At 44.3% G+C, this 288,358-nt stretch overlaps 3 protein-coding genes across 9 annotated transcripts; 2 read left to right on the forward strand and 1 right to left on the reverse strand.

Moving 5' to 3' along the window:
- Nucleotides 1–34,926: 34,926 nt before the first annotated feature.
- Nucleotides 34,927–76,570, forward strand: LOC141096171 (aldehyde dehydrogenase family 3 member B2-like). Of its 5 annotated transcripts, none has more exons than XM_073582618.1 (11): nucleotides 34,927–35,092; nucleotides 36,333–36,411; nucleotides 60,364–60,565; nucleotides 62,119–62,229; nucleotides 62,335–62,455; nucleotides 62,985–63,070; nucleotides 64,324–64,405; nucleotides 64,541–64,927; nucleotides 70,083–70,249; nucleotides 73,623–73,722; nucleotides 76,284–76,570. In XM_073582618.1, the coding sequence occupies exons 2-11, from the start codon at nucleotides 36,350–36,352 to the stop codon at nucleotides 76,478–76,480; spliced, it is 1,515 nt and encodes a 504-aa protein (XP_073438719.1). In that variant the 5' UTR covers nucleotides 34,927–35,092; nucleotides 36,333–36,349; the 3' UTR covers nucleotides 76,481–76,570. The 5 variants fall into 5 exon arrangements, with proteins under 5 accessions (XP_073438719.1, XP_073438718.1, XP_073438723.1 ...); XM_073582617.1 differs by having other exon boundaries at nucleotides 36,336–36,411; XM_073582619.1 differs by lacking the exon at nucleotides 34,927–35,092 and adding an exon at nucleotides 35,654–35,798 and having other exon boundaries at nucleotides 36,336–36,411.
- Nucleotides 76,571–76,915: 345 nt separating this feature from the next.
- Nucleotides 76,916–106,271, reverse strand: MMAB (metabolism of cobalamin associated B). Of its 2 annotated transcripts, none has more exons than XM_073582626.1 (9): nucleotides 106,072–106,264; nucleotides 89,470–89,528; nucleotides 89,287–89,380; nucleotides 86,213–86,270; nucleotides 81,165–81,237; nucleotides 80,692–80,789; nucleotides 80,501–80,565; nucleotides 80,312–80,371; nucleotides 76,916–77,593 (listed from the first exon to the last, which is right to left on the reverse strand). In XM_073582626.1, exons 1-9 carry the CDS (start codon nucleotides 106,158–106,160, stop codon nucleotides 77,506–77,508), a joined length of 684 nt encoding a protein of 227 aa, XP_073438727.1. In that variant the 5' UTR covers nucleotides 106,161–106,264; the 3' UTR covers nucleotides 76,916–77,505. The 2 variants fall into 2 exon arrangements, with proteins under 2 accessions (XP_073438727.1, XP_073438726.1); XM_073582625.1 differs by lacking the exon at nucleotides 76,916–77,593 and adding an exon at nucleotides 78,834–79,674 and having other exon boundaries at nucleotides 106,072–106,271.
- Nucleotides 106,272–106,330: 59 nt separating this feature from the next.
- On the forward strand, nucleotides 106,331–147,295 carry MVK (mevalonate kinase). 2 transcript variants are annotated; one of them, XM_073582624.1, is made up of 11 exons: nucleotides 106,331–106,383; nucleotides 106,741–106,829; nucleotides 107,683–107,833; nucleotides 109,323–109,467; nucleotides 109,708–109,863; nucleotides 109,949–110,052; nucleotides 121,998–122,043; nucleotides 122,334–122,424; nucleotides 126,390–126,506; nucleotides 126,954–127,107; nucleotides 145,549–147,295. In XM_073582624.1, the coding sequence occupies exons 2-11, from the start codon at nucleotides 106,752–106,754 to the stop codon at nucleotides 145,716–145,718; spliced, it is 1,212 nt and encodes a 403-aa protein (XP_073438725.1). In that variant the 5' UTR covers nucleotides 106,331–106,383; nucleotides 106,741–106,751; the 3' UTR covers nucleotides 145,719–147,295. The 2 variants fall into 2 exon arrangements, with proteins under 2 accessions (XP_073438725.1, XP_073438724.1); XM_073582623.1 differs by lacking the exon at nucleotides 106,331–106,383 and adding an exon at nucleotides 106,390–106,550.
- Nucleotides 147,296–288,358: the final 141,063 nt, after the last annotated feature.

The following is a 288,358-nucleotide window of genomic DNA, read 5'->3' on the forward strand; positions in this document are numbered from 1 at the left end:
TTTGGGCTAAATAGTGCTGTATATAAGTACAGTTTCACCCAGGACAAAAATAAGAAAACCGCCGTAAACTGGCCAAAATTTGAGCACACACAGATATGAGCGGCCAAGGAGATACCACTACAACAAATGTGTGGGTGTATTTTTTTTTTTTTGCTAAATACGGCTGTATTTAAGTACAGTGACAGCCAGGACAAAAAAAAAGAAAACTACCTTAAACTGGACAAAATTGAGCACGCACAGATATGAGCTGGCACGGAGATACCACTACGACAAATGTGTTTTTTTGTTTGTTTTTTTTCTGGCTAAATAGTGCTGTATTTAAGTACAGTGACAGCCAGGACAAAAAAAGAAAACCGCTGTAAACTGGCCATACTTTGAGCACGCCTAGATATGAGCTGGCACGGAGATCTCACACCAAAAAATGTGTGGCCTTATTCCAATTACACCTGAGGCTAGCTATATACAGCCAATATATCCTACAGGTAGCAGCAGCACCAGAACACAGAAATTGAATGGACCCTTTTGATGTATGCAATGATCTATATACACACACACAGTGCCCGCAGACCTTGCACTGGCATGTATAGAGCGACGTACACTACCCTGCCTACCTAACACTGGAACCCATATACTCTGGAATTAGTCTTTAGAAGGACTGTTGGTTTAGCTGGATTTGAGTAGTTTAGGATGATAGACCCCACACTAATAAATCCCCAATTCTGACCCTATATCGGCAGCAGCTCTCCCTACACTTTCGCAATCCGGAGCTGAATGCGCCAAGCAGGGCGGCGTCCGGTCTCTTATACCCCTGATGATGCTGTGCGGCCAGCCAATCACTGCACGACCACAACAAAGATGGCTGCGGTGTTTCATTGCCTGGCAGACAATCCCTGCATCGTGATTGGGTCTGTAAAGTCTGCCAAAAAAGCTGAGTGGAGACCCGAGTTACCGCCAAGTAAACCTGGAAATGCTCGGTGCTCGCTGAGTACACCGAGTACCGTGATACTCGGGTGAGTAACGAGTAGTGGCGAGCACGTTTGCTCATCACTAACTCCCACCTCTTCATATATGCGTTTTTAGAACTAACATTGTCCTTGTTGAAGTAACTTTAAAGGTTACTTAAGCTCCAAGTATTCTTATTGTTTAAGTTGTACAGTAGTGAGGAACAAATTTCCAGATTCAAGGCTCTACCGGTCAGGATTTTTTGTATGTTGTCTTTTAGAATAGTAAAAAGGACCAGTTCAGAAGAAGGTAAGCTATATTTGAATTTTATCTCGCTAAAGGTAAGAAATTTAGTCCCATTGTGAATATTCCCAATTCTTTTAATGCCTAATTTGTTCCAAGACTTGGGCAGAGAAAAATTAAATATTAAAGCTAGTAAAGGTAGAGGGAATTTCATGATTTTTTCGATTTGTTAAAGCTTTTATAGGGTTTGACCAGTACTCTCCAAGCAAAAATTACGGAATGGAAAATGGGATGTGATGGTTCCATTTGTGGTTTATGGAGCAGAAAATTGAAAAAGGGTTCCTGAACAGAGTCCATATTGCTAATGTCCCTTTCTAGGTGAGACCAAGCAGGGTGTAACTTATTATTAAACCAGTGCCAGCTTTGCTTGACTAATGAAGCCAAGTAGTAGTACGCATGCACATTGGGCAAACCTGCGCCCCCATTAGGCTTATGTCTATAAAGTATGTCTGACGACAACCTAGCCCTCCTACCATTCCATATAAAAGAAAATATTACACTTTGGATCGTATGGATAGATTGGTAGTGAAGAATTACTGTGAGGGTCCTGAAAACATAGAGAATCTTGGGTAAGATAAAAGACTTGACTGTCAATATTCTCCCAAACATAGAGAGGTCGGATTGCGCGAAAAAGGAGATGTCTTGGGAAACAGTTTTAAGGACATTATCTAAGTTAGCTTTAACAGTAGTTTGAATAGTATTTGTTATGGTAATCCCCAAATAGACTATCCCCTTTCCTTCTCATGCAAAGTACATTTGATCCCTTAAGTTTTCAATCTCAGAACCGCTCATATTAAAGGTAAAAAAATTTGCATTTATGGGATTTAATTTGCAATGTGAAGATTTGGAGAATAACTCAAGTTCTAGAGAAAGGGCTTTAATAGAATTTGTGGGATCAAGCAACGTGAAGAAGAGATCGTCAGCAAACAATCCTATTTTGAATTGACGAGACAGCAAATTGAATCTCTGAATTTCTTTATTCATTCTAATTCTTTCGGCCAGGGGTTCGATAGCAAGAACAAATAAGAGGGGTGACAGAGGACACCCCTGTCTCGTTAAGTTGGAGATTGGGATTGGTTCAGATAAGAAATTATTGGTATAAATTCTAGCACTGAGGCTTGAGTATAAGGCAAAGACTGAAGACAGGAATTTGTGGTCAAAACAGAGTTTATCAAGAGTCGCTTAAAAATATGACCAGTTTAGCTTGTCAAAAGCCTTTTCGGAGTCCAGAGCCAAGAAAGTCGCTTGGGATTTTGAAGTTTTAGCCATATTAATTAAATTTATAACCCTTCTGGTCCCATCTGATGCTTGACGTCCTTCTGTAAAGCCAATTTGGTCGTCTGATAATATGGAAAAGTTCTTTCCAAGCTTCTGCCTCAATGGCTTTATTTCCTCCCAGCCCCACCTTCCTTTGCTTGACTGTTACTAGTAAACAAACCAGAAAAACATCTATCTGTAACTTGTGGTTTTGCCACAGAATGCACCCATTTCAAATGGTGAAATCCACAAGTAATTCTGCACATGGTGGTATTTTGAAACCTGCATTGTGTCAATTTCCACTCAGAACAGTTGGAAATTGTAGATCTCCCTGATGAATATATCAAAATGCAAACCCGTGGTAAGGGATTTTTACTGTAGTGGCATCAGGTGTACTTTCTTCAGCCTCATGTACCCATGTGCCAGAAGCTGACAGAGTACAACTACAGCCGAATCATCGTGTGTTACCTGAAAGCAGGAATCGACAAAGGAGACAGGCGGAACTACATGACTATCGAGGTTCTGATGTCCATGCAACATGGTCTGATTATGGACCATGAAGTCAGACCAAGTGTGAGATCTTCTGACCTAAATTTAACAGCCTCATAGGCATAAAACATGTAAAACAATACATACTGAGACCGGATTTCACAAAAGTCCGACTTTGGGGAAATTTAATTTTCTGCAGTAATCAGAATCAGCCAGCTTTCTATAAAAGAGACCCTTAATGTGGTGGTTTATAATCCAAAATCTAACTGACAGGTGGATTAAAGATGTTGATTAGCATTTAAAAAAACATGGCTGCTTTTTCTACTCATTGACAAGCCCATACAGTATATGGGTTTGTGTACCCTGTTAAATAAGTACATGCAATGCATTGCTCACATGCAATGACTAAAAACATCTGTCTGAGAGCATTTGCACAAATTTTTAACAGATTTTCTGGTGATGTTATTGTGACAAATTTTTGATTTTAAACCTTTAACCCCTTTCTGACATTGGACGTACTATCCCGTAGACGGGACCAGGGCCCGTTTGACCGTAAACGAGATAGTACGTCACCGCGATCAGCTACGCTCATGGGGGAGTGCAGCTGATCGCGGCAGGGTGTCATCTGATTATCACAACTGACACCAGGCACTGGGAAGAATCACACGTTGCTCCGAGTGCCTCCTCCCTGCAGGCCCCCAGATCCAATATGGGCACGGGGGCCTTCGGGGTCCTGCAGGGAGGTGGCTTTCTCAGTGCCTGCTGAGAGCCAGAGCTGAGAAAGCCTCCTCTGCAGTGCCTGTCAGATAGCTGATCTGACACAGTGCACTGCAAAGTGTCAGATCAGTGATCTGTCACTTTATAGTAATGTACCACACTGGTACAATATAATAAAGTGAAAAAAAAACACAAGTGTAAAAATAATTTTTAAAAAATTCCTAAATAAAGAAAAAAAAATGTTCCCTAATAAATTCTTTTATTTGTAAATAAAAAAACAAACAATAAAAGTATACATATTTAGTATCACCGCGTCCGAAATGACCCGCCCTATAAAACTGTCCCACTAGTTAACCCCTTTAGTGAATCACTTCAAAAAAACAAAGCAAGGCAAAAAACAATGCTTTATCATCATACCGCCGATCAAATAGTGCAATAATACGCGATCAAAAAGATGAATATAAATAAACATAGTACAGCTGAAAACTTCATCTTGTCCCGCAAAAAAAGAGCCACCATACAGCGTTATCAGCGAAAAGATAAAAAAGTTAAAGCTTGCAGAATAAAGCGATGCAAAAATAATTATTTTTTATATAAAATAGTTTTATTGTATAAAAGCACCAAAACATAACAAATGATATAATGAGGTATCGCTGTAATCGTATTGACCTAAAGAATAAAACTGCTTTATCAATTTTACCACACGCGGAACGGTGTAAACTCCCCCCCAAAAGAAATTCATGAAATGCTGGTTTTTGTTCATTCTGCGTCCCAAAAATCGGAATAAAAAGCTATCAAAAAATGTCACATGCCCGAAAATGGTACCAATAAAAATGTCAACTCGTTCCGGAAAAAATAAGACCTCACATGACTCTGTGGGTCAAAATATGGAAAAATTTTAGCTCTCAAAATGTGGTGATGCAAAAACTATTTTTACAATAAAGACAGCTGTCAAACATAAAAACCCGCCACAAATAGTAAATCAAACCCCCCTTTATCACCCCCTTAGTTAGGGAAAAATAATAATAAAAAAAATATATATTTATTTCCATTTTCCCATTAGGGTAATGGTAGGGCTAGGGTTAGGGCTAGGGGTGTGTTGGGGTTAGGGTTGACATTAGAATTGGGGTTTTTTCACTGTTTAGGCACATCAGGGGCTCTCCAAACGCAACATGGTGTCTGATCTCAATTCCAGCCAATTCTGCGCTGAAAAAGACAAACGGTGCTCCTTCCCTTCCAAGCTCTTCCATGCGGTTTACCCCCACATATGGGGCATCAGCCTACTCAGGACAAATTGCACAACAACATTTGGTGTCCAATTTCTCATGTTACCCTTGGGAAAATAAAAAAATTGGGGACTAAAAGATCATGTTTGTGGAAAAAATATGATTTTTTTATTTTAAAGCCCGGGCATTAAGCTTCTGTGAAGCACTTGGGGGTTCAAAGTGCTCACCACATATCTAGATAAGTTCCTTGGGTGGTCTAGTTTCCAAAATGAGGTCACTTGTGGGGGGGTTTCCACAGTTTAGGCACATCAGGGGCTCCCCAAATGCGACATGATACCCGCAGACCATTCCATCAAAGTCTGCATTCCAAAACGTCACTACTTCCCTTCCAAGCCCCAATGTGTGCCCATACAGTAGTTTTCTCCCACATATGGGGTATCAGCATACTCAGGACAAATTGGACACCACACATCTAGATAAGTTCCTTGGGGGGGTCTAGCTTCCAGGTCACTTGTGGGGGGTTTCCTGTTATAATTCAGTCACCGAGGAGGATTAAGTTATGGATGAGTCACCGAAGGAGGAAAAAACAAAAATAATAGCTACGTCCAGAAAACCAGAGAAGTTGGCATCTATCGGATTGCAGACCCCTGAACCTATCCACAACAACTAGCAGTAGCCGTGGGGGGTTCCTACGGTGCCCTAGACCCCTCGATCACAGCCGGAGAACTAAATTAGCCTAAAGACAGAAAGGGGAAATCTAAACTGCCCCAGAGCAGACCCCAAAGCAATAGGCAGCCCCCAACATATAATGACTGTGAAGCAAGATGAAAACACTAACACAGATAGAAAGATAGGTTGAGCAAATGATGGGGCCCAAGCTAACTAAATAGGACAGGATAGAAAAGCTGCTGTCTGCAATCCGCAAAAACCTTATCCAAAAATGTACCAACAGACTGATAGGAGAAACAGGCCCTGAAGTCGCTAGGCTTCAAAAAGACTATATCAGCACTCAGGTATATTCTGAAGACAGAGCCAGAGATCAACAGATCAGAGACAAAAATGGAATTCAGCTCACCCCCGGCCGGGGATGGCTGAACTCCAAAAAAACAAGGCAAACAAAACCAGAACTAAAGTGTACAAAAGGCAGAGCAAAACTTAGCTTTGAGAAGCAGAAATCAGACTGGTCTCCAAGAATCCAGCAGGAAAATCACCGGCAAGGCAGCAGGGCGTCGGCTGCCTTATATCCAGTCATCAGTTCATGTGACCCAGTCATCATCTACCTGCTCAGCTGTTTGGTAATCAGCCTCACTACCTTCCTTCGCCAGAAGAGGGAGTTCATCAGACCTCACTGGTGAAGGGAAAAATGAACTCACAACAGGATTACCAGGGAATTAGCTAAGCAACCAGGAAACCTAACAACACTACTAGCATTAGCCGTGGGAAATGCCTACGATGCCCTTGACGCCTCGGCACAGCCAAAGAGTTAACGAAGCCTAAAGCAAGAAAGGGGAAAGCTAAACTGCCCCGGAGTAGAGCCCCAAAGGAATAGATAGCCCCCAAACATATGTCAGTGAGACAAGATGAGGCACAAACGCAGGCAGAAAGTAGAGTGAGCAAATGATGGGGCCTAAACTATCTAGATAGGACAGGACAGAAAAGATACTGTCTGCAATTACGCAAAAAAACCCTAAAAAATACAACACGTCTGATGTACAAAAACACTGAGGCCACACGACCTCTCCCCCGCTAGATCAGCATTCTGGTCTGAACTGGAAGCAAAGCAAAAGATACTAACATAACATGGGATTAGCAATACTGAACAGAATGACAGTAGCTGTGACATATGGGCGGGGTCCAGCACAAATCCCAGCAGGGAATAATGCTGAACCCACACAGCAAAGCAGAAAGCAGAGAAAGGCAAAAACTATATCAAATGCAAAAGATTCAGCAAGCAAATAACTTATCTGAATGATGCAAGACCAAGAAGGGGAAAAAGCAGACTTCACAATGCACAGGAAAACAAACAAATCACCCGCAGCAACTGAAGGAAGCTTGCTCACTTACAGTAAATCCTCCCATTCTGTAACCCCTGACTTCCAATCATCGTCTTCAGGTGATAGACTTCTGTCAATACGACCAGCTCCACTACCCGCTGTAACCACCAGAGGGAGCCCTGACTCAGAAGTCAGATCAAGAGAGTACACAACAGTACCCCCCCCCCCTTGAGGAGGGGTCACCGAACCCTCATCCACGCCACCAGGCCGATCAGGATGGGCCCGGTGAAAAGCACGAACAAATCTCTGCATGAATGTCAGAAGCAGAGACCCAGGAATTATCCTGGCCATAACCTTTCCACTTGATCAAGTACTGGAGTCTCAGTCTAGCCATACGAGAATCCAATATCTTCTCTACCTCATACTCCAGATTACCCTCAACCAATACAGGATGAGAGGGCGCAGCCATGGGAACCACTGGCTCCACAAACCTTTTCAACAAAGATGTGTGAAAAACGTTGTGAATCTTAAACATTCCTGAAAGAGCCAAACGGTAAGAAACGGGATTAAGGACTTCCAAAATCTTATAAGGTCCAATGAACCTTGGCTTGAATTTTGGAGATGCAACTTTCATAGGAATATTTTTTGAGGATAACCAAACCATGTCACCCACTTTCAACCGGTGACCAGTGGTCCTATGCCGGTTGGAAAACAGTTGGGCCTTCTCCTGAGAATGAGACAAATTATCCACTACTTAATCCCAAATCTGCTGCATTCTCTCTACCACAGAATCCACACCTGGGTAGGCCGAAGCCTCCTCCTGCCCTGAAAAAAAAACGAGGATGAAACCCAAAGTTGCAAAAAAAAGGAGACATCAAAGTATTATTTAGAGCAAATTCGGCCAAGGGCAAAAATGAGACCCAGTCATATTGATCAGCAGATATAAAACATCTCAAAGAGGTTTCCAAAGTCTGGTTTGTTCTCTGTTTTCCCCATTGGTCTGAGGATGAAATGCAGAGGAGAAGGACAACTAAATTTCCAGTTTAGAACAAAAAGCTCTCCAAAATCTGGAAACAAACTGAACTCCTCTGTCCGACAAAATGTTCTCAGGAATACCGTTGTAAAAACAAGGGCACCAACTCAGAAGAAGATGGCAACTTTGGGAGTGGTACGAGATGGACCATCTTAGAAAATCTATCACAGATCACCCACATAACCGTCATTCTCTGAGAAGCAGGGAGATCAGAAATAAAATCCATTGAAATATCAGTCCATGGCCTCCTGGGCACCGGCAAGGGCATTAACAAACCACTAGAACGAGAACAGGGTTTGGACCGAGAACAAGTCCCACAGGACTGCACAAAATTCCTGACATCACGAGATAAAGCAGGCCACCAAAAAGACCGACTCACCAAGTCTCTGGTACCAAAAATACCAGGATGACCAGCTAATGCGGAGCAGTTAATTTCAGATATTACTCTTCCCCTCCATTGGTCAGGGACATACTTCCCCATTGGGCATCGTTCAGGTTTGTCCTCCTGATATTCCTCCAGGGCAAGTCTCAAATCTGTCTAGGGTTCAATTGCTTGGCTGATTTGAGATAGATCAGGTTTTTGTGGTCGGTAAGGACCACAACTTGATGTCTGCTTCCCTCCAACCAATGTCTCCACTCTTCAAAAGCCCACTTCATGGCCAACAATTCCCGATTCCCCACATCATAGTTACGTTTAGATGGGGAAAATTGTCGAGAAAAGAATGCACAAAGATTCATTTTAGAGGTTACCGGATCTCTTTGAGACAAAAACGGCTCCTGCACCAATCTCAGAAGCATCTATCTCCACCTGAAATGGGAGTGAAACATCAGGTTGCCGTAAGACCGGAGCAGCAGTGAATCTCTGCTTAAGCTCCTGGAACGTCGAGACTGCCTCTGGAGACCAATTCACCACATCAGCGCCCTTTTTGGTCAAATCCGTCAGTGGTTTTACAATACCAGAAAAATTACTTATGAATTTACGGTAGAAATTGGCAAAACCCAAAAACTTCTGGAGGGCCTTCAAGGAAGTGGGCTGAACTCAATCATAAATGGCCTGGACCTTGGCCAGGTCCATTTCAATAGCAGACAGGGAAAAAATTAATCCCAAAAACGAAATCTTTTGTATGCCAAAGAGACATTTCGATCCCTTAACATACAGAGCGTTTTCTCTCAAAATCCGTAACACAGTCCGTACATGTTCCACATGAGAATCCCAATCACTGGAAAAAGTAAAAATATCATCCAAATAAATGATCAAAAACTTATCCACAAAGTCCCGGAAAATATCATTCATGAAAGATTGGAAGATGGAAGGGGCATTAGTGAGCCGAAAAGGCATCACCAGGTACTCAAAATGTCCTTCAGGAGTATTAAACACCGTCTTCCATTCATCACCGTGCTTGATGTGAATAAGATTATACGCACCCCTAAGGTCAAGCTTGGTAAACTAACTAGTAACTTTAACTCTGGAAACTAAATCAGAAATCAGGGGTAACGGATATTTAACAGTGATTTTATTAAGAGAACAATAATCAATACATGGCCTTAAAGAACCATCTTTCTTGGCCACAAAAAAAACAGCAGCTAAAGGTGAAGAGGATGGTCTGATATGACCCTTCTCCAATGACTCCTTGATATAAGATCGCATAGCATCATGTTCAGGTACAGATAAGTTGAAAAGCCGACCCTTGGGAAATTTACAACCGGGCACTAAGTCAATCGCGCAATCATAACTCCTATGAGGAGGCAAAGACGCGGACTTACTCTCACTAAATACATCAGAAAAATCAGCCAAATAATCAGGAAAATCATGAGACTGGGGAGAGGTGGAGAAAACAGGAGTGCCACTAAGAACACATTGACAAACCCAACTCACCACAGACACAGATTTCCAATCCAAAACAGGATTAGGGATCTGCAACCAAGGAAAACCCAGTACAATAATGTCATGTAAATTATGCAATACCAAAAATTTACAATTCTCTTGGTGGTCCGGGGTGACCCGCATTATCACCTGGGTCCAAAACTGGGGTTTATTCTCCGCCAAAAAGGTAGCATTAATACCCCTCAAAGGAATTGGGGTCCACAGGGGTATCATGACAAACCAACAACGTTTGATAAAGTCAAAATCCATCAGATTCAGAGCTGCTCCTGAATCAACAAAAGCTTTAGCAGAAAATGAAGACAAGGAGCAGATCAAGGAAACTGCCAAAAGGAATTTAGGCTGTACACTGCCCATAGCAAATGAGTGGGCAAAACGTTTTTCACGCTTAGGGCAAACAGAAATAGTATGAGAGGCGTTCCCACAAAAGAAGCATAACTTATTATGCCTTCTAAACTATTGAAGTTGCGCCCTAGACAAAAAACTATCACATTGCATTGGCTCAGAAGTTTGTTCAAAAGGCAGCACCGCCTTTCGCATAGATTTACGTACACATAAACGTCGATCAATTTGAATGGCTAGTGACATAGAGTCGCTAAGACCAGAGGGGACCGGAAACCCCACCATAGCATCTTTTACGGTTTCTGCTAAACCTTTCCGAAAGAGAGCTGCTAGGGCGTCATCATTCCATTTAGTACGGACCGCCCACTTTTGGAATTTTTGACAATATAACTCTGCTGCATCCTGACCTTGGTTCAATGCCAATAAGGTTTTCTCAGCTTGATCAATAACATTAGGTTCATCATACAACAACCCCAAAGCTTGAAAAAACGCATCCACATCAGCCGACATAGGATTCCCAGGTGTCAGAAAAAAAGCCCAGTCCTGGGGATCGCCACACAACAGGGAGATGACAATTTTAACCTGCTGCACCGAGCTCCACAAGGAGTTAGGCTTCAAGGCAAAAAACAGTTTACAATTAATCTTAAAGTTCAAAAATTTAGATCGATCCCCAGAAAATACATCAGGAATAGGAATCTTTGGTTCTACAGACGATTGAGCGAGATAGGCAGAAAGTCCCCGAACTTCACCAGCGAGCTGCTCAACACGATCGGACAATTGCTTAGTCTCCATTAAAGCAAAAATCCTCCTACGGTCCCCAGAGAAAAAGAGGAAAAAATATATAAAAAATTCTGACACTTTTTTTTTTTTATGAAAAAATGTAACTTTAAACTCCAGCGGACAAAATCCAGGATGCAAAATTTTAAAAGTTTTTTCTTGCATTAGCAAAGATTTTTATTATTAAAGTCCATCATAAAATAAATCCACACTTCTGGACAGTAGATAAATAGATTAGGGGAAGGGGGGGGTTAGCCTCTCAGACTACACGTTTCGGCGAATTAACGCCTTCTACATGGTCTGTCCAACTGAAAATTAAGCTACCAATATATAAGGAAGAGGGGGGAAGGGATGAAAAAAGGAATTAAAATCAAGAGTAAGTCCTCCCATACTTTAACCCTATGATGATAAAACCCCAATCAATAATGATACATGGAAAGAGCATATGAAAAGTCAGTTAACAAGTATACAAATATATAAATATGGGAAAAGATGTTCCAGCATTCTACATCATAATAATGTCACTAAATAAATATCTTGACACAAAAATACAACAAACAAAAAATATATATATATGCATAAACATACATTCACCAGATGGATAGATCATCAATTTTAATTTTAAATTTATTATTTCTTGTTTATTTCTTGTTCTATTCCCTTTAATCCTTCTTTCTTAAAAAAAAAAAATGGAAACATATTCAATAACAAGTAATAAGGTCCTGTCTCTTATTCATGCCATCTGTTGTACGACTACCTAAAGTAAAAATCCTCCCTATTTAATAATTTGCGTTTATAATTACCGCCACGTGGAGGTGGAAAAACCTTTTCAATGCCCATAAAGGAAAATTAATCTGTGTTTCTTCCATGGACTATCACAAAATGTCTAGATGCAGCAGAAATAGTAAGTGCCGTAGTGCTCTCAATATCACTCAGATGTTTACGAATACGCCTTTTTAAGGGTCCTGAAGTGCAACAAATATATTGGATCAAACAAATGGTGCATTCTATTGAATACATGATATAGTCAGAACTACAATTAATGAAGTTGTTAATTACATAGTTTTTTTATAAGCAAATGAAGAAAAAAGTTTCGATTTTTTTCGCAAAATGACAGCACTTGCACTTTCTTGCACCACATGGAAAAAACCCTTTCATATCCAACCACGTTGTTGGAGTGGTGGATTTTTCAGAAAAATAACTCGGGGAAAGAATATCCCTTAAAGAAGGTGCTTTTTGGCAATAAATTCAATTTTGTTATTTCTCAAGATTTCCCTTAATTTTGGGTCCTGATTAAGAATGGGTAAATATTTCAGAAGAATTTTCTTGATATTATAAAAATCTGTACTATATTGTGTTGAAAAAATTATTGTAGATTTTCTAATATCAGAATCTTTTTTCTTTTCGCCAAAAAGGTCACTACGTTTTTCTTCATTAACAATTTTATCCGCTCTATCAAGACACCATCGGGAGTATCCTCTTTTCTTTAATCTCTTACAAGTTTTTAGTTTTTCACTCTCAAAGGTAGCAGGGTCTGTACTATTCCTTTTAATCCTTATTAATTCACCAATGGGAAGATTTTTTATAACATGGGGTGGATGGCAAGAATCCGCCGCTAAAATGTTGTTAGAAGTTGTAGGTTTTCTAAAAGGTAAAATCTCAACCTTCCCATCTGTATTAGTCCTCAAAGTAACATCCAAAAAATTAATCGAATTTTTGTTAGAACAAAAGGTAAATTTCAAATTGAAATCATTGATATTAATATAATATATAAAATTCTGTAATTCCAATTGTGTACCTCTCCAAATAAACAGCAAATCATCAATGAATCTACCCATCCATACCACATTCCTTTTAAAGGGATTACTATCATTATGTAAAAATAATTCTTCCCACCTCCCCATTACAATATTAGCAAGGGAGGGGGAGAATTTAGATCCCATTGAAACACCAGATCTTTGTAAAAAATACTGATCATTAAAGGAAAAATAGTTATGTGACAACAAAAAATCAACTGCTGATGCTAAAAAATCTTTAATGACAATATCATAGCTACTGAAATGATCCAAATAATAAACAAGAGATTTGAAGGCTATAGAATGTGGTATGAATGGATAGAGAGCAGTAACATCACATGAAAGCCAGATATAATCCTCCTGCCACTGAAACCCCTCTAGCATGGATATAATTGCCTTAGTATCACGAATAAAACTTGGAATTTTACAGGCAAGAGGTTGTAGATAGAAATCCACCCACTCACTCAACCTCTCCCCTAAAGATCCAATACCTGCTACTATAGGTCTTAAAGGTGGAGGAAATATATTTTTAATGGATCTTGGGGAGGGAATGATTTTTTTTTACAATTTTTTTCCTTCTTTAGAGTACCCTAGAGTCTACAGTTTTGGGCTAGTGATTCTGTTATGGTTCGGTCACCGAGGAGGATTACCGGGGAACTAGCTAAGCAACCAGGAAACTAGAAAGACTGGCAACTTAGCGGATTACAGACCCCTAAACCTAACAACACAACTAGCATTATCCGTGGGACGTGCCTACGATGCCCTAGACGCCTCGGCACAGCCAAAGAGTTAACTAAGCCTAAAGCAAGAAAGGGGAAAGCTAAATTGCCTCGGAGTAGAGCCCCAAAGGAATAGATAGCCCCCAAACATATATTGTCGGTGAGACAAGATGGGGCACAAACGCAGGCAGAAAATAGAGTGAGCAAATGATGGAGCCCAAACGGTCTAGATAGGACAGGACAGAAAAGATACTGTGTGCAATCATGCAAAAACCCTAAAAAATCCAACACGTCTGATATACAAAAACACTGAGGCCACACGACCTCTCCCCCACTAGATCAGCATTCCGGTGTGAACTGGAATCAAAGCAAAAGATACTAATATATCAGGGGATTACCAATACTGAACAGAATGACATTAGTTGTGACATATGGGCGGGGTCCAGCACAAATCCCAGCAGGGAATAATGCTGAACCCACACAGCAAAGTATAAAGCAGAGAAAGGCAAAAACTATATCAAATGCAAAAGATTCAGCAAACAAATAACTTATCTGAATGATGCAAGACCAAGGAGGGGAAAAAGCAGACTTCACAATGCACAGGAAGACAAACAAATCACCCGCAGCAACTGAAGGAAGCTTGCTCACTTAAATCCTCCCAGTCTGTAACCCCTGACTTCCAATCATCGTCTTCCGGTGATAGACTTCTGTCAATACGACCAGCTCCACTACCCGCTGTATCACCAGAGGGAGCCCCGACTCAGAAGTCAGATCAAGAGAGTTCACAGCAGTTTCCACTGTTTAGGCACATCAGGGGCTCTCCAAACACTACATGGTGCCCGATCTCGATTCCAGACAATTTTGCATCCTACTGCGTTCCTTCCCTTCCAAGCTCTGTCATGCGCCCAAACAGTGGTTTATCCCCACACATGGGGTATTAGCGTGCTCAGGACAAATTGCACAATAACTTTTGGGGTCCTGTTTCCCTTGAGAATATAAAAATTGGGGGTGAAAAGATCATTTTTGCGGAAAAAATATGATTTTTTAATTTTACGGCTGTTTGTTATATACTTATGTGAAGCCCATGGGGGTTCAAAGTTCTCACCACACATCTAGATAAGTTTCTTGGGGGGTCTAGTTTCCAAAATGGTGTAATATGTGGGAGGTTTCCACTATTTAGGCACATCAGAGGCTCTCCAAATGCGATATGGCGTCAAGCCAATTCTGCGTTGAAAAAGTCACACGGTGCTCATTCCCTTCCGAGCTCTGCCATGCGCCCAAACAGTGGTTTAGCTCCACATATGGGGTATCAGCGTTCTCAGGACAAATTGCAGAATAACTTTTGGGGTCCTGTTTCCTTGGAAAAATAAAAATTGGGGGTGAAAAGATCATTTTTGTGGAAAAAATATGATTTTTTAATTTTACGGCTGTACGTTATAAACTTATGTGAAGCCCATGGGGTTCAAAGTTCTCACCACACATCTAGATAAGTTCTTTGGGGGTCTGGTTTCCAAAATGGGGTCACTTGTGGTGGGGGTTTCCAAACGTGACATGGCGTCCGATCTCAATTCCAGCCAATTTCGCGTTGAAAAAGTCAAACGGCGCTTCTTCCCTTCCGAGCTCTGCCATGCGCTGAAACAGTGGTTCCCCCCACATATCAGGTATCAACGTACTCAGGACAAATTGCAAAATAACTTTTGCAGTCCAATTTCTCCTGTTACTCTTGGTACAATAAAAAAATTGGACCTGAAGTAATTTTTTGGTGAAAAAAAGTTGAATATTCATTTGTTTTTTTAAATATTCAAACAATTCCTGTGAAGCACCTGAAGGGTTAATAAACTTCTTGAATGTGGTTTTGAGTACCTCCAGGGGTGCAGTTTTTAGAATGGTATCACTTTTGGGCATTTTCTATCATATAGAGCCCTCAAAGTGACTTGAAATGTGATGTGGTCCCAAAAAAAAAAAAAAATGGTGTTGTAAATTTTGCTATAAAAATGAGAAATTGCTGGTCAACTTTTAACCCTTATAACTTCCTAACAAAAAAATTTGGGTTCCAAGATTGTGCTGATGTAAAGTAAACATGTGGGAAATGTTACTTATTAAGTTTTTTGTGTGCCATATCTCTGTGATTTAAGGGCATAAAAATTCAAAGTTGGAAAATTGTGAAATTTCCAAATTTTCGCCAAATTTCCATTTTTTTTCATAAATAAACGCAAGTTATATGAATGAAATTTTACTACTAACATGAAGTACAATATGTTAGAATCACCGGGATCCATGGAAGCGTTCCAGAGTTATTACCTCATAAAGGGACAGTGGTCAGAATTGTAAAAATTGGCCCGGTCGTTAACATGCAAACCACCCTTGGGGGTAAAGGGGTTAATAAAACTATGGATTTTTATGGAAGATCCTTATGCTAGATACCTGTTTTTCACCAGTTAAAGCAGCCCTCCCATGAATATTTTTTGTTCATCAAATGTGTGTATATACAGTTGTGGCCAAAAGTATTGACACCCCTGCAATTCCGTCAGATAATACTCAGTTTCTTCCTGAAAATGATTGCAAACACAAATTCTTTGGTATTATTATCTTCATTTAATTTGTCTTAAATGAAAAAAACACAAAAAGAATGTCCTAAAGCCAAATTGGATATAATTCCACACCAAACATGAAAAAGAGGGTGGACAAAAGTATTGGCCTGTTCGAAAAATCATGTGATGCTTCTCTAATTTGTGTAATTAACAGCACCTGTAACTTACCTGTGGCACCTAACAGGTGTTGGCAATAACTAAATCACACTTGCAGCCAGTTGACATGGATTAAAGTTGACTCAACCTCTGTCCTGTGTCCTTGTGTGTACCACATTGAGCATGGAGAAAAGAAAGAAGACCAAAGAACTGTCTGAGGACTTGAGAAACCAAATTGTGAGGAAGCATGAGCAATCTCAAGGCTACAAGTCCATCTCCAAAGACCTGAATGTTCCTGTGTCTACCGTGTGCAGTGTCATCAAGAAGTTTAAAGCCCATGGCACTGTGGCTAACCTCCCTAGATGTGGACGGAAAAGAAAAATTGACAAGAGATTTCAACGCAAGATTATGTGGATGTTGGATAAAGAACTTAGACTAACATCCAAACAAGTTCAAGCTGCCCTGCAGTCCGAGGGTAAAACAGTGTCAACGGTACTATCCGTTGGCGTCTGAATGAAAAGGGACTGTTTGGTAGGAGACCGTGGAAGACCCCACTTCTTACCCTGAGACATAAAAAAGCCAGGCTGGAGTTTGCCAAAACTTACCTGAAAAAGCCTAAAACGTTTTGGAAGAATGTTCTCTGGTCAGATGAGACAAAAGTAGAGCTTTTTGGGCAAAGGCATCAACATAGAGTTTACAGGAGAAAAAAAGAGGCATTCAAAGAAAAGAACACGGTCCCTACAGTCAAACATGGTGGAGGTTCCCTGATGTTTTGGGGTTGCTTTGCTGCCTCTGGCACTGGACTGCTTGACCGTGTGCATGGCATTATGAAGTCTGAAGACTACCAACAAATTTTACAGCATAATGTAGGGCCCAGTGTGAGAAAGCTGGGTCTCCCTCAGAGGTCATGGGTCTTCCAGCAGGACAATGACCCAAAGCACACTTCAAAAAGCACTAGAAAATGGTTTCAGAGAAAGCACTGCAGACTTCTAAGGTGGCCAGCAATGAGTCCAGACCTGAATCCCATAAACACCTGTGGAGAGATTTAAAAATGGCAGTTTGGAGAAGGCACTCTTCAAATATCAGGGACCTGGAGCAGTTTGCCAAAGAAGAATGGTCTAAAATTCCAGCAGAGCATTGTAAGAAACTCATTGAGGGTTACCGGAAGCAGTTGGTCGCAGTTATTTTGGCTAAAGGTTGTGCAACCAAGTATTAGGCTGAGGGTGCCAATACTTTTGTCTGGCCCATTTTTGTGTGAAATGATCAATGTTTTGCTTTTTGATTCATTCTCTTTTGTGTTTTTTTTCATTTAAGACAAATTAAATGAAGATAATAATACCAAAGAATTTGTGTTTGCAATCATTTTCAGGAAGAAACTGAGTATTATCTGACAGAATTGCAGTGGTGTCAATAGTACTTTTGGCCACAACTGTATGCATGTAATGTAGTGTGAGTCTATTGTTATACTCTCCTACCGCTGTGCTCTCCTGTGTACAGCGCCGAAACATATATTCATGGGAGTGTTTTTTTAACAGTGTAAGTGAGTGGTAATAATTCAAGTTACTTCTGAAGCCTTTAACCTGCATTCACACATTTCTGTGACATGTCATAATTCTGCCTTTTTTTTTTCTCAGATAGCACATTGACCTATAGAGATTAATTGATAAATACTGGCATCAATTTTTACCCCTTTCCAACATCGGGCATAAATGTACACCAATGTCGGACTCTCTCCTTTTGATGTGAGCTCCGATGGTGAGCCCACATCTTTTCCATGGTATGTCAGCTGTTTTGAACAGCTGATATGTGCTGCCTTAATCGTCATGGGTGGAAACTCTGACAGCGGCATTTAACTCACACTTCTGGTAAGAGCGCCAGAAATCCTGCCCATCGGTGACCCCGGGGTGATCGCGGATCACCGATAGATTGGCATGACAACCAGAGGTCTCCTGCAGACCTCTATGGTTGTCACTGTCGGATTGCTATGAGTGCCGCACAGTGGTCGTTGCTCATAGTAAGTGAACAGTTCTGCTACATACAGGCGATCTGATCATTGCCTGTATGTAGCAGAGCCAATATGACAAGTGCAGCTTATAGTCTCCCATGGAGACTATAGAAGCATGACAAAAGTAAAAAAATGTTTAAAAAAAAATTAAAAAAAGCCTAGGGCCGGCGTCACACTAGCGAATAAATCGGACAAATGCAATGCGATTGAAAAAAAAAAAAAAAACCGCTTTGCATTCGTCCCAATGTTATTATATTGTGTAGCTCCCATCATACAATTTTTTGTCGGATCTTTTCCTCGGACCGAGACAATCGCAGCATGCTGCGATCGTCACCGATTTTTGGATCTGACTCGCCAATGCAAGTCTATGGGTGCGATGAAAATTTGGATTACAAATGGACCACAAATGTGACTTGCGAGAAAATCGCAAGACTTCTCCAGGTCAACAGGAAATAGCATCAGGCATTGGCAGGAAGCTTTGGCATGCAAATTTCACTTGCACCATAAAAAAAAACAGGAAGAACACCTCCACGGATTCCTCCATCATGTCCATGCAAGTGAATGTAGACATGCTGATAGTTCTAGTCCAGGAGAGGCCAGAACTATGGGACCAGAGAGATCCCCACTATGCTGACCGGGCACTCAAGGAGGCAGTGTGGAGAAGAATCTGTTCCCAGATGTCCACTGGTTATGCGGCCAGACCTCGGGAGGAGCAGGAGCAAATTAGTAAGTTAAATATTCCCCCAAAAATTAAAATGCACTGTAAAAATGTGGACACATAATTAAAAAGGCAAATGTAACATGCTCAATGTAAGTCACAATATGTGGCCTCCTTGGCCAAATATCTTTCAGAAATTACTACGCCATTAATGTCTGCATATTATCCCAATCTAAATTACACATCCCTGACTGGTGGCCCCATTAATATTTTCGGACAAATATTGCAATCCTTAGCTAATTGTTCTTCCACCAAATGCAGTGCTCTCCTTGTTTTTTGGTCCGTATCTTAGCCAGTATATATCTTGTTTTCTTTTTATTAAAAAAATAATAGATGTTCGCATCCTTACATCATTACCACAAGTTTTTCTACATTTTGGTTTAAAGTAGGTTGGTTAGAAGGTCCTTTGTAGTAGGCCTGGATCCGTTACTCATTTTTGGAGTATTGGTGTAGAGCCATCAGAAATCGAATTCATATAAGTTTAAATATGGTTGCCTAAGCATATTTAAACCGTTGATAGCATAGCCATATGTGTGGTCTTAAATCCTGTTTTGTTTTACATTGTAGTGACTGATGTGATGAGGCGTTGGCGCAGCTGTAGGGACACATATAGGAGAGAGACAGCTGAGGGCCCGTAGTGGAGCGGCCAGAACCACCAAGAGGAAATACCTCTACTTCGACCGCCTACATTTCCTTGCTCCTGTGATGGATCTGAGACCGTAAGTGCAGGGTTTAATTTTGTAATTTGTATTTTTTCAATGCAAAATATTAAATTTTTTTTTTTTACATTGTAGCACCGAGTCAAACCTTACAGAAAGGGAGACGGGTTCCGACTCTGAGGTGGTGATAGATCCAGTGTCTGATGTTGCTGCAGGGTCAGGCCCATCTGCAGAACTTCCCAGAGCCACACCCCCACCACCAAGATCACCACCACCACCACCACCACCACCAGAATCTGGTAGCCAGCCAGCACAACATGAGGACCAGGGCAACAGTAGCAGCCCCACCATTTCACTGGATACCTCTCCACAGCCTTCTGCCCTACCACGACGAGGCCGGCGCAGGAGAGAAGGAGCAGCTTCGGGAACAAGGAGGCAGGTTGACCGAGGTGTCTTGGACTACTTGTCCACAGCTGCTCATGATGATGGGGAGGAGGCTTAAGGGCGCAGTCTGGCACAGTACTTGAGGGCAATTCCCCATGGGTACATCTCCACCACGGGTGCCAACACCTCCACCACGGGTGCCAACACCTCCACCTCAGCCTGCACACATACAGAATGTGGCTCCACAGGTCCAATATATGGGCCAGGGCTCACATGCACAATATGGCCACTTTAACTTACCCAATGTTGGAGGGTGGCCCCAACATGGGTATGTTAGACATGGCAATATTGGGGGATATGGGCGATTTGGGCAGCCCTACCATCAGGACTACTCCCAGCAATTTCCTAATTACCCCTACCCAAACCCCCAAATTGATCCTGCCAGGATGCAACAGATGCCAGAGCCAACTGGCAGCGCACAAGGGGACAGTGATTTGGCCCAGCAACCAAGGCCAAATGTCCAAGCAGGACCCCCACCTTCACCACCCCCAATCTACCATGACTTGTAGGTTTGCCTTTGGTACTCATTGTTTTTTTATACAGTATGTACAGTAGATTTGCTCAGATTTTGACAGCATAATGTGCTGCTAACATTATGCCATATGTTACTTATATGGTTATTTTCTTTTGGCATTACCAAAAAAAAAACAAGTAATAAACTTGTTAATTCACAATGTGTGCTTGTTCATGTTCGGATATGTTCTGTAATGTGTTAGATACACCTAAAACACTAAACTGGTCACAAAAACACACAAAAGGGCAAGCAAATAATCTTTATGACAACACAACACAACCAAAACACTACATAGATAAGGCATCATCTTGCCAGGGAGTAGCACCCTGAGGTGTAAGAAAATAGGTAGTGAACACATCACGTACTTTGAGTCCCGAGATTGGACGACGGGGTGGGATTACATGTGTCCTAGGCCTAGACACATTGCCAGACTCAACTTCAGCATCATCATGTGAGGGGCAATCATGAATTCGTGTGAAGTTATGTAGGACCACACTGGCTTTAATAACTTCATTTACATTAGCTTCAGTCAGCTGAATGGTGGACTGTTGGACCCTCCATTTGGCCGAAAGAATACCAAAGGCGCACTCCATCAGTTGCCGAGCACGTGATAGGCGCAAGTTAAATATTCGACGCCGGTGGTCAAGGTTTCTTCTTGGATATGGCCTCATGACATGTTGGCTCAATTGAAACGCCTCATCTGCTACAAGAACATAAGGCACTGGTTCAAGATTTGAGTCTGGAAGCTGATGTGGTGGTGGTAGGTCCAGCTGATTATTACGCAGTCGCCGACCCATAATGGAAGAATTGAAGACTCTGGAGTCTCCAGTTCTTCCATAGGCCCCAATATCTACAATTATAAACCTGTAGTGAGTGTCGACCAGGGCCAACATTACTACAGAAAAATATTGTTTATAATTATGGAATTGGGACCCTGAGTTCGGCGGCTTACGCACACGGATGTGCTTCCCATCCAGGGCTCCAATACATTGTGGAAACTGGCACTTGGCCTCAAATCCACGGGAGAGACGCAGCCAGTCTGCAATTTTGGGCTCCGGCATTACCACATGATGGAGTCTGGACCAGATTTCTGAGCATGTAGACCGGACAATGTCAGAGATTGTTGATTTCCTGATTAAAAATTCTAAATGCAGACCAGCATATGAAAGGCCAGTTGAAAGGAAGCTAAAAAAAAAATGAGTACACAGCCCAACAAACAACAGATAAAGCTTAATTTATAGTCTATCAATTCTATAATATGCATGGTCAACATTAAATTAAATGCCATGGCTTGGTTCAGTAATACACAAGCATATAATGTATCTTGGGAAATGTGCTTGTAAATATATAATATTACATGCCAAAAATCTATAGGATTCAAGGTCTGGAAATGAAATATGCTGCTTCACACATCATCAACATATTGCTTTAAGACATACTATAAGGTGAGGAGAAGCCGCTCCTCTGCAGAAATACGTAGCTTTGCGCATCCTCGTGTCCTGAAACGTGATCCCAGGGCGCACAATCTCCAGCAAAAGATCAAATGTAGCAAGGCTCATCCGACAATATTGAAAGAACTTCTCCGGATGGCTACGCAGAGATGTATAGAGACGGTGGAAATGGCCTTTAGATATCCTGCGCAACAAAAGCAGATGGACCCACATTGGTCTATTCCTCCTCGGATGCACAATCACAGGGTATGGCTCACCAAAACGTCGGGATATAACCCAATAGAAAAGAACACGCTCAGTGGTGTTAAAAGTCAGCCTGTGTGTCATGTTTAGCACAAAGCAGAGATAACAAAATCCAAGTACTGACTCTATGGCAAAGGTAGCAGGCTCCCACCTGTTGGACAGCCCATAAATATAGGGCGGGATGATGATTTAAATTAGTTTCAGGCCTAAAAGACGTTATTTGTCCATTTTGCAAGCCTCGGAGAAAATATCGCCGACGGATGTCAAACGGATGCTTAGATGCAAATAAAATCGGATCATCGCAGGAAATTCGGAAGACAGATGGATCCCTGGTCAAGAAACCTTTGTGCGATTTCGGCCGTAAAAATCGGACCGATTTTTTTATCATTGTGTGTGACTCCGGCCTAAAAGTTTAAATCACACCCCTTTCTCCCCATTCAAAATAAAACAATTAAAAAAATCCAACATACACATATTTGGTATCACCGCATTCAGAATCGCCAGATCTATCAATCTAGAAAAAGAATTAACCTGATCGCTAAACAGCGTAATGAGAAAAAAAGTAAAAATGACAGAATTATGTTTTTTGGTCGCCGCAGCATTGTATTAAAATGCAATAACTGGCGATCAAAAGATTGTATCTGCACCAAAATGGTATTAAAAATTCGGAAAATGGCGCTTTTTTTTTTTTTTTTTTTTTTTTAAAACAAACATTGGAAGTTTTTTCACCACTTAAATAAAAAAGAACCTAGACAAGTTTGGTGTCTCGTAATGACCTGGAAAATCATAATGGCAGGTCAGTTTAAGCATTTAGTGAACATGGTAAAAAAAAAAAACAAAACTGTGGGATTGCACTTTTTTGCAATTTCACCGCACTTGGAATTTTTTTCCTCTTTTCAAGTACACAAAATGGTAAAACCAATGGTGTCTTTCAAAAAACAAGCCATAACATGGCCTTTTTGACCAAAAAATAAAAAAGGTATGGCTCTGGGAAGAAGGGGAGCAAAAAATGAAAATGCCAAAACCAAAAATAGCTCTGGTCGTTAAGAGGTTAAATCAGGATCCGTGTCTCCAGTCCGTTGGACTCAGAGCATGTCCAATTCTCATCTCTTTTGTGGATTAGAATCGCCCATTAAAGTAAATGGAGACCCATGTAAAACGGATAAAATTAGGAAGATCTTCAGAGATTTGTCCAAGGCTTATTAGTTTTTAATCATACATTGCTAAGCGCCACTCAAGCATTTTGGTTTTTTTTCAGCAACTATCTTCACTTTCGCCGCTACCATCTTGTGACCGAGGTAGCCCAAGGTAACGATCGCAAGCTCTCAATGAAAGTCTATGAGAGCCAGAACAAGGAGATTAACAGGGGTGGCAGTAATGTATTGATTTTATAGTGCAATTAATTCTAGAGTACTTTACAAATGTAATCATCACTGTCCCCTTTGGGGCTCACAATTTAAATTCCCTATCAGTATGTCTTTGGAGTGTCAATGGACCCACACAATCACAGGGAGAAAATACAATGTTGCAGAGGTTGTCCTTGGTGGGTTTTGAACCCAGGACTCAAGCATCGGTAAAGTAACATTGCTAACCACTGAGCCATTGTGCCTCCCTAGGGATAGCTGGTGAAGATGTTAAGTATGATACAGGGCAGGGATCTTAGATTAGAAGTAGCAATAAAATAATAAAAAACACACTAGAGTGGTGCTTTAAGGGTCAATGTAAAAAGAACGTTCCAACAGTCTGCTTTCCTGTACTGGAAAAACCAGTAATGTATATATCAGTGTCCGTGTGGCATACGTGTGGCAACCGTGTGCTGCATCAGTACCACAGGCATCAGTGCCATGGAAGCAGCAGTATAGTTAGTGCTGTTCCCCGGCGCCAGGTGCTAAAGACAGCTTGCATCATTCTCCCCAGCTCTGCCGGTGATCAGCAGGAGCAGGGGAGATTGATGAGAGTTATATGGTGATCAGCTGTGAATACACTGAGCATGAACTGCGGTGACCTCTTCACTGGCATTTTCCCACGGTACAGAGGTCATCGCAGTTCAGGCTGTGAGGGAGCGCAGACTCAGTGACGTCCCGCTAGTCACTGAGGCTGAGCTGACAGCATCTCCTCATTCACCAGTGTTTTTCAGCCGGGACGGTCGCATCTTAGCACCGTCCGGGTTGAAAAATGTATTTTTTTAAAAAAATCGTATGAACATATATTTCAACATCATATATGAATAAACAATGAACAATAAACAGTGACTGAAAAGAACAAAAATCAGAGTCGAATATCAATGTTTTCTAATATGCAATAACATTGTCATTTCCAGTGTAGAAATAATTCTTGTCACCTCACCAGTATAAGATCTGAGGGGACACTCCTCAACAATGTGCTGAACTGTTTGATAATCAGCTCCACAGTCACAGGCAGGAGAGTCAGATTTTCGCCACTTATGCATAAGATCTGCACAGACACCAAAGTTTGTTCTGATACGATTCAGAGTAACCGAGGTTTTCCGTGGTAGATTGAAGCCTAGTGGTGGATTTTGCCAGTGAGGAAACATTTGAAGCTCACCATCTACTGCACTGACCCAAAGTTCTTGCCATTTCTCTTCTAAATTGTAATCATGTTCATAGAGGGGAAGGCTATGTGCCCACGGAGTTTTTTGCCTCTGCGGATTTTGTAGTGAAAACCGCAGATAAATCCGCAGTGGTTTTTCCCTGCGGTTTTACACCTCATAATGGATGAGGTGTGAAACCGCAGCGTTTCTGGACCAAAGAATTGACATGCTGCGGATTGTAAACCGCAGCAAAACCGCGCGGAAAAATCTGCAGCATGTGCACAGCGTTTTCCAGTTTACCATTGAAAACAATGGTACTGTACAACGCACCTAAATCTGCTGTGGACCCGCAGCTGCAGAAACACTGTGGATCCGCAGCAGAATCCACACCGTGTGCACATACCCTAATTGTGGTTCGGGTGGGTGAGTGTCTTGATTTCAGTCGCTGTATTTGAACACCTTGGATATTTTGGATTAAGGCTGTGTGCCCCGTTGCGTTTTTTAAGCGTTTCCGCAGCGCTCTTAGACAAGCGATTCTGCTGCAGAAACGCTTAAGAAAAGCATCCAATGTAATCATAATGGAATCCGCACATGTTGTGCTAATGGTGCGTTTTTTTCCGCTGCGGAAACGCTTAGCAGAAAAAAACGCAGCATGTTCATTAATTTTGCGGAAATGCACCCGCAAAAACGCATGCAAAAACACTTAACAAAAGCATCAAAAACACTTACAAAAGCACTTCATAGAACGCATGTGTTTTCCCGGGAAGAGGGTGTGCGTTTCCGCTCAGGAATATTCTGCATGAAAAACGCTAAATGGGCACATAGCCTAACTGTATGTAATCCATCTCTCCTATCCTGTCGGCTCCTGCAGTTATTTTACAGAAGTCGGTAAATTAATTACCGGCTATTCTTCTATATATCTCTCTCCGCAATATATATATAGATATATATACACTCACTGGCCACTTTATTAGGTACACCATGCTAGTAACGGGTTGGACCCCCTTTTGCCTTCAGAACTGCCTCAATTCTTCGTGGCAGAGATTCAACAAGGTGCTGGAAGCATTCCTCAGAGATTTTGGACCATATTGACATGATGGCATCACACAGTTGGCGCAGATTTGTCGGCTGCACATCCCTGATGCGAATCTCCCGTTCCACCACATCCCAAAGATGCTCTATTGGATTGAGATCTGGTGACTGAGGAGGCCATTTGAGTACAGTGAACTCATTGTCATGTTCAAGAAACCAATCTGAGATGATTCGAGCTTTATGACATGGCGCATTATCCTGCTGAAAGTAGCCATCAGATGTTGGGTACATTGTGGTCATAAAGGGATGGACATGGTCAGCAACAATACTCAGGTAGGCTGTGGCGTTGCAACGATGCTCAATTGGTACCAAGGGGCCCAAAGAGTGCCAAGAAAAAATTCCCCACACCATGACACCACCACCACCAGCCTGAAACGTTGATACAAGGCAGGATGGATCCATGCTTTCATGTTGTTTACGCCAAATTCTGACCCTACCATCCGAATGTCGCAGCAGAAATCGAGACTCATCAGACCAGGCAACGTTTTTCCAATCTTCTACTGTCCAATTTCGATGAGCTTGTGCAAATTGTAGCCTCAGTTTCCTGTTCTTAGCTGAGAGGAGTGGTACCCAGTGTGGTCTTCTGCTGCTGTAGCCCATCTGCCTCAAAGTTCGACGCACTGTGCGTTCAGAGATGCTCTTCTGCCTACCTTGGTTGTAACGGGTGGCAATTTGAGTCACTGTTGCCTTTCTATCAGCTCGAACCAGTCTGCCCATTCTCCTCTGACCTCTGGCATCAACAAGGCATTTCCGGCCACAGAACTGCCGCTCACTGGATTTTTTTTCTTTTTCGGACCATTCTCTGTAAACCCTAGAGATGGTTGTGCGTGAAAATCCCAGTAGATCAGCAGTTTCTGAAATACTCAGACCAGCCCTTCTGGCACCAACAATCATGCCACGTTCAAAGGCACTCAAATCACCTTTCTTCCCCATACTGATGCTCGGTTTGAACTGCAGGAGATTGTCTTGACCATGTCTACATGCCTAAATGCACTGAGTTGCCGCCATGTGATTGGCTGATTAGAAATTAAGTCTTAACACACAGTTGGACAGGTGTACCTAATAAAGTGGCCAGTGAGTGTATATATATATATATATATACACACTCACTGGCCACTTTATTAGGTACACCTGTCCAACTGTGTGTTAAGACTTAATTTCTAATCAGCCAATCACATGGCGGCAACTCAGTGCATTTAGGCATGTAGACATGGTCAAGACAATCTCCTGCAGTTCAAACTGAGCATCAGTATGGGGAAGAAAGGTGATTTGAGTGCCTTTGAACGTGGCATGATTGTTGGTGCCAGAAGGGCTGGTCTGAGTATTTCAGAAACTGCTGATCTACTGGGATTTTCACGCACAACCATCTCTAGGGTTTACAGAGAATGGTCCGAAAAAGAAAAAAAATCCAGTGAGCGGCAGTTCTGTGGCCGGAAATGCCTTGTTGATGCCAGAGGTCAGAGGAGAATGGGCAGACTGGTTTGAGCTGATAGAAAGGCAACAGTGACTCAAATTGCCACCCGTTACAACCAAGGTAGGCAGAAGAGCATCTCTGAACGCACAGTGCGTCGAACTTTGAGGCAGATGGGCTACAGCAGCAGAAGACCACACCGGGTACCACTCCTCTCAGCTAAGAACAGGAAACTGAGGCTACAATTTGCACAAGCTCATCGAAATTGGACAGTAGAAGATTGGAAAAACGTTGCCTGGTCTGATGAGTCTCGATTTCTGCTGCGACATTCGGATGGTAGGGTCAGAATTTGGCGTAAACAACATGAAAGCATGGATCCATCCTGCCTTGTATCAACGGTTCAGGCTGGTGGTGGTGGTGTCATGGTGTGGGGAATTTTTTCTTGGCACTCTTTGGGCCCCTTGGTACCAATTGAGCATCGTTGCAACGCCACAGCCTACCTGAGTATTGTTGCTGACCATGTCCATCCCTTTATGACCACAATGTACCCAACATCTGATGGCTACTTTCAGCAGGATAATGCGCCATGTCATAAAGCTCGAATCATCTCAGATTGGTTTCTTGAACATGACAATGAGTTCACTGCACTCAAATGGCCTCCTCAGTCACCAGATCTCAATCCAATAGAGCATCTTTGGGATGTGGTGGAACGGGAGATTCGCATCAGGGATGTGCAGCCGACAAATCTGCGCCAACTGTGTGATGCCATCATGTCAATATGGTCCAAAATCTCTGAGGAATGCTTCCAGCACCTTGTTGAATCTCTGCCACGAAGAATTGAGGCAGTTCTGAAGGCAAAAGGGGGACCAAACCAGTATCTAGCATGGTGTACCTAATAAAGTGGCCAGTGAGTGTATATATATTAGGGTGCCAAGGAAATGCATGGTAAAAATTAGTATATCTTTGTACCGTGTTAGCCAGTAGATAGAAAAATATTCAGGATTGAGAGTCCTCAGTAGTTGATACCTTTTAATGGCTAACTGAAAAGATGGTAACACATTGCAAGCTTTCGAGACTACTCAGGTCTCTTCATCAGGCTAGACTAATACAAAATCTGAAGTCACATATTTATGCACAATACAGCCTAGAAAAAATGCAATAGATAAGACAAGTGACGTGAAGCAGAACTATCAATATGGGAGAGGGAGAAACATAAATATAAACATTGGACCAGTTCATAGATAAGGAGTCAGGATGTTTTATGGTCCTCTGATTGGGGTCTAGTTCTGTGTTGTGATGCCCCCACAAGGTTTTAAAAGGAAATTCCTTAATTGATGTAAAAAGACATAAATCCATGCGACACATTCATTCCAGCACTGAGCGTGTCAAAGTTCGTCATAAATTTGTACTCCCAAACTCGTCTCTCTCTCTGAGAATTGAAGTTACCTTTCAATACCAGTAATTTCATATCCACGTTGCTGTGATCAGGGATACAGAAATGTTTTGCCACAGGTAGATCCATTCTTTTTTCTCTTATTGTGTGGCGATGAGAATTCATCCTTGTTCTAAGCTTTTGCCCTGTCTCCCCCACATACAGACCCCCAGTTGGACATTTAGTTTAAATAATTAAGTACACCACATTAGATGTAATGCAGGTGAAAGTACCTGGGATCTTGTAGTCCTGATGTGAGTTGGGGATCTTTATTTTGTCCGTGGTCATTATAAATGGACAGGTTTTACATTTTTTCTGGTTGCAAGGAAAGGTTCCTGCAGCTGTTGGAGAGGACAGGGGGCTTCTGACAATGATGCTTCTTAAATTTGGGGGCTGCCTAAAACACAGCAGTGGGGGGTCTGGAAAAATGGATTTTAATCGGGCATCTTTTTGTAGTAAAGGTTGTAATTTCCGTGCAGCTCCCCTTAGCACTTCCAGATTTGGGTTGTAGGTGACTACTAGAGGCACTCGGTTATTTTCTTCTTTAGCTTTGTAATGTAGCAGGTGATTCCTTGACAATCTGGTGGCTCTTGTAATTTGGTTTTCAATTGTTCTTGGATGGTAACCCTGATTCAAAAAGGTCTTTTTGAGGCGACCAAGGTGTTTGTCTCTATCCATGGGGTTGGAACATATACGATTGTATCTGATGGCTTGGCTATAGATAATAGAGTTCTTTATGTGTTTTCGATGGAAACTGTCCCATTTAAGGTATGTTGGACGGTCGATTGGCTTCTGATACAGTGATGTCTCTATTTCATTGTTTTTTAGCTTAATGATGGTGTCCAAAAAATTAATCTCAGTACTGGAGTAGTTGAGTGTTAAATTGATGGTGGGATGAAATTGATTAAACTGTTCGTGGAACGTCTTTAGCTGTTGCTCAGACTCCGTCCAGATGATTAAAATATCATCAATGAAGCGGTAGTAGGCCAGGGGCCTGATGGGGCATGAGGACAAAAAGTCGCTTTCAAGCTTGGCCATGAAAAGATTTGCATACTGTGGAGCCATTTTACTTCCCATAGCTGTGCCAGTCTCCTGTAGATAGATCCTGTTGTCAAATTCAAAGTAATTGTGGGTGAGGATGAATTTTATAAGTTTCACCACAGCATCAGCATCAGTCCCTGTGTTTTCCATGAAGAATTTGCAGGCATTTAAAGCTAAAAAACAATGAAATAGAGACATCCCTGTATCAGAAGCCAATCGACCGTCCAACATACCTTAAATGGGACAGTTTCCATCCAAAACACATAAAGAACTCTATTATCTATAGCCAAGCCATCAGATACAATCGTATATGTTCCAACCCCATGGATAGAGACAAACACCTTGGTCGCCTCAAAAAGACCTTTTTGAATCAGGGTTACCATCCAAGAACAATTGAAAACCAAATTACAAGAGCCACCAGATTGTCAAGGAATCACCTGCTACATTACAAAGCTAAAGAAGAAAATAACCGAGTGCCTCTAGTAGTCACCTACAACCCAAATCTGGAAGTGCTAAGGGGAGCTGCACGGAAATTACAACCTTTACTACAAAAAGATGCCCGATTAAAATCCATTTTTCCAGACCCCCCACTGCTGTGTTTTAGGCAGCCCCCAAATTTAAGAAGCATCATTGTCAGAAGCCCCCTGTCCTCTCCAACAGCTGCAGGAACCTTTCCTTGCAACCAGAAAAAATGTAAAACCTGTCCATTTATAATGACCACGGACAATATAAAGATCCCCAACTCACATCAGGACTACAAGATCCCAGGTACTTTCACCTGCATTACATCTAATGTGGTGTACTTAATTATTTAAACTAAATGTCCAACTGGGGGTCTGTATGTGGGGGAGACAGGGCAAAAGCTTAGAACAAGGATGAATTCTCATCGCCACACAATAAGAGAAAAAAGAATGGATCTACCTGTGGCAAAACATTTCTGTATCCCTGATCACAGCAACATGGATATGAAATTACTGGTATTGAAAGGTAACTTCAATTCTCAGAGAGAGAGACGAGTTTGGGAGTACAAATTTATGACGAACTTTGACACGCTCAGTGCTGGAATGAATGTGTCGCATGGATTTATGTCTTTTTACATCAATTAAGGAATTTCCTTTTAAAACCTTGTGGGGGCATCACAACACAGAACTAGACCCCAATCAGAGGAACATAAAACATCCGGACTCCTTATCTATGAACTGGTCCAATGTTTATATTTATGTTTCTCCCTCTCCCATATTGATAGTTCTGCTTCACGTCACGTCTTATCTATTGCATTTTTTCTAGGCTGTATTGTGCATAAATATGTGACTTCAGATTTTGTATTAGTCTAGCCTGATGAAGAGACCTGAGTAGTCTCGAAAGCTTGCAATGTGTTACCATCTTTTCAGTTAGCCATTAAAAGGTATCAACCACTGAGGACTCTCAATCCTGAATATTTTGGTAAAAATTAAGCAGCAAGTTTTTGAAGGTCTTACCTCCTAATTTTGTTCCTTTTTGGTCATAGATATTTTATAATTTTCTTTTTTTAAGATTAGTTTTCATTTACTGGTTGCTCAATGGCATATCATATTGCAGTTTTAAATGTTTGTTTAGTATTTATCGCCATGCATATGTCGCATTATCTATGGTATGTTATGCCGTTTACCGATCAGATTAATTGATTTTATATTTTGATAGATTGTGCGTTTCTGAACGCGGCGATACCAAATGTGTGTATATATATTATGTATATATATAATATATACTTGAGCAAATGGTAAATCTAAGTTTAATGTCAACATATTTTACATGGTGAATCCTTATGCCAAAAGGAACAAATCTGAGGGGTAAGACTTACCAATTTGTAAAGTTCATTTTTCCTTGGCACCCTAATATATATATACACACACACATCTATTCTAAGTGTATATATCTATTCTATCTATTCTGTTCTAACCTGGCACTCTGTGATTATACTGTACGCGGCAGATCATTTGTCGGCCTTTAATAATAATAATAATAATAATACATTTTATTTTTATAGCGCCGACATATTCCGCAGCACTTTAATCTATCTATATACAGTATGTGTGTGTGTTTTGAAGAATATTTTTTTTTAAACGATGTGTAAAGGACAGAGAACTGCTGTATGTAAAAGCTCATGTTAAAATCATATTGCATATGGATTGCATACGCATGTCATACGGATGTTCCGTTTAAAAATTGCACAGAAATCGCATGACACTCGCATGGCACTCGTCCGTTTTTTTTATCCAGAAATCGGACCGCTTTTTTTTCTCGCATATGGGTATGTACCCTTATGTCACATGCACACATTCAGTATTTGGTGAGTTTTTTACCCCAGTATTTGTAAGCCAAAACCAGGAGTGGGTGAAAAATGCAGAAGTGGTGCAAATTTTTCTATTAGGTTATGCGCACACGGTGCGTATTCTGTGCTTGCATTTTCTGTGCAGAAATCACGAAATCCGCAGGTCGAATGACCTGCATTTTTCCTGCGGATTTCTTCCTGTTTTTTTGCAGTTTTCCACTGCGGTTTTCCCCCTGCGGATTTGGAGAATGGAGCAGGTGGAAAACCGCACAAAAGAAGTCACATGCACTTCTTTTAAATCTGCAGCAATTCCGCAATTTTTCTGCACAGCTTTTTTTTTCCCCATTGATTTACATTGTACTGTAAATCACAGTGCGGATCTGCAGCGTTTCTGCGCGGAAAAATCCGCTGCGGATCCGCAGGAAATCTGCATCGTGTGCACATAGCCTTATGCTTTTCCTCTGATCATTCCATTCCTGGTTTGGCTTACAAATACTGGGGTAAAAAAATCATCAAATACTCAATGTGTGCACATGGCCTTATTGTGTTTATCTTGCATTTTTTTTAACATTTATATTAGGTTACTTGCTTTTTTATTGCGTTGTTATGGTTTTTTTTAACATCGCTTTTTCGATGCTGCGATTTTTGTCTCTTGTTGATGTGTCATGCTTTAAGTAGTAGAGCTGATTTGTTTTTTAAACTTCATGGTATTTGGATTTGACAAAACTTATTGACTACATGCATTTTTAGGCGTTTGTATGTATTTTTACCTTTCCACATCTAATGCGAGTCTATGTGGAAAATCTGCACAGAAAACTTGCAGTACTTGCAAGAGGAAGTGACATGCTGTGGATTTGAAGCATGCAACGCTGGTCAGTTTATGCTGCATTAAAAAAGAAGCACTGTGGGCGTGAGATTTCTATAAATCCCATCCACTTTGCTGGAACTGTAAGATGCTGCGTATTTTAGGGTATGTGCACACATAGTTTTTAGGTGCTGCGGATTTCTCCCCGCGGATTTTGTAAAATACGCAGGTAAATTTCAGGTCAAAAGACCTGTGGTTTACCTGCGGATTAGGCTGCGGTTTTGCCCTGTGGTTTATCACCTCTACAATGGAGGAGATGGCAAACCGCAGCGGAATCTGCAGAAAAGAAGTGACATGTCATTTCTTTCTGCGGATTTGAAACCGCTGCAAAACCGCGTGGAAAATTCTGCAGCATGTGCACAGCGGTTTCCATTTTACATATAGTAAAATGGTACTGTACAACGCAGCAGATTCTGCTGTGGACCAGCAGGGCCAGAAACGCTGCGGATCCGCAGCAAAATCCGTAATGTGTGCACATAGCCTTACTCCACAAAAGTATGCATAGCCTAAGCGATTTGGCCCTGCGGATCCGCAGCAGTTTCGCAGACAATGTACAGTACAATGTTAGCCAATGGGATTTCAAATCTGCAGTGCACATGCTGCGGATTTTTCCGCACGGATTTGCTGCAGTTTTAAATCCGCAGCATGTCAATTCTTTCTGCGGATTCTGCAGCGGTTTGACACCTGTTCCATTGTCCAGGTGTCAATCCGCAGGGGAAAACCGCTGGCAAATCCGCAGCGTGTGCACTCACCCTTAGGGTGCAGTCAGATGATGTATGACATGGCCGATGATTGTATAGCAATGCATGGGCTCACCAGTGGCTCACCTGACCTGAGCGTAACATCGTCATGTATTTCTATAAAGCTGTCATGCTCAGGTTAAGGCTATGTGCACACGTAGATTTAGGTCCTGCGGATTTGGAAAATTCCGCAGGTAAATTCTCAGGTCAAAATACCTGCGGTTTACCTGCGGATTAGCCTGCGGTTTAGCCCTGCGGTTTCACATCTCTGCAATGGAGAAGGTGTGTAACAGCAGCGGAATCCGCACAAAGAATTGACATGCTGCGGATTTGAACCCGCAACAAATCAGCGCGGAAAAATACGCAGCATATGCACAGCGTTTTCCAGTTTACCATTGAAAACAATGGTACTGTACAACGCACCTAAATCTGCTGCAGACCCGCAGAGCCTGAAACGCTGCGGATCCACAGCAGAATCCGCACCGTGTGCACATAGCCTAAGAGAAGTGCTGGCCAGTCCGGGCACTGCGATGTGATCATGTGTCTGTGTTACACATCCATCTGACCTCGCTCTTAGGCAACGTTCACACATTGAGTATTTGGTGAGATTTTTCTTTACCTCAGTATTTGTGAGCCAAAACCAGGAGTGGGTAAAAATGGTGCAGAAGAAGTGGTGAAGAAGAGGTGACGTGTTTATATTATACTTTTCCTCTGAGGGTGTGTGCACACGCTGCGGATTCTGCTGCGGATCCGCAGCGGTTTTGGTCCTGCGGATCCACAGCAGTTTCTGCTGTGGTGTACGGTACCTTTATTTTGTATGCAAAATGAAAACCGCAATGCAGATGCTGCAGAATTTTCCATGCGGATTTGCTGCGGTTTCAAATCCGCAGAAAGAATTGACATGTCAATTCTTTCTGCGGATTCTGCTGCGGTTTGCCATCTGCTCTATTGTAGAGATGATAAACCACAGGGCAAAACCGCAGGCCAATCCACAGATATACCGCAGGTCTTCTGACCTGCGGATTTTACTAAATCCGTGAGGAAAAATCCGCAGAGCATTCCGCAGCGTGTGCACATACCCTGATTGCTCCACTCCTGGTTTTGGTTTACAAATACTGAGGTAAAATTCTAGCCAAATACTGAACGTGTGAATGTGGCCTTATTGTGGTTTGCCAGCAATTACCCAATCAGAGGATGGTTGGTATCTGATGCTTACAAATACTGAGGTAAAATACTGACCAAATACTGAATGTCTGCACGTGGGCTTAGTATAAAGCTATGACCAAGGATATGAATGGGTTAGTTCAACAGCTTCATGCAAACTTTTTGATTGCAGAGCTCATGTGGTCCTATTAGTTGGATAGATTGCTTGTGTCTGAAATGATCAGCAATGAATGTCCTGAAAGAATCAAAGACATCTGGAGATAATCCAGCTATTGCGCCATGACTGTGTAAGTTTTCTGTCCACCTATTATATATAAAATAGTTTCAGACAAAAGCTATACATTACTATTTGTATCACCAATGTGACTAGGAAGCATTGAAAAGTAAAAATTTAGGAAAAATGTTTTCACATCTCTCAAAATTACAATATTGTTAATTTGTCAAAATGACAATTTTAGGAAAAATAGTTACACCTCATGAATCAAGCATGTAATTATGTGTAATAAAAAAAAAATATATATATATATTTATTTAAGGCTGTATTTCCACATTTAGTTTTGCTGCCGCAATAAGCTGGTGTCTCACATCAGTTTTTTGGTATATGTGTTATCTGTTGTTTTTATGGCTCAATGATGGACCTATTGCATTCAAGTTTTTTGTTAACCGATTAGCGACAGCAATCTTTTAAAAAATTGAGACGTGTCCTACTTTGGTGCTTATGCAAGGCAATGGCCCAATGATAAAGAATCCATGGCATTCGGATGTCTTCTGTGTGCTGTCTGTATTTTACTAGTACGGGGTGGAAGAAGTTAAGAAAACGGATGTACCAAGGATTGTAGTAACTCCTACACAATGACTGTTTTTCACTTACAAAAAAAATGTGATGTGTGATACCAGCCTTTTGGGGTATTTGCAATTCTATGGGGAAAATCTACACATAAAACCACCAACAAGAGAAATTGACATGTTGAGGACTTCAAACGCACACCGGAGGTCAGTTTATTCAGCATTAAAAAAAAACCCCCACAGTGGGTATAAGATTTCTATAAATCCCATCCAGTTCTCTGGAACTGCCTTTTTTTAATTTCTTTTTTTTTTTTTTTCCAAAAAATCGTGGGCATGAAGCCTACAAGGAAGTGTAAAATTTGGCGCATATGCGTTGATAAATTCCCTCAGGTGTTGTACTCTGGCCCAGACAACTGAGCTGATAAATTTCAAACAAGTGTTCATTGCATCTCTTGTTCCTGATTATTGATGAGTAAAAATGCAGGCAATAATATTGACAAATGAGCAAGATTCTTGTTCAGGTGACTTGATTTTTTTTATACATTAAAAATTCATTATCATAGTACATTGCTCTGTGCTACTGCTAACATACACTGTATATTGGTAGAAGCAATCATATTATTGCTTATTCAGCCGCTATCTATGTTTATCAACCTATATGAAATGCAGGATTCACGATTGTAATTATTTGTTTACTTGCACCTATTTGGAACAAAGTTATTGGATTTTTCTTTCTTCAAGCAGACTGATGTAGGACAATGAAAAGAACAATGGATAATTCCTCTCCATCACCCTCCCGATGGTTTAGGGTTTTAAGAAGGTGAGCAGACTGCTGCTGTATCGTGTTTTTATTTTTTTTGTTTGTGAAACCCATGAACGATCTTTACTGATATGCAAAAAATTTGCGGTTAAGGGACTCTGCTTTAGGTTATGTCACACAAGGGTGGATTAAGAGTAGTAAGGCCCTGGGCAGCTTAGGCCTCTTTCACACTTCAGTTATTTGCATCAGTTAAAATCCGCCAAAAAGGCAGACAAGCGGATCCGTTCTCAACTGATGTGAACGGATGGCACAGGATCTGTTTTTAAACGGATCCTGAAAATGAGGAAATTTAAAGGAACCGCTGACCGAGAAAGAGAGATTTTTTTTGTCTGGCACCCAGACAGATTTTTGGGTTAATTCAGTGTCTGGAAGATCCGCAGGCCAAAAAAACGTTGCAAGCTCCGTTTGGAAATCTTTGAGGATGTTGACGGATACTAACATTGTGGCGTATCCTCAAAAAAATGGATGCAACGGACGGCAATCAGTCAGGATCCGCCAATAATGAAAGTCAATGGGGAAAAAAATGGATCCGCAAAGAAAAATGGCGGATCCGTTTTTTTTTTCAAAATTGGCGGATCTTCACTGATTGTCAAAAAAGGAAGTGTAAAAGAGGCCTTAGAAGGCATAGCCCCCTTTCCCTCTGTGCGGTTGCCTGATCTAATTCCCTAGATCAGCAATCAGGGTAGGGAAAGTCCCATCTTAGGACAAGGTAAAAAAAAAAAAAAAATATGGACAAGAAAATTATACCAATAAATACATTTACAGTATGTAAAAAATAAACAAAGTACTTATTTGGTATCACTGTGTCTAGAACCATCTGACCTATAAAACTATTCCACTAGTTTGAAAAAGTTGCAAAAAGTTTGCTTTTTCATCATACCACTGAATAAAAAGTCGAATGTAAATAAAAATGTCATTTTATTCCTCAAAAAATTAAGCCACCATACAGGTCCATCAGCTTGAATATAAAAATTATTGCTCATAGTGATGCAAAAATGTTTTCTATAAAATAGTCTTTGCGTAAAAGAGCCAAAACATAAGAAAAGATATGACTGTGTTATCGCTTTAATCGTACTGACCTGAAGAATAAAGCTGCCTTACCAATTTTACATAGTAACATACATGTACAGTCATGGCCAAAAGTATTGACACCCCTGCAATTCTGTCAGATAATACTCAGTTTCTTCATGAAAATGATTGCAAACACAAATTCTTTGGTATTATTATCTTCATTTAATTTGTCTTACATGAAAAAACACAAAAAGAATTGTCCTAAAGCCAAATTGGATATAATTCCACACCAAACATAAAAAAGAGGGTGGACAAAAGTATTGACACTGTTCAAAAAATCATGTGATGCTTCTCTAATTTGTGTAATTAACAGCACCTGTAACTTACCTGTGGCACCTAACAGGTGTTGGCAATAACTAAATCACACTTGCAGCGAGTTGACATGGATTAAAGTTGACTCAACCTCTGTCCTGTGTCCTTGTGTGTACCACATTGAGCATGGAGAAAAGAAAGAAGACCAAAGAACTGCCTGAGGACTTGAGAAACCAAATTGTGAGGAAGCATGAGCAATCTCAAGGCTACAAGTCCATCTCCAAAGACCTGAATGTTCCCGTGTCTACCGTGCGCAGTGTCATCAAGAAGTTTAAAGCCCATAGCACTGTGGCTAACCTCCCTAGATGTGGACGGAAAAGAAAAATTGACAAGAGATTTCAACGCAAGATAGTGCGGATGTTGGATGAAGAACCTCGACTAACATCCAAACAAGTTAAAGCTGCCCTGCAGTCCGAGGGTACAACAATGTCAACCCATACTATCCGTCGGCGTCTGAATGAAAAGGGACTGTATGGTAGGAGACCCAGGAAGACCCCACTTCTTACCCCGAGACATAAAAAAGCCAGGCTGGAGTTTGCCAAAACTTACCTGAAAAAGCCTAAAACGTTTTGGAAGAATGTTCTCTGGTCAGATGAGACAAAAGTAGAGCTTTTTTGGCAAAGGCATCAACATAGTTTACAGGAGAAAAAAAGAGGCATTCAAAGAAAAGAACACGGTCCCTACAGTCAAACATGGTGGAGGTTCCCTGATGTTTTGGGGTTGCTTTGCTGCCTCTGGCACTGGACTGCTTGACCGTGTGCATGGCATTATAAAGTCTGGAGACTACCAACAAATTTTGCAGCATAATGTAGGGCGGCCCAGTGTGAGAAATCTGGGTCTCCCTCAGAGGTCATGGGTCTTCCAGCAGGACAATGACCCAAAACACACTTCAAAAAGCACTAGAAAATGGTTTGAGAGAAAGCACTGGAGACTTCTAAGGTGGCCAGCAATGAGTCCAGACCTGAATCCCATAGAACACCTGTGGAGAGATCTAAAAATGACAGTTTGGAGAAGGCACCCTTCAAATATCAGGGACCTGGAGCAGTTTGCCAAAGAAGAATGGTCTAAAATTCCAGCAGAGCATTGTAAGAAACTCATTGATGGTTACCGGAAGCGGTTGGTCGCAGTTATTTTGGCTAAAGGTTGTGCAACCAAGTATTAGGCTGAGGGTGCCAATACTTTTGTCTGGCCCATTTTTGGAGTTTTGTGTGAAATGATCAATGTTTTTCTTTTTGCTTCATTCTCTTTTGTGTTTTTTCATTTAAGACAAATTAAATGACGATAATAATACCAAAGAATTTGTGTTTGAAATCATTTTCAGGAAGAAACTGAGTATTATCTGACAGAATTGCAGGGGTGTCAATACTTTTGGCCATGACTGTAGTTAGCAAGGCCAAAAAAAGACATTTGTCCATCCAGTTCAGCCTATATTCCGTCAGCATAAATCCCCAGGTCTACGTGCTTAAAAAGAACCTAATAACTGTAAGATACAATATTGTTACGCTCCAGGAAGACAACCCGGCCTCTCTTGAACCCCTCGACTGAGTTCGCCATCACCACCTCCTCAGGCAAGGAATTCCAGATTCTCACTGCCCTAACAGTAAAGAATCCTCTTCTATGTTGGTGGAAAAACCTTCTCTCCTCCAAATGCAGAGAATGCCGCCTTGTGACTGTCGCAGTGCCGTAACTATAAACTTTGGGGCCCCGGGGCAAAACTTCATAGTGGGGGCCCCTCAACATTTCAATTACTAGAGCTTGTGCGGAACGTGGTGAAGCCTCCTACGCATTGTTGTACACAACACTCAGGCTTCACCACGTTCCGCAAGACCTTTAATAGATTTTGTTTATGATGCAAGTTTTAGAAGTTAAATATTCAGTGAATATGTTTGGAAAACTAATAAGGTGAATAATTCCAAATTTTGCACAACTTTCAAATAACTATATGTATATTAAATATTAAGTAGTTTTAAACAGTATATATTTAAACTTTGTTCACTTAAACATAACATTACTTAAACATTACCAATTTGTTCAGTTTTAAACAGCAGCTACTTAAACATTTGTTTCCTAAATTTCAGAGAAGCGAATTCATCAATTACTTCGTCAAAGTTGATCTGTTGAGCTCGATCATTCTCAATTGAAAGTAAAGCTAAGCTGCTGAGTCTTTCTTGAGCCATAGTACTTCTCAAGTATTTTTGAGTTTACGCTTAGAGAAGGATCGTTCAGTCTTAGACACAGTCACAGGAACAGTCAAATACATGATGCACGCTGTGCAAACGTCTGGATAGCTTGATGAAAGTGAAGAATGCTCGACTATTAGGAAATCAGCAAATTACTTAACACTTCTCATTTTTTCCAGTTGCTTTTGAAACAAATTTTTTACTGAACATAACTGTGAAGGAAAGGCTGGCGTTACATCATCTGCAAACTTGTTAACAAAATCAACAGCTTTTTTGTGAATATCTTTCACTTGCACTGGCTAAAAAAATCAGGTTGTATTACTTCATAAGAGTCAAGAACAGCTTTCATCCCTTCAAAGCGGCGATGAAGTTGAGTACAAAGTGTCTACCAATTGATAGAACACAGTAACTCTGCTAATCTCTCGTCTTCACACAACTCATCAAAGTGTTTCTTCACTTTCCTTACTCTGTTCTGGTGAAATTCATTTTTTATTCCCCATTGACTACACACATCTGATGCTTCAGAAACAAGTGCTTCGAACCTTTCACGCATTTCGGTTATCTTTAACAATGCATTACCCAATAACTCATATGCAGACAAGAGGTCCATGGTTTCAGATTGTAAGGATTTCGATACGAGGTTGAGAGTCTCTAAGACTTCACACTGCATAACCAAAAGTAATACAAAATCTAAACTTTCAAGTTTGTTCTTTAGCTGCTGTGCTTCATTTCTTTCCTTGCTTTTTTTGGAAGTCAAAGTTATGTGAGTAAGACTTTTCATCACGTCACAAAACCTGTGTTTCAGTGCATACACTGCATCATGTCTGCCAGACCAACGAGTTGGATTAAGAGTTTTCAGTGTAACTTTCGAATTCAGTGAATCGGGCTGAGCTTCGAAGCAGTACACTGATTTCAAATCTTGCCAGCGAACAATACTATTACCAAAAAAGCAATATACACTTTGAATTGTTTCAAAAAACTCCACCCCCCTCCACACGATGCTGGCACATCACCCCTCTCCATGGTTACAGTATATGGAAGACTATGGGGGTGCAGTATACTATATGGAGCACGATGATGCATTTTAATGATAATGGGTGACTATGGATGATGCACTATAATATACGGAGCCAATTATACCATGTGGAAGCCATTATAATACTGGGAGGGCTCTGTGGGGGCATGATAATACTTGAAGGACTATGAGGAAACCTTTATACTTTATGGAGGGCAATTTAAAGGGACACTGTCACCAGTGTCACTTACTGGGCTGCTCAGTGTAGTTTTCATGCAATCACTGTTCAATCAGTTTGAGATTAACATTGTTGGACTAATCAAATAGTCCAGCACATTCATTTACTGCTAAATATGAAGCAGGGAAAACAGTAATTATATTAAAATTACAGCAGGCAGCTCAGTAAGTGACACATCGCTGGAATCCGGGTCTCTATCTCTACATTATGCTGCTATCAGATGGGATGGCAAAATCCTGGTGACAGTGTCCCTTTAAGGCTGTGTGGGGGCCATAATACAGTGTGAAGAGATGTAAGGGCCATTATACTGTATGAAGGGCTGTGTGGGGTTCACAATGGGAAGCATACCGTAGTAGAGGGGTAGTCTTATACGGCGAGTATATTACAAACTCTATATTTTAACTGGAAAAGTTGGGGGTCGTCTTATACGCCGGAAAATACGGTAATACTAAATACTATCTACCTACACACTCACTACAACTACTATATGCGACACAGACTGCACTGACGACCCGACACTGGCCGCTGACCGATGAGCAATGGCCAATGAGCAGTTCAGTAGTTGGGGTAAACAAGACCTCCGTGTCAGTGCACGCTGCGTAGCGGCCGCTGCCTGAGCTATTGGCTGAGTCACCGCCTGACGCGACACCACACGATCAGCTAACAGTCTACAGTCTGCCCTAGAGCTCCTGTTACTAAGCGAAATAGCGTTTCCCCGTTTAAAGTATAAACTAACAAAAAACATTTACGCTTGCACTTTCTTGGATCTTTTCGTTATTTTTATTAACTTTAAACTCGAATAATATAGGAGCTGGGTATTTTATGAGAAATTAAAGTATTATAATACAATTTTTTACCATCAGTTTGGGGCCCCGGTTGTAGTTATGACCCTGGACCGTTGCCTTCCTTGGTATAAACAGATCCTCGGAGTGATATTTGTATTGTCCCCTTATATACTTGGTTAATAGATCGCCGCTCAGTAGTCTTTTTTTCTAGACTAAATAATACTAATTTTGCTAATCTCTCTGGGTATTGTACTACCCCCCCCCATACCCTTTATTAATTTTGTTGTCATCCTTTGTACTCACTCTTGTTCCATTATATCCTTCCTGTGCCCAAAACTGTACACAGTACTCCATGTGCGGTCTAACCAGGAATTTGTACAGAGGCAGTATAATGCTCTCATCATGTGTATCCAGACCTCTTTTAATGCACCCCATGATCCTGTTTGTCTTGGCAGCTGCTGCCTGGAACTGGCTGCTCCAAGTAAGTTTATCATTAACTAGATCCCCAAGTCCTTCTCCATTTCAGATTTACCAAGTGTTTTCCCATTCAGTGTGTAATGGTGATATTTATTTATATAGCACCATTGATTCCATGGTGCTGTACAGGAGAAGGGGTAACATACAAATTACAGATATCACTTACAGTAAACTAACAATCACAGACTGATATCGAGGGGAGAGAGGACCCTGCCCTTTCGGGCCTACATTCTACAGGCTGGTGGGAAAAGGGACAGTAGGATGGGGGGGTTGCAGCAGCTCCAGTACTTGTGAGGAGGCAGCGGGGATCATTGCAGGCAGTAAGCTTCCTTGAAGAGATGGGTTTTCAGGTTCAGTCTGAAGGATTCGATTGTGGTTGATAGTCGGACGTGTTGGGGCAAAGAATTCGAAAGGATGGGGGCTATTCGGGAGAAATCTTGGAGGCGGTTGGGTGAGGAGCGAATAAGTGTGGAGGAGAGAAAGACGTAAGTGGACGGGAGATTAGTTCAGAAACATATGTGGGAGACAGGTTATAGATGGCCTTGTAGTTCAGTATTAGTAATTTGAATTGGATACACTGAGGGAATGGGAGCCAGTGAAGAGATTTGCAGAGGGGGGGAAGCGGAGGAGTAGCAAGGAGAGAGATGAATTAGTCAGGCAGCAGAGTTAAGGATGGACTGGAGAGGTGCGAGGGTGTTAGCAGGGAGGCCACAGAAAAGGATGTTGCAATAGTCGAGGTGGGAGATTATGAGGGCATGTACAAGCATTTTAGTAGAATGAGGGTTGAGGAAGGGACGGATTCTGGAAATATTTTGTAGCTGGAGGCGACAGGAGATGGAGAGAGCTTGGATGTGCGGTTTGAAGGACAGGGCAGAGTCAAGGGTTACTCCGAGGCAGCGGACCTCTGGTAAGGGGGTAAGCATGATGTCATCAATTGTTATAGATAAGTCGGGTAAGGAATATCTGTGAGATGGGCGAAAGATGATCAGTTCATATTTGTCTACATTGAGTTTGAGGAAGTGAGAGGAGAAGGAGGATATGGCTGATAGACACTCCGGGATTCTGGACAGCAGAGAGGTGAAGTCTGGACCAGAGAGGTAGATCTGAGTATCATCGGCATAAAGGTGGTACTGGAATCCATGCGACTATGAGTTGCTCCAGGCCAAGTGTATAGATTGAGAAGAGTAGGGGTCCTAAAACAGAGCCTTGGGGGATTCCAACAGAGAGAGGGTGGGATGAGGAGGTAGTGTGGGAGACGCTGAATGTGCGGTTGGAAAGGTATGAGGAGATCTAGGATAGGGCAAGGTCTTTGCTGCCAAAGGAGGAGAGGATCAGTAGTAGGAGGCAGTGGTCAAATTTGTTGAAAACAGAGGACAGGTCTAGAAGGATGAGTATAGAGTAATGTCCATTAGCTTTTGGCTGTAAGTAGATCGTGGTAATTTTGGTCAGGGCTGTCTCAGTGGAATGATGGAAACCAGATTGTAGATTTTCAAAGAGCAAGTTAGATAAAAGTTGGGAGGAAAGGTCAGCGCGGACATGCTGTTCCAGGAGTTTAGAAGCGAATGGGAGCAGCAATATTGGGCGATAGCTGGACATGGCTGTTGGGTCGAGGGTTGGCTTTTGAAGGATTGGCGTGATTGTGGCATGTTTGAAAGCAGAAGGGAAGGTATCGGAAGTGATAGGTTGAAGAGGTGGCTTAGGGATGGCATAAGAGTGGTGGTGAGGTTGGGGAGGAGATGGGATGGGGTCGAGTGCACAAGTGGTGAGGTGTGATTTGGAGAGAAGATGAGCAAGCTCCCCTTCAGTGATGTTGGATAAGGAGGTTATGGGGTTTGGGCATTGGTCTGGTATACAAAGGGGTTGTGGTGGTTGAATAATAAAGACTTGCCATGTTTGGTCTATCTTGTTTTTGAAGTGTGCAGCGAAGTCCTCAGCAGAGATTAGGGAAGTTCGAGGGGGCAGTGGTGGGCGGAGGAGGGAGTTAAAAGTATTGAACAACTGTTTGGTGTTGTGGGACAAGGAAGATACAAGGAATATAAAGTAGGGCTGTTTAGCAGATTTGAATGCAAGTGTTGCTTGTTTGAGTGCACTGAGGTTATCTTGGAAATGCGTCGTCTTCCAGCGCCGTTAAGCAATTCTGGATGCTTGCCGAAGCTTTTTAGTGGTGTTATTGTGCCAGGGTTGTCTATTGATTCGTCGTCCTCTGCTATGCATGACAGGGGCGACCTAGTCGATGGCTGATGCAAGAGTGGCATTGTAGAAACTAGTGGCAGTGTCTGTGTCGTGGAGTGAAGATATGGAGGACAGTGGTAGGATAGAGTCAGAGAGTATGTGAGTGTCTAGGTGTGCAAGGTTTCTGCGGGGGTGCGCATGTTGCTGGACATGGAGGACAGTGATGAGAAAGAGAGCAGATGGTGGTCAGAGGGAGACGGGAGGTTGTGAAGTTAGATAGGGAGCAGAGACGGGTGAAGACCAGGTCTAATGTGTGTCCGTCTGTGTGGGTGGCTGAGGAGGACCACTGAGTAAGTCCAAAAGATGAAGTGAGTGACAGGAGTTTTGAGGCTGCTGACTGGTGGGTGTCAATGGGGATGTTGAAGTCACCCATGATGATGGTAGGAATGTCAGCAGAGAGAAAGTGAAGGAGCAAGGTAGAGAATTGGTCAATGGAGGCAGTGGTTGGGCCTGGAGGTCAGTATATGACAGCCACTTGGAGGTTGCAGGGTGAGGGGAGGACAAGGGAGGGGAAGAAGTGGGATTGGGTTGACTCCTTCTTCCCATGTGTATAACGTCACATTTATTAATATTAAACTGCATCTGCCACCTTTCGGCCCAAGTTTCCAACTTATCCAGATCCATCTGTAGCAGAATACTATCTTCTCTTGTATTGACTGCTTTACATAGTTTTGTATCATCTGCAAATATCTATATTGTACTGTGTATGCCTTCTACCAGATCATTAATAAATATGATGAAGAGAATAGGTCCCAACACCGACCCCCTGCGGTACCCCACTAGTCACAGCGACCCAGTTAGAGAATATACCATTTATAAACACCCTCTTATTTCTATCGCTAAGGTAGTTGTGTACCCATTTACACACATTTTCCCTCAGACCCAGCATTCTCATTTTGTGTACCAACCTCTTGTGTGGCACGGTATCAGACGCTTTGGGAAAAATCAAGATATACCACGTCCAGTGACTCACTTTGGTCCAGTCTATAGCTTACCTCTTCATGAAAGCTGATTATATTGGTTTGGCAGGAGTGATTCCTCATAAACCCATGCTGATATGGAGTCAAACAGTTATTCTCAGTGAGATAATCCACAATAACATCCCTCAGAAACCCTTCAAATATTTTACCAACAATAGAGGTTAGACTTACTGGCCTATAATTTCAAGGTTCACAATATAGAGTCCCTAAATATAAGAAATAATGGTTTGTCTATTACATTACTTAGTTCTCTTAGTACTCGTGGGTGTATGCCATCCAGACCCGGAGATTTATCTATTTTAATCATATTTGGCCAGTTTCGCACTTCTTCTTGGGTTAGACTGGTGACCTTTAATATAGTTTTTCTTTGTTCCTAGGTATTTCACCTAGCATTTCATTTTCCACCGTGAATACCATGGAGAAGAAGGTGTTTAATATATTAGCTCTTTCCTTGTCATCTACATCAGGGTTCCCCAACTCCAGTCCTCAAGGCCCACCAACAGATCATGTTTTCAGGATTTCCTTTGTATTGCACAGGTGAAGCAATTACCACCTGAGCAATACTAAGGCCTGTTTCACACTTCCGTTTTTGTGTCCGCCAAACGGATCCGTTTCCGTTTTTTTGACGGAAACTGATGCAAACGGATCCGTTTTTTAAAAAACGGATCCGTTTTTTTGACGGATCCGCGGTAACCACTAATGGAAGTCTATGGGACAAAAAAAACGGATCCTGCAAAAAAATGGCGGATCCGTTTTTTTACGGAAACCAACGGATTTTGACGGATTTGAAAAAACGGAAGTGTGAAACAGGGCTAAGGAAATCCTGAAAACATGATCTGTTGGTGGGCCTTGAGGACTGGAGTTGGGGAACCCTGATCTACATCCATTCTTTCCTCACAATTTTTTTTAAGGGGCCTACACTTTCACTTTTGATTCTTTTACTATTGATATAGTTGAACAGTTTGGGATTAGTTTTACTCCCCTTTAGCAATGTGCTTCTCTGTTTCTTTTTTGGCAGCTTTAAGCTGTATGCCCACATTGCTTTTTTTAAGCGTTTAAGAAAAGCAACCCATGTAATCATAATTGAATCCGTACATGTTTTGCTAATAGTGCGTTTTTTTCCCGCTGCAGAAAAAAATGCAGCATGTTCTTTAATTTTGCGGAAACGTGTGCATTTCCATATACATACAATTGTATTGCAAAAATGCTTAGGAAAACGCATGCTAAAACGCTTAAAAGCGTCAAAAACGCTTACAAAAGCGCTTCATAAAACGCATGCGTTTTCCCGGGAAGAGGGTGTGCGTTTCCGCTCAGGAATATTCTGCTTCAAAAAAGGAACGTGGGCACATAGCCTCAATTAGTTTTTTAGATAAAGTATTTTTCTCCCTATAGTTTTTTAGAGCTTCAACGGTGCCATCCGGCTTTAGTAGTTTAAATGCTTTCTTTTTGCTGTTAATTGCCCCTCTTACTTCTTTATTTAGCCACATAGGAAAAACCCAATTTCTTGTCCTTTTATTCCCACAAGGTGTAATCTGCTTACGGTGCCTATTTAGGATATTCTTAAATATTTCCCATTTATTATCTGTATTTTATTTCTGAAGACATTGTCCCAGTCAACCAGATTAAGGGCATCTCTAAGTTGGTCAAACTTTGCCTTCCTAAAGTTCAGTATTTTTGTGACTCCCTGACAAGTCCCCCTTGCGAAAGACAAGTGAAACTGTACAATATTGTGGTCGCTATTTCCTAGATGCCCGACGACCTACAGATTTGTTATTCTGTCAGATCTATTAGATAGTATTAGGTCTAAAAGTGATGCTCCTCTGGTTGGTTTCTGACCAATTGTGAAAGATAATCAAGAAAAATTATTAGCAGAAACCTGTTGCCTTTATGGGTTTTACAGGTCTCTGTTTCCCAGATAATATCCGGGTAGTTAAAGTCCTTGGCTGTGAACTCCAAGGACCTGTCTGATGGCAACGCGAGCAGAACTTTATCACACTCGTGGTGCGTCAGACAGGGAATAGGAGTTCACAGAGAGACACTGAGCACAGGTTGCTCGGTGTCTCTGCTGGATCACAGGCTGTATAGTCGCATCATGCAGCCTGCCATCTAGATGTAGCAGAGCTAGACACGTCGTGGTACAAATGGATTATCATCTCTTTGGAAAGGTGAGGAATATTGTTTGTTTTTTTAACTCTTTTGCAGAAGACAATGGTGTTGGTGGAAAGGGCGCGGTCATAAGAATGGTTTAAGATGTATTAAAGGAGTCTGTGTCATTCTTTCAATTAAAGGACTTTTTTTCTGGGTATGTGTGTTTTCATACGATATGACTATGGGGTTCGTAATAGGGGTGTCTTATTGATGCCTCTCCATTACTAACCTTGGAGCTTGATGTCACCTGACAATTCAAAGATTACCTGAAACTCCTCCCCCCAACAATCACCCCACTTGCCACTGCTACAGGGCAAGTGGTAAGAGCAAGGCTAAGAGCCAGAATTGGCACATCTTGGAGATGCGCCTCTTTCTGGGGTTGGTGAGAGCTGATCTTTTTAGCCTGTGGGGGGGTCAGTATCCATGGCCCCTTCCTAGGCTATTAATATCATCCCACAGCTGTCTGCATAGGCTTTGCTGGTTATTAATTATAGGGAGACCCTACTTTTTTTGGGGGGTCCCCTGTGCTAATAGCCAGTAAAGGCTAAGTATACAACCTGTGAAGCTCCCAGGCTAGGCTATAAACATTGGTCCCCCAGCCGTCGGCTTTCCCTCTGCTGGTTAAGAAAATTATGTGGGAGCCCACGCCATTTTTTTTTCCATCTATTGTATGCAGTCGGCTCCTGTAAGCGGCTGCTGAATTGCTGGCTTTTCTTTATATTATAATATATATATATATTGCTCTAAAAGATAAAGGGGACACTATTCAATTTGCAACAGGCTTTGTGCTCCCTTTCTTTGAATTGTATATATATATATTATACAGTGCCTTGCGAAAGTATTCAGCCCCCTGGAACTTTTCAACCTTTTCCAACATATCATGCTTAAAACATAAACATACGAAATGTAAATTTTTGATAAAGAATCAACAAGTGGGACACAATTGTGGAGCTGAACGAAATTTATTGGTTATTTTAAATTTTTGTGGAAATTAACAAACTGAAAAGTGGGGCGTGCAATATTTTTCGGCCCCTTTAACTTAATACTTTGTTGCTTGGGGTATGTCTCTATCAGTTTTGTACATCGAGACTGAAATTCTTGCCCATTCTTCCTTGGAAAACAGCTCGAGCTCAGTGAGGATTGATGGAGATCGTTTGTGAACAGCAGTCTTCAGCTCTTTCTACAGATTCTTGATTAGATTTAGGTCTGGACTTTGACTTGGCCATTCTAACAACCTGGATACTTTTATTTGTGAAACATTCCATTGTAGAATTAGCTTTATGTTTGGGATCATTGTCTTGTTGGAAGGCAAATCTCTGTCCCAGTCTCTCGTCTTTTGCAGACTCCAACAGGTTTTCTTCAAGAATGGTCCTGTATTTGGCTCCATCCATCTTCCCATCAATTTTAACCATCTTCCCTGTCCCTGCTGAAGGGAAGCAGGCCCAAACCATGATGCTGCCACCACCATGTTTGACAGTGAGGATAGTGTGTTCAGGGTGATGAGCTGTGTTGCCTTTACGCCAAACATATCGTTTGGCATTATTGCCAAAATGTTCGATTTTGGTTTCATCTGACCAGAGCACCTTCTTCCACATGTTTGGTGTGTCTCCCAGGTGGCTTGTTGCAAACTTTAAACAACAATTTTTATGGATATCTTTGAGAAATGGCTTTCTTCTTGCCACTCTTCAATAAAGGCCAGATTTGTACAGTGTACGACTGATTGTTGTCCTGTGGACAGACTGTCCCACCTCAGCTGTAGATCTCTGCAGTTCATCCAGAGTGATCATGGGCCTCTTGGCTGCATGTCTGATCAGTCTTCTCCTTGTTTGAGATGAAAGTTTAGTGGGATGGCCGGGTCCTGGTAGATTTGCAGTGGTATGGTACCCCTTCCATTTCTATATGATCACTTGCACAGTGCTCCTTGGGATGTTTAAAGATTTGGAAATCATTTTGTATCCAAATCCGGCTTTAAACTTCTCCACACCAGAATCACGGACCTGCCTGTTGTGTTCCTTGGTCTTCATGATGCTCTCTGTGCTTCAAACAGAACCCTGAGACTATCACAGAGCAGGTGCATTTATACGGAGACTTGATTACACACAGGTGGATTATATTTATCATCATTAGTCATTTAGGACAACATTGGATCATTCAGAGATCCACAATGAACTTCTGGAGTGAGTTTGCTGCACTGAAAGTAAAGGGGCCAAATATTATTGCACGTCCCACTTTTCAGGTTTTGAACTTCTAATAAAATTTAAAATAATCAATAAACTTCGATCAACTTCACAATTGTGTCCCACTTGTTGACTTTTCACCAAAAATTTACATTTGGTATCTTGATATTTGAAGCCTGATATGTGGGAAAAGGTTGAAAAGTTCCAGGGGGCCGAATACTTTTGCAAGGCACTGTGTATGTATGCACAGTGTGTGTGTGTGTGTGTGTGTGTGTGTGTGTGTGTGTGTGTGTATATGTGTATATATAATATATATTTTCGCTCTGGTAGGTAATGGCAGGGCTGCAGTAACGAGGCAACACACAGGCTTAAAGTCCAGTTTCAGTGGTTTAATGTCACGTTGCAAACAGCAGATTGACAGAAAGTAAGGAAAAATATAAATATACTCCAGCTTGGAGAACCACTGGTCCCAGGCAAGCCCGTCCTGTGCAAGGGGTAACTAAGCGGCTGCCAGGTCCGCAGCATCCGCCAGATGCCATTCCCAGGGTTGTTGAGAGTCTTGCTGCTATAGTCCTGCAGCACGGTGATCCTGTATGCAAGTTCAGGCTAAGTCCTGCCAAGTTCCTGTACCTTCCAGACACACTCACCATGTGCCAAACACCAACCTCCATTACCCACTTAGTGACGGAGCCAAATATTTGAAATCTGACAAGTCACTTTGTGGTAATAACTCTGGAACGCTTCAACAAATCTCAGTGATTTTGAGATGTTTTTTCGTGACACGTTGTACTTATGATAATGGTAAATTTAGGTCAATGTGTTTTGTTTTTATTTATAAAAAAATAGCAGTTTTCAAACTTTGAATGATTCTCCCTTTAATCCAGATAGCAGATAGTCATACCACACAAAAACATTCATAAATAACATTTTCCACATGCCTGCTTTACATCAGCATCATCTGTAAAATGTTTTTATTTTGTTAGCATTTTAGGAGGTTTAAAAATGGAGCAGTAATTTTTTCATTTTATCTAGGAAATTTACAAAATTTATCCAGGTTTGAAATGCCTTTGGGGGTCCTATATATTGGAAAACCGCACCCCCTGACATATGGAAAACTGCAGTCAGGTAGTTTATTAACCCTTCAGGTGATTTTCAGGAATTAATGCAAAGTGGCATGACAGAAATGAAAATGTGTATTTTACCACCTAAATGCCACTAACTTCTGAACAGGTTACAACAGCCGTCAGACTCTAAGGCCGCTATTTGGGCGTGAATTGCCATGGCAAACATTAGGACCACACAATCAAGATCTCAGGGTGCCGATGAGGAAAAAGAGGAAGCTCCCACACTGCTAACCATTTATATGATGTTGTCACTATTGACAGCAGCATCTAAGGGGTTAAAAAGATTTGTACGGTGCAAACTCTGATCGTGGCTGATGCAGCAAGTTGTCAGCTATAGTGTACAGCCGACAGCTATTGGATTGTCACCTGTATGGGGATGCTATTCTCTTAAATCTCACGTCAGTTAAGACGTATTGGTGGTCATTAAGGTGTTAAATAGCCCATAACCCCTCCTACAAATGAAGTAAACATCACATGACCATGATATCATCGCAGGTCCTGCCTTTAGGGAAAAACCCGGCCAAACATTAACCTGCTGGGAGAAGTGTATCTCCCATCCAGTAAAACACCCTTTACTGTACCACTAATGTATATATATCTTCATAGAGTTCTACATGGCATAATAGCCGCTAAATCAATTGCTGGCTTCTGTACAATCATTACAAAGCCCAACATGAAATGACACAAGGTTTACATACAGTAAACCATTTTCATTTAGTTTTTTATGTCTTTGACTAATAATTAGATTAGGGTATGTGTGTAAAACTTTGGACATGTGTTAAATTAACGGTTAAATTCGTTGAAAAAAAAAATTGCGTGGGCTTCCGTGGTAATTTCTCCGCCAGAGAGTGAAAGCCAGTGAGTGAGAGAAGATATTAATAGCCTAGAGAGGGGCCATTGTTTTTGGCCCCCTCGGCTAAAAAAAAAAAAAAACCTGCCCCCAGCCTCCCCAGAAAAGGCGCATCTATAAGATGTGCCTTTTCTGGCACTTAACCTCTCTATTCCCATTGCCTTTAGCGGTGGCTCATGGGTTAATAATAATTGGTTAATGTCACCTTGCTATTGAAAGGTGACATTAAGCCAGGTCAATAATGAAGTGTCAATAAGACACCTATCAATTTATTAATCCTATAGTAGTAAAGGGTTAAAAAGACACACACACACACATTAATTAAATTCTTTTAATGAAATAATCACACCGTTTTTGACACAATTTATTATTCTGCTAATACACAGAATCCCTTGTCCTGTAAAAAAAAAAAAAATAAAAAAACAACAATATCCATACCTCTCCGCCGTCCAGTCAGGTCCCTCGCTGCAATCCATCACAAGGAGTCAACTAGTTACAACAGGGACCGGTGCTAATGCTACCGGCCCCGCTGTAAACCACTGCAGGATGAAAGAATTCATCTCTGCGCAGGCGCCCGACTGGCCGGAGATGAACTAATAAGCGTGGAAAAGTTTCTGAACTCTTTCCCACGCTCCTGAGTTCACCCCAGGTCAGGGGGGGACTCCACGCAGCCTCACTGACTACCAATGACGTCACTGAGGCTGCGCGGAGTCCCCGGCTGACCAGAGGTGAACCGACAGCCCGATTACAACTAAGAAGGTAATTGCAGATCTGCACTGCCTCACTGATTAACATTTGGTCCTAATACAATAACATTTGTAACTGGATTGCACTAGTCCGATTTATTTGCTAGTGTGAGTGTGCTCTTAGATGAATTCATTGAGAGGTGTAGTTTGTAAAATGAGGTCACTTACGGGGGGGGTGTTCTGCTGTTCTGGCACTTCCAAAAGTTCTGCCTATGTGACATGGCACCGTCAAATAGTTTTGGAAAAATGTGCACTACAATAAGGCGTTCCTTCCCTTCTGAGCTTTGCACTGAGCCTCAAAAGTACTTTTCAACCACATATTGGCGTGCTCAGGAGAAATTGCATAACATATTTTGTTGTCCATTTTCTCCTATTATCAACTTTGGAAATTGAAAACTTATTTTATTCTGCAAGATATTTTTTCGCTGATGATGCTGTGTGGCGGCTCATTTTTGCGGGACAAGATGAAGTTTTCAGCAGTACCATGTTTATTTATATACGTCTTTTTGATCGCGTGTTATTGCATTTTTTGTTCGGCGGTATGATGATAAAGCATTGTTTTTTTGCCTTGTTTTTTTCTTAAGGGGTTCACTAAAGGGGTTAACTTGTGGGACAGTTTTATAGGGCGGGTCGTTACGGACGCGGTGATACTAAATTTGTACTTTTATTTTTTTTTTGTAAAAAAAACAAAAATGGGGATTTTTTTATGTATTTAGAATTTTTTAAAATTATTTCTACAGTTGTGTTTTTTTGTTTACCTTATTACTTTGTCCCACTGTGTGACATTACTATAAAGTGTCAGATCGCTGATCTGACAATTTGCAGTGCACTGTATCAGATCAGCGATCTGACAGGCGCTGCAGAGGCTGTCTCAGTGCCTCCTCTCAGCAGGCGCTGAGAAAGCCACCTCCCTGCAGGACCCCGAAGGCCCCCGCGGCCATATTGGATCCGGGGGCCTGCAGAGAGGGTTTTAGGGAAGCACGCCGGGAGCCCCCTCCCTGCGTGATTCTTCCCTATGCCCCCAGTACACTGCGATCATATTTGATCGCAGTGTGCCAGGGATCAATGTGTTGGGGGTGGTCTGTGACCGCCCCTGGCACATAGTGCCGGGTGTCAGCTGTGGTAATCAGCTGACATTCAGCCGCGATTAGCTGATCACTGACGTACGGGCCCGGGTACCTTGGACGGCAGAGTACGTCATGTCAGAAAGGGGTTAAAGATATAAAAATAGAAAGTTTGAAGATTGCAAAATTTTCCACAAAATTCTGATGTGGTTAAATAAAAGCAAAAAAATATTCAACCAAAATTTACCCCTGACAAAGTATAATGTTTCTCAAAAAAAAAAAAAAAAAAAAAATTCTCCGAATCACTGGGATTCGTTTTGAAGCGTTCCAGAGTTGTTACGTCAAAATGACACTGGTCAGAATTGTAAAATTTCGTCCTGGTCAGGAAGGTGAAAACGGGCTTTGGGGCGAAAAGGTTAAGGTGCATAATGAGAAATTACATGGCCAAAATGGCTAAGACTGAGTGGAATAATCCAGTAGACATATTTCTTTAACTGGTTTTGTAACTTTTTCAATGAAAAGTTGCATTTTCACAACTTTACAAAAAAGAGCCAAAATTCATGAAGCAGTTTTAAACATCTGGAAGAGGCACATTGATGTAAAAATCAGAAAACTAACTAAACCACAAAAGGCAACGTGAAAGGTGAAAACTTGTTTGCATTTGAGGCACGTCAAAAAGTCATTAAGGCTGGTTTCACATTAGCGCTTTTTAAGCGCACGCACGGCCGGGGGTAGCTCTGCCCCCGAGCCGGCTCTCTGCCCGGCGTGCCCGCCCCTTGCTTGTAGCGCCGCCTCCTAGCGGACAGCGGCGCCTGCGATCGGCGCACCCTATCTTTAGCATAGGGTGCGCAGGCCGTGCGCTAGTTGCGCTTTGACCTGCGCTGCGCACTTTTGACAGTGCGCCGTGCGCGCCAAAATCTAACTTTTCGGATTTTGGCGCGCACGGCGCACCGTCAAAAGTGCGCAGCGCAGGTCAAAGCGCAACTAGCGCACGGCCTGCGCACGATCTGCGCACCCTATGCTAAAGATAGGGTGCGCCGATCGCAGGCGCCGCTGTCTGCTAGGAGGCGGCGCTACAAGCAAGGGGCGGGCACGCCGGGCAGAGAGCCGGCTCAGGGGCGGAGCTACCCCCGGCTGTGCGTGCGCTTAAAAAGCGCTAATGTGAAACCAGCCTAATTGAAAGGTATTTACACAAAAAAATGACCTGTTCAGTTTCTGCTTCTGCTCCGAAAACTCAGCAAAAAGACTCTTTGTGCACTTAGCCTTATAGTAACTAGTGAGGTTTTGGGGCAGTAGAGGTATATACTCTTGTATAAGCCGAGATTTTCAGAACTTTTTTTTTTGTGTGTGCTGAAAACGTCCCCTCGGCTTATACACGAGTCATTATCCAGAAAGCCGGCGGGGGAGCAGCGTCAGGAGCCGGCGGCTCTGGCACAGTGACAGCTGCAGCCGCCGACTTAACAGAAGACCTCATACTCGCCCTCCTCACTCCATCGCTGCATCTCGGTCCCGGCACCGACAGCTCTTCCTGTGCTGCAGCGACGGCGTGAGGAGGATGGGGGGGGTGTTTGAGCCATGCATATAACGATGGGACGGGGGTGAGCCATGTGGGACCCGGGGAGCCACACATAACTGGATGGGGGGAGCCACGCATAGCAGGACAGGGATAAGGGGACAATGCATACCTGGCTTATACTCGAGTCAATAAGCTTATCTAGTTTTCTGTGGCAAAATTAGGGGCCTCGGCTTATACTCGGGTCGGCTTATACTCGAGTGTGTACAGTATGTATTTTTTCAAGTGCCAAGGATGGCTTATATGACTGAGGCTGACAAATTTGTGTTGGGAGGCCTGTGACCAGTCCATATGTAGTGGTGACTAGTGTTGAGCATTCCGATACCGCAAGTATCGGAATTCCGATACCGACTTCCGATATTTTTTCAATATCGGAATTTCGGGCCTTCCGGGGGGCTGTGTGGCCTGCCTGGGGTCTGTACCGGCCTGCCGGGGGGCTGTGCCGGCCTGCCGGTGGTCTGTGCACCCTGTGGGGGTCTGTACCGGCCTGCCGGGGGGCTGTGCCGGCCTGCCGGTGGTCTGTGCACCCTGTGGGGGTCTGTACCGGCCTGCCGGGGGGGCTGTGCCGGCCTGCCGGTGGTCTGTGCACCCTGTGGGGGTCTGTACCGGCCTGCCGGGGGGCTGTGCCGGCCTGCCGGGGGGCTGTGCTGATGTCCGGGGGTCTGTGCAAGCATCGTCCGATGGGACTACAAGTCCCATCTGGCGATGCCTGCTACCATGACAGTGATTGACACATTAGCCAATGATGGGACAGTAGTAGTCCCATCATCCGGCTAATGTGTTAAATGTTAAAAAAAAATAAAAAAAAAATACTACATACATACTACATACATACTACATGCATGCTACATACATACTGCATGCTACATACATACTGCATGCTACATACATACTACATGCATGCTACATACATACTACATGCATGCTACATACATACTACATGCATGCTACATACATACCACATGCATGCTACATACATACCACATATATACTACATGCTACATACATACTACATATATACTACATGCATGCTACATACATACTACATGCTACATACATACCACATACATGCTACATACATGCTACATACATACTACATACATGCTACATACATACTACATGCATACTACATGCTACATACATACCACATACATACTACATGCATGCTACATACATACTGCATGCTACATACATACTACATATATACTACATGCATGCTACATACATACTACATATATACTACATGCATGCTACATACATACTACATACATACTACATGCTACATACATACCACATATATACTACATACATACAATACATTCATACAATACATACATAGACATACAGTACATATAACATAGAGTAACATACTTACCAATACTTGTCACATTGTTCCCCGAAGCCATTGTCTTTTACGGAATAAATATTAACATAACAAACCACAAAAATACTCACCCAGGATCCGAAGCAGTCCACGAGTGTGTCCCACGACGATCTTGGGTAGAGAACTGCAGCATCAGATGATGCTGCCGTTCTCTACGGGCTGCAGGAATCCAATGACGGAAGGTAGGTATCCTTCCGCACTGTATTCCTCCGCCACTTAAAAAAAAAAAAAGTCCCTAGTCTCACTTTATGCCATTGCTGCGTGGGAAATTCCCACACAGCAATGGCATAAAGTGAGACTAGGGACTTTTTTTTTTTTTAAGTGGCGGAGGAATACAGTGCGGAAGGATACCTACCTTCCGTCATTGGATTCCTGCAGCCCGTAGAGAACGGCAGCATCATCTGATGCTGCAGTTCTCTACCCAAGATCGTCGTGGGACACACTCGTGGACTGCTTCGGATCCTGGGTGAGTATTTTTGTGGTTTGTTATGTTAATATTTATTCCGTAAAAGACAATGGCTTCGGGGAACAATGTGACAAGTATTGGTAAGTATGTTACTCTATGTTATATGTACTGTATGTCTATGTATGTATTGTATGAATGTATTGTATGTATGTAGTATATATGTGGTATGTATGTAGCATGTAGTATGTATGTAGCATGCATGTAGCATGCATGTAGCATGCATGTAGTATGTATGTAGTATGTATGTAGCATGCATGTAGCATGCATGTAGTATATATGTAGTATGTATGTAGCATGCATGTAGTATGTATGTAGTATGTATGTAGCATGCAGTATGTATGTAGCATGTATGTAGCATGCAGTATGTATGTGGTATGTATGTGGTATGTATGTGGCATGCATGTAGCATGCATGTAGCATGTATGTAGCATGTATGTAGCATGTATGTAGCATGTAGTATGTATGTATGTAGCATGCATGTAGTATATATGTAGCATGTAGTATGTATGTATGTAGCATGCATGTAGTATGTATGTATGTAGCATGTAGTATGTATGTAGCATGTAGTATGTATGTGGTATGTATGTAGCATGCATGTAGTATATATGTGTTATGTATGTAGCATGTAGCATGCATGTAGTATGTATGTGGTATGTATGTGGCATGCATGTAGTATGTATGTAGTATATATGTGGTATGTATGTAGCATGCAGTATGTATGTAGCATGCAGTATGTATGTAGCATGCAGTATGTATGTAGCATGCAGTATGTATGTAGCATGCAGTATGTATGTAGTATGTATGTTGCATGTAGCATGTATGTAGCATGTATGTAGTATGCATGTTGTATGTATGTAGCATGTATGTAGCATGTAATTTTTTTTTTTTTTTTTTTTACATTCAACACATTAGCCGGATGATGGGACTACTACTGTCCCATCATTGGCTAATGTGTCAATCACTGTCATGGTAGCAGGCATCGCCCGATGGGACTTGTAGTCCCATCGGACGATGCCTGCACAGCCCCCCGGCAGGCCGGCACAGCCCCCCGGAGCCTGCACAGCCCCCCGGCAGGCCGGCACGCCGGCACAGCCCACCGGAGCCTGCACAGACCACCGGCAGGCCGGCACAGCCCCCCGGCAGGCCGGCACAGACCACCGGAGCCTGCACAGACCCCCTGGCAGGCCGGCACAGCCCCCCGAAAGGCCCGTACAGACCCCAGAGAGGCTGTACAAGGCAAAAACAGGGTTTTTCTTATTCCGATACCGGAAGTCCCATAGACTTGAATGGGACTTCCGGTATCGGAATCGGCGATACCGATACTTTTTTTTAAAGATCGGCCGATCCATTCCGATCCGATACTTTGAAGTATCGGACGGTATCGCTCAACTCTAGTGGTGACTGAACGACACCGCCCTGGGCAGGACACAAATATGGTACAGTAGACAAGGAGGCAGAAACAAAACACTGTCTTTATTGAAAAACAGAGTATTATATGCCGATCAATAAGGCTAACAGTTATTGTAATGAGAAGAAAAATAATAGGTTCCAAGAGAGATGGCTGGAGCGTGTCACACAAGCTGTGGTTCAGCTATGGCAGGGTTTCCCAACTCCAGTCCTCAAGGCACACCAACAGATCATGTTTTCAGGATTTCCTTAGTATTGCTCAGGTGATAATTGCTTCACCTGTGCAATACAAAGGAAATCCTGAAAACATGATCTGTTGGTGTGCCTTGAGGACTGGAGTTGGGAAACCCTGAGCTATGGCAATGCAAAATTCAATAAAAACAGTATACACCTTTTTTATAAACTTCCCTCTTCTAACTTCCTACTTGGCTTCAGATAATCTGGCCATGCTGCTACAGAGTCCTAGCTAAAAATCCTGCTCTACGCCCTAACACAGTTGAACACCAGTGTACACTCATAGTTTTGTAGCTTAGAATAAAGTTTGGCAGCTGCTCCTTGGTTCCGATGTAGTAGAGCAGAGTTTGTTGTGTTGAGCTCTTCCTTTACGTTAAGTGATCTGTCTTCAGGATCTGGGCAAGTATTGCTCCCACTTTCAACGTTGAGAGTTTAATGGTACCACATCGTTGTTTCCTCTCTCGGGTTACAGGTTCCCCAAGAGAACTACCCTGTCTATGTGATGTGACTTTCCTTCTGACACAGTCCTGGTGATTGATCCTTCAGTAACCTTCTCCCTTGAAGCCATTAGTAAATGTACTAGTCTCTCGTTTTTAGGACACAGTTATAGTCCTGTTTCTCACAGGCATGAGGCTTCCTTCTCTAACTTCCTGACCAGACACCCTTCCTATTTCTTGTCTGAAACCAACTCCAGCCTCGTGCAAGCTGCAGGGGAGGAAGGACTAGTCCAAGTGCACACAAATCAGAGCATTGTTTCTTAAAGTTGGTGTCATTCAATTCTTAGCAAGGGTTGACCCCCTACACATACATCATAGTCCCTGCTATACAGACGCCTTATTTCGTCCTTGCATTGCACTACACAAAGTCTTGTTGTATCTTTAGCCTTTTGGTAAAGACTTTTATAATGCCACAGTAAGGGTATGTTAACACTGATTTGCATTTATTTATTTTAAAGTTCAAAATCCATACATTTTTCTTAATGAAACCAATACAGGAACTCTCCTGTATAGAGGAGTTTTCTTGTAGTCACTTTTTTTCTGAGCTTTGTTATAGAAAGTCCAAGTTAATGAGGATATGAAGAGTTTCTGCTCCAAAAATGTCAATGTGAACATACACTTTTCCTGAACCATTTTTTTGGAAAAGTGTGTGTGTGTTTTTTTTTTTTTTTCCAATCATAACCCTCTAAAGAAAATGTCTGATGAATGTCTCAGAGGTGGAACCGCACCTAAGAATATCTGTGCAAGAGGGTTCCTGCTTTAGTAGTAGATCACAAATGAAAGTAGCTGTATTCCGTTTGTATAATAATGACCATTCCATTTGATATTGGTATATCGTAGCACATTACTATCATATGTGCTAAAGATCAAGGCATGAACCTAGACTTGGATGCCCTGAAAATTGAGACTAGTTCCCAAGAACTTTGTAAAAGCTGACTGTTTGCAGTATGTCTCCGGTTGTGTTGCTCACTTGACATATCTATATGATATAGGACTGTATCTGGTGAAAGTAGTGCAAGAAAATCTTCCATTCCATCACTGTATGAAGAAATTCTAAAGAAGTCCAAAGAAGCCTTTACATCAGGAAAAACCCAGCCTTACTCATTTAGGCAGGAACAGCTACAAGCTATGGTGACCATGCTGGAAAGTCACGAGTCAGAATTTGTGGCAGCACTGGAGAAGGATCTGCACAAGGTCTGCATTTAATTTTCTTGGGTACAGTTTTATGCCAGTGAATATCATAGTACATATTGTGAAGGGGTGGTGGTTAACCAGCCGTATGCATTTTTATCAGGGCTCATTGAACTAGAAACTGATTTCCCCAAAAAGATTCTACCTATTGCCAAGGCTGCGATAAAATTATGGGATCTTAGTCACTGCATCACTGCAATAGGCACCTTGTAATGCTTCATTACGCTGTGGCACATCTCTTAGTAGTTGGAACAGCTATAAGTATTTGTTGTGGAGAATACGAACTGGGATTCCCAAACCACACATCTACTACATTTATTTAAGGGGTTGTTTACTTATGATGTAGTCTTAATACTCATAATATATTATATAAATGTTTATCACTGGGGGTCTGACTTGTGGCATAGCTTCATACATTGTGCACTTGAAGCGATGGCCGGGGGACCACCACAATGCAGGGAGACTATGGTACACAAGATGAGGTGCAAACAACAAAGGGTTAATTTATTTACAGGCAAGGAATGCATTGTTAGGAAAGTGTAAACAAGGGTATGCAATGACAAAACAATATTCTCTAGCTGGGCCGGCAAATGGCACGGTGCACCAACTATTACAGATCAGTGTATTCTTTCAAAAGGCAAACAATGCAATAAAGTACAGTATGCTGCTACTCTAACTATAGCCTGACTAGCCGCTGGTACTTCGGCCGCACGGTTACCGTGCTCTGTCTATTGCAGCCTATTCTAAGCCCTAAACATGTGCACACATGGGGTTAACACTCACGGTGAAGTTGGTGTCTCAGTTCCTTCCTGGGGGCCCCCTGCAGTTCTCTGCAAGATGATGCGACATCCTCCCTGGAAGATCTGTGCAACGTGGTCTTGTCCTTGTGTGAAGATTCCAAGCCTGTTCCTAGAAACGGTGAACTCCCTCTTTTGAATTCCTTCCTTGTAGATCTTCGTGGCCCCTCGCAGTATCAAAGGAAAACCACCTTTGTTATCCCCAGAAGGGTATACACAATCCACAAGTTGTCAGTTACAAGCTGCAAGTTTTTCTCCTCATGTCAGTCTCCTGCAGACTCTCAGCTCCAAACACACTCTGAGAAAACAGCCTCTCCCCTCTCCATAGCTGGAAGAGCAAACCAAAGCAGACTTTTGAAGGGTAGAATAGAATGTACCATCGCATCAGCCAAGGGGGTGCTGTCTCTTAAAGGGGCAGCGTGTCTCTGCTGTCCATAGCAATGTCAGCCCCTTACATAGTGACTGAGAGAAGTCGGTGTATGTGTGTGATTGTTAACTATGAGGATTTATGGTCTATTGAGCTATTGCACAATAAAACTCGAAGCTTGGGGAGAATATTTGCCCTCACTGAGGGATTGGTGATATTTGTTTATATCAAAACACCCCTGTAATGTTAGTGTTTGTATTTCATTATTTTTGAGGCCGCCTTTTGGAAATGAGTTTGTGCATCTAAAAGAGAAGGTTATAAGGCACATATATCAAGTTTCCCACACTGTACACCATTTCAAGTAGCTTCACTTTTTTTTTTTTTGATTGTAGCCAAAGTTTGAAACCATCTTATCTGAGATAACTACAGTGAAGAATGAAGCTATTTATGCAATGAATAACCTAGAGCAATGGATGATGCCTGAACCAGTCCAGAAGAGTATGGTATGCTTGACTCTCTCGTGCTTTGCGCTGGTTTGCCATTATTTTGCACTGTATTGTTAAACATCTGAACTTTCTCCTTCACCAACCCAGTGTTTTTCTTTGCAGACTTCATTTTTGGATAGTTGCTTTGTGAAGAAGGAACCAGTGGGTGTAGTCCTGATCATTGGTGGCTGGAGTTCACCGGTACAGCTTTGTCTCATTCCAATGGTTGGCGCAATGGCTGCAGGTAGAGTTTTCTTCCAGGCCATTTGTGGTCTAAGGCAGTAAATTAAGGTCCGAAGCCTACTAGAGTAAGAGACACCTCTGAATGGATATTACACATTTTGGACTTTCTATGCACCAAAACACTAAATTGACACCAGCTATAATGTAGGTTTCATGTACAATGTACATCCTTTTTTTTTATATTTACTATACTAAACCTTTATTGTGATAATCCACACCCCTTTGGATAAGCCCCACTTTAAAAAAAAAAAAAAGGCAAAAAGTCACATTTTCCTGTGGATACCAGTAGGGACGACAATTGCTATTTTTTTTTTTTATAGTAGAACACTGGCATAGAGGAAATGTTAAAGCTTCCAGTACCTGAATACTTCTATCATGCATTACTTCATAAGAAGGGTAAATGCTTTGGGCTTTTTTCTGACTAAGTTCAGGGTAGTTGGAATATCATTGTGAGCATTCACCACAAGTAATTTTAGACTAGTAATATTTGGGTAGTGATATTTTGTTCATTCACTTATTCTCTTGGCCAGGTAACTCTGTAGTACTGAAACTGTCCGAGACTTGCTCTCATACTGCAGGCCTACTGCAAACCCTTCTTCCCCTCCATTTGGATAATGTAAGTGTGGCTATGAATTTCAGTGATGCCCTATGTACTAGTATAAGTTAAGGTTACAATCGGAATGTACAGCAATTTGTTATCCTGACAACCTAACTCCCCATGTACCCACATCCCCACCCCCACACTGCTACTTTGTTTGTTCCACAACATGAGTTCCCCACACTAAATTACCGGTACTTACAACATTTCACTGCATCTATATTTTAATACAATTTTAACATCAGCACAGGTAATGCTTCTGATCTGCTGAACAAAATTAACAGATCATTCTCACTACATGAGAACACCATAAAAACAAAACCCAAAAATGGCAGCATTGCACTTTGTTTTTTTTCTTTCTTCATTCCACCTTGCAAGATCTTCTCCAAACAACACAGACACACTCACCCTGTTCATCTTTTAAGAAACCAGTCTTCATATGGCAAGGTCAATGGAAAAATAAGTTATGGCTCTTTGCTTCACGATCCCAAGATTAGAACTTTTTCTTTTTTTTTTCTTTTTACATTCTTGGCTTTCAGTCAGTCTACCTATAGCGGGACTACACTGAAGACCTGCTGTTACAGGTGTTCAGTGTGATCTTCCTAGCACACCTAGGTCCTCATGACACTTAAGGCCCCATCACACCGCGATCTTGCTAGCGAGATCACTGATTTTGTAACTCCACAGCGATCTCGCCAGCGAGATAGCCGTGTATGACGGGGATCGGCGACCGGCCCCCCTGCCGGGTATCGCTGATCGTGCTTGATCGTCCTGGGCCATTTTTTGATCGCTGGTCTCCCGCTGGCCAGCGCGCATCGCTGCGTGTGGCAGCGAGAGATCAGCAACGCTGGTTTGTAATGTAAACATCGGGTATCCAGGAGCCGCGGTTCTTGGATACCCGGTGTTTACCTTGGAAACTGGCGTACACGCAGGTTTCCAAGGTAAACAGCGGGTATCCATGAGCCGCAAGTCTCTTAGATATCCGATGTTTATCTTGGAAATGAGCATGTATGCTGGTTTCCAAGGTAAACAGCGGGTATCCAAGAGCTGCGGCTCCTGGATACCCGATGTTTACATTAGAAACCAGCTTGCTCACTGGTCCTGATCGCTGGAGGGGCTGTCTAACGATGTCTCAGCAATCCCATCCATGTCGGATTGTTGGTGGGATCACTGGGACATCGTTATGTGTAACGGGGCCTTTACTGTTCTCTGCTCTGGCCTTGTTATAAGTGTAATACAGGTCAGATAAATATTTTATTTATTGATTTCAGAACTGTTACCAGCTCATATCTGGACAACACATTGAACTACTGAAAATTCTGGAGCACAAATTTGACCATGTCTTCTATATAGGTATTTGTTTGCACATGAAACATGAGTCAGTAAATCTAATGTACTAAAATATAATGCAAAAATGAGTTAGTTTCAGTTCTACGTTTCAAGGAACAGGGCTTTAGTCATCTAACATGTATCACCTTTATGTTGTAGGTGACAGTATGACGGGTCAGCAGGTGATGCAAGCGGCAGCCAAACATATGACACCTGTATCTTTGGTCCTTGGAGGAAAAAACCCTTGCTATGTGGACAAAACATGTGATCTTGCAGTGGCTGCTCGTAGGATTGCTTGGGCCCGGTTTGTTAATGCAGGCCAAAACTCACTGGCTCCAGACTATGTTCTGTGTGCTGTGGATGTTAAAGACTCTCTAATCCATGAGTTGGAAATATGCATCCATGAATTCTATGGGAAAAATCCTCAAGATTCCATGCACTATGGGCGCATGGCAAGTTTAGACCAATATAGAAGAGTGAAGGATTTTCTATCCTATGGTCAGGTGGTCCTCGGGGGACAGACTGATGAGAGAGAGCGATATATTGGTAAGGACTAGGTTGTGACATGGACATTAAATGAAACTTTAAAAAGTCCTTGAACTCTAAATCCAGAACACTCCCTTGTACACCTGGGGAAAATATGGCCAAAGAGCAGGAAATCAAATGTAATCAGCAGTAGTCCTGCGGCGGTCTTTAAAATGGAGAGTTCACCCTAAGTGCATAGACACAGATCAGATGCACTCACTTTGTTGCTTGCAGTGCACACCTGTCTGCCTCTATCCACAGCGCTACTAGTAAGAAAAATTGGTGGCAAGTCCACGTTAAATGTATATGTGAACATGCTGATGTCTCATTTTAGAGATGAGCAGAAAGACTCTAAGGGTACGAGCCCACGATCAGCAATTGCTGCGTGTTTGACTTTGCATATTTATGCAGCAATATTTACAGCATAGTGGATGGGATTTCTAGAAATTCCATGTCCACTATGCGTCCATAGTCACCTGTGGATTGTGGATCACAAGCGGAGACTGACATGCTGCGTATCTCTAAGACAGCAGCATTTCAATTTCCCTTGCGGAGACTAGAGTCTCTGCAAGAGAAATTTCATTGTTATTATTTATTTATATAGCACCATTGATTCCATGTTGCTGTACATGAGAAGGGGTTACATACAAATTACAGATATCACTTACAACAAACTAACAATAGCAGACTGATAGAGGGGAGAGGACCCTGCCCTTGCGGGCTTACCTTTTGCAGGATGGTGGGGAAGGAGACAGTAGGTTGGGGGTTGCAGTAGCTCTGGTGTTAGTGAGGCCGTAGCTCCGGTAGTGGTGAGGAGGCAGCAGAGTCATTGCAGGCTGTAAGCTTTCTTTAAGAGGTGGGTCCGTCTGAAGGATCCAAATGTGGTTGATAGTCGGACGTGTTGGGGCACAGAATTTCAGAGGATGGGGGATATTCGGGAGAAGTCTTGGAGGCAATTAGGTGAGGAACAAATAAGTGTGGAGGAGAGAAGAAGGTATTGTGAGGACCAGAGATTACATGAGGGAAGATATCGGGAGATTAGTTCAGAGATATATGGAGGAGACAGGCTATGGATGGCTTTGTAGGTCAGTATTAGTAATTTGAACTGGATATGCTGAGGGAATGGGAGCCAGTGAAGAGATTTGCAGAGGAGGAGCGAGATGAAATAGTCAGGCAGCAGAGTTAAGGATGGGCTAGAGAGGTGGGAGAGTGTTAGCGGGGAGGCCACAGAAAAAGATATTGCAGTAGTCGAGGCGAGAGATGAGGGCATGCACAAGCATTTTAGTAGATTGAGGGTCGAGGAAAGGACTGATTCTGGAAATATTTTTGAGCTGGGGGAGACAGGAGGTGGAAAGAGTTTGGATGTAGGGTTTTAAAGACTGGGCAGAGTCAAGGGTTACTCCCAGGCTGCGGACTTCTGGTATGGGGGAAAGCGTGAGGTCAATAATTGTGATAGATCAGGTAAGGAAGATCTGTGAGATGGAGGAGAGATGATGAGTTCAGCTTTGTCCACATTGAGTTTGAAGAAGTGAGAGGAGAAGGATATGGCTGATGGACACTCTGGGATTCTCGACAGCAGAGAGGTGACGTCTGGGCCAGAGAGGTAGATCTGAGTGTCAACAGCATAAAGCTGGTACTAGAACCCATGGGACTTTTGAGTTGTCCCATGCCAAGTGTATAGATTGAGAAGAGTAGGGGTCCTAGAACAGAGCCTTTGGGGACTCCAACAGAGAGAGGGTGGGATAAGGAGGTATTGTGGGAGTCGGAGACGCTGAATGTGCGGTTGGAAAGGTATGAGGAGATCTAGGATAGGGCAAGGTCTTTGCTGCCAAAGGAGGAGAGGATCTGTAGTAGGAGGCAGTGGTCAACTGTGTCAAAGGCAGAGGACAGGTCTAGAAGGAGGAGTATAGAGTATTGTCCGTTATATTTGGCTGTAAGTAGGTTGTTAGTAATTTTGGTCAGGGCAGTCTCGGTGGAATGATGGGGACGGAAGCCAGATTGTAGATTGTCAAAGAGCAAGTTAGATGAGAGGTGGGAAGAATGTTCAGCATGGACGTGCTGCTCCAGGAGTTTAGAAGCGAATGGGAGTGGCGATATTGGGCGACAGCTGGACATATCGGTTGGGTCGAGGGTTGGCTTTTTAAGGATAGGCATGATTGTGGCATGTCTGAAAGCAGAAGGGAAGGTACCAGAAGTTAGTGATAGGTTGAATAGGTGGGTTAGGGATGGGATAAGTGTGGTGGTGAGGTTGTGGAGGAGGCGGGATGGGATGTGGTCTAGTGCACAAGTGGTGAGGTGTGATTTGGAGAGGAGACAATTAAGGCTCCCCTTCAGTGATGTTGGGGAGGAAGGCTATGGGGTGGAGATTGAACAATAAAGACTTGCCCTCTTTGGTAGATCTTATTTTTGAAGTGTGTGGCAAAGTCCTCAGCAGAGATGAGGGAGATTGGAGGGGGCAGTGGTGGGCAGAGGAGGGAGTTAAGAGTTTTAAATAACTGTTTGGGGTTGTAGGATAGGGAAGATACGATGTTTGTGAAGTAGGCCTGTGTAGCAGAGGTGAGGGCAGATTTGAAAGCTAGTGTTGCCTGTTTAAATGCAGTGAAATCATCTTGCGAATTTGTTTTCTTCCAATGCCGCTCTGCAGCCCTGGACACTTGCCGGAGCTTTTCAGTGATGTTATTGTGCCAGGGTTGTCTATTGATATGTCACACTCTGCCATGAACGAGGGGCGACCATGTCAATAGCTGCTGCGAGAGTGGTACTGTAGAAAGCAGTGGCAGTGTTTGTGTCGTGTAGTGAGGATATGGATGCCAGTGGTAGAATAGAGTCAGAGAGCGTGTGGGTGTCTAGGTGTGCAACGTTTCTGCAGGGGTGCGCATGTTGCTAGACATGGGTGACAGGTGAGGAGGACATGGGTGAGAAAGTCATGGGTGAGAAAGTGAGTAGACGGTGGTAAGAGGGAGAGGGGAAGTAGTCAAGTCAGAGAGCATAGATTAGATGGGTGAAGATCAGGTCTAATATATGTCCGTCTGTGTGGATGGCTTAGGAGGACCACTGGGTAAGTCCAAAAGATGACGTAAGGGACAGAAGTTTGGAGGCTGTTGAGTGAAGGATATCAGTGGGGGTGTTGAAGTCGCCCATGATAGTTGGAATGTCAGTGGAAATAAAGTGAAGCCAGGAAGAGAATTGGTCAGTAAAGGCAGTGGCCGGGCCCGGAGGTCGGTATATGATGGCCACTTGGAGGTTGGAAGGTGAGTAGATGTGGACAGCATGGACTTCAAAAGAGGGGATGATAAGGGAGGGTAGAGGTGGGATTGGGTTAAAGGTGCAGCTAGTAGAAAGGAGAAGACCCACTCCTCCACCATGTCTGTTGCCGGGGCGAGGAGTGTGGGTGAAGTGGAGGCCGCCGTAACACTGCGCAGCAGGGGAGGCTGTGGCAGAGGGTGTCAGATATGCTTCTGTGAGGCCGAGGAAGTTATGCTTCTGTGATTGCGAGAGGAAAAGGTCATGAATCAAATGAAGCTTATTGCAGATGGAGCGGGCATTCCAGAGTGCTCCAAAGAGAGGGAGCAGGGGGGTGGGCGTCAAGGGCACGGGTTTTACGTTGGAGAGACTGCGGTAGTTAATATTAGATAGGGAGCGGTAGGAGGGGGAATTAATGGGAGGTATGAGCTGTGGGGGTCCAGGTTTGGGAGATGTCGCCAGCAGTGAGCAGCAGAGAGAGGGGAGAGCAGGTGGGAGAGAGAGTGGCCGGCTTGTTTTGAGAGAGATCTGAGGTTGAGGAGAAGGTCAGCAGAGGTGTCAGGTGGTGAGGAAAGGGGGAAGGGGAGATTACTATTTGGTTAGAGGGTGCTGGGGTTTGGGGATAGCGAAGGAGAGTGTGGATTAGTGGAGCAAACACTGTAAGGGCATATGTAAACATGGTGTAGGAGTAAGATGGGTTAATAGAAAAGCTAGGTAAAAGTAATAAGAAGAGCTTACCCAGAAGACATACCCAAAAGAGACAGATACATAGTGTGTGGACCAGACTCCTGCCATGACTAACTGCCGTTGAAATAACTGCAGCTTCTGGATACTTAGCTGCAGTGATACTTTGCTGTAGGGGGACGTGTGCCAGACCCCATATGCGTGTACCCTTTAGAATGCTACTAAATTTTTAGGACTGAGTAGAGGATCAGGTGAGTTGCACTGTGGGAGCTGGTTTGGGATAAATTAGCAGCTGCACAGCATACCAGTGGTGGAAAGATGATTAAAGACATTGGGCCTGGCTACATCTCTGTGCTATAACACCTTTCACCATCTATAGAATGTATTGGATGCAGTGAATCCACACAGTTCACTGAACACATGTGGATTTACCTGCATTCAATAGAAGGCAGCTGTCAGGACGCAGTGAACATACACTGCATCCAAAGCGCTGCTAGTACCTGATCGTGGGTACCCGGCTTATGAACTCTGCTCCAGTGGCCACTTTGGCTGTCTGTGGCCTCTGGACCAGAGCTGTGCAAAACTCTTACTACTTGCAGCCTCTATGATGCAGCTTCTAATTGGTGGTCTCCTCAACATCATTACATTGTGATGCATGCCTGAGGTTCACAGGGACTACAGATCAGATCCGAACAGGCTCTGGGGATGACACATATGGGAAGAAGTTCATAAGGCTTAGGGTTCAGCAGCCATAGAATACTGGCAGGACAAAGGTCCTGAAAATCTTTTTACTCAACTCTAGCCTCATTGAATGGCTCAAATACATTTTCACTCAGCCCAAAGTGTGTGCCTATGGAACTAAATGAGGCTTGGTCTGCTCCAGAAGAACATTTAAGGCAGTGTGGAAAGATATATCTGGGCATCATGCACATATAATATGACCCTGCTATGGATATATGGAATGAATAGAAGTTGAAAAATGCACATCAACTATATAATCATGATGTGCAAATGCACCCTTTTAAAAGTATTTTGTAGAAAATAACGACACTGGGGCTGCAACTTGTGAACGCAACCTTAAAGAAGGGCTAGATTAAAATATACTACCTAAAGAGCAGTTGCCTATTTGTCAACATTGTTGTTTTTTTTTCCACCCTCAAAACCATTTACAGTCATTTTGAAAAATTGGTATTGTTGCCTATTTTTATGCCTTTTTTTTTTTTTCTGTTATCTTCTCTGTATTATTTAGCCCCAACAGTTCTGATTGATGTAGCAGAGTCAGATCCTATTATGAAACAAGAAATTCTTGGTCCGGTCCTCCCCATCTGGACCGTAGACTCTTTGGAACAGGCTATCCAGTTCATCAACCAGAGAGATCGCCCCCTAGCTGTGTATGTTTACTCTAACAATGCACAGGTAAGAGTAGTTGTAAGAAATGCAATGCAAATAGAATCTGCATATCCACCGTAGATTGTATGCGATCTGCGACATGTTTTGCTGTGGATGTCCATAGCAATATGTATTATTCTTTTTTTTTTTTTTCTTTTTTATAATCCAAAATGCTGATGACACAAACATTCTTTTCACATACACCCCAGAAAAAAAGAAAAATCATGGATGTCTGATTAAGGTCTTGTATTGAATCTTTTCCAGCAAACCTATATATCATTCTGTTCAGCTTCTTTCTCTATAACCCACAATCCACAGACCAGACTGCATGTACAGTACGTGACAGGTTCCCTTTTAAGTCTGGTTCCACAGCATATTTTATATGCTACATGTGAACCAAGCATGGGTCATGAATTTCTACCTCATTTACATAAAACTTTGTTCCATTCATCTAAATGGAGCTGGAAGAAATCCATAAATCTGCTGCAAAAACTCCATTCAGATTAGCGTAAGTGGATTTTCTGCTGCTTCAACAAATGTTGGCAGTCTGGCCTGAGTTTTAGCATGCCCGTCTAGTCCTGACCTTGGTCAGTCGTGACCTAAGGTAGAAACAGAATGAACATATACCTTGCTGTAAGTAAAAAGCAATAGTGAATATAAACCACATGGGGTATTTAGTAAACACCTGTTTTTAATTTAGAAAAAAAAGCGTAAAAGCCATCCCACCAGCGCCAAGGCGTACTCAATCGCGTCAATGTAACTGCTTCATAAAGATTACTGCACCATTAGAAATGAATTATAAATGACCTGTTTATTAATGGCAGTACACCTACTAACAAAAGGCAAGCAATTTGCAAATACTTTCTAAAGGAGTGGCTGCGCTGACCTCTGCCTAATTAATCTGCGTTTAGCAGATCTCAGAATGGTTTCCGCTTTGGCGTGGTGCTAACTGTCCATCTGTAATTGTTAGTGAAATGCCACTTTTTTTTTTTTGCCTTTTTCAGAATTTCACTGTTCTTGAGAGGTTTAGTCAGGGTCCGCTGGTGTTCTAATATACAAAAAAAAAAAAAAAAAAATTAATGCTGAGGTAAACGCAAGTTGATTTTGCTAAGTAAGATCTATCGGTGGGAAAATACACTAAAAACTTCCACACTATAGCTTGATACATTTTGTAACGTGTCAAAAATCGACACAATAGGCAGATTGTTATTCCACCATAAGAAGTCTGTTACCCCCAAAATGTTGGTTGTTCTAACTATACAGCGATACAGGGGACTAGTCTTCACTCCTATAAACAATTATGCAAACCCTGTTTCTGCTATTGTTAGCGCTTCTAAAAATAACTTTTAATCCATATGCAAATAAGTTGGCTTCATGGAACCAAGATGTAGTCATCTGATGGGTGCACCACTACAGTTATCTCATTTACATTTTGGGGTTTCTCTCACTTGTCACTGACAGCGCTCACTCCAAGAGCAAATGCTCCCCTACGTGTGCGCATATGTACGGATACTGGCTGAATCGACAATATTCTTCTACCTGGCTATCTGCGGAGGCCATGAACTATACTTCCTGGTGTTTGAGCAGCATCGGCAGAGAGGAACAAGGAAGGAGATGGAGCTCAGCAACTGTGTGGTCCAGGGCATTAAAATTCAACAGGCCTAAACCTTCTCAGTTGGGCGACCACCATATACATTAGCCCGTCGGCTAACTTGTCTATGTTTGGGGGCTTTAGCCTTTACAGGAGTTGAGAGGATACTTCAGTTGCTAGAACAAAGACCTCCTCTTTCTGTTCTAGTCCATAATTTACAATTTGAAGCCATAAAACAGAGATGTCAAACTCAAATGCACAATGGGTCAAAATTAAAAACTTAGACAAAGTCTAAGGCTAGTTTCACACTAGCGTTACCGGGCGCAGTGCACGGCCGCAGCTATGCTCCACCCCCGGTCGCACCCCCTCCAGTCAGCTCCTCCTCTGATCGCATGACACTGCATGTGATCAGCGTACCCTATATTTAGCATTGAGTACGCTGGTCATGCGCCGGTACACTTTTGCCGGCGCTTGCACCCTTTTGGCACTGCACCGAGCGCAGAAAAACGCACTGTTGCATTTTTGTGCACTCGGCGCAGCGCCGGCAACAGTGTACCAGTGCACGACCAGCGTACTCAATGCTAAATATAGGGTACGCTGATCGCGTGCAGCGTCATGTGATCAGAGCAGCTGACCAGAGGGGGCACGGCCGGGGGTGGAGCTTAGCGGCAGCCGTGCGTTGCGCCCGGTAATGCTAGTGTGAAACTAGCCTAAGGCAAACATTGAGAAATTAGAGACCTTTTTTTCAATAAATCATGTTTGTTCCTTCTCATCAAATATCACGATGAACCTTTTCATATGAAAACAAAATTATGACATTCTTTGCTAAAATATGTAATCTGGAATAAGCAAAGATTAATTGGGGGAGAACCCCAATACTGCAGGAGAAGTTGGGGTAGTGAGGATGGTAGATGACCGTATACATGGTAATGCAAAGGGTGTGGTGATTCTCACATAGAAGGAAATCTCGGAACGTGGAGAACATCAGGAGCATATAAACCGCACCAAATATTCAGTCAATGGTGGGGAGTGAACAAAAAGGGCAAGATTTCAATACATAGGGAAAGCATAGCCATGTCCAAAAAAAAAAAACTAAATTGGAGAATACATGAAGTGGAGCAATAAAATAAATTATGGTAAGAGTGCGCTGGCTCAGTGGCATACCTGTACCCAGCTTTTGGAGGAGGAGGTGCCATGAGATATATTGGAGAGCACAAGGGGAGTGTGTGCTGATGTAGGGAGAAGAGGAAGGGATGTCCGGCTAAGGTGAATGCCGGTCAGGAAGTGCGTCATAACTGGGGAGCGTATTACATGGCGTGTTGTATACAGTCACGTAGTAACAAGGGAGGGTGCGAGACCGGAAATGCGGGATTTATAGTATTAGCGGTGCATGCGCTGTCTACAGGCGGGCCAGCTCTAGTAGACATTTGGTTGGTATCTTCTCATGTCCGAAACCTAATTACACTGCGGCCCAGATTTGGCCCTCGGGCCTGAGTTTCACACCTATGCCATAAGAAATCACAAGGATTAACATTATTAAGCCTTTGGGGCAGCACGGGAGTCCTGGGTTCAAATCCCACCAAGGACAACATCTACAAGGAGTTTGTATGTTCTCCCCATGTTTGCGTGGGTTTCCTCCCACATTCCAAAGACATACATAATGATAGGGAATTTGGATTGTGAGCCCCAATGGGGACAGCGCTGATAATGTGTGCAGACTGTAAAGCGCTGCGGAATATGTTAGTGCTATCTAAAAATTATTATTAATAAGCAGATATTTGTATTTACCATATGTCCCTCTGAATCCAGGTGATTTCAGAAGTTTTGAACAAAACCTCTAGTGGAAGCTTCTGTGCTAATGACAGTATGGTCCACAGTCTGTACACCAGATTGCCCTGTGGAGGGGTAGGTGAGTACACACAAAGTTGCTATGATAAAGCTACATTCCCACACTGAGTTTTTGATGGATTTCTCACCTATTGTGTTACTTTTTTTTTTTTATCTGATTTTTGTCATGTTTCATATTTAACTGCTTTGTTTTTGATACTTTCTAATATTGGGCTTTGAAATAACTTTGATACAGTCATGTGAAGATTATATGCATTTGGTGCCTTTCCATTGCGGAAACGCACTAAATACTTTTTCTTTTTTTTTACCTGCGGGTTTTCAGCATTCTAAGGCTAAGTTCACACTTGCGTATCGGGGCTCTGCGGACGGCTACGTACGTCCTCCCTGAAGCTTCGCCCATTTCCGCACTTCCATTTAGGTCCGCCTACTTCTGCATGCGTCCTGCATAAGAAGTGCAGAAGTGTGCGGAGCTTCAGGGAGGAAGCACCGAGCCATCCACAGTCCCTTTACGCAAGTGTGAACTTGGCCTAATGCAATTCTTTGGGTAAAGTCCAGACACAAAAATGAGTGTACTCACAGGAGAAATTTACATTTTGCTAATTGAAAAAATGCACCGCAGGTCAGTTTATGCTGCGTTTACAAAAATTCCAGGTTTTCTTTTTTTTTTTCCGCAGTGACAATATGCAGTGTAAAAAAAACTCCTCATGGGTAACCTTGTGCCTCATTCATAGGTAATTTTTCTGAGGCAAAAAATAGACAAATTTTTATCCGTGTTTGACAATATGCCAAAGAGTGAAGAAAAAAAAATTAGTTAATCTTCTATGAATTGCAGGAAAAAAACAAAACAAAAAAACTGACCGCACGCGGATTCTTAAAAATCCACAGACGCAAATGATTTTGATCTGTGACTCAGATCAAATGTTGAACACACGATCGGGTTCTCAACAATCCAGAAATTCCAGGACAATCAGCCAAAACAGTGCTCCATTTTGTCAATATTGTGTTTGTTTTTTTTTAAGCTGAAGGAATTTATACCAATTGTGTTGACTGTAATAATTTTACAGTGAATGCAGCAGATTCTTCGTATCAGAATTATGGGCTGTAGACATATCACTTATAATGATTTATGGTTTACCAATGTGTCCATAAAAATATTGTCAGTGTTCTTTTTTGATAAGCTGTCCAGAAAAAAATGAAAAAATGTAGTTGGTAGCCCTAAGTGCAGTCCACTTAAAAAAAACAAACATCCAAACACATTTATGAAAAATGACTCATGTTAAGCCATAATTTTGCCCTCTTATTGGCAGGTACTATATCAAATGTATTTTGTTACTGATCATCTTTTTAAAGAGGTTGTCCATTACATTTTATTAGAGTAAAAATAGACCCTTGAAGGTTATAACATAGAAAAATCTACTCATCTACTGGCCCCAGCTGCTCTGCCACACTTCCACTGATGTTCCCTGGTTTCTTCCTCTGGTGGGGGTGTCAGGTGGCTGAAGTGTCGTATGTTCCATCCGAAATGGGGAAAACTAGGAGATTGGCTGTTTAGGCCAGCTACTGTCTTATCCGAGGGGGATGGGGGTGTCGTTTAGCAAAGGGGCCTACTTTTAAATAAATCTAGTGGACAAATTCTTTTTAAAATGATTTTGTATTTATTTGATACATTTTAAGAGTTGCTCACTAAGGCAGGGTCACCCATGCTTATAACTGCCGCTGAAACATGAGATGGCGCTCAGTTATACTATGGGGCAGCTCATATCTGTGATTGTCTCATGCTGATTTGACATGAGTGCGATTGGCAGCGAGACTTGGCTCCAGTGCACCCATACAAGTCTATGGGTGTGTGTGAAACATTGGCCTGCACTTGGATGTCATCTCATCAATTTACGCCGTGACAGGCAATGGAGGAGTTGGAGACATTCCTTCATGCGAGAGGATCTGGGCACAGAGCAGTGACCCTCGGCTCGCATACAACCATACAAGTCCATGGGTGCATGTGAACCATCGGACTGCACGCGAATGTTGTCTGGTATAGGTCGAGAGAGGCAATGGAGGAGATGGAGAAATAACTTTCTCAGTCTATTCCGCACCTGTGCTGCGATTCTCTCATGCGAAACAATCTGAGCACTGACCCTTGGCTCACGCATGCAGCATAGTTGGGGCTGAGGGTCATTAGCATATCTCTCACATCGGATGCCATACGCTAGTCTGTTTCCAGTGTAATGTACGCTGACTAATTTACTGCTCCAAGGCCATCATAAAACTGCACACTAACCTCTTGGCCCCGTAGTTCCTCCAATTGCAGCGCTGTCTCCAGTCATGTGATATTTCAGGTGACATCTGAAGCCAATCAACTCCCACCGATTGGCCGCTGGTTTCAGTCTTGCGTCGGAGTGGAATCTTGAGTGATTAGTAAAGGCTGCAGCAGCCATGTGACCCAACAATGAGTGCTGTGAAGAGTGGTGCTGGGCCAGGAGGAAACTAAGCAATATAACTTATTTTCTTTGTTGGGCAGAGGAGCTGTTGAGGAGTTTCCAGTAGTGGACAGTCCCTTAAACTGTGACCTGTTACTGATTGCCTTGATTTAAGTTGCCATTTATTGCTTATCATTTTGTCTAGGAAACAGTGGTGTAGGCATCTATGGTGGCAAGTTCAGCTTTGACGCCTTCTCTCACAGCCGTGCCTGTCTACTGCGCAGCACTACCATTGAATGTGTGACTTACCTGCGCTACCCTCCATACGGTGAGAAGGAGCTACGTCTCATGCAGTGGGCCACATCTCTCTCCAGAACCAGCAGCTGGTGCCATATTTTGTAAAAGACATTTATTTATAGCCCACCGTTACCTAAACCTGCATTCAATGTCCTATGTAGGCATCTGAATGATTGGAACAAAATGTTACTGCTCTTCAATGTAAAATGTCAGTCCTTTACCCTCTCTTGGATATTGGCAATGTGTCTGTGGGATAAATGATTTTAATCGGTGGCAAAGCTCAGTACACATGCATGGGGAAAAGCAAACCACATCGCTGTGTATCTTTCACTGATATGCTTTGGCACTTTTTGTTCTCGTTACTTATTGGGCATGTAGAATAAAAGGTTAAGGGATCTTGTATTTTGCTTATGTACTATTAAATTATGTATTTTAATTAAACTATTTATATGATCTCATCAACCATGAGTTCTGATATTGTCCCCATGTATTAACTCAAATGCACTCTGGACCCCCCCATGTGTTAAAAAAGTCTCCAAGAACCTTTCAATCTCTTTATTCACAAAGAGTGTTAGTACTTGTATATACAATGTCCAATTTTAGTAACAACATGTCATTATAAACTACATTGATCCTTTTGAGCCTGCTGCGCACTCTGTCAAAAGCGCAGAAGGGCCAGTCTGCGATGGAGGATAGTATTTTAGTGCTCAGACTCAAAATTGTAGTCTATGGATCTGAAACCAGTAGATGCTGCTTTACCTTTTATATAAGAAGTCCAATTTTTGTTAAATAAATCTTGGATATCTCTGCAGCTGTTCTTCACCATCATCGGCAAATGGCTTCATTCACATAATAAAAAATCAGGAAAGGCTGCGTTTACAGGTGGTGGCCATGCTACCATCACTTAGTCTTGCAGAGAAACTACACGGCCGATGTGATTTGGCAGCATGGTCGGGCAGGTGAAGTGTCTGTTTCCCTTCAAGATTAAGCGATTGTGTAAGGAAATGGTGGAAAAGCCTCCACGTCAAAGATTGTTGGGGGTTAAACGTGGCAAAAATCGCCGGAGCGTGAATGCAACCTGAAACCACAATATTGTTGTTTTCTCTTCTTTAGCCGCAGTTCCTTTGTCCTCATGGGTACGTTCGAGTGTAGATTGTCTCAGACCTGCCTTCTGACTTGGCGGCATATCTTGCCAATGTGAAAAGAAAATCGCTCAATCTGTAAAAGATCAGACACTTATATAAAAGAACTCGCAACATCTGGAAACTCTAGCATTATTTCGCTAGGGACAACGATAAAATATTAAAGAGCCGTCAGTAAAAGTTTCCTCATTGTACACTCACTGGCCACTTTATTAGGTACACCATGCTAGTAAGGGGTTGGACCCCCTTTTGCCTTCAGAACTGCCTCAATTCTTCGTGGCAGAGATTCAACAAGGTGCTGGAAGCATTCCTCAGAGATTTTGGACCATATTGACATGATGGCATCACACAGTTGGCGCAGATTTGTCGGCTGCACATCCCTGATGCGAATCTCCCGTTCCACCACATCCCAAAGATGCTCTATTGGATTGAGATCTGGTGACTGAGGAGGCCATTTGAGTACAGTGAACTCATTGTCATGTTCAAGAAACCAATCTGAGATGATTCGAGCTTTATGACATGGCGCATTATCCTGCTGAAAGTAGCCATCAGATGTTGGGTACATTGTGGTCATAAAGGGATGGACATGGTCAGCAACAATACTCAGGTAGGCTGTGGCGTTGCAACGATGCTCAATTGGTACCAAGGGGCCCAAAGAGTGCCCAGAAAAAATTCCCCACACCATGACACCACCACCACCAGCCTGAACCGTTGATACAAGGCAGGATGGATCCATGCTTTCATGTTGTTTACGCCAAATTCTGACCCTACCATCCCAATGTCGCAGCAGAAATCGAGACTCATCAGACCAGGCAACGTTTTTCCAATCTTCTACTGTCCAATTTCGATGAGCTTGTGCAAATTGTAGCCTCAGTTTCCTGTTCTTAGCTGAGAGGAGTGGTACCCAGTGTGGTCTTCTGCTGCTGTAGCCCATCTGCCTCAAAGTTCGACGCACTGTGCGTTCAGAGATGCTCTTCTGCCTACCTTGGTTGTAACGGGTGGCAATTTGAGTCACTGTTGCCTTTCTATCAGCTCGAACCAGTCTGCCCATTCTCCTCTGACCTCTGGCATCAACATGGCATTTCCGGCCACAGAACTGCCGCTCACTGGATTTTTTTTCTTTTTCGGACCATTCTCTGTAAACCCTAGAGATGGTTGTGCGTGAAAATCCCAGTAGATCAGCAGTTTCTGAAATTCTCAGACCAGCCCTTCTGGCACCAACAATCATGCCACGTTCAAAGGCACTCAAATCACCTTTCTTCCCCATACTGATGCTCGGTTTGAACTGCAGGAGATTGTCTTGACCATGTCTACATGCCTAAATGCACTGAGTTGCCGCCATGTGATTGGCTGATTAGAAATTAAGTCTTAACACACAGTTGGACAGGTGTACCTAATAAAGTGGCCAGTGAGTGTATGTAAAATGATCACTTATCCACAGAACAGGTGAAAATAAATGCCTATAACTTCTAGGGAACTTTCTGAAAGGGTTACAATGTTTGGCTACCTTTTAGTCCCACAGACTTTGCACAGATTCCCGTGTCTGGGGTGAGTAGCCCAACCATTCTAGCAGTTACCACCTATCCTGTGGATGGATGATAACTTAAAAGCACAAAATGCAGCAGAAAGGATCTCAGAAGAACAAAAATAACTCTAAATGCTGCCATCAAAAAGGGTCCCCTGACTGATTCTCAGTTAACTCATTCTGCAGCCAGCAACACAGAGGCTAAAGATTGCAAACAGTGCTATCTTTTTAATAAGAGAATTGAAAAACTCATTTTTAGACACATCCATATTTTTAAAATTTAACATTTAGACACTTTTCCAAAAAGAGCCACTGTGATAGTTTCTGCATATAGTCTAATACTAAGCGGTCTTGGGCAGTATTAATAAATCAGCCCTATTGTATATAGGATGAGACGGAAGAACATAATCCCTAGCATGTTAAATGCTATGAGCCGCCTTGTAGGAGTTTTTTTTAATTAATGGCAGTGCGTATTCTCCTCTTGTCCTTACGAATAACAATATTTCCAGGATCAACGGTACGATTCGGAGTAGTCCTACTGAATGATGAGCAGCACTGCTAACGTGATGTCTGTACAGATGGAAACCAGAGCTGTGCACCAGTTGTTGGCTAGACCATCAGTCCCAGGTTCTCTAGGAATAAGCAAGTTTTCAAACGCTTCTGCATATTATTTGAGAATAGTATGTGCCTCCTTATGAAACTTACCTGGTCAGAGGATTGTACAAGTAAAAATACAAGCTGAGGGATATTTATTTCACCTAATAGGAATTGAAGCCACAACAAATATATTTGGTCATGTACTACATGTATGCAGAAGCAGCTGGGGTAATGAGCTGTGAACTATCAGTACACGTCTGCATAAATTGGAAAAAAAGGAAGTCCTTTAAAGTCAACCTTTCTCCACCAGTTATATTTTCTTTATTGCTAGATGTATAACCCACCATGTCATTTGTTGTGAGAAAGGCATCCAACCCTTTTCTAAAATGCGGTTATAATATCTGCCATTACTACCGCCTATGGTACAGCACTCAGATTGTGGAATGCCCTAACTGTAAAGAACCCTTTCCTATTTAGCTGTTCAAATTGCCTTTCATCCACATGTAACGAAGGTCATCTGTGAGGTTTTTGGAAGGAATAAGTCATGTGCCAGTTCTTTTATATTGGTCACATGTGTATTTATACATGCATTGGAGATCACATCTGCTAAAAACCAATGACCATGGTAATTTTTTTAAATATCATTTAGTTATAAAAAAAGAATTGTTTTACCTGTTCAAGTATTTTCCAACATTTGGATCTGCCTCTCCAGTCTGCAGCAGCTTGAAAGTTCTAAAATGAGAGGAAATTGCTGTTAAGTGAACGTCTTAACTGGACATAAACCACTGAACCCAAAGCGTGGGTGCAATTGTGGGGAAGGGGGTATGAAACCAATGGGGTAAAACAGAAGAAAGGTCTTACACTCTCTCTGCTCTCCGGCACACAGCTCGAGCCACATGTAGTGACGCACTAGCCTTACCTCCAGACTAGAAGAAAAAAATATAGGTGGTTTGTTCAGGGGGGCAGCCCCATGTAAGAATGTGATTTATCTGTTACAAAGTCTACAGTAGTAACTACAATGAAATAAACGGTCTATTTTGTGTTCCACGTACGGGTAGAATAAAGCTGGTCAGAGGCGGAAGCTGAACGGTGTATTTATCAATCCATTGCTCCAGCTCCCGGATAGGCTCTTCATTAAATGATGTGTTCACTGCGGAAAGATAAATTGGGACTCGAATTAACGAGCCATATAACAGTAGCGGCTGTGTTGTGTTATTTTTTTTGTAATATTGCAGCAAAGCCGCATTGGTAGTTAGCGACTGTCAGACCAATGCCCTGCAAAGCACCGACTACCCGCAGCATTCCTGGTGTCGCTTCTGATTAGTGGGCTGCCACAGACTTCTGGCCTGGTGGCCACTGGACAAGTGGCCTGCAAATATTTTTGTTCAGCCCTCATATTGGACCTTATCTCTATAGATTGTCTGCATGCTTCATCCAATAGGTCATCCCCAGTGTTGGTGAAAATTTAGTGTTTAGCTTTTCATTCATTTATCAATTCAGCTTCTGACATGTTTAACAGATTTACCTTTATGGCTTTCTCTGGCTGAGGATATCGGTGTTGCAATATTTGAGCCAATGTCTTGCAGCATACACTGTATCTGTTGGGGGGAAAAAAATGTATTTTAACCTCTGCAAACAAGTAAATTGGCACAATGGATCCAGAGGCTGAAAGCTGACTTTACCCATATACTGGAGTATTTCAGTTCTGACCATTCCTAATACATATATTGCTGATCACGATATATCTATACCTGCATTCATGCATTTGTGCTTCAATCACTGAGAGTTTTGTGATTGTATACTAGAGGGGGATGAACTATAGCACAATGTCCATTACTCGAGATGTGCTAGTGACAAACGTGGGTTCTAAGACAGAAGGCAGCTACGGCTGCATGGTCACAGCAGTCCCAAAGCTATATAACTGATGTAATTTGGCTGTAAATCAGTAAAATTACAGAAAGCTCGCATACAAGTCACACGTGGCTTACATTGAAGACTATGGGGCAAAGTTGTAACTTCTGGCCTAAAGTTCAACAAGGATGGATTTCATTTGGCTGCCAAAACCTCATCTTCACATAGTACAACCAAAGTCACTATTTACCGTCTAAAAGATGAGATCAATGAAAAGTGAGCAAATGATCATTCACTGGGCAATGATAGCCAGACAATGAGTGCCCCGTGTACAAAACCCTTTACAAAGTGGAACCTGTCACATGCAAATACAGTCCGATCTATAGGCAAAATGATAGAAAGAAGGGAGAGCTGACTAGATTGATAGTCTTATACTGAATCTAAAGTATGTTTCCATTATTTTTAGTCCTTTTAGTGACTGACAGCTATCTCCGTTTGAACACTTATACAAAGAAAGCTGTCAGTCACTGATGACACCACCCACTGGACCAAAAATCTCAAACTGAGCAGCAATTCTACTGAGCACTTCAGCGCATACAAGCAGTCCCTTGCCAGCTTTAAGTCCACGCTCTCTGCCACAAAACAAACTTACTTTGCATCTCTCATATCCTCCCTGTCTCACAACCCTAAACAGCTCTTCAACACTTTCAATTCTCTACTCCATCCCACAGCACCTCCTTCCCCCCCTCTCATTTCTGCTGAAGACTTTGCCTCCTTCTTTAAGCAGAAGATCGGCACGATCAGACAAAACTTAGGCCCGCAGCCCCAATGCCCATCTTAGCCGCTCAGCCCTGTTCTGCAAAAGCCAGATTCTCCACCATGACAGAAGATCAGCTCTCCACCCTTCTGTCAAGATCACACCTCACCACTTGTACCCTCGACCCACTCCCGTCTAACCTCATCCCTAACTTGGCCACAGTCTTCATCCCATCTCTAAAACACCTCTTCAACCTTTCACTTACAAATGGTGTCTTTCCCTCATCCTTCAAACATGCCTCAATCACACCCATCCTCAAAAAGCCCTCCCTTGACCCATCCTCTAACTAATCGCCCGATATCTCTTCTCCCTTACTCCTCAAAACTACTGGAACAGCATGTATATCTTGAACTGTCCTCCCACCTCTCCTCCTGTTCCCTCTTTGACCGGTTACAATCTGGCTTCTGACCGCATCACTCAACTGAAACTGCCCTAACTAAAGTCACTAACTACTTACTAACCGCCAAGAGCAAGCGACACTACTATGTCCTCCTCCTGGACCTGTCCTCTGCCTTTGACACCGTAGACCATTCCCTCCTGCTACAGACTCTCTCCTCTCTTGGCATCACAGACTTGGCCCTATCCTGGATCTCATCATACCTAACAGACCGAACATTTAGTGTCTCCCTCTCACACACCACCTCCTCACTTCGCCCCCTGTCTGTCGGTGTTCCTCAAGGCTCTGTCCTAGGACCCCTACAATTCTCCATCTACACCTTCGGCTTGGGACAGCTCATAGAATCTCACGGTTTGCAGTATTACCTCTATGCCGATAACACGCAGATCTCTGCTCGCTTTCTCAAACTGAACATGGACAAAACATAATTCATCATCTTTTCCCCCATCTCACTCTACCCCTCCACCAGACCTATCCATCAGTCAATGGCTGCTCTCTTTCCCCAGTCCGTCACACTCAGTGACTTGGGGTGATCCTCGACTCTGCGCTCTCTTTCAAACCACATATCCAAGCCCTTGCCTCCTCCTGCCGCCTCAAACTCACAAATATTTCCCGGATCCATTCATTCCTAAACCACAAAAACACTAGTGCATGCTCTTATCTCCAGCCTCTACTACTGCAACCTCCTACTCTCTGGCCTCCCCTCTAGCACCGCTCCAGTCCATCCTAAACTCTGCTGCCCGACTAATCCACCTGTCTCCCAGCTATTCCCCAGCCTCCCTCCTACGCCAGGCCCTTCACTGGCTTCCTATTGCCCAGAGGCTCCAATTCAAAACCCTAACCATGACATACAAAGCCATCCACAACCTGTCTCCTCCATACATCTGTGACATGGTCTCTAGGTACCTACCCGCACGCAACCTTCGATCATCTCAAGATCTCCTTCTCTACTCCCCCCTTATCTCTTCTTCCCACAACCGCATACAAGACTTCTCCCGTGCTTCCCCCATACTCTGGAACTCTCTGCCGCAACACATCAGACTCTCACCATCAACGGAAACCTTCAAGAAGAACCTGAAGAACCACCTGTTCCGACAAGCCTACAGCCTGCAATGATCCTCGGTCTACTGAACCACCGCACGACCTGCTCTACCCTCTCCTACTGTATCCTCACCCATCCCTGTAGACTGTGAGCCCTCGCGGGCAGGGTCCTCTCCTTATGTACTTGTGTGTCCTTTGTATTACACACGTTTATTATACTAGTCTATATTTCCCCTTTTCACATGTAAAGTGCCATGGAATAAATGGTGCTATATAAATGCATAATAATAATAATTTAACTTGTCACTCATCTAATTTCCATGACTGTAGTACTATATTTACCAGCTGACGCTGTCTTCAGCTTTTCCCAGTGCCACTCCGGCCCAAAGCTGCCATCTTGTGACTGACCGAACTGAGAGGTTTCCACCGCAAGCTCTCAATGCATGTCTTTGCGAGCCTTGTTCTGGCTCCCATAGTCTTTCACTGAGTAGTGACTTCTGGCTCGACCAGCAAACACTGGCGCTAGCCGGTAGGCCAGAACCTGCAGAAAACCGACTGGAGCGGCGCTGATAACAGATGTAGATGGCAGCTGGTAAGCCTAATACTAGGGTCAGGGATCTTAGATTAGTGACACCACGCCAGCAGTGAAATAAAAAGCTGCTGCAGCAGTGCTTTTAAATTATCACTGTGCAGGTGCTACTGAATCTTATCTCACAAGCTATATATCAATCTACTCTGCATCTGCTATTCTAATTCATGCTGCCTGCAGATTGAGCTACATTATCATAGTGACAGGTTTTCTTTAAGAACCAGGCGTGTTTTTAGATTTTGCACTTTTGTTTTATTTTTTGAGCCATAACTTTTTTTTTTTTTTTTCTTTATCCATCAACATAGTCATGTCAAGCTTATTTTTTTTGCGTGAAACTTTGTAGGTCTGAATAACACCACCGACATAATGCCATATGACATACTAGAAAAAGTTGGGTTGAAATGATAAAAAAACAAAATGCAATTCCGCTATATTTTTTTGCTTTGTTTTCACAGCGTTCAATTTGCTGCAAAAATGACAATATGATTCCTCACATCCGCATGATTATGGCAATGCCACCCACACCTAGGTTGTTTTTTTTTTTTTTACATCCCTCATTTTAGTGGTTAAAAAACAAAGGACATTAATATTTTTTTTTTCTTTATCTTGAAAGGGGAAAGTGGGGATGATTTAAATGGATACTTTTTTTTTTTAATCTAACGCCCTCATTTTTTGCCCACTTAGGGAATTTGAACTTCCATTCATTTAATTGCTAATACTATATACTGCAATACCACAGTATAGTATATAGTAGAAATGCCATTCGTCTATAGAGCCCATTCAGAGGCTGCGCTTCACAGGACTTCATGTTGAGGTGGACCGTATGATGGCTGGATGCAAGAGTGCACCAGCAATCAGCTCATTTAAATGCCCGTGATTTATGCAGAATTTATATGGCTAAAAGAGCAGCAATCTGAGCAGGCTCCAGTCATCGGCAGATGCTGGCTGTGTAGTTTCTCATTCATTTCAAATGGACAACCCCCTTAACGTATCAGTTTATAGCTGTTACGAAGCCGCGATGGGGTGTGGTGCTATATGATTAACCGGACAGTACATCTTTAGAAAATAAGGTTATTCATTCTAGAGCTGGAAAGTCATACAATGTTTCAAGATATTCTCTGTACCTCTGCTTAATGTCTTTCTATGGATACAGAGCTATCCTTTTTTATGATAGACAAACGGGTACAACAGTGTCTAGATAATACACCTACTGTAATCAATCCTGCTCCTACAATCACATGTACTGTCGGACAAACCTGTCAATATAGACTTGTTTGCCCAACAGTCTCTGGATGACGGCCTTCCCACTGTCCCCCGATAGATGCCGTAAAGAGATGGAAACATTCGACATGTCTGATTTTGGGCTGCCGGTCCCCTGGTTCTCTAAGGCTGGTTTCACATTAGCGTACCGTACCAGGGCTGCGTATTTCCTCCCTGAAGCTCTGCCCACTTCCACTTAGGTCCACCTACTTCTGCATGCGTCCTGCGTACCTATCCTTTACCATTGGGTACGCAGGACATGCAGATACAGTATATCATTTTGACGCGCCTGCCGTCTGCACAAAACGCAACTTGTTGCGTTCCCGTGCGGTTGGTGGGTGCATCAAAACAACGCATCCGCATATATCTGCATGTCCTGTGTACCCAATATTAAAGATAGGTACGCAGGACGCATGCAGAAGTAGGCGGACCTAAATGGAAGTGCGGAAGTGGGCGGAGCCTCAGGGAGGTAGTATGCAGCCCCGATACGGTAATGTGAACTTGGCCTAAGAGCTAAGCCACCACCAGAGCTGCCGACTGGCAGTTATCTAAAGTATATGGCGGGCTTAATCCTTAAATACATTCAGGTTTATTTGACAAATAAAATGAGAGAAATACCTTCTCAAGTTCTGTGATACATTGGAGATTTGCATCTACGCAAAATTCTTTGGCCAACCTAAAAATAAAAACAAACCTGCTCAGGTGCTATGTGGGATTCCAGTACCAGACTGATCAGTAAGTGCATGAATCATTGTGTTTAGCCCGCTATACAAATATGTACAGTCTAAGCCTAGGTTCACATTTGCACAGCGTATTGTCCGCAACCGCATGCAAACGGTTGCGGACGACAGGCAAGTGCTATTTTCCCGGCGAATTTCTGAATTCACAGAAGCCATGCCCAATGGGCGTGTCTTATGTAAATTCTTGTGTACACGTCGTTGCGTACGCTTGTGCTTCCATAGCCAGTAATGCGGGTTTTTTTGCGCACGTCATCCGCATACAGATATTTGATGCCACAAAAAATGCAACAAGATGCGTTCGGTGCGCCCCGCCGCATACCGCGAAAAGACGCAACCTACGCAAACGCACCCAAACGCATGTCCCTGCGTACTCCATGTTAAAGATGGGTACACAGGACGTATGTGCATCAAACACAGTGGACTAAACAGCAAATGTGAACCCAGCCTAAGGTGGTTATAAAATAATGCTCATAATATTTTGCTAACAATTTTCACTGCAAAATCTTCAGATTTCTTTCATGGCAATGTTAGCTGCACTACTTAACGCTCTCCCTTTTTTGTCTTCTCACTCCTATTGCATGGTCATCACCATCTCCAATGTTCAGTGCTTGTTCACAGAGAAAACGTGGTGAGATTCAGACATGCACTGAAAAACTTATGATAAAACCACTTTACAGTTTTGCATAGGCTAGATTCTAATTATTATTAAAGGGGTTTTCCCACAAACAAAAGATGATTTTATCATTCCAAGATCTATTGATTAAGTTCCACAATTGGATGTTTAAATAATCTGTGGTATGATCAGACCATGTTCCTGTACGGTCAGACACGGCCATTACACAGTAGGGGCACATTTGTAAGATTATAATCGCACAGGAACATTTTATCTAACCACATCCAATTGTGGAAGTTATTATAATTCCAAGATCTATTGATTCAAATCAACTTTAAAATTAACTTTTGTTCATGGGACAACCCTTTTAATAGCTCCTGTGTATGTCAGGAAAATCTCCTAACCTATAAGCCCAATGAATCCAAAGACTCTCCGATCCCAGTGTCGCAGATCTTTTTACCCCAGCAGTGGAAAGCTTACTTGTCTGCACTTAAAAAAGAAAAAAAAAGACAAGTATTCTAGTAAAATATTCAGAATTCAGAGTCCTCCGTGGTTGATACCATCTTTTCAGTTAGCCATTAAAAAGGTAACACATTGCAAGCTTTCGAGACTACTCAGGTCTCTTCATCAGGCATTGACTAATAGGATTTTTCAGATTTTGTATTAGTCAATGCCTGATGAAGAGACCTGAGTAGTCTCGAAAGCTTGCAATGTGTTACCATCTTTTCAGGTAGCCATTAAAAGGTATCAACCATTGAGGACTCTCAATTCTGAATATTTTTCTATCTACTGGCTAACACGGTACAAAGATATACATCTTTCCTGTATCAAGTATTGTAGTAGAAACCGATTCAGGAAACTTCAATTTCAAAAGTTTTTGAAGTTTTTTTAGTTTTGGGAAAGTTTTGAGCTTTTTAAATGAGTATTTTTTCCCCAAAGTCTCTTTGCAGCAATTTGATTGAACAGTGTCTGTTTTGAGTAGTTTCTATCAATAAATGCTTCAAAAGGTATGATATTCAATTTCTTTTCTACCAGGTGTTTTCCAAATCCTGTAGGGGAAACAAACGGTCAAAAGACTGAACATGTAACTAGCAAAGTGGTTTTATAATAGAAATGAATAGTCTCAAGCATTTTTTTAAGTCAGTTTCAAACATTTTTAATTAGGAGCAAACCTGCTCAAGACTCACTGTGCACATACCCTTTTTTTATCCCCAATTACTTCAGTATTTTTAAGGGAAAACCAGGAGCTGGTGATACTGATCTGGTGACGTGTTTTTATTTTCCTCTGACTGTTCCACTCCTGATTTTGGCTTACACATACTGATGTAAAATACTGAACGTGTAGACGTGGCCTAATAAAGCATTCGCTAGCATTGCACATCTGGTCACTATGGACAATACAAAAGAAATGCAATCCCAGGGCTTTAAAACTTTTTTTTGCTGCTCAAAATGTTCCTCAAATGCTTTAAGAAACCTTTTTCTATCTTTATAATTTAATTTTCTTTGTTGTATTTCAAAAAACTCTCCCTATAAACATCGGATGGAAAATAAAAAGTGTGGAATTTGATGGACTCTGTTCCAAACTAGCGTTGTCCGATCAAAAGGCTGCAACAATTTTTTAGAAAGTTAAATTCTTCAGAAAAAAAACAAACCTCCAAAAACAAGGAATGTGTCTTGAACCAGTTTGTTTGAAAAAAATGCATTATTTTTATATGCCTCAAAAAAATCTGGTGAACATAGCCTAATGTTTGAATGGCGGTGACCCGACCAGTGGGGCCACAGCATCTTTCTGAAGCCTTGTGGCCATGTCAATGTTTTCTAGTCATGAACAATGATGTGCTTGGTACAACAGGGAGAAGGTTATGGCAGTTCTGCATCTATGGGACCAGAACAGGATGCACAACAGAGCATATGCTGACTATCGGCACCATTATAATCAAAGGCCCCATTGGCGCATGCGCCGGAATCCTGTTTTGCGGAGGTGCGAGCGCAAGCCCCGATGGAACCAGAACGCAATGTGAAACCTCACTTACAGCTATGCCATAGATGTTTACTGTAAGGAATTGCCTTTAAGAGGCTGTCTGGAAAATTAACAAAAGTCTCTTTTGAAAGTTTTCTACAATGTATTTTTCAAGACACACAAAAAAAAAAATTTATTTCAAGACTGGAAAGATCTTAGAACAAGGTGGAAAGTTCTGCTCTTAACCTTTACCGTAAATCAATTCCGTTGGAATCGGTAGCTTCACAGGAGCCTAGGCAAGTTCTGGATTCACAATCATTTCTCAATCACTGTTGTAAGCCTTTATTTTATAGGGCCCTATAAAGTAATCAGAACTTACCCTATGGCAGAGCTCAGCTCATCGGTAGTGCCCAATGCTTCAAACACAAGGTTATCTTTAGGTCTCCGCTCTCCTGTGTATGTACTAGAGAAGCCTACGGTTTAAACAATGTATGTCACTTATTGTGATAAGGGTCCGTAATCAAACATCTAATATCCCAATAGAATCGCTTAAGAATAAGACCTTTATCGCCTGTTTTTGTGTAGATTTTTGGGATCTTCTCTGTTTTTTCTGGCGGGGAACTGAAAATAAAAAAAAAAATAAAAAACACAGGACAATGACAGTGGAATTGATATTGTACTTACATTCACTAAGTATATTAAACAAAAATATATCAGAAAATCACCTACTGTTTACATCATGTTTGAAGTCTTGCTGTTTTCACACTGGCTACTGGGGATATTTCATACCCTATCTTTATAAAATAATTTTTAGAAGTCTCACTATCTTCTCAGACAGGATTACAATAAACCAGAGGTCTCAAACACATGGGCCGCATGTGGCCCCTGAGGCAGGCATCTGTGGCCCATGGTGCACTACATGTCTCACTCCCTGAGGCAGAGGGAAGGCACGCATTCAGGAGCGGCGATGGCATTGGCTGTTCTGTGTGCACACACTGCACAGTATTGGTGATGAGGTCACAGGAGGGGGAGGAGTCAGGGGTCACAAGATCGGGGCCTCAGTGTGTGCAGGACTCTGCTGTCTGTGCTGGTTGTCATGGTACTGGATTAAGGTAAGTTTATGCATGGGGTCAGGAGGGGTTTACAGGGTGGATGGAGCAGAGCCCTGTGTGTACGAGGTGTATGGAGCGGAGCCCTGTGTGTACGAGGTGTATGGAGCGGAGCCCTGTGTGTACGAGGTGTACGGAGCGGAGTCGCGCGTGTACGAGGTGTTTTAAGTTTGAAAGGAATGCGGCTCCCTAGCTCAAATTTTTATTTATGTGCGGCCCATTTACTCTGCTGAGTTTGAGACCCCTGCAATAAACTATGTACACAGCTGATAACACAGGACTCATTAATCTCAATAGTCAATCTCAGAGGGGAACCTGCTTACCCGCTTTTTACAAATTACTTTTGAACAAGCTCAATAGATGCTTCAATACAAAAGATAGGGTTTGAGTCAGTCCATTCCTGATCATGGATATGTGGATTTCCTAAAACAGATCAAGTCTAAAAAAGACCTAGTGGCCAGTGTGAAAATTGCAACGTTTCTATTTTCTTTTGTTTTATTAAAACAGATAGTGATATGAAAATGACAAAAAAAAAAAAATTTATACCATATTTTTCGGACTATACAACACTTTTTTAGCATGAAAAACTTGCTAAAATGTGTGTGCATGTTATAGTCAGGAAGCAGCTTCCTGTGATGGAGGAGAATGCTGGCGCAACGTCCTTCCCGATGAGGGAAAGCTGCCCACCCAGCTCTTCACCCATCTACCGTATTTTTCGGGTTATAAGACGCCCTTTTGATCCCTCAAATTTTGGGGGAAAGTGTGGGGTGCGTCTTATAATGCGAATCTGTGTGCTGCTGTGCTATAGAATGAGGGGGGCGGCTCTGGCGTGGGGTCAGGGGGCTGGGGTGGGCTGGCTGCAGAGACAGTGGGAGGTTCTGTGCTGCCGATCATTAGGCTCATGTCCTATTCACTTACGCCGCTGTCCATCACCTCGGTGCTGAAGCAGCGCCGAGTTGGCAGACAGGGGAGCAGAGCATATTACATGTGCCTGCACTCTCCCCCCTACCAATGATGGCTCCTGCTCACAGCTCCCCTGTGTCTGCTGAGATCCTACTCCTGCGAGGGTGCGCACAGCTGCTGCTCATTCAGGCAGTTCATCACTTCAGGACCTTCCATGATGTAACCAATAGGATCTGCGGTTACGTGACTCCCAGTTTACACTGCGAGTCACGTGACTGCAGGTCCTATTGAGCACATCATGGAAGGTCCTGTAGCTACCTTGAGCTGCCTGAATGAGCAGCAGCTGCGCGCACCCTCACAGGAGTAGGATCTCAGCAGACACAAGAAAGCCTTGAGGGGAGCTCGGAGCAGGAGCCATCCTGAGAAGGTGAGTTAACTGTTTATTATTATGTGCTTGCCAGCAGGGGGGAATATAGGGACGCAGGGGCCATGGGCGTACTAGCAGGGAGGCATATAGAGAGAGGGGGGCCATGTGTGTGCCAGCAGGAGGGCATATAGAGAAGGGGGCCATGTGAGTGCCAGCAGAGGGGCATATAGTGACCGGGGGGGGGGCCATATCCAGGATGGGATGGGGGGGGGGGGCTATGTGCCAGCACAAGGGGGCAATGTGCCAGGATGGGGGTTATATAGATACCAGGATGAGGGACATATACAGTATATGATTTGAAAGATGGACACTGGCATTATAAGACACACCTCCATTTAACATAAACATTTTTCTCTTTTTCTTCACCAAATTTGGGGGTGCGTCTTATCAGGTGCATCTTATAAATATAAAGCGAAAAATACGCTATGTTATTGGTGCTGAGCTGAAGAGGAAGCCCCCGTGACCCATCATGGAGACTGCAGGGAAGCTGCGTGGCCTGAGCAATTAATGGGAAAAATGTTTTTCCTATTTTCTGCTGTCTAAACCTAGCATGCATCTTATTGTCCAAAAAATAAGGTATATATGCACACACTACATACTAGCCTGATTTAAACAGTAGGTTGTTTTCTGATCATACAGTCCCTTTAAAGAGGTTTTGTTAAATAAACCATAAATCCTTGGATAGTAACGATGCATACGCTGTGTGCATCAATTCTTCATTTTCAAATTATGCTTATAAAAAAAACTAAAACATTCTTGCAGTAATCCAGAAGCGAAAAACCTGAATATGGGCTCATAGCATACAAGATTTAAACGTATTTGAAACATATATGGTAATTTCTTTCAAAGGGTCAGTAAAAAAACAGACCTTTTGTCTATCAAGGAATAAGGGTACCGTTACACTAAGCGACGCACCAGCGATCCTGACAACGATACGACCAGGATAGGATCGCTGGTGCGTCGCTAGTAAACTGTCAAACAGGCAGATCTCTTCAGCGATGCAGCAACGATCCGATGATCCGTATAACGACCTCGGCGGTCGTTGGGACCTTGTCACACAGCAGCTGTTCTGACGACTCCCGCCTGTGTCCCTGAGTTCTGAGTCGCCAACGAGGTCGCTCGTTGGCATCAAACTGGTGGTACTATGGAAGGGCCTGATACCAACAGGGGGTGCCATATTGGAATACCCATCACTTGGGATTCCAATATGGCGGTCGGTGTACTTCCGGTGCGGCGTGGTGGATTGTGGGATTCGGGGACATCCTTAGAATTATAGAATCGTAGAGTTGGAAGGGACCTCCTGGGCCATCTGGTCCAACCCCCTGCTCAAAGCAGGATTCGCTAAATCATCCCAGACAGATATCTGTCCAGCCTCTGTTTGAAGACTTCAATTGGAGAACTCACCACCTCTCGTGGCAGCCTGTTCCACTCATTGATCACTCTGTCAAAAAGTTTTTTCTAATATCTAATCTGTGTCTCCTCCCATTCACTTTCATCCCATTGCATCTTGTCTTTCCTTGGGCAAATGAGAATAAAGATGTTCCTTCTGCAATGTGACAGCTCCTGAGATATTTGTAGAGTTATTAAGTCTCCTCTCAGCCTTCTCTTTTGCAAGCTAAACATTCCCAAATCCTGCAACCTTTCCTCATGAGACAGGGTTTGCAGACCGGTCACCATTCTGGTCGCTCTTTTCTGAACTTGCTCCAGTTTGTTGATGTCTTTTTTAAAATGTGGCGCCCAAAACAGGACACAGTATTCCAGATGAGGTCTGACCAAAGAGGAGTAGAGGGCAATAATGACTTCACGTGATCTAGACTGTATGCTTCTGTTAATACATCCTAGAATTGCATTTGCCCTTTTAGCTGCTGTATCACACTGTTGACTCATATTCAGTCTGTGATCTATTAGTATACCCAAGTCTTTTTCACATGTGCTGTTGCTTAGCCCTATTCCTCCCATTCTGTATATGCTTTTTTCATTTTTATTGCCCAAATGTAGTACTTTGCATTTTTTCCTGTTAAAAACCATTCTGTAAGTTGCTGCCCACTGCTCCAGTTTATATCTTTTTGAATCTTTTCTCTCTTCTCTCGTATTAGCTATCCCTCCTAGCTTTGTGTCATCAGCAAATTTAATCAGTTTACCCTCAATTCCTTCATCTAAATCATTGATAAAGATGTTGAACAATACAGGGCCCAGGACAGAGCCCTGTGGTACCTCACTTGAGACATTCTTCCAACTGGATGTGCAGCCATTTACGACCACTCTTTGGGTCCGATCACCAAGCCAGTTATGAATCCACCTAACAGTTGCCTTGTCCATTCCATACTTAGTCATTTTTTCAATAAGGATTGTGTGAGATACTTTGTCAAATGCTTTGCTGAAGTCAAGATATACTATATCTACAGCATTTCCCTGATCCACCCAATCAGTGATTCTGTCATAGAAGGAAATTAAGTTAGTCTGACATGACTTATTAGTTACAAACCCATGCTGACTCTGTTTAATCACTTCATTCTTATCCAGGTACTGACATACATGTTGTTTAATAATTTGTTCAAAGATCTTTCAAGGTATAGAAGTCAGACTCACCGGCCTATAGTTGCCTGGGTCCACCTTCTTCCCCCTTTTTGAAGATAGGAACGTTTGCTCTTCTCCAGTCTTCTGGGACTTCTCCTGTTCTCCTTGAATTTTCAAAGATTATGGAAAGCGGTTGAAAAATTTCTTCTGCTATCTCCTTCAGTACTCTGGGGTGTAATTCATCTGGACCTGGAGACTTGAATTCATTTAGGTTAGCCAAGTGCTTCCTCACTATATTTCTGTTTATAGATATCCTGGATTCCTCTATTCCCTTAATAGGACAGTGAAGAACAGTTGATGTTACATTTCCTTTCTGAGAGAAAACAGACGCAAAATAGGAATTTAAAAGTTCGGCCTTCTCAACATCCTGTCTTACCATTTCATCATTTTCATCCTGTAAAAATCCTATAGCATCTTTGACTTTTCTTTTTACTTTTGACATATCCCCAATATCCTTTATTATTGCTTTTGACGTCTCTTCCAAGCCTCAATTCATTGTCAGCTTTAGCTATTCTGATTCGTGCCCTGCAGGTTCTGCAGACAGCATTATATTCTTCTTTATAAAATGGAAAGGGGGAGGCATATCTAAACATTTTTCTTTTTTAGCATGTGCTTAAGTTCTGTGTTCATCCATCCTGGTTTCCTTAAACGCTTCCTATTCTTCCCTCTTTTCGGAATTGTTAACAATTGTGCTTTGAGAATTTCATTTTTCAAGATTTCCCATCCTTCCTGGACACTTTTGTCCTTAAGGATATCCAGCTATTGGATCCCTCCAATTCTCTTTCTGAATCCCTTAAAATCTGCCTTTCTGAAATCTAACCTTGACGTCTGAGTCTTCACAGGTCTTCCTCCTCTAGTTATCCAAAATTCTAAAATAGCATGGTCGCTACCTCCTAGGGTCCCAGCCACTTTTACCTCCTCAATCATTTCCTCCCTGTTTATAAGGATTAGATCCAAGGTAGCAGTTCCCCTTGTTTTTTCCCCTACCTTTTGGAAGATAAAGTTGTCAGCAAGAGAGGATAAGAATTTCATTGACCTGCTAGTTTTGCCTGAGAGAGATTCCCAACAAATGTCTGGATAGTTGAAATCTCCCATGACAACTATATCATATTTTTTGGAGAACTCGGCCATTTGATGCATAAAGATTTCATCCATATCTTCAGCTTGCACAGGCGGCCTGTAGTAAATGCCTACAATGGTGTCCTTTCCATTGTTCTGTCCTTGTATTTTTACCCAAACAGTATCCACAGAACGCCCAGTCTCTGAAGCTTAAAACTCTCTGTGCAGATATACGTGTTTCTAACATACAATGCGATACCTCTTCCTTGTTTATCAAGTCTGCTTCTTGCAAATAAGTTGTATCCTTGTATTCCAATCATGTGTATTGTCCCACCAAGTTTCAGTGATTCCAATGACATCATGTTTCTTTTCCTGTGTTAGTAGTTCCAATTGTCCTTGTTGCCCATGCTTTGTGCATTAGTATAGAAACATTTTAGTTTGTGATTGGTTTCTTTCTCCAATATTTTTATTATTTAGATTTTTATGTCTTTGTTCTTTCCTCCCAATTCTAATAGCAGAGTTCTCAATAGCATTTGTCCGGTGTATGGCTTTTTCTGGCCTTTTGCTTCCCTTCCCGCATTATTCTAGTTTAAAGCTCTCCTGATGAGTGTAGCAAGGCGACTTCCAAATACATGTTTTCCAGTCTTCGTAAGGTGTACCCCATCTCTAGCAAGTAGTCCATCGTATAGGTAATTCACACCGTGATCTGGAAATCCAAATCCTTGCTGACGGCACCATCGATGTAGCCAGTTGTTCACCTGCAGGATGTTATTCCACCTCCTTGTTCCATGGCCATCCACTGGGAGGATGGAAGAGAAGACCACCTGTGCTCCCAGTTCTTTCACTTTCTTACCTAAGTTTTCAAAGTCACTGCAGATGGTTTCAATGTCGTTTCTTGCTGTCATTTGTCCCCACATGTATTAGCAGGAATGGGTAGTCACATGTAGGTCTGAAGAGTCCTGATATCCTGTCAGACACATCTTTAATTTCTCTCACCCATGACAGCACCACGGAGAGGGGATCCGCCCTTCAGGGACAGGAACCTACAGATAAAAAGGGCGGTACCTCTCCTCCGCCTCCAGTTGGGTTCTTGTCCCTGACGGGGGACCCACAGGACGGTACCTTTTGTTGTGTCCAGGATCCGGGACTGGCCTGACCGGTGATGGCAGTGAGGAGGCCCCTGCTGCGTGAAGGTGCGGTGCCCGAAGCTGCCACTGTTGGGGCCGATGCGGGCTGCCAGGTGAGCGGGCGGGAGTGACGCCGGAGCACGCAGGGACACGGCATGCATGCGGGCGGCGCCAGGGTACAGAGGTGTACCAAGATGGCGGGCGCCCCGGAAGTAGATGCCGGCTTCCGGCGCATGCGCAGGAGCGCTGTCCTCGGCGACCGTAGTGCAGGATGGGAGCAGTGACGTCACAGCCGGGAAATTTAAAATGGTGGTTGCACAAGCGCTCCTGGCTGGAAGCGATCCTGAACATAGGGGATAGTGACCAGCAACAGGAGCCGCAACCAGGCAGCAGCACCACCACCACCATCGTCGCCAAAAGGAAAGTGACAGGGATGGTCGTTCCAGCAGTCACTCCACGCAGCGTAGCACGTCAGCTGCAAGGAGCAAATCGCCACCAGGAGAGAAGCCTATACAGGACCTGACTCCATCTCCCGAATCGGTACCTGCAGCCGCATACTTCTGGGTGAGTGATCTTCGTGAATGTTCACCATTGTAATAAAATCCCTTTCCCTTACTAGGGAAAGAAGGGGAAAAAGAAGAACAGGGAGTGCCCCACTTGTACTAGGCCCCTACCTATTTCTTGGGAGAAAAAACCTCAGAGGATTTCTTTCGTACATGACTCAGTCAGGAAACTCCGGATTTCGCCTCTGACCTAAGAGCCGCAATAAAATCGGAGGTTCAGAGTGCCCTTACATCCCTTAAGCATAGGGACAAATCAAAAAAGAAAGACACAATAGTGACTTCCCAGTCGGATTCCTCAACGTCGGGAGAAATCATGTCCAAAACCTCAGATTCCGGTTCCTCATCCTCAGACGAGGAAACAGAGGGGCGTCACTGCTTCCCCCTAGATGAAGTAGACAAACTAGTGAAAGCGGTAAGGTCTACCATGGGGGTGTTGGACCCTAGGCCCGATAAAACAGTTCAGGACAATGTTCGGGGGACTGGGCCAGAAAAAGCGGAAAGTGTTCCCGCTAAATGAAAATGTTCGGGGTCTAATAAAAAAAGAATGGGATAAACCGGACAGGAAAAACACCACGGTTCCTTCCCTTAAAAGGAAATATCCCTTTGAGGAAGAGGCATCGACATCTTGGGATAAAGCCCTAAAGCTCGACGTAGCTGTCGCAAAGGCCTCAAAGAAATTTGCCCTCCCCTTTGAGGACATGGGCACCCTCAAGGATCCCCTAGATAAAGGCAGATACCTTTCTTAAAGGAGCATGGGAATCAGCTGGAGGTAACTTCAGGCCAGCCATAGCGGCAACATGTACTTCGAGAGCCCTAATGGTGTGGGTGGACGAACTCGAAAAGCAAGGGACGCCAAGGGATAAAATCCTAGTAATAAGGGGAGCGGTTGCCTTCTTAGCGGACTCATCGGCAGATTCAGTCCGGTTATTGTCCAAAGCAGCAGCACTCTCAAATGCAGCACGTAGAACACTATGGCTTAAAAGCTGGCCAGGGGACCTACAGACCAAGATGAAACTGTGTGCAATCCCCTGTGAAGGGAAATTTCTTTTTGGGGAGACGTTAGATGACATCCTCCAGAAAGCAGGGGACAAGAAGAAAGGGTTTCCAAATTTAGGGCCTGCAGCATTTAAGAGGCCCTTTCGGAATAGAAAGTTTTTTCAGCGGAGACCACCGAGAGAGCAAAAGTGGGATGACAAGAGAAGATAGAGGGTTCCTCTTCGGCAACTCGTCCCGAGACAAAAAGCCCTCTAAGTGACAGTTTGCCCAGGGTGGGGGGGAGGATAACCCTTTTCCTCCCAGCCTGGAAAAGAATCTCAAACCACCCATGGATAGTAAAGCTAATCCAGGAGGGTCTAAGGATAGACTTTCTCTCCCTCCCGGCTCAGAAGTATGTAATGACTCCGCTAAAATCCAGTATGCAAGAGCAGAAAGCCCTAGAGAACGAAGTCCTAAGCTTGATAGAAAAAGGAGTCCTCCAGGAGGTTCCCCTGCAGGAAAAGGGCAGGGGGTTCTACTCCCCTCTTTTCCTGGTGACCAAGCCAGACGGCACATTTCGGACGATTATAAATTTAAAAAAATTAAACAGATACGTCAGAAATCAAAGCTTCAAAATGGAGTCGATCAGGTCCACCACCAAAATCCTGTTCCCGAACAGCTTCATGACGGTATTAGATTTCAGCGACGCCTATTTTCAGGTCCCCATTCACAAAAACTCCAGGAAATATCTCAGGTTAGCCGTCTCGATAAAGGGCGAGGTAAGAGAACTCCAGTACAGAGCCTTGCCGTTCGGAATATCCGTAGCTCCACGGGTATTTACCAAAATAGTAGCGGAAATGATGGCCCATATAAGGGAGCAAGACATAATCCCGTATCTGGACAATTTTTTAATAGCAAGCAGCTCGGCTCAAAAATGCCGGGAACAGAGGGACAGGGTGATGGACACTCTGCAGGGCCTGGGCTGGCTCCTAAATCTTTAAAAAAAATCAATATTGGAGCCCAGCAGAGTACAGGAATTCTTGGGTTTAACATTGGACTCAACATCCAAGAGTGCCGCCTCCCAGACTGCAAAAAGGAGAGAATCGCTCAAATTGTAACAAGAGCCATCCAAAATCCCTCCATGACATTAACCCCTTTACTCCCAAGGGTGGTTTGCATGTTAATTCCCGGGCCAATTTTTTACAATTCTGACCACTGTCCCTTTATGAGGTAATAACTCTGGAACGCTTCCATGGATCCCGGTGATTCTGACACTGTTTTCTCGTGACATATTGTAATTCATGTTAGTGGTCAAATTTCATTCATATAACTTGCGTTTATTTGTGAAAAAAATGGAAATTTGGCGAAAACTTTGAAAATTTCGCAATTTTCCAACTTTGAATTTTTATGCTCTTAAATCACAGATATGGCACTCAAAAAACTTAAGTAACATTTCCCACGTTTACTTTACATCAGCACAATTTGGGAACCAAAATTTTTTTTTGCTAGGAAGTTATAAGGGTTAAAAGTTGACCAGCGATTTCTCATTTTTACACCATTTTATTTTTACGGACCACATCACATTTGAAGTCACTTTGAGAGGTCTATATGATAGAAAATACCCAAAAGAAAATACCCAAAAGTGACACCATTCTAAAAACTGCACCCCTCAAGGTGCTCAAAACCACATTCAAGAAGTTTATTAACCCTTCAGGTGCTTCACAGGAACTTTTTGAATGTTTTAAAAAAAATGAATTTTTTTTTCACAAAAAAAATTACTTCAGGTTCAATTTTTTTTTTTTACCAAGAGTATCAGGAGAAATTGGACTCGAAAAGTTATTGTGCAATTTGTCCTGAGTACGCCGATACCTGATATGTGAGGGGAACCACTGTTTGGGCGCATGGCAGAGCTCGGAAGGGAAGGAGCGTCGTTTGACTTTTCACTGCAAAATTGGCTGGAATTCAGATTGGAGGCCATGCCACGTTTGGAGAGCCCCTGATGTGCCTAAACAGTCGAAACCCCCCACAAGTGACCCCATTTTGGAAACTAGACCCCCCAAGTAACTTATCTAGATATGTGGTGAGCACTTTGAACCCCCAAGGGCGTCACAGAAGTTTATAACGTACAGCCGTACAATAAAAAATCATTTTTTCCACAAAAATGATCTTTTCACCCCCAATTTTTATTTTCCCCAAGAGTAACAGAACCCCAAAAGTTATTGTGCAATTTGTCCTGAGTACGCTGATACCCCATATATAGGGGTAAACCACTATTTGGGCACATGGCAGAGCTCGGAAGGGAAGCCGCGCCATTTAACTTATTTGGCTGGAATTGAGATTGGACGCCATGTCGCGTTTGGAAAACCCTGATGTGCCAAAACAGTGGAAACCCCCAATTCTAACTCCAACCCTACCCCTAATGGGAAAATGGAAATAAAATTTTTTTTAAATTTTATTATTTTTCCCTAACTAAAGGGGTGATAACGGGGGGGTTTGATTTACTATATATGGCGGGTTTTTATGTTTGGCAGCTGTCATATGCTAAAAGACGCTTTTTATTGTAAAAATAGTTTATGCATCACCACATTTTGAGAGCTATAATTTTTCCATATTTTGACCCACCGAGTCATGTGAGGTCTTATTTTTTGCGGGACGAGTTGACGTTTTTATTGGTACCATTTTCAGGCACGTGACATTTTTTGATCGCTTTTTATTCCGATTTTTTTGACGCAGAATGAACAAAAACCAGCGTTTCATGAATTCTTTTGGGGGGTGCGTTTACACCGTTCCGCGCGCGGTAAAATTGATAAAGCGGTTTTATTCTTTGGGTCAGTACGGTTACAGCGATTCCTCATTTGTCATTTTTTTTATGTTTTGGCGGTTTTATGCAATGAAAACAGTTTTACATAAAAAATTATTTTTGCATCGCTTTATTATGCGAGCCATAACTTTTTTATTTTTTCGCTGATGATGCTGTGTCAGCTCGTTTTTTGCGGGACAAGATGACGTTTTCAGCGGTACCATGGATATTTATATGCGTCTTTTTGATCGCGCGTTATTGCACTTTTTGTTCGGCGCTATGATAAATCATTATTTTTTGCTTCGTTAATTTTATTTTTTAAGGGGTTCGCTAAAGGGGTTAACTAATGGGACAGTTTTATAGGGTGGGTCATTACGGACGCAGCAATACCAAATATGTGTACTTTTATTTTTTTTATTTTCAAAAAAATGAATTAGGGAATTTTTTAAATTTATTTAGCTTTTTTTTTTTTTTTTTTTAATTTTTTTTACTTTATTATAATGTCCCATGGGGGACATCACTGTCCTGTGACAGATCAGCGATCTTTCACAGGCACTGCTGCAGACTTCCTCATGCCTGCGCTCTGCGGGCAGTGAGGAAGCCAGCTCCCTGCAGGCCCCCTTCGCCATATTGGATCCGGGGACCTGCAGGGAAGGTGAGCCCCGCACCGGCGCTGCACACTGCGCTGCTGTGGGGGGGGGGGGGGGGGGTCGCAGGGAAGCATGGAGGGAGCCCCCTCCCTGCCGATGCTTCCTTTAACCCCCGGTACACCGCGATCATGTTTGATCAACAAACAAAAAAGTGAAAACTTTCTGCTCCATAGACCCCAGAGGGATTCCTCTAGTTCTGGACGCCTTCATGCTCCCATGGACACAGGGCCTAACATATGCCTTTCCCCCGATCATGCTGATCCAAGTAGTGCTAAGAAAAGTCAGGGAGGACGGAGCAAGAATGATTTTAATAGCCTCCTTCTGGCCCAAAAGAACCTGGTTCTCCTGGCTAAGAATGCTCTCGGTAACCGACCCATGGATCCTACCAGATCTCCAGGACCTGCTATCGCAGGGCCCAGTGTTACACCCTCAGGCAGGGAGCCTCCATTTAACAGCATGGAATTTGAGAGGGCACTGATGAGAGACAGGTTTTTCAGAGAACCTGATAACTACGTTACAAAAAAGTAGGAAACCGGTTACGATGAGAGCCTATGGGAGAATGTGGAAAAAATTCTTATCCACTTCAGGGGTATAGGTTCAGGACGGAGTTCACATTGATAAAATCCTAGAATTTCTACAAAAGGGCCTAGAACAGGGTCTAACGGTCAACACATTAAAGGTACAAGTGGCAAACTTGGGTGCCCTTTATAACCATGATGTGGCAGGTAATCCTTGCGTGGCAAGATTTATTAAGGCCGAATCCAGATCCAGGCCGATAGCGAATCAAAGATTACCATCATGGGACCTAAATCTTGTACTATCCACACTAACAGGCCCTCTGTTCGAACCTATTCACTCAGCATCCCTAAGAATCCTGTCGTTAAAAACAGTGCTTCTGGTGGCGCTAACATCAGCTCGCAGAGTGAGCGATATGCTAGCTTTATCAGCAGGGCCACCTTTCACAAAGATTCTAGAGGATAGAGTCATTCTAAAGCTTGACCCAGCCTATCTACCAAAAGTGTCATCACATTTCCATAGGTCCCAAGAGGTAGTCCTTCCTTCATTCTGCCCAAATCCTAAAAATAAGGGAGAAGAAAAATTCCACACCTTAGATATGAAGAGGTGCCTAGTGCAGTATCTAGAGGCCACCAAAAAATATAGGAAGGCTCTCTCTTTGTGTGTTTGCAGGGAGCTCAGGAGGGACTCAAAGCATATAAGAGTACCCTGGCAAGGTGGATAAGGGATGAGATTGCCCTGGCATATTCATCCAGTGGAAATACCATCCCGGAAGGGTTGAGAGCCCATTCCACAAGAGCGATGGCGACCTCATGGGCTGAAAGATCTGAGGTATCAATAGAACAAATCTGTAAGGCGGCCACCTGGTCATCACCTTCAACCTTTTTCAAACACAATCGATTAGATCTAGGCTCTACGTCTGACCTGACCTTCGGGAGAAGGGTCCTTCAGGCGGTGGTCCCTCCCTAAGCTACCAATCTCTGTAATTCTCTCCGTGGTGCTGTCATGGGTGAGAGAGAATAGCTTAGTTATTCACCGATAACGGTGTTCCTTGGAACCCATGACAGCACCCCCTTATTCCCCTTCACGAATGTGGTGAGCACGTTTTATCGTTTGTAGAGTGTTTCTGTTTAGGCACGGTGCTTCTGATAAATAAGCAATATTATAATGTTGTGCATATATTTCTGTTGTCTAACTAACCTGGAGACCCTCTGATGCTCTGTAACCAACTAGAGGCGGAGGAGAGGTACCGCCCTTTTTATCTGTAGGTTCTTGTCCCTGAAGGGCAGATCCCCTCTCTCCGTGGTGCTGTCATGGGTTCCAAGAAACACCGTTATCGGTGAGTAACTAAGCTATTTTGCACCTGGAAGACAGCACACCTCTCTCAAGGTTATATCCGGTCTGCAAATAGCGGCCTCTGTTCCTCGCAAAAGGGAATCCCCCATGGCCACCACTCTACGTTTCTTCTTCACAACATTTTTCGTTCTCCATCCAGGATGACTCTGGAACATAGCGTCCCATACACGATGGGTAACTATACGGTTGGAGTGGTCTGGATCGGTCTGATCCCGAAGAGGAGGGTTCTGTTTCACCAATCCAATCAGTTGATGAACATTGATCGGAATCTTTTCACTTCCACTCCTGCATTCTTTTTTGTGGACCTAAATATCATAGAAATGGGTTAGAGTCTAAGTACCATATTAGTTGCAAAATATAACACAACAATTGTAGGAAATTTCCCAGGGCAATTCCCACATTTAGTCTTAGCTATCATTCTGGAAGCCATTAAAAAAAGGTATAGTACAGTTAATAAAAAAAACTTCATCAGTATGGCTTGTAAATTAATTGCACGCCATGATTTCCCGGCTGCAATCGTGTTTGTGGTCTTTACTCATCTTCATGATTTGTTCTCTTCTCGTTCTATGCTTTTCTTGCTGTCACGAGACACGCTGCCTTCAGTGTTTCCAAACAACCCCACACCCTCCCTTTACCTCACTTCTTTTTCCTGTTTCTTGGAGAAAAAAAATAAATTAAATACAGGTGCTTCTCACAAAATTAGAATATCATCGAAAAAAGTTAATTTATTTCAGTTCTTCAATACAAAAGTGAAACTATATTATATAGAGTCATTACAACCAGAGTGATCCATTTCAAGTGTTTATTTCTGTTAATGTTGATTGATTTTGGCTTACAGCCAATGAAAACCCAAAAGTAATTATCTCAGTAAATTAGAATACTTTATAACACCACCAGCATGAAAAATGATTTTAAAATCCGAAATGTTGGCCTCCATTGAAGAATGTTTACACACACAGATAGATATGGGATAGAGAGATAATACTGTAGACAGACAGATATGGGATAGACGGCACTCAGGACCGGAGCGTTCAGCTGCATAGAAATACATGCAGCCGCACGCTCCTGTCAGAGTGCCGGTGGCAGTGCCAGGTATTAATGTGCGAGTTTCTCGCATGTCTGACCCCGGCCTAAAGCTGGGGTCACACTTGGGGGAAACTCGCACGAGTCTCGCACCTCAGTACCTTGCACTCAGACCGGAGTGTGCGGCTGCATGTATTTCTATGCAGCTGAACGCTCCTTTCTCGAGTGTCGGGTACTGAGGTGCAAGACTCATGCGAGTTTCTCGCATTTCTGACCCCGGCCTACTATCCAATGTCCTTTCCTTTTTTTAAAAAAAAATAATTAGAAAAAAATGGAGTGGGCTCCCGCGCAATTTTCTGCACCAGAGAGGGAAAGCAAGCGACTGGGGGCCGACGTTTATAGCCTGGGAAGGGGTTAATACCCATGGATCTTCCGAGGCTATGAATATCAGCCCGCAGCTGTATATTTAGCCTTTACTGGCTATTAAAATAGGGGTCCCTCTATAATAGCAAGAAAGGCTAAGCAGACAACTGCGGGCTGATATTCATAGCCTAGGAAGGGGCCATGGTTATCGGTCCCCCCTGGCTACAAACACCAGCACACAGCCACCCCAGAAGTGGCGCATCTGTAAGATAGTGTATAGTGCATCTGTAAGATCTGTATATCTGTATAGTCTTTAATAATGAGCTTCCCAAAACAAGTCCAGCTGTGCTACATCTGGATGCATGACATCCAGAGATAGCAGAGCTTGTAGATGACCACCGGAGATCTACGGCAGTCACCTACACTGTAGTTCCCATGGTCATCTGACCGTGAGAACTAGCCTTGTGTGACTGCAGATATACCCCGCTCATGTGCATGGCAGTTCTCACGGTAACATGGCAGTTCTCGCGGTAAGGCCTCTTTCACATGTTAGTGTCTCTGGTACGTGTAGTGACAGTTTTCTCACGTACCGAAGACACTGACACACGTAGACCCATTCAAATGAATGGGTCTATGCCCATGTCAGCGTGTTTTCACGGATCTATTAGATGCGCCTATTCTGGAACTTTGCCCGGTTCTTCCCACTTGCCCTGTAGCAGTGGCAAGTGAAGTAATAAGGGGTTAATGCCACCTTTCTATTGTAAGGTGACATTAAGCCCGGATTAGTAATGGAGAGGTGTCAATAAGTGGAGACAGGATTTCATGAAATCCCCTCCACTATGCTGTAACATCTGGACGCTGCGGGTTTGACGCTGTGGCTGTACGCAGCGTTTACTGACCGTGGAAACATACCCTTACTATTCTTCACCAAAGGGGCGTGTCTGCAGTCTGACACAAGCAGCACTGATTGGACAGTGTCAGTGACACCCCCCAATAAATAAAGCCCACCTGTCAACTCATCCTAGGAGGAATAATTAAGGAATGAACAGCACAACCAAGTCGTAGGAAACCACTCCATGATTCACTGGACACAGACATTAGAGGCGCCTGTGCAAGGACTAAATCTGGGCCCAGATTAAAGGCCCCTTTACATTTAGCGATGCACCAGCATTCCCGACCATACGACGCGGTCAGGATCGCTGGTACATCGCTAAATGGTCGCTAGTGAGCTGCCACACAGGAAGATCTCACAGCGACGCAGCAGCGATACAGCGGTCGTTACTTACCTTTCAGACGAGGCGATGATGACGTCCTCCGTCCGCGTCCACATGTCGCTCGTCAGCGCCAGCAGGCAGTGCCCGACGAGAAATGGAGCTGCACGATCAGCGACAGACAGCGGGGGAGCCGGTAGGAGGTATCACACATAGCGATATCGCTAGCGATATTGCTGCTGCATCACAAAATCGGTGACGCTTTAGCGATATCGCTATGTGTAAAGCCCCCTTAACTCTTGCCTTGTAGGCCGCCCCTGACACTACACATATAGTACAATACTATTGTGTATATCTGGGCAGTATGGACAGACATTAATGGGTGGGGACTGGACCAGGAATGCTCTATGCGCAGAGCAGTCTATAGCAGCATATGTACGTACTGGAAAGCGCGGCTACACCGGACACTGCTGGCACACGCCGGAGTAACGCACGGGGCTCTCACCTCCCGTCCGCGCTCTTACTACTGTACAGACGCCCTCCCTGGGTCAATCCTCGCCAGGTTCTCCGTAATAACAAGCGAGCGGCAGCCATCACTCCACGCACCGCCCACACCTGGTCCCACGCTGTGTAACAAGCCCCATTCGTCGGGACGCTCTGGCTATGTCACCCAATCGCCACTTATTGGTCAGGGGCTCCGTGATTGGTGCTGCGGCTCGCACGCTTTTAGCAATTGGAAGGGAGAAGTGGGCGTGACCATCACCTATTGGCGGAAAAAGCGGAAGTCTGGCGGCTGATGCTGATTGGTGGAGTGCGAGTGAGTTGTAGGCGTGCTAATTGGTGCGTTGTTGTGTGGGCGGAGCTCCCGGTGCGTGCTGCTGGGTGATGTGAGGAGGTTCTGGTGGTAGGACCCGGGTGGCGGCTGGACGCGCAGCTGTGTACTGCTACCTACCTGACAGCTGCAGGATTTCTACCACACTGACTGTAAGGATCATCGAGAGAATGATGCCGATCAGTGAGGGCTGCTCTCTCTGTAGTGTCATTTACAGATGAGTCTTGGGATCAGTGTTCCTTTATGTCACAACATGTCATTTAGTTTTAAGGTTACAGTGAAACCAAAACTAACAAGGGGCAGATTTCTTTGAAAATCACCTGCAAACCTTTGTGATTACAGGAATACCTAGGATGACCGGTGCAGAACTGCTCGTGTCGGCTCCAGGGAAAGTCATCTTACATGGAGAGCATGCTGTCGTGCATGGGAAGGTATGGTGAATGTCATGCTCATGCCTGCATATGTACGTGTGAGGCTCAATTATCGAAATAATATGTGTGGAAATCCACGGTAACCCAGACTGAAAATCTTGGAATGCCTAGAAGCATCTATATCATAGCTCCCAACCATCCCGGATGCAGCAGGACAGTGATGTTATAGGAGGTGAAGGATATGGCCTAATTTCACTGCACGTTACAGAGGAATTGATTTATCAGTTGTCCCTCCTTATCCAACTCCGGGGCAGGGACTGACTGACATCTGTCTCTGCTCTGTACATACTTGCATTCCTTTAACCCCCTACTTCACTTTTCTTGAAATGTGGTCTTTCCCAGGATTCATCCATGGCAGTCAGCAGCTGCAGCAATGAGCCAAAGGTTGCATTTCCAAGTATAAGAGAATTTTCTGTACTTGAAAGTGACTGGTATTCTTCATTACAGGCACGTTGTACTGGTACATAGAAATACGTCTCTACATTCCAGCGCATTTCTATATACGGTACTTGTATTCTAGGAGCAAAATAAGAAGAGATTTTTTTTCATTTCTATAAAATTACAAAAACAAAATTGAAAAACAGTTATAATAAGGACATTTTTAATGCATTTTTTTCTTAAAATAAAGATCACAAATTGGCAAAAAAAACAGAAATATTGGACATGCCTCTAATTGTAGCAACCCGCACAATGTTGTGATTAGATTATTTAAAGGCACACCGCACAGTTTACCCCTCTTTATTATTCTATGAAAGTTGGGAGATATGTCTATATTTCTAAATAGGTTTATTGTTTCCAATAAGTATCTACTATATCTTAACCTGACGTCTCTGCATTGTATGCTTATTATTAGGTCGCTTTGGCTGTAGGTTTAAATTTAAGGACGTTCCTTAGACTGAAGCCAAATAGAGATAATGGCACTGTGGTTGTTAACCTACCAAATATTGGAGCCAAGTTGAGCTGGAAAATCTCTGACCTTCAGACCCTGTTACCTTCTTTCCGCGGTGAGTTTAATCCCTCCCCGAATGGGCGATTTTTCTTTCTTGCACGTTTGTTTTTTTTTCCTTCTCTTCTTCCAAGAACCATAACATTTTTATTTTTCCCCATCAATGAGTTCTTTGATTGTTAGAAATGATCTGAAAGCATGTGACCACTGCAGCCAATCACTGGGCTAAGTAATGATACCGAGGTGAATGGCCCAAGTCTGGCAGAGAGGCAGTGTGGGTGCAGCAGTTTAAGCAGGGCAAACCAATAGACTGTTACTAGTGATGAGTGAGTATACTCGCTGCTCGGGTTTTCCTGAGCATGCTCGGGTGATCTGAGTATTTGGATGTGCTCGGAGATTTAGTTTCTGTCCCTGCAGCTGCATGATTTGCGGCTACTTGACAGCCTGAATACCTGTGGGAATTCCTAACAAACAGGCAATCCCGACATATATTCAGCCTGTCAAGTAGCCACAAGTTATGCAATTGCAGCAACAGAAACTAAATCTCCGAGGACTTCCAAATACTCAGAGACCTCCCGAGCATGCTCAGGAAAATCCGAGCAACGAGTATGCTCGCTCATCACTAACTATTACACTTTAAAAATAGACCAACCCCTTTAGCAGACTGCTTAGATTTTGACTTGACACGTGAAGGTTATTCAGAAACCCCAATTATTTTTGACTATGACTTTATTTAGAAAATATGTGAAAATATACACGCATCCTTCCTATGTTTTGATATAGGTGTTCATTACAAAAAGGCTTATTTCACAAGGGTGCCCACCTGCTGCAGGAGTGGGTGTCATTTGCATTGCGTTTTAAAAGGAATCTGTCATCGGGTTTTTGCTATGTAATCTGATGACAGCAGGAGACAGAGGCTGAAACACAGAATTCAGGGATGTATCCCTAAGTGATACATCATGGTATTCAGGGTCTCTTTACCTATATTATGCTGCTCTCGGATGTGGTAGCCAAAACCTCCTGAAAGATTCCCTTTAAGGAGGGCATAAACAGAAAAATAAAGTCAAAAGTGCCCGCCGAGTGATCGATAGTCTACTTTTTGTCTTAGGAGAGAGTCATCACACTCTAAACAGATAAAGGAAAGAAGGATTAGGCATGTTGTATTTCTGTCCCAGGGGTGTTTGGCAGCAATTTATTCTTTTTCACCAGTTAGAACACATCAGCAAACTGAGTGTGTGTTAAGGGAGTCATGAGAAATGCAATTCTCAGTGGCTTTCCAGATGTTCATCGCTAATGCAAGGTATCTCTCAAGCTTCAAGATGCTTTTTATGCTATAAGCATAAGTGAGCAACTGTGAGAAAATGGCACCTGTGGAGTATGAGAGAGTACATTACAGGGCTGTCACTTTGCTATGCTTAGGATATATGGGTATGCTCTTGGCACATACTCATCGGTCAGAGCCATAGAATTATATCAAGTTGTCCATGATTGACTTTATGTGCAATCCATGAGTTGTTAATCTTTTCATGTGCTTTTCACTTGTCTAGCTTCTCCAGGACATGGACCGGTCAGTCCTAGCCCAGAACAGCTGGATCTTCTAAAGACATTTGCAGGCATTTCCAATGGAACCAAAGATACTGAAAGTCTTGCTGTCTTGGCATTCCTCTATCTCTACCTCTCCATCTGTGGCACGTAAGTGTAGGCAGATTGTAAATTAGTGAAAGGACTTCCTAGTTGTGCTCTTTGGGGTTGTATGTCTTCTTGTGGATGTTGGCTTACAAGGTTTTCATTTAAATAAAATGTACCCAGAAATCACTTCTAATTAGCCTAGATAATTAAATAGCCTCAACTGAGAAATCTATGTTTTATTTCTTTCCCTAGTTAAAAGCAGATGGGCACATTGACCTTTCAACTGTTTTTTAAATTACCTAGAAAATTGTCAAGTTTGGAAATTGTGGTTTGGTCTCAGCTGCCTACAGGAGCAGGTTTGGGATCCAGTGCAGCATATTCTGTGAGTATTGCTGCCGCCCTATTAACCTCAACCGGAAAGATTTCCGCTCCAGCGCAGGAAGATGTTGACACTATTAGGTACGTGGCTGGGCTTGGAAAGTTTTACTAGAAATCTTGTAGTAATTTATATTGTCTTAATGTAACTTTGTGATTGCTGTGACAGGTGGACACACACGGAATTGACCCTCATTAATGGTTGGGCCTTTCAGGGTGAGAAGGTCATCCATGGGAACCCCTCCGGAGTGGACAATGCTGTAGGAACATGGGGTATATCATTGCTGTAATTTCTGTAAATGTAGAATTAGAATTTAGTCATGGTTTTTATGATTTAAGTACATTGTTGGCATTCAGGGGACAATTCAACATTAGAGACACGTCACGTGGCAATAAACATGAGTCTACAGGTCGCCATACACATTAGACTAACATCAGCCAAAACCTCTGGTTCCACCAACAGTCTGATATGTTTGGGGGCCTTGACTCTCCATTAACAGATGAAGCCTTGAAAGTAAAGAATTCACATGTCCGATTTTGGACTGCCTGTCACTTGGCTACACATGTCCGGCCAGGCGAGCATTCCTGTGTGTGGGTCTGTCAGGCGAGAGAACTGTCAGTCGAACGATTGTCCGTAAATTGTTCAGCTGACAGCTATCTAAAGTGTATGAGGGACTTTACATTATCCAAACCTGTTGAACTGGTGGTACAGGTTGACAATATCACATGTATCAACTGTTAAGCTGCCATTTGTTAAAAAACAATAAAAGGATTAGGTCTGTTGAATTTCACAATGCCTGATCCTTTCTTCTCAAGGGAGGCAAGTAGCCACAAAAGGTGTCTGGAGGTGGTTTATCTTCTCTCCTATTGGGAACAGAAATGGCCAAATCCAGTATATACAGTTGGGTCCATAAATATTTAGTTATTTTGTGTTTCCGTGTGGTCGCTGCACATGTCAAATCGCCGCATGCGGACGCATCCGCATACAACGCATGTCCCTGCGCACCCAATGTTAAAGATAGGTACGCAGGGAAACGCAAGATGCATACAGAAGTAGGCAGAACGTAGGCAGAGCTTCAGGGAGGAAGTAGGCAGCCATCCGCAGCCCTCTTGAACGCAAATGTGAAACCAGCCTGTCAGTCTGCTGAGGAAGCTGAGCAGACTGGAGGTGTATTGGAGCTAAAGACAAGCCATAATCTCTCTTTGAGAAGAATCTTCAGAGGTCTTCTGCAGAAAACCGCAAGTCTTAGGGTATGTGCACACGTTGCGGATTCCTGTGCGGAATTTTCTGCGCGGGATCTGCAGAATCCGCAGGTAAAATGACCTGCGGATTTACTGTGGATTTTCTGCGGTTTTTGTGCGGATTTGCCCTGCGTTTTTTACACCTGCGGATTCCTATAATGGAATAGGTGTAAAAATGTTGCGGAATCCGCACAAAAAATTGACATGCTGTGGAAAATAAACCGCTGCCTTTCCGTGCGGAATTTTCCGCAGCATGTGCACAGCGGTTTTTGATTTGCATAGGATATAATGGTACTGTACACCGCAGGAGAATCTGCTGCTGATCCGCAGGGCCAAATCCGATGCGGTTCCGCACACAAATCCGCAACGTGCACATACCCTTAGTGGTTACGGTGGACAACAGCTGTTTTCTTTGACCGAGCTGAGGCTAGCTCAGCCGTGTATGAGTAGCAAAGGTCTGTTCTTTTTAGTTAGCTCCTGGACAAGGCTAGGGAGTTTTGTTTTGGTTCTGTGCAAGTTACTTGTGGAAAGCAATAAAACTGCACGTGTTTCGACCAAAACCACATTTCCTGTGTGAACACTACCTACTTCTGAGTGTATCCCTACAATTGATGAATGATATGCGATTGTGAAGTTCCAGAGAGCACAGGCAATTGCAGTGTAAAGATTGAAAGTCGTGGGTAAAGGCTGCTACAGCATTTCAAACAGTCTAAAAGCATAGAGGTGCTTGTTAAGCAATTATTCCAGATGCAGTAGCAGATAAAGAAGCAGACCCAACAGGAAACCAACAAACTCCTGATTCAGCAGTTTACACAGTAATAGAGAGAGTTGCGGGAGCAGATCCAGCAGCAACATCAGTAGCAGATAGCTCACCTGGCAGAAACTGTTTTGGGCCTGGTAGATCACGCTCCAGTCATAGTGAAGGTAACCAGGTGAGGCAAACTGTACGGGAGGCCTTACAGAAGATGACAGTGAAGTACGACATTGAGGCTTTCTTGACTATATTTGAGAAGATGGCAGACAGAAACTGCCCACAGCAATGGGCAGCCGTCCTGGCTCCATACCTTACTGGGGAATCGCAGAAAGTGCCCTGCAGGATGCCAGGGAGTTCGACAAGCTGAAGGCGGAGATTGTGGCACGTTTGGGCGTCACCCTAGTAGTCCAGGCACACCCCTGGCACTACCAAAAGGACAAACTCCCTTGGTCCCAGATGTTCGACTTATTACACCTGGTGCAAATATGGCTGCAGCCTGAGAACTGTTTCCTGCACAGATGGTGGAAAGAGTGGCAGTGGACAGATTTATCCACTCACTACCGAAATCCATACAAAGCTGGGTTACCAAGAAGATCCCAAAATGCAGATGACTTTTTGGACCTTGTGGAAACATACTTGGCATACTTGAATAACTCTCCTGAGCAACCAAGGGAGCCTGAGGTCACATTTCTGGGAGGCTGTCTTGCTAAATTTTCTCCCAAATTAGGTTATTTACCTTAACTTACGTAGCGCTCACTGGCATCCCAACCAGGCAAAGATTATTGACAATCTTTTATTTTAGCAAGCAATCATTTTGTTTTACATAGCACATGAATAGTCTCATTGATTTAAAAACGACAGTTATGACATGAAAGATTTCAGCATCAATAATAATTACCGAGTTATTGTAGCATCACCCTTCACATCGGGGGACCTCGATCAGCGGGAAGGGGTTTTCCTCGGTCAGCATCACAGACTAAGTGCGTCCACTTGAATCGTCTGGAAAGTCCCTACCCGCTGAGGAGGTCAGTACTTTTTATAATATTAATTGGAATGATCACGCACTGACATGCGCAGTGAATCAGGTTTCACCTTGATCACGCGCTGTCATGCGCAGTAACTTGTTTTTTTTCACATTCCTCCTTTATCTCAGTTGGTTTGGTTCTCACATTCCTCCCTTCCAACTCCCACAACAATGCCTGAGCAGGTGGTTGCTTTTCACATTCCTGAGTGTGTGCTCTCCTCATGGTAGGAAAAGTTCAGATTCCGGTCACAATCCATAGTATCCAAATGGATGTTTCAATGTACTGCAATCACTACCTAATTGACTGGATGCCTATCTATACCAGTCTCTCACTCATGCATATCCCATTTGTATCACAATCGGTCCTTGATTGCAGTCTTTTAAACACCATCTTTATAGGACACCATGAGCACTTGTGGTTTCTTGCAACACATTTTGTAAGCTATATAGCAATTCCATATGGATAATAGAATCACTACAATAGCCATCACCAACACGGGATGAATCAGCCAATTCAATAATTTGGTAGCTGAGGGCGAATACCCTAGAAAAATATCATACCAATGATGAGAGGTAGCATCAGCAATAATCGATCCCATTTTTACAATCTTATCTGCTATAATAGTGGTGCTTATCACATGCATTTGTATAGTTCTATTTAATTGAGTAATCATATATTTTCCTTCTTCTGATTGTTCAATTATATGTTTCAATTTCGTTAAATTTACCTCCCAATTATTGATTTCTAATGTTGTTGGTTCCCACTCAATAGTGGCAGCAGTTGTTACATCTGAGCTTAACAGAAAAGTTCGATTTTCCCATTGTAGTGCGGTTACATTTCTTAGGCATCCCACATAAGGTACTATCATTCCAGAGATTATTGGAACATCCGTTATTACACATACCTCTTGTGGGGCTATTTCAATCAACATTCTATATGAGGTTGGCAAAATGACGAATTCACATACATTCATAGTATTTTGTAACAAACATGGTTCATATACGGCTGATTGTAACCTGCAAATTTTCCCCTCTAAAGTATCCTCACATAAACTTAAATCATGAGTACGATTATTTTTATCAATATATAACCCATTAAACTTGGGCATCCATAACCACTGTTGTCCAGGAATACCTAATAATAATGGCATCACTACAAATCTACACATTACTTGTTGATTGGTTACATTATAAACTATCAATAGTCCTGAACACAAAGTGTCGTTGCAAACCATCTTAGGAGCTTCTATTCTTAACCAGGAAACCTTGGGGATTGTATTTTTAAATACGGTCCTCCAGACTAACTCATTCCCGGTCATAAGTTGAGTTTGCATATTATTTTTCTGCTGAATTTGATATATAGCTTGCAGCGTACATATTGTCCAGTTAACTATTATGCTAACATTAGTATTAATTTCTAAATTTAAGGTATCTGAAACAATTTTCATTTGTAAAAGAAAAGTATCCATTTGTAATGCCTGCTTCCAAGGACGCCAAATAGTAGGCATCCATCTACCTTGTATAGTCAAAGCATCTTGGATATCTTTTCCGGCATTATGCATTTTATTTGCCAAAGTTTCAATATCAAATGAGTTCAAAGTCCCAGTCACAGCCCCGACTCCTCCCAATACTGTATCATACCATGCCCTTTTACCCCTATAATGGCATGCAGGAGTAGGTGGGAAGATTATTTTGGCTGCAACAACAGTCTTCTGCGATTGAGTTCCTGTTTTTACACATGATGTGGGAATCTTCTTCATCTGTCCTGGATCAGCTTTAGTCTGTGACATCAGATACACCCGGAGTATCCTTCTCCATGATATACATGATAAACTAGGTATCCCACAGCATAGTCCTGTTCCGTTATAGGTTCCCGTGTGATTATTACAAGGCGGATATTTCTGTCCTGTCATCGCTACCATCTGACGATTGGTGGAATTACCACAAAATATAATCATAGTTTTGTTTAAAGTAAAAGTGAACTCAGTTTTATTCTCCCCTTTTGAACTATAATTATCCCATATCGACTGATCAAAGGTTAATTGTTCAGTCGTCCAACAAATAATATGATCTTCAGCTTGAATATTCAAAGTGTCCTTACTATCAGCTAAGTATATAGTAGACTTAGTCCCATTATAATACCATGGTCGGGGATATTTTGCAGTTATGGTGAGATTAACGTCAAAAATCACTTGAGTGGTGAGTTTTCCCCAACCTCCACATCCGGCATTTTCATTCGGGGTGGTTCGGTTGTATTCCTTCCAATCTCCTGGCCTCGGAACATACTCCTTCCTGAATTTTGTAGTCAGACAGATTCCAGGAGTCCAGGCACCGATGCTGTCCAAACACGCGAGCCCAAGGATTCCACTTACCCATATTTGAAGATTTGGAATCTATAAAATCAATAATCAACATTATTCTCTCAAATAACATTTTTCTTGTGGGATATATTCCCATTTTTCCACTCCTGGCCTCATAATTAACAGGGTATGGTCTTTGCCTATTGCTATCACTTCAGCCTCTGAAGGCGGTCCTTGGGTATTTTGAACCCAGATTTTGGCTCCCACATTGGTCACATCTGATGACCCAAATGCTTTATCCCCCCGTAAGGAGAGTTCTAGTGGAGCTTGTCCTTCGATGGCTTGATCTAAACTAATAGGTATTACCAACGTTTGAGCCATCTTTTGTCCTTTGGAAATAACTAGCGGCTCTTGTCCTAAATTGGACATAATAACTTTGATTTCTCCTTGATAATCAGCATCACTTACTCCTCCCACCACTATGGCCCCTTTTAAAGCAAAACTAGACCAAGTTGCCAACTGACCATAATGTCCTTTAGGCATTTGACATCCTAATCCTGTTAGTATAGGAACCATCTTACCTGGAGGTACAATAGTCACTTCTATTGCACTGAGATCCAATCCCGCAGATAGGGGGGTTGCTCTTTCAGGAATTTTAGCCTCTTGATTCATCTTCCACCAAGTAATTGTATGTACAATATGAGTTTCGTGTATGGTAAGATTGGGTGTCAGCATTCTCATCAATGGTGTCATGGAATCAGTAATTGGCCTATTGTTAATAATTTGTAAAGCCTCACTTAGATTGTCTCTCCACTGGCCATATTCTCCTTCCATATTGTGTATCTTTTTCAGAGTAGACTTCAAGAGTCCATTCATCCTTTCCACTAACCCTGCAGCTTGGGGATAGTAAGGCATATGATATACCCATTGGACATTATGCTCATTAGCATAATCCTTTATCTGTTGACCAGTGAAGTGTGACCCATTGTCAGTCTGTATCTGCAGTGGAACACCATAGTATTGTGTAATAATCTCTAATGTACGTAATGTGCTCCATTGTGTGGCTGCTTTGCAAGGGAATCCTATCATAAGTCCTGAGTAGTTATCTACTGCTGTGCAGACATATTTACATCCCCTACTCTCAGTGAGTGGACCAATGAAATCCATCTGCCAAATTTGAGCTGGTAATTGTCCTCGAGCTATGTGTCCCATTACTGTGTGTGGAACTTCCCTTTTTTGTGAATGCTGGCATACTGGACACTGTGCAATGACTTGTTTTATAATGTCCATGGTTAGTTGAACACCTCTTTCTTGGGCCCACCTGTAAGTGGCTTTTTCTCCAAGGTGTCCACTCTTGTTGTGCGCCCAAACAGCTGTACCTTGCAGCCATTTTTCTTTTTCTTGATCAACCTCAGAAGTCTGTCTAATAGCGGCGGCTTTATCTGCTTCAGAATTAAACAAACGATCAAGTGAGTCAGCAGGCATATGTGCATCAACATGAAAAACAGTAGTAAGTGTGATTTAAACCATTTCTTCTATAAATTCCCACACCTCTTTTCCCCACACTTCCTTACCATGTATTAACCAACCATATTTCTTCCATCCCATCATCCAAGTTGCAAGACCATTAGCCACAGACCACGAGTCTGTGAAAAGGTGACACTCCTTCCCTTGTTCAAAACTCAATGCCAGAAAGATAGCGTATAATTCTGCATATTGGCTACTTTTACCGTGACCTTCCATAACCAAAGGTTTTTCTAGTTTCGGGTTATAAGCCACACTCTTCCAGTGTCGCTTTCCATTAACATATCGAGCTGACCCATCAGTGAACCAAGCATGTTGCTGTTGTTGTTCTGTTAAATCTTCATAAGATTTTCCCCATTTTACAGGGGACTCTTCTCGGACAGTTGGTTTCCCAGGGGATTTGATTTCTTCCCCTGTTTCAGCTATTTTCTCATGGAGGGAGGCCATCCCGCCTTCTCCTTTCTTTGCTCTTTCAGAAATGTACCATTTCCATTTTATGATACTTTGTTCCTATGCATGTCCTACCCTATTGGTTTTAGGGTTAGACAATACCCATTGCATTATAGGTATTGCTGGTCTTAATAAGACTTCATGTCCTAAAGTTAGCTGTTCTGTTTCTACCAATGCCCAATAACAAGCTAGCAATTGTTGTTCTAATGGAGTATACTTTTCTCCAGCATCAGGGAGTTTTCGATTCCAAAATCCTAAGGGAACTCTTTTTCCCCCTTGTTTTTGCCATAATGACCAATTTGCATACATATTTTGTACTGATACATGCAATTCTACACTCCCCGCTGCCATTGGCCATAAATCTACAGCTTGTTGTATGGCCTCTTTCACGATCTCAAAAGCAGTTTGTTGTTCTTCCCCCCCAATGGAATTCATATTTCTTCCTCGTCACTTTATACAAAGGAGACAGCATTTGTCCTAAATGAGGTATATGCTGTCTCCAAAATCCAAATAGCCCAATATAAGATTGAGTCTCTTGCTTAGACTTGGGAGTAGGGAAATTAATAATCTTCTGTTTAGCTTGTGGCAAGATTTCCCTATGTCCTTTATTCCATTGGATTCCAAGGAATTTTACAACTTGAGCCGGTCCTTGGACCTTTGCCTCATTTATTTCCCATCCTTTGCTCCTCATATGCACCAAAAGTTTTTCCAATTGTGATTTCACTGCCTGCTCCTCATTTCCTTGTATCATTATATCATCAATATAATGAGAAATTTGCATATCTGAGGGCAAGGAGAACTGATCTAGATGTTCTACCACCGTCCGGTGACAAATAGTAGGGCTATGAAGCCATCCTTGAGGCAATCTGGTCATGGTATACTGTCGACCTAACCAGGTAAAAGCAAATTGATCCTGCGCCTTTTCCTCTATTGGAATTGTAAAGAAGGCATTAGCCAAATCAATCACTGCATACCAAGTTCCATTATGACTCTGTATATTTTCTATTATAGTGATAGTATCTGGCACTGCAGCTGTTAATGGGGGGGGTACATTTGTTCAATTCCCTGTAATCCACTGTCATACGCCAGGAGCCATCACTCTTTTTAACTGGCCAGACTGGATTATTCCATGCAGTAGTAGTGGTACGCATGACTCCTGCGTCCACCAGATTTTTAATTGTTTCAGTAATCTCTTTGTGTCCCCCTGGTATTCGATACTGTTTCATTGCCACCATTTTAGTAGCAGGAGGGATATGTACAGGGGGCATTTTTACTTTTCCTACCATTACAGGTCTCATTTGTATTTCTGCCATTTTTACTCCAAAGGAGAATTTTCCAGCCGATAAATTTAAAGTCATTCCTTTTAAAACATCAATTCCCAATATATATTCTGGAATGGGTACTACTAAAACACGGTAATTTCTTATCGGTAAGTTTCCTATTTTCAAAGCAACTTGTGTTTGTACTCCGGTGATTACCTGTCCTCCTAGTCCAGCAATTTTAATTTTTGGACCTCTGAATTTTGTGGGAATACCTTTTTTCCTTATTAATTTTTCCTCTTCTCTTGCAATATTTATTTTGAGCAACTATGATAGCAGCTTTCTCTGCTACACTCTGGTAATGTTCCAACTTATCTTTGAGCAGACGGGTATTGCAATCCAGCACCACTTTCTGCCCTCCTAGCTCTGCAACTTTTTGTTCCAATTGAGAGCACTTCCTCTGCATTTGTTGATTCCGCTCATGCATCGCGCGATATGCACTGAGCAGAATCCAAGTTCGTCGCCCAAGCGACACAACATCACCCGCCTTGGCGGGGACAACCATGAGTACATTAACAACATCATGGGTTAACTGCATCACCTGCCTTTGCAGGGAAAACCTCGAGTAACTAAACAACATCGAGGGGTTATCTGCATCACCTGCCTTTGCAGGGATCCCCATGAGTAAACCAACAACATCATGGGTTAACTGCATCACCTGCCTTTGCAGGGAAAACAAATCCACATACGCCGTCCTAAAAACTCTACATCACCCCTGAGTACTTTAACAACATCAGTGGGTTCACTACCTTTAAGCTTACTAGACCACTGTTCCGCCAGTCCAGAACTGCTCAACTCATGTGCCAATACATTATACGGTGCCTCAGTCCAACCGGGCACATCCACTACATCCTCCTGCTTTTCCTTTCGTTTCTTAAACATATTGAAAAAGATCCTGCCGACTACGCCAATTTATGTCTTGCTAAATTTTCTCCCAAATTAGGTTATTTACCTTAACTTACGTAGCGCTCACTGGCATCCCAACCAGGCAAAGATTATTGACAATCTTTTATTTTAGCAAGCAATCATTTTGTTTTACATAGCACATGAATAGTCTCATTGATTTAAAAACGACAGTTATGACATGAAAGATTTCAGCATCAATAATAATTACCGAGTTATTGTAGCATCACCCTTCACATCGGGGGACCTCGATCAGCGGGAAGGGGTTTTCCTCGGTCAGCATCACAGACTAAGTGCGTCCACTTGAATCGTCTGGAAAGTCCCTACCCGCTGAGGAGGTCAGTACTTTTTATAATATTAATTGGAATGATCACGCACTGACATGCGCAGTGAATCAGGTTTCACCTTGATCACGCGCTGTCATGCGCAGTAACTTGTTTTTTTTCACATTCCTCCTTTATCTCAGTTGGTTTGGTTCTCACATTCCTCCCTTCCAACTCCCACAACAATGCGAAAGCAGGTGGTTGCTTTTCACATTCCTGAGTGTGTGCTCTCCTCATGGTAGGAAAAGTTCAGATTCCGGTCACAATCCATAGTATCCAAATGGATGTTTCAATGTACTGCAATCACTACCTTATTGACTGGATGCCTATCTATACCAGTCTCTCACTCATGCATATCCCATTTGTATCACAGAGGCCCAAAAAAAGGGTAAAAGTCCACACCTGAGGGGCACACACAGACCCAGGTTGGGTCAGAGCCAGATGCAAAGAGTACAGTTGTGGCCAAAAGTATTGACACCCCTGCAATTCTGTCAGATAATACTCAGTTTCTTCCTGAAAATGATTGCAAACACAAATTCTTTGGTATTATTATCTTCATTTAATTTGTCTTAAATGAAAAAACACAAAAAGAATTGTCCTAAAGCCAAATTGGATATAATTCCACACCAAACATAAAAAAGAGGGTGGACAAAAGTATTGGCACTGTTCGAAAAATCATGTGATGCTTGTCTAATTTGTGTAATTAACAGCACCTGTAACTTACCTGTGGCACCTAACAGGTGTTGGCAATAAATAAATCACACTTGCAGCCAGTTGACATGGATTAAAGTTGACTCAACGTCTGTCCTGTGTCCTTGTGTGTACCACATTGTGCATGGAGAAAAGAAAGAAGACCAAAGAACTGTCTGAGGACTTGAGAAACCAAATTGTGAGGAAGCATGAGCAATCTCAAGGCTACAAGTCCATCTCCAAAGACCAGAATGTTCCTGTGTCTACCGTGCACAGTGTCATCAAGAAGTTTAAAGCCCATGGCACTGTGGCTAACCTCCCTAGATGTGGACAGAAAAGAAAAATTGACAAGAGATTTCAACGCAAGATTGTGCGGATGTTGGATAAAGAACCTCGACTAACATCCAAACAAGTTCAAGGTGCCCTGCAGTCCGAGGGTACAACAGTGTCAACCCGTACTATCCGTCGGCGTCTGAATGAAAAGGGATTGTATGGTAGGAGACCCATGAAGACCCCACTTCTTACCCCGAGACATAAAAAAGCCAGGCTGGAGTTTGCCAAAACTTACCTGAAAAAGCCTAAAACGTTTTGGAAGAGTGTTCTCTGGTCAGATGAGACAAAAGTAGAGCTTTTTGGGCAAAGGCATCAACATAGAGTTTACAGGAGAAAAAAAGAGGCATTCAAAGAAAAGAACACGGTCCCTACAGTCAAACATGGCGGAGGTTCCCTGATGTTTTGGGGTTGCTTTGCTGCCTCTGGCACTGGACTGCTTGACCGTGTGCATGGCATTATGAAGTCTGAAGACTACCAACAAATTTTGCAGCATAATGTAGGGCCCAGTGTGAGAAAGCTGGGTCTCCCTCAGAGGTCATGGGTCTTCCAGCAGGACAATGACCCAAAACACACTTCAAAAAGCACTAGAAAATGGTTTGAGAGAAAGCACTGGAGACTTCTAAGGTGGCCAGCAATGAGTCCAGACCTGAATCCCATAGAACACCTGTGGAGAGATCTAAAAATGGCAGTTTGGAGAAGGCACCCTTCAAATATCAGGGACCTGGAGCAGTTTGCCAAAGAAGAATGGTCTAAAATTCCAGCAGAGCATCGTAAGAAACTCATTGATGGTTACTGGAAGTGGTTGGTCGCAGTTATTTTGTCTAAAGGTTGTGCAACCAAGTATTAGGCTGAGGGTGCCAATACTTTTGTCTGGCCCATTTTTGGAGTTTTGTGTGAAATGATCAATGTTTTGCTATTTGCTTCATTCTCTTTTGTGTTTTTCCATTTAAGACAAATTAAATGAAGATAATAATACCAAAGAATTTGTGTTTGCAATCATTTTCATGAAGAAACTGAGTATTATCTGACAGAATTGCAGGGGTGTCAATACTTTTGGCCACAACTGTACATCTCATACCATTGTCTGTTGGAGGTGTCTTGTCCTGGGTCATATATCAGCCATTTGTCCTTGACCTCAGAGCCAATGGACTGCAGCGTAGGCCGGCGCTTCTCCTATTTCGGGACCTAACTGTACGTGTACGGTGATTGAGGAGGGATATCTGTCAGACAAATTGAGCCTACAGCTATTGATTGTGTATGGCCAGGTTTTATTTTAAATAATTAATGCAATGGTAGAAAACTAAGGATATGAGCTGGAAAAAGAATATAAGTTCAGATATCTTGTTTTCATTGTAGGGGGTGCTTTACGATATCAGGCTGGCCAGATAACGACAATTGAAAGGTAAATGTTTAGGGTTTTTCTACTTTGTTATATAAGAAACTACTGCTTTGTAAAAGGATATTTTCCCCAAAAATAAAAAACCCTGGCAAATTTTGATGATTTGTTGTGGTCACTTCTCTTCAACCAGAGGTTATTACTATGTTCTTTTAATATTTTTCTTTTTTCTCCTTATCTAAGCTTGTAAATAATGTTGTTATTACTAGTAAGGATTTTTATTTGGTATCCTAAAATTCTACTATTACTGCGAAAACAATCCCTTTACCTGTTGTAACATTGAGTCCTCTCTCTAGGGTACCAGTACTGCAGATCTTACTCACAAACACACGTGTCCCACGCAGCACCAAGACTCTTGTGTCAGGAGTGAAAGACAAGCTGCTCAAGGTGCATACTTATTCTTTATTTGTCAATGGGTTTTTGAGCATGAACCTAATTTGTATCTGGAACTCTACCACTATTACTATTGTCGACTTGGGGCGGGGAGTATATTTTTGTATTTTTTTTTTTTTTTTGTGTTAAGAAGGTTTTCCATTTATAAGCCATGTACAGTTAATCATTAAAAATTAAAATACTTGGCCATCTGGAAATATTCTACCACTCTTGAAAATAACCATACATTTTTGAAAACTTGCATCTTTAATCTCTTAAAGATCGTGCCTTATTGTCTTCACATATATTTTTATGTTTTTCTTTTTCCATGGTTGCATTCCAGGAGCCATAATATTTTTTGTCAAAGTAGCTCTATGAGGGCTTATTTTTTGCTTAATGAGTATTATTTGTCACAGTGACACCATTCTGTGGGACATAAAGCTTAATACTTAACGCTATGGGAAGAAATGGTAAAAACCCGGTAAAAATATATCTTATATATGTTCTTCATAGATAAGGATTGTGAAAGATTTATTGTCCTCTGATTGAGGTCTGCTCCAGGGTTATGATGGTCTGAATGTGCTCCTCAGACCATTTGGGGGCATCACAACCCTTGACCAGCTCAATCGGAGGACAATAAAACTTTCACACTCCTTATCTATGAACTCCTCCAATATTTACTGCCACAGCTGGTTCTCCCATTCCCATACCGATAGTTATGCTTCACGGCACTTGTCTCATTTACTGCACTATTCTATGTTCTGTTGTGTATAAATATGTGACTCTTCAGATTTTGTGTTATTCTATCTTTATGAAGAGACCTGAGTCTATAACGCTTGCAATTTGTTACCATCTTTTCAATTAACTATTAAAAGGTATCAATCAATGAGGACTGGCAAATGTTAATATTTTAGTAAAAACACAGTCATGCCCTGGCATCTTAAAATATAAAATTATTGGAGAGCATTTTCAAAACCCACAAAATCCTTTAATAAGAAAACGCAGTTCAGGAAATTCCCCTTACATCTTCTAGCGTTAGTTTACAATATTCCTTTGTCTGAGTCCTGGTTAAATTCAAACATCAAAAGAATTGGAAATCTCTTTGAGGGATATGAATTTTTTAGTTTCAGTAGGATTAGGTCTCAATACAACTTGCCATCGTCTGAGTTCATACCCTTTATTATCTTAAAGGAGAATGTGCAGAAATTCATGCGCATTAAAACTATGAACCTGGAGATGTTGATCTCATTGCTAGGCAACACAAACAACAAAACTGCCTGGAGTCTGAGAAATATATACAACTATTTTAATGGAGATGTGGTCAGCCCGAAAAATGTGTACATGAGGAGATGGGAGTCTGACTTGAATATAATTATGGCGGATGAACAGTGGGACAGCGCTATTAGGTCAACTTACCGATCTGGTATCTCAATGGCGCTTCACGAGTCATATTTTAAGATCTTAACCAGGTGGTATCTCACTCCTATTAGATTGGCCCATATAAATAAGGAACATTCCCCTCTTTGTTGGAGAAACTGTGGACAACAAGGAAACTTGTTTCACTTATTTTGGGGTTGTACAAAGATCAAAGACCTCTGGAAGAAAGTGTCACTCCACATAAATTCTTTTTCCCAAAACTTCGAAGTCACACCGCAAAGAGCTTTACTATCTCTGGATTTGGAACTTGTTGACCCTTCAGTTAAATTTATCATTATTCATATCTTTTTAGTGGTCAAAAACGCAATCGCGTACTGGTGGAAGAAAACAGTTCCCCCTCTTTTCTCAGAAATTCTAGATAAGGTTCACCAGCATAGTTCCCTAGAAAAGAGGTTTGCTCTGATTAATGATGGTATGACTAGATACACTGTGAAATGGAAAGTGTGGAATGCTAAATTTTGTAATACTTAGCTATTATTTATATTGGTTTGAATTTACTAGCTTGTCTTCGTCTGCACGAACATTGCATGATGTCTTGTTTTTCTATTTAATTAATTAGCTGTGTATTTGTAAGGTATTTTAACATGGACTTGAGTTCTCTAGTTTTTATTCCCTTTTCTTTCCTCTCCCTTCCCTTTCCCTTAATGTTAATTCCCTTCCTCTCCCCTCCCTTTCAACCCTATATTATTACTAAAATTCAATAAAAATGTTTGAAAGAAAATATAAAATTATCATTTGCTGCACAAATAAGGTGTTATCTTTATTTTGTGGGCCTGCACAATTATGGCAATACCAAATTTGTATAGTTGTTTTTCATCTTATCCTGAGAGCCATAACTTTTGTATTTTTTATTTGTTACATAGCTTTATGAGACCTTATTTTGGCATAAAGAACTGAAGTTTTTGTTAGCATCATATAGGGAATGATACTTTTTACATTTTATGTCAGGCTAGATGAATGAAAGTAATTGTGGCATAATCTGGTGTGTGTTTTTTTTTTTTTTTTTTTGGGGGGGGGAATAATATTTTATTGTTCTGGTTATTATGGATGCAGTGATACAAGATATGTGACTTTTTCCTTTTGGATTAAATAACTTTTTATTCTTAAATAGAATTATTTATTATTGAAACTCTTTTTTTATTTTTAATATTTATTATTCCCCCAAGGAGACTTGAGCACATGTGATCCTATGATCGCATTGTTAAAAGGAACCGGTCACCAGTCTTTGCGCCTATGAACAAATGCCACCACCTTTACTGCTCCTGTGCTGCTTTCCACAATCGTGTCTTTCAGCTCCTAACTCCCCCTGTATAGCCCAAAAAACACCATTTGATATTCTCCCTCTCTGTATGTAAATGAGGGTGGCGTCCTCACTGTGGCGTCTATACCTCCTCTTTGCTCCTAATCGCATGCTGCTGCTTTGATGATGTGACGTGTCGTCTACCTAGCGAACCGAGAGCTCGCACCTGCGCAGTATCCTCTTTCCGATTATGTCACTGTGCACTTGCGCTTTGCTGCTTTAGGCTCTGCTCACAGTAGGGTGAAGCATAGTGCGTCTGGACTATCCTGTGAGGATACTACGCCGGCACAAGCTCTCGGTTTGCTGTGTCTATGGCGCGTCTGAGTCTCATCCAGAAAGCTCAGACAGTTTTCATCTAATTTTCACCAGTGTTCTGTCCATGTGCGATCCGTTTTCATACGTCTACATAAAAAAAATGTACATGATCAAATACAGTTTCCTAGGTTAACATTTCTATCATTAACCTATCGGTGAAAATTGGATGCCACCCAGATGCTCTCTGTGTGATCCCACTTTTGTTTGCCTACCTATTGACTTGAATGGGTACACGGAAGAGAATGGTGCATGCTGCTTTTTTTTTTAATTTAATTTTTTTATTAATTTTTCTTCCTTTAAAGAAAATTGAACTAAAAGAAAATTGTTCATCTGACAGACCTACTGAATAACATGGATCAGTTTGCTGTCCCAGTACTATTTGATCATGTATCAGTCAGACAGCACACGTCTTATTTATTCTCTTTTCTACACGAGCCCTCTGACAGGTTGTTTGATAGATCACAAGCATTGAATGATCTATTAAGCTTTGAATAGTGGCACACCAGATGCCATTGTTAGGCCTCTGTTTGCCATGTCAACCATCAGCTCCACATAATCGTGCTGCGGGGAGTCAATGGGGTGGCAGAGGGAGATCACTATTTCTGTTAATTTCCTTACATAGCATTATGTACGGAGTTAATTAACAGTTGTAAACAATGACAGGGCTCTATCCCTTCTGCTATATATCTGCTAGCAGGGTAAAATTAGTGCTTTTAGATCGCATGGGCCCTAAAATAACAATCCTGGGGTGAAGATTCACTGCCTTTTCACATTATAATGGAAAAGGGTGCATCCTTTATTACTTGAAAAGTCAGTGCAGTGATGCTATGTAGTTAAGTAGCACCTTTTAGTGTCCAATCTGGTAAATGGTTTATCATGAACAGCCTCCATCACGTGCCATCGTAACAGTATGCATCTATTCTCACAGTATCCTGATATCATGGAGCCTGTGCTTTCATCCATCAATGCAATATCTGAAGAGTGCCAGCGAGTCCTACAATCTGCAGATAAGGGGCTTTCTAAAGAACATTATTCTATACTGGAGGTAAGATTTCTGTGCAGGATAACCCAAAAATATAAATCCTGACTCAAGTGTAATATTAGGTGCAGTGGTTACAGTCACATCGGTGCTCTAGTACCCAAAATGTCCCTTTGACCTTTATTAAGACCAGTACTAGTAAGGACCTGCGATAATTGAACCCTGTTAGAGATTTTTGTGGACCCCACGTGTTATGCCCCTGAATACTACTCCTGGTGCAATAGCCTTTAGATATACAAGTCTGTAACTGAAAAGTGTAGAGCCTCAAGATGTGCCAGACCTAGTTACTGAGATTTGCACGTGCACCAGTTTCTAAATGTCGGGGCTCAGCTGTGGTGCATTGTGCAGTAGATACTTCAAATTACTACTGATAGGTTCAAGTCATCCTGGAGAATATTTAGTATGCTATTTGCTTTTTTTAATGCTATGGCTTTGTCTTTTTTGTTCCCCCAGGAACTAATTGACATTAATCAACTTCATTTAAATGTAATTGGTGTCGGTCACCCATCATTGGACAAACTGTGCCAAGTGACTGCGTCCCATGGTCTGCATAGTAAGCTGACTGGAGCTGGAGGTGGTGGCTGTGCGATCACTTTACTCCGGCCTGGTAAGTACTGGATATAGATCTAAAAGCCCAATAGGGTCTTATCCAAGTACAGAAGAGGAAAGAACGAGTAAATCTGCCCCACTTGCATGGTTGTGTGCGACATAATCACTGAAAAGGCTAAATCCAGATGCTGCAGTTTCCATATGAAAGTGTCAGAAAAAGATATCCATGAAATGAAAGTATTCCGTGCTTACTGGAAGGATACAGACTCACTTCAGGGCAACCATACATAATACAAGATATGTATGACTGTCCTGAAGAAGGAGTCGATGTGACTCTGAAACGCGCTGAAAATAAACCAGGTTATTATATCGGATTGTGGATGTCATCCTTCCAGTAAGCGCAGAATATTTACTTTTTCAGGCTATATTTTTTCTGAAATAGATTTTGGTAACACCAATTAATGTATTCACGGATATCAACAATTGTATACACTTGCTTATGTAAGGAAAAATAGAGATTTAAATTTCCAGTGTAATGGAGTGGTAGCCATGATGTCTACCAGAGTGCAGGAGCAGAAGTGCTGGTGTTGCTTATATAATACAGATTTTTTCCATTCTACATGACGGCACCATGAGAGAGGGGATCCGCCCAATTAGGACAAGAAACCTTCAAGATAAATGGGGCGGCTCCTCTCTCCGCATCAGTTGGTTTCCTGTCCTCGATGGGGAACCCTCAAGATGAAAACCTCTTGAAGATCCTGGAAGAAAGAAGAGGATGCCTGGGTCGGGTGATTACTGGCAGGCACCGGTCTGCTACACCCGTCACCAGGTACCGGTAGTCGCCTCGGGGGCCATATATTCCTATGCCCCCCCTGAGCGAGTGCATGGCCACAGCCCGCGAGGCAATTGCCCGGGTGAAGTTTGATGTCTCGGAGACCACATTGGGTGTACCCTCCCAGATGCCGACATACCCCATAATCCACGGAGGCCACTTTTGTGCTCCCTCCCTGTTGATGTGTGGTGGCCATGCAGCCCGTGAAGCACATCGGTGCCCGGGCAGAGGTAAGACTCCTTGGAGAACCCTCTCGGAATCCCTCCCTGTTGAGCCCAGGAGGCCGGTCACCGTTTGGGCCATAAAGAAGAAGCAGTACCTGCAGAACAGTGGTGGCCAGTGGCGTGATCGCTCCCTCCAGGTAAAATCCAGCACAGATATGGAGGAAGTGGAGGTGACCGGGCGTCTTGGTAGCCAGGGGTGGTGCGGCGTTATCGCCGCCTCCGGGCAGGTCCAGGTAGGGAGGGGGCGGTGGTGCCGGGTGTCATGTCGGCCGGGAGTCAGAAGAACGCCGGGAGCCGGGCGCGCATCGGAAGTGACGCTGGCGCGCACCGGAAGTGACACGCCCGATAGTGGCAGGACAGAGACGCGCACCAGGAACTGGCCAGAAAGACTCCCCGAGCGTAGAAAGGGAGCGTGCACCCGGGGGAAAGGCTGGCTCGCTTCAGGGCATGCACGAGGAGGAGATCAGCGCACACCAGTAGTGGTTACTGGGGGTGCAAACAAGTCGGATGTAGTGCACATTTGGATAACACCCAGGAAGCGCAGGTGCAGGATCAACCAGGTGATCAGTTAAAAAAAAAAAAAAAAAAAAATGGGGTAATGCTGTCAGAAGTGCTGGCAGGGGTCACCAACCATTATAGGTTGAATGTGACTGTTCTCATCTGAAAGCGGCAGCAGCTAACTTGTTAAGATTGAGAGCCTTTTTTGCCAGAGCACTTACAGCCGCATCAGGAGGTGCAGTAGTGGCGGTCTCGCTCAGATGAGAGGAGCCAGACACGCCATAACTACAGTGGAAGCCGCTCGGACAGCGTACGGGAGGATCGTCATGGTGTTAATAAGGAGGGGTCCACAGTCCCAATGGGAGTCATGTGTACAGACCTGTCAGCCTCCAGATCCGGTACCCGTCTTGTGAAGTGTCCGAGTGGTGAGTGATCTTCGAAAAAGTCCAGTACGATAATGTCTGTTCTCTTTCTCTCTCTCCCCCCTCTTCTTTCATACATTGGTGGGGTAGAGCATTGGAGGTCCCTAAAAACGGGGTAAATTAAAAGCTAAGAATAAGGAATATTCCTTATGTGAAAAAAAAAAAAAAAAAGAAAAGTCCCTTAGGAATAAGGGGTTGTCAGACCTGTACTGTTAGAACAGTAGCTGAAGAGACACCCGCTCTGTTGAGAGCTGGAGATCCTTGATTGTCAGAAGTCTACAATCAGGAAGGGCTTTACAGTCAACAAACATGGATAGCAAAGCAAGGGCTAGATCAGCCCCTCATTGATCTCTCAGGAGACCATAGGGATCAGAGGAGGACTCTGTTAAATCTCGCTACTGAGAAGGTAGCTCAGATGAGAAAGATACGTCCTAGTAGAGGATACAGTACGGACAAGCTTATTAAAGCAGTCTGACCTACCGTGGGGCTGGTAGATGCAAAAGCCATAGAACTTATTTTTGGCAAGCTTGCTATGAGGAAAAATGTAAAGCCTTCCCTATTTGTGGCAATTACTCATTAAAAGGGAATGGGGAAAACCAGAGAGGAAGTCCCATAATCAATTCTCTGTAAAGGAGGTACCCTTTTGATGAAGAGGTATCCTCATCCTGGGATGAGGCTTCAAAATTGATGTAGCGATATCAAAGGTCGCCAGAAAGTCCTCCCTGCTCCTTAAAGGATTTAGGTTCCCTGAAAGAACCTCTGATAGAAAGACAGATAGTTGCCTTAAAGCAGCCTGGGAGACCTCAGCTGAAACACTTACACAGGCCATCGCGGCCACTGGTGTGGTTAGATCCCTTAAGATATGGATCAATAACCCAGAGGATCAGCTAGAGCAAAGAATCCCCAGGGAGACTATGCTAGAGGCAATACCAGCCATAAGAGCAGTGGCAGTATTCCTAGCTGAAACTTCAGCAGGATTCAGCAAGGCTATACAGCAAATTAGGCCACCGGCCATTCTAGACTGAGCGTGACTGCATACGTCAGGTGACGTCCACAATGCAGCTTGAGGCTGCGCTGGCACTGGAAGGGGAGACCAGCCCGCAGGCACAAAGAACTTTAGCTAATATAGGACGCTGTGCAGGATGGCTTAAATGCTGGCTGGAGGACACACAGGCAAAGATGTAACTCTGCCCTTTACCGTGTGAAGGAAATTTCCTATTTTGGTCAGACATTGGTTGATGTATGAGGGAAAACCGACAACAAAAAAGAAAATTTTCCCAAAAGACAGCCATCTTCAGGCCTCTTTCGGTGCTCCTTTCGGAAGGGCCGGAAATCCAGAGGATTGCAATACAGAGGATTGCAATATAAGGATCGAGACAGAAACAGCTGCTCGAGAGGCTGCTATTTTAGCAAACCCTCCAAAAACACCAAAAAACCCTTCCAGTGACAGGTATTCTCAGGTGCACTTCCTCCCAGCTTGGGAAAGGTTCTCGGCCAGCACCTGGATCCGGCAAATTGTGGGATCAGATCTGGAGTTAAGGTTCCACCACTGGCTTCCAAGAGGACATATGCAATCCTCTCAGAGAAAGACTGTCTGGAAGGGGAAACAACCTCACTCCTAGACAAACATGTCGTGGAAAAGATTTTGGTTGAAGCCCCAGATAAGTTCCTGGAGGTCAATTATAATTCTGAAAAGACCTCAATAGGTATCTGATAATCCCGGTGGAGACAATAAGGCCAGCAGTAGAATTCCTTCTTCCTCGAATGTTATATAACAGTTCCGAGATCTCATGAACACTTATCACCAGATCCGGCAATAAGGCCATATACGTCTCAGAGTGACAGTCCGGATGGGTCTCAGTAGTGTCACTTCCAATACAGGGCCCTGCCCTGTGCAGTAGTGATAGCCCTCATGTTTTCACAAGGCTAATCGCAGAATTCACAGCGCACCTCAGAGGGAAAGATGCTCTGATGATACCCTATTGGGACAACTTCTTGATAATAGGGAAGAAATCTCCCTTACTGTCAAGATCAAGTCAGAATAGTGATGAAAACACTATAGATGTTTAGATGGCAGCTGGACCTCAAAAAAAAAAAAAAAAATCCAAACTGGAACCAATGATCTAGAAATTTTTGAGGTTAACAATGAACTCAGTGGAGCAGGAGCATCACCTCCCAGAGGAGGACAAGGGAGATAAAAAAAGCCAGAGATAGCTCTGTGGAGGACCATGTTGGTGTTGGGGTCCCTCACCTCCTGCATACCAACAGTGAAATGGGACAGCTTCCACAAAAAGGAACTGTAAAGGTGTGTGCTGCAGAACAACAGGGAACTGCAGGGAAGGTTAGAGCAAAAGCTCACCCTTCCGGACTCTGTACTCCAGTCACTCAGGTGGTGGTTACTGATAGTCCTCTCCAAGGGAAGTTCCCGACACACACACACACACACACACACACACACACTGCCTCCAAGGTGGTCACAACGGACACTAGTCCTTGGCGGTGGGGAGCCCACCTAGACACATTATGGCTCCAGGATCCCTGGGCCCAGGAGGAAAGAAATCTACCCTTGAACTATTGAGAACTTCTAACAATTGAAAAAACGCCAGAGGAATTGTTACCACACTTAAAGTGGACACCACGTGAGAGTCCTATCAGGACAACTAAGCAGTGGTTGCATAGGTAAACCACCAAGGGGGCACCCGTTCTCAGTCCTTGAGGCAGATAATCACCGGCTCTTTCAGGCTGAAGGAGACTGCTCTTGTCAAAGGGCCTCCGCTAAACAGCTTGAGACCGGATCATCACTCTGGCAGAACACCAGTCCCTCTCATTATCGGCCCTGCATATCCGAGGTATAGACAACCTGAAGGCAGACTGTCTGAGCAGGAACCACTTGAGGCAAGGAAAATAGTACCAAAAAGAATCCGTTTTTCAACGGATAGGACACATGTGGGAAAATCCCAGTATAGATCTCTCTGCCTCAAAAAAGCCAACAGAAAGGTTCAGAAATTCTGCTTCCTGAGTCTGGCGGACAGACGATTGGCAGTAGACGCCTTCAGGATAGAGTGGACATCAGGTCTCCTGTATGCCTTCCCTCCAATATGCCTCATACCAGCGGTTCTGAGGAAGATCAGGGAGGACAGAGCCATAGTGATTTTGATAGCACTTTTTTGGCCGATAAGGCCATGGTTCTACCTCAGATCCAATACGGGAAGGGAATGTCCCGATAGTGGCATTACTGGAATTTTCTGCAGAAAGGTTTAGGATTAGGGTTAGCTGTCAGTACCCTCAAAGTACATGTCTCAGCCCTGGCAGCCTTATTCAACTGCAACCTGACAAGAGATGGGAGGGTGGCCAGGTTTAGCCATGCCTGTACTAGAGATGACTCTGTCCGTCCTCTACTCCTCCTCCTCCTTGGGATCTAAATTTAGTCCTGTCATCTTTGACAAAGTCCGTTGGAACCATTTAAAAGCACAACATTATATAGGGATTCTAACATTAAACAGCCTTATTAAAGGCGCTCGCGTCGGCCAGTATGTTGAGGAGTTACTCGCATTATCAACAAGACCCTCCCTACACTCAGGCCATAGATGATAGAGTTGTGTTAAAAATTAAGATCCAGCATACCTTCTCAAGGTGATATCAAAATTCCATAGGGCTCAGGAGATAACCTTACCATCTCTTTTGTCCTGACCCTAACGACCAGAAGGAGGAGAGGCTTCATTGCCTAGATATGAGGAGATGTCTCCTGCAGTATTTGGAGGTAACGAGACCTTGGAGAAAACAGGGGGCATTATTTGTCTCATTCCAAGGGGCAAGGAGGGGCCTTAAAAGCCTCTAGACAAACTATAGCTAGATGAGTGAGAAAGGTAGTTATGCCAGCAGATAATGGTGCAGGAGTATCACATCCAAGGTAATAAATTTCTAAAAAGCAAAAGTATAATGAAAAAGGTATAAACTTTATTGATACAAAAAATGAATAAAAAGTTTTTTTGTTCATGTATATAATACAACAGTATAATCAGGTATCAGAAGAGACACAATACAGGAGAGGACAACAGCATATACAATTGAATGCAATGGTCTATACCAAAATGTACAGCCAAGAAACCCTATAATAATGTGACAACCGCAAAAAATTGCGCCATAGTGATATGCTGTCACGGGGTTAATGGAAAAGGGGTCCCTCGCAAAACCCATAAACAATCATTCATCGGGGGGCTTGACAAGCCCTCCGATGAAGCCCAGCGCGAAACGTGCGTTGGGGCTTAGGATTTGACACACAGCAGATATGTCCCATATGGGTAAGCATGGTTCATTTGGGTACCCTCTCCTCATATAACGTTTTTGCACTATAGCACTTTATTCTGGGTCGATGTATGATTGTTTATGGGTTTTGTGAGGGACCCCTTTTCCATTAAACCCGTGACAGCATATCACTATGACGCAATTTTTTGCGGTTGTCACATTATTATAGGGTTTCTTGGCTGTACATTTTGGTATAGACCATTGCATTCAATTGTATATGCTGTTGACCTCTCCTGTATTGTTTCTCTTCTGATACCTGATTATACAATGTGTTATATACATGAACAAAAAAACTTTTTATTCATTTTTTGTATCAATAAAGTTTATACCTTTTTCACTATACTTTTGCTTATTTGAAATTTATTACCTTGGATGTTATACTCCAGTTTTTCTATATAGGTATATATTGCTTATTGGGAGTTGTCCTTATACCATGTGTTTTGAACTTTTTTCCTGATGTGGAAATATACTGAAGTTCTTAATATTGTTGGATTGTGTTAAACAGATAACGGTGCAGGCAGGGCTATTCCAGAAGGCCTAAAAGCCCACTCCACGAGGGCCGTGACGACTTTCTGGACGGAGAGAGCAGAGGCTCCCATTTACCAATTCAGTAAAGCGGCCACTTAGTCCGCTCCGTCTACCTTTGTCAGACATTATAGGTTAGACCTATTTGCCTACCTCTGATCTCATATTTGGGAGAAGAGTGTTACAAGCAGTGATCCCTCCCTAAGAGAAAACAAATCTCTGTAACTCTCTCGTGATGCCATCATGTAGAATGGAAAAACATGGGTATTACATACCTGGTAATGTGTTTTTTCATGAGACATGACTGCACCCTTATATTCCCTCCCTATTGATCACATCATTAGTTGGGTGCATTATTAGCATTATACACTCCCTTGGGTGTTGGAAATTTAGTAGTGTAAAGGATGTATTATTTATATGTACTGTGGTGCAGTGACCACTATGACCGCTAGGGGGTGCTGTGTGGGTGTCCCAGGACGAGCCTACAGGCATATCCATTGTGGTAATGGGTATAGGATGCTGAAGGATCGTTATGTATCTCAAGGTGGTTGGCCTTGAGATGAAGGCTTGCTTATGTGCTGATCAGCAGAGCTGATCTGTCGTTCTAATGTGTCAGGGAGAAGCCTTCAGATGATTGATGAGACGGGCGGGATCAATCATCTACAAATCCACCCAGGCGTGTGTTTAAGAGTGTCATAATACAGTATATGTGTATGAATGCTTGAAGGACCTGTGATGAGGTCATGGCCATGTGACCCGGTGGGCGTGACTACGGCCCATATAAGGTAAGCAGAGTAGGTCACATGAGAGAGCGCATGGATCTGATTGGGCCATGTGGAAGGTCCCGGGAGGCCTATGTGGTGGAAGTTGTGCTACCTTCCTGAAGACCACGTGCGGAGGCTGCTGACCCGCTGAGGCCTGTGGATATTGGCTGTATGTGAGGACGGATAAGCCTCCTGTGTTTGCTGAGGCTCCAGGACTGAGCCTGAAATCATGGACACTTATGCTTGCTTTCGCCTGAGCTAAAGGCTATTCCTTGTGTTATGTTTGATGGGTTATGAAGCAATAAACCCTATGAACTTTTAAAGGAACGTGCCTCCTGATTGACTCCCATTGCTCCTGATCGAGTTGAATCCCTACAGTGCACTAACCTGCGGAGTTCCTCTCGTGCTCTGTAAAACAACTGATGTGGAGAGAAGAGCCGCCCCTTTTATCTTGAAGGTTTCTTGTCCTCAATGGGCGGATCCCCTCTCTCGTGGTGCCGTCATGTCTCATGAAAAAACACATTACCAGGTATGTAATACCCGTGTATCTATCGTATTGCTTTAGTTCCAGCCGATCCAGGATAATAACCTCTACCTGCCCTTATGAGAGGCTCAGACAGGTTCCTCATAAAGTTTAATGGCCCTGACAAATAGTTTTCCAATGAATTATCCATTTACACTGTGTGAAGAATTATTTGGCAAGTGAATATTTTGGCCATATCATCATTTTTATACAGATTGTCCAACTTCAAGCTGTGGCCAGCACGGTGGCTCAGTGGATAGCACTGCAGCCTTACAGCGCTTGAGTCCTCAGTTCGAATCCCACCAAGGACAACATCTGCAAGGAGTTTGTATGTTCTCCCCGTGTTTGCTTGGTTTCACCGGGCACTTTGGTTTCCTCCCACATTCCAAAGACATACTGATAGGGAAATTAGAATGTCAGCCCCATCGGGGACAGTGATGATAATGTGTGCAAACTGTAAAGTGCTGCAGAATATGTTAGCGCTATATAAAAATAAAGATTATTATTGTTATTATTATAAACCTGAAGCTTATTGAAAGAAGCTGATTAGGTGATGTGTATGTGTGTAATGAGGAAGGGGGTGGCCTAAGGCTATCAACACCCTTTATCAAGGTGTGCAGAATTATTAGGCTGCTTGTTTTCCTCAGGCAAAAAGGGCCAAAAAAGAGATTTAACCAACTCTTAAAAGTAGAAAAAAAAAAATTGTTACGTCTTAGAGAGGGATGACACACTCTTGAAATTGCTAAAATATTGGTTTGATGACAGAACCTTCAAACGTTTTGTTTCAAATAGTTAACAGGGTCGCAAAAAAATGATGGTGTTCAGAGACATGGCCGAGGTAAGGAAGGCTGAAAGCCGACCGGCACTGAACAAGACACAGAAGTTGAAATGATAAGACTGGGCCAAGAAATATCTGAACACTGAATTTTCAAAGGTTTTATGAACTGATGGGATGGGAGTGATTCTTGATGGACCAGATGAATGAACCTGTGGCTAGATCAGTAATGAGCACAGCCCTCCACTTTGACTCAGACGGGAGCGAAGTAAAGATGAGGGTACTGCTATGATCTAGTTGGATCTTTTCGGGTTGAAGATGATTCAAAATCAACTAAACCTTCTGTCAATTTTTACTCTGTGCACACGGTGCATTTTTTATGCTTTTTCAAGGCCTCTTTTCCACTCCGAAATGGGAAAAAAAACGCTATGAAATGCTTATGCAAGCTAATTCAATGACAATCCTGAAGTGTTGTGCACTTGTTCAGTAAATCTTCTTTGAGCATTTGCAGTGTGTTTTTTCTCCTCACCACAACAGCACCCACTTAGAGAGGGGATCCGCCCCTAGGAACAGGAAGCAGAGAGATAAAAAGGGCGGGCCCCCTTGCTCCCTCAGTTGGTTTCCTGTTCCTAAGGGAACCTGTAGAGAGAAGATCGCAAGAGGATACCTGGGCTGTGATACCGCCTGTGCGGTCTCTGCGGGAACGGCCGGGGCTCCAGCGCCTGTATTCACCTCCCCCCTCAGCTGAAAAAAGGGCAGCATGAAGCCAGGGTCTGGGAGGGCCTGATCTGGCTCAGATGGAGAGCGCGGTACGGCAGAACGGGGCCATTACTTGCCCGGTATGGGTGGGGGGGCAGGGTGCGGGCTTCCCCCATAGGGTTCTCGTGGCGACTCGCAGCCGGGGTGGACGGAGCTGGCTTGCGCATGCGCAGTGGCCACGAACAGCGCTCTCCCCCGGAAGTACTTGCCTTCACTTCCGGGGGGGACTGAGGAGGCGGCAGAGCGCCTGTACAGAGCGGCGAGGCCACGCAGGCACAGTAAGTGGGTTGCTGGACCCGGAAGTGCTGGTAACACTTCCGGATGAGGATTCTAAAAAAAAAAAAAGAGGCCACTTTTTCATCTTTGAGGAGGGGAGCTGCATAAAAGCACCAGCTAGAGGCAGTACCGGTGTGCAGCGATGTCGTCTCCCAATGACCCCGCTCCGGACTGAGTGGCTCCACAAATAAGAGTGGGAGAGACAAGAAATCAAGTCAATCCACATCTCAGCCTGTGCCTTCGCAATGGGTACCATGCTGACAAGCTTCACTGGGTGAGTGTTATTGTTCACACCTATGAAGCTGATAGCCCCTTCTTTCTGTATACCTCTTTAGGTAAAAAAAAAACAAAACGGAAAATCTAAACATAAGGAATGCGCCCTATGCTCCCAGCCCCTTCCCTACAGTTATACTAAAAGGCTTTGTCAGGTCTGCATCGGGCATACCCTGCAGGAAAATTCCTCAGTAAGGCTGGTTTCACACTAGCGTATTTTACATGCAGTGCACGGCGCCGCTAAGCCCCGCCTCCTGCTCGCTCCATGCCCGCCCCGTTCGGTCATCTCCCACTATCGCACACGGCCGCATGCGATCTGCGCACCGCGCACCCTATCTTTAGCATAGGGTGCGCAGACCGTGCGCTAGTAGGATTTTTGCGTGCGCTGCGCACTTTTGAAGGTGCGCCGAGCGCGCCAAAATGCAACATGGTGCGTTCGGCGCGCACCTTCAAAAGTGCGCAGCGTACTCAAAAATCCTACTAGCGCACGGTCTGCGCACCCTATGCTAAAGATAGGGTGCGCAGATCGCATGCGGCCATGTGCGATAGTAGGAGGAGATGACCGGATGGAGCAGGCAGGGGGCGGGGCTTAGCGGCGCCATGCGCTGCATGGAAAATACGCTAGTGTGAAACTAGCCTTAAGAACGGAGGACATCAGGCTTATGATAAGGGAGGAACTGCAGACTTTGGGGGGGTTCCAGCAAGGTCAGAGAGCATAGACCCAGCAGGAAATATGCCTCCCCTATGTCCAGATCATCCTCGGACCGTGGAGAGCTGGGCTCAATTTCCTCCTGGGATCCTTTTTATCTTCAGAGGAGGAAGAGGAGCATACCTGTTTTCCAACCGAAAGTATCAATAACCTTGTCAGATCGGTCCGAAAGACTATGGGGCTGACGGATTCCAGGGACCCCAAAAGACTTCAAGAAATCATGTTCGCAGGCCTCTCTCTGAAGGAGAGGCGAGCTTTCCCAGTGATACCCGCAGTGAAAGAGTTAGAGAAAAAGGAATGGGAAAAGCAGGGGCAGCGAAATTTCCTTCCCTCAATATCCGTACCCTCAACCTCACGAGGCTCTTCCTTACCGGTGGATGATTCAGGAATGCTGTCTGACTCTCTGGACCGTAAGGCGGATACACTCCTTAAGAGATCCTGGGAGTCATGTACAGGAGCCTTCAAGCCGGCAATATCAGCCACTTGCACCGTGAGATCCATGTCAGTGTGGTTGTCAGTTGGAGGAGGATATAAAGAGTGGTCTATCCAAGGACAAGTCATGTTCCTCCATTCCTCTTATTAGAGGGGCAACAGCCTTCCTGGCGGACGCCTCGGCCGATTCCCTGCACCTAGCGGCCAAATCAGCAGGATTAACCAATTCAGCCCGTTGGGCCTTATGGTTAAAAGGCTGGAGAGGTGACGCGCAGACTAAATCGAAGCTCTCTGCCATACCTTGCCAGGGTGAGTACCTGTTTGGCGCAGTGCTTGACAAAATTCTCACCAAAGGAGTTCCCTAATGCTTATATTCCGTCCTATAGGAGAGCTTTCAGAAGGCAGTCATTCAGCAGAAAGAAGGACTATAGGAACCAGGAGCGCTGGGGCAACAGAGAAGCCAAACAAAAAGGTACCCTGTTTGGCAGACATCCCTTCAAGGGTGGAGACAAGTCCCAGTAACACCGGTCCCCCGGTGGGTAGCAGGTTATTATTCTTCTGCCAGCAATGGAAGGAAATAATATCTACTTCCTGGGCCATTAACTTTGTGACATCTGGCTTAAGATTACAGTTTGGCCGAGTCCCTCTGGACGCCTACATATTGACTTCTCTAAAGTCCCAGGCTCAGCAGGAGGCTGTGGAGTCAGAAATTAAGGGTCTATTATCCAAACGCGTTTTAGTAGAGGTTCCGGCAAACCAGAGGGGGAAAGGATTTTACTCCCCCTTGTTTCTGGTCTCTAAGCCAGATGGGTCCTACAGGACCATAATTAATTTAAGGAAATTGAATAGCTTTCTAAGATCTCCGACCTTTTTTATGGAATCCATCCCATCAGCCATAAAAATTTTGTTCCCCAGATGCTTCATGGCAGTTCTGGATCTCAAGGATTCATATTATCATCTCCCAATACATGTCATGCATCAACAATATCTTCGAGTGGCGGTTGTGGGAGAAGGTCAAGTTCGTCATCTTCAGTTCGCTGCAATGCCCTTCGAGTTGTCCATTGCCCCCCAGATCTTTACTAAGTTAATGCTGGAGGTGATGTCGCATATACGGCTAAAGGACACTTTAATAGTGCCATACCTGGATGATCTTCTGGTGGTAGGGAACGCCGCCTTCCAATGTGAACATCGTCTAGCTGATGTAATTTCATCTTTAAAGGGTTTAGGTTGGCTCACCAACTGGGACAAATCCAGGTTGCTCCCGTTAACTTGCCAGACGTTCCTGGGCCTTCATCTGGACTCAGTAAGTCAGAGATGCCTTCTCCCGAAAGCAAAAAGGTTATCTATAGTAAATAAAGTACGTTCAGCAGTCAACAGTCCTAGAATGTCCCTAAGGAATGCTATGTCCCTTCTCGGCTCCCTTATATCATGCATTCTGGCAGTAGAATGGGCCCAGTTCCATACTAGGCTGTTACAGTGAGCCATCCTACAAGAGGAGGAATGGCTGCAGGGGCAGTTGGAGGGCGTAATATCCCTGTCGACCGAGGTAGTTAGATCCCTATCATGGTGGCTAGACCCAAACCATCTCTCGGGAGGAGTTCCGTGGGTGGTAACACCCTCAAAAATAATTACTACAGACGCTAATCCCTTCGGGTGGAGAACGCATTTAGGGGAAAGCATTGTTCAGGGACAGTGGTCCATGAGTGAAGCAAGCAGCTCATCAAATTTGAGGGAATTGAAAGCTATTTATGACACTATATGTAAATTTCTTCCACAGCTGCGAGGGACTCATACAAGAGTTCTGTCGGACAACAGCACCTTCGTAGCATATTTAAATCATCAAGGAGGAACTCTGTCAGAATCTCTGTCTACCGCAGAGAAAATCCTAACAATAACCGAAGCACATCTTTTGTCCCTATCGGCTCTTCACTTCAGGGGAATAGACATCTTCAGAGCAGACTTTCTCAGTCGCCATACCATGCATCAGGGGGAATGGGTGCTCATCCATCGCATATTCAGGAGGGTAACGGACATGTGGGGTGTTCCAGAAATAGACCTGTTTGCTACAAGAAACAGGCAGGTCAAAAGGTTCGCTTCACTATACAGTGCTGACCAACCGGACCTACTCGACTCCCTTCATTTCCCTTGGCCTTTTCATCTAGCGTATGCCTTTCCCCCGATGGGATGGTGATTCTGCCGGTGGTCATCAGAAAGATAAGGGAGGAAGGAGCGAGAGTAATCCTGATAGCCCCGTTTTGGCCCAAGAGGCCCTGGTTTTCGTGGCTCAGGACCATGTCTGTGTCCGACCCCTGGATCCTCCTGTGGGAGCGGGACCTGCTCTCTCAACGACCCATCTATCATCCTCAGGTGAAGGGCCTTCACTGGAGAGGCAGTAACTGAGGCTAAGAGGGTTCTCAGAGAATTTAGTCAATACCTTACTAAACAGTAGAAAAGAGGCCACGACCAGAATATACACTAAAGTATGGAGAAAATTTCTATCCTTTCATACAGCAGCCCTCTCTAGAAAGATCTAGTATCCCTGCCATCATGGAATTCTTGCAGAGAGGTCGGGACTTAGGTCTATCAGTAAGCACCCCAAAGGTTCAAATATCGGCTCTGGGGGCCCTGTATAATTACAACGTCGTGGAGGATAGGTGGATAGCTCAATTTATGTCAGCGAGCAGACCCAGTACATATTCCTCAGATACCACCTTGGGACCTCAGCCTAGTTTTGGAGGTATTGACAGGGGCCCAATTTGAATCATTACACTCAGCTTCAATAAAATGTCTTTCATTAAAGACTGCCTTATTAGTGGCCTTATTATCAGCAAGAAGAGTGAGCTATATCCAAGCGTTATCTGTAGATCCTCCCTTCCTATCCGTATTCCACGATAGGATAGTATTAAAGACAGACCCTTCATACCTTCCTAAGGTGACTACTAAGTTCCATAGATCTCAGGAGATTTTTCTTCCCTCCTTTTATGATAATCCAGCAACACTTGAGGAGGAAAAATTTCACACTCTAGACGTGAGAACGGTCTTGGCCTATTTAGATAGGACTAGACCCTGGAGGCAGAACAGGGCTTTCTTTGTGTCCTTTCAGGGTCGCAGAAAGGGGTCTGGAATCACGAAGGGTACGCTATCTCGATGGATCCGAGATGCGATTGGGTTGGCATACTTGGCAAAAGGTGAAGACCTTCCACGGGGTATAAAAGCACATTCCGCACAAGCGATAGCATCCTCCTGGGCTGAAAGAGCAGATGTCTCGATTGACCTTATATATGACTGCAACCTGGTCCTCACCTTCTACCTTCTATAGTCACTACAGGCTGGACTTGTCTTCCTCTACTGACTTAGTCTTTGGTAGATCAATTCTTGAGACGGTGGTCCCTCCCAGGTGATTGTCTCTGAAAATCTCTGTGGGTGCTGTTGTGGCGAAGAGAAGAAAACGGATTACTTACCCATAATGTTGTTTTATAGAGTCCACAACAGCACCCACTCACTTCCCTCCCTTAATTTATAGTTGCATGCGGTTCACTCCTTTGGGTGACGGATTAGTTGTATATAGAGAAAGATATACAGATAGGTATGTAGCTGGAAATGTATATATGTACATATTTTAAACGGCCTGTGGAGCAATTAACTAAAACTTGTGCAGCGGTTCCTCTCATTCTCTGTAATCCAACTGAGGGAGCGAGGGGGGCCTCCCTTTTTATCTCTGTAGGTTTCCTGTTCCTAGGGGCGGATCCCCTCTCTCAGTGGGTGCTATCGTGGACTATAAAAAAGAGCATTACCAGTAAGAAATCTGTTTTTTCTGCTGCAGCATGTCAATTCTTCAATTCTTTGGCGGATTTTTAGCGTTTTCCGCACATTGAGTCAGTCAAATATGCGGCAAAAATGCAGGTATAAAAATGTCTATGGATATGCTGAGTTTTTGTTTGCGTCTTTACCGGCTTCCTATGGTGTTTCCCATTCTCTCATTTGTGGACAGTGTGGGAAACACCGGTGCGGTGGTTCTTATCGGCGGTAACGCTACCGCCGGTAAGACCGTAGGTCATAGCGCTGCGGGCGTCATGTTGTCAGATGTCAGCGTGACCCCGCAGTGGTGACCCCTGGTAAAAAGTTTACCGGAGGTCAGCAGGCGTGGGATGATGAGACTACTCCATCCATCAGGCTATGTCTCCTGTCACTAATAATAGTGATGGCAGGAGTCGCTGATGAGAGAAGTAGTCTCTCATCAGCCGGCACCTGTGCTCACTCTTAAAAGAAAAAAAAACGTAAAATAATTACATATTGAAATACAAATAAAAAAAATTATACTCTCCTTACTGCCCAGTCCCCGATGCCCATGTCTCCTATATAAAAAATAAAAAACCACCATACACTCACCTGTCTGCCATAGTCCACGTAATCCCGAGTGTTTTCCTCGGCGATCTCAAGTGGAGAACAGTCACATCGGAAGATCCCTCCCCCAGTGTATCACTGAGCTGCCATGAGAGAGTTCACCGGAGTTCATCAGCTAATCAGCTCCATTGCTGTCACTTACGGCACCACCGCTGCGCGAGAAAGTTCTCACACAGCGGTGGTGCCGTAAGGGAGATTACCGGAGCTGTTGAACTCCGGTGAACTGTCTCACGGTAGCTCAGTGATACACTGACAGGGGGAAATCGCTCCCGCAGTGTATCACCAGCTGTCTTTGAGAGCAGTTACATCAGAATCTTCGTGGGACATTATGGGTTACCGTCTCTGCAGACAGGTGAGTAATATTGTGGTTTATAATTTTATTTTTGTTGCAGGAGATGTTGGTGTCGGTGGATTAGGCGTTCGGTGAGTATGGTTTAAATATAGATTTAATAAAGAAGTCTGTCATTATTTCAAATAAAGGACTTTATTCTGTGTGTGTTTTTTTTATAATATCACTATGGGGTTAGTAATGGGGGCGTCTTATAGATGCCTCTCCATTTCTGACCCATGGGCATGATGTCACCTGACAATACAAAGGTGATATCATCCTCTCCCAACCATCACCCCACTTGACACCTCTACAGGGCAAGTGGGAAGAGCAAGGTGAAGTGCCAGATTTGGCGCATCTTATAGATGCGCCTTTTCTGGGGCGGCTGAGAGCTGATGTTTTTATTCTGGGAGAGGCTATTGTCCATGGCCCCTTCCTAGGCTATTAATATCAGCCCGCATTTGTCTGCCTAGCCTTTGTTGGTTAGACTTTATAGGGGGACCCTATGTCAATTTTTTTTCTGGGGTCCCCCCTGTAAACTAGCCAGTAAAGGCTAAGCAAACGGCTGTGAGCTGATATTAATAGCCTGGGAATCTTTATGGCTATTGGCCTTCAGCTGTCGGCTTTCTCTCTGCTGGTTATAAAAATTATGCGAGAGCCCACGCAATTTTTTTTTTTTATTAAGAGTTGCTCTTTGGTTACAGCCTATGTAGGTTCATTCTGTTAGGCTGGTGAAAATGTGTATTTACTTGTTTAGTAATGAGGGTGTCTGGCTGACACCTTTTCATTACTAAGCCTAGGGCTTGGTGTCAATGACAGCTGCTGACACCAAGCTCTAATCCCATTACTATGATGCTACTGCATCAGAATAAAAAAGGTGGTGTTGAACCAACAACTTACATCACAAAACTTTTTTTTTTTTTAAATATCTTTATTTAGCTCAAAAAAGCCTTCATTACTGAATAAAACGTATCAGAAATGCACCACAAATCGTGGCAAAATGCACGTTTTTGCTGCCAAGAGATGTAGAAATTTCTACAAGCAAATAATCAAAGTGCGCACATACCCTTAGAAGACACTTTCTTGAAGCAGTGGTACAGGAAAAAGCCTGCGTCTTTCAAGAAAACCATGACTGTTCTGCAGGATAAGGTTACATTGCATGCATCAGTGGACTCCACTGCTTGGCTAGCCAGTAAAGGCCTTAATGATGAAAGAATAATTTCATGGTTCCTTCCTCGCCTGACTTAGAATGACCGATAAAACTAAGTATAGCCACTCGCTGCTTCATGGTGGGACCAATCATTTAAATAAACTTTCTCACCTGTTCATTTTCTCTCTATCTCCACCCCTCTCCTCTTCTTTGATTGACAGCTCTGGCTTCATAGAGCCAGAAAAGGGTGGAGATAGGTGGGAAGGTGTATTTAAATGATTTGCCTCTCCATGATGCACTGAGTGTCTATACTTTTTAAACAGCCATTCTGTACTGACAGTCCCATTAATCAGAAGATTTATGGTGAAGGAAAAGAGTCACCTCTCTGAACAGCGTCTGAGAGGCTGTGATTGGTGCTGCCCAAAAAGTAGATTGTCATCAGATTAGTGTTCAAATATTTTTATTGGTTATTCTTAGTTTAACAGATAAAAATAAACAATTGAGATGAAAAATGTACATTTAAATAAGAATTCTGCACACTAATCGTTGCCCAATAATTCTGCACACAGATATTCTAGGAAAAACAAAACCTCACTTCTACTTTTTTAAATATTCAGGTTTATTAACCTTGCATTGACCAACAGCACCGTAGTTGTTCAATGACAAAATTAATAATCAAAAACCCAAATTGCCTAATAATTGTGCACACAGTGTATTATTGCATCTCATTAAATGAAATACTAATTCATATTCACTAGTAATAAAGGAAAATAAAGATTCCTACCGGGTTTCAGCCCCGTTAACTAGTTGTATTTTGATCTAGTCCAAGTACAACTGTCGATAATTTAAGATTCCTGCAGGAAAGTATGGCTGTCATCTTCTTGGAGAAGCAATCCGCACAGAGACAACAGCTCATGCAGATCTGTTGCGTCCTATAAATGCATTCCTGGACTACTAGATACAGGGTATCCTCATACATGTTTTTGTGCACAGTGCCTTTATGTCATATTACAGGAGGTTTTATTCTCTATGAGAAATTCTGTTCCCTTCGCCTGCAAAGATTGAGTGTTCAGTTCCTTTATGGTCTGCTAGGTGGCAGCATTTCACAGAAAGTTGTAAAATAGCAAAAACGTAAAGCTGCTCTTGTTTCCGCTAGTACCAGACCAGCGTTCAACATTTATAGAGTGGTGGTAAATAGAATAATTAAGCTAAGAACTATACATTTTTATGAATGAAAATGCCTGCTATAATGGGCATAGATATGTCTACAATACACTAAATCAATGGTCTTTTCTGTTAGACATTGAGCCCACGATGGTGGATACAGCCAAACGACAGCTTTCAGACTGTGGATATGAGTGCTGGGAGACCAGTATTGGAGCCCCTGGAGTCTCTTTGCATTTTTCATCATCATCATCATCATCATCATCATTGCCTGAAGATGTCAGACGATCACTGGAAACAGCATAGAGAATAACAACATCCGAAATTCAAAGCCAGCCAAGATGGCAGTCATTGCTTTCTTTAGGTCTTGAGCACCCGGTGCTGTGTGAAGCTAGTAACTTACTATAATTATATAATTACCAGCTTTATCCCGCACATACCAGAGGCGTTGACGTGTATCCCATTGCAAAACTCAGATGCAGCAATAAGTAAATCGGGATCTTTGTGATTGAGAAGAAGCCTCCAAAGGATGAGGATATCCAGACCTGCTGTAGGATCTCTCTGTGGGTGCTGTGTGCCTGTTTTGGCAGGAATGACTACATATATTAATTAGAAAGATATTTAATTTAATTCCTGGAGAAAATTAGCATCAAACATTGTATTATCTGTAGCAGATGAGCTGTATTATACTGTACAATGAGACTAATAGATTTATTGTAGAATTTAGCAGGAGCACAAGAGTAAGATTTGTAGTTTTCTAAAAAAAAAAAAATAAATCTCCAGTGACATAGAAGAAATGTGAATACTCTTTGTGTCTAAATATTGCAAAGTGTAGCTAAGGATTGATACAGGATTTGGCAGTACATAATACAAGGTGGATACAGGATAAGCAGAATGTGGTTTCTTTAGAGTAACTTCTTAAATGGATTTTCAAGTTTGAAAGTTATCCACCATCTGCTTTAGAGCCTCGGTTCTCTGCTGCACCATTCTTTATGGGACCGCCGAAGATTGCTGAGAGCTGTGCTTGGCTGTTCTTCAGCACTCTCATAAGAATGAATGGAGCATCAGGGCTCATGATCGACTTCTACAACCATTCTCACGGGCCTCTTTAGAGCCTCAGTTCTCAGGATCAGTGGAGATTCCAGCGGTCGGACACCCAACGATCAGGAAGATATTCCCTGTCCTTGTCTATAGGGGATGACTTTCAAATTTGATAATATGCCTTTATAGGGATACTACCAGCAGCTTGTAGCTTCATAAACTCTTCTCACCAATCAACAGGTGCTGGGCAAACATGTTCAACCATTGCCGAGTTTGCTATAATAATCCAGGTATACCTGAGAAAGTTCTGTTATTTTGTCACATAACTTTTGCTCATGAATAATAAAGTGTCTGCTTGGGCACAAAGATTCACAGGATCCTGGTCCAGTGTCCACATTGGTAGTACGTGATTGCCAGACTAGAGTTGTGCAAACCTCCTCCTACGTGATGGATTCTTCTGATTAGTAGGCCTGCTGCATCTGTATGCATGTGTCATACTGCAAGGATGAAGTTTTGCATGGCCTACTAATCAGATGCGGAACCAGGGATGCCAGCAGGCATAGGAAGAGGGCTCTGGTCTGGTGGCCATGGATTACAGACAAACACACTGGACAAAAATGCTGCAAATCATTTTTCTCCACTCTTATGGCAATCCCTTCCCTCATGATTTGACATTCTGCAACAAGCAATATACTTACCAGGAGATGTCTTTGAAGAGCTTTGTGAAGGAGTCCCGAAGAGTTCAGCTTGTGCCAAATTGTATTGTGTATTGGACATTTTTTACATCTGGCTTTACAGTTTTGAAAATACTTGCAAGTCATAAAATGTACCAGATTTAATAATGGTGGCCACTTTTTTTGTGCACAATGCTCGTTTAAGGTTAGCCTGCAAAGTGGTGATGTAGAAGGAAAAAGTGTCTAAGAAGATGCAGCAAACTATATACTAAGGGCTACTATATGGTTGGTGCAGTTTCTGAACGAGAAGTCAAATCCTATATTTAGGACAGAATTCGTAGCTCTCCCCTATTATGTTTAGTCCCTGTTCTGTGCTTAACTTCAGGTTGTGTGCCTACGATGAATTTTTGATGCGTATTTTCACTGCATCAAAAATGCAGCCGTTCCTGCAAAGTGGATGCCCACAGTGCTTTTTTTTTTTTCTTTTTCTTATTCTGCGTCAACTGACCTGTGGTGCTTTTTTTTCAAATCCACCACAGGTCAATTTCTGTTGTAGCTATGCTGAGTTTTATGTATGGATTTTTCCTCTATACTTGCATTAGGTGTAGAAATTCTGGAGATAAAAACCGCACATTTGTCTTTAGTTTGTTTGGCGGAAACGCATGTAATTCCCACATAGCTGTATCAAAGTTTTGTCAAAAGCCAAATACCACGGAGAATCAAAAGCAAAGCAGCTTTGTTTAAATCATGAACCAAGAAAGAAAAGGCAAGATCCGTAGCATCAAAAACGCAAGATGCATGTAATAATAATAATTTTATTTCTATAGCACCAACATATTTCGCAGCACTTTACATTTTGTAGGGGACTTGTACAGGCAATAAAGAAATTACGGAATAACAATAATTACATAAGTCAGCAGATACCAAGAGGAATGACGTCCCTGCTCGCAAGCAAGCTTACAATCTATGAGGAGATAGGGGAGACACAAAAGGTGGATGGTAACAATCTTGTATTGTATGGGCCAGCCAAAAATGTAATAGATAAGGTGTTCATGTAATTCATGAACCCGTAACCAACCAGTGTGTGTAAAAGTACAGACACATAGGGCCATTAAATGCATAAAGGGTGTTAGAACAGATGATACGAGGGTCCTGGTTTTGAAGAAAATTTTGAATGGGTAACACAGGGATAGTTATGTTGAGACGGTAGGCCAGTCTGAAGAAATGTGTTTTTAGGGTGCTCTTAAAACTGTTGGTATTGGGGATTAATAAATTGTCCTAGTGTATTCAAAAGAATTGGTGCAGCATGCAAGAAGTCTTGGAGATGGGAGTGGGAGGTTCTGATATTGAGGATGTTAATCTTAGGTCATTAGCAGAACGAGAAATAATAATAACAAATATTAAAGATAGCACACTGTAGTGCCATAACATGAAAATATGAACTATGAAAATTGAATTGCATTGCTGCACTAGAGATATACTGCTCACAAAAATAAAGGGAACACTAAAATACCACATCCTATGTTATAGTGTTCCCTTTATTTTCTAGCGCGGTATATGAAAAGTTGAGAATACTTAGCACATAATTTGGCCAATTCATGTGCCTGGAAGCCACGTTAAGATGATTCTCGTTTCCAGGACCTAACGCCAATCCTCTCTTAGACAGTCTACATTTCTTCTGGGAACCTAATTTGAATCCTCTCCTAGATAAAAGTCTAAATCTCATTTATCTCATCAGGCTGATCTTTCACATCACTTTCAATTGTATTACATAAATAACTAAGTAATAATGATGTCCATTAGGATGTGAGTTTGGAAAACAAAAAGAACTATTTTTTCCAATATCTACTAATATCAAAGAATGCATGGGCACCATATACTTTCAAAGCTAGAGCATGGATGCTATCGTCATGGCAAAATAAAGTACAGGGTGGGCCATTTATATGGATACACCTGGGTGGGCCATTTATAAAGATGGATCCAAAATGGCCAACTTCAAAATGGCTGCCATGGTCACCATCCATCTTGAAAAGTTTTCCCCTCCCATATAATAATGTGCCACAAACAGGAAGTTGATATCACCAACCTTTCCCATTTTATTTAGGTGTATCCATATAAATGGCCCACCCTCTATAATTCCCCCAGGAAATTTGTCAGGGACTAATTGTAGATCTACTGTTATGTGTAAGGTTTCATTGGGCCGAGTGTAATATGAAAACCCTAAACCGCAGTGAAAGACCTGATGTAGTAACAATGTCTTCCCTCACATTGTTGGTGCTGCTCCCTTGGAGGCCGGTGGCAGAAACCTGCGATGAAGTATGGTGGAGGGGGCGAGGAAGGAAGCAGGAGAGGCCATTATAGATAAGTCAACTTATAGAGTCTTTATTCAGATGAAGTTTGTTATGGCAGTCTGTAAACATTTTGGTCCGTTATAGACCTTCAACAGTCCAACTGCTGTAGGCGTGGTGGAGAGGTGGAGAAAAAAAGCGCTATGTAGGCTCCTATTGTACTGTAAGCTCCAATTTAGGCTACTTTCACACATCAGGTTTTCGGCGTCAGGCGCGATCCGGCGTCGTGCCGGAACGCCGGATCCGGCAAATGTTTCGTAAAACCGGATGTGACGGATCCGGTTTTCTGCCGGATCCGTCTTTTTCTTGACAGACAAAACCGGATCCGTCTCATCCGGTTCATCCGTTTTTCTATCCGTTTTTCGACGGATTACGCCGGATCCGGTTTTTAAAATTGACCCTTGTGGCCTTCCGAACGGGATTAGCTACTGGAAAACTATATATAGCATGTTCCTACAGCCCTTCTTTGACAGGTTGTAGAGGAGAAAGTGCAGGTTGGAGAGAAGAGCAAGTTACTGGCGAAGATGGATTTTGTCATTGGAAATATTTTGAAGAATTTGGCGGATTTTACAGCGGAGGCAAATCGTTTGAGGGTGATTGTTCTGGAGAAGGAGAGAGCGAGACAGCAGCGCATCAGGCATCGTAGACGACGTTTGTGGATCCACCCCATCACAGCCAAGAGAATGACGCTTGGGGTCTATTCTACACTATGCATGGACCTTCGACGAAACCCGGATAAATTTTTTGGATATGTTAGGATGAAAATGGAGAATTTTGATTACTTGGTGGAGCGCATTGCACACCTCATAAGAAAAGCGGACACCTATTGCCGCTTCTCTGTTTCACCCGCAGAGCGTCTGATGGTGACTTTAAGGTAAGCCACATTTATTGGATATGCTCGCATCAGAGCACACTTTCACTGCAATCTTGTTGGTGGTAGTTTGTATCTCCAAGTGTTATAGGTCAGTTTTGGTATGTAATGCTGTGATTTAAAACTAATTTATTGTTTTTTAATTCCCCACAGATTTCTTGCAACTGGAGAATCCCTTTCGTCACTGCATTTCCAGTACAGACTCGGGATTTCCACCATATCTGGAATTGTGAAGTACACATGCCGTGCACTGTGGGACTCCTTAGCTGAAGAGTTTTTACCAGAGCCCACAACAGAGAGGTGGATTGAAATTGCTGACAAGTTTCAACAGATATGTCAGTTTCCAAACTGATTGGGCGCTGTGGACGGGAAACATATCCGCATTGTAAAGCCAACTGGATCGGGATCGGAATATTTCAATTACAAGAAATATTTTTCAATTGTCCTCATGGCCATCGCTGACGCGGAATACAAATTTATTGCGGTTGATATTGGGGCCTATGGCCGCTCCAATGACTCTCAAGTTTTCAAACTGTCTGCCATGGGGCGTAAACTGTATGGAAACACCTTCCAGTTCCCACCACCTAGACCGCTGCCGCAAACATCTGGTCCACCTATGCCATTTGTCTGTGTAGGGGATGAAGCCTTCCAGCTGTCAGAACACCTTTTGAAACCGTACTCTAGCAGAGGATTGACAAGACCAAAACGCATTTTTAATTACCGCCTCACAAGAGCAAGAAGAATGGTTGAATGTACCTTTGGTATTCTGACAGCCAAATGGCGGGTCCTATTGACTGCGATCAACCTCAAGACAGAAACTGTGGACGAGGTGATCAAAGCGTGAGTGGTACTCCACAATTTTGTTATCTGCAAGGAACCCATTTCCATTGAGGACACCTCTGAAGAAACCATCTTGCAAGATTACCATGACATTACCACTAGAAGTTCTGTGACGGTTTCAGTAATGAGGGACAATTTTGCACTATACTTTGTCACCTCAAGGCAGAGTACACTGGCAGGATGACAGAGTGTGAAAGATTTGTGCCCAACCAAACTTGTGTACCTTCTGTACCAACAGTATATACCTTTGCCAACCAAAGTTGGCTATCTTGTCATGGTCTCTATTTTTAGCTTTAGGCCACAGGTGTGTACCTGGTTGTGTTTTATGCAAAGTATTTCACCTTTTAACAAAAGTTGTGTACATTGTTAGGAAATCACCAACAATAAACACAACTTTTTATTTGAAATACTTTGCTTCAAACACAACCAGGAACACAACTGTGGCAAAAAGCTAAAATTTACCCACAGTTATATACCTAGTTTTGAATACCATTTCACCTTTTAAATACCCTGTATTTAACCTTTTTCGCCGCAGAAAGAAATGACAGACAACCAGTGTAAAATAATTTAACTTTTATTGAAAAATGTTTTTTTTAGTAAACTTTTTTTTAAAATTTTAATAAACTTGTTTAATAAGACTTTGAAACTATAAAACTGAAACCATAAAACTGGTCATTTTTATTTAAATACACACATTATAAATCTGTGTAGTGTGTGGTGGAAATACTGCTGTAGGGGCTGCGGGACACTTCGACACTGGGAGTGTGGAGAGAGGACTGGGATCATGGTGGGGAAGGAACAGTTAGAGGTGAAGGTGTGGAAAAAACTACAGAATGGGTGGACATGTGGGAAGCAGAAGAGGTGGTGGGTGGTGGAGTGGAGGGTTGGGCAGGGACTGTAGGAGCAGATGATGTTGATGGCAAGTTGTATGGGGAAGGAGTTTGGTACGGGGCAGGTTGCTGGAAGTGGGGAGATGTCTGGTACGGGGCAGGTTGCTGGAAGTGGGGAGATGTCTGGTACGGGGCAGGTTGCTGGAAGTGGGGAGATGTCTGGTACGGGGCAGGTTGCTGGTACTGGGGAGTTTGCAGGTACTGTGGAGGTTGCTGGTACTGGGAAGGTTGCTGGTGCTGGGGAGGTTGCTGGTGCTGGGGAGGTGGATGGTGCTGGGGAGGTGGATGGTGCTGGGGAGGTGGATGGTGCTGGGGAGGTGGATGGTGCTGGGGAGGTGGATGGTATGTAATAGGAGGGGGAGGATGGAAAGTGGCTGGAGGTGGATGGTATGTAATAGGAGGGGGAGGATGGAAAGTGGCTGGAGGGGGTGTAGATGTAATAGGAGGGGGAGGATGGAAAGTGGCTGGAGGGGGTGTAGATGTAATAGGAGGGGGAGGATGGAAAGTGGCTGGAGGGGGTGCAGGTGGAGGAACTACTGTGGTGGGAGGAGGAGGTTGGGAGGTAACTTGCTGGAGAGCAGCGTGGCATGAATGCATTACATGCATCTGCTGGGCAGGAGAGAGCGTTTCCATGCGCTCCACAACAGACCTGAAAAAGGTGTGGTTTGGCGAAGATCTTGCTTCTGAATGCATGGTTTGCAGAAGTGTCTTCACCTCCAGAATGCTGGAGTTGATCTGCTGATAGCCTGCGGAGATTTGCTCTGACAAGACTTTTAGACAGTTCTGGAAAGATGCATTCAGATGCAAGAACTCTGGCGCATAAGTCTTTTCCTGACCCCTCTGCCGCTGCCGCCCAGTACCCGCAGGTGTACTAGAGGTGGCAGGGGCAGAAGGGTGGGGTAAAGGGAAAGCGATCTCACCAGCAGCTTCATGTAATGTAGGCGGCCACGATGCTCCTGTGCTGGTGGATGGGACAGATGGGTCGAATGTGTGGGAAGGCTGGGAAGGTGCAGATGTACCGGGGCGGTCGAAGTGTCCCTCGGTGCCGGTCTCCTCAGGGATCGCCTCAGAAGGGTCCAATCGTGCAGGCTCCCGAGTGCTGCTCACCGTGCTGTGGAATAAAGAGAAAAAAAAATTAAAATACTGACATGGTATGGCCCTGGCTGAAAAAAAAATTTACATCTAACATTTTTTTTCACATGTGGTGTGTAATATTTACCTTCTGGTGACCATTGTTTCCCGGAGGAACGACAGGGCTTCTGCGTACTTGTACTTGCTCCTGCGTCCTCCAGATCCACTCGGGGCCCGCATCTCTTTATTGAACTCCTTCTTGAAACGATCCCTCACAGACCGCCACCGATTCACAATTCTGTTCCCTGAAACGAGAAAGGAGTGGTTAGTATACAACATCAGTGTTTCCCAAACTCCAGTCCTCATGGTCCCCAGGGGTCATGTTTTCAGGATTTCCATAGTAAATAGAAATCCTGAACACATGATCCGTGGGGACCACGAGGACTGGAGTTCGGGAAACACTGGTTTACATCAAGCAACCGGTACTGTATATACTTACGCTCTGTAATCTGGGCCCGAACATAGAGGTCCTCCCAGCGGCCCACAAGGAGCGAACAGATTTCCTCCCAGAGTCGTCGGGTAACGATAAGGTCAGCGTGGCGGCGGTCAGCCATATTCCAGAGCGGCTCCCTTTCTCTGACGAGATCGATGAGGTGGTCCACATTGAGTCCTCCATCCTCACCGTCAGAGTCGGGATCACGCTGTGAAGGCTGTTAAAGAAAAAGACAAAAATAACATAATTAGCCTCCACATAAGAAATGAAATAAAAAGTGCAAAAAAACAAAGCAAAAATATTTATACTTACACGCTGGTGACCGCCGCGTTGCTGTCGCCGACGACCCTGGGAGGCACTGCGATGACCTCTTGGCCGAGCACCAGATTGGGAAGACTAGAGAAGAAAACAAAAAATGTTATGTCTTTGGATGTAGGCATTTGTTTGCTGTGTGTGGTCTGCAGAACATTGTTTTCTATGTGTTGTGTGTAGTGTGATGTTGTGTTTCTGCGTTTGATGCAAAAAACTTACCAATTGTGAGCCCACTCCAGGTGTCTGTCCACCCCTTCCTTCTTCTTCTGGGAGCTCCTCTTCATCTTGTGATTCCTGTTTTGAAATAAAAGGCAATGAATAGACATATATTACAGAGAAGATGGATTTTGGAAATAAAAACTTACCGTCAAACGCTGACGATGCGAGGGAGGGCTCCCAGAAGATGATGTGCTGTCTTCCTGGTGGCCACACTCCATGCCTGTGGGTGGTGTTCCAGCTGCTGCCATTGCTGCTGCATCTATTGGGCGGCTGTTGAATAAAGAGAAACAAAGGGCCAATGAATATCTTGATATTCAATAGCCCTAGTTTGGAGGAATGGGTGATTTGATAATTACCGTCTCTCATCTGCTGCTGGCCTCCCCTCCTCAGCATGTTCTATTTGCTGCTCCATTTGGGGTGGTGGTGGTGCTGATGGTGCTGCAGTGGTCTCCTGCCTTCTCCTGCTTCGCTTGGTTGCTTTCTTGGGTGGCATGTTGGGTGTGGCTGTGGGTCCCACTGTCTTGCTTTTATATATGTCTTGTGGGCAGAGCTACTGAGCATGCTCAGACCAAAAAACCGGATCCGGCCGCATTGCGGCGCTCATAGGCTTTCATTGTGTGAAAAAGCCGGACGCGCCGGATCCGGCGTGTCCGGCTTTTTCGCCGGAGACAAAAAACGTTACAGTAGCCGTTTTTTCCAGACGCCGGATCGCGACACATTGCCGGATCCGGCGAAAACCGGATGAAACGCATGGCCATCCGGCGCGATCCGGCGCAAATGCAAGTCAATGGGGGGGAAACCGGATCCGGCATTGCATTTCGCCGGATCCGGTTTCTGTCAAAAGCGCCGGATCGCGCCTGACGCCGAAAACCTGATGTGTGAAAGAGGCCTAAGGCATTGGTGATCAGGAGTTAAATGCATCCGGATAGACGCGGTATCCACCGCGACATTGGATCTCATCACTTGGGCTCACAGACTATGTGTTAGGAATCTGGGTCAGTCTATGCTTATGCAGCAACCCAGATTCTCACATTTGTCTCCAGAGACTAAGTCCTTTTTCCCTGCTGCTGAGCATGCTCACGGGACGAGCTCTCACTGGAGTTCAGGAGTCAGGTGCTCAGGTCCTGCTCCTGATTTGATTGGTTATGCTCGGGGCTCTGGAGATTTCCGGCAGGTCCCGTACACTATAAAAAGTGTGCATGGCCGCTATGCCTTGCGTTAGTATTTTCTGATACTTGCTGCTGTATGTTTGTTGATGGATGCTTGGTCTGGTGTATGACTTATTATGAAACCCCTTCCCTCGGTTATTACGAATGTGTGAGTGATTGGGTCAGCCAGTAGCAGCGCTAGCGCCAGCGCGCTCAAGCTTCAGCCATCTCAGCAGCAAAGCGTCCTGCATTGCGCTGGCGTTATTGCGGTTGCAGACTTCTGTGGCGTTCGCAGTTGCGACGCCGTGCACACGCTTATTCATGGTAAGTCCGTTTGGTTGTAGTGCCACTTTAACTACTGCTGTGTTCGGCTATCGTACGTGTGCCGCTGTGTCCCTGTGCGTTTAACAGGCTCAGCGTTACCTTTTTCTTGTTATTTTTCTGTGCAGCTCTGTGTCCCATAACAGAGACTGCCTCTTTTGCACTTGGGTGATTTAGAACCCTGTGCACACTACCGCTGTAGTGCACTGCCTCCCTTAGCAGCGGTTTTGCCATCTGCCGCACGGTGGACCCCGAATGGCGAAGGCACTTTAATTATTTATTTTTTTAGTGCCTTCCGCCACTCATAACACTATGAGCAACAGATTCACCTCCACAGTAAGCTAAACAGCATAATCCATTTATTAGACTCTTTGGAAACCGTACAATAGGAGCCTACATAGTGCTTTGATCTCTACCTCTCCACCATACCTACAGCAGTCGGACTGATGAAGATCTATAACGGACCGAAACGTTTACAGACTGCCCTAATAAAATTCATCTGAATAAGGACTCTATAAGTTGAGTGCCAAGTTTCTTTATTAATTCACGCTGGTCTGGGTAACCTACTTGTGCACCCTACAGTAGTGTCACGCTATATTGCACATTATAGATAACAGAACGTGTTTCACTGAGGTAGAAGTTGAAAAGACATAAAAAAACTGGCCTCAGACTGTACGGTATTCACAATATGGGATTTAACAAAGTTCTCATGTAGATGCTTAGACGTGGCAGTACGTCACATTTCATCTTCAACACAATCTTAAAATCATATAGTTCCATATGAGCAGCATCCTTCAATGATTCTTCCTGGACACAGCCGTAGCAGCTACCTTCCCAGATGCTCCCATAAGTCAATGCTTAGAAATAATTTTTGAAATCTTCCACACTAAGTTAGCAACTTACAATTCACCACTGTATCAGTGCAATATTGTCTAGCCCACAGTAGTCTCAGGACCACCAGTAACTCTGCTCCACTGTTCTCAACTGATGCTCTTGTTTGGGTCTGTCCCAGCTTCCCACTAAGCTGTACTCACTTATGAAAAAAAAATGGTACCAGTGATCTCAGTGTTTGGTCAGTTTTCTGTACATTCGACCTGAAAAAGAGGTCACTGAATGGACCTCGAAACGCGTTGTCTATGTACCATAAAGTACTGATATTGGAACCAATTTCTACAATCTACTGGATTTCCTCTATTTGATGGCTGAAATATAGCAGCGCGGGAATCTGGTGTTTTTTTCCCTCTTGGGATCTCCTCTTTGAGTAGTGTTTGGTCAGTGTTTCATCAGTCTTATTCATGTATGGATAATTAAAATATAGTACAAAGTTTCTGCCATCCTTTTCAATGTTAACCATAGACCGCATATGGATGCCATCCATGTACTGTATGTGTTTTTCTCAGACACCTAGACTTTATTGGCCCTGTTGTGCCTCTGTTGTCGGGTATCCAGGGGCTAGGGGTTGATTCCCTGTCCCTAGCGGTTCGGGGCACCCTAGCTGTCCCTGGATTACTTCTATTGGTGAAAAGCCTGAGGCCATATACCGTACCTTACTGAGCTCCTGAATCCACCGCTAATCTGTTCACTTCCCCCATCCAAGGAAGCTTGGAGTAGTAGTGTATGGAAATACAGCAACTAGACTAACAAGGGAATACGTACAGGGATAAAGGAAAATACCACACAAATGTGCACACACAAAACAACAGAAGGGAACACCGAGAAGTGAAGAAAGGGAAAAATTAAAGACGAAGAAGAGGATTTACACACAACCAAAATCATGCCACAGTCTTTAGATAAATCCACCACACGCCTCCTCAAACAATAGAACTCCTCAAGCTCCAAAACCATGCAGCATGAAGCTAACTCTGGCAATGCCTGCTTGCCAGATGCCTGTATAAATAGGAGAGGGAAGTGGCCAACACTGAACAGCTGAGAGCATCAACTCAGGTAAGCTTCCAGGAAGTCTCAACTGAGCAGATTAACAATTGCACTGTCTTAAAAAAAACCTGCACTGTTAAATATGAAGGTAAAGTGTTTCCAATGAGTGCAACAGCGCTGTATTTTGACTCCTCTCCGCCACGGCAAAACCTGTGAAAGATACTTTTCATCCATGCTGCTGAAAAAAATGAACATGTCTCCATGAGTTTTGCATAGACACACAGTCCGTAAAAAAACACAAACATGTGAACAGCCCCATGGACTGTAATGGTTACGTGTTGTATCTGTGAAAAAAACCGCATACCACATGTATGTGAAACATGGATGTCTGAACAGCAGTGCTTGAAATTGCCAAGTGCTGCGCTCACATGGTCTTTGGCACTTCCATTAGAATGAATGGTGCAGCAGTATCCATGATCAACCAGAGCTCTGATTCTGGGGAGTCCACTGTGGTTGGACTCCTTTAGTCGGAAAGTTATCCCTTATTCTGTGGACAGTGAATAACTTTCAAGCTTGAGAATACATCTTTAAGAAACTGCCCAGTAGATAAATTTGCATGTATTGATTTACATTTTTTTTATGTATTTTATTGATATATGCATTATTATTTAGGCATGTACGAGTATTTCATATCCTTAGAAGTTGTGCACTTTTCTAGGCATTATCATTTACGGCTACATAAAAGGACCCCATAAGAGCTCCATTTATAGTAAATTCTCCATTTGTAAAGTCCTGAATACATAGTTAATAGCCAAGGCAATAATTCACAAAGCTTTATTTTCTATGTCTGTATTTGAAATGCACAGCATGCTATATCATTTTGGATATCGAAAGCATAGTCTCTTTGTAAAAGTCAATAGAGCCGGATGAATACACAGCCTACAGTTTTTGTTTTTATTTCTTGTATCAGTATGTATGCGAGAGAATCGGCTTAAATGACAGAAAACTGACACAACATGCAGCTTAAATAATCTATGCATATTCAAAGCCAGTATTGTGCTTATTATAGAGGTTTATACTGAAATATTTCAATACTCCGTAAGTGATAAACAATTATATATTTATATATAAAAGGATTTAAAGTGAACAGAAAAGCAAACTAGGCCCCAGAATAATTCCTTGGGAGATGAATTAGTACAACTTGGAGGCATTGTACAATTGTTTGGGGTTTTACATTATTTTAGATTTGGCTATTATTTAAAGCAATGGAACCTGACTAGCAATTGTCAAACTCAGATTTACATACTTTTATGATGATATTGGACTAAATGGACATTGCTGTGTTATCAGCAAGAGAGAAAGTCGGCAATATGATTTTGTCACTGTCTAGCCACATTGACTGTTTATGTCTATGTTAATGGAAATGATCTGTGCTTTATTGTCCTTTTCTTTTCCTGATGGTAATTGATTTCCCAGGCTTAACTCTATTTCACACAGCAGTAGCGTGCCCACCCACAGTCTGTGCCTGTAAGGGCCCGTCACACATAGCGATGCACCAGCGATCCCAACAACGATATGACCTTGTCAGGATCGCTGGTGTGTCGCTACATGATCGCTGGTGAGCTGCCAAACAGGCAGCTTCACCAGCGATCAGCACCAGCGACATGCGGGTAACAAGCAACGCACGTCACTTACCGCTGTGTATGTTAGAAACCAGCGCGCTGGTGCAAAGAGCTGGTAACCAAGGTACACATCGGGTTTCTAAGCGCCGCGTGGCACTTAGAAACCCGATGTTTACCTTGGTTACCAACTCGCTGATCACTGGTCTCCCGCCTGCCACATGCAGCGATGCGTGCTGCTATACCCGGCAGGGGGGCCAGTCGTGAATAAGTGTCACACACAGCGATCTCGCTGGTGAGATCACTGTTGTGTCACAAAACTTGTGACTCAGCAGCGATCTCGCTAGCGAGATCTTTGTGTGTAATGGGGGCTTAAGGGGTACGGGGACTAGTTTAATACCCTGCACTCCTTGCATATGTTCCTCGTAACAGTGGTATATTTCGTATGTTGTGTAATGTGTGTGTTTTTGATTGTGTGTGTGTGTGTGTATATATATATATATATATATATATATATATATATATATATATATATTGTGTATTGAAATGTACCTATGTTCATGTGTTGTAAAAATATAGGGATAGTGTAGGACTTAGACCAGTAGGGGGTGCACAGTAGAATAGAATAGGGATTAGTTAGACCAATAGGATTTTGTCTGGTTAGGAAGGGCTAGGAAAAGAGTAGTTGGGGGAGCTTTCTGGAATTAGGGTACCGTTACACCTAGCGACTCACCAGCGATCCCGACCAGCAATATGACGCAGTCAGGATCGCTGGTGCATCGCTAGGTGGTCGCTAGTGAGCTGCCACACAGGCAGATCTCACCAGCGATGCAGCAGGGGTCGGGGATCGCTACTTACCTGTCAGACGCGGCAATCCTGCGTCCTCCTGCCCGGCTCCACGCGTTGCTCGTCGTCACAGCAGGAAGCGCCGCAGGAAGTGGCTGACGAGAAATGATCCAGCAGCTTCTCGCGCGATCAGCGATAACCAGCGGGGGAGCCGGTCGGAGGTAAGTATCACATGCAGCGATATCGCTAGCAATATCGCTGTAACGTCACAAAATCGGTGACTTTACAGCGATATTGCTAGCGATATCGCAGTGTGTAACGGGGGCTTTTGTCAGTGTGAGCCGGGAGCAAGGACTGGACAGTCGTGTCCAGGGGAATGTTCAAGCAGAGGAGCCCAGCGGTCCAGGGCCTAAGAGCTGACAGTCACATGGTGGTGGAGGAGTATCAGGGTAGCATAAGAATGGTAGCCGCTAACTTCATGGGAACAACCCTAAACGTCCGTGGCCTATGGCCTAGTAAGGAATGGAAGAGCCATTCTTTGACTTCATCTTTGGAGAGGGAAGCGGGTGGGGGAACTCCTGAAGCGGGTTAAGCTGATCAGTCAGGAAGCTGCGGTACCGGCGGATCCGGTGCAGAAATATGATATTCCTGGAGGAGAGAGGGACAATACAGGGAACGGAATGGTGATATTCTGTGAAGAATCTTGTGCTGTTTCTGTGACTAAACTGGACGAGCTGAGTAAAATTGTTTTGTTGAAGATGACCCTGGACTCTATCATTGTGTGGTGTTAAAAGAAAAGGAGCCCTGGCAGTGTGGAATGGACCCTGACTTACAAGTGAGTGGACTATAATGTGTGAATGTGGCGGAGGGCTAGGGTGTGCCAGTACTGCCACGTCAGCCACATCTACCCCCTTGCCTTCGTTTCCTGCCACATGAGTGGACTTGAGCATCACGGCATGTATCCCGTGTACCCGGCTACTGCTACGGCTTTGGCTGATTGCATTACGTAATGCTATGTGGCAAAATGTATTCGGCGCCATTCAAAAATAATTTTTTTCTAATGATATTAAATAAAGTTCGATATCATCCTTCGTGTAAGGGAAAGTAAATAATTTATAAGAAGTTATACACAACGTAAAACTTATTTGCAAATGATCATATCTAGGAATACTAAATAAAAATGATATATTTAATATACAAGCCATATATGCTCTTTATTCCCTTTTTCATTGGATACAGCTATATACAATGGTATATGATTTATTACATAGGGGGAAGATATGAAATATGTATGCACACTTCATTCTGCTTGGAATCGTAACTGCCCGAATGTGAATGAGAAGCTCAGCAAATACTATATCTAAACCATACGTTAAATTAAATTCTATTATTGCTCAGTATTATTATCATTTTCCGTTTTTGATTGATCTAGCAATGCTCTGTGGGCACCAATGCAGACTTTCTCCTTGCACAGATGGCAGACTTTCTTTTGCTATGGCCGTCAGCACTTGTTAATTTCCGCTCTGATGAATTGATTCTAAAGAGGCAGTGACATTATGTGAGATAAGATAGACAGCAGCAGGGCCAAGGCTGGGGGAAAAATGTCAGCGGAACTAGATAAATGGGGAGAGAAATGACGGAGAAAGACAACATGACAATTAGAAGGAAGGAAAGTGAATGGAATGGAACTAAAGCATGTTTTCGGTAAAGCAGAAAGGTACAATCCCACATAGTCTAAAACAACAGTCTAATTCCGTCTTTCACATTAATTCGTTGCTGCTTTTCTCATGAGATTCGGAGAGATTTTAGGAGCATGTTATCTTTAAAATGAATTCTAATGGGAAACATTGTGGTTAGTCTGCCTGCTATAGATCCCTGTGCTGTGGAAGCCATGATTGGGAACAAGATAATAAAGAGTCACAAAACAGAAAATAAATTTGACTGGAATGGGTTCAGTAATTGGACTAATAGTACTGAGTACGTGAGAGGGTCACACCGGTAGCGGATGGGTGTCTTGTCTGCCTACCTATTATCCTGGCCTACCCTCTCTGACTATGTGCCACAAATGCCTTTCTCCTGTATAATCACCATTGAAATTTGTTTTCCATTGTTGCAAGTAACCTATGATTCCTTTTAAGAACTACTACACCATGAGCTATTTTTGAGGAATTCGGGCTACTTTATTATTTTTTTTTAATACTACCATAATTATTCCGTAATTTATAAAAAAAGGTTCCGTCTAGATCAATGTTTTGCTCTAAGTATATTAAAGTGGTAGTTCAGATTTAGGGTACAAGTCTACAGTCACTCTGTGACTGCAGACTTGGGAATCCTCACATTGGGTGCATTAAGTGCTGTCAGGTTTCTCCAGGGCTGGGAGTGTTTGGCGCGCGATCACAACTTTGCGATATGCAAGTGTAAGGAGGAAGACCGGGCTGCGGGTACCTGTGTGATGCAGGGTCGGGAACTGTCATGGCTGCATCCAGTGTTGCCGGGGGAAAAGAATGAGGAACCAGACAGGATCCATGACCTAGTGAGAGAGGGTGTGGCAAGCAGGGGTAGGAAAGAGCCGGAAGAGTCAGAAGTTTTCCGCCGGCAGAGAGTGAAGACAGAGGTGCGCCTTGCTCTGCAGGCAGAGAAAGGAATGCAGAGCTGAGTTCCGCCAGGGCTTACGTGAAGGCCCTGCAGCAACTGGGAGCGCGCAGAGCGTCGGGTGCACTGCCAGACAGTGTGAGCTGCTCGCAGTAAGGAGCGGGTGCCAGATCGTGAACTGTATTCCCCCAGGCGGACAGGCGTGCGGCAGAGCACGCATCAGGTAGATACTTTCATGGTGTTACCCACTTCGGAACTACAGATTAATGGACTAGGGATTCAACGGGCAAAACTGGAGACCGCCTGTTGCCGCCAGAAGCTTGTTCGTGTGTGGGCGGGTGATGCCTGAAGACTCCGTGCCGGCCGTTGCTGGTACTGCAACCCCCATCGGACTGCATGCGGCTGAGGGACATAGTAGTCATGATAAGTTTCATAACAAGACTGTTGTGTTAAATTGCAATTTCATTTGTAAATTACCTGTTTTCTCCCTGTGAGAAGTTTCCTCTATTATAATTAAATTGCATATTTTGTTAACCCTTCCTCTGCATTCCCTGCATTACTGCATCCCGCAACCTGCTTACACAAACGTGTTTACATAACGACTAGACTTGCGTTGCCTTGTTCAATACACTTTGCAAACTGGACACTTCTAATTGGAATGTCGCTGGAAGTAAGCAAAGTGCATACTTACAGTCACATGACCGCCTGCTCCGGGCGACTGAGATTCCTCAAAGTGTGTGCACCCTGTGAGGATTCATAGTATCTGCTGTTACATAGAGCGACTGCAGACTGAAGGGCGAGCAATCCCTTTAAATGGATAATTCATTTTCTTATCATTAAAAAAACAAGGAAACTGCAGCAAATGCTGTAAAACGAGCAAAAAAAGCAACAGTCCCCTATCTCCTGTCAATGCAATGCTAAAACTTTGTCATCCCAATTCTTCTGTCTACATGCAGCCAGCACGCAATTGATGCAGCCAGTGATTGTATGCAGCAGTCACATGGTTTTCTACCAGCATTATAGCTCAGTGTTCTGTGTTGATGTACGGCATCTGGCCACTCGTGAAGAAAAACTTGGGGGGGAACATGAGCTCTTCATCATTAGGCTAAGTAGATTCTGCGGACAATGTGGTTAGACAGAAAAGGGGGCTCTAACTGTCACGCCATCAGCATCCTCAAAATGCAATCTAAGGGCAACTCCCCCAGGTCTGCCATGTACAAAACACCTAAAAATGAGTGTAATAGAATACCTATTAGTTTTGCTCCTTAAGTAAACCCCAACTTAGTAAAAGTACCATTGTTACCAAAAATAATAATTCCAAGCACAGCAAAAATGCCTCTTTTGTCCTGTCATATATTAATAGTGCTCCTAATTAATATACAACACAGTAAAAATGCCATATTGTAATAGTCCCCCCTAATTCCCAGTACAATAAAAGTGCCACATAGAAAAATTATTACAATGCAATCCATGAAACTACTGCATCTCGTGTAGTATTTCAGGCTGAAAGAGTGGTATATTAGTATGTATCTGTGCTCTTTTGTTGGGAAAGCATAACAAAAAATCGAGCAAAGATGAAATTGCATATGTACATATTTGTCTCTCTATGTATCTATCTAATATATAAAGCTCAATGTGGGTGTGTGTGTATGTATGTATGTCCAGGATTGACATCCCCAACGTTGCAGCTGCAGCCACAAAATTTGGCACAGTCACACGTCTGGACCCCGAGAGCGTCATAAGCTATGTTGTGAGGCAAAATTTTAACCTCGCACGTTCCAATTCACCAAACAATTTTGCCCCTATCTACATAATGGGGAAAAAGTGTATGTATTGGCATCTGCACCGTTGTAGCTACAGCCACAAAATTTTGCAGTCACACGTATGGACCTCGAGAGCGTCATAGGCTATGTTGTGAGGCGAAATTTTAACCCCGTGCGTTCCAATTCACCAAACAATTTTGCCCCTATCTACATAATGGGAAAAAGTGAAAGGAAAAGTGTTGGAGGCAAATTGACAGCTGCCAGATGTGAACAAGGGGGACTTAAAGAATGAGAGCGATGGAGCCAAAGAGTATATACAGTACAGTTGCTAAGGTGGACCCTGACATGGGATACTCACTGTTAGGCGTCAGTTTTCTGCGTCTGCTCTGCAGGAATCCAGAGCCTCACATTCTGTGGTCTCCTGCTGTCTTTCTACTGCAGAGGAGATTACTTTGCAGCAGACCGCTCCAGAGACTAAGTCCCTCTGTGCTCCTACTGGGCATGCTCACGAGACGATCTCCCATTGGAGATCGGGAGTCATATGCCCAGGTCCTGTTCCAGATCTCATTAGTCCATCTCGGAGATCTGGAAGGTCCCTCATGGCTATAAAAAGTGCGCATGGCCGTTCCGCCATGCATTAGTATAGACTATACTTGCTATATGTGAATGGTGACGGATGTATGTTTCTGGTGACTGACTCATTATAAAACCCCTTCCCTCTGATATTATGTATGTGGATAGGGAATTAGTTTAGCAGTCAGCGACAATCAGTGGCAAGCCTTAGGCCACTGTGCACACCGCACCTCTACGCTAGCGTCCGACATTGCGCGTGCTTTCTAGCTTTGTCGTCGAGCGGCAGTGTCCTACGCCGCGCTGCAGTTGCAGCCCTTCTTGGAGCTCGCAGCAGTGACGCCGCACACACGGTAGGTCTAGATGGACGCAGCTCCTCTGTCTTAGGTCCTGCTCCTGTGACCAGATACCGTGTGTGCATTTTCCTGAGGCCTGTGACACTAAAAGGCTCAGCGTTTTTGTATGTTTATGTTGCGGCGCCTCTGTGTTTGAACGCTTGACCCCGAGCGGTGAACACACTTTATTATTTATTTTTATTTAGTGCGTTCCACCGTTCCTAACACTCCTCACACACGGGGATATGAACACACACACAAAATGCTCCATACACTACCATGTGCTTCAACACATACTACCCTCGGCACACAATTCACCACACATACACCAGCCTCGCCACATAAAAGTCGAAACACAAAAGTCACCACTCAAAACTCGCCACGCTGTCCCAGAGCTGTTTAAAAGATGAAAAATGAGCTGTGATTGCTTGCTATCAGCAACAGTTTTCTTTGAAGACAGTTGTGGTAACTGAGGCCTATTATTCTTATCATTTCTATGGTGTTATCGTCCTTCTGTAAAGCTGGAAATAACACAATTTATTACCGTGCCAACACAGACCACACTCTGACACAGACTGCAGGGGGAGCCCAGTATCACACAGGATAGGATTAGATACACGGCTCAGCAGTCAGTATCACACAGGATAGGATCTCACAGGATAGGAATAGATACACAGCTCAGGATAGGATTAGATACACAGCTCAGCAGTCAGTATCACATAGGATAGCATTAGACACATGGCTCAGCAGGCAGTAGCACACAGGATATGATTAGATACATAGCTCAGCAGTCAGTATCACACAGGATAGGATTAGATACACAACTCAGCAGTCAGTATCTCACAGGATAGGAATAGATACACGGCTCAGCAGACAGTATCACACAGGATAGGATTGGATACGCACCTCAGCACACAGTATCACACAGAATAGTATTATATACACGGCTCAGCAGACAGTATCACACAGGATAGGATTAGATACGCACCTCAGCACAAAGTATCACACAGAATAGTATTAGGTACATAGCTCAGCAGACAGTATCACACAGAATAGGATTAGATACACGGCTCAGCAGTCAGTATCACACAGGATAGGATTAGATACACAGCTCAGCAGTCCGTATAACACAGGAGAGGATTAGATACACGGCTCAGCAGTCAGTATCACACAGGAGGATTAGGTACACGGCTCAGCAGACAGTATCACACAGAATAGGAATAGATACACGGCTCAGCAGTCAGTGTCACACAGGATAGGATTAGATGCACGTTTTTTATGTGCAATATAATCATTATAATTTGTTATAACTAACCACAGTTGGTTACTATGCCCAGGCAACGCCGGGCTCTTCAGCTAGTAAAACATAAAAAGAAAAAGAACAGCTGTATGACAACCTCATTTTACAGCATGCATGAAAATCTACTTGACCTGTGGCTTCACAAAGGCAAATGTGTGAAATCCTCCTTAGTAACGTTCTACAAAAGTTAAGACTCCCACCTGGGAATTGACAAGTAATCTAATTTTAATGGAAATAAAATATGATAGATGGAAAGATAAATATTTTCCCATATCACCCGTATGGTAGGACAATGACATACATTTACAACTGTTACACGGTTGAAAGTGTATGTTTTCTGCCATTGACCTTGTGTGATGGAGATTTTCGGTTTGATAAATTCTTGTAGCCCTGTCCTTAACACTGCAGTCTTTTATTGAATTCTTTTTTTCAGCTATTTCAGTATTTTACTTCATGCATTCTCCTGAGGTATAAAATGGGCATTACGGGGAAAGCCTCAATAACATATATACAGTTGAAACCTGAAGTTTACATACACTATATAAAAAGACACATATGCATGTTTTGCTCAATACAGTGGGGAAAAAAATATTTTAGTCAGCCACCAATTGTGCAAGTTCTCCTACTTAAAAAGATGAGAGAGGCCTATAATTGACATCATAGGTAGATCACAACTATGAGAGTCAAAATGAGAAAACAAATCCAGAAAATCACCTTGTCTGATTTGGCACTGTATCTCACATTTAATCAGTATAAAACTTTCCCGTTTTAGGTCAATTAGGATTACCATAATTATGAATATTTTCCAAATGCCAGAATAATGAGAGAGAGAATGTCTTCACTGTCCTATTAAAGGAATAGAAGAATCCAGGATATCTATAAACAGAAAGATAGTGAGGAAACATTTAGCTAACATAAATGAATTCAAGTCTCCAGGTCCAGATGAATTACACCCCAGAGTACTGAAGGAGATAGCAGAAGAAATTTTTTGAAGGAGTAATTGCTTCTTCCTGGCAGAGTGGCCTTTCAGCCCATGTTGATACAGTACTCGATTCACTGTGGATATTGACACAATCATACCAGCTTCCACCATCATCTTCGCAAGGTCTTTTTCTTTTGCCCTTGGGTTGATATGCACATGTCGGACCAAAGCACATTCATCTCTGGGACACAGAACCCGCCTCCTTCCTGAGCGGTATCATGGCTGGACATTCCCATCTTGTTTGTACTTGCGTATAATTGTTTGTACAGATAAACGAGGCACCTTCATGTATCTTGAAATTTTACCCAAGGATGAGACAGACTTGTGCAAGTCCACAATTCTCTTCCTTATATCTTGGCTAATTTCTTTAGACTTTCCCATGATGCTACACAAAAAGCGGCATGTTTCAGGTGTGCATTAAAATACATCAACAGGTGTGTCTCTAATTAACTCAGATGTTGGCAAAAAAACAGAAAAATCAGAAGCTTCCAAACACATGACCTCATCATATGGACAGTCCAGAATAGTTTAAAGGCATAGTAATCAGTGTATGTAAACTTTTGACTTTGCAGTTAGCAATATAAATGCCTTAAAACATTATCTCTCATTATTCTGGCATTTGGCAAATAATAATTATGGTAATCCTAACTGACCTAAACCGAGAATGGTTTATTCTGATTTCATGTCAGATATTGTGAAAAACATGCATTTCTTTTTATACAGTCATGGCCAAAAGTATTGACACCCCTGCAATTCTGTCAGATAATACTCAGTTTCTTCCTGAAAACGATTGCAAACACAAATTCTTTGGTATTATTATCTTCATTTAATTTGTCTTAAATGAAAAAACACAAAAAGAATTGTCCTAAAGCCAAATTGGATATAATTCCACACCAAATATAACAAAGAGGGTGGACAAAAGTATTGGCACTGTTCGAAAAATCATGTGATGCTCCTCTAATTTGTGTAATTAACAGCAGATATAACTTACCTGTGGCACCTAACAGGTGTTGGCAATAACTAAATCACACTTGCAGCCAGTTGACATGGATTAAAGTTGACTCAACCTCTGTCCTGTGTCCTTGTGTGTACCACATTGAGCATGGAGAAAAGAAAGAAGACCAAAGAACTGTCTGAGGACTTGAGAAACCAAATTGTGAGGAAGCATGAGCAATATCAAGGCTACAAGTCCATCTCCAAAGACCTGAATGTTCCTGTGTCTACCGTGCGCAGTGTCATCAAGAAGTTTAAAGCCCATGGCACTGTGGCTAACCTCTCTAGATGTGGCCGGAAAAGAAAAATTGACAAGAGATTTCAATGCAAGATTGTGCGGATGTTGGATAAAGAACCTCCACTAACATCCAAACAAGTTCAAGCTGCCCTGCAGTCCGAGGGTACATCGGTGTCAACCCGTACTATCCGTCGGCATCTGAATGAAAAGGGACTGTATGGTAGGAGACCCAGGAAGACTCCACTTCTTACCCCGAGACATAAAAAAGCCAGGCTGGAGTTTGCCAAAACTTACCTGAAAAAGCCTAAAACATTTTGGAAGAATGTTCTCTGGTCAGATGAGACAAAAGTAGAGCTTTTAGGGCAAAAGCATCAACATAGAGTTTACAGGAGAAAAAAGAGGCATTCAAAGAAAAGTACATGGTCCCTACAGTCAAACATGGCGGAGGTTCCCTGATGTTTTGGGGTTGCTTTGCTGCCTCTGGCACTGGACTGCTTGACCGTGTGCTTGGCATTATGAAGTCAGAAGACTACCAACAAATTTTGCAACATAATATAGGGCCCAGTGTGAGAAAGCTGGGTCTACCTCAGAGGTCATGGGTCTTCCAGCAGGACAATAACCCAAAACACACTTCAAAAAGCACTAGAAAATGGTTTGAGAGAAAGCACTGGAGACTTCTAAGGTGGCCAGCAATGAGTCCAGACCTGAATCCCATAGAACACCTGTGGAGAGATCTAAAAATGGCAGTTTGGAGAAGGCACCCTTCAAATATCAGGGACCTGGAGCAGTTTGACAAAGAAGAATGGTCTAAAATTCCAGCAGAGCATTGTAAGAAACTCATTGATGGTTACCGGAAGCAGTTGGTCGCAGTTATTTTGGCTAAAGGTTGTGCAACCAAGTATTAAGCTGAGGGTGCCAATACTTTTGTCCGGCCCATTTTTGGAGTTTTGTGTGAAATGATCAATGTTTTGCTTTTTGCTTCATTCTCTTTTGTGTTTTTTCATTTAAGACAAATTAAATGAAGATAATAATACCAAAGAATTTGTGTTTGCAATCATTTTCAGGAAGAAACTGAGTATTATCTGACAGAATTGCAGGGGTGTCAATACTTTTGGCCATGACTGTATAGTGTATGTAAACTTCTAGTTTCAACTGTATATACGCACACACACACGCAAACACACATACATGCATATACAGTGTCATTGCCGAAATTTGACACCCTTGAAATTGTTGGAGAAAATTAAGTATTTGTCACAGAAAATTACTGCAATTACAAATGTTTTGTTATACACATGTTTATTTCTTTTGTGTGTATTGGAACTGCACAAAAAAGAGAAAAAAGGCAATTGGACATAATTCCTTACAAAAACCCCCAAAATGGGCCAGATAAAATTGTTGGCACCTTTCCAAAGTTGTGGGTAAACAATTTTGTTTCAAGCATGTGATGCTCGCTAAAACTCACTTGTGGCAAGTAACAGGTGTGGGCAGTATGAAAATCACACCTGAAACCAGATAAAAAGGGAGAAGTTGACTCAATCTTTGCAGTGTGTGTGTGTTTGCATGTTTGCCGCACTAAGCATGGCAAACTGAAAGAGAACAGAACTGTCTGAGGACTTGAGAACCAAAATTGTTGAAAAATATCAATAATTTCAAGGTTAGAAGTCCATCTCCAGAAATCTTGATGTTCCTTTGTCCACAGTGCACAACATAATTGTCGTGTTGCCGAGGGTGCAGTACCGCCGGCAACCACCGGAGGGTGACCGCAGCTCACCTCCAAGGGAGTAGAGGTGCAGCGACAGACGCCACCATGGGACGGCAGGCGTGAAGTCAAACTAACCGGGTCATTAACAGCCGAGAGCGTGGTGCCAGAGACAGGAGACAAGAAGCGGAGTCTGGGTACAAGCCAGTGAGTCAAAGCCAGTCGGAGAGCGCGGTAGCCAAGACGAGAGACAGGAGGCGGAGTCAGGCTACGAGCCAGTGGGTCAAAGCTGGTCAGAAAGCGTAGTATTAGAAACGGGAAACAAGGTGGGGTTCAAAGTTCAAGCCAAGTCATACACTGTAGGGAAACAACCAAACGTATGCTAAATCAAGGATAGGGAATGGGTCAGACACCAATACAGGAAGTCAGAGGCAGAAGGATCACTAAGATATAACAGATCAGCTGCTCAAACCAAGGACCAGAACTATCGCTGACAAAGGTTGCCAGCAACAGCACCAATAAATAGCCACCCCAAAATCAAACAGAGGCAGGAAAGATTAACCCTGCCATGACCAGACCAGAGAAGAAAGGCAGAAAGTAAACCCCAGCGTGGATCATGACAATAATCAAGAAGTTTACAACCCATGGCACTGTAGCTAATCTTCCTGGACGTGGACGACAGAGAAAAATTGATGAAAGGTATAGTCCAGATGTGGAAAGGTATAGTTCAGATGTGGATAAGTAGCCCCAATCAAAGAAACTCAAGCTGTCATGCAGGATCAGGGTGCATCAGTGTAAGTGCAAACTATTCATCCCATTTGAATGTAATGAAATGCTACCATCAATGAAATGCCTACAGTAAAATATGGTGGAGGTTCCAGTATGTTTTGGGGTTGTTTGGTTGCCTCTGGAAATGGGTGCCATGACTGTGTGCAAACTAAGAGCAGCTACCTCCATATACAATAGGCAAAGTTGCACTCTGTAGTTCTAAAGCATGTGTAGGGCTGAGGAGAACCAGAAGTGAACCCGCAGGACCGCGACGACGAACCTCCTCGGGGCGAGCTGGCCAAGTGGACCACCCCCTATACAGGGAGCGTCTGGGGCAAGCCTCGGAGAGACTATCGCCGCGGAAGCTGATACCCGGGGACAACAGCAGGAGGAAAACCAGAGGTGGCCACAAGGGTTGTGGAAGGACCAGCAGGTGAGGGTTTGTAGACAGGAACGGATTTAGGCTGACGATGGTAGATACTGCGGGAGAGGACTTGAGACCGGGAACGGACGAGGCAGGCACTAGGAGAGAACACAGGGAGCGATTACAAGAAGACACAGGGACACAGAGAGCAGGACAGAGTGCTAAGCTGGGAAAGCGCAGGGACGCGTGGACCTGAATCAGCAGTGCTAGACACAATTGATAGTCAGGCACCGGGCAGGAGGCGAGGCTACCTGATATAGGACTGCAGGCAGCGCTTCCGGGTCAGGGTTGGCCAGGAGGTGGAGCAGCAGCAGCAACAAGGGAGATGAGTGGCAGGATCACTGGCGCGCAGTGCGCAGGCGCACCCGACGGGCATGGAAGGCCGGTTGCAGCGGCGGCAGAGAAGGAGCAGGATGGCGCGTGCGCACCTCGGGAGCGCGCCGGGTGAGGTGAGTGCGCCGGAGTTCGGGAGGAGGGGCAGAGGATGCAGCTGCGGGCGGCGTGATAGAAGCAGCGGGGAGCGTGGCAGCGGGTGGCGTGACAGTACCCCCCTCCTTACGCCCCCTCTTCTTGAGACTGGCAAGGAACCTAGCTAGAATCTGGGGGGCCTGGATGTTCTGCCGGGGCTCCCAAGACCTCTCCGGGACCAAAACCCTTCCAATCAACTAAGAAGAGGGTCTTTCCTCTAGATCTTTTTACGGCAAGAATGTCTTGGACCTCAAAGACATCCTGGGCAGAAACTGGCCGGGGAGAGTGACCCACAGAGGCATGGAACTGGTTGAATATGACAGGTTTCAGGAGGGACACGTGAAAAGAATTGGGAATTCGTAGCGAGGCGGGGAGTTTTAACTTGTAGGCAACGTCATTGATGCGGGCTAAGACCGAGGCAAATCGGTAATAAAGTCCAAAGCATGTTTCTCCCTATCCCATATTGATAGTTCTGCTTCACGTCACTTGTCTTATCTATTGCATTTTTTCTGTGTTGCATTGTGCATAAATATGTGACTCTTCAGATTTTGTATTAGTCTATGCCTGATGAAGAGACCTGAGTAGTCTCGAAAGCTTGCAATGTGTTACCATTTTTTCAGTTAGCCATTAAAAGGTATCAACCACTGAGGACTCTCAATTCTGAATATTTTTCACATCTACCCAGGAATTCAGACTTCAGTCTCAGAGAGGTATTCACATTAGACACGTTAGGACCCATCAGTTTTGAGACCTCCTTGTCATTGGTTGATGGGCATGTATGAATTGGCCAAATTATGCACTAAGTGTCTCATTTTTTCCTCGCATCCAGAAGCAGTATTGCTATTCATATTTCATATATTTCACATTGACATGCTTTAACATTACAGAGTGCAACTTTTTTTGTTTATTTTATTTTAATGACTGTGTACAAGGCAATGTAGTGCCCAGTGTCAGAAAGCTAGGTTTGCATCCTAGGTTTGCCCAGTGTCAGAAAGCTGGGTTTGCATTCTAAGTTTTATCCAGTGTCAGAAAGCTGGGTTTGCATCCTAGGTTTTGAGTCTTCCAGAAGGACAATGACCTCAAACATACTTCAAGAGGCACACAGAAATGGATGAAAACAAGCGCTGAAGAGTTCTGAAGTGGCCAGCAATGAATATAGATCTAAATCTCATTGAACACCTGTGGAGAGATCTTAAAATTGCTGTTGGGAAAAGGCATCCTACAAATATAAGAAACCTGGAGCAGTTTGCAAAAGAAGAGTGGTCCAAAATTCCAGTTGAGAGGAGTAAGAAGCTTGTTAATGGTTATAGAAAGCGATGGATTGCATTTATTTATTCTAAGTGGTGTGTAACCAAATATTAAGTTGAGGGTGAAAACAATTATGTCCAGTTTACCTTTTTTTCTTGTATTATTCCAATACACAGAAAGGAAATAAATACGAGTATAACAAAATGTGTAATTACAATAATTTTTTATGAGAAATACTTCATTTTCTGGAATAATTTCATGGGTGCCAACACTTTCGGCCCTGGCTGTATATATACACTGATACTACTAGCTGCCACCATCAGTCAGGTATACAGACTGATTGCACACCCGTTCCAAGTCGCGTACGGCTTCCAGGTGCAGTTTACAGAGCAAGAGGAACAGAGCTATTACATTTGATATATTTAATCAGGAAAGGTAGGCAGTGTTTCAAAAAAATATACAAAAATAATACAAAATGGGAACAAACAATGCAGTATGTATATACAAGGAATAACAAGAGAAAATGACTTAATCTGATCTCACAAAAATGGCTTAGAGCTTAGCGTAGGGAGGTGCGCATTAGGAAAATGGAGAGAATCCCCTGCAAGCTGTTCCTTCCAGGACTGAAAAACGACCAAACCCAAATTCTGATTTTTGTTATATTAAAGTTACGCTTACAATACCTCCCTTGGTGAGCTCATGTGAGGGCTGGTTGTGGGATTTCCTAGGTCTGTTAGAATTTCATGAGATCCCCAACTTATAAGATATCTTCGCCTCTGGAGGTCCCATGTGGTAGATATTAGTGATGGGCGAGTAAGATTGTTGCTCAGGTCTCCTCGAGCATGCTTGGGTGACCTCCGAGTATTTTGGCATGCTCGGAGATTTATTTTTTGTCGTCTCAGCTGCAAGATTTGCGACTTCTAGACAGACTGAATACATGTGGGAATTCCCTAACAAACAGGCATTCCAGACATGTATTTAAGCTGTCTAGCAGTCGCAAATCGTGTAGCTGAGGCGATGAAAACTAAATCTCCGAATACGCCAAAATACTCAGTGACCACCCGAGCATGCTTGGGGAGACCCGAGCAACGAGTATACTCGCTCATCACTAGTAGATATTATTGTCATGTTTCTTATCGCAATTTTACCTGTCTATACAGATGAAACAGGTCATGGATAGCACCATCCATTGGACCAGGGGTGTGCAATTAATTTTCCCAAAGGGCTACATAAGAGACCATGACTGCTGTGGAGGGCTGAACCGATAGCTTGAAATTAATTCTACTCAATATTAATTTATCATTATTAATTGTAACACTTAATGTTAAGCAGATTTAAGTATGCTGACACCCCCTATATATTCTCTTTAAACCCCCACAGCCCCTTATACACAGCATGAGCCTCACACAGCCTACTACATATGCGGCATGAGCCCCACACAGCCGCCTCCATATGCAGCATGAGCCCCACACAGCCTCCCCCATATGCGGCATGAGCCGCACACAGCCTTCTTATATACAGCATGAGCCCTACAGTCTCTCCACATACTGAGTGAGGCCCCACACTGTCTCCCACATACTGACTGAGAACCATACAGCCTCCCCATATATTGCATGAGCCCCACACAGCCTTCCCATATACTGCATGACAGTATACAGCCTTCCCATAGCCTCCCCATGTACAGCATGGCACCCTCATAGCCTCCCCATGTGCTGCATGCCACCCCCATAGAATCTCCATACGCTGCATGTCATCCCATGGAATCCCCATGTGCTGTACGTTACCCCCATAGAATCCCCATGTGCTGTACGTCACCCCCGTAGAATCCCCATGTGCTGTACCTCACCCCCATAGAATCCCCATGTGCTGTACCTCACCCCCCATAGAATCCCCATGTACACCCCCATAGAATCCCCATGTTCACCCCCGTATAATCCCCATGTCCACCCCCATAGAATCCCCATGTTCACCCCGTAGAATCGCCATGTTCACCCCCATAGAATCCCCATGTTCACCCCCATAGAATCCCGATGTTCACTTCCATAGGATCCCCATGTTCATCCCCATAGAATCCGCATGTTCAGCCCCATAGAAATCCCATGTTCACCCCCATAGAATCCCCATGTTCACCCCCATAGAATCCCCATGTTCACTTCCATAGAATCTCCATATTCTCCCCCATAGAATCCCCATGTTCAGCCCCATAGAATCCCCATGTTCACCCCCATAGAATCCCCATGTTCACCCCCGTAGAATCCCCATGCTCACTCCCATAGAATCCCCATGTTCAGCCCCATAGAATCCCCATGTTCACCCCCGTAGAATCGCCATGTTCATCCCCATAGAATCCCCATGTTCACCCCCATAGAATCCCGATGTTCACTTCCATAGAATCTCCATGTTCACCCCCATAGAATCCCCATGTCCAGCCCCATAGAATCCCCATGTTCAGCCCCATAGAATCCCCATGTTCACTTCCATAGAATCTCCATGTTCTCCCCCATAGAATCCCCATGTTCAGCCCCATAGAATCCCCATGTCCCCCCCATAGAATCCCCATGTTCACCCCCATAGAATCCCCATGCTCACTCCCAGAGAATCCCCATGTTCAGCCCCATATAATCCCCATGTTCACCCCTGTAGAATCGCCATGTTCACCCCCATAGAATCCCCATGTTCACCCCCATAGAATCCCCATGTTCACTTCCTTAGAATCTCCATGTTCATCCCCATAGAATCCCCATGTTCAGCCCCATAGAATCCCCATGTTCACCCCTATAGAATCCCATGTTCACCCCCATAGAATCCCCATGTTCACTTCCATAGAATCTCCATGTTCTCCCCCATAGAATCCCCATGTTCAGCTCCAAAGAATCCCCATGTTCACCCCCATAGAATCCCCATGTCCACCCCCATAGAATCCCCATGTTCACCCCCGTAGAATCCCCATGTTCATCCCCATAGAATCCCCATGTTCACTTCTATAGAACACCCATGTTCACCCCCATAGAATCCCCATGTTCACCCCCATAGGATCCCCATGTTCACTTTCATAGAATCCCCATATTCATCCCCATAGAATCCCCATGTTCACTTCCATGGAATCCCCATGTTCACTTCCATAGAATCCCCATGTTCACTTCCATAGCATCCCCATGTCCACCCCCATAGAATCCCCATGTTCACCCCCATAGAATCCCCATGTTCACTTCCATAGAATCCCCATGTTCACCCCCATAGAATCCCCATGTTCACTTCCATAGAATCCCCTTGTTCACCCCCATAGAATCCCCATGTTCACCTCCATAGCATCCCCATGTTCACTTCCATAGCATCCCCATGTTCACTTCCATAGCATCCCCATGTTCACCCCCATAGAATCCCCATGTTCACTTCCATAGAATCCCCATGTCCACCCCCATAGAATCCCCATGTTCACCCCCGTAGAATCCCCATGTTCACCCCCGTAGAATCCCCATGTTCACCCCCGTAGAATCCCCACGTTCACCCCGTAGAATCCCCATGTTCACCCCCATAGAATCCCCATGTCCACTCCCATAGAATCCCCATGTTCACCCCTGTAGAATCTCCATTTTCACCCCCGTAGAATCCCCATGTTCACTTCCATAGCATCCCCATGTTCACCCCCGTAGAATCCCCATGTTCACTTCCATAGAATCCCCATGTCCACCCCCATAGAATCCCCATGTTCACCCCCGTAGAATCCCCATGTTCACCACCGTAGAATCCCCATGTTCACCCCCGTAGAATCCCCATGTTCACCCCCGTAGAATCCCCATGTTCACCCCCATAGAATCCCCATGTTCACCCCCGTAGAATCCCCATGTTCACTTCCATAGAATCCCCATGTTCACCCCCATAGAATCCCCATGTTCACTTCCATAGAATCCCCATGTTCACTTCCATAGCATCCCCATGATCACTTCCATAGCATCCCCATGTTCACTTCCATAGAATCCCCATGTTCACTTCCATAGCATCCCCATGTTCACTTCCATAGCATCCCCATGTCCACCCCCATAGAATCCCCATGTTCACCCCCATAGAATCCCCATGTTCACTTCCTTAGAATCTCCATGTTCATCCCCATAGAATCCCCATGTTCAGCCCCATAGAATCCCCATGTTCACTTCCTTAGAATCCCCATATTCACTTCCATAGAATCTCCATGTTCTCCCCCATAGAATCCCCATGTTCAGCTCCATAGAACCCCCATGTTCACCCCCATAAAATCCCCATGTTCACCCCTGTAGAATCCCCATGTTCACCCCCATAGAATCCCCATGTCCACCCCCATAGGATCCCCATGTTCACTTCCATAGAATCCCCATATTCATCGCCATAGAATCCCCATGTTCACTTCCATGGAATCCCCATGTTCACTTCCATAGAATCCCCATGTTCACTTCCATAGCATCCCCATGTCCACCCCCATAGAATCCCCATGCTCACCCTCATAGAATCCCCATGTTCATCCCCATAGAATCCCCATGTTCACTTCCATAGAATCCCCATGTTCACCCCCATAGAATCCCCATGTTCACTTCCATAGAATCCCCTTGTTCACCCCATAGAATCCCCAAGTTCACTTCCATAGCATCCCCATGTTCACTTCCATAGCATCCCCATGTTCACTTCCATAGAATCCCTATGTTCACTTCCATAGAATCCCCATGTTCACGTCCATAGCATCCCCATGTTCACATCCATAGAATTCCCATGTCCACCCCCTTAGAATCCCCATGTTCACTTCCATAGAATCCCCATGTCCACCTCCATAGAATCCCCATGTTCACCCCCGTAGAATCCCCATGTTCACCCCCGTAGAATCCCCATGTTCACCCCCATAGAATCCCCATGTCCACTCCCATAGAATCCCCATGTTCACCCCCAGAGAATCCCCATGTTCACCCCTGTAGAATCTCCATGTTCACCCCCGTAGAATCCCCATGTTCACTTCCATAGAATCCCCATGTTCACCCCCATAGAATCCCCATGTTCACTTCCATAGCATCCCCATGTTCACTTCCATAGAATCCCCATGTTCACCCCCATAGAATCCCCATGTTCACTTCCATAGCATCCCCATGTTCACTTCCATAGCATCCCCATGTTCACTTCCATAGAATCCCTATGTTTACTTCCATAGAATCCCCATGTTCACCCCCATAGAATCCCCATGTTCACCCCTGTAGAATCCCCATGTTCACCCCCATAGAATCCCCATGTTCACCCCCATAGAATCCCCATATTCACTTCCATAGAATCTCCATGTTTTCCCCCATAGAATCCCCATGTTCAGCTCCATAGAATCCCCATGTTCACCCCCATAGAATCCCCATGTTCACCCCTGTAGAATCCCCATGTTCACCCCCATAGAATCCCCATGTCCACCCCCATAGGATCCCCATGTTCACTTCCATAGAATCCCCACATTCATCCCCATGTTCACTTCCATGGAATCCCCATGTTCACTTCCATAGAATCCCCATGTTCACTTCCATAGCATCCCCAGGCCAACCCCATAGAATCCCCATGTTCACCCCCATAGAATCCCCATGTTCACCCCCATAGAATCCCCATGTTCACTTCCATAGAATCCCCATGTTCACCCCCATAGAATCCCCATGTTCACTTCCATAGAATCCCCTTGTTCACCCCATAGAATCCCCATGTTCACTTCCATAGCATCCCCATGTTCACTTCCATAGCATCCCCATGTTCACTTCCATAGAATCCCTATGTTCACTTCCATAGAATCCCCATGTTCACTTCCATAGCATCCCCATGTTCACATCCATAGAATTCCCATGTCCACTTCCATAGAATCCCCATGTCCACCCCCATAGAATCCCCATGTTCACCCCCATAGAATCCCCATGTTCACCCCCGTAGAATCCCCATGTTCACCCCCGTAGAATCCCCATGTTCACCCCCATAGAATCCCCATGTCCACTCCCATAGAATCCCCATGTTCACCCCATAGAATCCCCATGTTCACCCCTGTAGAATCTCCATGTTCACCCCCGTAGAATCCCCATGTTCACTTCCATAGAATCCCCATGTTCACCCCCATAGAATCCCAATGTTCACTTCCATAGAATCCCCATGTTCAGTTCCATAGCATCCCCATGTTCACTTCCATAGCATCCCCATGTTCACTTCCATAGAATCCCTATGTTCACTTCCATAGCATCCCCATGTTCACTTCCATAGAATCCCCATGTCCACCCCCATAGAATCCCCATGTTCACTTCCATAGATTCCCCATGTCCACCTCCATAGAATCCCCATGTTCACCCCCATAGAATCCCCATGTTCACCCCCGTAGAATCCCCATGTTCACTTCCATAGTATCCCCATGTTCACCCCCATAGAATCCCCATGTTCACTTCCATTGAATCCCCATGCTCACTTCCATAGAATCCCCATGTTCACTTCCATAGAATCCCCATGTTCACCCCCATAGCATCTCCGTGTTCACTTCCATAGAATCCCCATGTTCAGCCCCATAGAATCCCCATGTTATCTTCCATAGAATCCCCATGTTCACTTCCATAGCTTCCCCATGTTCACTTCCATAGAATCCCCATGTTCAGCCCCATAGAATCCCCATGTTCACTTCCATAGAATCCCCATGTTCACCCCATAGAATCCCAATGTTCACCCCCATAGCATCCCCATGTTCACTTCCATAGAATCCCCATGTTCACTTCCTTTGAATCCCCATGTTCACCCCCCATAGAATCCCCATGTTCACTTCCATAGAATCCCCATGTTCACCCCCATTGCATCCCCATGTTCACTTCCATAGAATCCCCATGTTCACTTCTATAGAATCCCCATGTTCACTTCCATAGCATCCCCATGTTCACTTCCATAGAATCCCCATGTCCACCCCCATAGAATCCCCATGATCACTTCCATAGAATCCCCATGTCCACCCCCATAGAATCCCCATGTTCACCCCCATAGAATCCCCATGTTCACCCCCGTAGAATCCCCATGTTCACTTCCATAGAATCCCCATGTTCACCCCCATAGAATCCCCATGTTAACTTCCATAGAATCCCCATGTTCACTTCCATAGAATCCCCATGTTCACTTCCATAGAATCCCCATGTTCACACCCATAGAATCCCCATGTTCACCCCCATAGAATCCCCATGTTCACTTCCTTTGAATCCCCATGCTCACTTCCATAGAATGCCCATGTTCACTTCCATAGAATCCCCATGTTCACCCCCATAGCATCTCCGTGTTCACTTCCATAGAATCCCCATGTTCAGCCCCATAGAATCCCCATGTTCACCCCCATAGCATCCCCATGTTCACTTCCATAGAATCCCCATGTTCACTTCCCTTGAATCCCCATGTTCAGCCCCATAGAATCCCCATGTTCACTTCCATAGAATCCCCATGTTCACTTCCATAGCATCCCATGTTCACTTCCATAGAATCCCCATGTTCAGCCCCATAGAATCCCCATGTTCACTTCCATAGAATCCCCATGTTCACCCCCATAGAATCCCAATGTTCACCCCCATAGCATTCCCATGTTCACTTCCATAGAATCCCCATGTTCACTTCCTTTGAATCCCCATGTTCACTTCCATAGAATCCCCATGTTCACTTCCATAGAATCCCCATGTTCACGCCCATAGCATTCCCATGTTCACTTCCATGGAATCCCCATGTTCAGCCCCATAGAATCCCCATGTTCAGTTCCATAGAATCCCCATGTTCACCCCCATAGAATCCCCATGTTCACCCCCATAGCATCCCCATGTTCACTTCCATAGAATCCCCTTGTTCACTTCCTTTGAATCCCCATGTTCAGCCCCATAGAATCCCCATGTTCGCTTCCATAGAATCCCCATGTTCACTTCCATAGAATCCCCATGTTCACACCCATAGAATCCCCATGTTCACCCCCATAGAATCCCTGTGTTCACTTCCATAGAATCCCCATGTTCAGCCCCATAGAATCCCCATGTTCACCCCATAGACTCCCCATGTTCATACACATGAAAAAAAAAACACCACCTACTCACCTCGGTCCCGTTCCCAGGCGCCCTACTTCTGCTTCTGCTGCTGTCTCCGATGCGCTGATTCTCTGGCAGTACACAGCTGACGAGATGAAATGACGTCATCGTGTCAGCTGTTTCACACGCTGATTGGTGGAGGAAGTAGCCGGAGTCCCCTCCTCCACCAATGCTTTCTGCGCTTAGGGAGACAGCAATCGGGTGGGCAAGGTGCAGCCGGCGGACTTCAGGTTTCCAGCCCCACAGCTATCTTGGTCCACGGGCCGGACTGAGACAGCCAGAGGGCCAGATGTGGCCCGCGGGCCGCACTTTGCCCAGGTCTGCATTGGACAGTATTAAATTGGAGGGGTTCTGCTGGCCTTATGGTGATGTGAATGAATGCGTTATGTTCATCCCACCACTATGACACCGAAAATAATTTCCCATTAATATCGGATTGACGCAAACCATAATATTCATCATTGACGACTGGCTCCAAAAGGTATGGGAGCTGTGCTTTGATAAGAAGAAGCCACTGTACTTCTCTACCTGTGTGTATACAAATCCTAGCATTTTTGGCTGATTCTCACCAGATTCCTTGTTGTAATTACCAGGTCACTGCAGGAGGTGTTAGTTCTTTCTCGCTTTCCCAGTTATAATTAGTTTCTATCTTGCCCAGCTATAATTAATTCCATATGTCCAATGTGAGGGTGATATGTCCCCTCTCCAGAGATTTCTTATGGATTTTCATTTTTGCCTATGACAATGATCTCATAATAATCTGTATGACCTCTATGCTTCGTTATAGAGTAGATCCATTTTTCACATTAATTACACTTGTCTATTCCTAAAAAAGAAAAGACAAATGGAATACTCAGTATTCATACAGTGTAAACAGTCTGCTGATTACCTGATCAAACCATTCATTGGGTGCTATAATCTTTAAATTTGCTTAAAAATCATCGTTATTTGTAGAACATTGTCCTATGTGTACAGAGCATGCTGTGCTGCTGAGAACAATGACAGCCTACGCACACAGAACTATCTATCAGTGATCGTTATATTCACATTGAATGCACGGTTGGCCTGTGTAAACAGACTGGTAAATGACCACCAAACAAATAGGTGATCAATGATTGTTTAACGACAAAAGCCATAAAATGTAAACATGCCTTACATAGATGCTACTTATATTTTGATCTCGCATTGGCTGAGTATGTATGTTATAAAAAGACAAATGCGGTATCGGAGGTACTGCTCCACTAAACTAACAGAAAGTAATGGTCAAATGATTAAACATAGTCACTTATGTTCAGAAGCGAATCTAGGTTTTCCTGCACCCTGGGCAAAAAAATCAGTTTAGCTGTGGGGGAGTGGTTGGACTTGGATGTGTTATGAATGGGTCACCGAGGAGGAAATCAAGACCAAGCTAAGTCACAGAAAACCAGAGAGGTTGGTAACTACGCGGTTTGCAGATCCCTGATCCTAACCACACAACTAACAGCAGCCGTGGAGCGTACCTAGACACCTCGTTACAGCCAGAGGACTAAATAAGCCTAAAGCAAGAAAAGAGGAAATCTAAAACTGCCCCAGAGCAGACCCCAAAGGAATAGACAGCCCCCACACATGTATTGACGGTGAGACAGATGAAAACACGAACACAGGTAGGAAAATAGGCTGAGCAAACGATGGGGCCCACACTAACTAGAAAGGACAGGAAAGGAAAGATACCGTCTGCAATCATGCCAAAAAACCCTGCAAAAATGTCCAACACTTCTGATAGCAATAAAAACCCCTGAAGTTACTAGACTTTTCCCACTATATCAGCACTCTGGCATATTCTGAGAACAGAGCAAAAAGAGGCCAATCTAATAAGGGACAAAAAGCAAACTGGCAAATACAGTGACATAAGAGTGGAAATTCAGCACAGCCCCAGCCGGGGCTGGCTGACCACACAAAAAACTGAATAGACCAAACCAAATCAAATGTGAACATTAGCAAAGACAACTTAGCTTGAGGAGGCAGGAACTAAGCTGGAAACTAAGACCTCAGGAGGCAGGAAAAAATCACCAGCATGGGAATAGGGAGTCGGCTGTCTTAAATCCAGTCTGAGACTCCAGATGTCCACTCCTCTTCCTCATTATCAGGTGGCAGGTCTCTGTTAATTAGATCAGCTTCATTACCTCCTGCCGCCACCAGAGGGAGCCCAGAAACAGAACTCACAACTCCTCTGTCAGCACAACCAGCTCCCTCACCAGAAACCAGAGGCAGACCAGAAAAGGAGTTCGCAAAGAGGATGCATGTGGGCAGATTGTTCTCTAGTGACAAACTCCTGCTGATAAAACACAGCTCAGTAATTGACACATTACTGTATTCAGAAAAAATTGGTATTTAGTCTATTTTTGAATAAGAGTTTGGCACTAACTTGAAATGTGTAATGAAGCAACTATTTAATGCTACCATAGCGTTGAATGAGTACTTTTCCAGCAGCAGCGTGGTCAACCAGAATTGTCCATATCCTTTTACTCCTTATCACTGCTCTGCTCTTAAGCCCCCTGCTCGTAAGCGACGCACTAGCGATCCTGACAATGATATGACCTGGTCAGGATCGCTGGTGAGCTGTCAAACAAGCAGATCTCACCAGCGATCAGGACCAGCAACGGCGCGGGTAACAAGTGAGCGCGTCGCTTTGTTACCCGCTGTTTATCTTGGATACCAGCTCCCAGCATGAGCACGCTGGTGTCTAGGGTACACAGCGGGTAACTAAGCGACGCGCACGCTTAGTTACCCACTGTTTACATTGGATACCAGCTCCCAGCGTCTGCTTACAGCGCTAGGAGCTCACTGATCAATGGTCTCCAGCTGCCACACGCAGCGATGCGTGCTGGCCAGCGGGAGACCAGCGATCAAAAAAAGGCCCAGGACATTCCTGCATGATCAGCGATACCCGGTGGGGGGGCCGGTCACTGATACGTGTCACACACAGCGAGATCGCTGTTGCATCACAAAACTTGTGACTCAGCAGCAATCTCGCTAGCGATCTCGCTTAGTGTGACGGGGCTTTACATTATAGAGCCCTAATTACATAGCAAAAACCTGCTGACAGATTCCCTTTAAATGGTTTGAGTAATTTGCATACCTACAGTCACAAGCTGACTAGCTGATCTTCCTAATTCTCTCAATGTTCAGTGAAAAACTTTAGAACTTTCTTTATGAACAGAAGCTAGTTGGCATGAGTATGAAAAATGCATATGAGTGGTCATAATAATAATAATCTTTATATAGCGCTAACATATTCCACAGCGCTTTACAGTTTGCACACATTATCACCACTGTCCCTGATGGGGCTCACAATCTAAATTCCCTATCAGTATGTCTTTGGAGTGTGGGAGGAAACCCACACAAACACGGGGAGAACATACAAACTCCTTGCAGATGTTATCCTCGGTGGCATTTGAACCCAGGACTCCAGCGCTGCAAGACTGCAGTGCTAACCACTGAGCCACCGTGCTGCCCTGTGCTGGTCATGTGATGAAGCGGCAATCATAGCCGAATTCTGTTAGTTCGTAGTTTACAGACTGTTACGTTTTGGCATGTTACAGAGCTTAATTTTATAATTAATGCTCCTAATGTAAATATAGATGTAGTAATCCTTTAACTTGTTTGATGACACAATACTTTATTAACATAGCCATATATTATGTTATGAATTGCTACATATGTACAGGATCAGAACTAATAACAGTACAGGAATATATCACCAGAACCAGTATCCGTACAGAAATACCTCACCAGAACCACCAATAATACAGAAATACATCATCATAACCACAATACGTACATGAATACAGTACCAGAACCACCAACAATACAAAATTACATAATGCTATCCATAATCAAGACTTTAGCAGACGTGCAGAGGTAGCACTGGATTGGGGCACAGCGTTGCCCAGAAACATATCATCAGAAAACTCCTTTAGGCTATGTGCACACGTTGCGGAATTCCAGCGGAGATTTCCGAGGGAACTCCAGAATTCCATTCGGCGGGAAATATGCGAGCAAATCGCATTTTAAATTCCGCCTATTTGCCGCTGAAAAACTAGCGATTTGCAAGCATAATTAGCTTGCAGAATTCTAGCGTTTTCCAAGCGATCTGTAGCATTGCTTGGAAAACTGATTGACAGGTTGGTCACACTCGTCAAACATAGTGTTTGACAAGTGTGACCAACTTTTTACTATTGAGGCTGCCTATGCGGCATCAGTAGTAAAAAGATCTAATGTTAAAAATAATTAAAAAAATAAAAAATCGTGTTTTTCTTACCTTCAGGCGTCCCACGCAGCGTTCCTGATCATCGCGATGCTCCCGGCAGGTCCCGTTCCCAGTGATGCATTGCGCCAGTGACCTTTGATGACGTTGCGGTCTCACGAGATCGCTATGGTATCGTGAGACCACGGCGTCATCAAAGGTCATTGGCCCAATGCATCACTGGGCAGAGGCCTGGTGACGCTGCAAGGGACATCGGAAGGTGAGAATATGATGATTTTTTTAATTTTAATTCTATTTTTTACAGGGATATGGTACCCAGAGCCTGGAGGAGAGTCTCCTCTCCACCTCCTGGGTACCATCCGCAAATGTTCTGTTTACTTTTCGCATGGTGGGCACAGCTACATGTGGAAAGTAAGCAAAACAATGCATTCCTATGTGGGCGGAATCGCCGCAATTCCGCAAAATTAATGAGCATGCGGCGTATTTTTCCACGATGCGATTCCGCCGCAGAAGAATCCACAGCATTAGCACAGCATTGCGAATCCCACAGGATTGCATGGGATGCTTTTTTTTTGCGTTTTCGCGGCAAAATTGCGCGTTTAAAATCGCCGCAAAAACGCAAAAAAAGCTATGAGTGAACGCAGCCTTAGGGTAAATGTACATAGCATCTTTAGCAGATGGATTTTGCTTGAAATTTGCCCGGGAAGCGCTCAGAAAATGCTCGAGTATGAACATACTGTATAAATCTGTATAAACCAACTGGATGTGAATATGATCAGTCTTTTGAGCTTAAAGGGAATCCAGAAAAGCAAATCAACCCAATAGTGACCGAGCCAATTTTGACCTTAACGACCAAGCCAAATTTTGCAATTCTGACCACTGTTGCTTTGAGGTAATAACTCTGGAATGCTTCAACGGATCCCACTGATTCTGAATGCTTTTTTGTGACATATTGTACTTTATGATAGTGGTAACATTTCTTTGACATAACTTGCGTTTATTGTGTTTATTTATGAAAAAAATGGAAATTTGGCAAAAATTTAGAACATTTTGCAATTTTCAAACTTAAGTTTTGAACTCTCAAATCCGAGCTATGTCATAGAACATTGTTAATAAATTACATTTCAGCACAATTTTAGAAACATCATTTTTTTATGAGTTAAAAAGTTGACCAGCGATTTCTCATTTTTCCAACAAAATTTACAAAACCATTTTTTTGGAACCACCTCACATTTGAAGTGACTTTGAACAGTCTATATGGCAGAAAATACCCCAAAATGACACCATTCTAAAAACTGCGCCCCTCAAGGTGCGCAAAACCACATTCAAGAAGTTTCTTCACCAGCAATGTGGAAGGAAAAAAATTAACATTTTACTTTTTCACAAAAAATTATTTTAGACCAATTTTTTTTATTTTCACAAGGGTAACAAGGAAAAATGGACCACAAAATTTGCTGTGCAATTTCTCCTCAGTATGCCAATACCCAATATGTGGGAGAAATCCACTGTTTAGGCGTATAGCAGGGCTCGGAAGGGAAGAAGCACCGTTTGATTTTTTTAAATGCAAGATTGGCTGGAATTGAGAGTGGATGCAGTGTTGCAATTGGAGAGCCCTTGATGTGCCTAAACAGTGGAAACCCCTCAAAAGGGATCCCATTTTGGAAACCATACTCCACAAGGATTTTAACCTGGGGCATAGTGAGCATTTTCAACTCACAAGTACCACACAGAATTTGATAACATTAAGTTGTCATAATGAATACGTATACATTCGTGTTGAGCGCAAGTGCTCGCTACTCCAGTTTGCATCGGGTGCTCGGGTATGCACCAAATAGCATGGGTGCTCGAGTATCATGCTCGAGTCGCTGACCCACATGTTTTGTGGCTGTTAGACACCACAAAAAAGTGGGGATCCACAATACTCTGTGCATTTAATGTCTCAAAAAATTGCCAAATTCATGAGAAAAAATTTAAGCTCAAAATCCGAACACTAGAGATCAACCATCTGGTGGCTCAATTAAAGCCCCAATCACATGAGCATGAAACCAAGAATATTAATAAAAATCAAGTTTATTCATTATCAAGTATAAAAAGTTGCACCAGTAATACAAAATACAAAAAAAGTTACAGGAACAAAAAGAAAGAGTGACGTATTAACTGCTCCATAAGTTACACATATTGCTGCATGGCAAGTAACATGGCACTCACAAGACTGTTTGAAACAATAGATGTAAATTGCTAAGCTACTGAATGATTTAGATGCCTTAAAGTATACACTGCTTTGTGACCACAAGAGCTAAATAGAAAAAACACAGGCATTCATTTCAAAGGAGGGTTTGATTTACCTTTTTTTTTCTTTTGATCACTGTAACAGGGTCTATCACAGTGATCTAAAAGGAACCATTAGGAAAAATTCCCAATTGTTGCCGGGAACCGGCCGGCAGATCTCAGCAGACGCACTGCGCGTGCGCGCTCCATTATTTTTCCAGGAAGATGACGCAGAGTGCCAGGGGATGGAGCAGGAGGTCCGGGGATGATGGAGGTAACGGGGGAGGATCAGGAGACCCCATTTCTCTGATATGTTAGATCATATCAGAGGAGAGAGAAATTAATTTTAAATCAAACTTTTTTTCGTGATTACCATTATTTGTTGAATAACAATGATCACATAACAGGGAACCGTAAAAAAAAAGTCCTGATCATGTTCTCCAGAGACCCTGAAGATTTTCTGACGCTGGGGGGCACTATACTCTTTTTTCTCAGTGCTGTTAAAAATCGGCGCTGAGGAATAAGGCCCCTTTACTGCTGCCGTTAAATGGCATATCGGCAGTCATTAAAGAGTTAAACATTTATATTGGGGACTTAGCCGCAATTAAAATGATAGTAGCAGTGTATATTTCACTTTTACATTTTGTTTTAAATTTTGTTTAATTTTGTATGCAAATGAGGGGTTGTGGGGGGTGTGATGGCACACTAAGCTCATAGCCACACAGATGGTTCACTGAAGTTCCCTTCTTTTTCATGTGGTATAAATTGAGTTTTAAAAGAATATACAACAATGAAATATAAACAGCATATATGATTTTTAAAAAGGCTGAGTCCCCTATACAACTGTTTAATTTGTTTCATTTGTATTTCAAGCGTTACAGACTCCTTTCATCTGCTTCAGGCTTCGAAGGCTGTGGATTGGCCAAAAGGAGTGACCCAACCATTCTTCAAGTGGCTTCTGTTTGGACGTTACTTGCTAGTTTCTATATGCAGTTAAAAAAAAGGATGCAGATGACAAAGTCCTCACAAAAACAACCAGAAAGAAGACACTTGTAGAAAAACATGGCCTAAAGGATGTCCCCTAAAGAGACAGGTAGTCATAAACTAAATTTATAATTGTCTATATGAAGGCTTAGAGAGGTTTTCCAACTAAATTCATTTATCTTGTGTATAGATAATACATATATGATCACAGGAGGTCTGACCATTGGATCACACTAATCCTGAGAACGTGGGTCACAGAGTCCCCTACCAATCGAGCATATACTCAACCATTGCTGCATTGCTCCCTTTAATCCATCATTGACGGAACCAATTTTGTTTTAATGACCATGCCGCATTTTTCACATCTTAGTTTAATGAAAACCTGGCACTCAACTTAAATGCTTAAATGGAATAGTTTATTTGTAGTACCAAACAAAGCGTTTCAGTCAGTGCAGACCTTCATCAGTTACTTGCTCAAAGATTGTCTGTACTTAGATTGGAGGGCGCTTTTTGTATGTCCCTGTAAAGCCAAATGTCAGTGTGCTGCTGGAGCGCAGTTAAGTCTGTCTGGCAGGGAAAGCGCAAGCCTGGTCCTCCTGGATGCTGTGTTCCACAAGCTGTGGAACACAGCGTCCAGGAGGACCAGGCTTGCGCTTTCCCTGCCAGACAGATAAGACTTAACTGCGCTCCAGCAGCACACTGACATTTGGCTTTACAGGGACATACAAAAAGCGCCCTCCAATCTAAGTACAGACAATCTTTGAGCACGTAACTGATGAAGGTCTGCACTGACCGAAACGTTTTGTTTGGTACTACAAATAAACTGTTCCATTTAAGTTGAGTGCCAGGTTTTCATTATACTATATATGGTTTGGGAACCTACCTCGGCACCACCACAGTTGTGCACACGGTGTTTTTTCCTAGCATTTTTCACATCTGACATCTCTTTATGGGGCAATATCTCTAGAATGCTTTAACATAAACTAGAGATTCTGAAATTATTTTTCTTATGAAAACATTTGACATTTGCTGAAAATTTAGAAAAATTAGAAATTTTCAAACTCTGAATGCTTATATTTTTAAACCAGACAAATCACACAAAATATATAACTATTTCCCATATGTATACTATACGTCAGCATAATGTTTCAAATGTCCCGTGATATTTTGTAAGGATATCAGATGAGTTAAAACTTTAACAGTACGGTAATTTTTTTTTTGCAAATTCTATTTTCTTATTTTCTATTTTACAGAATTTTATTAGACAGGTTTTGTTAGGAGTCTGATTTCTCCCTTCTCTATGGTGAAATCTAGACCCTTACATGCTGCAGTCTCCTGCGGTTCATCTGCAGTAAAGGAGATTGCAGAGGAGAGTGCGTTGTGGCAACTCTCTCCAGAGGCTAAGTCCTCTGTTCCCTCCACTGAGCATGCTCATGGGACGAGCTCCCATTGGAGTTTGGGAGTCACATGCTCAGGTCCTGTGTCTAATCCTATTGGCTCCTCCTGGAGTTTGGGAGATTTCCGGAAGGTCCCGTTTGGTATAAAAAGCGCGCATGACTGTTCTGCCATGCGCTAGTATTTCATACTGCTGCTGTATGTATGGTGACGGATGCTTGGACTGGTGGCTGACTTATTATGAAACCCCTTTCCTCGGATAATACGAATGTGTGAGTGATTGGGCAGCCGCCAGTAGCAGCGCTTGCGCCAGCGTGCTCCAGCTATATCTGTCTCAGCAGCTAGCGTCCTGCATTGCGCCAGCGATATTGCGGAGTCTCTTCTTTGGCTTCGTTCACACAGCGCTGCGATTGCAGTTCTCCGAGCATTCGCAGTTGCAACGCCACGCACCTCTTTTTCACGGTAGGTTCTTTTGGGAGTAGTCCTGATGTTTAAGGCTACTCTTGTGACCTTTTAATACCGTGTCTATATCGCTGTTGTTCTGTGAGTTAAACAGACACAGCGTTTTTGTGTTCTTTAAGTTTGCAGCTCTGTGTCCTCAACAGAGCTTGCTTTGGTGCACTCTGGGTGCAGTTAACCCCGTGCACATTAACGCCACTCTCTAGCAGTGGTCATATCACCTGCCGCATGGTGGACCCCGAGTGGCGAAGACACTTTAATTATTTATTTTTTTTTAGTGCCTTCCGCCACTCCTAACATAATACTAGCGCCAGGGTCTGGCTAGAGATGGCAGATCAGCAGCAGCTGTTACAGCTTGTGCGTCTGCTCGAGGCTCGTCTTGCCACCTTCGAGAGGTCTCTTGCAGCTGCGCAGGCCACAGATGCTGCTGTTCAGGCACTCACAGATGCCGTAGGGCGTATGTCCGTGTCCTCCCTTGTGCCGACAGTTACCCGCCTCCCGTTGCCCGAAAATTTTTCTGGGGATGGCGCCTCCTGCAGGGGTTTCATCAGCCAATGCTCAATACACCTGGAGCTGCTGGCTGCGCAGTTTCCTACAGAGCGGGCTAAGGTGGCCTTCATTATCTCCCTACTGTCGGGCAAGGCTCTGGAATGGGCTACGCCTCTATGGGAATGTGGTGACCTCGAGATTCGGACTGCGGACAACTTGCTAACAGCCATCAAGCAAGTATTTCTCGGTCCTCGGGTCACGCACGATACGTCTCTGCAGCTGCTCGCCCTTACTCAAGGGTCGCTCTCGGTTAGCCAGTATGCCGTCCGTTTTCGGACACTGGCATCCGAGTTGGAATGGTCCGACAGAGCGCTTATCCCCGTTTTTTGGCGAGGTTTAGCAGATCACGTGAAGGATGCTCTCTCCACTAGAGAGATCCCCACCAGCTTGGAGGAGATAATCTCCGTCTCCTCACGTATCGACCTCCGTTTTTCGGAGCGCGGTATGGAGCGGGCTCACTCCAAGCGAAGAGCTGTCTCAGCTCCTAAATTTCTTGTACCTCCTGAGCTGTACGAGCCAGAGGTTACACCTCCTGAGCCCATGAAGGTGTCTCGTACCGATCTCACTACAGACTCTGATCAGGAATCTATTTGTGGTTGTCACCATGTATGTGCGGTTTCTCCGGAGACCAGCTCCCCGAGTCCGACTCCTTCAGAGTCTGAACCGGTCACTGAGACTTTTGTCCCTCCTCATCATAGGGCTCAAGTTCTCGCATGGGCGCATGCCTCCCATGCGCCTCAACATCGAGGTTACATGCAAATCTCGAAGCTCTTGGCTGGAGCGTATTGGTGGCCTCATAGAGCTAGGGATATTAAAAACTTTATCCAGGCTTGCACTTTATGTGCCCAGGGTAGCTCTCCTAAGCGGAGAGTGGTGACGGCCGCTGATTCACAGCGGCGTTCAGTTGCTTCGCCAGCTCCTGCCATCTCCCAGGTGTCTCTGTTGAAACCTGGTGACCTTGCTCCCACTGATGCCTTCCAGGTGTCCCGGTTTACTGTAACACCTACCAGGACATCAAGCTCGCCTTCAGGTGAGTTTGAGTCAAAGTTGATGGTCCGGAAGGCTCAGGGAGGAGGGGGCCCTACGAGGGGGGGTAATGTTAGGAGTCTGATTTCTCCCTTCTCTATGGTGAAATCTAGACCCTTACATGCTGCAGTCTCCTGCGGTTCATCTGCAGTAAAGGAGATTGCAGAGGAGAGTGCTTTGCGGCAACTCTCTCCAGAGGCTAAGTCCCCTGTTCCCTCCACTGAGCATGCTCATGGGACGAGCTCTCATTGGAGTTCGGGAGTCACATGCTCAGGTCCTGTGTCTAATCCTATTGGCTCCTCCTGGAGTTTGGGAGATCTCCGGAAGGTCCCGTTTGGTATAAAAAGCGCGCATGACTGTTCTGCCATGCGCTAGTATTTCATACTGCTGCTGTATGTATGGTGATGGATGCTTGGACTTGTGATAAAACACTCCGGGATCGCCTTTGCTGGGGTCAAAGGTCACGTGCGTTCAGCATGAAACTCAGGCGCAGAGCTGGGATTCGGGTATAACTGACACTGGGTCAGGTTTATTAACGGTGAAAGCAATGCATAAAGAAAATAAAACATAAAACAAATCCTTGCCTGTCCGGCACTAACTAAGCAAGGTACAACCTAACTACCAACTGGCGGGCTTCTCCCGTCCAGCCAAACCACAGTTGCAGTGGGCACTGCTTTCACTCACGTGTGTCTCACACACAGACAGGCTCTCTGTGTTCCCAGGCTGAGACACTCACACAACCACCTGGCATCCTTTTATATCCGCCTCCCATTATTCATTAGTAACCAGGTGCGATACTGACCAGACTAGGCCACATAGGAAAGGTATCTGGGCAAGATATACCTGCCCTCATCCACTATTCCTACATGATTCTCACAGACTGGTGGCTGACTTATTATGAAACCCCTTTCCTCGGATAATACGAATGTGTGAGTGATTGGGCAGCCGCCAGTAGCAGCGCTTGCGCCAGCGTGCTCCAGCTATATCTGTCTCAGCAGCTAGCGTCCTGCATCGCGCCAGCGATATTGCGGAGTCTCTTCTTTGGCTTCGTTCACACAGCGCTGCGATTGCAGTTCTCCGAGCGTTCGCAGTTGCGACGCCACGCACCTCTTTTTCACGGTAGGTCCTTTTGGGAGTAGTCCTGACGTTTAAGGCTACTCCTGTGACTTTTTAATACCGTGTCTATATCGCTGTTGTTCTGTGAGTTAAACAGACACAGTTTTTTTGTGTGCTTTAAGTTTGCAGCTCTGTGTCCTCAACAGAGCTTGCTTTGGTGCACTCTGGGTGCAGTTAACCCCGTGCACATTAACGCCACAGTGCTCTACCTCTCCAGCAGCGGTCATATCACCTGCCGCATGGTGGACCCCGAGTGGCGAAGGCACTTTAATTATTTATTTATTTTTTTTAGTGCCTTCTGCCACTCCTAACAGCTTTTCCCACTAAAATTTACTTTAGCATCACATTTTTAATTCACACATGGGGTAATAGGTGAAAATAGATACCACAATTTGTTATTCAATTTTTACTGAACATGGCAATGCGGCATACGTTGTTGTACATGGTGAGCACGTGGTGGGGATCAGATGGGACGGAAGAATATTTGCTTTTGGAACACAGATTTTGTTTCAATAAATTGTGGGTGCCAGTACAAAAGAGCCCTATTTTGGATACTTTATTGCTCAAGGAATTCATCTACAGCAAGGGTCTCAAGCTCTCCTGGGATGCACATATGAAAAATTTGAAGTTGATGGGCCACATTCCTTGAAGGACAAGATGATGTTTTCAGCTATACCATTTATTTGCATAGGACTTTTTAACACTTTTTATTCCATTTTTTGTGTGTGAGTATAATGAAATAGCTAATTTTTGGATGTTTATTTTTTTTATGGTTTTCCTCGTGTGGGTACAGTTCTAGACTTTGGGTCATTTTGGATTCTGTGATGTCCAAAATATCATTTTTATGTTTACTTTAATGTTTCTACATAAAACAACATTTATAGTGTCAATGTATTTTTCCAGTTTTTTCTTCATTCTCCATTTGGAAATTTTCTTTTAAATGATTACGATTGTTTTAACCTCTTTCCGACATTGGTAATAGTACGCCGATGTCGGACACCTTCCCTTTCATCTGGGCTCCGGCGGTGAGCCCACATCTTTCCAGGCACATGTCTTGTTTTGAACAGCTGACATGTGCCGCTAACAGCCGCGGGAATAATCCCATTAAATGCCGCTGTCAAACTCTGACAGCGGAATTTAAAATGCGCTTCCGGGAAGCGTGCTGGAAATCTGCCCATCAGTGACCCTCGTCACGTTATCACGGGTCACTGATGGGTTGGCATGATAACCAGAGGTCTCCAGCAAGTTTGCAATTTCACCGCACTTGGATTTTTTTCCAGTTTTCCAGTACACAATAAGTTAAAACCATTGGTGTTGTTTAAAAGTACAACTTGTCCTGCAAAAAACAAGCCCTCACATGGCCATATTGACAGAAAAATAAAAACATTATGGTGCTGGGAAGAAGGGGAGCAAAATACGAAAACACAAAAATGAATTTACCTCCAGGCATGAAGGGGTTAATTTCATAACTAAGGCTAGCTTCACACTAGCGTTTTGGGCGGCAGCGCACGGCCGCCGCTAAGCCCCGCCCCCTGCCTACCCCCTCCGGTCATCTCCGCCTAGTATCGCACACAGCTGGATGCGATCTGCACATCCTATCTTTAGCATAGGGTGCGCAGACTGTGCGCTGACCGTGCGCTAGTAGAATTTTGCATGCGCTGCGCCCTTTTGACGGTGCGCCGAACGCACCATGTTGCATATTGGTGCGCTCGGAGCACCGTCAAAAGGGCGCAGTGCACGCAAAATTCTACTAGCGCACGGTCATTGCACGGTCTGCGCACCCTACGCTAAAGATAGGGTGTGCAGATCGTATGCAGCCGTGTGCGATACTAGGCGGAGATGACCGGAGGGGGCGGGGCTTAGTGGCGGCCGTGCGCTGCGGCCCAAAACACTAGTGTCAAACTAGCCTTAGTCGCTATATGGGACTTTAACTTTTATTTGCCAGATGTCCGATCTAAAGCCCTGCAATATTTCTGTACTGCAGGATATTCATCTGTCAGTTGTACACTGTCACTTTGCCTATTAGATCCCTTATTTCAGTGCCTTGTATGCCACTGCAGCTGGCTGAACCCAAGGACATTGCTTGGTGTTCAGTTGCAATGGCAACTATTAATTCCCCCCTTGTGGATTAATAGTGTCCCTCAGTCAATAATATTGTCCCCATTCCTGGTCCCTATGCTGTAATAATGTCTCTTCCTAATGTCCATCTTACAATAATGTCCCTCATCCTTGCCCTATCCTGTAATTATGTCCCCTTCTTGTAATAATGTCATCTATCCTGGTCCCTACCTTGTAATAATGTCCCCTGTTTGGGGCCCTTGCTGTAGTAATTTCCCCCATCCTGTAATATTTTCCCTCATTGTGTCCTCCATCTTTTAATAATGTCCTCTGTCATGGTTCCCATCCTGTAATAATGTACTCTGTCCAGTCCTTTATTATCATGTAATAATGTTCCCCTTTCTGTAAAATTTCACCAGCCCTGACCTCTATTAATAAAATTCCCCATCTTGTACTAGTGTCCCCAATCTTGGCCCCATCTCGTGGTTACTCATTGTTGCCCACATCCTGTAATAATGTCATCTATCCTGCCGTTATCCTGTAATAATGTCATCTGTCCTGGTTTCTATCCTGCAATAATGTCCCCATCCTGTAATATTGTCCTTTGTCATGGCTCCTTGACAGTAATAAAGTCCTGCATTCTTTCTGCAATCATGTCCTTTGTCCTAGTCCCTTTCCTGTAATAAGGGCCTTCATCCTGTACCAATGTCCTCTGTCCTATTGCCCATTCAGTTTAAAGTTCCTCATCCTTTAACAATGTTATTAGTCCTGGCCCCCATCCTGTAATAATGTCCTCTGTTTTGGCTCCTATCCTGTAATCTTGGCCCTATCCTGTATTAATGTCCTCTATCCTGGTCTCTATCATGCAATAATGTCCCCATCCTGGACTAAGGCTGCGTTCACACGTCGCGTTTATTTTGCATTTTCATGGCATTTTTTAACGCGCGATTTTGCCACGAAGATGCAAAAAAGCAGCATCCCATGCAATCCTATGGGATTCCGCAATGCTGTGCTAATGCTGCGGATTTTCCCGCTGCGGAATCTTATCACGGAAAAATATGCAGCATGCTCATTATTTTGCGGAATCGCGGCGATCCCGCACCCATAGGAATGCATTGTTCTGCTTACTTCCTGCATGTGGCTGTGCCCACCATGCGAAAAGTAAGCAGACCATTTGCGGATGGTACCCACGGTCCGAAGGAGAGGAGACAGTCCTCTGGGCTCTGGGTACCACATCCCTGTAAAAAATAGAATAAAAAATAAAAAATGGTGTTATATTCACCTTCTGGCGTCCCGTGCAGCCTTCCCGGGCCTCAGCGACGCTTCCGTTCCCAGTAATGCCTTGCGAGACCTTTGATAACGTTGCGGTCTCGCAATAATGTAGCGGTCCCTATTCCTTGCGAGACCGCTACATTATCGCGAGACCGCAACGTCATCAAAGATCTCGCAAGGCATTACTGGGAATGGAAGCATCGCTGAGGCCAGGGAAGGCTGCGCGGGACGCCGGAAGGTGAATATAACACCATTTTTAATTTTTTTTTATTATTTTTAACATTATATCTTTTACTACTGATGCTGCATAGGCAACCTCAATAGTAAAAAGTTGGTCACACTCGTCAAACAGTTCTCCAAGTGATGCTATAGATCGCTTGGAGAACGCTAGCATTCTGCAAGCTAATTACGCTTGCAAATCGCTAGTTTTTCCGCGGGAAAATCACTGGAATTTAAAATGCGATTTTCCCACGGAATGGAATTCCGGAATTCTCGCGGTAACTTCCACAAGAGTTCCGCTACGTGTGCACATAGCCTAAATCCTATAATAATGTCCTCTATTTTGGCCCTATCCTGTAATAATGAATCTCGCTATGGATCCCATCCTATAAAAATAGCCGTCATCCTGCTGCTTTTCACATACACATAAAAATAAAAACAAAAAAACAAACAAACAATTCTTCTTACCTGTCCTCACTAAGTCCGACTATGTGCCGTGTTCTCTTCCTGCTTCATAGCCGCCACAGGGGAAAGGGGCAGTGCATTACAGTGATGTCATGAGCTATGCGCAATGGACCCACCGGTCAGCTGCTGATCTCTGATTGGTGGCTCTCTACACCGCAGTACATCTCAGGTGAATATGAGTTTGAGGATGCACAATCAGCTGAAAAAGGCACTTGTGTTGGCAGGCCCTTTTTTGCCCTAGGCCTGATTATCATTATGCCTCTGGTCTCCGGTGTCTCACAGCCTGCAGAATGCATCAAGGACCGCATGCAGCCCACGGGCCTTGTGTTTTTTGAACCTTGATCTAGGTGAATTCATCTATGACTGCAGTGACTATTTTGGCCCCACAGGTGTTTTCAATTTGAAACATCCACTCCACTACTTTTTTTTCTGGAAAACTGCAATTATGCTAGCTTAATGCCCATATATTGTGTACAGCTTCTGCTTCTAAAGTGACACACCCCATAAATTGTTAATTGGGTTCTTCCCAGTACTGCAGGGATGGGAAACTTCAAGCCTTTTCTCCGGCCCCAGGGGCAGATTCCTTTGGAGTGCAGTGCTCGGGCCGCCAGATGCATTTTGATGGCTGTTGGCCCTTTTATTTCTTCTTACTTCGTGAGCACATGTACTCAGTGTTTACTGCTGAATGCTGCAATGAAAGATTACATCGGGACACTAGCCAGTCAGTGACAGTGTCTGGACGTACTCTGAGGTGAAGTTAGTATGAAATGCGCTCCTGTCCCACAGATGAAGACAGCAGTGGCTGCCCCAGTGTCTCCTGTTACGTGTATATCACTACTCCATGTCTCATGTGATGTTTATGCTGTAGTGCTATGTCTCAAGTGATGTCTATGCTGCAGCTGCATGTATATCTTGTGAGATTTATGCCTCAGCCCCTTGTCTTTTGTGATGTATAACACAGCCCCATGTCTTCTGTGATGCATATACTTCAGCCAAGGTGTATCCTATATGATGAATATACAGCAGTCTCGGTGTCTCCTATGTGATGTATATAGCAGTCTCGATGTCTCCTATGTTATGTATACAGCTCTGTGTCTTGTATGTGATGCATATGCAGCAGTCTTGGGGGTCCCTTATATGATGTATACCGTAGATCTCCCACTGCTTGAGTTGTATAAATGTAATGTGAGCAGTGATGAATTTCCCACTGTTAGGAGACCTGCAGTGAATACTAGTACATCTGTGTTCAGTACAACTTTTACAGCTACAAGTTCTTCACAAAACTTATCATCGCAAGGATGCAAAACTGGAAAAACAGATGCGAGTAGCAAAATCATCCATACCACTTAACATCAAAGCCGCACGAAATAGAATTCGTTCCAACCATCACATTAGGGATGAGTTAATTAAATGTTTGACCAAATGTGTCAGAGTAATTTTCAAGTTGATAATGTAGTATGTTCCCCCCCCAAAATTATGTTTCCCAAATTATGGCATAATTGCAGAAATGGAGTTTGGAAGAAAAAAGGTTCCCCACTCCAGCACTTCAGTAATCCAAAACATATGAACCCAAACTGTAGTTCAGACATACAGTGGACTTCAGAAAGGAGGGAATTTGGATTTTGCATCACAGATTTGACAGGATTTTATTTGGGAGAGGGAACCATGTTGCTTTCCTATGGCGTTCGAGTTACCCGTGACATGGAACCTTTCAAATTTCTATTTTTGTTTTTATTCAAAAGCTGTGTTTTTATAGGGAAAACAGATTTTTTTTGCACTTTTTTTTACATTCTTTACATGGTTTATTGATCTTTTTATTACATTTCTTACTTAGTCCCACCTTGGGAATTGAATATTTTTTACATTAATTGTAGGTGTCTTGCACTGCAGTACTCACATACTGCATTGCATGAGGCCTATCAGTTTTTCACTTTTACAACCTGTTAGACCTTGCTGCGACAGGGTCTAACATGATATGGTATCCCAAGATCGTTACTTGACCTCGGGCTGTGAGAGGAATTTTCAGCACTCACAATTGTGATGTGCCAATAGGGTTAAACACCTAGATACATCTGCCATGATTGACAGCGGCATCTAGGGGGTTAAGCGGCTTTTAGCCATATGATTCGACATTTGTTACCCTGAGAGGGTGTAAAAATGTGGTGCTGAGGAATAAGGCACTCTACTGACTGCTGTTAGAATGCGTATTGGCAATTGGTTAATAATCTCAGTTTATGTCATAATAATGATGATATTATTTATATAGCGCCAACATATTATGCAGCACTTTACAATTCAGAGGTTATCAGACATTACAGCGTAACACAGTTCACCAATTTAAAGGGGCTGTCTACTACTTGGACCACACCTTTTCAACCAGCATGTTTGCCCCCCGTAAAATAACCACACTTATACTCACCTCCACTCTGCTGCCTTTCTATCAAGAGTAAATGTAGGACGGTGAAGCTGAGAACAGGTATATTAGTGAGGTAATGTGATAGAACAGCCTAAATACGTGTTCTTCCCTCGATATATTATCTCCTAATGTAGTCAAGGATGGACATATCATTAGGGCAGCCTGTGCAGCTGTGTAAGGAGATGGACATATTGTGCTGCTCCCCCTTGATGACATCAGTGCTAAGTATAATGTGATGAGTAATCTGAGTAATGTCCTGTGTCTTGTGTACATATTGTGTCATGTGAATTGTAAGATGTGTGCCTATGCAATGTATGTAGTAATTTAAGCTATGTTGTAACGAATGGAAGCGGAGGCACAGGTGATGATGTTCGCATTGTTTTTTTTAAATTTTGAGTGGAACCTCAGGACCTTGGTCTGTGGGGCTCCGAAGGGGGCGTAACTAGTGAGCTCCAGGTATCCGTAGTAAGATCCTTCGAACAGGACCAGAGTGGAATACCTGGGGGGCACAGTTGCTACCTCCAGTTAGACCCCGGACACGTGGCAGCTGACTCAGCGGGACAAACAGGTAAACAGATATTACAGATATAGTGGAGTTGACCGGCAGACACCGGGTATGAGAGATGAAGCTGGCTCTGGCGAGGGTATTCAGATTCTGGGTAGATGGGTGGAAGCTGGCTGGGGAAACTTTGGCATCGTCCAGAGGTTCAGATGGCGAGTGGCGGAACGGGATGGCACTTCAGTATATAGGTACAGGAGCCATCTTAGGATAGCCGAGCAACTGATCACTGGTATTCTGCGGAAACAAACAGTATGAACAGAGTGCAAAACAGAATGCTATAACAGCGCAGACAGAACAGAAACAGAACCGGATATAGCAAGAGTATATACTCATTGCTCCGGCACCCTCCCTATAACGGAGGTGCCAGAAGTAGTAATCAGTGTACTGCCATTGGTTAATTGACATTTTCAAAAAATGCACGCTGTCCCTTTAAGAGACTGGAAGTAAACGTGGGTGTCCTAAGCATTCTTCCTGGAGGCCTGCTGGCAGGGGGAGAGAGAAGCAGCAGCAGGACACCAAGGGACAGACAGAGAGCGAGGATCCAGACAGGGACCTCACAGAGGTCCAGGGACAGCCTCGGGAGCAGGAGCGGGTGAGGGACCAGAACTGGGTTAGTGCCAGAATCGGGTGGAGGGCCAGAACCGGGTGTAACATATGTACATTAAAGGATGTGATAGTGTAGGATAAGCCTAATAGGTTTAATGTATAGAGATGTTTTACATTGTTAGTGTGAAGCTGTAGTCTGCCCAGCCACAGGTAACTGGCAGAGACAGGGAGAATTATGATACAGTTAATGTTTGGGAATAGCCCACAGTGAGAGGGATAGTGCCAGGGAAAGCAGCTTACTTCCTGGATAGAGTCAGTGAAAAGCTGGAGAGCAACGAGTGTGCAGTTCTGTCAAAGCGTAATCCACAGCTAGAAAGAGATGGGAACTAACAGAAAAGACAGTGGCCTTCCACCTTAAAAGAGTCCTTGGATAGGAAGATGTGTCTCGAGAAACCCTGAGCTCGATAAACATCTAAGGTACAGACCAAAAGAGGACTGAAACTGTAGGACAAGCAGGGTCATGAGCGTTAGATCCAGGTTGTGCATAGTGAGAAGACGTGGAGCCGCTGTGCGGGAGTAGAGAAACTTGCTGAATTACACTGTGGCGACAAGCTAGGCTGTGACGAAGTAGGGCGAAGCAGAGTTCTTTACAGGCCCTGGAGTAGACTACAGTGGAAGGAAATGATGTCTGTGAAATGGGTTCTTCCTTGCTTAGACTGCGTACTCTCTAGTCCTTGTACATAACCCTTATTAAGTTCAGAAAAGTTCCCATGTTTGCATGGAAGTCTCCTTCATTGAAACTTATGGTCCTGGCCAGCCAATACCATTGACTAAAGGTGGCCTGCACCCGGGACAAGGCCCACACAACACCAACATCAACACCCAGCCAGGTCCCACACAATTTTCCTGTAAAGTCCCAGAGCGTGATGGGACAGCAGCTCAGCCGTGACTACCACTCTTGAACACTTTATAGCTGTACAAGACCCCAAGAGGTAAGGGAGCCAATCTTCCCCTCCAAAGCAGCAAGGAGTTTCTGATACAGTAGGCAGAACTGGACTGCAAAGGGTGATAAACTGTTCTTGCACAGTGATCTTTTCTGTCTGTGTCCGCCAGTGAATGTAATATTATACTTGCTTGGAGATATGGCAAATATAATCAGAAATAAGTAATAGTATTTTTATGGCCTAATACCAATATCCACCTTGTATTGCAGCGCCATCCAATTAAGAATTTGCAATGCAGATAATGATGCGTGCAAATGGAGTCATTTTCCTTCTTTTCGACCTAAAGTTTTTCATCAAGCTGTTGAGTTATTTTATACTCAGCACCACATCTCACAAATCAGTGGGGAAGGGGTTAATTTGGGTAGACAGGCTCACTCTTTAATGGAGTAATTACTAATAATTAATCCAGAACAGGCCGTCGATTTGAATGACAACAAACAGGCCTTACTGTGAGAGACAAAAGCAAGAGCTCGGCTTTTGTTCTCGACTCAAAAGATGCCCATGGACTATTTTCACAGTAACAGGGGCTTTGTGCTCACAAATTCCTAAATTATCTCAGGAGTGTCACGTCAGAACTCACACCGGCAGAAGAAAGATCTGTGGGATTTGAATTTCAGGAGGAAAGTCGTATCATAGAATCATGTTTCAGCACGGACAAAGAAAAGTCTTCTGTTGGAAGTATGTACATCCCAAGAGCATGCAGGCCCATCTCAAAACCAAACAAAGGATGGGCTATGTATCAAGGAGGCTGCTAAAGCACATTGTAACTCATCAATTATTTAATATTCTGTCCTTTGCAGCCACATACAAGGTCATTCATCAAAGTGTCCCAGCTTGAAGGAAAAAAATGGTACAAATGTATCACAAGAAAAGACAGCTGCAAGCAGAAGAATGTATCTACTGCAAATTACTTCTTGTTTTTATTAGAAATAACCAATGTATATTAAGCCTGGTATTATAGGATGTTGTATAGCACTGCAATCTATGCGGCTCTCAAAAAATGGGAACTGGCAATGGCATAGCTTGTTGAAATATTCTTGTTGTACGAGCCAGGTGTTATTCATTTTAATAACCTTCTGGCAGCTTTCGATTGATCAAGTGCGCCATGTATCAAACAGATAACATGAAACAGAATTCTGTACTGTTTCCTTGTCTGGTCTGACTGTCATTTCCCTAAAGAACTGCACTCAAGTGTTATCTGAAAAGGTAGGGAAGAATACCATAGAGAATACAATACAGAAAGAAAATATGTGGCTTAAGCTAAATTAAAATACTACAAGCAATGTCATGTAAAGCTTAAAGCTATTAATTGCTGTGTTTGGGTTTGATAGCTTTTTAAATGCTTTAATAATGAATAGAGTCATAACCCAATGCAAAATCTGAAATAAGGCACTCAGTGATCATGTTTAATTTATAGTACTCCTGGGGGCAAGCAAGACCTTATAAGCCCCATAAAGGCTCTAGGGCCTGGATATGACTGCAGACTCTGCACCCTTAAAACCTTCTTCCATGGGGCAAATAATCATATAATAATATACAAGAGTGTATCCATAATAATAAAATTCTGGGATGTTTTAATGCCGCCCTAGTCCCCCACATCCAGACCCACTCACTCGTTGGAAGACTTTATGTAAGCTTTACCCCAATTTTGCTTGGGACACTGCAAATTTGACAGGATTATTTGGCCCACTCCTACACACAAAGGGAGAGACAACGATCACTATGACCAGGACGGATGTCCCATCTGTCGCCGCTGCAGCAAGGCAGGCCACATCGCAAGATTCTGCCACCCTGGGGCAGAGGGCCAACCCCCCTGGAGTAGGACCACAAGGCCCAAAGAACTGGCGAGCTAAGTATGTTGGAGGGCGACCGGTCCTCCCAGTGGTGATTGACGGCATCCCCATGAACGCTCTGCTGGACACTGGCTCTCAGGTGACAACTATGCCATATATCCTTTACAAGCAGTATTGGGCTGACTCAGAACTTACCCGTGGCCCAAGTTATGAACTGACAGTAGTTGCCAGCAATGGTCAGTCTTTGCCGCAAGTAGGATGTAAAGAGATTACCATTAAAGTGGGGCGAGTAGAGTTAAAGTCTCATGGTCTGATAGTTGTAGACATTGATCGACGAGAATGTAACCCAATGATGACCTTAGGTACTAATGTGATTGAATATTATCTTGCCAAGGTTATTGTTTTGTTGCAACAGGTGGCCGAGACTGCTGGTTCCAGTGAACGAGTCCTGCAGAAGGAGATCAAGGACCTGATGCAAAGACAGCAGGTAGAACTGTCTGGTGGAGAAATTGGCAGCGTCAGAGTGAGTGATCTTTTCCCCATTGCGATACCCCCCAGATGTGAAATGTTAATTTGGTGTCGTGCAGCTATAGGCCTCAGAGGAAAAGATTACCAAGCATTGGTAGAGCCAGTGTACTCTGATAGCCAGCCCACTGTCCTGACAGCCAGAGGGGTAGTTGATGTCCGCAAAGGGAGAGTACCTGTACGCCTCTTGAATTGTGGGGAAGAGGAGGCCACAATACCTCAGTATGCCATAGTTGCTAAGCTGCTTACTGTCAGTAACAACGCAATACAGGCAGCAGAGCCCTTTGTCTCATCCGACCAGGTAGAGGACAATGGCTCTGTAAAGCAGCTAGAGGAGTGGTGTCAGCAGCTGCAGGTGGGAACTGACTCCACCCCTTCATACCAAAAGAGTGGGGTTTACCGAGTGACTCAGGAGTATGAGCGGGTATTCAGTAAACACCCTCTAGACTTTGGGAAGGCAAAAGGGGTTCAACACCATATCCCCACTGGAGATCAGGTTCCCCGCATCATGTTCCCACATGCTTTATGCATCCATTAGCCCTCTGCATCTGTACTGTTACACACTTAACATTATGGCTGGTCCATACAATCAGGGCAACTGTTACCACCCACCTTTCGTGTCTCCCCTTTTGTCCTCATAGACTGTAAGCTTGCGAGCAGGGCCCTCATTCCTCTTGGTATCTGTTATGATCTATGTGATTATTGTTATGCTGTAATGTATATTGTCTGTACAAGTCCCCTCTGAAATGTAAAGTGCAGCGGAATATGTCGGCGCTATAGAAATAAAATTTATTATTATTATTATCATTTACCCATTAGGAAACAAAGGGTGGTTATTAATGGAGCACACTCGGACTGGGTCACGGTTAGCAGTGGGATACCACAGGGGTCAGTTTTGGGCCCGCTTCTTTTTAACATATTTATTAATGACCTTGTAGGGGGCATAGAGAGTAGAATTTCAATATTTGCAGATGACACTAAACTCTGCAGGGTAATCAATACAGAGGAGGACAATTTTATATTACAGGAGGATTTATGCAAACTAGAAGCTTGGGCTGATAAATGGCAAATGAGCTTTAATGGGGATAAATGTAAGGTCATGCACTTGGGTAGAACGAACAAGATGTATAATTATGTGCTTAATTGTAAAACACTGGGCAAAACAGTCATTGAAAAAGACCTGGGTGTATGGGTGGACGACAAACTCACATTTAGTGGCCAGTGTCAGGCAGCTGCTGCAAAGGCAAATAAAATAATGGGATGCATTAAAAGAGGCATAGATGCTCATGAGGAGAACATAATTTTACCTCTATATAAGTCACTAGTGCGCCACACTTAGAATACTGTGTACAGTTCTGGTCTCCGGTGTATAAGAAAGACATAGCTGAACTGGAGCGGGTGCAGAGAAGAGCGACCAAGGTTATTAGGGAACTAGGGGGTCTGCAATACCAAGGCAGGCTATTACACTTGGGGTTATTTAGTTTGGAGAATCGAAGGCTTAGGGGTGATCTTATTACAATGTATAAATATATGTGGGGACAATACCAAGACCTTTCTAATGATCTTTTTACTCTTAGACCTGTGACGGGGACAAGGGGGCATCCTCTACGTCTGGAGGAAAGAAGGTTTAAGCATACTCACAGACGCGGATTCTTTACTGTAAGAGCAGTGAGACTATGGAACTCTCTGCCATATGATGTTGTAATGAGTGATTCCCTACTAAAATTTAAGAAGGGACTGGATGCCTTTCTTGAAAAGTATAATATTACAAGGTATATACACTAGTTTCCTTAATATTGCGTTGATCCAGGGAGCTAGTCTGATTGCCGTATGTGGAGTCGGGAAAGAATTTTTTTCCCCAATGTGAAGCTTACTGGTTGCCACATGGTTTTTTTTTGCCTTCTTCTAGATCAACATGTTAGGGCAAGTTAGGATAGGATATGGGTTGAACTAGATGGACTTAAAGTCTCCCTTCAACCTTAATAACTATGTTACTATGTTACTATTAAAGAAAGGTACTGGCTTATACCCCCAACACAATATCAATGTGCCAAAAGTATGTTGTGGGAAATGAAGGAGGCTGGGGTGATCAGAGACAGTTGTAGCCCCTGGGAAGCTCCAATAGTCTTTGTGAAAAAAAAGATGGTACCATGAGAATGTGTGTTGATTACCGAAAAATTAACAGCATTACACATAAGGATGCCTACCCATTACCCAGAATTGAAGAGTCATTAGCTGCACTTAAAACTGCTAACTATTTTTCCACCTTAGATCTCACTAGTGGGTATTGGCAGGTTCACGTGGCAGAGGCAGACAAGGAGAAAACAGCGTTTACCACACCAATGGGTCTCTGCGCGTTCATCTACATGCCGTTCGGGCTCTGCACCGCCCCAGGGACATTTCAACGGCTAATGGAGTGCTGTCTTGGACACAAGAACTTTGAGACAGTTCTGTTATACCTAGATGATGTCATTGTTTTCTCCAAGACTTATGAAGACCATCTGAAGCACCTGGTTGAGGTGTTTGAAGCCTTGTCCAACTTTGGCCTGAAGGTGAAGCCATCCAAATGCCACATCCTGAAGCCCAAGGTACAGTACCTCGGTCATGTAGTGAGTGCAGAAGGTGTGGCACCGGATCCTGACAAAGTCACTGTCATCCGGGACTGGCAGAAGCCCAGCAACCTCCATGAGGTACGTCAATTCCTCGGGTTGGTAGGCTACTACCGAAGGTTCATCAAAGGATTCACTGAGATAGCCATGCCTATGCAAAATCTTCTGATGGGCCAGCCAAAGAAAGCCAGGAAGAAGAGTCCTACATTTGAATGGAATGAGGAACTGGAGAGGTCCTTCACTCGACTGAAGATGGCTCTCACAGGAGATGAAGTTCTGGCCTACCCAGATTATGACCAACCATTTGTTTTGTATACTGATGCCAGCGACGTGGGACTGGGAGCAGTACTGTCACAGGTACAGAATGGCAAAGAAAGAGTGATCTCCTACGCCAGCAGGAAGCTTCATCCCACTGAAAGGAACCCTGACAACTACTGTTCCTTCAAGCTGGAGTTCCTCGCCATAGTCTGGGCTGTGACTGAACGATTCAAGCATTACCTAGCTTCAGCCAAGTTTACCATCTTCACGGACAACAACCCGTTGACTCACTTGGAAACTACAGAACTAGGTGCACTGGAGCAGTGATGGATGGCCCGGCTGTCTAACTATGAATTTATCATCAAGTACCGAGTGGGGCACAAGAATGCCAATGCTGATGCGCTGTCCAGAATGCCTAATCTGCCAGATGCAGGAGAAGACCCTGAGGCACTCGAAGAAATAGAGTTACCTGCCTTCCACCGGCCAATTGCGGCCCAATGTGCCCAAGGAGTGAGAAACCGACGGTCTGTCGTGAATGAGGCCACCCTAAATCCATTGCCTCATCATGACTGGGCAGAAACGCAGGATAGCGACCCCGCAGTCCGCCTGGTAAAGGAGCTACTGTCACAAGCTGACTCACGCCCAGATCCAGATACTCCTGAAGAAACCCAGTAGTTGTGGAAGGAAAGAGGCAGGCTGCTACTCTATGAGGGAAAGCTGTGCCAGAGGAGTATCAATGCCCGCACTCATGAGTTGGTCTGGCAAGTGGTAGTCCCAAACAGGGAGGCATCAATGGTCTTGGAAGCATACCACAATGAAGCTGGACACTTCAGATGGAAGAAGTTGGAGGCCTTGCTCCGGGAGAGATTCTACTGGGCTGGTATGAGGAAGGCCATTGAAAATTGGTGCCGGGAGTGTGGACAATGCAACTGGGTCGCCCTCCCAGGGCTGTGGGGTACTCGGTACCAGGCCGGTGTCAGGGGAATGTGTCACAGCAGCGGTGACCCGGTCCATGGCCCTGGGCGCCCAAGCAATGGGAGATGTAGTTAATGGTAGAATAGTTTGTGATGCCACCCGTCTGGTGTTTGGCAAGTATGGTGTTAGGCCAACGCTGCATACAGATCCGCTGGGACTGGTGGTAGGGTGCAGCAAAGATGTAAAAGCTCCCCACAGGTGGAGCTATAGTCCCAGGGCAGTATAGATGTAGCCAGCACTGGGATGTAGCAGTGCTGGAAGCGTAGGGAACAGACAAGACACAGCGGTTGCAGTTTCTGTACCTATACTTAGTATATGCAGTCCAGAGTCCTGATTACAGATGGTGTTGGAGCAGGTTAGCCTGGAAGCAGATCAGGATTCTCTCTCAGCAGAAGGGCTGTGCAGTCTCCTTCCTAGCGCCTTGTGGTGTGAAGCACCCCAGTACTTAGTTACTCTGGAATGCCTCTCTTCAGATGTTCCTAGAACTATACTTGTATGACAGACAGCTGTAGCCTCTCTCAGGGACTCCTCTCCTGAGTCCTGGCTCTCTATTCAATTGCTGTTGTGTCCCAAGTCTCTGATGGGAGCAGGGCATTTACAGTCTCCTACTCCTCTGGTATCTGCTGTAGGACCTTTAGTATCCATACAGCCGTGGAGACCAGGCTCCAGTTCTTGCGCTCTCAAGCTGAGGGAGCTCACCTTCCTAGCTCAACCACCTCCAGCTTCTTTCCACACGTCTGCACACTTCACCCTCCGCAGACTATCTGATCTCTCCTTCCTCTTGGCCCTCAGGGAGCACCCCCTCCCCTACATCCTTGTTCAGAGTTCCTCCTGCTGGCCTGGAGTGGAGCTGTGTTGCATGCATTAGGTTAACTGCTGGAGAGACCCATAACTGCTTCCAAGCCTGGCATTACCCTCCCCTGGAGGAAGGCAAAGCCACTGTGGCGACCATACCCCTGGGGGGTGCCACATTCCTCCCTAGTGCAAGTCAGCACTACTGGGCTGAATAAAAGAAAACATGAATAACATATAAACAATTGAACAATAATAATTTGTACAAGATTTGAAAAAGGGAAAAATGTATAAAAACCAAGAACTCAAAAATGGTCCTATGATGATAAGTCCAGCATCAATGTCCATGGTCCATTCCTGGGCAAATGGTAAAAGTTTTTGACCACACACAAGTCCTGTGGTTCAGTGTCCATAAAACAAACCGCAAAGGAAACTCTTACAGGTTACCTGTAGGCACAAAAGCTTGAAAAACAGTTACATATTTACACAATTTCAACCTTTACATTAACTTTGCTATATGCAATATCTAACTGGTAGTATGCCTTGTGTGGTGTGGGTAGACCTGCGTAACTCTAGTGTGGGTAATCTGGGTAGCATTCTCCTATGGACTCTTAGACTCACCATGGGTACAACAGGTTCACCACTGGCAGGGCGAGGGTTCTCTGGCTCCACTGCTGGTGTGGCATCTGCTACCCGATTCTCCTGATTCTCTTGAGTCACATCTTCCTGTGCTACCACTTGGGGAAACAGCAACACTGGCACCACTATAGCATTGTTTATTTTAGTCCAATTCACAGGGAATTCTCCAAGCACTGTGCTGACCTTCTCTTCTTCCACAATGGGCTGGATGTTATCTGGTTCTTCTCTTCTCTTCTTTCTTTCAACTGGTCAGGACACATTTTCAAATGATCTCTTGATACCGCTGTTGAGGTCTCTCCTCCATCTTTACTCACAAGGCATACCTTAGTATTATCAAAGTTTGAGGGCAGAATGGTATAAGGTTCAGCTTCCCACTGATCATCCAACTTGTGCAATCTTCTCTTCCTTTTAAAGACTTGCTCCCCCGGTGACAAAGGAATGGCAGGTGCATTTTGATTGTAAAGCTTCTCCTGCTTTTGTCTTGCCTGGGTCAAACTCTTCACACATTCTTGAACTCTTCTGTACTGTTACTGCCTCTCCGTGTCCCAATCAGTATCTGGGGACGCCACTTCAGGTGTCAGGACTCCCATGTCCAAGTCAATAGGCAGCTTACCAGGTCTGGTTCTCATCAGGTATGCTGGAGTACAGTTGGTAGAGTTCACGGGAATATGGTTGTAGAGGTCTACCAGATCAGGCAACTTTTTGGGCCACAGATTTCTCTCCTCCAAGGGCAATGTCTTCAGCAGGTCAATCACTACCTGGTTCATCTTCTCGCACATGCCATTGATCTGTGGGTGATACGGTGTTGTCAGGATCTTCTTACAACCATACAGGTTACAGAATTCATGAAACACTTCTGCCTCGAAAGCCGGACCTTGATCAGTAAGCACTCTCTCAGGGTACCCATGTGGTCTACAGAAGTGCAGTTGGAACGCTCTGGCTGCTGTTCTGGCAGTTTGATCTTTGACAGGCACAACCACCAGGAATCTTGAATAGTGGTCCGCAATGGTAAGGGCATAGAGGTAACCTGACCGGCTAGGAACCAGCTTCACATGGTCCAGGGCCACCAACTCAAGTGGCTGTTTGGTGATGATGGGCTGCAGAGGAACTCTCTGGCTGTCTCTATCCTTTCTGCGCAGGTTACACTGTCCACACTCCCAGCACCACCTCTCAATGGCTTTCCTCATGCCAGTCCAGTAGAACCTCTCTTGGAGCAACATTTCCAACTTCTTCCATCTGAAGTGTCCAACTCCATTGTGGTATGCTTCCAGGACCATTGATGCATCCCTCTTTTGGACCACCACCTGCCAGACTAGCTCATGAGTGCGGGCATTGATACTCCTCCGACATAGCTTCCCTTCATATATGAACAGCCGGCCTTTCTCCTTCCACAACTGCTGGGTTTCTTCAGGAACACTCGAACCTGGGCGTGAGTCAGCCTGTAGCAGTAGCTCCTTCACCAGGTGGACTGCAGGGTCATTATCCTGCGCTTCGGCCCAGTCATGATGGGGCATTGGATTCAGGGTGACCTCCTTTAAGCCAGACCGCCTGTCTCTCACCCCCTGAGCACGCTGGGCCGCCAGTCGTCGGTGGAAGGGAGGCAACTCTATCTCTTCCAGAGCCTCTGGGTCTTCTCCTGCATCTGGCAGATTAGGCATCCTGGATAGCGCATCCAGATTGGCATTCTTGTGCCCTGCTCGGTACTTGATAGTAAATTCGTAGTTAGACAGCCGAGCCATCCACCGCTGCTCCAGGGCACCCAGTTTTGCAGAGTCCAAGTGGGTCAACGGATTGTTGTCCGTGAAGATTGTAAACTTGGCAGAAGCTAGGTAATGCTTGAACCTTTCGGTGACAGTCCAGACTATGGCAAGGAACTCCAGCTTGAAAGAACTGTAATTATCCGGGTTCCTCTCAGTGGGACGCAGCTTCCTGCTGGTGTAGGAGATCACTCTCTCTTTTCCATTCTGTACCTGTGACAGTACTGCTCCTAATCCCACGTTGCTGGCATCCGTGTACAGCACAAAGGGTTTGTCATAATCTGGGTAAGCCAGAACTTCGTCACCGGTGAGGGCCATCTTCAATCTGGTGAAGGACTTCTCCAATTCTTCAGTCAATTCAAACGTGGAATTCTTCTGCTTGCTTTTCTTAGACTGCCCCACCAGAAGGTTTTGCATCGGGGTAGCTATTTCAGTAAAGCCTTTGATGAATCTCCGGTAGTAGCCTACCAGTCCAAGAAATTGGCGTACCTCATGGAGGTTGCTGGGCTTCTTCCAGTCCCGGATGACCATGACCTTGTCAGGATCTGGTGCCACACCTTCTGCACTGACCACGTGACCAAGGTACTGTACCTTAGGCTTCAGGAGGTGGCATTTGGAAGGCTTCACCTTCAGGCCAAAATTGGACAAAGCTTCAAATACTTCAGCCAGGTGTTCCAGATGCTCTTCATAGGTCTTGGAGAAAACAATGACATCATCCAGGTACAACAGGACCATCTCAAAGTTCATGTGTCCCAGGCAACACTCCATCAGCCGTTGAAATGTTGCAGGAGCAGTGCAAAGCCCCAATGGCATGTAATTGAACTCACAGAGACCCATTGGAGTAGTAAATGCTGTTTTCTCCTTATCTGCCTCTGCCACGGGAACCTGCCAATACCCACTGGTGAGATCCAAGGTGGAAAAGTAATTAGCAGTTTTAAGCGCAGCTAAGGATTCCTCAATCCTAGGTAACGGGTAGGCATCTTTAGGTGTAATGCTGTTAATTTTCCTGTAATCAACACACATTCTCATGGTAACATCCTTTTTCTTCACAAACACTATTGGAGCGGCCCAGGGGTTACAACTGTATCTGATGACCCCAGCTTCCTTCATCTCCCTCAACATACTCTTAGCACACTGGTACTGTGTTGGGGGTATAGGTCTGTACCTCTCTTTTATGGGTGGATGGTCTCCAGTGGGGATATGATGTTGAACCCCTTTTGCCTGCCCAAAATCTAGTGGGTGTTTGCTGAATACCCGCTCATACTCCTGTGTTACTCTGTAAACCCCATTTTTCTGGTATGAAGGTGTAGAATCAGTTCCCACCTGCAGTTGCTGACACCACTCATCTGGCTGCTTCACAGAGCCATTGTCATCCACCTGATCAGAGGAGACCAAGGGCTCTGCTGCCTGCAAAGAGTTGTTATTAACAGTGAGCAGCTTGGCAACTGTGGCGTACCGAGGTATTGTGGCTTCCTCCTCCCCACAATTCAAAAGGCGTACAGGTACTCTCCCCTTTTGTACATCAACCACCCCTCTGGCTGTCAGGACAGTGGGCCTGCTTTCAGAGTATACCGGTTCCACCAATGCCTGGTAATCCCTCCCTCTAAGGCATATAGCTGCCCGACACCATATCAACATCTCACTCCTGGGGGGGTATTACAATGGGAAAAGCATCACTCACTCTGACGCTGCCAATCTCTCTGCCAGAGAGTTCTACCTGTTGCCTTTGCATCAGGGCACGGATCTCCTTCTGCAGGACTCGTTGTTCTCCGGAACCAGCAGTCTCAGCCACCTGTTGCAACAAGACAATAACTTTGGACAGATAGTTTTCAATTACATTTGTACCAAGAGTCATCATGGGATTGCATTTACGTTGGTCAATATCAACAACTATTAAACCTTGAGACTTTAGCTCTACCCGCCCCACCTTAACAGTAATTTCCTTGCATCCAATCTGCGGCAAGGTATGACCGTTACTAGCAACTACTGTTAGTTCATCAGTTGGGCCATGGGTAAGCTCAGAATTAGCCCAATATCTCTTGTACAGAATGTACGGCATAGTGGTCACCTGGGAGCCAGTGTCCAGCAAAGCATTCATGGGGATGCTGTCAATCACCACAGGAAGGATTGGTCTCCCTCCCACATACTTGGCTTTCCAGTTCTTTGGGCCTGCTGAGCCTACTCCTGGGGGTTGGCCCTTTGCCCAAGAGGGTTGCTCGTTTAAAGGACAGTACCTGGCCAGATGACCTGCCTTGTAGCAGCGCCGACAGATGGGACATCCGTCCTGGTCATAGCGATCGTTGTTCCTTCCTCGAAGTGGCGGGGTTCTCCTCCTCCGGAGCCACGGGACATCCTCTGCACTGGAAGTAAGCTGGACCTTGTCTTTAGAGGACACTTGCAGGGACTGCACGGTTTTGGTAAGTGCAGCCATCCCTTTGGTCAGCTCCTGGACTTGAAGACGCAGCTCCTCAGTTGGATCTTTATCCAGAGTCTGTGCATCAGCCTCCACAGGGATGGAAGGAAAAGATGTTGCTTCCTGATGGTAGGTGATCGCTGGACGCCTAGGGGGCACTGGACGGCTGTCAGTGGACTCTTGCAGTACCCGAATAGCCCTGTCCTTAAATTCAGCAAAGTCCAGATCAGGGTTTTGCAAGGTTATGATACGCAACTGTCCTCTGTGGGTACTGGACAGGAGTACTTCAATAAATTGCTCCTTCAACAGTTTATCTTCTTCCTTTACTCTGTCAGGATCAACTTGTTTGACGGCTCGCAGCGCCTCCTGCAGGTTGAGGGCATAGTCCCTGATACTGTCCTGCGCCTTCTGTTTACAGCCAAAGAACCTCATTTTGATTTCAGCTGCAGTGCGGATGTCAAAGGTACTCTTCAGTTTGGCCAGGACCTTTGCAACAGTCTCTCTATCAGTGTCCTGCCAGGCTTTCACCTCTCTCTGTGCTGCACCCGTTAGCTGTCCAATCAGGATATTCCCTTTCTGGTTCTCAGTCAAAGGGTATACTTTAAACAAACTGCACAGACTCTCTTTAAATTCACTCATGGTATGCGTCTCACCCGAGTACTGCGGTAGCCAGGCCACTCCCGGTATGTAGGGTATGGATAGCGGCATTATGGAGACCACTGCGGCGGGCGGTCCTTCTAGCGGTACTGCGGTGTTGGCAGCGGCGCCTGCTGCTGCATCTCCGTTCGGCGCGGACATCTTCTCCCCCCCAGTTAACGTTAGCCAGGGCCGGGGGTGGTGTGAGCTCACCGGCTGCCGCTTCACAGGCCCTCCTATTCTTGTGCGCTGTCCTCACTTCCCGCGCGGCACTTCGCTTCTTCGCGCTTTGCGACAGGCTCCGCCCATGAAGGCCCACCTCCTTCCCGCGCGCGCCAAGCAGCACGGCAATGGCGGCAATTGTTGCCAAATTCACACAGTTCACAATCACAGTCTATGGCACACAGGTCCCGGGGATACCGGGCTCCGTAATCCTGTTTGTGACGCCAAATTGGGTCGCCCTCCCAGGGCTGTGGGGTACTCGGTACCAGGCCGGTGTCAGGGTAATGTGTCACAGCAGCGGTGACCAGGTCCGTGGCCCTGGGTGCCCAAGCAATGGGAGATGTAGTTAATGGTAGAATAGTTCGTGACGCCACCCATGGTGTTTGGCAAGTAGGGTGTTAGGCCAGTGCTGCATACAGATCCGCTGGGACTGATGGTAGGGTGCAGCAAAGATGTAAAAGCTCCCCACAGGTGGAGCTGTAGTCCCAGGGCAGTGTAGATGTAGCCAGCACTGGGATGTAGCAGTGCTGGAAGCGTAGGGAGCAGACAAGACACAGCGGTTGCAGTTTTTGTACCTTTACTTTGTATATGCAGTCCAGAGTCCTGATTACAGATGGTGTTGGTTGCTGTAGTGTCCCAAGTCTCTGATGGGAGCAGGGCATTTACAGCCTCTTACTCCTCTGGTATCTTCTGTAGGACCTTTAGTATCCATACAGCCGTGGAGACCAGGCTCCAATTCGTGCGCTCTCAAGCTGAGGGAGCTCTCCTTCCTAGCTCAACCATCTCCAGCTTCTTTCCACACGTCTGCACACTTCACCCTCCGCAGACTATATGATCTCTCCTTCCTCTTGGCCCTCAGGGAGCACCCCCTCCCCTACATCCTGGTTCAGAGTTCCCCCTGCTGGCCTGGAGTGGAACTGTGTTGCATGCATTAGGTTAACTGCTGGAGAGACCCATCACTGCTTCCAAGCCTGGCATTACCCTCCCCTGGAGGAAGGCAAAGCCACTGTGGCGACCATACCCCTGGGGGCGCCACACAGCCTGTGCAGGAAGGACTGAAACAGCCAGCGAGCTCCTTTGCAGCCAATAATAACCAAACAACCACTTGAGTTGGTTGCCCTGGACCATGTGAAGCTGGTTCCATGTCGTTCAGGCTACATTTATGCTCTTACCATCGTTGACCACTACTCGAGATTCCTGGTAGTCGTACCTGTCAAGGATCAAACAGCCAGGACAGCAGCCAGAGCATTCCAACAGCACTTTTGTCGACCACACGGATATCCCGAGTGAGTGCTTACAGATCAAGGTCCAGCTTTTGAGGCGGAAGTGTTCCAGTAATTCTGTAACTTCTCCCCCCCAGTTAACGTTAGCCAGGGCCGGGGGTGGTGTGAGCTCACCGGCTGCCGCTTCACAGGCCCTCCTATTCTTGCGTGCTGTCCTCTCTTCCCGCGCGGCACTTCGCTTCTTCGCGCTTTGCGACAGGCTCCGCCCATGAAGGCCCGCCTCCTTCCCGCGCGCGCCAAGCAGCACGGCAATGGCGGCAATTGGTGCCAAATTCACACAGTTCACAATCACAGTCTATGGCACACAGGTCCCAGGGATACCGGGCTCCGTAATCCTGTTTGTGACGCCAAATTGGGTCGCCCTCCCAGGGCTGTGGGGTAATCGGTACCAGGCCGGTGTCAGGGTAATGTGTCACAGCAGCGGTGACCCGGTCCGTGGCCCTGGGTGCCCAAGCAATGGGAGATGTAGTTAATGGTAGAATAGTTCGTGACGCCACCCATGGTGTTTGGCAAGTAGGGTGTTAAGCCAGTGCTGCATACAGATCCTATGGGACTGATGGTAGGGTGCAGCAAAGATGTAAAAGCTCCCCACAGGTGGAGCTGTAGTCCCAGGGCAGTGTAGATGTAGCCAGCACTGGGATGTAGCAGTGCTGGAAGCGTAGGGAACAGACAAGACACAGCGGTTGCAGTTTTTGTACCTTTACTTTGTATATGCAGTCCAGAGTCCTGATTACAGATGGTGTTGGTTGCTGTAGTGTCCCAAGTCTCTGATGGGAGCAGGGCATTTACAGCCTCTTACTCCTCTGGTATCTGCTGTAGGACCTTTAGTATCCATACAGCCGTGGAGACCAGGCTCCAATTCGTGCGCTCTCAAGCTGAGGGAGCTCTCCTTCCTAGCTCAACCATCTCCAGCTTCTTTCCACACGTCTGCACACTTCACCCTCCGCAGACTATATGATCTCTCCTTCCTCTTGGCCCTCAGGGAGCACCCCCTCCCCTACATCCTGGTTCAGAGTTCCCCCTGCTGGCCTGGAGTGGAACTGTGTTGCATGCATTAGGTTAACTGCTGGAGAGACCCATCACTGCTTCCAAGCCTGGCATTACCCTTCCCTGGAGGAAGGCAAAGCCACTGTGGCGACCATACCCCTGGGGGCGCCACACAGCCTGTGCAGGAAGGACTGAAACAGCCAGCGAGCTCCTTTGCAGCCAATAATAACCAAACAACCACTTGAGTTGGTTGCCCTGGACCATGTGAAGCTGGTTCCATGTCGTTCAGGCTACATTTATGCTCTTACCATCGTTGACCACTACTCGAGATTCCTGGTAGTCGTACCTGTCAAGGATCAAACAGCCAGGACAGCAGCCAGAGCATTCCAACAGCACTTTTGTCGACCACACGGATATCCCGAGTGAGTGCTTACAGATCAAGGTCCAGCTTTTGAGGCGGAAGTGTTCCAGTAATTCTGTAACTTGTACGGTTGCAAGAAGATCAGGACAACACCATACCATCCACAGACCAATGGCATGTGTGAAAAGATGAATCAAGTGGTGATCGATTTACTGAAAACCTTGCCTTTGGAAGAGAGGAATCTGTGGCCAGAAAAGTTACCAGATCTGGTAGACCTCTACAATCACATTCCTGTGAATTCCACCAACTGCACTCCAGCCTACCTAATGAGAGCGAGGCCTGGCAAACTGCCTATTGATTTGGATATTGGAGTCCTTACACCTGAGGTGACATCACCAGATGCTGACTGGGATACAGAGCGACAGCAACAGTACCGTAGAGTACAAGAGTGTGTAGAAAAGAGTCTAGCTCAGGCGAGACAAAAACAGGAGAACTACAATCAACATGCACCTGCAGTTCCCTTGCCACCAGAACAAGTCCTAAAGAGGAAAAGAAGGATGCATAAATTGGATGACCAATGGGAAGCTGAGCCCTACACCATCAAACTTTGACCACACCAAAGTGTGCCTTATCAGTAAGGATGGAGGAGAAACCTCATCAGCAGTATCGAGGGATCATCTGAAATTGTGCCCTGACCAACTAAAGGACAGAATGGAAGAGCAAAACAACCTTCAGCCCATAGAGGAAGAAGAAGAAAAGGTCAGCACTGTACTCTGAGAATTCCCTGCAAATTGGACTAGAGCGAATCAAGTCATAGTGGTGCCAGTTTTGAACTTTCCCCAACTGGTAGTGCACGAAGAAGTGACTCAAGACCACCCTGAAAACCAGCAAGTACAGGCATCGGATGCCGCAGTGGAACAAGAGAATTCTCACCCTGCCAGTGGTGAATCTGTCATGCCCACAGTGAGTAGAAGTGGTCCTAGGAAATTTAGTATCCCTGTGTTACGCAGAACCACCAGTAGTGTATCCAGTACAACACACACTACACCAGTAGCAGTTAGCACAAGCCATCCAGTAAGGTCCCCAATAACACCAGTGCTGCGTAGGTCTGTCCGTAGTACCCAAGGTATACCACCCTTAAGGTTTCATATATAGATAAGTTTTGTAAATGTTAATCTGTAAATATGCAACGTTTCAAGTTTTGTGCCTACAGAGACTCTGTAAGACTTTTTGGATATTTTATTTTGTTTCAATGGACAGCTGGACCACAGGACTATGTGTGGTCAAAACTCTACTTGTAAATAGTTCACCAACTTGCTCAGGAATTGCACCATGGACATTGACACTTGGACTGATCGTCATCAGGACTATTTTTGAGCTTTGGGTTTTTCATTTTTGTGTTTTGTATTTTTCACTTTTGGAAATCTTGTTATATTTATAATTGTTTATATGTTTACATGTTTTACCCTCAGTCCGGGAGTACTGAATTGCACTAGGGGGGAATGTGGTGCCCCCGGGAGTATGGTCGCCACAGTGGCATTACCTTCCTCCTGGGGAGTGAGAATGTCATGCTTGGAAGCAATGAAGGGTCTCTCTATCAGTTAAACGCGACACACAGCACAGTTCCCACTCCAGGCCAGCCGAGAGAGCTCTGAACCAAAACTGGGCGAGGAGCTGCTCTCTGGGGGCCAGGAAGGGGAAATTAGTCAGTTCGTGTAAGGAGGGCAATGTGTGTAGATGTGAGGAGAAGAGCTGGGAGATTGAGCAGAGAGTTCAGGCTCATTCCCAGCTATAGCGCATGATCTGGAGCCCGGTCTCCAAGGCTGTACGGATACTGATGGTCCTGCAACAGAAACCGGAGGAATAGGAAGCTGTAAATGCTCTATTCCCACATAAGACTTGGAGGCACAACAGCAACGTGTGAGCCAGAAGAAGAAGGCTACAGCTATCTGCCATACGAGGGAGTTCTAAAGAGAATAAGCAAGTGGAACTTCAGTGTAACACAGTACTGTAAGTACTTAAAACTAAGCGCTAGGAAGGAGACTACACAACCCATCTGCCGAGAGAGATTCCTAAGTTGCTTCCAGGCTAGCCAGCTCCTGTGCCATCTGAAATCTGGACCCTGGACTGCATTTGCCAAGCAAAGTAAAGGTAAAGAAACTGCACCCTATTGTGTCCTTGCCTTTTTCCTGCAACCTCGTCAGCGCTGCTACATCTCTGTGCCAGACACTATACCCTCTTCCTCAACACCTATCCTCACTGTCCTGGGACTACTGCCCTACCTGTGGAGGGCCACAACATCATTGCTGCACCACACCATCTGTCCCAGAGGATCTGTCTGCAGCGTCAGCTTAATATCTTCATTGCCGAAAATCACAGGTGGCGTCACGAATCATTCACTCATAAACTTTATTCCATCAATTAATCCCTTTTACATGGGCGCCCAGGGCCACGGACTGGGTCACCGCTGCTGTGACATTCCCCTTTGAGAGACCGGCCCGGTACCGAGCACCCCTGGGAGGGCGACCCACATTCACCTGCCTATTTCAGCCTGTTAAATTGAGGTGTAATCTATAGTTGGTCTGAGATAATAGTTCAGCCTCCTAAAATCTCTAGGGAGCTTCCAATTCTCCCCAATACTATATACACACACCTTGTGCCTGGTCATACACCTGCCTATTTCAGCCTGTTAAATTGAGGTGTAATCCATAGAGGGCCTGAGATAATAGTTCAGCCTCCTAAAATCTCTAGGGAGCTTCCAATTCTCCCCAATACTATATACACACCTTGTGCCTGGTCACACAACTGCCTATTTCAGCCTGTTAACCCTTTCCTGACATGAGACATACTATCCCGTCCATGGGACCCGGGCCCCTATGCCCATGGACGGGATAGTACGTCAACTGCGATCAGCGGCGCCCACGTGGTGAGCGCCGCTGATCGCGGCCGGGTGTCAGCTGATTATCACAGCTGACACCCGGCACAATGTGTCAGGGGCGGTCACGGCCCGCCCCCGACACGTTAACCCCTTGCACACCGCGATCAAACATGATCGCGGTGTACCGGGAGTTAAAGGGAAGCATCGGCAGGGAGGGGGCTCCCTCCGTGCTTCCCTGAGCCCCCCACGGCAGCGCAATGTGCAGCGCTGCTGCCGGGGGCTCCTATCCTGCAGGCCCCCAAATCCAAGATGGCGACGGGGGCCTTCGGGGGCCTGCAGGAAGCTGGCTTCCTCAGTGCCTGCAAAGCGCAGGCATGAGGATCATCACAGTGATCTGTGATGTGACAGATCAGCGATCTGTCACAGGACAGTGATGTCCCACCTGGGACTATTTAATAAAGTAAAAAAAAAATAAAAAAAAGTGTTAAAATAAATGTAAAAAAATCGCCAAATAAATTAGAAAAAAAAAAAATATTCCCCCAAATAAATCCATTTTTTAGAAATAAAAAAACAAAAAAACAATAAAAGTACACATATTAGGTATCGCCGCGTCCGTAACGACCCACCCTATAAAACTGTCCCATTAGTTAACCCCTTTAGTGAACCCCTTAAAAAATAAAAATAAAAAACGAAGCAAAAAATAATGATTTATTATCATACTGCCAAACAAAAAGTGTAATAACGCGCGATCAAAAAGACGCATATAAATATCCATGGTACCGCTGAAAACGTCATCTTGTCCCGCAAAAAACGAGCCACCACACAGCATCATCTGCAAAAAAATAAAAAAGTTATAGCTCGCAGAATAAAGCGATGCAAAAATAACTATTTTTTATATAAAATAGTTTTCATTGCATAAAACCGACAAAACATAAAAAAATGACCTAAATAAGGTATCGCTGTAACCGTACTGACCCGAAGAATAAAACCGCTTTATCAATTTTATCGCACGCGGAACTGTGTAAACGCACCCCCCCAAAAGAAATTTATGAAACGCTGGTTTTTGTTCATTCTGCGTCCCAAAAATCGGAATAAAAAGCGATCAAAAAATGTCACGTACCCGAAAATGGTACCAATAAAAACATCAACTTGTCCCGCAAAAAATAAGACCTCACATGACTCGGTGGGTCAAAATACAGAAAAATTAGAGCTCTCAATATATGGTGATGCAAAAACTATTTTTACAATAAAAAGCGTCTTTAAGCGTGTGACAGCTGCCAAACATAAAAACCGCCATAAATAGTAAATCAAACCCCCCGTTATCACCCCCTCAGTTAGGGAAAAATAATAAAATAAAAAAAAATGTATTTATTTCCATTTTTCCATTAGGGTTAGGGTTAGGGCTAGGGTTAGGGCTAGGGTTAGGGTAGGGTTAGGGCTAGGGTTAGGGTTAGGGCTAGGGCTAGGGTTAGGGTTAGGGTTAGGGCTGAGATTAGGGTTAGGGGTGTGTTGGGGTTCGGGTTGGAGTTAGAATTGGGGGTTTCCACTGTTTGGGCACATCAGGGGCTCTCCAAATGCAACATGGCATCTGATCTCAATTCCAGCCAATTCTGAGTTGAAAAAGTCAAATGGTGCTCCTTCCCTCCCAAGCTCTGCCATGCGCCCAAACAGTGTTTTACCCCCACATGTAGGGTATCAGCCTACTCAGGTCAAATTGCAAAACAATTTTTGGGGTCCAATTTCTCCTGTTACCCTTAGGAAAATAAAAAATTGGGGGCAAAAATATCATTTTTGTGGAAAAAAATGATTTTTTTATTTTCACGCCTGAGCGTTATAAACTTCTGTGAAGCACTTGGGGGTTCAAAGTGCTCACCACACATCTAGATAAGTTCCGTGGGGGGCCTAGTGTCAAAAATGGGGTCACTTGTGGGGAGTTTCAATAGTTTAGGTACATCAGGGGCTCTCCAAACGCACATGACACCCGCAGACCATTCCATCAAAGTCTGCATTCCAAAATGTCACTGCTTCCCTTCCGAGCCCTGACGTGTGTCCATACAGAAGTTTTCTCCCACATATGGGGTGTCAGCATACTCATGACAAATTGGACAACAACTTTTGGGGTCCAATTTCTCCTGTTACCCTTGGGAAAATAAAAAAATTGGGGACTAATTGATCATGTTTGTGGAAAAAATACGATTTTTTTTATTTTCATGCCCGGGCATTATAAACTTCTGTGAAGCCCTTGGGGGTTCAAAGTGCTCACCACACATCTAGATAAGTTTCTTAGGGGGTCTCGTTTCCAAAATGGGGTCATTTGTGGGGGGTTTCCACTGTTTAGGTTCATTAGGGGCTCTCCAAAGGCAACATGACACCCGCAGACCATTCCATCAAAGTCTGCATTCCAAAACGTCACTACTTCCCTTCCGAGCCCCGACGTGTGTCCATACAGTAGTTTTCTCCCACATATGGGGTGTCAGCGTACTCAGGACAAATTGGACAACAACTTTTGGGGTTCAATTTCTCCTGTTACCCTTGGGAAAATGAAAAAATTGGCGACTAATTGATCATGTTTGTGGAAAAAATACGATTTTTTTATTTTCATGCCCGGGCATTATAAACTTCTGTGAAGCCCTTGGGGGTTCAAAGTGCTGACTACACATCTAGATAAGTTTCTTAGGGCGTCTCGTTTCCAAAATGGGGTCATTTGTGGGGGTTTCCACTGTTTAGGTACATTAGGGGCTCTCCAAAGGCAACATGACACCCGCAGACCATTCCATCAAAGTCTGCATTCCAAAACGTCACTACTTCCCTTCCGAGCCCTGACGTGTGTCCATACAGTAGTTTTCTCCCACATATGGGGTGTCAGCATACTCAGGACAAATTGGACAACAACTTTTGGGGTTCAATTTCTCCTGTTACCCTTGGGAAAATAAAAAAATTGGGGACTAATTGATCATGTTTGTGGAAAAAATACGATTTTTTTATTTTCATGCCCTGGCATTATAAACTTCTGTGAAGCCTTTGGGGGTTCAAAGTGCTCACCTCACATCTAGATAAGTTCCTTAGGGGGTCTAGTTTTCAAAATGGGGTCATTTGTGGGGGGTTTCCACTGTTTAGGTACATTAGGGGCTCTCCAAAGGCAACATGACACCCGCAGACCATTCCATCAAAGTCTGCATTCCAAAACGTCACTACTTCCCTTCCGAGCCCCGACGTGTGTCCATACAGTAGTTTTCTCCCACATATGGGGTGTCAGCGTACTCAGGACAAATTGGACAACAACTTTTGGGGTTCAATTTCTCCTGTTACCCTTGGGAAAATGAAAAAATTGGCGACTAATTGATCATGTTTGTGGAAAAAATACGATTTTTTTATTTTCATGCCCGGGCATTATAAACTTCTGTGAAGCCCTTGGGGGTTCAAAGTGCTGACAACACATCTAGATAAGTTTCTTAGGGTGTCTCGTTTCCAAAATGGGGTCATTTGTGGGGGTTTCCACTGTTTAGGTACATTAGGGGCTCTCCAAAGGCAACATGACACCCGCAGACCATTCCATCAAAGTCTGCATTCCAAAACGTCACTACTTCCCTTCCGAGCCCTGACGTGTGTCCATACAGTAGTTTTCTCCCACATATGAGGTGTTAGCATACTCAGGACAAATTGGACAACAACTTTTGGGGTTCAATTTCTCCTGTTACCCTTGGGAAAATAAAAAAATTGGGGACTAATTGATCATGTTTGTGGAAAAAATACGATTTTTTTATTTTCATGCCCTGGCATTATAAACTTCTGTGAAGCCTTTGGGGGTTCAAAGTGCTCACCTCACATCTAGATAAGTTCCTTAGGGGGTCTAGTTTTCAAAATGGGGTCATTTGTGGGGGGTTTCCACTGTTTAGGTACATTATGGGCTCTCCAAAGGCAACATGACACCCGCAGACCATTCCATCAAAGTCTGCATTCCAAAATGTCACTACTTCCCTTCCGAGCCCCGACGTGTGCCCATACAGTAGTTTTCTCCCACATATGGGGTATCAGCATACTCAGGACAAATTGGACAACAACTTTTGGGGTCTAATTTCTCCTGGTACCTTTGGGAAAATAAAAAAAATGGTGACTAAAAGATCATGTTTGGAAAAAATACAAATTTTTTATTTTCACGCCCGGGCGTTATAAACTTCTGTGAAGCACTGGGGGGTTCAAAGTGCTCACCACACATCTAGATAAGTTCCTTGGGGGGTCTAGTTTACAAAATGGTGTCATTTGTGGGGGGTTTCCACTGTTTAGGTACATCAGGGGTTTTCCAATCGCGACATGGTGTCCGATCTCAATTCCAGCCAAAAACGTCAAATGGCGCTGCTTCCCTTCCGAGCTCTGCCATGCGCCCAAATAGTGGTTTACCCCCACATGTGGGGTATCAGCATACTCAGGACAAATTGCACAATAACTTTTAGGGTCCTGTTACCCTTGGAAAAATAATAATTGAGGGTGAAAAGATCATTTTCGTGGAAAAAATATGATTTTTTAATTGTACGGCTTTATGTTATAAACTTCTGTGAAGCCCTTGGGGGTTCAAAGTTCTCACCACACATCTAGATAAGTTCCTTAGGGGGTCTAGTTTCCAAAATGGGGTCACTTGTAGGGGGTTTCCACTGTTTAGGTACATCAGGGACTCTCCAAACGTGACATGGCGTCCGATCTGAATTCCAGCCAATTTTGCATTGAAAAAGTCAAACGGCGCTCCTTACATTCTGAGCTCAGCCATGCGCCGAAACAGTCGTTCCCCCCCACATATCAGGTATCAGCGTACTCAGGACAAATTTCACAATAACTTGTGCAGTCCAATTTCTCCTGTTACCCTTGGTAAAATAAAAAAAATTGAACCTGAAGTATTTTTTTTGTGAAAAAAAGTTAGATGTTCATTTTTTTTTAAATATTCAAAAAAATTCCTGTGACGCACCTAAAGGGTTAATAAACTTCTTGAATGTGGTTTTGAGCACCTTAAGGGGTGCAGTTTTTAGAATGGTGTCACTTTTGGGTATTTTCTATCATATAGACCCCTCAAAGTGACCTCAAATGTGATGTGGTCCTAAAAATAAAATGGTGTTGTAAAAATGAGAAATCGCTGGTCAACTTTTAACCCTTATAACTTCCCAAAAAAAAAAATTTTGGTTCCAAAATTGTGCTCATGTAAACATGTGGGAAATGTTAGTTATCAAGTTTTTTGTGTGCCGTATCTCTGTGATTTAAGGGCATAAAAATTCAAAGTTGGAAAATTGCGAAATTTTCAAAATTTTCGCCAAATTTCCATTTTTCTCACAAATAAACGCAAGTTATTTGAATGAAATTTTACCACTAACATGAAGTACAATATGTCACGAGAAAACAATGTCAGAATCACCGGGATCCATGGAAGCGTTCCAGAGTTATGACCTCATAAAGGTACAGTGGTCAGAATTGTAAAAATTGGCCCGGTCATGAACGTGCAAACCACCCTTGGGGGTGAAGGGATTAAATTGAGGTGTAATCTATAGTGGGCCTGCGATAATAGTTCAGCCTCCTAAAATCTCTAGGGAGCTTCCAATTCTCCCCAATACTATATACACAGCTTGTGCCTGGTCATACACCTGACTATTTCAGCCTGTTAAATTGAGGTGTTATCTTTAGTGGGCCTGAGATAATAGTTTAGCCTCCTAAAATCTCTAGGGAGCTTCCAATTCTCCCCAATACTATATACACACCTTGTGCCTGGTCATACACCTGCCTATTTCAGCCAGTTAAATTGGGGTGTAATCTGTAGTGGGCCTGCAATAATAGTTCAGCCTCCTAAAATCTCTAGGGAGCTTCTCCCCAATACTATGTGGCGCCCCTGAGGGTTTAGTCGCCACAGAGGCACTGCACCTCCTCCTGAGGTGTGGTGCCCCACCATTCAGGTAAGGTGGAGACACCTGACCACCCTCCAACACCTGCATCCCACACAACACAGTAGTGTAGCAAAGCACCCTTTGGTGGCTCCCTGCTTGGAACACGAAGCGTGCTGGGAGGTGGGTGGAGTTTAGTTGGCATCAAAAGAGCGGGAAGAGTTTAGGATTGGGTCAGTCAGTCTGACAGAGTCAGAGGAGGAGTGAAGATCCCCTGAGTGGGATGGATGAAGGAAGTGCTGCAGCCGACCTCAGAGACCTGGGTCCGCTGGCACAGGAAAGGAACATTGATAGAAAGCCTGACTCTCTTCATAAGAAAGAAGGATTAGTACGGAACGTGAAGAGAGGAGGACTAAGGATTAGGGTTAGAGCAGAACCCTTCCCAAGTTCACAGCGCAAGGCCGGGGTCCGGTCCCCGAAGTTGTATGGATACTATGGGTCCTGCAGCAGACACCGGAGGAATAGAAGTTGTCACCACTTTATTCCCACACAAGACTTGGGGGCACAACAGCAATGAGAGTGAGCCGGGACTTAGTAGCAAGGAGTCCCCAAAGCAGACTACAGCTGTCTGCCGTACAAATAAAGTTCATAGGAACATCTGACAGGAGGAACTCCAGTGTAACTCAGTAATGTAAGTACTTCACTATAGGTGCAAAAGGGAGACGTGTTGGGAAGAAGTACTTCGTCTTGCCTGGAGGTTGGCTGGGCCCCGGTCCTGGAGGACACGGCATGGATGCGGGCACCTGTACCTGCAACAGACTGTGAGTAAAGCTTTGGAACTACATGCCCTGGTGTCCTCCGCTTATTCCTGCGCCAACACACCCAGCACTGCTACATCTTTGTGCCTAACACTGTGCCGTCCACGTCTCTCCCCTATCTCTTCATCAACACTGCCCTGGGACTACAGCTCTGCCTGTGGAGGGCTGCATCATCATTGCTGCACCACACCATCTGTCTTCATTGCCGAACACCACAGGTGGCGTCACGAAACATTCATTAATAAACTTTATTTCATCACTCAACATCACCCTTTTTACAATGGACACCCAGGGCCATGGACCGGGTCACAGCTACCGTGACATCTCCCATTGAACTCAACGGGCCCGGCTCCGAGTACCCCGCCGCCCTGGGAGGGCGATCCAACTTGGCGTCACGAACAGGATGACAAAGCCCGGTGCCACCGGGTTTTGTGTGCCTGAATTTATTGGACTTAAACATTGCTGAGAATGTGCAGAATAACCAAATTAATAGACTGTAAAATGGACTCTCAAAATGGCCATCGGCGCGGTGAAGAAGAGCGTGACAACATGGGTGGTCCTAAGAAAAGACCGCGAACTGTCCTGGGCCTCCCCTGCCTGAACTTCTATGCAACTGCAACATTGCCCACCCCCCGAGGGGTTCGGATACTGGCTTGGTATGGAGGAGTAGGAAGAAGATGCCGCCCCCAGAAGGAGGAGCGAGAGCCGGTGGCTGGAAAAGAGGCCAGGAAGGAGGAAGAATGCCAGGAGAGCGCCATATTGGAAGAAGGAAGGAGGCCCGAAGAGCGCGAGGAGATTGAGCTGAACTTCCCCTGCGGCTGAAGCAGAAGGCGCTCTGGATGATGAACTGGCAGCACGCTTGGGAGGGGCCTACACTATCGATACCTCCATCACCGGTACCTTCACCCACAGTACCCGTCGCTGAACTGCCAGACCTTCCCCAGGCAGCACCTGTGGAACCTACGGTCGCTGCCCTGTCGCCTGTTTCCATCTCCTCGCTGCAACCACCGCTGAGCGCCACCTGCCCGGAGGAGTTACCGGAGGGTTCGGGAGCTGAGCAGGAAGAAGCTGAACTCCTGCCTGGACCTGGCGCAGCTGCACAGGTCCCACCAGAGACCCATGCGGACCCGGAGCCGCCATCTGCTCCACCGCTGCCTCCGACAGCTGACTGGACTATCTCGGTAGACGTTCCAGCTGTCGACCGCTGTCCCAAACCTACACCAGAGCCAGAGCATCGCCAGGAGGCCCCAGGTACGTCTGCTGCCCCTGCACCTGGGAAGGCCTCGGGGCGTACCGCTGCTGCAGTGTCCGGACAGTTCGTGCTGGACCTGGTCTGTGTCACGCCATTGTGTTTGTATTTGATTGTCGGCGTGACAATGCATGTTTTTTGCTTTAACCCCTTACTCCTTTCCCCCTAATTGAGCTGGGATACTGCTGGCTTTTACCTGTATGGAGCCTGCTCAGTTCCCTGCTCTGCTGTGTAGCTGCACATGTGTTGTTAGGTCTTTGCGCTGCTGCTTGACCATCCGCATGTGTGGTCCCTGATGCCACTGTGGAAGCTGTCCGTGGGTTGTGAGGTCATTTGCAGCTGGTGCATGACTTTCCATGTGTGTCTAGGCTTGCAGACGGTGCCAGGTGCTCTAAGCTGCAGTTCCTGCACTGATTGTGTTGCAATGGTTTCTGTAACATAGTAACTCAGTTTTGAAGGCTGAATGAAGACCTTATGTCCATCTAGTTCAGCCTATTTTTAGTGCAGCTGTTCTGCATTGTTGATCCTGGGGAAGGCAAAAAACCCACAGAGTAGAAGCCAATTTTCTCCATAGGGAAAAAAATTCCTTCACCTAAGCTGGGTCAACCATCTACCTATAATATTATGTTATTCGGAACCTTCTATACTGTTACTCACAAGAAAAGCATCCATTCCTTTCTTAAATTCATTCAGTGAGTTGGCCATCACCACTTCCTCAGGAAGAGAATTCCAGAGCCTCACTGCTCTCACCGTGAAGAACCCTCTTCTATGCTGGTGCAGAAATTGTCTTTCCGCCAAACAAAGAGAATGTTCTTGTCACAGTCCTTGATACAAACAGTTCATTGGAGAGATCTCTGTATTGCCCTCTGATATACTTGTACATATATATTAGGTCTCCCCTAAGTCTTCTCTTTTCTAGAGTAAATAGACCTAATTTTGATAACCTTTCTGGGTATTGTAGTAAACCAACTCCATTTATCATTTTAGTAGCCCGCCTTTGAACCCTTTCAAGTTCAGTAATGTCTTTCTTGAGCACCGGCGTCCAAAATTGCACACAATACTTCAAGTGTGGTCTGACGAGTGATTTGTACAGAGGGAGAATTATGTTTTCATCTCGTGTCCCCAGACCTCTTCTAATGCAGCCCATGACCCTATTTACTTTGGTGGCAGCTGCCTGACACTGGGCACTCCAATTTAGCTTCTTATTGACTAAGATGCCTAAGTCTTTTTCCATGTCTGATTTCCCCAGCAGTTTCCCATTTAGTACGTAATTGTAGCATCTGTTTCTCCTTCCCATGTGCATAACCTTACACTTATCTATGTTAAACCTCATTTGCCATTTTTCAGCCCAATTAACCAATTTACTCAAATCTGTCTGTAGTTGCAAACTGTCCTCCTTTGTGTTAACTACCTTACATAGTTTTGTATCATCTGCAAATACTGATATTTTACTGTGTAAGCCATCCACTAGATCATTAATAAATATATTAAATAGTAGGGGGCCCAATACAGAACCCTTTAGTACCCCACTAGTAACCCTGGCCCAATCTGAGTATGCACCATTAATAACCACTCTTTGTTTTCTATCACTAAGCCAGCTACCTACCCATCTACACATATTTTCCCCTAGCCCAAGCTTTCTCATCTTACTTACCAATCTTTTATGTGGGACAGTGTCAAATGCTTTAGAGAAGTCGAGATAAATGACATCCAATGATTCTCCTTGGTCCATTTGAGAGCTTACATCCTCATAGAAGCTGATTAGGTTAGTTTGACAGGAGCGATCCTTCATAAGTCCATGTTGATATGGAGTTAAACATTTATTAACAGTGAGATATTCCATAATGGTATCGCTTAGAAACCCTTCAAAAATTTTACCCACAACAGATATTAAGCTTACCAGCCTATAGTTTCCAGGTTCCCTTTTACACCCCTTTTTTGAATATTGGTACCACATTTGTTTACCGCCAATCAAAAGGAACAGACCCTGTTTCTATAGAGTCTTTAAATATAAGGAATAGAGGCCTGTCTATCACATTACTTAACTCCCTTAATACCCGAGGGTGAATGCCATCAGGGCCTGGTGATTTGTCAATTTTAATCTTACTAAGGCGGTTCTGCACTTCTTCCTGGGTTAGGCAGGTAATACATTATCACTCTACATTTCCCCTGGCAAATCCTTTTCCTGTGTGAACACTGTTGAGAAAAAAGTATTTAAAACATTTGCTTTTCCCACATCGCTCTCTATGATTTCACCCTCATTGTTCTTTAAAGGGCCGACACCATCAATTTTAATCATTTTACTGTTTATATAATTAAAGAATAGTTGTGTGTGCTTAGGGTGTGCGCGGCCACACCTCCCCTGCTTTTATCAGGGTTAATGTGTGTACTTGAAATGCTGTCCCCAGCCAATTGCTGAGGGGCAGCTCCTTTATAAACTTACCCTGCCCTATGGGCGGGGCCAGAGCTACTCACAACTCACAAAGCTCCTGGACTTTGCCATGTGTGTCTCGTGTCTGTGAACCTCGTCTGTCTCGGTTATGGTACCAAATTCCCTGGCTTGATTCCTGCTTTGTCCTGTTCCCTCGCCCTGCCCCGAAGGCAGTATATCCGGGCCTGAATCCCTGATCCTGTACCTGTCATGTACCTGACCCCATCTAAGTTTGCCCTGGCCTGGAGGCGGTGTATCCAGGCTTGAATCCTTGATCCTGTACCTATTCCTTACCTGACTATGTCTGAACTGTCTGCTGTGTTATGTTCCTGGAATCCCTCTGTGTTTGGAGCCCTGCACCCAGTGACTCTGAGACTCTTGCAACCGGTGTTCCTGCTGAGCATCTATTATGCTGTGCTCTGACTACCATGCGGTGCTAGCTCCATGCAGGCCCAGCAATCCTGCTGTGTTAGTACCATCACGCTTGAGTTCCTTCCTTGGTCCGATGCCTGGAGCCTGATGACCGCAGTCTGGAACCTGATGACCGCTGCCTGGAGCTGGATGACTGCAATGGTGCCTGTAGGTCGTGTTGGATGTCCGGAACCAAACGACTCCCGTCTGATGTCTGCCGGTGACTCTGATGTCCTGTGAGTGACCCTGATGTCCTGCCTGCGTCTGGATGACCTCGTGTTTAAGATAAGATAAGATAATCCTTTAATCATCCCACCATGGGGAAATTCAGAGCATTACAGCAGCAAGGCAGGAACAAGTACAGATACAGATGCATAAAGGCATTACATTCACAGTAGGTAGGTACGTATACGAAAAAAAAAGATATAACCGGACTATCACAACTTTGGATCTATCAGTTCGCTGTTTGGGTCGTTCTCCGTTTTGGACAGTGCTGGTTATACAGCCTAACTGCAGCAGGAAGGAAGGACTTTAGATAGCGCTCCCTCTCACATTTAGGATGATGTAGACGGTCACTGACAGTACTGCACATCTTTGTCACGGTCTCATGCATGGGATGGGAATCATTCTGCACCATGTAGCTCACCTTGGCCAGTATCCACCTGTCGCCTACTTCCTGAACTGGATCAAGGGGGCATCCAAGGACAGAGCTGGCCCTTCTAATCAGTTTGTCCAGCCTATTCCTGTCCCTGGTTGATAAGCCACTATATGTATCCTGATGACCTCGTGTGTCCTGATGTCCTGATGACCTCGTGTGTCCTGATGTCCTGATGACCTCGTGTATCCTGATGACCTCGTGTGTCCTGATGACCTCGTGTGTCCTGGTTTAGTCTATGTACTGTGACTTTACTTTAAGTAAACTTTACTTTATTTATACCTGAAGTTGTGCGGTGTCATCAAGTCCTACGTGTCTTCTTTGTCCACATGCTCAGCTGCCACAGAATCCTGGTCACTGCCCTTCCCTAGTTCGGGTAGGCCCGGGTCACCCTCTGTGGTATAGAGGGTCCTGATTGCGTCCCCGGGGGATGCCCGCCCCTCGCCTTCGGCGTGGAGGCGCCTGCTGGGCCGCATCTGCGGCTGCAGTCGTGACAGTCTGGGACCGGGATTCTAAACCCTGGGGGGGAAACATCTGAGCCCCTAGTGGTAGTGCCCCTGTCCACTGTGGGTAGAGGCCGATCCCGGGAGGAAGAGGAGATGGAGGCCAGATGCCAACAGACTATCCGCTAGCTGGCAGCTGAGCAGAGGGAGCGGGAACAGCAGAGACTGGCAGTGCTAGGCCCTGACCTGGACCAGAAGGAAAAGGTCTGTGCCGGTCACTAAGGTCCCGGGGACTCAGCAGGATGGGGTCAGGTCCTGAATGTTAATCACGAGCGGGGTTTGGCTTCATCACAGACCCCGAGCAGATCTCGGACCTCTTCTTTAGCAGGAGGGATGTTGAATCTCACCTCCGGAGGGGACACCCTGCTCGTGACTTGCACCCGGGAGATTATGTTACTTTCACCCGGCATGAGGGACTACGTGGCTGGTACGCCCTGAATGTGCACCGCATACCAGAAGATTTCATTGCGGCCTACGAAAAGGAACATACCTACTTTCCCCCGACAGGAATACCTCCCACGGTGGTGATCTCCTCTGCCAAGGCCAGGCAGACAACATCTACGCCAATCCCACACCCTATGGTACATGTCACCACACCTGCTGTGCCACAGGCAGCAGTCAACCACCTACTCTTATGTGCGACAGTCAACAGGAAGAGGAAAATCAGAGGTTCTCCCCTGGAAGCAGCCCAAGCAACTCGCTTCCACCACCCCAGGAGGGGACCATCACTAAGCCTTAATCACTAAACTGTTACCCAGGAGGGTATAGGCACTGTTATGCCTTCTTCATTTTGTTCATCATGCTGTTTTTCTTTGATTCCAGTTTTTTTTTCAAGTTTGCCTACTTTAGTTACATTGGCAGCCTTTTATATTTGAACTGCAGAGATCATGGACAATGAATGATCCAGAACTGTCCTGTATATAGTTGCATCTCTTAAGGTGCCCTCTCTTGGTTTTACATAGGTCTTTTATGGATAAGGACTACCTCACCTGGAGCATGGCTCCCACTTAAAGGACACTGCAAGAAATCCCGGCTGGGAGCAGTGTCCAGCACTTACAAGAATTATTAAAGTTTTGATGAGAAGTATTTTATAATGTGCCTTATGAAAGTATTAATAGCTAGAAAACAGCTTTTATATAGAATTTAATCAATAGTAATAATTATTAGGAATGTTTTAATAAAGAGATTTGAATAAAGATAAAGATTTGAAAATGCAGGTGACGAACCAGGCATCAGCGGTTGTCACCTAGGGTCTAGAAGTAAGAGTAACAAGGTGAAAGAAATGTGTTACTGATAATACTTTAACTGGTAGTGAGTTTACTGCTAATAGCATTTTGAATTAGGTATTGAATTAGGTACTATATGTCGACATAGATAGTTAGTTCAAATGTTTGCAACGTTTAAGAGTGAGTGCCTCCCACATTGGGAAGTTTAGATAAGTATTGTTCATTAAGCATTCAAAATTTTTGCATGTTCCTTATGTTTTTGTCTAACTTTGTTTCACTTGCAGCCCGTGGACGTGCTGTGTTTAACGGGGGGTATGTGGCACCCCTGAGGGTTCAGTTGCCACAGAGGCACTGCACCTCCTCCTGAGGTGTGGTGCCCCACCATTCAGGTAAGGTGGAGACACCTGACCACACTCCAACACCTGCATCCCACACAACACAGTAGTGTAGCAAAGCACCCTTTGGTGGCTCCCTGCTTGGAACACGAAGCGTGCTGGGAGGTGGGTGGAGTTTAGTTGGCATCAAAAGAGCGGGAAGAGTTTAGGATTGGGTCAGTCAGTCTGACAGAGTCAGAGGAGGAGTGAAGATCCCCTGAGTGGGATGGATGAAGGAAGTGCTGCAGCCGACCTCAGTGACCTGGGTCCGCTGGCACAGGAAAGGAACATTGATAGAAAGCCTGACTCTCTCCATAAGAAAGAAGGATTAGTACGGAACATGAGGAGAGGAGGACTAAGGATTAGGGTTAGAGCAGAACCCTTCCCAAGTTCACAGCGCAAGGCCGGGGTCCGGTCCCCGAGGTTGTATGGATACTAAGGGTCCTGCAGCAGACACCGGAGGAATAGAAGTTGTCACCACTTTATTCCCACACAAGACTTGGGGGCACAACAGCAATGAGAGTGTGCCGGGACTTAGTAGCAAGGAGTCCCCAAAGCAGGCTACAGCTGTCTGCCGTACAAGTAGAGTTCATAGGAACTTCTGACAGGAGGAACTCCAGTGTAACTCAGTACTGTGAGTACTTCACTATAGGCGCAAAAGGGAGACGTTCAGAAAAGGCACATATGTTGGTGGAGTGTTGGAAAGGAGTGCTTCATCTAGCCTGGAGGTTGGCTGGGCCCCGGACCTGGAGGACACGGCACGGATGCGGGCACCTGTACCTGCAACAGACTGTGAGTAAAGCTTTGGAACTACATGCCCTGGTGTCCTCCACTTATTCCTGCACCAACACACCCAGCACTGCTACATCTTTGTGCCTAACACTGTGCCGTCCACGTCTCTCCCCTATCTCTTCATCTACACTGCCCTGGGACTACAGTCCTGCCTGTGGAGGGCTATCATCATTGCTGCACCACACCATCTGTCCCAGAGGATCTGTCTGCAGCGTCGGCTTAACATCTTCATTGCCGAACACCACAGGTGGCGTCACGAAACATTCATTAATAAACTTTATTCCATCACTCAACATCACCCTTTTTACAATGGACTCCCAGGGCCACGGACCGGGTCACAGCTACCGTCACATCTCCCATTGAACTCAACGGGCCCGGCTCCGAGTACCTTGCCGCCCTGGGAGGGCGACCCACTATATACACACCTTGTGCCTGGTCATACACCTGCCTATTTCAGCCAGTTAAATTGAGGTGAAATCTATAGTGGGCCTGTGATAATAGTTCAGCCTCCTAAAATCTCTAGGGAGCTTCCAATTCTCCCCAATACTATAGACACACACCTTGTGCCTGGTCATACACCTGCCTATTTCAGCCTGTTAAATTGACTTGTAATCTATAGTGGGCCTGCGATAATAGTTTAGCCTCCTAAAATCTCTAGGGAGCTTCCAATTCTCCCCAATACTATATACACACCTTGTGCCTGGTCATACACCTGCCTATTTCAGCCAGTTAAATTGAGGTGTAATCTGTAGTGGGCCTGCAATAATAGTTCAGCCTCCTAAAATCTCTAGGGAGCTTCCAATTCTCCCCAACATTATATACACACCTTGTGCCTGGTCATACACCTGCCTATTTCAGCCTGTTAAATTGAGGTGTAATCTTTAGTGGGCCTGAGATAATAGTTCAGCCTCCTAAAATCTCTAGGGAGCTTCCAATTCTCCCCAATACTATATACACACCTTGTGCCTGGTCATACACCTGCCTACTTCAGCCAGTTAAATTGAGGTGTAATCTATAGTGGGCCTGCGATAATAGTTCAGCCTTCTAAAATCTCTAGGAAGCTTCCAATTCTCCCCAGTACTATATACACCTTGTACCTTGTTTTACAGTACCATATAGCTGGTGGTATTTTGGGTACATTTTTCCAAAAATGAGAACGTATGGTGTAAGAGGCCGTGGAAGTGGGCGGGGTTGCCAGCTGGTACTGATGGTGGTGGTGGTGCATCTGCTAGTAGAGGCAAAAGCATAATAGCACCTAAGGCAGGAGGTGGTGAGCCGGCATCATTGTCTGGCTCCACAAGGCCTCGTAGGCTCCCTTTTCTGGGAGTAGGTAAACCGCTTTTAAAGCCGGAGCTTCAGGAACAAGTTTTGGCTTACATTGCTGAAACAGCATCCAGCTCAATCGCCTCATCTTCCGAAGTTTCAAAAAAAAAAAAAAAAGCACTGAGTTGTCAGTGGAGGCTCCTGGTCAGGAACAACACCTTTCCTTGGGTCCTTCACCCCTACCAAAAGTGAAGGATGCGGCAGGCCACACTACAGATTACTCCATGGAGCTCTTTTCACATACCATGCCTGGGTTATCAAGTCAAATCGTGAATTCCCCAGTCCAAGATGAATCTGACATGGAGTGCACTGATGCACAGCCACTGCTAGATTTTTCTGCTGGTACATTCACTCAGAGCACTACATTGTCCTCGCAGTGTACTGAGCCAGAATCTGACCCTGATGATACTCAGGTGCCCCTTCCTGCATACTATACCACCTTACACGGTGACACAGAGGAAGGTGCACATGAAATTGAAGAGGAGGTGATGGATGACCCAGTTGTTGACCCAGATTGGCATCCATTGGTGGAAGAGGGTGCCGCTGCAATAGCTCAGAAGAGGAGGAGGAGGATCCGTAGCAGGCATCGACATCGCAACAGCTGTTATATGGCAGCCCCGTAGCAGTCCAAAAACAGTTTATATAAACCAAAGAAGTTGCAGGACAGCTTGGCCAGACGGTCAAATTAGCACAGCATGCAAGGCCTCAAAATGTCTTCCATAATAGGAAGAGTGCAGTGTGGCACTTTTTTGAACAAAATGCTAATGATCAGGCAAAGGTTATCTGTAAGAAGTGCGCAAAGACGTTTAACCGAGGGAAAAATCTGAGAAATTTGAATACCAGTTGCATGCTTAGACATATAACCACCATGCACTGGCAAACATGGACGGACTACCAAACCTCACGTACCACATGTGCACCTGCTCCGAATGAAGGTAGTCAGCAGCGCTACATCGCTTCCCCCACTGTAAGCCCACTGGTTAGCACACCACCAGCAGCAAATGTGGAAGTGTTGTCGCAAGGCCAAAGCAGTCAGGGAATCACAATGTTATTGCTGCGAAAGACTGAATCTAGGCCATCAGCAAGACCACCAACACCATCACCATCACCAACCCTCTCTCAGTCCGCCATGTCCACCGCTATTTCCACCATATGCAGCTCTCAAGTCCAGCTCACCCTACCAGAGACTCTGAGTAGGACAAGAAAGTACTCATCCTCTCATCCGCGTACACTGTGTTTGAACGCCCACATTGCCAAACTAATCTCGTTAGAGATGATGCCCTACCGGTTGGTTGAAAGCGAAGCTTTCCGCGAGCTCATGGCCTACGCAGTACCATGCTATGACCTACCCAGTCGGCACTTCTTTTCTCGAAAAGCCATCCCAGCCCTCCACCTGCATGTGAAAGACCGCATTGTCCATGCACCCAAGCAATCAGTGAGTGGAAAGGTGCACCTCACAACAGATGCATGGTCCAGTAGGCATGGCCAGGGCCGTTACGTGTCCATCACTGCGCACTGGGTTAATGTGGTGGATGCAGGCTCCACAGGGGACAGCGGCGGTGGGACATTGCTGCCTAGCCCACAGTATAGGAAACAGTTGGCTGTAGGCGTTCGACCCTCCTCCTCCATAAGCGAAAGCTCGTCCACAGAGCGCAGTCACACGAGCACTCCATCCGCAGCTGCCAGTGTTGCACACGAGGTGTCCCACTATCGAACAACTAGTGGTAAACGTCAGCAGGCTGTGTTGAAGATGATGTGTTTGGGCAACAACAGACACACCGCGGAGGTACTGGCCGACTACTTGCAGCGACAAACTGAGTCATGGCTGGGCAGTCTACATCTTGAGGCAGGCAAGGTAGTTAGTGATAACGGCCGGAATTTTGTGGCAGCCATAGCCCTTTCAAAACTCAGACACATACCTTGCCTGGCTCACACCTTGAATCTGGTGGTGCAGTGCTTCCTCAATAATTATCCAGAGTTAACAGACCTGCTCTATAAGGTGCGAAGACTGTGCTCGCACATCCGCTGGTCGCCCGTACACTCCAGTCGTATGCAGAAGCTGCAGCAATTCCTCTACCTTCCCAAGCACCGCCTAATTATCGACGTTGCAACAAGGTGGAACATGGTTCAGAGGCTGTGCGAACAGAAGCAGGCTGTAATGCATTTGTGGGAGGATACACGGGCAGGCAGTTTGAGGGCAGACATGGATTTGTCTGGTGTGCAGTGGTCGAAGCTGAAAGACCTCTGTAAAGTCCTTCAGTGTTTTGAGGAATGCACACGGCTGGTAAGCGCAGACGACGCCATCATAAGCATAAGCATCCCACTTATGCGTCTGCTCATGCAAACTTTGATGCACATTAAGGAGCAGGCGTCTGCAGCTGATGAGGAAGAGGAGGAGGGAAGCCTTGATGACAGCCATTGTCTGCTCAGGGAATTCTCCTGGACGAGGTGGAGGAAGAAGAGGAAGAGGAGGAGGATGACGGGGATGATTATTTAGGGGAGGAGGATGCTTCTCAGGGGCAAGAGAAAATGTTGGCGAGGCAAGGTCTGGTACAGGGTTTGTGCGTGACTGGAGGGATGTTGATTTGCCAGAAAGTTCTCCTCCACCCAGCACTCGCAGTGCATCATTGACACCTGGAACATTGGCCTACATGTGTGATTATGCCTTGTAGATCCTAAAAAGGGACCCCCGCATTGCCAAAGTGATGAACGATGACGACTACTGGTTGGACAGCATCCTGGATCCACGCTATAAAGGCAAATTCCAAAACATCATGCCACAGAAGAACCTAGAGCTAATATTGGCTAACAAACAAGCAACTCTGGTAAGCCGTTTGTTTGAGGCATTCCCAGCACACAGTGGCGGTGATAGTTCTCCCACGAGCCGTAGGAGGCAACATGGAAGAGGTGTTCGTGGAGCACACAGCCGAAGTGGCATTGGACACAGGGGTTTCATGACCATGTTGTTGACTAATTTTTCAAGTACCGCTCACACGACTGGTAATACTGCATCGATTGAAAGTGACAGGAGACAGCAGTTGTCAACTATGGTTACAAACTCCTTCTCCTCCCATATCGATGTTCTCCCTCACAGGTCATTCCCCTTTGACTATTGGGCCTGTAAACTGGACACCTGGCCTGAATTGGCACTATATGCCTTACTTGAGCTCACTTGTCCTGCTGCTAGTGTGCTATCCGAAAGAGTCTTCAGTGCTGCTGGATCAATGCTGACAGAAAAAAGGACCCATCTGTCGACCCAAAATGTTGATGATCTAACCTTCATGAAAATGAACCATGCATGGGTTTCAAAGGATTTTGTCCCACCTTCCTCTGCTGACACGTAGGTTGCCAGAAAAATGGCTCGCTTTGGTCCTCCTCTTCCTCGGACTTCTCCAATTCCTCCATTTGCAGCTGCTGAATGTGCAACATCAACATATGCCATTTTTTCAACCTCCCTAACTGGGCTGCCTCCCCCCCCATGGCCGGGGTCACCACCTGGCGCATGCACCCGTGAGAGTGCCGTTGCCCTAGACAAGTGGGTGGGCCCACTCTTGGGCGACGGCACCGGCACAAGGTCCCTCATAGTACAATCAAGTGTCTCTGACGGTGGGGATGCACACCCGCCGTCAGACACACTGGCGTACTATGAGGGGCCCTGTGCCAGTACCGCCTCCCAAGAGTGGGCCCCCCTGCTTGCTCCGGGCCCCAGCACTTGCAATACTTACCTCTCCCTGCTCCACCACTGTGTAGTCTGGGCTGTTAAATCCTTCACTGGGACTGCCAAATCAAATTTGGTGAACTGATAGATGATGGTTAAGACGTAGCTATGCCCTGTCCTGCTGGGCTTTATCTTGAGATGATCAATGGCTTCCATTTGTTATGGACGTCGACTCACAATGAGATGCAGTGGTGGTTTATCATCAGCTTTCACGGTTTTCCTACTCACAGACGTGTGACATTCCTGCCCACATTTTTAAATGTGTCCTCTCATGCCAATCCAATAGAATCACCTACGGCCTGTGGCTTCTGTCTTTTGCACTCCAAAGTTACCTGACAGATCATGATAGGCAGTGAGGACAATGTCTACATCTCTCCCTGTGATCACAATTTGATGGAGATGAGTAACGGTGATGGGATCCACGGTACTGCGATACAGCAAACCTTTCTTCACAAGAACTGTGAACTGTGAACTGTCAAGTAATTGAGGGTCAGCATCGCCTCTGAGAATGCTCCCGGAAGTTTTTCCCGTGATTAGTAATTCCAAAATATCTGCAATCACTCGACTTTCCATCTGTACTTGTATCCATCTCGTTTCCTCTTGCGGAGAGTCTGGACTGTCTTAATGAGACTGAAATATATATGAAGATTGAAAAATACCCCAACAGTGTATACTGGTGGACGCTTCGAATGCATTACCCTTTTTCTACTTTTTCGATTCTTGTCTAATCCATACTAAGGCTGTGAGTGTCTTTGTCGGACTCCGGAAATATACACGGAGATTTTTAATGTGTAAACTATGCTATATATACCTGTTATCCGGTGATACTGTACCCTTTCTCAACTTTCTTCAATCTTGTCGAATCCATACTGGGCCTGAGACCGTCTGAGTCTGCCTCCTGATATTATTATTATTATTTATTGTTATAGCGCCATTTATTCCATGGCGCTTTACATATAAGGAGGGGTATACATAATAAAAACAAGTACAATAATCTTAAACAATACAAGTCATAACTGGTACAGGAGGAGAGAGGACCCTGCCCGCGAGGACTCACAATATACAAGGGATGGGTGATAATACAGTAGGCGAGGGTAGAGCTGGTCGTGCAGCGGTTTGGTCGATCGGTGGTTACTGCAGGTTATAGGCTTGTCGGAAGAGGTGGGTCTTCAGGCTCTTTTTGAAGGTTTCGATGGTAGGTGAGAGTCTGATATGTTGTGGTAGAGAGTTCCAGAGTAAGGGTGATGCGCGAGAGAAATCTTGTATGCGATTGTGGGAAGAGGAGATAAGAGGGGAGTAGAGAAGGAGATCTTGTGAGGATCGTAGGTCACAGATGTATGGAGGAGACAGGTTGTGGATGGCTTTGTATGTCATGGTTAGGGTTTTGTAATGGAGTCTCTGGGCAATTGGGAGCCAGTGAAGGGATTGACAGAGGGGACAAGCTGGGGAATAGCGGGGGGACAGGTGGATTAGTCGGGCAGCAGAGTTTAGAATAAATTAGAGAGGTGCGAGAGTGTTTGAGGGGAGGCCACAGAGCAGGAGGTTGCGGTAGTCAAGGCAAGAGATGATGAGGGCATGGACTAGGGTTTTTGCAGATTCTTGGGTGAGGAATGAACGGATTCATGAAATATTTTTGAGTTGAAGTCGGCAGGAAGTGGAAAGGGCTTGGATATGTGGTTTGAAGGAGAGATCAGCGTCAAGGATTACTCCGAGGCAGCGAGCTTGTGGGACTGGGGAGAGTGGGCAGTCATTTACTGTAATGGATAGGTTCGTAGGGGGGGTCACGTGAGATGGGGGAAAGATGATGAATTCTGTTTTGTCCATGTTGAGTTTCAGAAATCTAGCGGAGAAGAAGGATGAAATAGTGGACAGACATTGAGGGATTCTGGTTAGTAGGGAGGTGATATCTGGTCCAGAGATGTAGATCTGTGTGTCATCAGCGTAGAGATGATACTGAAAGCCATGAGATTCTATGAGCTGTCCCAGGCCAAAGGTGTAAATAGAGAACAGCAGGGGCCCAAGGACTGAACCTTGTGGGACTCCGACAGATAGGGGGCGAGGTGAGGAGGTGGTGTGTGAGTGGGAGACACTGAATGTCCGGTCTCTTAGGTATGATGAGATCCAGGATAGGGCCAAGTCTGTGATGCCGAGGGATGAGAGGGTCTGTAATAATAGGGAATGGTCCACTGTGTCAAAGGTAGCCGACAGGTCCAGGAGGAGGAGGACAGAGTAGTGTCGCTTGATCTTGGCGGTTAAGAGGTCATTGGTGACCTTAGTAAGGGCAGTTTCAGTGGAGTGGTGTGACCGGAAGCCAGATTGTAAGCGGTCGAAGAGGGAGCAAGGCGAGAGATGGGAGGACAGTTCAAGGTAGACGTGTTGTTCCAGGAGCTTGGAGGCGTAGGTGAGAAGTGATATAGGGCGATAGCTAGATACAGAGGATGGGTCAAGAGAGGACTTTTTGAGGATAGGTGTGATGGATGCATGTTTAAAGCTTGAGGGGAAAACACCAGTTGTTAGTGATAGGTTGAAGAGATGGGTTAGGGTTGGGATGAAGACTGTGGTGAGGTTTGGTATGAAGTGGGATGGGATCGGGTCGAGTGCACAGGTGGTGAGATGTGATCTTGAGAGTAGAGTGGAGAGTCGATCTTCTGTAATGGTGGAGAAGTTGGTTTTGAAGGTGTAGGGCTGGGAAGTCGGGAGGAAGGGCTCTGGGGGTTGTTGACCAAAAACTGTCTCTGATGTTATCAATCTTCTGCTTGAAAAATGAGGCAAAGTCTTCAGCTGAGATGAGTGGGGAGGGAGGAGGTGCTGGGGGGCGGAGGAGAGAATTGAAGGTGTTGAATAACTGTTTAGGGTTGTGAGACAGGGAGGATATGAGAGATGAGAAGTAGGTTTGTTTAGCTGTGGCGAGTGTGGTCTTGAAAGTAGTGAGGGACTGTTTGAATGCGATGAAGTGCTCGTTGGAGTGGGATCTTTTCCATCTGCGCTCAGCAGCCCTGGAAGCTCGCCTCAGCTCTTTGGTCAGGCTGGTGTGCCAGGGCTGTCTGTTGATTTTGCGAGTTTTGGTATGTGTAAGTGGGGCAGCGGATTCCAAAGCTACAGCTATTGTGGTGTTATATAGAGCGGCAGCATCATCCGCATTGTGTAAGGAACTTATATCTGTAAGAGGGAGGAGGGATTCAGAGAATGAGTGTAGGTCAAGGTGTTTAAGATTCCTGTGAGGGTGTGAAAGTTTGTGGGGTGGGGATTGTAGACATGGAGTGAAGAGGGAAGAGAATGTGAGAAGGTTGTGGTCAGAGAGAGGAAGAGGTGAGTTAGAGAGGTTAGATAGGGAGCAGAGGTGGGTGAAGATGAGGTCCAGTGTGTGGCCATCTTTGTGGGTGGCTGTAGAAGACCATTGAGTGAGGCCGAAGGAGGAAGTGAGAGATAGGAGTTTAGTGGCAGCTGAGAGGGAAGTGTCAATGGGGATGTTGAAGTCGCCCATGATGATAGTAGGGATGTCCACGGAAAGGAAATGAAGTAACCAGGTGGTGAAGTGGTCAAAGAAGGTGGTGGCTGGCCCTGGGGGGTGGTAGATGACAGCCAGTTGGAGATTGGAGGGGGAGTAGATGCGCACAGAGTGCACCTCAAAGGAAGGGAGGGTAACAGAGGGTGGCAGTGGGATTGGGGTGAAGGAGCAGGTATCTGACAGGAGAAAACCAACTCCTCCGCCATGTTTGCTGCTGGGGCGGGGGGTGTGAGAAAGGTGGAAGCCGCCATACGAAAGTGCAGCAGGAGATGCTGTGTCAGAAGGGGTGAGCCAGGTTTCGGTGATGGCGAGGAAGGAAAGTTTGGTAGTAACAAAAAGATCATGGATGTAGGAAAGCTTGTTGCAGACAGAGCGAGTGTTCCACAGATATATAGATATATATACATATATATATAGACATAGATTTTTAATGTGTAAACTATGCTACATATATAGCTGTTATCTGGTGATACTGTTCCCTTTCTCAACTTTCTACAATCTTGTCGAATCCATACTGGGCCTGACACCGTCTGAGTCTGCCTCCTGATATATAGACATAGATTTTTAATGTGTAAACTATGCTACATATATCCCTGTTATCCGGTGATACTGTACTCTTTCTCAGCTTTCTGCAATCTTGTTGAATCCATACTGGGCCTGAGACCGTCTGAGTCTGCCTCCTGATTAGAGATGAGCGGTGTTCAAGTCGACCTGTTCACCAAGTTCAAATTCGAGCTGTTTTGGGCGGTGTTCGAGCCGTTCGTCGAACTCGAACACTTTGCTTAAAATTCGTCTGTTCGAGGTTCCGTTCGAGAACGGTTCGTTCACCAAAAGCTTAACTTTTCTTTTCACATTAATAATGGTTTTCAATGTTAATAGACAGTTTCATGGCATAGTAGCGGTGTCTGGTAGCCAGCGGTGTAGTACACCTGTCAAGGAGCTACATCGTGTGTGTTTCTAATAATTTGTTACCGCATCTTCTCCAGAAAATCCTTTTGGGCCTTGTAGCACTGTCTGCTACTCAGCAGAGGAGCCCACCCGTGAACCTAGCTATGCCGCCTGTTTATGAAAGAACCAGTTTTTTACTGCATTTAGCCCAGTTAATACTTTGGGCCTAGTAACTGTGTCTGCTACTCAGCAGAGGAGCCCACCCGTGAAACAAGCTGTGCCGCCTGTTTATGTAAGAACTGCGTGCTACTCAGCAGAGGAGCCCAGCTGTTAAGCAAGCTACAGCACCTGTGGTTTGGACACTTAATTTTTTTTGGAATGCTGGTTAGGATTTCCCAAATCCTCGTTCGTGGGGAAGAATTGGAATCCCAGATCCCCATCACTAATGGGGTTCAGCGGGTTATCCGCACCTGTAAGCGACACACTCTGGTCCTTTCAGTGTAGCGCGCGTGCAGCCCTGGACATGTAAGGGCATGACAGACCTGTTATTGCTCGATCTCGCGTGCCAGAGCCTCGCGTGTCCCTCTAGTAAGCTGGACGCGGACCGCGGGGTCATGCTGGAGTCTCGTTCATTAACGGAATTAAGCTGACAAATCGCTAGCACAACTAAAAAACGGCCATGCACCACCATCCACAGAATCGACAAAGCTTGCAATCTGTCCATCCTTTCCGTGGCTGGTATGGTTGAGGATGCTTGTGTGGAGTCCAATTAAGCCGCAGGCTCCACTCCTGGTGGTGTCCTTCTGGACATTCCTTTAAGGTTCAGCTTTGCAACCATACTGCCCCCGGAAACCAAACACTTTGCCTTCATGGTCGCTGTTCGGAGGGTCGTGGGAATAATGCCGCCCAATCGGCAGTTGGCATAATTTATGGTGGGAAGTCCGACGGTATATGATTGTCTTCGATTTTAGAATTGTAGATTTTTTTTTATTTTAGATTTTTATTCCAGCCTTTCTTGACTTTATAAGGGCATGACATACCTATATCTGTGTCCTCCTCCTCCTCCTTTTACTCCTCCACATCTTTTCTATATGTAGTTGCCCTTTTCCATATGTTATTTGTGTTTTCTGAGCATTTTGTCTGCTTTGGGACACCTTTTAAGGTGTTTTGTAATTGTTTTCTAAGTGTTTGTATGTGTTTGTGTTTGCCTTCCATTGTTTTCAATGGGGTTCGACAGTGTTCGTGTGCTATATATACCTGCTATCTGGTGATACTGTACCCTTTCTGCCAGGAAGTCCTCCTCCACCCACCACTCTAAGTTTATCATTGACACCTGGAACATTGGCCCACATGTGTGATTATTTCTTGCGGATATTCTTTTTATATTGTGGCGTGATCCATCCTGAGCGTGTGAGAGTCTGTGGGTTACTCCTGCAATTTATATGTAGATTTAAAAATTACCCCTACACTGTATACAGCTCTACACTTGTGATACATTACCCATTTACTGCTTTTTACTGTATATTCTGGTCTAATCAAACTGACCAAGTGAGAGTCTGTTTCTGACTGTGGAAATAAATACTGAGATTGACAATGACCCCTACACTGTGTACAGCTGTACGCTTCAGATCCATTACCATTTTACGGCTTTTTATATTGTGTTGTATTCCATACTGAGCCTGAGAGCGTCTGTGTCTGTCTCCCGAAATATATACAGAGATTTTGAATGTTTAAACTATACTATATATACCTGCTATCTGATGATACTGTACCCCTTTTCTACTTTTTATATTCTTGTGTAATCCATACTGAGCCTGTAAGCGTCTCTGTGTGACTCATGAAATATGTAGGGAGACTGACAATTATCCTTTGACTGTATAGAGCTGTATGCTTCTGATACAGTACCATATATCTGATGTTATTTTGGGTACATTTTCTACAAAATGTTGAAGTATGGTGGAAAAGGCCGTGGACGTGGGGGGGGCAGCTGGTACTGATGGTGGTGGTGCATCTGCTGGTAGTGGCAAAAGCACAATAGCATCTAAGGCAGGAGGTGTTGAGCCTGCGTCATGGTCTGGCTCCGGAACGCCTGGAAGGCTACCTTATTTGGGAGTAGGTTAACCGCTTTTAAAGCCGGAGCATCAGGAACTGGTTTTGGCTTACATTGCCGAAACAGACTCCAGCTAATATGCCCTCCTCTTCTGAAGTTTCAAAAAATGCAAGCACTGAGTTTTCAAGTGCTGGCTCCTGGTCAGGAAGAACCCCTTTCCTTGTGTCCTTCACCCCCACCAAAAGAGAATGATGCAGCAGGCCACACTTCACATTAGTTCATGTAGCTCCTTCTCACATACCATGCCTGTGTTATCAAGTCAAATCGTGAATTCCCCAGTCCAAGATGAATCTGACATGGAGTGTGGGTGACCAGCCAGGGCAGTGGGGTTAATTGGTACCGGGCCGATGTCTCAGAGGGATGTGTCACAGTGGTGGTGACCCGGTCCGTGGCCCTGGGCGTCCGTGCAAGGGATGAATAACATTTATAGGTGAATGATGCGTGACGCCACCTGTGGTTTCTGATCAGATTGACCAGCGCTGCAGTGTCGCTTCTCTGGGACAGATGTTGTGGTGCAGCTAAGATGTAGAAGCCCTGCACAGGTAGGGCCGTAGTCGCAGGGCAGATGAAAGAGTTGGTAGATGGTGTGCAGTGCAGGATGTAGCAGAGCTGTGCGACAAGCGCAGGAAAAGGTGACAGACACAGTCGTGCAGTCCCTTTACCTGTACTTGGTAAGTGCCGTCCAGGACCGAGAGTACAGATGGAGAAGGATTTGGTCAGCCTGGAAGCAAATTAGGAATTCTCTCTCTGCAGATAGGTAGTGTGGGCTCCGTTCTAGCGCTAATCTGAGGTACTCACAGTACTGAGTTCACTGAAGTTCCCCCTGTTGACTCTCTTTTGGAACTTTCTCGCATGGCAAGGAGCCATAGCCTTTTCCTTCTGGCTCACACAAGTCGCTGCTGGGGCCTCTGAGCCTTAGTTGGGAACAGAGCATTTACAGCTGCTACTTCCTCCGGTTTCTGCTGCAGGACTGTCAGTGTCCCTACAAACTCGGAGACTTGGAATCCGGACCATGCGCTCCAGCTAGGAGTGAGCCTTAACTCTGCTCATCCTCCAGCTCCCCTTCTCACATCCACACACTTCCCCTTCCCTTCACAGACTGCCCTAACTTCCCTCCTCCCGACCACAGAGAGCAGCTCCTCAGCAGTCAGGTTCAGAGCTTTCCCTGCTGGCCTGGAGTGGGAACTGTGTTGTGTGTTGGTTTAACTGCTAGAGAGATCCTTGGTTGCTCCCAAGCATGACATCACATGCCCTAGGAGGAAGGTAATGCCACTGTGGCGACCGTACTCCTGGGGGCGCCACAAGTGCACTGATGCCCAGCCACTGCTAGATGATACTGCTGGTACATTGACCCAGACCACTACATTCCCCTCGCACTCTACAAAGCCAGAATCTGACCCTGATGAAACTCAGGTTCCACTTCCCGCATACTATATCACCTTACATGGTGACAAAGAGGAAGGTGCAGATGAAAGAGCAGGTTTCTTGAGCAGGTGGGGGGGCATACTCATGGGCAACGGCACTGGCACAGGGCACCTCATAGTACGCAAAAGTGTCTGTGCCGGTGGGAGGGGCCTCCGCCGTCAGACATACCGTCGTACTATGAGGGGCCCTGTGCCAGTGTCATCGCCAACGAGTGGGCCCCCCCCTGCTTGCTCAGGATCACAGCACTTGCAAAGTTGAAATACTTACCTCTCCCTGCTCCACCGCCGTGACGTCTTCCGTGTTTCCTGACAGTGACATTCTGGTCAGAGAGCGTGATGACATCATGTCTGTACGCCCTCTGCCTAAACAGTCCAAGTGCAGAGAGATGGAAGATGGGGACGTCGAGGAGTCCAGACTAGTACAGGGATTCCCTAGCGAGGAGACTTATTTAATTGTTTTAAAGGTTGGGAGCAATTTTTGGGGAGCACTATACTCTGGAGAATGATATATGGGGCCCACCATACACTGGAGCATTCCAAAGGTGGACATCAGACACTGGAGCAGCATTTACAGGGCCCATTATACACTGGAGCATTAGAAATGGGGCCCATTATATATGGAACATTATTTGGGCCCATAAGACAGTGGAGCTTCATCCATGGGGACCAACATATACTGTAGCATTATGTGGAGCTCATCATATACTGAATCGAACATTATATGGGACCAGTGATTCTGTATGCAGAAATATATGGGCCTCATTACTCTGTATAGCGCACTATGCGGTAGCCATAATACTGTATGGAGTAATATACTGTCCGTTTTTGGAGCTATTGGACAATTTAAAATGGATATCAGTCACGTGAAGTATTTTTCATTGTACTATACCGCTATTTCTCTGCCGTATCAGAGGATCATGAATTGTGGCATGTGTTAAAGGAGCCCATTGACATTCTTTGGCCCGGGGCCCACGAAAATCTGGAGCCAGCCCTACCCCCCCACAACTTTAGCCAAATAACCCCCAGTTTTCAATGCCTAACTATTATTATAAAGTAAATTAAGGTTGACAAGCTTAAGTAATAAGAATTGATGTTTTTGGCATTAAAAATGGGCACTGTAGGTGTGTTTCCTGTCCTCCACTCACTGCTGACTTTTCTTCCCCATTGACTTGCATTGGGTTTCGTGTTTCAGTCGGCCTTCGACTTTTCACGATAATCGGCCGATTGCGTTCGACCCGACTTTTGCGAAAGTCGGGTTTCATGAAACCCAACTCGACCCGAAAAAAGGCAAAGTCGCTCATCTCTAGTTTTGAGTCATTGTCATGCTGGAAGACTCAGCCATGACCCATCTTCAATGAGATAAGGAGGTTGTTGGCCCAAGTCTTGCAATACACGACCCCATCCATCCTCCCTTCAGTATGCAGTCATCATGTCCCCTGTGCAAAAAAGCACCCCATGCTTCATGGTTGGGACGGTGTTCTTGGGGTTGTGCTCATCCTTCTTCTGCAAACACAGTGAGTGGAGTTGATACCAAAAAATTCTATTTTGGTCTCATCTGACCACATGACTCTCTCCCATGTCTCCTTTATTTCATCCAGATGGTTATTGGTGAAATTCAAACAGGTCTTGACATGTGTTGGCGTGAGCAGGGGGACCTTGCGGGATTTTAATCCATGATGGCATAGTGTCAGGATTCTAATGTCAGGACCTTGTCAGCGTCGGCAAACTGCCACGCAGGGCAGGGTGACTTACCCCCACTATGGGAATGCGCAGGGTCCAATACAGTAGTGACAGTTCAAGCAGACAGGACCTGCGGCACTGAAAATAGTAAAGAGTCCCAGGACCTAGATCATGTGACTGCAGGGGGCAGGGCTTAGCGTCCTACTGCTGCAGATGATATAATGTACCTACTGCAGGGAAACTGTAGAAGAGAAGAGGAAAACGCAGGTCAGACAAGCAAGGGGTTGTACACGGAGAGGGCTATGCGGTACCAGAGGGACGAGCAAAGAATAGTCAAGTCACAGGCAGAGGGTCATACACAGAGAGGTAGCGCAGTACAAGAGGGACAGGCAGAACTCGTAACAGGGACAGAACCGGATCAAAACCAAACAAGCAAGCAAGATATCAGGTATAGGCATAATACACCACCCCTATCGAATTGCAGGTAAGATTCATCACCACCTACAATGCCAATTCACTTGGCATGCAAAATATCTTGAAGAAATTTTGGCCCATTTTGCAGGAGGATGCTGGCCTGGCTAAATATCTACTTGACTATCCTTCAATCACATACAGGAAATCCCGCAACCTCAAAGACTACATTGTCCATAGCTATCATCCTGGACTTCAACCTGGAAAAGCTTTTGGATCCCAAGGCCCTGCTTGGGGCTTTTTTCCCTGCGGGGACTGCATTGCTTGCCCCAATATGGTACGGACTTCCACCTTTTGTTCCAGCGACGGTAAGAATTTTTCTATCACGCAGCACATTACCCGCAATTCGATAGGGGTGGTGTATTATGCCTACTGTCCCTGTTCCAAAATCTACTTAGGCCTAACATCGAGACCCTTGAAAACCAGAATCAGGGAACACTATCGTGATATCACTAATGCCATGGACATTCAAGATATTTCCTCCCTAAAGCCTATACCACGTCATTTTAAACAAACTCATAATTGTAACACCAGCTTATTGAAAGCCTTTGGTATAGACAAAATACATATTGATGTCAGAGGTGGGAATTGGAGAAGGACACTTGCGCAGTTAGAAGCACGCTGGATTTCTAAAATTAAATCTTTACAGCCTAACGGTCTCAATTAAGTCATTAGTTTCGCCTCTTTCTTGTAGCTCTGTTTTCTTTCTTTTTAATTTTTATTGCACATTTAACTTAGTTTTTATCTTTATAGATGGCTTTCAATTTTACTCCTGAGATGCTGCTTGATTCTGTCCTTCCTCGTGTCTGAACTGATGTTCTTACACGTCATATGTCATCATTTCTCCTTTTATAAATATTTCTCCTTTATAAATTTTATTTTTGTATTCTTGATGGGATTATATACACTTTATGTGTGGTATATTTGTTTTATTATTTTTTCACTCTTTCACATATTATATATACATCCCATAATACCTCAATGGGACACTCTGTGATATGATAGTTTTATATGCTTATAATAACTTTTTCTTCACTTTTCTTCATTTATGGATACTGTCTGTGCAAAAATGTTTTTGTATATTAACATAATGTTGCACTTTACCCTTATAATATTGTATTTATAATTATTGTAATGCTATACCTTGTAATAAGCATACACTTCTTATAATGTGCATTTTTCACACATATGTATTTGCACTTTATTTCTCTCCCATCATTCAATGTCCTGCCCCAAACTGCCATGCCACTCTGTAATTGGCAATAAGGTCTTGTGGTTTGAGCATTGCCATGGCGACCTGCTGCATTGTATTGTATTGATAGCATGACGCGCTCAACGGCGTTCGGGCCGGAGCGTTACCTTGGTGACGTGTCTTTATGCAGCCGCTTCCTCCCTCCTGCTCTGACGCGTCGGGCAGAGGGAAGGGGCGGTCAGGCATGACGCCGACCGGTGACGTCTCCGATCCGGACCGCCTACAGTAAGTGTTGTCACACGCTAATTGCTCTCAATATGCTATGACATAAAAGGACGGTCCAGCAGCCCCTCTATGCGCCCCTTGAGAAAGCAGCCGTGAAACGCACGTCAGGGATTTCCTGCCCACCACCTGAGGTAACACATGCTGTCTCATTCGCATTGATTCTTTCTGTATTGCTCCTTAGGATATTTCACCGCCATATCTTGCACAGGCACACACTGGCCCTTTGATATTCTCTTTATTCTTTGCTTATGCCAATTTGCACATATGCACTGTTGTAATTACTTCTCCATTCAGTAAGCAATGATATTAGTCCGAATGAGCAAGTATTTCATTCTCTATACTTAGCCACATATGGTTATTTGCATATACAGCATTTGATATATTTTTTGCACTTTACCTCTTGTTGTGGTGACTATTTGCAGTACCCACATCTTAATACTTCTATTGATTTTTATGTGTAAATTTTAATTATATTTAAATAAAGACTACATTTTATACTTTGGATATGGCTTCATTTCGCTATTTGGATGATTTGTCTTTGAAGCTTCCTTTTGCCTAGGCTTTTCAATTTTGATTATTAATTGTGCCAACAGTTGTTGTCTTCTTACCAAGCTGCTTGGCTATTGTCCTGTAGACAGTCCTAGCATTGTGCAAGTCTACAGCTTTGTCCCTGGTGTCCTTAGGCTGGTTTCACACTTGCGTTTGTACGCATGTGTATGCGCATGCGTTTTTTTGTAGTGTGCGCTCAGGCACACAAAATGCACTCTGTTGCATTTTTTGAGCGTCCGACTTGCCCCAAAATAACGCATGCGCATGCAATGTGGGTTTTTTCACCCAACCACCCATTAAAGTCTATGGGTGCGCTAACGTGCGCATGGTAATGCACACGTCAGCGCAAAAAAAGTATGCTTTTTTTAAAAAAAACGTGCACAAAACCGCAAAAAACGAACAAAAACGCATGATGAGTTTTTTATGTGCGTTTGCACTGCGCACGGTGCGCAGCACAAAAAAACGCAAGTGTGAAAGTAGCCTAAGGCTGGGGTCACACTAACCGACGCAAAATATGGTCCGTAGTTTACATGCGTAATACGGATGAATGTCCCCTAAATAGTGCTCTGTATGTCATTCGTAAGCAAGGTGTGGTTGCGTATTTTGCGCATGTCTGCATCCGTATGTAATCCGTATGGCATCCGTATGCAATCCATATGGTGAGATTTTCTCGCCGCCTTGCAAAATGGACATATAATGGAGCCCTATGACAGGGTTTATAACAGAAACGAAATAATAGATATAGACACATAGAATGCATATATATATATATATATATATATATATATATATGCACAAGTCATTGAGATAAACATATATATATATATTTCACAGAGTTCTTCATAGCAGAATAGCCGCTAATTAAATTGTCGGCTTCTATCAAATCATTCCCCAACCCGACATGAAATAATACATGGTTTACATTCAGTAAAGCATTTCATTTCATGTTTTTTTATATATCCCTGACTAATAATTAGATGAGGGTTTGTGTGCAAAATTTGGGAGTTGTAGTTGTTATTTTAATGGGTTAATTCGTTGTTAAAAAATGCGTGGGCTTCCCATTGCCCTGTAGCGGTGGCGAATGGGTTAATCTAACAAAGGGTTAATGTCACCTTACAATCGAATGGTGACATTAACCCTTTGTTAGATTAACCCACTTAATTTAATTAGCGGCTATTCTGCTATGAAGAACTCTGTGAAATATAAATATATATATGCTTGGCACAATGACATGTATGTATATATATATATATATATGTATTCTATGTGTATATATCTATTCTTTCGTTTCTTTATTAAACCTGTCAGTGTGAGATTACTGTATAGCGCACTGAATTGCCGGCTTTTCTAAAAGACACCGGGTGCGTATTTCTCGCAAGTCACATGTGTGGTCCGTGTGTAATGCGTATTTTTAGCACACCCATAGACTTTCATTGGCGTATTACGGGCGTAGTACGCTGACAATCGCAGCATGCTGCGATTGGCACGGAGCGTAGAATACGGACGAGAAATATACGGCTGTTGGGAGCTGCCCCATAGAGAATCATTTGTCCGTGTGTAATGCGTGCTTTTAACGCCTCTCACTCGTCCGTATTCCTCTCTAGTGTGACCCCGGCCTTAGACAGCTTTTGGTATTGGCCATGGTGGAAAGCTTGGAGTGTGATAATGAGTTCAAACAGATGCAATTAATGCAGGTAATGAGTGCAGAGTAGGAGAGCTTCTTAAAGAAAAACTAAAAGGTCTGTGAGAGTCAGAATTTTTGCTAGTTGGTAGGTGATCAAATACTTATTTCAAGAAATGAAATGCAATGTAATTACGGTAGTTAAAAATCATACAATGTGATTTTGTGTTTTTTATTTTTAGATTCTGCCTGTCACAGTTAAAATGTACCTGCAATAAAAATTGCATACCTCTCCATTCATATAGGTGGGAAAACTTACAAAATTTGCAGTGTATCAAATATTTATTTTCCCCACTGTAGATGTGTGGTGAGCACGTTGAACTCCCAGGTGCTTTATAGAAATTTATAACATAGCGCTGTGAAAATAAAAAATATAGTTTTTCCCAAAAATGTTTTTATAGCCCCAATTTCTTTATTTTCACAAGGGTAACAGGACAAAATGCAGCATATATGTATATGTGAGTGTGCCAATGCCCCATATGTGGTCGAAAACTGGCAAAGCTCAGAAGTAATGAAGTGCCATACTGGAGTTTTTGCTTGAGTGGTTTGAGGTTGCCATGTCACAATGGTCAGTCCCTGAGGTGCCAGAACAGCAAAAACCCCTCATAAGTGATGCCATTTTACAAACTACACCTCTCAATTAATTCATCTAAGGGTGCAGTGAGCATGTGCATGACAAAAATTTATACCATTCGGCGGTGAAGAAAGAACACTTACATTTTTACTGTCAAAATGTTGTTTTAGCTGCAATTTTTTAATTTTTACAAAGGTTAATAGAAAAAGTGGACCTCACAGTTTATTATGCAATTTCTCCTGATTGCGCCAATACCCTACATGTAATCAGGAACTCTTTTCAGGCACAGTAGGAAACTCCTAAGGGAAGGAGCACCATATTATAGCACAGATTTTACTATCCATACCTCTCCTCTCAGTGACATCAGCGGTAGTCAGTGAGGCTGCTCGGAGTCCCCGGCTGACCTGAGCTGAACTCAGGGGCGCTGGAAAAAGTTCAGAAACTTTCCAACGCTAATCAGTTCATCTCCGTTCAGCCTGTGCAGACATGATTTCATTCATTCTGTAGTGGTTTATAGCGGGGCCGATAGCATTAGCACTGGTCCCTGTTGTAAACTAGTTAACCCCTTGTGATTGCAGCGGTGGACCTGACTGAACGGCGGAGAGGTATGGATATTGTTTTATTTTATTTTTTTTTACAGAACAAGGGCTTTTTATTTTGTGTGTGTGTGTCTTTTTTTTACCCTTTACTACTATAGTGTTAATGGAGAGGTGTCAATAAGACACTTATCCATTATTATTAACCCGGCGTAATGTCACCTTTCAATAGCAAGGTGACATTAACCCATTATTATTAACCCATGAGCCACCACTAAAGGCAATGGGAATAGAGAGGCTAAGTGCCAGAAAAGGCGCATCTTAAAGATGCGCCCTTTCTGGCGTGGCTAGGGGCAGATTTTTTTAATTGATTTAGCAGCTATTATGCTATGTAGAACTCTATGAACTATAAATATATATGTGTCTCAATGACATGTATACGTATATACATATATTCTAACATGTCAGTGTGACTTTATTGTACAGACCACTGAATTGCCGGCTTTTAAAAAACGGATCTGTTGAAAAACGGAAGAAACGGATGGAAAAAATGATACAACGGATCCGTTTTTTGCCGGATCCACTAGCCAACGGATGGTAACGGATGGTAACTGATGGCAAAAAACTGATGTGTGAAAGTACCCTTAGGCCGGAGTCACACTGGCGAGGAATACGGGAGAGTGAGAGGCGCAAAAAGCACGCATTAGACACGGACCAATGATTCTTTATGGGGTCACTCGCACCAGGCGTATATTTCTCCTCAGTATCCTACGCTCCGTGCCACTCGCAGCATGCTGCGATTGTCAGCGTACTACGCCCGTAGTACGCCAATGCAAGTCTATGGGTGCCCAAAAAATACGGATTACACACGGACCACACATGTGACTTGCGAGAAATACACACCAGGTGTCTTTTAGAAACCCTGTCATAGGGCTCCATTATATGTCCATTTTGCAAGCCTGCGAGAAAAATCCATACGGATGCCATACGGATTGCTTACGGATGCTGACATGTGCAAAATGTCAGCGTACTACCAATGCAAGTCTATGGGTGCGCAAAAAATACGCAGTACACACGGAACACACGTGTGACCTGCGAGCAATACGCAGGTCTTTTGGCTGGTGAACAGGAAATGGGCCAATCCATCATCAGGAAGCCTAGACATGCAAATGAGCTCAAAAAGCGCTCCAGACATGCAGGAAGTACGCCTCCACGGAGTACAGCAGCAGCATGGCGTCCACATATATTAATGTAGAGATGCTAATTGTGCTGGTGCAGGAGCGTCCAGAAATATGGGACCCACGCGACGCAAACTATGCGAACCGCACAAGAAAGGAGGCGTCATGGAGGGGCATCTGTCACCAGATGTACTATGACTTTGGTGACAGACCACGTGATGAGCAGCATAAAATTCGTAAGTGCAACCATAAAAATATAATTAACGTTAGCGCGCGCTATAAAATGAATCTACAATCAACCCCCCCCTTCCTGTGCATGTACTTTTATTAGCCTCATGAGGCCGTTACATTAGGATGTGACACGTGGCTTCACACAGCCATAATTAGGGGTTAGGCCACAAGCTCCTCATCCTCCTAGCCACTAAAATTAGTTTCAGGGGAGCTAATGAGACCCTGGGTATCGGCACAATTACATATGCCACCATGGGAAGAACGCACACCCCATAAGGCCCCATGCCTAGACTACTGTTTAAAAATGTGACCTCTCAAATATCTGATTTTGACAATCTTTCCTGTCACATTGCAGTGGAAGATGTGATGAAACGGTGGAGAAGTATCCGGGACCAGTACCGCCGGGAACGCCAGCAGCGGTCCAGGAGTGGGGATGCTGGCCATGTCAAGCGCAAATATATCTACTATGACCGGCTGAACTTCCTCGCCCCAATTCTGGCTCTGAGACCGTAAGTACATACCTCACACCACATGACACAAAAACATTACACAAATACTTTACAGGGACAAAAATATTGATGTATTTTTGCCTCTGTTCTATTTCATAACAGAACTCAATCCAACCTTACGGATCGAGGAACGGCCTCAGAGGCAGAGCCCATTATAGATCCTGTAGGGGATGAGGTGGCTGGCCCATCTTCTCCCCCTACAAGAAGGATGGCTGAAGAGGAGGCATCACCAGAACACACAATGGCTGCCCTACACAACACACCACCAGGACGGTCTGCAGCTGCAACCTCACCCATCCTGGAAGAGATGGGCAACTTGAGCAGCAGCCCAACTGCCCTGATCAGGCCCTCCCCACAGGCTGCTCTAGCATCACGGCGAATAAGAAGAAGGCGCCAGGTCACCATTCAAGAGAGCAGGACCAATGTGGACACTGGGGTGCTGAATTACTTGTCCAGAGTCACTACAGATGATGGTGAGGAGGCCTATGCACGTAGCCTCACCCTTTATCTCCGTGCCCTTACCCGTGAGGTCAGGCTCCGTATTAGGGGGTGTATTCAGATCCTGCTTGATGCAAGCACCCCCCCCCAATACCCCATATGAGGTGTTTGAATTTCTGGAGAGGTGGCAGCTCTCACCAAGAAATTTAATGCGCATGAGACCATCCACACAGATGCTTGCTCAAGCAGGGTCTGAACAGCCCCTAATACGTGGGCCAACACCTCAACCCCTTCCTCCCCCTACCCATCCTTCTATTCCGCAGCCCCAAATGTCTTCATCAAGCCAACCCCACCAATATGGCCACTTGTACCCACCCAGTGTTGGAGGCTGGTCCCAACCTGGTTGGGGACGATCTGGCTATCTTGGTGGGTATGAGCCACGGGCCTACCAGAGCCAACAAGAAGCCCTCACCATCATCATTATTACTCTGGCCAGTATCACCAACAGGCCCAGGAGGCTGGACAACAACAGCATCATGGGCAACAGTATGGCCCCACACAGGGCGATGTTGGCCACAATGTCCAGCAGCACCCATAGGCTGTTCCTCCCCGTTCCCCTTCCCCTACATATGAGGATTTATGAATCAAAAGTTTGGAGATGTCCAGTAACAGGTAACTGGTGCTTCTAATCTAGTCAAAAAAACAGGTGTTCTCCTTCACCAACATTTAGAACATAATTTAACACTCACATTTTTAAACAATGTTTTCCAAACATATGAAACAATCCATCATGACAGGCAACGCTACCTCACGCCTTTCATGTGTGTATAAAAGAGAATATTTAAATGCGCTATACTGTTACCTGAAAATACACTAATCACTTGCTAATGCATAGGAAAGGCGTGCTTGCCTTTAGTTAAGTAGTCAACTTTGTTATTAGCATTCTCTAGTAAAACAATTTGAGGCGACCAGCATACAGAATATAACGCTCTCTCTATGTCTTAACAAGTGAGTTTTGTATTTTCATCCTTTCCAGTATAGCATGCTTAAATATTGTCTGTTCTACAGACAGGTAATATCTGTGTGAAAGATGTGAGGTAGCCTTGCCTGTCATGGTGGAAGCTTTCTATGATTGGAAAACATTATGAGGAAATGTGAGTGTTATCTTATTGACTTTATTTAGGTGATGGAGCTCACCCTTTGTTGCCTAATCAAGGTTAATGTAGGCATGCTGCAATGTTGTTATTGCATAATGTTTGTTGCAGTTTTTTTCTGTAATGTTAATGTTACACCAAGTTAAAGAAGGCCCAAAGGGTCATTTTGGCCATTGCCAAATTTGTGTTATGGCAAAATTATGTTTGCCTTTAAGCAAAACCCAAAAAAAAAAGGCAAAACTAAAAATTTGTCTACTCTAGTTAACGTCTCTGTGTGATTTCTCACTATCCCTCACAACATACTAACAGACACCAACCAATGCAAAGAAACACTCATAGAATCATAAAAAGGCTTGAGTAATATATATTTAGACACACTTTGAAAAAAAAAAATTATAACATAGACACAGCATTCTCTTGCCAAGAAGTTGCCCCCTCAGGTGAGATAAAGTAATTCGTGAATATATCACGCACTTTGAGGCCAGAGAGCGGTCTACGTTGAGGGATGATAGGTGGTCTCACCCTGCGCACATTGTCCGGCCTACGCACAACACCATCAGAGGAGGAACAATCATGTATCCTGGTGAAGTTATGCAGAACAACACAGGCTTTGACAACTTCATTCACATTTTGCTCACTCAACTGAATGGCAGACTGGAGTACCCGCCATTTGGCACAAAGAATCCCAAAGGAACACTCCACCAGTCGCCTAGCACGTGATAGGCGCAAGTTAAAAATTCTGCGCCTGTGGTCAAGGTTGCGCCGGGGATATGGCCTCATGACATTACGTGATAACTGAAAGGCCTCATCTGCCACAAGGACATAAGGGACTGATTGTTCGGGGGAGCCTGGTAGCTGGCGTGGTGGTGGTGGTAGATCCAACTGGTTGGTGCGTAGCCGCCGACCCATTATGGAAGTATTGAAGACTCTAGAGTCTCCCGTCCTTCCATAGGCCCCAATGTCAACAATTATAAACTTGTATTGAGGGTCTACCAGAGCCAACAATACAACAGAAAAGTATTGCTTATAATTGAAGAATTGGGAGCCTGAGTTCGGCGGCTTACGCACCCTGATATGTTTGCTATCCAGGGCCCCAATACAATTTGGAAACTGGCAGTCCTCCTCAAAGTCCCTTGAAATCCTTAACCAGTCTTCCATCCTGGGCTCGGGTAGGACCACCTGATGGAGTCTTGTCCAGATTTCTGCACATGTAGACCTCACTATGCCTGAAATGGTTGACTTTCCAATGAGAAACTCATGGTGGAGGGCGGCATAAGACAGGCCAGTGGACAGGAAGCTGTAGAACAACAGACATAGTACAGGTTAGAGTGGGTAAAGTAAAAAAAAATCAGTTACATGCCGACCAAACTTGGTAGGGAATGAGAGAGAACAACACACACATATTTGGTGGCACAATGACTAAGTGATATGCAGTACATATTAGATGTAACATTCTGCTGTGTCAGGTGAAACATATTTTGAGTAAGATGAGGGTATTAAACTTTGTCCAAGAAGGCCAAAAAACATAAATTAACACACACATTATGAACATAGAGAATGTGGTCGTGGAGTACATACCGTATTGTGAGTAGAAGTCGCTCCTCTGCAGATATGGCTTTGCGCATCCTAGTGTCCTGAAAGGTGATCCCAGGGCGCACTGTCTCCAAGAGGCGATCAAATGTGGAAATGCTCATTCGACAGTACTGGTAAAATTTGTCCGGATGCTCCCGCAGAGACGAATAGAGGCGGTGAAAATGACCTCTTGTGAGTCGTTGCCTCAAAAGTGGATGTACCCACATGCGTCTCCTCCTCCGCGGATCCACTATCACAGGATATGGTTGGCCAAAGCGCCGTGACAAAAGCCAGGTAAAGAGAACCTGCTCGGTTGTATTGAATGTCAGACCCTCGGCCATGCTGCACAAAGAACACCAACACACCTCGTGAAAGCAAGGTGAGAAATGTACAGAATGTAGGCAGCCACCTGTTTCTGAGTGTCTAAATAGGGTGCCGGCTAATGATTTAAATTGTTTGCAGGCCTCAAAACCGTTAAATGTCCATTTTGCAAGGCTGCGAGAAAATCTCGCCATACGGATTGAATACGGATTACATACGGATACACACATGCGCAAAATACGCGACCTCACCTTGCTTACGGATGACCTACGGACCACTATTTAGTGGTCATTGATCCGTATTACGCATGTAAAATACGGAGCGTATTTTACGCAGGTTAGTGTGACTCCAGCCTTACTGTCAAAATGTTGTTTTAGCTGCAATTTTTTAATTTTTATAAAGGCTAATAGAAAAAGTGGACCTCACAGTTTATTATGCAATTTCTCCTGATTACGCCAATACCCTACATGTAATCAGGAACTCTTTTCAGGCACAGTAGAAAACTCCTAAGGGAAGGAGCACCATATTATAGCACAGATTTTACTATCCATACCTCTCCTCTCAGTGACATAAGCGGTAGTCAGTGAGGCTGCTCGGAGTCCCCGGCTGACCTGAGCTGAACTCAGGGGCGCTGGAAAAAGTTCAGAAACTTTCCAACGCTAATCAGTTCATCTCCGTTCAGCCTGTGCAGACATGATTTCATTCATTCTGTAGTGGTTTATAGCGGGGCCGATAGCATTAGCACTGGTCCCTGTTGTAAACTAGTTAACCCCTTGTGATTGCAGCGGTGGACCTGACTGAACGGCGGAGAGGTATGGATATTGTTTTATTTTATTTTTTTTTACAGAACAAGGGCTTTTTATTTTGTGTGTGTGTATCTTTTTTTTACCCTTTACTACTATAGTGTTAATGGAGAGGTGTCAATAAGACACTTATCCATTATTATTAACCCGGCGTAATGTCACCTTTCAATAGCAAGGTGACATTAACCCATTATTATTAACCCATGAGCCACCACTAAAGGCAATGGGAATAGAGAGGCTAAGTGCCAGAAAAGGCGCATCTTAAAGATGCGCCCTTTCTGGCGTGGCTAGGGGCAGATTTTTTTAATTGATTTAGCAGCTATTATGCTATGTAGAACTCTATGAACTATAAATATATATGTGTCTCAATGACATGTATACGTATATACATATATTCTAACATGTCAGTGTGACTTTATTGTACAGACCATTGAATTGCCGGCTTTTAAAAAACGGATCCGTTGAAAAACGGAAGAAACGGATGGAAAAAATGATACAACGGATCCGTTTTTTGCCGGATCCACTAGCCAACGGATGGTAACGGATGGTAACTGATGGCAAAAAACTGATGTGTGAAAGTACCCTTAGGCCGGAGTCACACTGGCGAGGAATACGGGAGAGTGAGAGGCGCAAAAAGCACGCATTAGACACGGACCAATGATTCTTTATGGGGTCACTCGCACCAGGCGTATATTTCTCCTCAGTATCCTACGCTCCGTGCCACTCGCAGCATGCTGCGATTGTCAGCGTACTACGCCCGTAGTACGCCAATGCAAGTCTATGGGTGCCCAAAAAATACGGATTACACACGGACCACACATGTGACTTGCGAGAAATACACACCAGGTGTCTTTTAGAAACCCTGTCATAGGGCTCCATTATATGTCCATTTTGCAAGCCTGCGAGAAAAATCCATACGGATGCCATACGGATTGCTTACGGATGCTGACATGTGCAAAATACGCGACCACACCTTGATTACGGATGACATACGGAGCACTATTTAGGGGTCTGTCATCCGTATTACGCATGTAAAATACTGACCGTATTTTGCGCTGGTTAGTGTGACTCCAGCCTAAATCTCATCCTCTCTTATCTCTTAGCAAATACCCAGAAGGGGAGGAGAGGCATGACATCACACACATGTCAGCAGAGTCGGTCCATATTTACTGCAGTCGTAATGTGAGCTAGTTGTACACTAGGTTTTTGTGAAATTTCAGTAGCTGCTCCCCCTAGTGTTTGAAAGTGGAAATGCCAAAACTTTTTACATTATTTTTCATACTTTGCTAAAATATAAACAAATGATAATATTTTTTAAGAAAATGTAAACAAAAGCTTGGCATATAATTTTAAATCTATGTTTAATAAAGATATAGGCCTATAGCTACTACATGAGTTGGGGTCTTTCCCTGGTTTGGGGATGGGGAGGAAAGAAAGTAGATTCTGATATTGAATTAAACAATTGTAATATTAACAGAGACAATTGTTCAAAAAATACTTTATAGAATTCAGCTGAGAAACCATCAGGCCCTGGACTTTTATTGCTAGGGAGATCTCAGACAGAGGCTTCTAGTTCTTGATGTGAAAAAGGATTTTCCAGGAATTTTACTGTTTCATCCACCAGTTTTTTGGAGAGGGCTGATGTCTTAATATAATTTCCTGTGTGAAGGGCAGATGTAGGTAAGCTATATAGCTTTGAATAATATGAATGGAAGACAGCTGCAATTTCAGGTGTGGTATGAACCAATTTATCTTGAGTATTCTTAATACAGGGAATATTTGTTTGCATCTTTTTACCATTAAGGGCTTTAGCTCTCATTCTTCCCGGTTTGTTACCAAACTCGTAGAACCTACTCTGACCTAACTGAAATAAACGTTTACATGAAGAATCAAGTAGTTTTAGGCTAAGTGCACACGTACTTTTTTGCCCTGCGGATTTTTCCTCGCAGAATTGAAGAAATCCGCAGGTCAAATGACCTGCATTTTTCCTGCGGACTTCTTCCTGTTTTTTTGAGGTTTTTGTGCGGTTTTCCACTGCGGATTTCCCCCTGCGAATTTGGAGAATGGAGCAGGTGGAAAACTGCACAAAAGAAGTGACATACTGCATATTTTGAACCACAAGAAAACGGCGCGGAAAAATCAGCAGCGTCTGCACAGCGGGTTTTTTTTTCCTATTGATTAACATGCTACTGTACATCACAATGCGGATATGCAGCGTTTCTGCACAGTAAAATCTGCTGCGGATCCGCTGGAAATCAGCATCGTGTGCACATGGCCTTAGCTTCTAATCTTGCTTTGAGAAGATCTCTGAGGGTAGCAGTGGAGAGCGCCTTTTTTTAATTAACTCCAGATTAGTTTTTCAAATAATTTTTATTAATAAGGGAAGGAAGAGTGAACAAAAGGGAAAAGGGAATAATATAAAACTTAGAGAACTCTTTTATAATAGATGCTTTGCAAAACATGCCATACAATATACTTCGTAAACATTTACTGTTGTATTTATCTTAGGCCTGTTTCACACTTCCGTTTTTGACCATCAGTCAAAATCCGCCGTTTAAAAAAAAAAAAAAAACGGATCCGCCATTTTTTTGGCGGATCCGTTTTTTTCCCCATTGAGTTGTATTACCGGCGGCCATCAGTCAAAATCCGCCATTTTTTAAAAAACGGATCCGCCATTTTTTTGGGCGGATCCGTTGTTTTCCCCATTGAGTTGCATTACCGGCGGATCTTGATGGATGGCCATCCGTTGGATCCGTTTTTTTGCGGATCTGCCAAATTTTTTGCGTCCGCCGACATGCCTGGATGGACCATGCAACTTTTTTTTGCTTCAGGATCCGCATTTTACATTGCGCATGCCCGGAGGAAGGAAAAATCTCTCGCTCTCGCTCTCGCTCTCGCTCTCTCCTTTAAAATTCTTCATTCAACGGATCCGTCAAAAAACGGTCCGGTGGCATCCGTTCACATCAGTTAGCAACGGATCCACTTTCCGCCATTTTGGCGGATTTTAGCTGACACAAAAAAACTGAAGTGTGAAACAGGCCTTAATAGTATTAAACTAACCTAACCAGTCCAGACTTTAAAGCTTAACCTGAGTCGCATTCCTGTAGGAACCGTAAGCAGCTTATTGTAACTACAAAAATTTTGAGTTCCACCGAGCCCACTTTGTGTGGTATTTATTCAAAGAGTTGCTATTAAAAGCAAATCTTTCTTCTGTAGAGCTATGGAAACGTAATGTGTCTAGAATATCTGAGAAGGAAGGGATATCTGATTTTTTCCAAAAAATTGCTAATGAATTTTTTATAGTTAGAAAGATGTGAATCATTATATATTTGGTTGAAGGATTGATACTCTCTAGATCTAAAGAGAGAAGTACCATCTGCGGGGGTTACAGTAATTTCACTATCATGTAAAGTATTAATATGGATTTTGACATCCTTCCAGAGGATTTTTAGTTTTGGACAGCTCCAAAAGATATGATATAAATTGCCAGGGTTTCCACATCCTCTCCAACATTGGGATGAGATCTCCTGATTAAAATGGGATAGCCGTATAGGCGTATAGTACCATCTATTCATGACTTTATATGGCGTACTCCCATTGTTCTGGTTGAACTATAATATTTAACCTCTTCGCGACCGCCCACAGTAGATAAACGTTGGCGCTTGCTGGGCTTTGTGCAGCGCCGACGTTTATCTACTGTCGGCGGTTTTGTGCCCCCCGGGACCCCCTCATACCTTATAACGCGGGGATCCCGGTGCACAATGCATGCTGGGACCCCCGACGTCATCGAGACCTGATTGGTTCAGGTCCTGATGACGTCGCGTCACAGCAGCCAATGAGAGAGCTCGCTGGGAAAGCTGCTTGTTTCCCGGCGATCTCCCTCATTATAACACGACTTCTCCTCTGAGCTCATGCTGACAGATGAGCAGAGGTGAAGCAGCGTTACTGTGTGACTAGATCGCTGCCTGGCACAGCTGATCGCTGCCTGGCACAGCTGTGCCAAGCAGCGATCTTGTCACACAGTAACGCTGCTTCACCTCTGCTCATCTGTCAGTGTGAGATCAGAGGAGAAGTGGCGTTACTATGTGCCGGGCAGCGATCTTGTCATATAGTAATGCTGCTTCTCCTCTGATCATCTGCCAGTGTGAGATCAGAGGAGAAGTGGCGTTACTATGAGTCAAAAATACAAAAAATAAAAAACACAAAAATAAAAAAAAAGTAAAGAAAAAAAAAGCAGGTAGGCAGGCTAGGGCTAGGGCTAGGGTTAGGGCTAGGGTTAGGGCTAGGGTTAGGGCTAGGGCTAGGGTTAGGGTTAGGGTTAGGGTTAGGGCTAGGGTTAGGGCTAGGGTTAGGGCTAGGGTTAGGGTTAGGGCTAGAGTTAGGGGTGTGTTGGGGTTAGGGTTGGAATTCGAATTGGGGGTTTCCACTGTTTAGGTACATCAGGGGCTCTGAAAATGCAACATGACGCCTGCAGACCATTCCATCAAAGTCTGCATTCCAGAACGTCACTACTTCCCTTCCGAGCCCCACCGTGTGCCCAAACAGTGGTCCCCCCCACATGTGGGGTACCAGCGTACTCAGGACAAATTGGACAACAACTCTTAGGGTCCAATTTCTCCTGTTACCCTTGTGAAAATAAAAATTGGGAGCTAAAAGATCATTTTTGTGGAAAAAAAATGATTTTTTTATTTTCACGGCTCTACATTATACACTTTAGTGAAACACTTGGGGGTTCAAAGTGCTCACCACACATCTAGATAAGTTCCTTGGGGGGGTCTAGTTTCCAAAAAGGGGTCACTTGTGGAGGATTTCCACTGTTTAGGCACATCAGGGGCTCTGCAAACGCGACATGACACCCGCAGACCATTCCATCAATGTCTGCATTCCAAAACGTCACTACTTCCCTTCCGATCCCCACCGTGTGCCCAAACAGTAGTTTTCTTCCACATATGGGGTACCAGTGTACTCAGGACAAATTGGACAACAACTTTTGGGGTCCAATTTCTCCTGTTACCCTTGTGAAAATAAAAAATTGGGGGCTAAAAGATCATGTTTGTGGAACAAAAATGATTTTTTTATTTTCACGGCTCTACATTATTTACAGGGCTCCTGTCGCAGGTTCACAGAATGAGCTATTTTATAGGGTCTTCCTTCTGAAAGCAATTTAGCAAGTCACAGTCCTAAAAATCTTATAGTTCCAACAGTAAATTTAACCCCACATATAATTCCTAGGAACTCAATGGTTTTCTTCAGAATAAATGTTTGGACCACAGCGGGAAGGGGGTTATTACTTATTTTGCTTATTAGGGGAAAGCAATTCTACATTAAGTAAGTTAGTCACTGTATATGTAAAAAGGCACTATATAAGTACTATAATAACAGTTCAGTTCGAAGAAATTAGAAGGACTTCAATGTTATCCTTCTGCAACAGATGGCAGTGTTGTAAATAATATCTTTCTCAAACTGCTTGATCTATTAAGCACATATAAGTAAATATGCCAGGGACGATGAGGAGTTTATAGAATATATGAATTCAACACAGTATGGCTGTGTTATACTAGTTATCTCAGTCCAGTTATATCGCTGACCTCTGGCTCACGCTGAATCAGGCTGATTTCTGCCTCCCAAATCAGTTCCTATGTATCTCCTACTGTACCTCAGGGTCACCAGTTTTAATTGTATGCTTTATCAATCACTGCCTGACCCTAGGTTTAACAATAGAAGTGTACTCTGAAGCAGCCAAGCTGTTTCCCCTTCTGTCGTTTATTTACAGGGGATTAATGTCAGTCTCTCAGTTATGCCTCTGCTGCTGCCACTCACCGCCTCTCTGGCCCTTCTTATTCAGCAGGTGTCACCGCCATTTTCCTGCCTTCTGTCCGGTCTCTGGCTTCTCCTTTTGTCTTGCCGCGCTCAGTGTCTCCAGAGCACTGCTTTCTTCCACAGGTCCCTCCGTCCTTTCTTTACCACAGACCCAACTCACAGCCGCTTCCTGGATCTTGTTGCTTCGTCGCCACTGCGTGTGAGGTAATTCTGCGTGTGAGGTAATTCCCTGTCAGCTGGTGAGCAGGCTTTTCCCGCCGCTTCTTTTCTCTCACCACTGCCGACTTCAGGGGTCTGTAACTCTATAAATAGCTCCTCAAATTCTCTGGAAATGGAGGTAGATGGTCCTCAGGGGTATGTGGATATTTTTTTCAGGTACTCTGGGGTAAAGGTCTTCTGTTGCACCGTGAGGGTCACTTTATTGGGATGACTGTACAGGAGCCCAGCGCTCAAGCTGCCACCATCTTCAGCGCTCAAGCCACGCCCCTTAACTCCAGATTAGTGACTCTCTGTAAAGCCCCCGTCACACACAGCGATCTCGCTAGAGAGATCGCTGCTGAGTCACAAGTTTTGTGACGCAACAGTGATCTCGCCAGTGAGATTGCTGAGTGTGACACTTATCAGTGACCGCCCCCCTGCCGGGTATCACTGATCGTGCTCGAATGGCCTGGACATTTTTCTGATCATTGGTCTCCTGCTGGCCAGCACGCATTGCTGCATGTGGCAGGCGGGAGACCAGCGATCAGCGATCTAGAGCTGGTAACCAAGGTAAACATTGGGTGTCTAAGCGCCGTGCGGCGTTTAGAAACCCAATGTGTACGTTAGATACCAGCACGCTGGTGCAGGGAGCTGGTAACCAAGGTAAACAGCGGGTTTCTAAGCGCTGCATGGCGCTTAGAAACCCGCTGTTTACCTTGATTACCAGCTCCCTGCACCAGCGCGCTGCTATCCTAACGTATACTGCGGGTAACTAAGCGACGTGCGTCGCTTGTTACCCGCGTGTTGCTGGTGCTGATCGCTGCTGAGATCTGCCTGTTTGGAAGCTCACCAGCCATCATGTAGCGACACACCAGCGTTCCTGACAAGTTCATATCATTGTCAGGATCGCTGGTGAGTCGCTATGTGTGACGGCCCTAAGGCTAGTTTGATTGCCTGACCTCTGTCTTTTTTTTATTCGGGACCCATGTTTGATAAATATCCCTCTAAGTACACACTTGAGGGCTTCCCATTTAATTGTGGGGGCCGTATCATCATTTCTGTGATCAACAATAAAATTAGATATGGAGGTTCGTACATCCGAGGCACATAATGTATCTAATAATGACTCATTGAGATGCCAAGACCCTGATGTTTTGGTTAGGGATGTTACTTTTAGTGAGCAATATACAGTGGTATGATCTGACCAAAGTATGCAACCAATACTAGAATTTGAAAGCCAAAGTAAGGGATTTATTGGAGGAGGATAAAGTCTAACCTACTATAAGAATCATGCAGTTGGGAGTAAAAACCTATAATCTCTATCTGATTGGTGCTGGAGCCTCCAGATGTCATAATGCTGCATTCGCCAAAAGGCTCTCCTGATACACTTGATAACCGCATAAGAGAGACGCGATCTACCTTTAGAATCTAACACCGGGTGAAGAGTAAAATTTAGATCACCACAAAATATTACGGCACCCTGGATTAAGGGAAGGGCATTGTCTACTATCCGATCAATGAAATTGCTTGATCCTGATTAGGTGTATATACATTTATGATTGTAAATAACTGGCCACTGATAACTAGCACTAAAATAATATATCTCGCTTCCTTATCCACTACACAGTTGGTGACCTGATGTGTTAACGATTTATGAATCGCTATAGCAACTCCTTTTGAGTGAGATTCAGGGTTATGAGCAAAAATGCCAAAATGTGTAATATTTGTGTCTAATTGTAGGAGCATGGTTTGTCTTTAAGTGTGTCTCCTGGAAACATACAATATGTACCTTTTTCTTTTGAAAAAGGTGAAAGATTTGCGCACGTTTTTCGGGTGTGTTAAATCCTTTCACATTCATAGAAGCAATATTTAGGTCCACCATTGATAACCAATATGAGATTCTTCATCTATAGATATCATGTAAGATGGCCGAGGTGCCCGGTCCTCATGGTCAAAGAGATAAAGTGCGGGAAAGGTTAGGGAAGAAAAAATCTTAACCAAAGAAATAACAAACATGAGCAAAGGAAAAGCCTCTGCAAAAAAGACTATATAGGAAACAGTCCAAACTGGGAGTGTGCAAGCGCGCATTGGGTATGTAGTACTCGCAGGTACGCCGGATGCAGAGAGACGAGACGCGAGGCGGTTTGAACTTTAAACTATAACTTTTATATATATAGGGGCTATCTTGAGCAACCAAACAAGCTAACAATAATTGTCCTCGCAGGGATCAACACAAGTATACACTGGTAATGCAAACACGACTAACCCGGCAAAGACCGGGTCCTTAATTATAACGTGTCACTTATCCTCTCTGATGTCTGGCAGAGTACTGGTTGGCGATGCTTCGGCGCTTCAGCCGCTGGGCCCAGCCGATGAGGATCTGGCAAAGACTTTGGGCGCTCCTAGGCCCAGGCAAGATGGGGGCACAGCAGGCCCCGCGGGCGGCAACGGACAGGCCACAGCCATGGGCTGGAGTGAGGCCGGCCGCAATCGTGGACTGGAGTGGAGCGGTGGCGGTCGCTCAGAACGTGGGCAGACGATCGGTGTTCCTCTACTGGTCGGCTCGGTGCCGTCCTCCTTCTGCCCACGGTGAGTCTCCCTTCCATCTCTCCTGTCGCTGCTCTGCTCTCTGGTCTCTGGCGCCGGTCCTGACTCTGGATCCCTGACGCCCTCTAGCTCTTGTGTCTCTTCTCTCCTGCTCCATCGTCGACTGACTGCTGCTGGCGTCCCCAGCCCCTTTTATATTAGCTCCTCCCCCAACCTTTCTAGAAGTCTTTGCGGTCCGTCTCCTAATTCTGTCCCCCTAGGAACCTTAGTGATGGCCCCCTTGTTTCTGGCTGGACACACAGCGGGGACCCCTCCTCCTACAGGTATGTCAGAGGCTCCCAACCTATGTGGGGGTTACAGAAGCTTAACATTATATATAGCTACTCCTTAAGTCAGTTGATACAAAAAAATGATAGGTTTAAATTGCCGATTGCTATTATTACTAACGGTTAATGTATAAGCAAGGTATGGGCACCATATGTCCAATTAAAACCTGCAGAATCCAAAGGTTCCTTGGAAATGAAAAGAAAAGGGGGTCTTGTATCTTATTTTACCATGGACAGTTTAGTCAAGTAGCATTTCTTGAATCCTGATACCCGGAAGGAGGACGGCAACCAGCTCCCCGGCACCCCGGTCCTGGAGGTAGGCCAGGACGAAATGAATAATCGGATGAATGTGTGGAAAGACCATTAGGTGTTCCTTCCTTGCCTCCAGGGCCAGCTGAGTTAAATCCTAATGTAGGCCTGTGGGGTGTAACAACCTTAGACAAATCCAAGCTAGATAGAAATGTCGGTAGACTTCAGGTGAGTGCAAAAAAAATGACTGATGCTCTTCGGACAGAGAGAAGGGAAAACCCCAACGAAAGGGGATCTCCTTTTTCCGCAGGACATCCAGCAAGGGTTTAAGCGCTAAGCGTTGTGCCAGGGTATGGCGTGAGAGATCAGGCATAATTCTGATAGATTTGCTTTGGTATGTAAGATTGGCCTTTCTCCTTGCAACTTGAAGAATGGATTCTTTAATAGCATAGAAGTGAACACGACAAATTATGTCCCTGGGTCGAGATTCATCCGGGCTTGGGGGGCGCAAGGCTCTGTGCGCTCTATCAATTTCTATTGGGGGACGTCTGAGGAGGTTGTTGAAAATAGATAAAAGTACGAATGGGATATCTTTGGTACTGATTGATTCTGGTAATCCTCTGATGCAGAGATTATTTCTCCTGTTTCTGTTTTCCAAATCATCAAGGTTTTGTTGAAGTGAGTATAATTAGAGGGACTGCCTGTACACAGTGTCCTGTAAGACCTGTATAGCCGACTAGTTTGGATTATTACATCAACTCCAGAATTAAGAGATGAGAGATCTGACCTGAATTGTGGAAACTGCTGTATACACTCTGCCACCACTTGAGAAGTCAGGGCTGCAATGTCACTTTTAGTTCGGATTGTCTGGAGAAGAGCCTGTAATTCTGCAAAGGACGCAGGTCTGTCATCAACCCCATAGGTGTATTTGAGGGGTAGTTCAGATAGTGTGGAGACGGTCAGAAATAGGAGCGCTAGCCGTGCGTTATTTAAAAATGCAGCTCCAGCCAGGTACCTCATGAGAGGAAGCAGTGACAGTTCTGGGTTGTATCCAGGTCACAAAAGGAGCGCAAGGAAGGGAGAGGGTGAATTAAAATCTATTTATTAGTGCATAATCCACAACGCGTTTCAACAGAATCATCTGTCTTCCTCAGGTGGCAGTACAGTCATGGCCAAAAGTTTTGAGAATGACACAAATATTAATTTTTACAAAGTCTACTGCTTCATTTTTTCTAATGGCAATTTGCATATACTCCAGAATGTTATAAAGAGTGATCAGCTTAACTGCAATTACTTGCAAAGTCAATATTTGCCTAGAAAATGAACTTTATCCCCCAAAACACATTTCAACATCATTGCAGCCCTGCCTTAAAAGGACCAGCTAACATCGTTTCAGTGATTGCTCATTACCACAGGTGTGGGTGTTGATGAGGACAGGGATGGAGATCAATCTGTCATGATTAAGTAAGAATGACACCACTGGACACTTTAAAAGGAGGCTGGTGCTTGGCATCATTGTTTCTCTTCTGTTAACCATGGTTATCTCTAAAGAAACACGTGCAGTCATCATTGTACTGCACAAAAATGGCCTAACAGGGAAGAGTATCACAGCTAGAAAGATTGCATCTCAGTCAACAATCTATCGTATCATCAAGAACTTCAAGGAGAGAGGTTCCCTTGTTGCCAAAAAGGCTCCAGGGTGCCCAAGAAAGACCAGCAAGCGCCAGGACCATCTCTTAAAAGTGTTTCAGCTGTGGGATCGGGCTACCAGCAGTGCAGAGCTTGCTCAGGAATGGCAGCAGGCAGGTGTGAGTGCATCTGCAGGCAGGTGTGAGTGCATCTGCACGCGCTGTGAGGCAGAGACTCTTGGAGCAAGGCCTGGTCTCAAGGAGGGCAGCAAAGAAGCCACTTCTCTCCAGAAAAAACATCATGGACAGACTGATATTCTGCAAGAGGTACAGGGAGTGGACTGCTGAGGACTGGGGTAAAGTTATTTTCTCTGATGAATCCCCTTTTCGATTGTTTGGGACATCTGGAAAATGGCTTATTCGGAGAAGACCAGGTGAGCGCTACCACCAGTCTTGTCTCGTGCCAACTGCCAAGCATCCTGAAACCATTCATGTGTGGGGTTGCTTCTCAGCCAAGGGAATGGGCTCTCTCAGTCTTGCCTAAAAACACAGCCATGAATAAAGAATGGTACCAGAATGTTCTCCAAGCGCAACTTCTCCCAACCGTCCAAGAGCAGTTTGGCGATCAACAATGCCTTTTTCAACATGATGGAGTACCTTGCCATAAAGCAAAGGTGATAACTAAATGGCTCAGGGAACAAAACATAGAGATTTGGGGACCATGGCCTGGAAACTCCCCAGATCTTAATCCCATTGAGAACTTGTGGTCAATCATCAAGAGACGGGTGGACAAACAAAAACCTTCAAATTCAGACAAAATAAAAGCATTGATTTTGCAAGAATGGACTGCTATCAGTCAGGATTTGATCCAGAAGTTGATTGAGAGCATGCGAGGGAGAATTGCTGAGGTCCTGAAGAAGAAGGGTCAACACTGCAAATATTGACTTGCTGCATTAACTCATTCTAACTGTCAATATAACCTTTTGCTACTCATAATATGATTGCAATTATATTTCTGTATGTGATAAAAACATCTGACAAACACACATAAAAACCAGAGGGCAGCAGATCATGTGAAAATATAATATTTGTGTCATTCTCAAAACTTTTGGCCATGACTGTACACAGATCACATGAGGGGGCAGGTATTTAAAGGGGTAGTGACCAATGGGGGAGAGACAGGTGATTAATAGGTCAAGATAATTAAAACCTGTTGTATCAAGAAAAACAAGGTAAAACATTATATATCAGATACAATAAACAATCAATATTACTGGACTCATTAAAAATAAAGATAAAAATATACTAAAAATAACATAGCAGATAAAATGCGCAATGACTATCAAATGGGTTTCTCAATCTTTAAGTTTAACTCTTCTGGTGCTAGCGTACCTAATTTGAAGATCCAAAAACTTTCCCTCCTTATTAAGCTCTCATAGCGATTGGGTACATCATCTCTGATATGCTCTATAACTGTGAGCTTTAGCGAACCTGGATTCTTGTTGTGTGCCAGCAGAAAGTGTTTAGATAAGCTGTGAAGCAGATACCCGTTTTTAATAGTTTGACGGTGTTTATTCAGTCTATTATGCATTTGTGATAGGTTGTGCCGGTCTCACAAAATCCACAGGTCCCATCTCTTCACAAAGGAAGGCTGGACCTGCGGATTTTGTGAGATCAATCAATCATTCAATCAATCAAATCAATCAATCAAATTTATTATCGCCAAGTACATATTACATATATGCAAGGAATTCTTTGTGGCAAAGAGGCAACATAATATATAACAACAGATTCAACAAGTAACATCTAACAAGACAGATACAGTATATAGTCTACACATGACGATTTAATTGTTGAACAGAGAGTGGATAGAAGCTGTTCATATTGCGGTTGGTGCTGCATTTGGGGACTCTGAAGCGACGTCCTGAAGGGAGTAGTTGGAATGAGGAGTGTCCCGGGTGAGAGGGATCGGATGAAATTTTCAATGCGTGGGATCGAATACTCTTATCATAAAGATCCTGGATTTTAGGCAGGGGGGAACCTATAATTCTCTCTGCTGTTCTGAAAGTCCTTTGTAAGCGGAGTTTGTCATGCGCAGTGGCTCCCCCATACCAGACTATCAGAGAGGAACAAATCACAGATCTGATGACAGCATTAAAGAATAAGATCAGCAGATTCTTAGACAAACCACATCTTTTCAGCTGACGCAGGAAGAACATCCTCTGTTGTGCTTTTCTTATAAAGGACATCCACGTTTTTCCCCCATTTAAGATCATGAGAGATGATAACACCAAGGAATTTGGTCTCTGTGACCCTAAGAACCACTTCGTCATGGATGTAGATTGGAAGTATCTCATGTTGATCTTTCCTAAAATCCACAACCATCTCAGCAGTTTTTTTTAGTGTTGAGTACAAGATTATTGGCTTTACACCAGTCACATATTCTTTCCACCTCACTCCGATACAAGTCTTCAGCATTTCCCCTGATGAGACCAATCAGTGTCATATCATCGGCAAATTTCAAGATTTTTACTGAGTCTGCTGAAAAGATGCAATCATTCGTACAGAGAGAAAACAGTAACGGGGACAAAACACACCCCTGAGGTGCCCCGATGTTTGTGACCAAGGTGTCCGAAGTGAATGGTCCAACTTTTACACTCTGTATCCTGGCTGTCAGGAAGTTATAAATCCACAAGCATAAGTTGAGAGGGACTCCAAGAGCTACCATTTTCTTATGAAGTAAATTCGGATAAATGGTATTGAACGCTGAGCTAAAGTCCATGAAAAGAATCCGGACATATGAGTGCAGTTCATCTGTATGATCCAAAATGTACTTCAGTGCCAGATTGACAGTGTCGTTTGCCGAACGATTCTCCTTATAGGCAAACTGAAGCGGGTCCCATAGCTTCTGCGTGAATTTTATCAGGTGGGACATCATAATTCTCTCAAAGACTTTCATAGCTACAGATGTGAGTGCTACTGGTCTATAGTCATTCAAATCAGAGGATCCCACTTTCTTGGGGACAGGGAGAATTGTGGAACTTTTCCAACACTGAGGTACAACGCACTCTTTCAGTGACACATTGTATATATTTGTCAGTATAGGGGCAAGCTGGGTAGCACATACTTTCAGACACATTGGAGATACACCATCAGGGCCAGGTGCCTTTTTGACCTTAAGTCCCTTCAGGATGCATATCACCTCTGCCTCGGAGATCACTACTTGGGTGTTGCACAATGAATGATCTTTATATGAACAGACTGAGGAGCTTAGAGATGAATAGCCACTGTGTGTAGAGCTTGCCTCAAATCTGCAGTAGAATTCATTTAACTCTGCAGCCAGACTTCTGCTGGGGTTCACTATAGTGGGGTGGCTTTTATAATTGGTGACCTCTCTTAATCCTCTCCATGCAGATCTAGTATCTTTTGATGAGAACCTTTCCTCCAGAATCTTTGCATACTCGTGTTTGGCTAACTTGATCTCTTTAGATAGCGAGTTCCTAAGTTTCTAAGATGGGGTCTTATCACCACTTTCAATCGTTCTCACACTTGCATACGCAATTTAATAAAAAAAATTGGTTCATCTTAAAGGGTGATCCTAATTTGTCTACCCATTTACTGGCACAACCTATGACAATTTTTAGAAAGAATCAGACCCTACGCAACTTGGTGGCCCCGAGCAATACTTCTATCAGACATTCACCCCTACCAATAACCCAAGGTCCACAGAACCCAGGGTGTTTTGCCTGTAGAACTCCCAAATGCCTATGTTGAACATCCATTTTAAACGGGGTGCAATATTTCAAATCTCGCACTACTGGTTCATCTTTTAAAATAAACGTTACCTGTCAGTCAAATTATGTCATCTACCTAATTGAATGTGACTGTGGGCTGCAATACGTGGGCAGGACTATTCAGTCTATGCATTATAGACTGAATAAACATCGTCAAAATATTAAAAATGGGTATCTGCTTCACAGCTTATCTAGACACTTTCTGCTGGCACACAACAAGAATCCAGGTTCGCTAAAGCTCACAGTTATAGAGCATATCAGAGATGACATACCCAATCGCTATGAGAGCTTAATAAGGAGGGAAAGTTTTTGGATCTTCAAATTAGGTATGCTAGCACCAGAAGGGTTAAACTTAAAGATTGAGAAACCCATTTGATAGTCATTGTGTATTTTATCTGCTATGTTATTTTTAGTATATTTTTATCTTTATTTTTAATGATTCCAGTAATATTGATTGTTTATTGTATCTGATATATAATTTTTTAATTTTTTACCTTGTTTTTCTTGATACAACATGTTTTAATTGTCTTGACCTATTAATCACCTGTCTCTCCCCCATTGGTCACTACCTGTTATTGTATTGGCTAAATACCTGTGTGGCGCCCCTGAGGCTCAGTCACCACAGAGGTACTGCACCTTCTCCTAAGGTGTGGTGCCCCACCATCCAGGTAAGTTGGAGGCTCCTGACCACACTCCAACACTCGCACCCCACACAATAGAGTAGTTCAGCAAAACCACATTGCGGCTCCTTGCTTAGAGAGAGGCAGTGCACCTTTGGTGGTTCCCTGCTTGGAACACTAGACGTGCTGGGAGTTGGGTGGAGTTCAGAATATATATATATGAGCGGGATGGTTTAGGATTACAGGTAAGTCTGACAGGAGGTCAGTGAGAGAGGAAGCCACTCGGGAGGAGTGGGGATCCCTGGAAGAGGGATGGAGGAAGGAGTGCTGCAGCTGCCTCAGTGATCAGAGCCAGCTGGCACGGGAAAGGAAAGAAGGAGAAGGACTTTGAACTGAAGCCTGAGCTTCCATAGGAGAGAAAGGACAAGTACGGAACGTAGGAGTAAAAGGGAACACAGAGGACGTGGGTTAGAGGAAGAACCCTGCCTAGAAGTTCTAAGTGCAAGGCCGGGGCCCGGTCCCCGAGGTTGTATGGACACTAATAATTCTGCAGCAGACACCGGTGGAGTAGTGGGCTGTAAATGCACTACTCCCATCTAAGACTTGAGGGCACAACAGCAACACGGATAGAGAGCCGGGACTTAGGAGTAGAGAGTCCCCGAAGCAGGCTACAGCTGTCTGCTGTGCAAGTAGAGTTCTTGGGAACATCTGTCAGGAGGAACGCCAGTGTAACACAGTACTAGGAGATCTTCACACTTAAAGGCGCTATAGAGGAGACGTTCAGAAAAGGCACATAAGTTGGCGGAGTGTGGAAGGGAGCATTCCATCTTGCCTAGAGGTTGACTGAGTCCCTGACCCGGAGGACACGGTACAGAAGCGGGCACTACAGACTGTGAGTAAAGCTTTGGAACTACATGCCCTGGTGTCCTCCATTCCTCCCTGCGTCCGTCCGCCTGGCACTGCTACATCCCCTGCGCCAAACACTACAACATCTAAGTGTCTCCACATCTACACTGCCCTGGGACAACAGCCCTGCCTGTGGAGGGCTATACCATCCTTGCTGCACCACACCATCTGTCCCAGAGGATCTGTCTGCAGCGTCGGCTTAACACCTCCCTTGCCGAACACCACAGGTGGCGTCACAAACTATTCATTTAACTACCTTTCACCATTCACATCTCCCTATTACTTGGGCGCCCAGGGCCACGGTCTGGGTCACCGCCACTGTGACACATCCCACTGATACCGGCTCGGTACCGAGTACCCCACAGCCCTGGGAGGGCGACCCACCTGCCCCCTCATGTGATCTGTGTACTGCCACCTGAGGAAGACAGATGATTCTGTTGAACCACATTGTGGATTATGCACTAATAAAAAGAAGATTTTAATTCACCCTCTCCCTTCCTTGCGCTCCGTTTGTGGCCAGGATACAACCCAGAACTATTTGAGGGTTCGTGAACTTTCTGTATGAGATTCATTTTGTTTTGTGGAGTTGTAAAGACCAGGCTTGCACAAGGCTGATGTCCAGCCCATTCTAGCCATGGTCACCAAGGTCTGGGAATCTTGTTGAATTAGTAAAATGTCCACAGCATTTAAAGGAATAGTGTCCACATTGTTTAAAGTATTCAGGACCTCCTCAGATCTCTCTGCTGAGCATGGTGGTGTATCCCACCATGATGAGCCCGAGGACCATCTTTGTGGGGAAGCAGGACAAGTATCATCTGGGATCTGCATCCACTGTGCACTCCCTTTTCTCCTGAGGTGAGAAAGCCTGATCCCTCTGTGGATATATAAGGGGAAGCTGTGAGGATGGGAGCATGAGGAGACTCTTGGTTTAGGGTGTTTTGGGCATAGCTAGATGTTTCACCCAGCATAGAAGTGGGGGTCCCCAACAACTGTGTGTTCCCCTGATATTGCTTGCACACACTTATATGATTAAGGGAATCAATCCTCTGCTCACCTTCCATCCCAATTTGTTCCATGTTCTTCTCACTATGTCATCCAGCATCATCATTAACAGCAGGCAGCCAGTGGCTCTGACTCACCAGCGTCTCCTGCATGTTGTGTGTGACACCCTGCAGTGCTGCTGAAGCCGCCATCTTGTAATAGCACCATGTCCTCCAGGCTCTGCTAAGTGGGGATTTCTGGGACCGCCCTGCCACATACAGGATCTCGCTAGGGACCCTCCTCTCTCTTCCAAGTTACCTGGTGGTCTGAAGACTTGTCCCCGGGCTCCGATGTAGAAACTGTACCCTACATACGAGCACCTCCTGACTGCCTCTGTTCCAGGGGGATGATGGAGATGGTGCCTGGAGGGGTAGAAGTCCAGATATCGCCAGCTTTAATGGATCAACTACCTCCAGGGCTCCTCATTGCATGGACTTTAGCCACCGTTCACGACAGTAATGTATTGGTGCGGTGTGTATACCTAGGAGGAGAGAGTCTCAAGCTCATGCCCAAAAGTGAAGTAGCACAGATAATGGGTTTGCCGGAAGAACTGATACAACCAGAGGCCTTTAAGTTGGCAGTGAAACAAGGAGATCCCTGGACAGTGGCCATTACCGTGTCCTCAGGGCCACCACCTAACAACCTCAAGGAAGGGCTCTGGATCCTGGAGCAGATGTGGGCTGAGCTAATGGAACTCTCACCACAACAGGTACAACAGGTGGAAGAAGTGTTGGAGCTTTACCAGGACATTTTTGCCCGCCACAACGATGACTTTGGGTGCACCACAGCACCTATTCATATCTGTGGTTTGTCGGTTACTGCAGGGTATAACAGTCGTCCAGAGGCAAGTGCAAGATGTTCTCTGTAACCACACTAACCATGAGGATCACGGACAAAGGACACTCCTATAGTTCTTTGTATTCTTCAAAAGACTATATCAAAATGTTTCATTTTGATTTTTTGTGTATGTTTTTCTTAGCAGGAGAATCCCATAATTCAGACCACAAATTCTCTCCTATTGGCAACAGACTTGTCTCTCATCTCCCGTCTCACCATCAGTGAAATTACCCTCTAATGCTGTGTTGCCACAAAGAGTACATGGTGAGTTTTTGATGTTGCAGATTTCCTGCAGAATTTCATTTTTCAACTTGCCAGATTAGGTTACTTGTTTCTTCGTTGTGTTTTTGGGTGTTTTTTTTACATGGTTTTATTGCATTTTTTTCATTTTTGCTCGTTTTTTTGTATATCATGTTTTAATTAAAATTATTTCGTTTTCTAAACTTTCTTTTTTCTGTGAGCTTTGATAATGCTTTATTGATAATGCTATGTGTACGTGTAGATTACATCCATTTTTGCTGCTGAAATGTGATAAAAACCCATATGCATTTTTTATATGTGGATATTCGGCATCTCATTAAAGTGTATAGGAAAATGTGCAAATGAAACATATAATTCGCAAGATTTCAAAAATTCAACACACCTCAATTTTTGTAGTATTAAAAAAGTAGACAAATCCAAGAGTGGTAAAGGATCCAGCTTCCAGAATATAATTTTTTAAAATTTAATCCATTAAAAAAGTTAAAAAATATACAAACTTTGCAAAAGGTTGAAGTGAACACTTTCTATAAGAACCAACATGTTTCAAACATTACAACGTTCTTAGTCCTGATTCAAAATGCGTCGGTTTTTATGAAGGGTATTCAGAAGGTGAAATCTCTGTTCCCCTGTACTTTACGCACTCTCCCTACTCCAGGGCTCTGGTGCCACTCATGGTATCCGTTATTGTCTGCAGCACTGACTTCACATCAGCAGCGCTGCAGCCGATTAGTGAGCTCAGCATCTTTTGATATCAACTCGAGCAGAGTCACTGCCTGCAGCGCTGTCATCAATGTAATGATGAAGTCAGTAAGGCCTGTTTCACACATCAGTTTTCACCATCAGTCAAAATCCGCCAAATTTGAAAATGGCAGATCCGCTTTTCTTGTGGCGGATCCGCCATTTTTTCCCATTGAGATACATTAGTGGCGGATTTTGGCGGATGGTCATCCGTTACGTCAGCTATTCGGCGGATCCGCCAGATTTCTGGCAGATTCTGTCTGAGGTGAACAGACTTTGCAATGTTTTTGGCGCCGTCAAAATGGCGGGAGATGGCGGATCCGCCGTCGTCCGCCATGTGGTAGAATGGGCGCCTATGGGCGGCGGATCCGCCGGGATCCGCTATTTTGCGGAATCCGCCGGCGGAATCCGCTAAATCACACTGACCATGCTCAGAGAAAAAGATACTTTTCCAGACAGTCCAAAAACTATATAAGGTGGGTTAATTAATCATTGGGCCCAGACATCCGGCACCAGCCAGACTGAAGACACAGAGCCAGCCAGCCAGCACCTGCCAAGCAGAAAGACCTCCAGCTGAGAAGAAAGAGACAGAGCCTGCCAGCCAGCCATAACCTGTCCAGCAGCAAGACCCCCAGCTGCAAGACCCCTGGAGCAAGAGGCCTGCCAGCACCTGCCAAGCTGCCCAGCACCAAGCCAGGAAGGAAAGGCCTGCTACCAAAGCCACCAAAGCCTGCAATTGTGTGAGTATTAAACTATTTGTGTGGGGCATGTCTGTGTGTGTCTGTAGCTTGACAGCCTGTGTGTGTGTGGCCTGTCTGTGCGTGTGTGGTCTGCATGTTTGTGTGTGTGTGTGTGTGTATGGTCTGCCTTCCTGCATGTATGTTCGTGGCCTCCCAGTGTTGCATGTCTGTGTGTGTATGTATTTTTATTATGCTTTTTATCATACTTTAATTGTTTTTCTGTTGCATGTGTGCTGAATTTTATTTTCTTAGTACTGTAATTTTATTTTCATATTTGCAATTGTGCTGTAATTGTGTTGTGTATTGTATGTTGTGTAACTGTGGTGTTGTATGTGGTGTTTCTGTAATATATCACTTTTTTATTTTTCATTTATTGTTTATTGTGGTATTTAAAATAAAGAGCAGAGTAGCTCCTACTTGTGAAAAAAAAATTTATAACTGTTTATAAAAACTGTCCATAGTATTATTTTAAAACCAGGTAAAATTAAGTATGGGTATACATGCAAAAAAGGTACATTAAGTGTTGGTTTTTGGTATACAAGTGTGGTTATACTCTCAAGTGAGAGATTGGAATTTACACATGCAAACACTTGGGTATACTCTCAGTGAGAGTTACAGGGAATTACACACATCCAATCACAGTGTGGTTACTCTCAGTGAGAGATTTTCAGGGAATTTACACACATGCAAACACTTGGGTATGCTCTCAGTGAGAGTTTCAGGGAATTACACACATCTAATCAGTGTGGTTACTCTCAGTGAGAGATTTTCAGGGAATTTACACACATGCAAACACTTGGGTATACTCTGTGAGTTTCAGGGAATTACACACATCCAATCACAGTGTGGTTACTCTCAGTGAGAGATGTTCAGGGAATTTACACACATGCAAACACTTGGGTATACTCTCTGTGAGAGTTTCAGGGAATTACACACATCCAATCACAGTGTGGTTAAACTCTCAGTGAGAGATTTTCAGGGACTTTACACACATGCAAACACTTGGGTATACTCTCAGTGAGAGTTTCAGGGAATTACACACATTAATACCAATGAAGATTTTTTTTATGTTATTAAAATTCTCTTTATACTTGCAGATCCGTTCAGGAAGGACCCGCCAGGCTGCACCAGAGCCACCAGAGCCACATAGGAAAACCTTCAGTTTGCCCAGTAAGTATAAAGGCCTGAAAGCTTTTGTTATCCTTTGCATAGTAGCTTAACAAGTGTCTTTATACTTGCAGATCCGTTCAGGAAGGACCCGCCAACCACACCGCAGCAGACCCACAAGCCAGGCCACAGCAATGTCTTCTTCTGAGAGCTCCCCCTCACATCATCAGCGAACTGAGGTAAATATTTTTTTTTTTTAACCCTATATGCATGTATTATGTTTTCACAGGAAGATGAATCTGAGGAGCTTCCAGGAGGAGACATGCAGGGTGGAGAAATGCAAGGAGGGGGCGCGCAGAGTGTAAGTTTAGCATATACAAAAACTCACATACATAATGCTACACCCAACACAAACATTCATGACAGCACACACAATAACTACGCATCCATCCAACCCCCTAATTTTTTTTTCTTTTACAGTCTTCAGAATGCGGTGCCCGCACTAGAGCGACTCCCAGGACATCCCAGCGTCGTCGAGGTGATGCCTCTGGTGGTCGGCGAACGGTAAGTAACCCTTTATTTGGGTGATTGATTAATGAACTTCATGTGTTTGAATGTAATCATTTTTTTTTTGTTTATTTTTTTTCTTCACAGGTTTCACAGCATGCTCCCCATAGACATGTGGAAGAGGGTATCATCATAGGCGGTTGTCCAACCACGGGAGCCGCTGTGGAACATGGCAAACCGCTTACATGCCGACCAACCAACCACCCGACGGTTATGGGATGAGGTGTGTTCGGAAGTTGTTGAGAACTGGGAGAAGCTCGATGCGAGGGCCAGGGATTTTGTGTGTAAGTATTCCAATTTCAGTAACTTATATTACAGCACGTGAAGTGTTGAATACTAACAACTTTTTTTTTTCCTTCACAGGTGACAGGGTTATCATACGGTGGCGGTCCCTCAGGGATCGCTTCAAGAGGGACTTCAACAAGGAGATGCAGGCCCCGAGTAGATCAAGAGGACGCAGGAGCACCCAGTATAAACATTACCGAGCCCTGTCATTCCTCTGGTCGACGATGGTGAGCAGAAGGTAAATATACCACGCACCATTTCTGTAGTACAAATGGTTCCATGTTTAACCTATTTTTTTTTCAGCAATCTAAATGAAATATCAATATATTAATATATTTTTTTTCTCTTTTTTTAGCACCGTCTGCAGCACTCTGGAGCCTGCTTCTGAGTTGCATCCCTCTGGAGGGATCCCTTCGGAGACTGCCTCCGGTGACCACATCGAGGTATCCGACCCCTCTCTACCTTCCCACTTGTCTCGTCCCTCTATCCCCTCCACCAGCACTGGAGCAGCAGGGCAGACTTCATCACATGAAGCTGCTGGTAACGAGTTACAGTACCCTTTGCCCCACCCCTCTGACACTGCCACAACATCTCGACCAACTTTTGGTTCTGGACGGCAGCGTCTGAGAGGTCTGGAAAGGATGACCTTGTCTGACTGTTTGAGTCTGCACTCATCCATCCAGAATGCTTTCCACGTTTATGGTCAGCAGTTAGCTTCTGGGTTGAACATGATAAATCAAAGTATCATGGAACTCAGAGGCTACATGGAACGGATGAATGCAGAGTCAAACCAGACACCGAGACTCATTTTTTTTCATTCAGTTGTCCGGCAAATGGAAGGTTTAAATACTCACCAGTAGATGCATGTGATGCAAGCCTGTCACAATGCTCTAGTGGCTGCAGTGTCCGAAGCATCTCATGCACCTATTCCATCACCTCATTCCACCATCCATCCTCCCTCTGTCCATCCTTCCCCTGTCCATCCTTCCACCACCATCCATCCTCCTACCACCATCCATCCTCCTACTCCTTCTCCTTTCTCTAGTTCCCCATTCCATTCTTCCCAGTACCTTCCTTCCCCATTACATTATATCCCAATGCCCTCACCATACCCACCCCCACACACACCTTCAATGTTCCCACAAACCTCCTCTGTCCATCAACTCCCGTCCCAACCTCATGTTTTCAACCCCCCTTCCACTTCTGATCCTCACCAACTACGTTCCCAGTCCTTCACCTCCCCCTCGATGTGGTCAACCCTGTTAACCCCTCCGATGATATCTCCACCCAACAATACCGGCATCTTTAACTTTGTTAAAAAATGAAACATTTTTCTAAAAAATTTAAATAACAGTTTTTTATCAAAAATTAAAATAACTGTATTTTAAAAAATGCAAAAATAAACACGTTTTTGTTTCAAAACAATTTTATTGTGTAGTGTCCTTTTATTCTTTAGTTCTTGGTAAAAGGTTGAAAGTACACCGGTGGTGTACAGATACAATTACACAACACTTGGTAAAGTACACTGGTGGTGTAAAAGTAAAAAAAAACAACACTTATTACCCACAATTGGTATAAAGGTATCAAAACTAAAAAAGGAAAAATTACTACAGTTTTTCAAAGGAACCTTGGTAAAAAAAATAAAAATTATACCTTGTCATCTTGCCAGTCGACTCTTCCTTCTGGTGACAGAAAATAATCCGCAAATGTGTCCCTCATTCTTGACACTGACACAGTATTCCGAACAGTTGTCTGCTGATAATCCCACAACGTGGTTTCACAAACATTTTCTTCCATGGAAACAGGTTCCTTTGAAAGTACAAAATTGTGCAGGATGACACATACCTTCACCACCTCATCCACAGTCTCAGTTTTCATTTTTATGGCCGTTAAGAACACTCTCCATTTTGCAGTTAAAATCCCAAAAGCGCACTCCACCACTCTTCGCGCTCTTGTCAATCAATAGTTACATTTTTTTTTGCTGTGTGTCAGTCCATGACTACCATATGGCTTGAGAAGATGTTTGGACAGTTGAAATGCGTCGTCACCAACACACACAAATGGCATTGGTGGGCCTGTTGTTCCAGGGAGTGGTCTTGGAGGTGGGAATTCAAAATTGTCTCCATACAAACGACGGCCCATTGCAGACATCTTGAACACCTGAGAATCATTTGATCGACCATACGCACTAATGTCCACGGCAATAAATTTGCATTTGGAGTCTGCAATGACCATCAGTACAAAGAATTTCTTGTAGTTGAAAAATTCTGATCCAGATCCAATGGGTTTCACAATCCGTATGTGCTTCACATCAACTGCACCAACACAATTTGGAAACTGGCAGATTTCTTGAAAGCTGTCCGCAATCTCCAGCCTCCTCTCCTGTGTTGGCTGTGGGATGTACTCGTCATGTAGACAATCCCACAATGCCCGGCAGGTCTGTTGGACAATTCCAGATATTGTTGAAATCCCGAGCCGGAACTGGTAATGGAGGGAGGTGAAGGATACTCCAGTTACCAGCAATCTGGTAAAAAAAGGGAAAAAAGTAAAATTAATACAAACTACAAGCCATAACATAACAATAAAAGTCTGCAGAATCGGAAAACTTTTAAAAAATAGATAACTTACTGAAAGGTCACCATTAGAGTTGAGCGAAACGGGTCGAAAAAATTCAAAAGTCGCCGACTTTTGGCAAAGTCGGGTTTCATGACACGAAACCCGACCCTAGGATGGGGTCGGCCACGAGGTCGGCGACTTACGCGCCAAAGTCGCGTTTCAAAAGTTTGTTTTGCGCTCTTTTTCAGCCAATCAGGATCCACGGACACTGTGGGCAACGTGATGACCTAGGCACGGGTCACCACCATCTTTCAGAAGGGCATGCAAGTGATTGGCTTGCTTTGGTGGGCGTCACAGGGGGTATAAAAGGGTGTGCACGCCGACCGCCATCTTACTTCTGCCGATCTTAGTATAGGGAGAGGTTGCTGCTGATTCTGTAGGGAGAGCGTTAGGCAGGGAAGAAGACAAAAAAACTGCTTCTGCTGCTAGCGATTTGGCCTGCACAACACACAAGTCACTGTGTGTGCAGTGCAAGGGGAGGCTATATTGTGGTGTATCAGTGGTGTTGGTTGTTGGGCTGCCTTTTAAGGCTTCCTGACACGCTGGCATTGCTGTTTACCCACTGCTCCGCAAACTGCTTTTTTAAAAGCAATCCAATCTCCCTTATCCTCTAGTCACTTTTGTCACAGCTATGCCATCGAGCCTGTCACATAGCGCTCAGATATCAGTGGGCCTCACACAATCCACAAGTGTCCAGTGTCCAAAAGTGTGCGCAGAGATTCAAAATCTCCATTATCCTCTCGTCACTTTGGTCACAGGAAGCTGTGCCATCGAGCGTGTCACATAGCGCTCAGATATCAGTGGGCCTCACACAATCCACAAGTGTCCAGTGTCCAAAAGTGTGCGCAGAGATTCAAAATCTCCATTATCCTCTCGTCACTTTGGTCACAGGCAGCTGTGCCATCGAGCGTGTCACATAGCGCTCAGATATCAGTGGGCCTCACACAATCCACAAGTGTCCAGTGTCCAAAAGTGTGCGCAGAGATTCAAAATCTCCATTATCCTCTTGTCACTTTGGTCACAGGCAGCTGTGCCATCGAGCCTGTCACATAGCGCTCAGATATCAGTGGGCCTCACACAATCCACAAGTGTCCAGTGTCCAAAAGTGTGCGCAGAGATTCAAAATCTCCATTATCCTCTCGTCACTTTGGTCACAGGCAGCTGTGCCATCGAGCGTGTCACATAGCGCTCAGATATCAGTGGGCCTCACACAATCCACAAGTGTCCAGCGTCCAAAAGTGTGCTCAGAGATTCAAAATCTCCATTATCCTCTCGTCACTTTGGTCACAGACAGCTGTGCCATCGAGCCTGTCACATAGCGCTCAGATATCAGTGGGCCTCACACAATCCACAAGTATCCAGTGTCCAAAAGTGTGCGCAGAGATTCAAAATCTCCATTATCCTCTCGTCACTTTGGTCACAGGCAGCTGTGCCATCGAGCCTGTCACATAGCGCTCAGATATCAGTGGGCCTCACACAATCCACAAGTGTCCACTGTCCACAAGTGTGTGCAGAAATTCTAAATCTCCCCTGTCCTATAGACACCTTGTACCTTGTTTTACATTACTATATAGTTTGTTGGATTTTGTCTACATTTCTACCAAAAATGAGGAAGGCTGGTGGAAGAGGCCGTGGAATTGGGCGGGGGTTGGCAGCTGGTAATGATGGTGTTGATGGTGGATCTGATGGTAGTGGCAAGAGCAAAATAGGACCGAATGCAGGAGGTGCTGACCCTGCGTCATCGTCTGGCTACATAAGGCCTCGAACGCTTAGTTTTCTAGGAGTTGGCAAACCGCTTTTAAAGGCAGAGCATCAGGAAAAAGTTTTGTCTTACATTGCTGACTCAGCCTCCAGCTCTATCGCCTCCTCTTCTTCAGTTGTAAAAAGTAAAAGCACTGAGTCGTCATTGGAGGCTCATGTTCATGAACCACACCTTTCCTTGTGTCCTTCACCCCAACCAAGATTGAAGGATGACGCAGGCCATACTACTGATTACTCCATGGAGCTGTTTTCACATACCATGCCTGGATTATCAAGTGAAATGGTGAATTACCCAGGCCAAGATGAATCTGACATGGAGTGCACTGATGCACAGCCGCTGATGGATGATTCTGCTGGTACATTCACTCAGAGCACTACATTGTCCTCGCAGTGTACAGAGCCAGATTTTGACCCTGATGAGACTCAGGTGCCCCTTCCCGCACACTATACCACCATACACGGTGACACAGAGAAAGGTGCACATGACATAGAAGAGGAGGTGATGGATGACCCAGTTGTTGACCCAGATTGGCATCCATTGGGGGAAGAGGGTGCTGCTTCCAATAGCTCAGATGAGGAGCATCCACAGCAGACATCGACATCGCAACAGCTGTTATCTGGCAGGCCCGGAGCACTCCAAAGACAGGTTCCAAACATCAAAAGAGTTGCTGGACAGCTTGTCCAGAGGGTCAAAAGATCACAGCATGCTAGGCCGCAAAATGTCTGCCAAAGTAGGAAGAGTGCAGTGTGGCACTTTTTTGAACAAAATCCTCATGATCAGGCCAAGGTTATCTGTAAGAAGTGCGCAAAGACCTTTAGCCGAGGGAAAAATCTGAAAAATTTGAATACCAGTTGCATGCTTAGACATTTAACCACCATGCACTTGCAAGCGTGGACACAACACCAAACCTCAAGTGCCACATGTGCAACTGATCACAACGAAGGTAGTCAGCAACGCTACATTGTTTCCCCCACTGTAAGCCCACCGGTTAGCACAGCAGCAAATGTTGAGGTGTCGTTGCAAGACCACAGCAGTCAGGGAATCCCACTGTTATATCAACGAAAGACTGATTCTAGGCCATCAGAAAGAACACCAACTCCATCACCATCATCAACCCTCTCTCAGTCCGCCCTGTCCACCGCTACTTCCACCATATGCAGCTCTCAAGTCCAGCTCACCCTCCCAGACACTATGAGTAGGTCAAGAAAGTACTCAGTCTCTCATCCGCGTACACTGGGTTTGAACGCCCACATTGCCAAACTAATCTCGTTTGAGATGATGCCCTTTCGGTTGGTGGAAAGCACAGCTTTCCGCGAACTCATGGCCTATGCAGTACCACGCTATGACCTACCCAGTCGCCACTTCTTCTCTCGCAAAGCCATCCCAGCCCTCCACCATCATGTGAAAGACCGCATTGTCCATGCACTCAAGCAGTCAGTGAGCGGAAAGGTGCACCTCACAACTGATGCATGGTCCAGTCGGCATGGCCAGGGCCGTTACGTGTCCATCACTGCGCACTGGGTTAATGTGGTGGATGCAGGGTCCACAGGGGACAGCGGTGGTGGGACAGTGCTGCCTAGCCCACGGTATAGGAAACAGTTGGCTGTAGGCGTTCGACCCTCCTCCTCCTCCTCCTCCAGAAGCGAAAGCTCGTCCACAGAGCGCAGTCGTACGAGCACTCCATCTGCAGCTGCCACTGTTGCACACGATGTGTCCCCCTATCGAGCAGCTAGTGGAAAGCGTCAGCAGGCTGTGTTGCAGATGATGTGTTT

The sequence above is a fragment of the Dendrobates tinctorius genome, unplaced genomic scaffold (assembly GCF_039654945.1).
Source record: "Dendrobates tinctorius isolate UK_male_01 unplaced genomic scaffold, ASM3965494v1 ptg000073l, whole genome shotgun sequence".
Classification (NCBI taxonomy): domain Eukaryota; kingdom Metazoa; phylum Chordata; class Amphibia; order Anura; family Dendrobatidae; genus Dendrobates; species Dendrobates tinctorius.

What these genes read in the sequence shown, in the direction of transcription:
- LOC141096171 (XM_073582618.1), top strand. Translation starts at nt 36,350, where the DNA reads ATGAAAAGAACAATGGATAATTCCTCTCCATCACCCTCCCGATGGTTT. An exon ending in TGGAGAAGGATCTGCACAAG is followed by an intron (nt 60,566 to 62,118) that starts GTCTGCATTTAA and finishes TTTTGATTGTAG; the next exon opens with CCAAAGTTTGAAACCATCTT. An exon ending in TGAGAGAGAGCGATATATTG is followed by an intron (nt 64,928 to 70,082) that starts GTAAGGACTAGG and finishes TGTATTATTTAG; the next exon opens with CCCCAACAGTTCTGATTGAT.
- MVK (XM_073582624.1), top strand. Translation starts at nt 106,752, where the DNA reads ATGACCGGTGCAGAACTGCTCGTGTCGGCTCCAGGGAAAGTCATCTTA. An exon ending in CCTGTTACCTTCTTTCCGCG is followed by an intron (nt 107,834 to 109,322) that starts GTGAGTTTAATC and finishes TCACTTGTCTAG; the next exon opens with CTTCTCCAGGACATGGACCG. An exon ending in GAAGATGTTGACACTATTAG is followed by an intron (nt 109,864 to 109,948) that starts GTACGTGGCTGG and finishes TTGCTGTGACAG; the next exon opens with GTGGACACACACGGAATTGA.
- MMAB (XM_073582625.1), bottom strand. Translation starts at nt 106,160, where the DNA reads ATGGCTGCCGCTCGCTTGTTATTACGGAGAACCTGGCGAGGATTGACC. An exon ending in TGACCAGCTTTATTCTACCC is followed by an intron (nt 80,566 to 80,691) that starts GTACGTGGAACA and finishes TTTTTCTTCTAG; the next exon opens with TCTGGAGGTAAGGCTAGTGC. An exon ending in TGCCGGAGAGCAGAGAGAGT is followed by an intron (nt 80,372 to 80,500) that starts GTAAGACCTTTC and finishes CTCTCATTTTAG; the next exon opens with AACTTTCAAGCTGCTGCAGA.